This window comes from Miniopterus natalensis, chromosome X (assembly GCF_054644295.1).
Source record: "Miniopterus natalensis isolate mMinNat1 chromosome X, mMinNat1.hap1, whole genome shotgun sequence".
Taxonomy (NCBI): domain Eukaryota; kingdom Metazoa; phylum Chordata; class Mammalia; order Chiroptera; family Miniopteridae; genus Miniopterus; species Miniopterus natalensis.
In genome coordinates this window covers 6623983-6910660 of record NC_142103.1, presented here as the reverse complement: position 1 = coordinate 6910660, position 286678 = coordinate 6623983, and the positions used below count along the sequence as shown (strand labels likewise).

General features: G+C 39.8%; 4 protein-coding genes and 2 pseudogenes across 9 annotated transcripts in view; 4 read left to right on the top strand and 2 right to left on the bottom strand.

Annotated features, from left to right (window-relative positions):
* Window positions 1-7499: 7499 nt before the first annotated feature.
* Window positions 7500-57386, top strand: SLC9A6 (solute carrier family 9 member A6). 2 transcript variants are annotated; one of them, XM_087813350.1, is made up of 17 exons: window positions 7500-7853; window positions 16469-16668; window positions 18036-18113; window positions 18392-18468; window positions 18774-18886; window positions 21354-21459; window positions 27858-27999; window positions 29785-29890; window positions 30180-30268; window positions 33263-33376; window positions 36697-36808; window positions 37743-37896; window positions 42217-42306; window positions 43464-43494; window positions 45495-45574; window positions 51151-51256; window positions 54672-57386. In XM_087813350.1, exons 1-17 carry the CDS (start codon window positions 7526-7528, stop codon window positions 54942-54944), a joined length of 2199 nt encoding a protein of 732 aa, XP_087669476.1. In that variant the 5' UTR covers window positions 7500-7525; the 3' UTR covers window positions 54945-57386. The 2 variants fall into 2 exon arrangements, with proteins under 2 accessions (XP_087669476.1, XP_016072034.2); XM_016216548.2 differs by lacking the exon at window positions 42217-42306.
* A 65854-nt stretch (window positions 57387-123240) lies between these two features.
* Window positions 123241-183119, top strand: FHL1 (four and a half LIM domains 1). Of its 4 annotated transcripts, none has more exons than XM_087813638.1 (7): window positions 123241-123316; window positions 144958-145028; window positions 178244-178425; window positions 178861-179035; window positions 179648-179817; window positions 180283-180469; window positions 181048-181619. In XM_087813638.1, exons 3-7 carry the CDS (start codon window positions 178270-178272, stop codon window positions 181317-181319), a joined length of 960 nt encoding a protein of 319 aa, XP_087669764.1. In that variant the 5' UTR covers window positions 123241-123316; window positions 144958-145028; window positions 178244-178269; the 3' UTR covers window positions 181320-181619. The 4 variants fall into 4 exon arrangements, with proteins under 4 accessions (XP_087669764.1, XP_016072033.1, XP_016072032.1 ...); XM_016216546.2 differs by lacking the exons at window positions 123241-123316; window positions 144958-145028 and adding exons at window positions 170803-171035; window positions 181630-181804 and having other exon boundaries at window positions 181048-181247; XM_016216547.2 differs by lacking the exons at window positions 123241-123316; window positions 144958-145028; window positions 181048-181619 and adding exons at window positions 170327-170764; window positions 181630-183119.
* Window positions 133497-134268, bottom strand: LOC107539939 (ribosome biogenesis protein NSA2 homolog pseudogene; annotated as a pseudogene).
* Window positions 183120-186276: 3157 nt separating the features above from the next.
* LOC107539930 (activated RNA polymerase II transcriptional coactivator p15 pseudogene) lies at window positions 186277-187262 on the top strand (annotated as a pseudogene).
* Window positions 187263-189690: 2428 nt separating this feature from the next.
* MAP7D3 (MAP7 domain containing 3) lies at window positions 189691-223721 on the bottom strand. Of its 2 annotated transcripts, XM_087813627.1 has the most exons (18): window positions 223623-223721; window positions 218275-218373; window positions 218098-218181; window positions 216877-217040; window positions 212443-212557; window positions 211792-211896; window positions 207280-207405; window positions 203388-204022; window positions 202746-202843; window positions 201954-202159; window positions 200139-200268; window positions 198411-198543; window positions 197331-197435; window positions 195764-195817; window positions 194152-194257; window positions 192829-193021; window positions 191686-191933; window positions 189691-191059 (listed from the first exon to the last, which is right to left on the bottom strand). In XM_087813627.1, exons 1-17 carry the CDS (start codon window positions 223678-223680, stop codon window positions 191690-191692), a joined length of 2655 nt encoding a protein of 884 aa, XP_087669753.1. In that variant the 5' UTR covers window positions 223681-223721; the 3' UTR covers window positions 189691-191059; window positions 191686-191689. The 2 variants fall into 2 exon arrangements, with proteins under 2 accessions (XP_087669753.1, XP_087669754.1); XM_087813628.1 differs by lacking the exon at window positions 207280-207405 and having other exon boundaries at window positions 223623-223720.
* Window positions 223722-249369: 25648 nt separating this feature from the next.
* ADGRG4 (adhesion G protein-coupled receptor G4) overlaps window positions 249370-286678 on the top strand; it is an 89508-nt gene continuing 52199 nt past the window's right edge. The window contains 5 exon segments of the mRNA XM_087829439.1: window positions 249370-249419; window positions 250979-251097; window positions 276764-282352; window positions 283927-284021; window positions 285641-285705. Coding sequence (XP_087685565.1) covers window positions 249370-249419; window positions 250979-251097; window positions 276764-282352; window positions 283927-284021; window positions 285641-285705 — 5918 coding nt within the window.

Here is a 286678-nt window from a genome sequence, read left to right as displayed (position 1 = left end):
TTACTACCTTCTGGGTAAACTAGGATTTTCAAAATTTATATTGAAATTGCACTCAGTTAATGTTTTTCTTTACAAAAGTTATGTGTGCTCAATGTAAAAAACTGAAATGACAAAACAATGTGATCTCCTTAAAGCATTAAGTGGTGCCTTGGTATTTCGAGTTTCGAATCTTAGTAAACAAAAATGCTTTTAATTGATTCATATTTTTAAGATTTGTTTTCTGGAAGGTCCATACTACTATGGTTAAAAGGATATTCTCTAGAATCAGATTGGGTTTGAATCCTGTCTTCTCCTTTACTACGTCTGAGAGATTGAACAAGTTACTTAACTTCACTGTGCCTCAGTTTTCCCATCTGTAAAGTGGGGATAATAACAGTACTTGCCTGATAAAACCATTGTCAGGATTGAGATGATACATGTAAACTGTTTAGAATAATCTTGTACATAGTGAGCACTCTCTAAATGTTAGCCATCATGATAATTGCTGTCATTGCTGCTGTTGCCTCTTTTAGCTGTTTTTCCAGACTGAAGAGTTTCTTGATCCCTTTAGTCTCTCTTAAAACATCAGTTGCTTCTTTGCTTTGATTACTTTAATTGCTCTCCTCTGGACCATTTCCAGATTTACTAATCTCTCTCCTGGGGTTTCATTACCACATCTGCACAAAGTATCCTAGGTTACTTGTCTTGGGTTAATATGGTTATTCATTTTTAAAAACCCTTGATACCCAAAACGAAACAGAACATCTTATTTGCTTTTTGAGTACATTGGGCCGCTGTGGTTAGGAAATAAACTGAAAGCTCCAGCATAATTACGCTGGGTCCTGACAGTTGTGACCTAGTCTTTATTCTGTTTCTTGAATATGGGCATTTCCTATACTGCTACTCTTCTCTTCCTACCCTCTCTCCTTTGGGCGAGGGCTATTGGAGTAGATCCTGAAACGGGTAGGAAGGAGGTGATGGAATGCAGAGTACAGACTGAGGCATAAGTTTCATAAGGGAGTAGGAAGCACTTCTTACACTGAGGCTGGAGGCAAGGAAGAAAGAATAGGCACTGATGGTACATTTAACTAGGTTTCAGGGTAAGGAAGATGACAACAATTTTCCTGAGGATCTAGTTTTTCCCAGTTAAAAAGGAGGCAAGGTTTGCATTCCAGGTGACTTGACTGTATGAGAATGGAAGTCACCCAGAATATGCCAGGGCTGGGGTGGGGGGAGCCAAAGGAAAAGAGGAAGCTGTGAACCAGATGCCCAAGTCCTCCATGAATGTGCGGGAGTGAACAGGAAGTCATTAGATGAAGGCTGGAAGAACGGGAGAGGTTGTTCAAGCTTCAGTGGAGGGTGGAGGAGCACTGCACTTGGAAGAACAATGGTGAATGAATGGAGTGCCAACTCCTCGTCAGGCCACATGATACAGTGTGTGAGTTCTATGTATTTGTGTATGTGTGTGTGGCACAGTGGGGTGGTGAGGAAATGAGCAACCTCCTCTTGAAACAGCTACAGAGCATGTGACATCCTGGGTGAAATTCAGGTACTGGTAAAAGAAGGAGACAGAGGGAGCATCCATGCAGCAACTGAGCATGTTGGGTAATTTGTTTATAATAGAGGTCATTCCAGAAAGCGCATGACAAGGATTGGCAGGGAGGGGAGTAGTAAGAGGAGAAACTGGGAGGTGAGAGTCAGAAGCATAAGTAGTGTCGGGTGAGAGAGAAGTATATTCTGAGGGGAGCTGCAGGCTCGTGGGGATTGGCCTGCTTGGTAGAGTTATTGCCATCTCAGGATTCCTCCTGGCACTCAGAGGTAAAGAGGTTGCTGAGGAGGGTGTACTAAGTTGCTGGCATCATATAAACAGAGGTAGAGTCTGAGAATTAAAGAGTTGCTAACTGTGGTGAGGCAAGCAATATGTGACTTTGTTTTTTTCAAGTTCCAAACACTAGGAGAATGAAAAATGATTTTGTGCTGAGGCAAAACAGCCTTGAACTGGGTGGTTAGGCCTGAAGAAGCAGGTATACTCCTTCGCTAGTCTTCTGGGGCGACCATGATAGATCTGGGAGGGAGACTGAGAAGGACCCTCACGTGAGGTTCTTGCCTCTACAAAGCCAAGCCGTGTGTGAACAGAGCAGTGTGGTTACGCTTCAGTCAGGATATTGGTAACAGGCAGCCATGAGGTTTCTTGGGAAAACAAAGACAGACCTAGGTACTAAGTGGAGAGAATCAGCTCACAGTTACTGGAGCAGTCCCTGACCCAACTTGGAGTTGAACACCCTTCTAGCACTTTTTTTTTCTTTTTAAAGCTCAACAGCCTTGCAGAACATAAGCAGCTGGTTAATGGGAGTAAATCTACACCAAGGCAGCTTAGTGTTGCCTGAAGGTTACCTGTTTTAGGCAGGAGGTTTTATGTCCATGAGATGAAAATGTTTGAGAATCATGAATTCCAGGCAGAATGATAGGAATTGGATTGATAGTAGTACCATTGATGATACGAAAATTTTGAGAAAGAATACATGCTTGTAGGGGGTTAAAAATGAATCCATTTAAAAACAATTTTATTTTTTGAGATTGGTAGGAGCCTGAACAAGATATGTACCCAGTATCCAACACGTAGATACCTGAAGGGAGAGTGGCAGGTCAGGGCTAGGGATTTGTAGTTCATTCATGTGAAGGTAGAAAATGAAAGTTTAGACAGAACAAGAAGCCCATGCAGGCTAAGGAGTGATCTGAGAGGTATGGGGAAAATAGGAATCCACGGTTCTCAAAGAGATAAGAATTGTGACAATTCTGGTGTGTGAGGTTGAGAGGCTAAGAGCAGAGAAAATATTATTTGAGGAAGAGAGATAAAAGATGGTGTCAAAGGTGACTTATAAACCGATGGTCATTGGTGCCAATTCAACGCCATCAGGAATCCCCAGTTTGGGGTGCACTGAAGAAGGAAATTATTCAGTGCAAACAGCTCAATTGTGTTAACAGCATGGCTGTGGAACAGCTCAGTAGTGTACAGCTTAATTACAGTTGTGAGGCACACTGTGAGGCAGGCCCTGCGGTAAGGTCCCTCTCTGGCTAGACTGTTCACCTGGGTCTCCACTGGCTCCTCTAGCAAGGTGACTTCTCCAGCTTGGGAAACACAGCCTTAGAAGGAAAAGGGAGGTGCACTCTCAGCCACAGGGGAGCTGTCTTGTAGACGGAGAAGTCCATGCCTCTGGTCCCTGAGTGGTCCATCGTCATGCAAATGAGGACTCCAGATCCTCACAGTTTGATTGTTCTAAAAAGCACTGTCCTGATTAATCAGAGTGCAGCCACTCTGACTGGTTGGTGAAGATGCTAATGAGCATACAGCTACACAGCTCAGGTTGGTTAGGGAATAGGCTCTGTCCTTCGGTTGAAATATGATCCCAGGATCTCTTTTATAAGGGTTGGCTCAGCCTGCAAAAGCACAGTGCAGGCAGGGCAAATGGCAGGTGGCTTTTGTGAGAGGCCAATGTTTAGAAACAGCTGCTAGGCTCTGTTTTTAAATTTGAGCCCAGTTAGCCACCAGGAGTCCTTGGCCGGTGTGTTCTTTCTCAGGGTCAACACATCTGAGCTGGGGAGGTTAGCTTTAAAACAGCAGGAAACCCATTTATGATTAGAACTCTCAGCAAAGTGGCAATAGAGGGAGCATGTTTCAACATAATAAAGGCCATACATGACAAACCCACAGAAAACATCATACTCAATGGGAAAACCCAAAAGGATTTCTCTCTAGATTAGGAACAAGACAGGTATGTTCACTTCTCCCACTCTCCTTCAACATAGTACTGGATATCCTAGCCACAGCCATCAGACAAGAAGAAGAAATAAAAGGCACCCATATGGGAAACGAAGAAGTAAAACTGCCATCATTTGCAGATGACATTATACTGTATATAGAGAACTCTAAAGATTCCACCAAAAAACTACTAGAACTGTTCAACAAATTCAGTAAAGTGTCAGGATACAAAATAAATATCTGGAAGTTGGTTGTATTTTTATACACCAATAATGAACTATCAGAAAGGGGAACTAAGACAACAATCCCATTTATAATTGCATCAAAAATTAAAATAAAATACCTAGGAGTAAGTTTAACCAAGGAGGTAAAACACCTGCACTTGAAAAATTATAAGACACTGAAGAAAGAAACTGAAGGAGATACAAATAAATGGAAGCATATGCACATGGATAGGAAGAATTAAGACACTGTTAAAATATCCATACTACCCAAAGCAATCTATAGATTTAATGCAATTCCTATCAAAATACCAATGGCTTATTTAACAGAACTAGAACAAAATAATCCAAAAATTTATATGGAACCACAAAAGACCCCAAATAGCCACTGCGACCTTAAAAAAGAAGAATAAAGTTGGAGGTATCGCCCTACCTGATATCAAACTATACTACAAGGCTGAAGTAATCAGAACAGCATGGTACTGGCATAAAAACATATACACCAATGGAACAGAATAGAGAGCCCAGAAATAAACCCAAGCCTATATGGTGAATTAATATTTGACAAAAGAGGTAAGACTATACAATGGGGTGAAGACAGTCTATTCAATAAATGGCGTTGGGAAAATTGGACAGATAAGAGCAAAAACAATGAAACTAGATCACCTTCTTACACCATATACAGGAATAAACTCAAAATGGATTCAGACTTAAATGTAAGACTCAAAACCATAAAACCAGAAGAAAACATAGGCATAAAATTTCAGACATTTCTCTTAGTAATATTTTTTTCTCATATATCTCCTCGGGCAAGGGAAACAAAAGAAAAAATAAACATATGGGACTACATCAAATTAAATTTATTTTTGCACAGCGAAGGAAACCATCAATAAAAGAAAAAGACAACTCACTGAATGGGAGATGATTTTTGCCAATGATACATCTGATAAGGGGTTAATGTCCAAAATTTATAAAGAACTCATACCTCTCAACACCAAAGAAACAAACAATCCAATTAAAAAGTGCACAAAGGGCCTGGCTAGGCATGGCTCAGCGGTTGAGCAATCGACCTAGGATCCAGGAGATCGAGGTTTGATTCCTGGTCACAGCACATGCCTGGGCTGCGGGCTCGATCCCCAATGACTCTCTCATCATTGATGTTTCTGTCTGTCTCTCTCTCCCCCTTCTTTCCTCTCCCTGAAGTCAATCAAGATATATTTTTAAAAAATAAATAAAAGTTGTATGACATTTATTTTTTAAAAAATGCACGAAGGACCTAAATTAGACAATTATCCAAAGAGGACATGCAGATGGGAAAAAGACATATGAAAAGATGCTCAACATCATTAATCATCAGAGAAATGCAAATTAAAATGCTGAGTGAAATAAGCCAGTCAGAGAAAGACAAATATCACATGATCTCATAAATGGAATCTAATGAACATAATAAACTGAGGAACAAAATAGATTCAGAAACATGGAGGCATGGAACAGACTGACATATCTCAGAGGGGAGGGGGATGGATATGGGAAAAGATTAACCAACTCATATACATATATACACAACCAATGGTCGCAGACAATAGTGTGGTGAAGGCCTGGGGTGGGGCAGGGCCTGGGAGGAGGGGGGTGAAGGGGGTGAAATTGGGGGACATCTGTGATACTGTCAACAATAAAATAAAATGAGATATCACCTCATACCTGCCAAAATGGCTATCATCAATAAATCAACAAACAACAAGTGTTTGTGAGAATGTGGAGAAAAGGGAACCCTTGTGCAATGTTGGTAGGTATGCATATTGGTGCAGCCACTTTGGAAAACAACATGGAGGTTTCTCCACAATTAAAAATGGAACTGCCTTATGACCCAGTGATTCCACTTCCAGGTATATATCCTAAGAAACCCAAAACACTTCTTTGAAAGACTATATGCACCCCTATGTTTATTGAAGCATTATTTACTATAGCCAAGCTATGGAAGCAACCAAGTGCCTACCCAATAGACCAGTGGATAAAAAAAGTGGTGGTATGGCCCAGCCAGGCATGGCTCAGCAGTTGAACATCAACCTAGGATCCAGGAGATTGTGATTTGATTCCCAGTCAGGGCACATGCTGGGGTTTGGGGCTCGATCCCCAGTTGGGGGCATGCAGGAGGCAGCCAATCAATGACGACTCTCTCATCATTGATGTTTCAACTCTCTCTCTCCCTCTCTCTGAAATCAATAAGGATATATATTTTTTAAAGTTGTGGTATTTATATACAGTGGAATATTATTCAGCCATAAAAAAGAATGAAATCTTTCCATTTGGGATAGCATGGATGGACATAGAAGGTATTATGCCAAGTGAAATAAGCCAGACAGTGAAAGACAAACACCATATGATTTCACTTATATGTGGAATCTAAAGAACAATATAAACAAACATACAAAACAGAAACAGAATCAAAGATACAGAGAACATACTAATGGTTGCCAGAAGGGAGCGAGGTTGGGGAACTGGGTGAAAAAGGTGAAGGGATTGAAAAGTTATGGTAGTTATGAAATCATCATGGGGATGTGAAGTACAGCATAGAAAATATAGTCAATAATATTTTAATAACTATGTATGGTGCCAAGTGGCTACTGGAAATGTTTTTGGGGCAACACTTTGCAAAGTATATGATTGCCTAACCACTATGCTGTACCCCTGAAAGTAATACAAAATAATATTGAATGTATACTATAATTGAAAAAATAAATAAATAAAATTTTAAAAAAGAGAACAGGAAAGAGGAGCAAGAGGAGAGGGAGGGACCAGGCCACAGCACAAAAGATTTCTTGGGAAAGGAAGGGGAGTGTTTGGAGAATGGGAAAATTTGAGCACACACCGAATGAATCTTTTTTGTGAGATTGATGAGTTTCTCTACATAGCTTCCCAATGTGAGAGATTAATTCTGTCAGGTGTTTACATGTAAAGAAAACCAAACATACATACACGCATAAGTCCTTTGAGTCCATTCTTTTACGGACTACTACAGTGTTGTTTTTTCCCAATGAGGACAGAACAAGGAGAATCCTATTTAAATTATAGAGATGCAGATTTAGGCCACTCCCATGGGGACAACTTCTTATCCTGTTAAGAGACACTGGGGGACAATACTGAGAGGGGTTATGAAAGATCAATTCCCCCGAGAGCTCTAAAGTAGGCCTAGCGCAATCTGCCGCTGCTTGGTTATGCTACGTCCAGGTTTCTTTTCCAGAAGGCGGTGGGCTAGATTCGACGGCCTTCATTCCCTCGCAGCGCCCTAGCTCGCGTGTTTGGTGCTGGGAGGAGCTGGTGCTGCGCGGGACCGAAGGGCGAAGGGACCCAGCGGAGCGCGCTGTAAGTATCGCCGGCCCTTTAAGAGCCGCTGGGTGGGGGGGTGGGGGGGGTGGCAGCTGCCGCGAAGCGCGCTGGGCGGGCTTCCTCGGGGCCCCGCCCCCTTCCCGTGAGCCCTAGGGGAGTGGTCGGACCGCGGGCGGCGACGGGGCCGAGGAGTCGGGCTAGGAGCAAGGCTAGGAGCGGGGCGGGGGCGGGGGGAATCATGGCTTCGCGCTGCTGGTCGCGGTCGACGCTCCGCCGCGGTGTTGGCTGCAACGTTCCCCGGGCCCACAGGCTCGCGCGGCCGTTCTGGCTGCTCCTCGCACTGGGCGTCTTTGGCTGGGCCGGGGCTTCGGACGGCAGTGGCGGAGCGACCAGAGCCATGGACGAGGAGATCGTGTCCGAGAAGCAGGCTGAGGAGAGCCACCGGCAGGACAGCGCCAATCTGCTCATCTTCATCTTGCTGCTCACCCTCACCATCCTCACCATCTGGCTCTTCAAGCACCGCCGGGCCCGCTTCCTGCACGAGACCGGCCTGGCTATGATTTATGGCAAGTGCCTCATCCCCACAGCCGCCCCTGGCGCTCCCCCTTCCTCTGCCCGCCGGCTGCTGGGTCTCCCCTCCTGACCCTCTGGGCCTACCCTGAGTTCTCCCTCTGAACCCTTCCATTTTTTGCCTCTCCCCCTCCCCCACCCCTGTCTCTCTCCCGCGCCCCCTTTTTTCAGCTATGCCCCCTGTTTCTCTGCCTCACCCCATTTCCTCCTCAGCCTCACAGTCCATTTCGCCGCCTCGCACCGCCCTTTCCTCTGCCTGTCCACACCTTTTCCCTCCGACCCCACCCCCTTTTTCTTCTGCACCCCCTGCCTTGCCGGCTCGGACCCCGGACTGAGGACTGGAAGGGAGTGGGTGCGGTGTCTCGGCTTTGGCTGGGGACTGGGGGAGGGGAAGACAGCGTAGCGATCCCTTTCTCTGGGGTGTCAATTGGTTTAGGGTCCATTGAAGCCGCAGCAGGATCTCCACTGCTCAGAACCTGGCGTTCTTTGGAGCCAGAGTCCACCTTTCTCCGTCACCCAGTTTTTGCTATGCCTTGTCCTTTCGTGGGGGAAAATGAAGACCTTACTCTCCTGTAGCCCAAGTAAACACCGGAACGAGAAAGAAGCTGAAGAAGGCTTAGGCATTGTTAATGACGTCGGGATGTATTGTACTATGTTTGTAAAATCTGATATGCATATACGGATGGTTGACCCTTTCCATTCGAGCATACCGAGGAGAGGACGAGGAAGAGTTAAAGATCTGCCAGCAGTGTGTTGTACTCTAATGATAGGGACGGTGCAGCCAGACAGTAATTAGGAACGTCACATATAGGCAGTATGACTTGCTGGTGGCATAAGGTTATTGACAGATCATTGAGTAAATGGCTTCAGCTCTTGTGTCGTGGTGTGCTTTTCCTTGAGGATATTAATTTATTTTTATTCTTTTGGTCCTGAGGGGAGATGGGCAAATCAAACCAGGGGCTGAGAGGCATTTTGGCCTGTGCTGGGGTCTCGTGAGAGGAAAAGATGCATATTGCTGACTGTCTTAAGCTAAGATGCCAGTGAGGGTGTGTGTGGCTGAAGAGATTCTGGAGGACAAACAATTCTTTCTGTGTTGTGACGATTGTCTTCATTTAGAACAGGCTTAAACTGATGAGCTTGTTGAGCTTTGTTTCTCAGACTTGCATATACGTAGAAGAAGCCTTGGCACAAAAAGACATTTCCCCACACACACACCCACACACCCTTTCCCAGTAAATACAGACTTCTGGATTGTGCATCTCAAGGGTAGTAAGGAAAGGTAGTTGTGTGCATCAAGAAAATGCATGAACTCAGGCTTATTTTTATTTGTAAGGTAATACAATTCTAAGCCTGTGTGCAAAATATCTCTGCTTCCTAGGATTCTTAATTTTTAGACATCTTAGATGGTTTTCGTATTTCATGTATTTTTTTGCATTTTATTTGTAGCATCCCTTAAGCTAAATTGGCTGGATAAGCTATGTGTATCTCTATATAATTTCTCTGGAAAACAGTGTGTGCTTTATGTAGTATCTTCAACAAACATTTGCTAATCAGCCTGTGTTTTATGCACAGAAAATACAAAAAATAGAAGATCCCTGCCTCCAAGGAGCTTATCCTTCTTGGGTAGATGGGTCATATAAAGGAAATAATTATATTTTAAATTCAGTTAAATGTCAAATGAGTATTACGGTGTTAAAATAAGAAACTCATCACAGAAACCTGTTTCTTATAGAGAGAGAGTATGACATAGTGGTTAAAGGTGCAGAGGTCTGTAAATTTTTTTCTGTAAAGGGCCACATAGTAAGTATTTTCAACTCTGTAGGTCACATAGGTCTCTGTGTCTCTGTTGGATTTTCTTCATTTTATTGTTGTTTTTTACAAACCTTTAAGAATATGAAAATGAGCCATATAATAACAGACTGGCACTATAATTTGCCAACCCCTGGGTTCCTGTCCCACTGTTCCAATAGTTCTGTGTGATCTTAGGCAAGTCCCTTACCCTCTTACACTGTCACCTATAAATTGGAAACAATGATAGTAGGATTAATGTGAGGAAGAAATGTTTTTAGCTTGTGCCTGACTCCTAAGTAAGTATTCAATAAATGATAGCTGTGATACTATTATTATTGATGGTATAACTTCATTTTCTCAGGTTAGACTCAGAACAGTTCTTTTAATTGCTCAGTCTTGTAAGTTAAGAGGTGAGCAGTATTTTTTAAAAAATCAAACAGAGACTTAGAATTGACCAGAACATATTTGCTCTTTGGTAGTTGATACCATTAACTTCATCTACTTCTTGGGCTGAAGTAGAAAAGTAGGATTACTAATTGCATTTGCTGGTGTTCCTAAGCTAATAAAAATAATGCAGCACCTTAGTGATAGTATTTTGTGAAGGAAAAACAAGGGTATCTCTTGTGGAATATAAAGTGGAAGAGTGGTTGATTTGCCACAACTTGGAGTTCTTTAGCCTGTTTCATTTTTTTAGTATGGTCTGTGGGGATTGTGGATGAATAGCCCCCTAACTCCCAAGTCCAGTTTGAGAATAGATGGGATTGAGTCAAAGTAGTTTCAGTGCCATGGAAATTGACATTTTCTAATCCTAATTACTGTCTGCCATTTACCTTTTCTTGCTACTCTTATGCCATCCTGGCTATTATGGTAATATGTGATTTTAAGACCTCTAATTTTCAACTTGTCTTCCAGGTGAAAAGGCTTCTTACTCTGGGAATGTCCAGACCTCTAAGATCCAGTCCACTGATGATTTTATATCTTTGATGTCCATTTAGCTACCTACATCATGGGGAAATGCTTTTTAAAATAAGCCTCTCCTTTATCTTTCTGAGAAGCAAGATTTAAAAATTATTAAATTGTCAATGTGGTCAGTTTCTACAATGTCAAAGCACCCAAGTGTTTTGTTCACTGGGTTAGTTTGCTTAAGAAGCTTAAAAGTGAGTTGCTGGGCCTGGGTGGGCGTGGCTCAGTGGTTGAGCATCGACCTAGGATCCAGGAGATTGAGGTTCGTATTCCCAGTCAGGGCACATGCCCGGGTTGCGGGCTCCATCCCTGGTCCGGGGCGTGCAGGAGGCAGCCAATCAGTGTCGATTCTCTCATCATTGATGTTTCTCTGCCTCTCTCCCCTTCTCCCTTCCTCTCTGAAATCAATAAAGATTTTTTTTTTTTTTTTAAAAAGTGAGTCGCCGGTAGTAAAAATTGTCAGGGTAGTCAATTAAGTCTGAAAAGTGATCACTCACTGCAGTGTGCTTACAGATGGTATAAAAAGCAAGATAGGGGTGAAATATTTGTTTTGCCTTAAACTTACAGCAACTAGAGTCCTATGTGATTCATTAATAAATATTAAGTGCCTTTGATGTGTGAACTATGGGAAATACAGATGTGAGTCATCATCCCTGCCCACAAAACACTTACAATCTAGTGACTCAATAGGTAATGTTTATTGAGCAGTGTGCAATGTATTAGACACTACTAGGCACTCTATAGTATCCCATCGTTTAAACCTCATAACAACCCTGTGATGTAGATACTATTATCTTCTCTATTTTACAAATGAGGAAATTGGGGGACAGAAAGGATATATGACCTGCCCAAAGTCAAGTAACTTGTAAGTATTGAACCAAGATTCAAACCCCATCAGTCTGGCTCAAAAGCCTCATTCTCTTAGCCCTTAGCCACATTGCCTCATGTTAAAACAATAAAACTTACCTGTGAAGACAAAACAGGCTAGTATTATGATCAACTATGTTTAATAAAACTGAGGTTCCCTGAGAGGTTATTTACCCTAAGGTTGTGCACAGACTAGAACTTGATGGAGTCAGAATTCCTCTATCTATCTGATTCCAAACTTATGCTTTTGCTCCTGCACCATACTTCATTAAATTTCATGAGATAACATATATAGGGAGATATTACTGAAATTCGAATAGGTTTTGGAGGTGGATTGTGATGGAGGGCTTTGCGAGAATGGAGATCTAAACCACTGGAGAAGTAGTTCTGACATGAGAGCGAGGAGATTAGAAAATCATAGCATCTTTGGAAAGAGAAAACCCAGATTTCAATTCTTTGTCACTTAATGCCAAATAATTTTGGGCAAGTCATTTATCCCCATTTTATAGAAGAAATAATGATGGAGAGACTCATAATAGTGTCTATTTCATAAGGTTATGAGGATCAAACGATATATGCAGTGACAGTTTGGATAGGATTGACTTAAGGTCCCAGGTGAAAGGATTCTCTTAGAAAAGAGGTTGATCTTTCCAGAGAGGGAAGTGCAAGATTAATGAGCTCATATTGAGATGGAAAGGCTTGGAATTGAGGCAGCTTGTATCAAATGGCCTCCTGCTTCTCAGAAACAGGCAGTGAGATTGAGGACTTGAGAAGGAAGATAAAGGTTGGAGGATCTGTAGGACACAGATAGATGAATAAAAACATGTAAAACTGGCCAGAGGTAAAGAAAAAGCCTTGACTTTTTTGCCTATCTTGAAGTTCAGTGATCTTTTAAGATAGAATCTAAGCATTCTTCATGAAGTAGATAAATATTATACACACACATATATAAGTATATACATAATACACATATCCTTTTTAATATGTGGAAATTTTATCAGTTTTGACCACATTTAACACCCCAGTGATATCCCTTGCATACTTTTAACTCAGAGGCTTGTAGTGTGATAAGCTGGAAGAATGGGCTGAAATCTATTGGAAAACCAATAGTGGGGCCTTTGGGTGGTACTGGGCTCTTTAACCCTGGGAGGGTTTCTAGCATAAGAGCGTCAGGAATGTGTAAGAGGAGTGGGACCTCTATGTTTTGTGGAATATATCTCTTTGAAGTTGTATTCTTTATGGTCTGTTAGTGCTCATTTTAAATTTCATGATATCAATAATTTTTGTGCCTCTGCCTGTGTAGGAGGCTAGAGGTTTCTGACTTGTCCCATTAACAAAGTACTCTTTTTCTGTAGGTTCTCTTTACTGAGAATTGCTTTAACTCCATGATTGAGACTTGACCTTTCACAGAACCCAAATTAACTTGATCTGTCAACTTTATTCAAAGAAATTTCCATTTTTCAGATGCCTGATGCTGTACAAAAAGGATCTTGATTTTTTCCAACCTAAGTAATTATTCTCCTTGTTGGTGTTTTAACTGCCAAGGTGTATGTCTCAAATTTTTCCAAGTGCTGAGCCTTCCTCAAGGCTCCCAGTGACATTTCAGCATTGGGTACTTTTTCTTACAGAATCAGGCTTGGGGACATGGAAAGAATTTATGCTGCTGTTATTAGTGTTTGTAGTAGCGTAACTGTGATTTCTGCACATATATAAAGGGACAACTTTAAGCCTCTTAATTAAGAGCTCTTGTGAGGTAGTAGAGGAAAGAGCTATTACTATATCATATAGACAGAATTGACTGTGGATCTATAGCCTTTTCTCTCCCAAGTTATATTTATCAAACACTGGGGATACCCAGTTTTCACTTTTTAATTTTGTTTTTTGTAGGTTAGATATTTTCAAGGGGTATCATTCATTTATTTTAAATCTGAACCTTTGTTAAAATCTTTTTTAAGCCCTGCCAGAGTGGCTCAGTTGGTGGTTCTGTGCACTGAAAGGTTGCTGGTTCCTTTCTATTCCTGGCCAGGGTGCACACCTGGGTTGCAGGTTGACTCCCTGGTTGGGTGCGTACAGAAAGCAGCCAATTGATGTTTCTCTCTCTCCCTTCTTCTCTCTAAGCATGTCCTCAGGTGAGGATTTTAAAATAAAGCTGATGCCATTGTACTGTTCACCATTTAATCATTGCTTCTCACTTTAAAAAAAAATGAGTGGCTATAAGTTGACTAGAAGGATCCCTCATCCCCAGTCCCTTCACCCTTCCTGACTAACTACTGCTCTTATACCTCCTATTTCTGTTTCATCACTTCCCATGCTGGTCTGGCTTTTGCCCTGACTACTCCACTGAAATGGCTCTTACCGGGGTCACCTATGACCTCCTTGTTGCCAACCCCAATGGACTCTTTAATGCTTGTCTTTCTTGACTTTGCTGCAGCATTTGCAGTTTTCTCACTTCTCTTTTCTTCCTACTCCTATGGCTTTCCCTTCTTTTTTTTTTCTTTCTTTTTTTTAAAAAAATATATCTTTATTGATTTCAGAGAGAGGAAAGGAGAGGGAGAGAGAGACAGAAACATCAATGATGAGAGAGTCATTGGAAATCGAGCCTGCAGCCCAGGCATGTGCCCTGACCGAGAACCGAACCTTGATCTCCTGGACCCTAGGTCAACGCTCAACCACTGAGCTATGCCCAGCCGGGCTGGCTTTCCCTTCTTATATCCTTTCATCAGCTCCTCCTCCTCTACCAGCCCTTTAATGTTGGCTATTAAATCTTGAGATAAAACCCCAGGCCTATATCCATAGCCCTCTTCCCATTTTATTTGCTCCCCAGGTAATTTCATCTGCACCTGATTCTATCATCTTATGACTGCCAAGTGTGCATCTCCAGTTAAGACACCCCTCCCCTTTCCTTGAGCTCCAGATCCCACATACTCAACTGTGCATGTGTCACAGGTACATCAAACTTAGCATGTCCAATACTCAACTCTGCATTTCCCCCTGCAAATCTGTTGCCTGTCTCACTGAATGGCCCTGCTATCCACCTGGTTGCTCAGGCCAGCTTACCCACCTAGTTGCCAGGTCAGTTTAGGCTGCTCTGTGTTTCATCTTCCTTCCTCCTAGTCTACTTAGTTACCAAATCCTTTTGAAAGATAATAGCTTCTAAAAATCTCCCTGTGCTGACTCTCTTATATTAGACCCTAAACTCAGTGCCTGAATGACTTCAGTGGCCTTCTAGCTGACATTTTTGACCCTCTGTAGTCTATACCAGTCTTTCTAAAATAGAAATCTGATGTCAAGCCCCTGCTTATAACCCTTCCATGACTTCCTTTTGCTTCTAGGATAAAGTCTAAACTCCCTTTTTTTAACATGCAGTGTCTTTTATGATTCACCTCCTGCTGATCTTTAGCACCTCAACTCTTGTCACTTTATATTCCAGCCATAGTGAACTGCATGTGATGCACTAAATGATCTATATTCTCTAACTCTTCCTTGACTGGATATGTACTACTATTCCACCTACCTGGAACACCTTTCTTTGACTTTGTTGCCTGCTTAGGTGACACCTCTGGAAAGACTTTCCTAATGTCTCACTCCCTCACGCTTAGTTAGGTACCTCTTTTCTGTTTTTATAATGCCTGTATACATATATATTATGTTGTTATTGTTTATTAAGTCTGTTTTTGCTAACTAGACTGAGAGCTACTTGGAGGAAAGATCTTATTTTCATCTCTGAACCCTGGGTGCCTACTTAGGCTAGTACTCCATTCACGTACTGTATTAAAAGAATGGCTGGCTGGTTAGAGTGAAATGAGATAAGAAGGTAAAATGTACCTAATAGGGGTATATTGTGCATCTTGGAGTTAAAAGAAAGTTCCAGAAGTTTAATTTGCAGTTGAGGTATATCTATATAGTGGAATATTATTTGACCATAAAAGGGAATTAAGTTCTGATTCATGATACAACATAGATAAACTTTGAAAACATTATGCTAAGTGAAAGAAGTCAGACAAAAGGTCACATATTGTAGGATTCTATTTATATGAAATGTTCAAAATAGGCAAATCAGTATATAGAGAAAATAGATTAGTGGTTGCCAGGGGCTGGGAGTTGGGGTAAAGGAAATGGAGAGTGACTGCTAATAGGTATGGGATTTCTTTTTGGAGCAATGAAAATGTTTTTGAATTAGATGGTAGTGATCAATATACAACTTTGTGAATATACTAAAAGCCACCAAATTGTACAGTTTAAAAGGGTAAACTTTATGGTTTGTGAATTATAGCTCAATAAAGCTGTTATTAAACAGTTTGGTCAATATAGGTTTGTCGTACCTAGAACATTGTGCATATTTGAGTATCAATATGATGATCCAGGTAAAATTCTAGCAATATGTTGATATCATAGTGCCAGATTCAGGACTTCTATTCCATGTTTTGATTTTGAAGCATATATTTTAAAGTTAAAGTCCGACCTTTTAATAGTAGGAGAACTCAATCAATCTACAAATATTATTGACTTCCTAATTTGTTAAGTGTGTATTATTTGGCCAGCCACATGTTTTAGGAGTAACTTGAGATGTGTGTGTATTTAACAGTCTTGTGAATTGATGGTAAACACATTTCTAACATGATTTCACTGTCAGGTTGTGATACCTTGGAGCATATTCTGGGTACAGATGATTTGAAGGTATTTTCTCATTTTGTTACCTTCCTAATCACTTATTCATATCTTGATCTAGAAATGCAATGATATGTGCTGTTACCCTAGGGAATGTTTTTGCCTCCTGTCTCACTGGGTTATATGAATATTGGGCTCTTAGATTTGCGAATTTAGTAATACTTTAAAATATAATTGCATTCGGTCTAAAAATTGGTTCTGAACCACAGGGGACTATCATAAAAGATTTTCTGTTTTGTATTCAAAAATGTGTGTAGAGTATAAAACAAGTAGTCTCTGTCTGAAAGAAGAGCTAATATTTTTTTTTAATTTTTATTTCCAGGTCTTTTAGTGGGCCTTGTGCTTCGATATGGAATTCATGTTCCAAGTGATGTAAATAATGTGACCCTGAGCTGTGAAGTGCAGTCAAGCCCAACTACCTTATTGGTAAATGTTAGTGGAAAATTTTATGAGTATATGCTGAAAGGAGAAATTAGTTCACATGAACTCAATAACATTCAAGATAATGACATGCTTAGAAAGGTAAGTTCTTAATTAAAGGGAATTTTTTATTTTTTAAAAAGTGTGTAACTAGGAGCAAAGTGATTCAGGAGAAAAATAAATAATGAATTTTTTAATGATATTTAAAATAATTAGTCTTTTAAAATGGAGTAAAACCTCAAGGAATGTAATGTAATGCAGAGTAATAAACATGTCTGTACATTTCATTTTCTGATTGAGGCTAAGTACTATCACCCTTTTTGTTTCACTCTGATGTTTGCAGTTGTAATAAATGGTGACCAATATTGAGTTAAGCAGAATTTTTAACTGTTTCTTTCAATTTGCAGATGGATCTTAGAGTTTATAGTACTGTAGCACATTGAGTTGACAATACATAAATTATTCTATTAAGATCTCTTTGAATTCTTTCCTGCCTTGATGGTATTCTATACTGAGGACAATTTAATCTTTCTTTGATTCATAATCTGGCACAACTTCAGGGGCTTCGGTCTGAGTGTCAGTTATTATACCATGCTGTGTATAAAGCTTTATGTAGGAAGTTGGGTTGCAGTCTAACTGGCTCCCAGACATTCTTGAAGCTGCTTTCTCCTATTACCCTCATAGTCTCTATTCCTGAAGCTTCTCAGGGTCTCTTTGTTTCTACCCACTCTTGGCCATTTGCCTCCATTGCTGTCTTCTACATCGGCAGGACTTGGCTTTCATAACTACTTGAGTGTGCTCCTGAGCATCTCGAATGCTTTTAAAAATTTTATATGAACTTCAGGTTTATTTTGCAGCAAGAGTTCTTTCCATCTGTGGAAAATTCCAGTTCCTTAAAAGTTCTAGTAAATGAACTTGTAGCATGGATATGTGTGTAGATGCTTTGTGTTTATGTCAAATCCTACTAGAGCCTTATGAACAGAAGGGGGCATCTGTATTATTCTAGGGAATAAATATTAAAAGAAATGGACTGTCAGGACTAGAAATGAGTTGTACAGAAACTTTTTACTATAATATTATGTTATATACCTTTAGCTATTACCTAGGCAAGAAGAAGTCTGTTTCCTCTTGCCAAACATAATGCTGTACCCCCATATTTTATGTTGCCAGTTTGGGGTGTCATTTGAAGCAAAGGTATTTCATGCTTTCTCCTATTTGTAAGGTTTTTAATATAGTAATTTAACACATTTTCCACATATCTGGCTTAACTGGTTGTTCCAAACCTATGTCCTTGTCATTTGGTTGAGAAGTGAAACAGCATATATCCTATATGAAATATTTTTCAGTTACCACAGTAAGACTCTTGCCTTTCACCAGTTTTACATTTCTTTTTTTCCTTTTGATACTATGATAATATAATATGAAGTCTTCTAAGGGAATTCATCTAAAAGAGCTCTTTATTTTAACAGGTTACTTTTGATCCGGAAGTATTTTTCAACATATTACTTCCTCCTATCATATTTTATGCAGGATATAGTCTGAAAAGAGTAAGTGCTTTTGTATTTCATATACTTTGAACAACCTTAAACTCTGTGGGCTTTGTCATCTTCGACTCCTCAGAAAGAGTTTTTTACAGGTTTCCCTCCCTTCTCTTCTCTGTCTCCTTTATAAATGCTGAAATTTATGCCTCTACAAAAGTGATTTCTCTTATTTCCTTTCATGAATAATACACTTAATATTAGCACAACACACTAGAATAGAAAAGCTTTTCTTTTTCAAATAATTGGTGAGTATTCTAACATAGTGTAACCTTTTCTTTTGTCAGAGACATTTCTTTCGAAACCTTGGGTCTATTCTAGCGTATGCTTTTCTTGGAACAGCGATTTCTTGTTTTGTAATTGGGTAAGTACTTGAAGCTTAAAACACTTTTTAGCTTTCAAATTATAATTTAAAAATAACTCATATTTGATTCATGCAGTATTGTATTCCTGAATGTGTCTAAGGACTTTTTCAGTAAAATGCATTCACATAGATAAGTCATTTCAGTTTTCCTTAAGGCCAGGGTATTACCATATTTAAATGACATGAATTAAATTTGGGATTAGTCAAAAAGCATTACAGTAGACTCATCTTCTTATTCTTAACTATATACTAATTTCTTTAATGTTGATTTTTTTTTCTAAAGTAGAAATATGTTTATCGAACAGGTCAATAATGTATGGCTGTGTAACACTGATGAAAGTAACTGGACAACTTGCAGGAGATTTTTACTTTACAGATTGCCTGCTGTTCGGTGCTATTGTGTCAGCAACTGATCCAGGTATGTTTTACATGAGACGTGCTTAAGTACTTAAGGAATAGTGTTTTGCTGGCAAAGCATATGTGGATAATTCTTCCTTTGAGGTGCAGAATTCATGATTGGGTACTTCCCATAGTACTGTACTTTCCAATTGTGGAGGAAAAACGGAAATTCATGGGTCCTTTTGGCTTAAGCACACATTTTTGTCTTTTACTTTATTACATTTGCCTGTTAGTGTTCCACAATCTGATGCTGTTTAGACACAGGCTATAAGATATGTTTTTCAGAATTCTAGGTTGGTCTCTATTACTAGTGATTAGGTATGGGAGATGAACTAGATTAATTAAAATGGGTAATAATTATGTACTTTCTTTCAAGCTTCTAGAAGAGCAGTTCCCTAAAAACCTTCTCTTTACATTCAGCTATCTGCATGTAGGAGTAAGAAAATATGTTTTTAAATGATTGTTAGAAGGCAGTTGTGCTACTACGAGTGTGATTTTGGGTCATTGGTGGGCTTTACTGTACATTAAAGGATTGTTTTTATAAAGTTTGCCTTATAACTATAAAATAATTTTGATATTAGAACAGCTGAAGAATGAATTTAGTTGTACTGACTTAGGTCGTAGTTTTCTGAATATAGTATTGGTGGGCTTAACAGCTACAAATTAGGCAGAGAGTCTGTAGGCTGAAGAAGTAGAGATAAGAACATAGGTTGCATTAAAAAATATATGTTTTTATTGATTTTAAAGAGAGGAAGGGAGAGAAGGAGAGAAAGAGAGAGAGAGGAACATCAATGAGAGGGAATTGAGCCTATAACCTGGGCATGTGCCCTGACTGGGAATCAAACTGGTGACCTCTTGGAGCATGGAAGGATGCTCAGCCAACTAAGCCACACTGGCCAGGGCTAGGTTGCATTTTTTGAACTAAGGATGCAAGTTTTCTTTTACTAGACTTTAGGACCTAAGTAGAGGTTTGTTCTGTTATACGTTTTGACCTTGAACGTTAATCACCTATTGCCATCCAGAACAATTAAAGATAGGATCCTGAGGTTATCTCTGAATTTCTGTGTTAACTCTGATAACAGGGAATTATAGGAAGTAGGAAAATATGTTTTACACTCTATAAGAGATTATTTTAAAAGATACGACATTTTAGAGATATACTGCATAGTTTAGCATTTTTATTTTTTATTTTCTTTTTATTTATTTATTATTCAAAATAGTACAGATATCCCTTTCTCTCCCCATTGACCCATTCCTAGTTTAGCATTTTTAAAACTAAAAGTCAAATCGCTTCCTTAACTTCCATTACCAGTGTGAAGATGGATGGTTTTTGCAAGGAGCCAGTGGTCTCTGTTTTCTGTGTCCTTACTGGAAGGAAGGTCCTCAACTTTTTAAAGCCTCTGAGAAATTTAAGTCAATAGGACTGGCTGCATTGCTTCAGCCTTCTGGTTTTGTTTTGGTAGGAGTATTGCCTGAATGGCCCAAGCAAAAATCTTTTGCTTAAGTAAAGTTGGGTAGTTATATTTATTCTGAATTATAAAGGCATATGCCCTGTAATAATTCTTTTATTTTGCAATTGTTCACTAGATAGAAGGTTCTCTTTTTAAAATTCTGAATCATTGCTCCTGTCCTCCTTCTTGCCTTCCCTTAGTAAGCTTTGGTATCAGTATATTCCAGATGAAATTCTTTGCAAAAGAAACTATATCTTTTAAATGTAACTTTCCTGGTTTGTTTTGTTTTGTTTGGTTTCGGTTGGCATTTGAAGAGGCTCTCCCATCTTCGGTTATAACAATCTTTCATGTCGGCTTGGGTTTATTTAGTGAGTGAGCTGTATGTGACTCAGCAATTAAAGTTATAACGCAACTTCAGTCTCATCAGATTTTCTAAGAATTCTCATATCAAAGAAGGTATTTTTTTCTTCTCAAGCTGTAATAGCATGATAGTTGGCTTCTTATTAAGTTAAATATAGCAGCTGTAATTCTGGTCAGAGAGCAAATTTGTGTTTTCATTTCCTACTGTCTTTGCTAACCCAGTGTGCTTGAAATTTGCAAGTCAAATAGAAGTGACTTGTAAGGCTCCAAGGAAAAAATAAAGTTTGCAGCAGGAAATGCTTTTCATAATATTCTTCTGCAAAGATTAATGATCACCTGGTCTATAAGGAATTCTGAATACATTCCTTATGGAAAAGAAATGTACAAGACATGATTATTAGCATTTGCACGAAGAATGTAGGCCAACTAAGTCTTCCAGGATTATTTTCAGCTGTTTGTAAGAAAGAGAAAGGAGATATTGCAGGTACACATTTAGGGAAAAGAAAAATATTGACATAAAATTACTGAATCTTTAATATGGTAAGAGAATGTTTATTAAGATTGAATTGTAAGACAAAGAAATGAATTTCTAAATAACAATTATAATCACCTATGGAGGGGAATACGTTATAGCTGTAATGTCTAAATATTCCTTTGACTCTTTCTACTTGCTAGTGACTGTTCTTGCCATATTCCACGAGCTTCAAGTTGATGTTGAACTTTATGCACTTCTTTTTGGTGAAAGCGTCCTCAATGATGCCGTTGCCATAGTGCTGTCTTCGTAAGTGTTTGTTTTCTTTTTATATACTGTATATTGAACATTAGGGTACTAGGAGCCAAGAGTCACTTGTTGAATGAAGTGCATTATGAATGGAAATATTCCTTGAAAAATGCATATTTATAGATAACACAGAAAATGCAGAGACGCAAAAGGAAGAAAATAAAAATGTACCCCAATACCTAAAGTCAATTACTGTAAACGTTTTAGGACATTTCCTTTTATTCTTTTCTCTACGCATGATATTTTTACATAGTTGTGATTGTAGTATATGTATAATTTTATATCGCTTCATCATTATAATATGAAAATTTTATTTTTTAAATTAAAGTAAACTTTTGAGATAGGTAATGTATTCACATGATTCAAAAATCAAAACTATATAGAAAGGTAAATGTTGAAAAGTCAGATTCTTCCTCTTGTTCTCACCCACCTGGCCCCCGAGTCCCTTATAGGTTACCATTTTCATTTCTTGTGTATCCCAATATTTCTTTATTCAAATGCAAGCACACATATGAATAAGTATTCTTATTTGCCTCTTATTATTTTAAAAGTAGCATGCTATATATGTTCTATACCTAGCTTCCTCTTATATAACTGTACCCTGGAAATCTTTCCATATCAAAACAGAGAGTTTTCTCATTCTTTGTTTTTAGCTACATAGTGTTCTATGTACTATACTGTGAACTCAACTATAGTTTATTTATTTATTTAAAGTTTTTTTTAAAAAAAATATTTATTGATTTCAGAGAGAAGAAGGGAGAGGGAGAGAGAGATAGAAACATTAATAATGAGAGAGTCATTGGTTGAGCCTGCAACCCGGGCATGTGCCCCGACCGGGAATGGAACCCTGATCGCCTGGATCCTAGGTCGAGGCTCAACCGCTGAGCCACGCCCGGCCGGGCCAACTATAGTTTATTTAATCAGTCTCCTACAGTTGGAGACATAAAGTGTTTTCAAATCCTTTGCTATCCCAAATAATGCTGCAGTGATTAAACTTGAACTTAACTCTTTTATACGTGCATAGGTGTATTGGTAGGATGAATTTTTGGAAGTAAGATTAGTGAGCTAAAGGGTAAATACATTTGTAATTTTGTTAGACATTGCTAAATTGACCACCAAAGGGATTACGCCATTTTGCACTTCAAACACTAAATTATGGGACTGCCTATTTCCTCGTAGTTTCACCAGCAGACTATTCATAAGACTTTGGTATTTTTGCTAATTTGATGATTGAGAAATTTCTCATTGTAGTTTACTTTGTATTTCTCTTATTTAATATAATCATTTCAGAAACATTTTTTTAATTTTTAGAAGTGTTAATACTCTTTTTTTAAAGACAGTTATTAAAGTGAGCAGTATTTGAATCTAATTATAGAAATTACTGAACATTTTATTAGAAGGTGTTTGCAGGTGAAAGAAGGGGTCTCAACCTCTGAGGAGTTCAATCCTGCCAACCCACTCCTACTAAGCAAATATGTAACCCTGTAGATACTTGTCTGTACTCTGTACCAGAACTTTCTATGAGAGAAAAGTAAAAGCCCACATTTTCTCTTTATTTTTATTTCTCGCCTTAATTTACACTTTATTAACTACAAAAGAGTAATCAGTCACTGACTCTGGTTTACATACCTTGAGTGGCCCCATTGCCTTACTGCAAAGTGGAAAATTATCCTTTCTGCAAGGTAACACTAATCCCTTAAATGTTGTGTATAAAGATATGCAAAAGATCAAATCCTTTCTGGTGAATGTGATGTATGTAAATTCCATTCCTCTGCCATATTTATTGCCAGACTTTTTTTTTTTCCAGCTGTCTACAGCTAATGTAAATTTCATTTAAGAAATAAAGCCTAAAGGCTAGAACTAATATTGATGCAGAATGTATGTACCTTCAGTGACAATACGTGCAAAGTAAAAGTTTTATGTTATTTCAAGGGAGAAGGAAATGGATGGTGTGGTTATAACTTAGGTATTATAAAAATTAATGAAGCTCCTAAGATTATTGAAGCTTTCAGCATGTGGGAGCCTGTGCAATCACCAGGTGAAAAGAATAAGAAGCAGCAGTTACTTTCAGCATCGGTTCCCCAGCTTAGAACGTTACTCTGCTACTAAGTCATCTTACTGATAAGCGTTCCTTCCCTATTGCCTGTTGGATGAAGAGTCAAAAAAATCTCTCTTCTGGTCTCTATCTTAAGTTGATATGCCCTGTGCCTTAGTTTTTCCATTAGTAAAGTAACTTACTTCCTGCAAATTTGAGAAAGAATAGTTGAATAGTGTTAAAGGAAAAATACCTCACAAGGGCCATAATCCTCTTTCTATTGTAGTCTTTCTTAAACAGGTTCTGGGAGAGAATATAAGCCTTACAGAGAATGATTTGAGTGATTCTTTTCTCAGTCCTCCTAAGGATGGTACATAGCTAGTACTATTCTAGATTCATAGATTCATAGAAGATAATTAACTCATTACATAGTCTGGTGGAATTCTGGTGGAGGACTGTATATCTGGAGAATATCATATCAGGGAAATGGAGAGCTGTGTAGGTGTCTTAATGGAGGTGAGCAAATGAGTTTCTGCCCAAAACCCTAAGAGAAACCAGTTGTATTGCTGGCTGTGAGAGGTAACTAGCTGGAGTACTCAGTGATATGTCTATTACCATCTTTCATTTGATTTTTAAAGTATGTTAGATAGAAGCCTATTTGTGTTGAGTTCTGTTAGTGTGATGATTTTTTAATGTATATATTCTATAAAGCAGCCTTGCATAAAGTGGGGAACCCCTTTCTGAAGGACTTCTGTTTGACAGTGAGCAGGTTAACACAACCCTTCTTGAAATGTATGTTGGAAGTTGTTTTTGTTTGTTTCTTGACCTGTAAGATTAGCAGTACTTTTTTTTGGTTAATATTAATACTTTTAATCTGGTGAGGTGAGGGTGGAGTGAAACTGGTTCCCCCATACATTGCTGTCTGAGGTAGATCTATATGTACTTATATAGTCTAGGATATATAGCCAGTTAAAGATAAAGTCTAAGTTGCAGAGTATTCTATTAAATAGATATATCATTATCAGTCTGGAGACCTAAATTCATACTAGTTTAAAATATGTATTAGGGTCATTTACATTTTATAAAAGAGAAATTATAGTGAGTAAACAAATATGACAGGCAAACTGTTTAACTTTTCTAATTATCAGAGATATACATGTTAAAATATGTGGCCATTTTAATCTATTCAGTTAACAAGAAAAAACTGTTAATGAAAGTAGTTACTGCTGTTAATGGTCTAGTGCAATCATTCTTAACTGGGAGCAATTTTGTACCCCACCCCTCCAGGGGATATTTGGCAATGTTTGGGAACTTTTTAGATGTCATGAATGGGAGGAGGTTGCTACTGGCATCTAGTGAGTAGAGGCCAGGGGTACTGCTAAATATCCTTCACTACACAGGACAGCACCCACCATCCAACAAATAATTATCTGGCCCCAAATATCAATAATGCTAGATTGAGAAACCCTGGTGTCGTAAAACTAGATCACGCGTACATTGGTGTTAACATTGACATTGGTATCACCTACTCCTTTGTATTTTATCTTTTGTCATTGTTTATAATAACAAAATTAATACATTTGTAACAAAGATTCAAAGCATTTGACTTAGAAGGTAGAAAATTTCTGAAATTCCAGCTCTTAGAAATAATCACTATTAAGTTTTTCATCCAGATTTTTTTTTCCATTAGGATATTAACATACATATAAATATCTTAATCATTTTTAAACAAAAAAGATATAATACTATACATATTTTCTGTAACTAGCTTTTTTCACTTGTACATTGTACTATATTAATACCTCTATTATGCCATTGTAAGGATGCAGTACAAATTTATCTCTCCAATCTCCTGTTAACATTTGGCATTTTGTATTATTGTATTATTGTGAACAGTACTGCAACAAACATATAGAAGTAGAATTTCTAGGCCAGTGGATAGGATCACTAAAAATTTGAGAGATAGAGCCATATTTCCCTCCAAAAATGTAATACAGGTCTATTTGAAAGCACTTATGCAGCATATAAAAAGAGCTATAGGTGTAGTAGTAATACTCTATTTCTAGGAATGTAGCACAAGGATATAGTCCAAGATTTTTTAAAAATATGTTCTTTTACACTTATTAATAGAAACAAAAAGATTAGACACAACTTTTAAATATGTAACAGTGAGGAAATGGTTAAATAAATTATGTCATTTACATTTGGGCCATTTTGAAGTCTTAAAAACCAAGGTTAGAGAGACTATAATAATTCTTATGCCACTGTCAGTTAAAGAAGCAGAATTTAAAACCATATGTTCACTGTGATTACAACTAAACATGAAACAGCATGCATGTTACAAAAAGGTGGAAGATATAGATGGAAAATAAGATAGATCTGTCAGGGTAGTGGAGTGGTGGAGTGATTCCCCCTCTCCAATTGTACATTGTATTATTTTCAGAATTTAAAAAAAAAAGTATTCATAAAAATGTCACTGCCTCAAGACAGAATGTTGATTGATGTAGAAAACACGAATTAGGATTTCAATCCAGAGGCCAGTGTTTGACTGAAAAAGAAAATAAACCTCTCACTTGTTCTCAACCCACCATGCTTTTCATGTGTTCTCATGCATTTTAGTGATTAAAGCACAAAATAATGAGTAATGTGAATCTTGAATGTACAGGAACTAACCCAGGGAAGGCAGCCTCAGGAGGCATGGCGTTAGATATTTGTCCCAGCCAGCATTTTGAAAACTATCACCAGGGACAAAGGAGGTTGTAGCAATATCCTTTCTTTTCTCCAGCCAGCTGCTATATTTTCATGTTATAATGTGATCAGATCTCATTTATGGTGGTGGGGCCATTTATGTGTAGGTAAGAAAATGTGGCATTGAAGACCATTTTGTATTTCTTGAAGCAATACCAAATCTACTGGTCCCAAAATGATCTGGTCACTTTGAACATTTAAACACAAATGTTAAATATTTTCATTTGAGATTGTCTCAGAAATTTCTTGGTGCCATTACCAGAAATTGATGTTAGTGCTATACTTAAATAAAATAGGTAAAATTAGGAAATTTTAGTTTGGTCTTAGTTTTTGTTTTTTTTTTTAGCTTAAATGGTGAGCTATGGAAAAAACTTGGCGTGCATGGTACAGCAAGCCCATTTTGTAGCCTTAAATCAGAAAAAAACATCACAGTAACCGCAGGGAGAATTCATTATATTCTTAGGAACATGGCTTTTTCCTCCTTCTTTTCTTTGACAGACTTGTACGATGTCTTTGAGTCTGGATCTTTATAAGAATACTGGTTCCTTAATTTACTGGGATAAGAACTGATTTAGTAATGGTGGGCACTCTTGCCAGAGAGCTGCTGGCAACAGTGATTTTCTCAGCCATTTCTTTTTCCTGGGGTGACCATTTTAAAAGCATTTTAGACCAGGCTTGGACTGTGAGTTCAAGATGAAGAGTGTCTCCTGTAATTGCCTCTCTTGGCTGCTTACAGAGCGACTTTCTTTCAGATATTTGAGGTGGAGGATCCAGCTGGGTATGCTAAAAGTACTGTTGAGTGGATCCTAATTCCTTGGAAGGCTTTTCAAGCCCTTTTTCTTGTAAAAGTCCATTTCATTGAGTGAATAGATATTAGGCATTGGGCCCATTCTGGTATTCTAAAAGTTGAAAGGCTACTTCAGTCATCATTTTTTCCCATAGGAATAACAAAATGTGACTGGGTCGAGTATTATTTCTCTGCTGGAAATAAGTGTACTTTTTCATTGGTTTGTTCACATTAGTATGTTAGGGCTTTCAGTCACTCAGTATTAGTAAGTCTTAAACAAAGTCACAAAAGAATAGTACTGCACAATATCGGAAGGCCGGAGGAAAAGGCTCGGCACAATTTTCATACAGAGGGCCTTAAAATCTTCTACCTCCTGTAATTGTCATTTAAATAAAAGCTGAGTTTTTCGTTAGCTTGAGCCACTGCAGTGTTTTGTTAACCTTTTGACCTTACTTTGACAATTTGAATCCAAAGTTGTTGTGGGTTTTTTAAAAATATATCTTTATTGATTTCAGAGAGAGGAAAGGAGAGGGAGAGAGAGAGATAGAAACATCAACGACGAGAGAATCATTGATCGAGCCTGCAACCCGGGCAGGTGCCCTGACCGGGAATCGAACCCCGATCGCCTGGATCCTAGGTGGACGCTCAACCGCTGAGCCACGCCCGGCCGGGCTTGAATCCAAAGTTTTGGGTTTTCCCCCCCTCTTTGATTTCATCTTTTAATCTCTACACTAGATAATGTTTTTATTTATTCATGTAATTGTGTTTAGATAATATTTTTTAAAGTAAAAGTTGCTTCTAGAAGTAAGAACAATCTGTCCTTTATAGCTCAATAGTGGCATACCAGCCAGCTGGAGACAACAGCCACACCTTCGATGTCACAGCCATGTTCAAGTCTATTGGGATTTTCCTTGGGATCTTCAGTGGATCTTTTGCGATGGGTGCTGCTACTGGAGTGGTGACAGCTTTAATATCCTTTTATTATTTTTATCTTTTTTTTTTAACCCAACAATGGAATTGAATGCTGTGTTCTGTGGTCTCTACTACTTCCATAATTGGCATTATGTTATAACTATTAGCCTTATAACCAAGCACTTGGTTTGAAAACATGAGGCAGTCATCTTGATCAATAAATAAAAAAATATTTGGTTTTTGTAGGGCTTCCTGCCCTCAAACTTGCACTACAAAAGTTTAATTAGGCACAGTGAGCCTTTGGGGTAAATTTTAGGGTTGTAGACTGAATTGATATAAAGGTAGATATATTCCAAAGAGCCTCTGGGGGTTCTGTGTTGCTGTTCAGCCTGGCTGTCTTTTGCTCTTTGTTTCAAAGGAAAATTAGGAAACCTATAATCATGGTGCCAACTGAACAAGATGGTTCCTGGGCTAGGAGACATGGGAGTTCATCTCAGCTTTCACCAATTTAAACCTTCTACTCCAGAGTCCTAGGCACTGCCACTAGTTTGCTATTTGAAATATTGGGCAAGTCATTCTTGTATGTATTCCGAAAACATTTTTTGATTGCCTACTGTACGCCAGGTGCTATGCTCTGAGTATCCAAGATAAGCAAGACAGACATGGCCTCTGCCTTCCTGGAGCTTCTGGTATAGAAATATTACCACTTCACCTCAAAGGTCCTCCATGTAGGAAGGGGAAGGGCGGGGGCAGCAGGGAAAATCAGTTGTACTAGATGATCTCTAAAGAGCTTCCAGCTCTAAAACTTCTAAGATAGTTTCATATAAAACAAATACTTTCTTCAAGCATCTGTAAGTTTGCTATACTTCAGCGAAGTGCTGGAAGAGACTTGTCGGGGCAGTAAAAAGAATTCCGAAGGAGCCAGCCCCAATAGTATCTCTTCCCTGTCACAGTTCCTTGAGGGTGGGAAGTATATCTTGTTAATCTTTTTGTTGTAGTACATATTTATTGATGTGAATGTAGATTCCAGCCCTAGATTTGTCACAGCTTCACATGGGCCCTTCCATTGTCAACTAACAAATAATTTTTAGACTAGTCCAAGTGAGAGACATGCCTCAATTTCTTCATCATCACAGAGGTGTTACAGCATTGAATAAATAGGAAATCTCATGGGAATAACATTTTTAATAAGTGTAAATTGCTGTAAATATGGAAGCTGTCTTGCTTTGGGTCACAAGTTAGTAGTCAGAGTTGGCATGTTGTGTATCTGATCTGTTGCTCCCATCTCTACTAGTCCTTTACTGTGTGGTTTCTGGCAAGGCATGTGATACCCGTAAAACAATTGGATTGACTAAGCTATAAGACTTCCTCATGAAAGGGATGGCTGCTCACTCAATAAGATGCTTATTTTAAGAGTTGCTTCACTGGTGCCTTATTTATTTATTTATTTATTTATTTATTTATTTATTTATTTATTTATTTATTTATATTTTAAAATTTTAAATATGTTTTTATTGATTTCAGAAGGGGAAGAGAGAGGGAGAGATAAAAAAGTCAATGATGAGAGAGAGTCATTGATCAGCTGCCTCCTGCATGCCCCGTACTGGGGAGCCCGCATGTGTGCAGACTGGGAATAGAACCATGACCTCCTGGTTCATAGGTCAACACTCAGCCACTGAGCCACACCAACTGGGCACACTGGTGCCATTTTATTCTGTGACTTTTGTGTTAGAGAAGCTGGTGAATCCTTCTTTCGCTTTCATGGTTGCCTTGCTTTGACTATTATTTTTTCTAGTTGCACTCCTATATTGTGAGATCTCGTTACCAACCTTGACAATCTTACGTGACAAAGTTCACCAAATTACGGGAGTTCCAGTTGTTGGAGACAGGCTTGTTCTTCTTGATGTCCTGGAGTACCTTCCTCTTGGCTGAAGCGTGGGGTTTCACAGGTAGGTTACTTTCTCCTTTTGATTGTAAACCCTTAATGAGAGTTACTGTGCCAGTAATTTTTTTCTACTAGTAGACCAACTCTAGTATTTGAACACTCTTATTAGGCTTGGGATTTATGCTGTCACTTTAGAATGTAAAAAAGATTTTCAATGGAAGTGGCACATCTCAAAGTAAGTCACAACTGAAAAGTCAACACTAAGCATATAATCTACTTTAGTAAAATAAGAGCCTCAGTGGAAAAGTCGGGACTCTCCTTTCACATGAACTTGGAACTCTTTGTCATTACAGGAGTGGTTGCAGTGTTGTTCTGTGGCATTACACAGGCCCATTATACATACAATAATTTGTCCACGGAGTCTCAGCATAGAACTAAACAGGTAAGAGACACTTTATAGTTTGTGAATAAACTTTTCCTCCCTGTAGTGAAACAGAAGTGTTTTCACACTGAAAAAGTAATCCTTGATCACATCTAAATGATGTCTACTCATTCCAGCTCCTCTTTCTTTGACTGCAGAAATAGATGGAATTGGCAGGTTGAGGTGTGACAGCTTTTAGGGTAGGGGTAGGTGAGCAGAATAGCCAGAGGCTATTGCGGTTGTGTCAGTTAGCTTTCTGTCCTGTTTTCCTAATATAATGACTTTTAAGAGGAATGTTTTAGAAGCTCACTCAGGTCTGACTAGAACTACTGTTGTATGATATTGGTAAGTTTAACTTCTAATCTGACTAGATCTACTGCTGGGTGATACAGAGAAGATTAACATCCTTCAGGCACTTGGATGGTGCTGAATTCCCTGGAATATGAAAACATCAGGGGTTGGGCTTCATACGGCACTGAATGATCAGTTGTGCAGGGTACCTGAAGGGAATTATAAAGAAAATAGGCATAGCATTTTCTAGTCGTGTGAGGTATATGGGGCAAAGACTTGAACAATATGTAAAGTCTGGAATAGACACAGATGCATACTTGATTATGATTGCATCAAGAAATAGAAGGTTTAAATTTTGCCAAATGATTAGAACACTTGAGATTAGCCTGAAAAGGACTCATGACAAAGCAGGAGCAACAGTACTTCTGGTGCCACAAATTTAGCATATGACATATGCTTTTGGCCCAACCCCTCTAAAGAAATTAGGCTTTTTCTTCCAAAGATATACATTGGGGCTACAAATCCCTTTTACAAATTAATTCAGTGAAATAACTATAGAGAAGATAATCAACTGGTTGGGAGGGGTTGGCATTTTTCTAGGCAGTGAGGTGGGGAATAAAAAAGAACAAGGTAGGAGTATCTAGTCTTACTGGTGATACAAGGCTTGTGTACATAAAAAAACAACAACAGACTAACAGAACTTCTGGTTATAGGTTTCAGATTATATATCATACTGGAGTTCAGAGAAGGGGGCGAAATGGTTTGAGGCTTCAGGCTCTGCAAAGCTATTATAGAGGAAGTGGTGAGGCTAGGAAGCTGGGCAGGATTCAGAAAAGCCTAGAGGAAACAGAACCAGTAAAGGCAGAAATTAAAAGGCAGCTAACGTTCTCAAATGGAAGGCAGTGCACTGCAGAGCAGGGGTTGACAAATGTCAGCTAAGCTTCCCTGTGAGCTGTGTCAGCTAAGGATGGTTTTTACATTTCTGAGTGGTCAAAAATAAATCAAAAGAGTAATAATTTGCTATACATGAGAGCTCTATGAAATTCTGATTTCAGTGTCCATCAATAGTTTTATTGGCACATCCATCTTTTAATGTATAGTCTGTAGCTGCTTCTGTGCTATGTTGGCAGAACTGAGTGGTTGTGACAGGGACCATGAGACCCACAAAGCCTCAAATATTTTATTTTTTATTATTATTTTTTTGTTAATCCTCACCCAAGGATATTTTTTCCACTGATTTTTTTAGAGAGAGTGGAAAGGAGGGAGGAGGAGGAGAGAGAGAGAAACATGGATGTGAGACATTGGTTGCCACCCTCACACATCCTGACCAGGGCTGGGTATTGAACCTACAATCCAGGCATGCGCCCTTGACTGAGAATCGAACCTGTGACCCTCTGGTCTTCAGGCTGACACTCTAACCACTGAGCCACGCTGGCCAGGGCAGCCTCAAATATTTACTCTCTTGCCCTTCACAGGAAAATTTTGCCAAACTCTGGTGTAGATTAAAGTGGAGACTCAGGAGTCACTGTAGTGTTCTCGATCCTAGTTCCACTACTTGCTGGCTGTGCGACTGGGGGCAAGTTACATAATTTCTCTGTGCTTCCATTTTGTCATCTTGAAAATGAGGATAATAATAGCACCTACCTCACAGAGTAGTTGTGAGATTAAAACAAGATAATGTATGTAAAATCCTTAGCATACTATGGGGCACATAGTAAAACCTGGATAGAGTTTAGCTATTATCATTAAACAAATACATAATAAAACTAGTATATTAAGCCATTTGAATTAAATATAAGCTTATTTATTTTCATTTTTATTCCCATTTTTCAGTAATAAGGCAACACCAATATAAAAGATTAACTAACTTGCCCAGAGCCATGTAGCTAGCAAGTGGAGAAGGCATTTTGACTCCTGAGCCCATGTTGTGACTTAACCAATACCCTGTTTTGTGGAGCAGAGGGTTCATGTTAAAGAGCAATGGTAGATGGACAGAGGGATGCTGGGTTTCAAGGGCCTTAAATTCATTCATTCATCAAGTCTTGTGTCCCTACTCTGTTAATAACACTTGACGAGGCAGTGGTGTGAAGAGGTGGGAGTGGGCAGGCAGCTGGGGAGGGTACAGAGCACAAGGCAATAATGCATAAGCCCTTACTCCTTAAATGAAGGCCAGGACCCATGTAAAAAGTGAAATCACACAGCAAGGCAGCGATATGAGAGTTGTCATGAAGCACTTGATGCCAGGACAAAAGAATCTGAGCTGAATCTTACAGCCTGTGAAGAGGGAGGTGTCTATGAAATTGCCATATTTAGAGAGATTCATTGGGTGGGGGTGTGTAGGTGGATGACAGGGATACCAGTTAGGGTCCTTTTGTAGCATTATGGATGGGAAGTGATGAAAGGTAGGTGAAGGTAGTGCCAGGGACAACAAGGAACATTCCAAAAGAAAAATTGTCCAGGTTTGGAGGAAGACAAGAATGACTAGGTATGGGGATTGGAGAAGGGAAGCTGATTGGGGAAAGTGAGAGGCAACTTTTCTCGCTTTTTCTCTGGGATTGGAAATGTCATCATTACACCTGCTTCCCCTTGAATCACATATTTTGGGGGATATACATGAACTTTACATATGTGAAGTGTCTGTTTTATTGTCTTAGTAATACTCATGTTTTCAAATTATGTAACTTAATTTATTTACCGGACTAACCTTTTAACATTTCGTTTCAGTTGTTTGAGCTTCTCAATTTCTTGGCAGAGAATTTCATCTTCTCCTACATGGGACTGACACTGTTCACCTTCCAGAACCATGTCTTTAACCCAACATTTGTAGTAGGAGCATTTGTATCCTTTACTATGTGCTCTATTTTACAAACTTTTTTTTTTTTTTTTTTTTAAATTGAGGTTCTTATGTGTTTTCTGGAGGAGCAGTTGATAAAAATACATTTAAATATATAAAATTTTCCTCTGAGTACAAGTAAGGATTTTAACTCTTTTTTTCTGTTTTATTTATTCTATTTTCATTTCTGTTTATTGCACAGATAATACTGATAAATTGAAATGACAGAAGTATGTTTCCTACCATTCTGCAAATTCCTAAAGATAAACTGTTTGTCCTCTATTATTAAGGGAAGAAAGAGAGAGTAGATACTGGGGAGCGGTACAGTCTATGCCAGGGCAGTAGATGAAAGTTGGTGAAAGGCTGAAGGAGGCTCCTTCTCTCTCCTCCCTCCTCTCTCCCCTCCCTCCTTCTCTCTCTCTCTCTCTCTGTCTCTCCCCTCCCTCTCTCTTTCTCCCCCTTTCTCCCTTTATCCCCTTCTCTCTCTCTCTCATTGAGTCTTTAAAATCCACTTGAAAGGGAGAAGCTGAGTACATGAAAGGGAGCCATCAGTATCGCCAACCTCATGAGAAGACAGGAGGAGGTGAAATCCAGAGCATGGGTGCGGGGGAGCATTGGCCTTCACTGGGAGAAGGCAGAACTCCACCATGGTTCCAGGAGAAGATAGGTTATGTAGAGATGAAGGCGCATTTGCAAGATGGTGTTCCTGACTGATAATCTCTATTTTAATCTGTAAAGTGATTATCTGCTGGAAGTGAGATAGGAGCAGGTGGCCTATCAGTTATTTGTTATGTAACAAATTATCCTCAAATTTAGCAGCTTAAAGCAACAACAGTCATGCATTATCTCATACAGTTTCTGAGAGTCAGGATACCAGAAGTAGCTTCACTGGGCTCTTCAGGCTCAAGGATCTCTCATGAGGTCACAATCATGCTGGGACTGTACTCTCTGCAGATTTGATGGGCTGAAAAATCCACCCCAAATTCACTCACATGACTGTTAGCTAGAGGCTTCAGTTCTCCACGTGAACATTTCCATGGGGCAGTTCACAGCATTGCTTCCCCCAGAGGGAGTGAGCTGAAAGAGCCCCAAGATGGAAGCCAAAGTGCCTTTTATAACCTAACCTTGGAAATGGTAAAGCATCATCCCTTCTGGCGTATTCTGTTGGACACAGGTGAACTCTAGTGCAGTATGAGTGGGGGCTTCACAAGGCTGTGAATAGTTGCAGGCAGGCATCTTTGAGGACCATCTTGGAGGCTGGTTTCCACAGGTGACAGGGGTTTTAAGGAGAAGATCGAGAAATAGTTGTTGTAGAGAATGGGACAGTGAATTGACCAAAGAAATGCTGTAGGATTGCTGAGCAGTATTAGGGACTCATTTCAGTCTGAGAAATAGATATTAGCAGTAGAATCAGTCTGCCCTGTTATATGACTTCATCCTGGAGTACTTAGCTGTAAGCATGGAGGAAAGAGATAGTTGGGTCCATCTAGGTTTGGAGTTTTGTCAAGTGGATGCAAAGAAAGCACAGAAAGAGGCAAAATGAATGTTAGGTATTGGAGACTATTATTAAGATGTGGTTAAGAAGGGAAGTGAAGCAGGGAAAGGACTGACTAAGGGGAAAGTAGCAGAATCTTTAAACTGGAGGTCCCAGTGAGATGGAAGAATTATCTGAATGAGATAGATAAACATGAGACATAAAAAAAAAAAAAAAAAATGTGGTTAGAGAGAAGGACGTTTGAATTAGTGATTTTTCAAAAGAAGTGTTTTAAAAAACACCTCAGAATACAGATTCTGCCAAAGAGACTAGCAGAAATACTTTTTAAATTAAAACTCTAGGATCTCTGTTAGAAAGTGAGATATTACTAAAATGCCATTCTACAGTCTTAGTCTTTTGGGAATGAACTTCAGGCAAAACAGATAAAGCCCTATTAATAAGAGAAGAACCTTAGCTGGAAGACTCCCATGAGATTGGTAACTTCATATCCTGCTAGTGTTTGAGAAATTGTTGAGCAGTCACATGCCTTGACCCACTACACTTAACTGGAAACAAGGCTAAATATTCTCCCTAGGTTTCTGAGTCTGTTAGGAATTGAAGTTTCTCCATGCAAAATCCTACCATGAAAATTGACCCTTACCAGAGAGAGCTGTTCTCTTGCTGGCTATGTCAGTTAGGATCTAGGTTTGGTTTCATGTGACAAAGACCCAAATTAACTGAGGTGTAAACAAGATAGAGGCTTATCAATGAGCATATAATGCTTATGTGCAGTTCTTTTTGCCTTTAGTCTTACAGACTCTAGCCATTTCCTCCCACTTTTTTTTTTTTAATCTTTACATGAGGATATTTTTTCCATTGCTTTTCAGAGACGGGGGGGGGGGGGGGGGGAGGGAGGGAGGGAGGGAGATGGAGAGAGGGGAGAAGAGAGAAAGAGAAACATTGATGTGAGAGAGACACATCGATTGGTTGTCTCCTGCATGTGCCCTGACCTGGGCTGGGGATCGAACTTGCAACCAAGGTATGTGCCATTGGCCAGAATTGAACTCAGGACCCTTCAGTCTGCAGGCTGATGCTCTAACCACTGAGCCAAACCAGCTAGGGCTGTTTTGTTTGTAATCATAGTTTTTCCTTTATATTCCTTTCAGAAAACAGGGTGAAAATTATATTGTAACTCCTGAAATAAAAATTGTAATTGTAAAGCAGGCATCTCTACAGATAGCAAACTGGAGGAAAAGACACTAAAATTGTTTGTTTTTTGTTAAAACCATTCTCAATTACCATTAAGCCTTCCCTTTGAAGCAGGGTGGAAGTTATAGACTTGAAGGAACACATCAGGGCGAGCAGAAATGTCAGTGGGATGAAGAGCCTGAGCTGCCCTTTTCTGAGGAAGCAGTGTTCCTCCTACCAACACTGACAATTAAAATGAATTAACCTATTATGTTAATAAATCTTATGTTTATACCAAAGAATCTCTGCTTTTCAACATATTTCTTTTCATCTCATGAATTTCCTATATGTTAGATCTGCACTGTCCAATTTGGTAACAACTAACCACTTGTGATTATTTAAATTTAAATTAATTTAAATGAAATAAAATTTCAGTTCCTAGATCACACTAGCCACATTTCGAGCACTCAGTATGTTGGACAGTACAGATAGAGAGCATTTTCATCATTGCACAAAGTTCATTTGACTGCTCTGTGTGAGAGAAATTGGAAGACTGTCTTAGAAACTGAGCTTCCTAAGATAGTCTTTCACCGTCTTGAATGCAGAGTCTAAATAATATTAATACAGTCAAAAGAAATTATCCTTAACCTATAATAATTTTAGGTTGCTATTTTCCTGGGAAGAGCTGCCAATATTTACCCCTTGTCCCTCTTACTTAATTTGGGTAGAAGAAGTAAGATTGGATCAAATTTTCAACACATGATGATGTTTGCTGGTAAGTTTTAACTTTCCCCACTCCAAGAAACCACTCACAAGGCATATACCAGCTTGATTTTAGCAAGAAATGCTATGCTGGTAATGTATTACTCCCTTAAACATTGAAGGTGCAATCTCCAATAGAAAAAATTTTATAGTGTCCCATTCCCTTCTATGGGAAAATTGTCATGTTCTGGTTCCAAATTCCCAGTTCAGAAATGATGTCATACATGAAGATAGATATTTATGTGCTTTTGCACAAAAACCTGTATGTGAATGTTTATGGCAGTTCCATCCATAATTGCCAAACTCTAGAAATAGCCCAGTTGTCTGTTACAGTGGGGGAATGAATAAGCAGACTGTGGTACATCCATGCCGTGGGATACTACTTAGCACTGAAAAGAACAAACTGTTGATACAGCAACATGGATGAACCTCAGAGGCATTATGCTGAATGAAAGAAGCTAATCTCAAAAGGTCACATACTATCTGATTCCATTTATATGACATTCTGAAAAAGACAAAAGCATAGCAATGGAGAACAGATGAGCTGTTGCCAGGGGTTTGGCAGGGTGATGGAGAGGTTGGACTGAGAAGAGGTTGAATCAAGGAATTCGGCGGGTGGGTAATGAAAGTGCTCTGTGTCTTGGTTATGTTAGTGGTCACACACCTCTTTGCATTTGTCAAAATTCATGGAACTGTGTACCCAAAAGGGTGGAATTTACTGTATGTAAATTCAAAAATAAATTTCAAAAAATTGTTAAGAGACCAATGCTTGTCAGTATCGTCTACTAATTCTTTTTCCATTTATTTGTATGTACTTATATATGTTGATATATATTATGTATTTGTTCACACCCCTCTAAGTTCTGAGAATGCCTTATTTCTCTGAATTTACGCAGTTCACATTGGTAATGACTTACTGAAGAAATACCTCTTCCATTTCCTTCTAGGCCTTCGTGGCGCTATGGCATTTGCCTTGGCCATCCGCGATACTGCCACTTACGCGCGGCAAATGATGTTCAGCACCACTCTTCTGATTGTGTTTTTTACTGTGTGGGTATTTGGTGGTGGCACCACTGCCATGCTGTCATGCTTGCATATAAGGTAAGAAGTGATTGGAGCCCTCATTTTAATATTAAATTATAATTCAGGTTATTTTTCTTTTAATCATGAGAAAATTTTAAGCTTTGACAAATCTATAATGTTAATGTTTTCCTTTTAAAAACTAAATAACATAGTACAGAAAAACGAAAATTAGGCAAAAGAAAAACAAAAACCACTGTTAACACTTTGAGGGATTCTTTCCAGACCTCTTGCTGTGCATTCTATACATTTTTAACAAAAAGGGGCAATATACAGGTACTCTTGTAAACTGATTTTTAAATGTAATATAGCACGGGCATTTATGTTAGTAAATCACGTTACTTTAATGGCTGTATGTATCAGAATTTCTTTAACCAAATCTCTACCTTTGGATTTTTGTATTTTTCTAGGATTTTGCTATAACCAGTAGCATTCGAGGCTTTTGCTATTACTATTACCGTTAACAATGTGAACACTTGTAAATGCATGCACCATTGTGCATTTGTTTGATTATTTCCTTATGATGCATCCCTAGAAGTAGAATTGCTTGGTCAAAGGATATGCATATGTTTAAGGCTTTTTGATCCATATCACCAGATTGAATTAAATTTTTTCTTCTGCAGCCTGTAAGATAGTCCTGTTTATCTCAACCCTAATCAATATTAGATACTACCATTATTTCTCATCTTTATGATCAGCACAGTCTCTGACCTGACAATCCAAGGTCGAGATTGTGAGGTCTTCATTTTAGATGCACTCTCATTAACGTATTCAATTGGAAAGCTCCCTTGTATCAAGAGTTCTGCATTGTTTCCATGGATACGGCAGCCTATGTTGCTAAAGCCTTTGTAGATTTTAGTTCTGCATTTGGCTGAAACTTCATAGACCCTCAGAGCTACTGAGCTTCCAGAATGTCTAGGGTTTATTAGAGAAAACAGTATTTCACATTTTACAGAATCCATTCTCCATTTTTTCATTTTATTATGCCTTTCTTTTAACATTTGAAAGACCAGCCAGCCTAAAATCACACTTTGAATGTGGTTTTTATTGTCTTTATCTCCCTTTACTATTCATATGCCTTTCTCACAATTTCTGTGCTATTGTATATAATAAAAATAATGTTCATATAACCCTGATTATTACTTCAGGGAGGACTGGGCATTTTTTGAGCACCTACTATGTTCTGGGCATTGTGCTAAGTGCATTTTAAACGTTTATCTAATCACAGTAGCTCCATTTTATAAGTGAGGAAACAGAGGCTTAAAAATTTCTAAGTTCAACGTCATATAGACAATTAAATGGTGGACAGAGGAACCTCATCAAGAAATGAGGGTGGGCCCAGCCGGGCGTGGCTCAGCGGTTGAGCATCGGCCTAGAATCCAGGAGATTGTAGTTCAATACCTAGTCAGGGCACATGCCCAGGTTGTGGGCGTAATCCCCAGTCGGGCGTTCAGGGGGCAGCTCATCAATGACTCATCATCGATGTTTGTCTGTCTCTCTCCCTCTCTCTGAAATCAATAAAGATATATTTAAGAAATAAAGAAAAGAAATGAGGGTGGTAAATTTTGGAAGGATTAAATATCTTCCTTTTCTCAAGAGCTTGTAAATGAAGACTCATCCTTATTCTAAGAAAAACAAGATTAAATGTAAGAATTTTGGAAAAATCATATTCTTAAATGGAGTCTCAGTGTTTCAGTAGAATCAGTTCTCTTCCCTCCACACAAAGCAAACAAAATATTCACGCTTATCCCTCCTCCCCCAAACCCACAAAACCTCCTACTCACACAAAGTTGAATCCACTTCACCAGCCTTGCAAGCTCTTTGGCCCCATCTTGCCTGTCCTGTAGCATATTTTGGCACTTAATTATATATATTACCTTACAGTCTTAGGTTAACTCATGTTGTTCTTGTTTTGGGATTTTTGGGCCTCTGTAAAGAGAGACTGGAATTTAAGCTTCACTTCCCAACTCCAAAATTTGTCTAGCACAGTTTTGAGGAGGCTGATGATAAGTTTAAGATTAATGCAGAATTAGACTTGACTTGGAGTTCCTGCTCATTAATTTTGAGGTCTTGCTCCTTCCTTTACTAATTCTGTGATCTTGAGCAAGCCCTTTACCCTTTTTAAGCCTCAAGGTCCACATTTGTAACTCGTGTGTGTTAGTACCCACCTCCTAGGGTTGTTGTGAGCTAATGTCTGTAAAGCTCTTAGCACAGCATTGCGACTGTGCCTTTTAGTCATTCATTCAATAAATTGAGCACTAACTGTGTGCCAGACACTATTTGAAGCTCTAACTTAATCATTCTCAGATGGGGGTGATTTTTGCCCCTCTCCCCAAGGGACATTTAGCAATGTCTGGAGACATTTTTTGTTGTCACAATCGAAGACAGGAACCTGCTATTGGCATCTAGTTAGTAGAGGCCCAGGGTGCTGCTAAACACCCTACAGTGCACAGAGTAGCCCCTCACAACAGAGAATGATCTGGGCCAAAATGTGAAGGTTGAGATCCTGATCTCGAGAGGTACAGTGGTGGTAACAAGATAGAAAAAGTCCCTGATCTCATAAAGTTTGTATTTTAGTGGGAGAAGACAGACAGTAAACTAGTAATCAAGTAAAAATGACAATTTTAGATGATATTGAATGTTATGATGACAAACAAGGTACTGTGATGATGACTAGGGATCAAATGCATTTTATAGGTGGAGGTCAGGAAATTCACCGCCCCCCCTCTCTCAAGTTACATTTAACCTCAGTCTACCTGAAGGACAGGGTATTGCCAATTAAACAGTGAGCAGGAGGAAGAGCAGTCCAGGCAGAAGGGAAAGCAAGTGCGAAGGTTCTGAGGCAGGAACAAACTTGACCTCTTTAATGAACAGAAAAAAAAAAAAAAAAACCACGTGGCTGGAATATAGTGATTGAAGCATAGATAGGAAATAAGGCCGGCAAAATTCTATAGGGGCAGGAGTTGGCAAACACTTCTATAAAGGGGCAGATAGTAAATATTTTAGGCTTTGCAGGCCATATGGTCTCTGCCTCAATTACTCAACTCTAGTGTGAAAGCCCCACAGACAGTGTATAAATCAGTTGCTGTGGTAGTATTCCAACAAGACTTTATTCACAAAAACAGGAGGTGTACTGGATGTGGCCTATGGGCCGTAGTTTGTGGATCCCTGCTTTCAGGTTTTGAAGGACATGGTATTGAGTTTGGCTTTTAAAATACAATGGGAAATCTTGTAAGATTTTAAAGCAAAGGAGTAACATGATTATTTTGTAGGGTAAAAGCATCACTCCAGCTATTGTATGGACAACAGATCCTCAGTGAGTTAGACCCAGCCAGCTAGCTATTCCTACATCCTTTCATTGTTTGTGACAGTCACATTTGGCTCCCTGTCATTTACCAAGCATATTTTGCACTTCTCTGTCTCCAAGCATTTGCCCTTATTGTTTCTCTGCCTGGAATTCTTTTTCACTCCCAAGAAATGACACAGCTCAAGTGCCTCCTCTTTTCTGCCCTCTTCTTTTGTATTGGGACCATTCTTCCAGTTGCTTGGGTATCTTTATTAACATTGGGTATCTTTATTACAGCACTTATTTCAATCAGCCTTGTAATAACAATATTGTTACAAGGGCTACCACTTTGTGTTAATGATGTACCAGACACTCTTTAAAATCTTGAGATGCGTTTTTCTCATTTAATTCTTGCAACAACTCTGTGTGGTGGATATTATCCCAATTTTCCAGGTGATAAAAATCATGCTTCATTGGGCTACATAATTTGACTAAATTTACACAGCTAGAAAGGAGCTGAAGTCAGATTGGAGCCCAGCTCTCCCGGATTGCAAAATCCTTGGGGATTACACTGTAGTTGTGTCTGTTTTCCCCCACTAGTCTGAGCTCCTTGACAGCAGGGGCCATGTCTAATTCATGTCTATGCCCTGTGCCTAGCTCAATGCCTGGCAGATAATAAGTGCTCTCTAAATGTTTATTACATTGAATTGGCTTCCGATAATGTGCCATCTGAGATTACAAATGTGCTCTAAGACCACTAGGGGTCACTTTAGATGCACAAATGTGCTAAGAAGATATTGAACAGCTTCTGGCCATTTTAACAAAGAAGAAATGAACCTTTCTTGGAATGATGAATCTGGTCATAGCCATCTGTTTTCAAGTACTTGACCATGATTCAAGTGCCTTTCAGATGAGGTCTTGCATCATTTTCCTCCCTTTGGTGTTATTTGTATTCTGGGTTGCTACTGCTACAGCTTCTCACACTGCTATTTTTTCTGTGTTGTCTGTAGTAGTGAACTTAATCGATAAACATTTGAGCACCTATTGTGTGTCAGGTACTGTGCTAGACTCTGGGGATACAGAGATGAATTGAGACATGGCCTTTACCCTCAAGGAGCTCACAGTCTATTTGGGGAGACTGACAGGTAAATAACTATACTGTACTGTGTTAAGTGCTGTAGAAGGTTCTAGAAAGTGCTGTCAAAGCACAAAGGAAAAAATGATTCTCCTTGGAGGGGGTCATAGAAAAGGAGTAAAAAAATGAGGGACAGTGCGTTTCAGATAGAGGGAACAGCATGAGGGGGAGGCATGGAGGCTCAGGAGAGGACAGGGATTTGGGAGAGTATTAGTCAGGTGTGGCAACAGAGAGTATGTAGAATAGAATAAGGGGAAAGGTAGGTTGGAGTGGTGGGGTGCTACTTTGTAGAGAATTTTGAATGCCACACAAAGGATTTTAGACTTCACCCTCAGGGTTGTAAGCCACTCTCAGAGTTTTTTGTCAAGGGAATAACCCAGTGAGGTCTATGCTCTAAACAGTGAAATCTAGGGGAGAGCTTGGCAGCTGGATAACCTTACATCCAGTTGCTACAGACCCCATGAGTCAGAAGGAGGCCTGAGCATGAGCAGTTGGAATAGATAAGATCTGAGAGACAGCTTAGAAAGAATGAACGAAGTTGGTGAGTGCTGCTGGTGTCGAGGAGATAGAGAAGAGTCAAAGAGAACTTCTTCATAATGAAGCTGTTCCCTGGGAAATGGAAAGCAGGAATTCTGAGCAGATGAAAAAGAATTACGAAGAACCAAGGCTAATGTCTAGCCATTAGCCTATGAAAAAAACAACCTGTAATTGGACCCTCTCTTCAGTCATCACAACAGAATGTTACCATGAGAGCTGAGAGGTCCGAAAACATGAAACTCCCTGCTGGAACTGCATTGTGCCAGCCGTGTTTTTGGAACTGCCCAGTCATTCTTATTCAGTAACTGGGGCAATGCTGCTTTCTCTGACTCCTCTTGTAATGGACTTATATTCAGAGAAGCAAATGTTATTGTTCTGAAAATGGTAAGTGGGGTTGCAGGAAGATACTCATTAGCAGACCCTGCTTGCCTAGGGACTCAGCTGTTGCTAAGGAAAGCGGCAGGAGCCAAAAATTTATATCAACAACCAGAGAGAAGCAAGAAAATGTTAACCATTCCATAGCTTCTGCATTGAAAAAAGTGGTTGCCTGACAACATACATGTGTGAATAGACTTTTTTTTTTTTTTTTTGGCTTCAAGATCTCATTTGCCTTTTGTTTTTCTCCTTTAGGGTTGGTGTTGATTCAGACCAAGAACATTTGGTAAATATGCGTTTGTGTTGTCCCTGGCGTTTCTGTCGAATGTGCAGTTGTTTGGAAAGAAAACAATCTGCTGTAGACTTCATGCCACCATTATTGAGAGCCTGTCCTATTTGCATCAGCTCTGAACTGGCATCATTCCTGGCCTTTCTCACTCGGCCATAGAAACAAAACTGAATTTTAGACAGCGTGTGGTTATCAGGGGTGACAGCTCTCATATCTGTGGGCCAACCTGGGCTTTGGCTGCAGAGACGAGCAGTACCATAAGCTCTCCCAAGTTTTCAAGTGACTGCTCTGGCACAGGGAGCCTTTTTCCACTTCGGTTTGCGCATGAAGGCTTTTCTCTGATGTAAGCCCCACTCCAGCTGCTCTTCCTGTGTAACTTTCAAATTGGATGACCAGCAGCTGCCCTTGAGAACTGCCCTAGAAGCTTTGGAATCTTCAGCCAGTCTTCCCTCCCTGTTCAGGAAAATGCACTTTCTTACCCCGTGCCTCGGCCTTGCCCACTTTTCCTTGCAAGCTTCCATGTGTCACTTTCTCTGCTGTTCCTCTGCGCCTGAACCTGATAGACTGAGTGCAGTGGAACTTAGTGCCTTCTTTAGTCTCACCACTCTTTTCTGGTGTTTTCTATCCACTTTTTAATGGTTTCTGAGCACCACTAAATATGTGACTCTATCCTAGACATTAGAATTAGATGAGAAATCACAGAAATATTTTTAAAGATGGAAAGCATCTCTTTCAAAACACAATTCTTTTTCTTGTCTGAAACAAGCCCTGGTATATTTGTCTTCAGGATGTAGTTCAAAAAATCATTCATTAGATTTATTTCCTAAATGCTAATTTTGTTAGCTGTTGAATGATGAGTGTTATGTGATATTTTAGTACTTGCCTCTTTTTTGGTAAGAACCTTGAAATATAATTCAGTGGGCTTGAAATACCTGAGCAAACCAGGCTAGATAAATTTCCATGGTGCTCAGCTGCTGGGGTAGTTTCCAAAGGGATAATAGTTCCTTAATGCTTCTACTTCATGTCCAAACAAAAGTAGTTATCACACAGCTCACCAGACAAGTGCTTGATCACTACCTCATAAGTCTCCACCTGCTTTGTCACCTCTGTCATCACAGAGGAGAAATGGAAATGGAGTGACAGAGAGAGAACCAGGTTGGTGAGTACCACCTGTGACATACAGAAAAAAAATACCATTTTCCCTTGCCTTCAAAACCCTATGGATGCCTTGGTTTGTTACATTGTTTACTCAATATTGTGAGTGTCCACTGGGAAGAACAGAGAATCAGTATCCTTAAGTACGGAGTGTGTGGGGTTTGGGTATACAGGTGTTTATGTGGTGAGGCGATCGTGAGATTTATAGATTAATTGCTCTTCAGAAAGTGAGACACATAAACCTATGCCTACTGATATAAAAGGAAATACAGGTGTTTTTCGGCTCTTACAAATCCATGCATTGTTTTCAAACATTTTTCTGTTGTGTATACGTATTGAAAGGAAGATTCATTTATATCCAGTATCAGGAAGGAACCAAAATCCTGGAACCACAGAACACTAGTGCTAGAAAGGGCCTCAGTATTTTCTAACCCTCACATTGCATGCATAAATTCAGGCAGGCCCGCAGAGGGAGAGGGACTTGCCGAGCTAGTTCCTGTCAGTGGACATGAACCAGATCGCCTAACTACCCCACTACTGACCACACCATATCACAAATAAGGACCCAGTTTATGTTTTTGGAAGCTATTTTCGAAAAGGCTAGCTTGCTACGTTGTTAGTTTTCCCTCCTGGCCAGTCGCTTACTATGGAGTTTCCCTACTTGCTTTCATTTTGCTAGTGTTCTAAGAACATAGTAGCAACTTTAAAAGTTTCTAATGTTCCCCAGGTTGGAGAGTATCTCATACATAATAGGCCATATTTCTGATTCTATAAAGAAGTGACTCCAAATATATGTTTTTTATCTTTGTGCATATATTGAGTTCTTTATTGTTTGTTTGCAGGGTGTTCCTGAAAATGAAAGAAGAACTACCAAAGCTGAGAGTGCCTGGCTTTTCCGGATATGGTACAACTTTGATCATAAGTATCCTTAATTGAGAAAAAAATGGTAGTATGGACAAGGACAATTACGATTTAATGGAACAGCTGTTTTGACCATTCCCTTCCTGAAGCAAAACATAAACCCTTTGGTCTTCCCTTTCCCCTTCAGTGTAGTGGAGAAGGTTGTTAAAGAAAATCCATGCAAATTAATTCCTCTGAAAACCCGTGAAACCAGTAGGAACTGGGAATTGCAGAAGCTGGCTGTGTGAAAGAACTCAGGAGTCCTTATGGTAGATTTTCTTTGGTGTATAGGTTTATTTATTGAGCAAACTTTAATATTTGTTGTCCTTTAGCTAACTTAGTGAATCTTGAAAAAGGTATTTATTGGTTCTTGTCAGTGTACTTGCTAGAATAAAAGAGAAAAGGCTGCCTTAGGAAAAAGCATGAGATTAAAGTTAAATACACAGTTTTTAATGTTAGCTACCACAATAATGAGTGCTATGCCTTTTTGCTCTGACCTTTCCAGAGACTGTCAGATTCTCCTCTCCATTCCAAATGCCCATGTTTTGTTGTTTGCCAAGTTTCTTTCTTGTCCTGTTGTAACAGTCTCTTCTTCATAGCTATACTTTGGGTCAAGTTATAGTCTATAACCTGCTTAGATAATGCCTTTAAAAACATTTTGTCACTCACTGTTTATTAAAATTAATTTCTTATTTCAAAATGAAACTATAAAAAGGGACCATGGAGTTCTTTCAGGCTGAGACTTATCAGTAAATGAATCAAACCTGATTTATGTTCCATTGAAGCAAATTTGGGACAACTACATAAAAAGATTTTCCTTGCTTTTGTCTTTCTGATCAAAGCCGTGTATACTTAAGAAAAATGCATTCAACACTTATCACTAGACTATACTACTTACTATATTCTGTTGACTAGATTTTTATGTTCACTTTTCACAATACTCAAATTACTGTATGGAAACAAGAATGCATGCATATCTATGGTATTAAGACTCTCATTAGGGAGAGAGATCCTGGCTCTTTAAAATTGTTTAATGATTATGTCATTCCTTTTGACTCCATTATCAGCATTTTGGCTATAAGCCACTTCTACATCTCTTTAGGCTTTTTCATTCCTCTCATTTAACAAAAATTTTTTAGTGTTTCCTGCATAAAATGTTCTGTACATTTTCTGCATAATATACAAACAATTAAACGATTCTAATATAGAGAAAGAGTAGAATAATAGCTTTTTTTCTGGAGAGCATTATAGAACTAACACCAAGACTTGTTTGACTCAATATTACTCTATTAAGTACTACTGGACTAAGACCTGGTAATTTTAAAACCTAGTGCCCTGGTAGAATTAATGATTCATCATTCTATATTTCAGTTCCTTCGTATAGCCAGATTGTTTGTTATAATTGAGATACAACTTAAATACAGTAATGTACATAAATCTTAAGTGTACAGCTTAATAAATTTTGATCTGTGTATATACCTGTGTGCCTGCCACCCATAGAAAGTATATAAAACATTTTCAGCACCCCAGAAGGTGCCCTGTGTTCCCTTGTAGTCAGTAATGACTTCCCCATCCACCCCTAAAAGGGCAATCACTATTCTGATTTCTAGCAATATGGATTAGTTTTACCTGCTTCTTCTCATCATATAGATGGAATTATGTGTATTATTTTGTCTTGCTTCTTTCACTCAACATTGTATAGTTTATCCATATTGTTGTCTGTACTAGTAATTCATTTTTTTTTCCTTTGTTGAGTACTGTTCTGTAGTATGAATATACTACACGTTGTGTTTTTTCCCAACCATCTACTATGGCTAAACATTTGGTTTGTTTCCAGCTTTAGGCTATTACAAATAAAGCTAAACATTTGTGTATACATCTTTTGGTAAATACAGGCACTCAGTTGTCTTTAGTTAGACACCTAAGAGTGGAATTTAGGGCAGATGTATATTTAACTTTAATAGATAGTGCCAACCAGCTTTCCAGAGTGGTTGTAACCAATTTACATGCCCATCAGCAAGTTAAGGGAATTCCAGTTATCCCACACCTCCACCAAAACATGGTATTTGTCAGCCTTTTAACTTTTAGCCATTCCTATGGGTGTGTAGTGATATCTCAAGTGGTTTAGTTTGCATTTCTCTGATAACAAGTGAGGTCAAGCATCCTTTCATATTGGCCATTTTGATATCCTCTTTTATGAAGTGTGTCTGTTCAGTTTTTTTGCCCATTATGTGAATTGTCTTGTCTAACTGATTCAAATTTCTTTCTGTGTTCCTGAATTGGGTTCTTTGTTGGTTATATGTATTGTGAATATCTTTTCCAAATATGTAACTCACCTTTTCATGTTCTTAATCCTGTCTTTTGAGGAAGAGAAATTCTTCATTTTAAAAAATATATATATCTTTATTGATTTTAGAGAGAGGAAGGGGAGGGAGAGAGAGTGATAGAAACATCAGTGATGAGAGAGTCATTCATCAGCTGCTTTCTGCACGTTCCCTCCTGGGGATCGAGCCCACAACCCGGGCATGTGCCCTGACTGGGAATCAAACCTGGACCTCCTGGGTCATAGGTCAATGCTCAACCGCTGAGCCACACTGGCCAGGCAGGAATTCATTTTAATGAAGTTTATTTTATCAGTCTTTTCTTTTATGGTTAGTGCTTTTTGTATCTTAAGAAATCTTTTGTATCCCAAAGTCATAAAAATATTTTCTTGTTTTCTTTTAAAAGTATGATGTGGTTGTTTTAGCTATCACATTTGAATTTGTGTACGGTGTGAGGTATGGGTCAAGACCTACTTTTTTCTATATTGGTGTTCAATTGACCCAGCACCATTTATTGAAAATACCACCCTTAACTCACTGAATTGCAGTGGAGCCTTTGTTGTAAATCACTGGACCATATAAGTGGGGGCTGTTTCTGGATTCTCTTTTCTATTTGTCTATTATTACATCAATACCAATCTCTCTTAATTATTGTATTTTTTTTTTAATTTATGTTTTTATTGATTTTTAGAGAGAGAGGAAGGGAGAGGGATAGATAGAAACATCAATGAGAGGAGAAACATCATTGATCAGCTACCTCCTGCATGCCCCTCAATGGGGATCAAGCCCAAAACCTGGGCATGTGCCCGGACCAGGAATCGACCAGTGACTTCTTGGTTCATGGGGCAATGCTCAACCACCGAGCCACACTGGCCGTGCTAATTGTACTTTTTACAAGTGTTGCTTTCCAAGAGGGGAAATCCTCTAGGTTTGTTATTCTTTAGTATTGCCTTGGCTATTTTAAGTCTGTTGCATTTTTGTCTAAATTTTAGAAGCAGCTTATAATTTTCATATACACACACTCACCAAAAAATGCACTGGCAATTTAATTGGGTTTGTATTAAATCTGTAGATGAATTTGGAGAGAACTGACATTTTCACTATATTGTCTCTTCCAATCCATGCACCTTCATTTATTTAGACCTTCTTTAATTTCTCACATTAATGTTTTGTAGTTTTCAATAATAGGTTTTGCACATCTTTCATTAGATTTATCCCTAAATTTTTGATGCTATTTCAAATGGTTTTTATTTTCTACTTGTTTGTTGTATTTTCAGTATACAATTGGATTTTTAGATAATTGAACTTGTATCCAGCAGTCTGGTTAAGTTCACTTATTAGTTCTAATTGTAGATTCTTTTTGACTGGGAATCGAACCCGGATCGCCTGGATCCTAGGTTGACGCTCAACCGCTGAGCCACACCCGGCCGGGCTAATGTTTTATTTTTTCATCTTCAATACCTTGTATTTCTTTTCTATGTTTTATTACGCTGTCTAGACAGACCTCTCCAATACAATGTTGAATATAAGTGATAATCGTGGGCCTTTTTGTCTTATTCCTAACCTTGGGGGGAAATTTTTCAACACTTTATTATTAAGTATGATGTTAGCTGGAGGTTTTTGAAATATCCTTTTCAACTTTAGAATATTCCCTCTATTTCTAGTCTGCTGAGAGTTTTTAAAAAAATCAAGAACAGATATTGAATATTATCAGATGCTTTTTCTGCATCGAGGTGATCGTGTATTTCTTTTTTTCTCCTATAATCTGTTATCGTGTGATTTTCATTGGGTTTTTTAATATTAAACCAGTCTTGCATTGCTAGAACAAATCCCACTTGGTGTCACTGGGTTTAATTTCCTAATATTTTGTGTCTATTTTCATGAGAGATACTGGCTTGTGACTTTTTTCTTGTAATGTCTCAGCAGGTTTCTATAACAAGATTATGCTGGCTTTTTAAAACGAGAAGAGATTTTTCTCTTTTTCCATTTTCTGGATGATTGGTGTTAGTTCTTCCTTAGGTGCTGGGAAGATTTTACCCGTGATGCCACCTGGGCCTGAAGTGTTTTGTATAAGGTTTTTAATTTCCTTAATAGATACAGATAGGACGATTCAGATTTTCTTTTGTCAGTGTTTGGTAAGTTTTGGTTTTTAAGGAATTTGTTCATATAGAGTTAAACACCAAGACTTGTTAGCCTTAATACTACCCTTTTAAGTACCACTAGACCGAAACCTGGTAGTTTCTGTACTCAGTGTACTAGTAGAATTCATCATTACAGGTTTTCAGTGGTTTTGTGTGACCAGATGTTTTATAAAGTGCATAAGTGCATTTATATAGAGTACTTCAGTCTTGACTTAGAATTTATAAATATGGGAATTCATGACATTTTTTTCTGACTTCCTCATTTTTAATTGAGAATAACCTGAGGTTATAATTTTAGAAAGTGAGGAATATGTGTGTCTTTTTCCCTTTCCCTACTTTTCTTGTGAGTTCCTCCTTTTTTCCTTGCAAGTATCATGTACAGTGGTGGGCAAAAGTAGGTTTACAGTTGTAATACACATAAATAATACACTAATGAATAAACTGTTTCCCATACTTACAACTATAAACCTACTTTTGCCTACCCCTGTATATTATCATATCTGTTTTTGTTTTTATTTTTTGGAGAATAAACAAATAGTGAAATAAGGGTCTATGATAGGAACTCGTGATTCATAATTGTTTTAAAAATGTTTTTAGAGTTGAATTTCCTTTGATACTGAAGTTTCAACTCATTCAAGAGGCCAGCTGAGTCTGCAATAAGTGATTCAAACCCTTTTTATTACTATATTCTACTACTGGGATATTTAGTCTCTTTTCTGACTATTAACCATTTTTATTTCCTTTGTGTCTCCTTTGGTGCTGAGAGTACTTTTGTCTTCCTTTTGGTTTTAGTAAAATCAGAAAAGAAAAGTGATATGATGGAAAGGGTGCAGGATTTGGAATCATACCAACCTGGGCTTAAGTATTGGTGCTTCGTTCACTTCATTGTGTCACTTTAGGCAGATCATGGGCCTCTCTGAGCCTCAGTTTCCATACCTGCGATATGGAGATGATAATAATAAAAGCTCCCTTTGCTATCTCACTGACATAATGTGGTGAGGAAATGAGACTACATATGTGAAAGCCCTTTGCTATCCTCTGAAATGGTTGGTGCACTGTGATGGCGGCTGTTATGAAATGAGTTGTTCTTTTAAATTTGCAAAGAAAGGAATGCAGCTCTTCCTTAACCAGCACAGCTATCTGAAGCCTCTGCTGACGCACAGTGGGCCTCCTCTCACAACAACACTCCCTGCCTGCTGTGGACCCATCGCCAGATGCCTAACAAGCCCCCAGGCTTATGAAGTAAGTGGGTTTTATCCAAAACCTAAGTTCTTTATTAAATTAAATTTATCTGCTCTGTGGTTGGGTTACTAGTTTTGTTTTGTTTTGTTTTGCTTGCCTTTAAGGTATAAAACCCATGAGAGGGAATATAAGCATATTTTGCCCAGCCAGAAAATAAACTGAAATCTATATAATGTGTAGCCTTTGAAACATCATTTGGTAACATCTAGAATGGTACTTCATCTTACTGTTGGTGATTTTAGTAAATACTATTTCCATGCTGGTTTTCATTTATTTGCAGTATGTGGCCTGAGATCAGTGGCAAATGTGTGTGTTAACCTATAAATTCGAGTTGTCACAGTCATATTGAGGGGATTAATAAAACAATCTTTGATGCCCCTAAAGTGCAACAGATGGTCTTTTATTTCACACTTACCATCTTTTGAATATTAGAAAAGCTTTTTCTACCTCTGTTCCACATGGCTGGGAGGTGTGAGCATATCTGGATATAACCTAGATGCCATATTTTTTTCTCAGCTACCAACGTATGATTGCTGATTTGGCAAGTAGTGCAACAAAGAAAAAAATGACAAATGCTACCAGCCTTTATTTTAAAATGTGAACATTATGTTTTTAAGTTCTTTCTAAAAAATGTTTGCTTCTAACCCAACCCTTCAGAAATAACCTTTGGCATCAAATAAAGTGCCCATGTTAACAAAACCCACCGGTTTTGACCACTCTGATGCAGCAGCTCTAATAGAGAGGCGAGGCTGTGGTGAAGCAGTGCAGACATGCACTCCCCCAGTTCCCTATGACCGTCTCTGTAGTGTGTTAGCGCAGACCCCACAGAGAATGCATGGGGAAGCGTAGACTCAGTGAGGATGGCACCTGGGTCAGGGCAGAGTACCGTACAGCTTTGTGTTACATTGAGTCATGAGTGTCATTTCTGACAGATTGTGCTGGAGGAGTGTGGTGGCGGAACACCCCATGTTGTCTCTTCTCTCCCTCCCACATTCCCCAAGCCCCCTCTCAAGCACAGTCTCCATTCTCTCTGTGCCCTGTGAGCCCATGTGGCTCTGGGCAGAGGGGTCAGCCAGCTCTGTCAGTGAATCAGTGAGGTGAGGCTCTTGGATTCCAGAGACCCACTCGGTCATCACCAAAAGCCAGGAGAGTTCCACAAGGACTGTGTGTCCTGTGGAATAAAGCAAAATACAACATTGTGGGATTAGTTTCCTAGTGCTACTATAACAGAGTAGCACAACTGAATGGTTTAACAACAGAAATTTATTGTCTCACAGGTCTGGAGGCTAGAAGTCTGAGGTCAAGGTATTGGCAGGGTTGGTTCCTTCCAAGGGCTGCTCCATACCTCTCCTAGTTTCCTAGCTTGTGGTGGTTTGCTGCCAAGCTTTGTCATTCCTTGACTTATAGATGCATCACACAGGTCTCTGTCTTTGTCTTCACTTGGTGTTCTCTGTGTGTGTGTCCAAATTTCCCCTTTTTATAAGAATTTTCAAACAGTATGAAATGTACAAAGTGAGAAATGAAAGTTGCCCTGCTTTTCCCACCCAAATCCCTCAGAGGAAGTCTTTATTAAGGGTTTATTATGGATACTTCCTGATATATTTTATCTTCACAAACTTATATGTGCACATATAACTGTTTGTTATTGTTTTATACAAATAAGATCATGATCAGTATATTGTTCTGCTACTTGCTTTTTTTCGCTTAATAATATGTCATGGCTACCTTTCTGTGAGTACATGAGATCCTGTACCTTCTCTTTATTCATGGCTGCATAGTGCTCCATTGTGTGGCTACACCAAGATTGATTTAATCAGTCTCCTATGGATAGACCTTTAAGTTGTTTCCTTTTCTTTTTTTAAAAAATTACAAGCAGTGTTTATGGTGGATATCCTTTTGCATATAAATTTACCCAAGTATATATAGGTATATAGAGTAGATTTTAAAGCTTAAATTGCTGGATCAAAAGGCATGTATGCATTTTAAAATTTGATAGATACATCCCCAAACCTCAAACTTAATGAAGATATTAGAAGGTGCTGAAGAGACCCTGCTAACATTTGAAAGTTCCACAGAACTTTGCTCTGAGCATTGCTGAATTAAGTGATAGACACTAGTTAGGCTTAGTGCTTTAAATAGTTTAGGCAAGAAGGAATTATGGCTGGTTGGTGGCTATGGGTTTGTTTTTAATTCATATGTCTTTGTCTTTGAGTATTTAGGCAAATTTCTAGCAACAGCAAATTAAATTTATTTTCTTTTGTCTAGTCTCCTCAGTCTATTTGACTATCTTACACAAATTTAAAATTTTCAAATACACATAGTATTGGAGAGCTGGATATAAGATGTCTCTATTAGTTCTACTTCCCTCAAGGAGTATTAGTCACATAGTTGGTTGTTGTTGTTTTTTTCTTGATCAATATGAGTGGTTAGAATGATTCTTACTCTGTACATTAAAAAATTACTTTCTTATCTTTAAAAGTAATGTGTGTTTGTTATAAAATTTGAAATAGTACAGAAACATAAAGAAGAAAATAAAAATTACTAGCAACCCTAGCGTGCAGAGCTGACATTTTATTGAATGCCCTTCCAGACTTTTTTGTGCACACATATTTTTTACCAAAATGGCACTATATAATCTTGACTTCTTTTCCCTTTTGAGGAATTTTATTTAATTATACCCTGGGCCACAAAATTTCCATTAGAAGCAAAGTTCATCAATCTGGTAGACAAGTATGCAGGGAGGGTTCAATATATTTGGGGGATACTGTATTTCTAGGTATTGTTAATACAGAAGTAAAAGCTTCATATACATAAATCCATTCAATAATCACTTGAACTTACATTTAGTGAATTTTCTGTGTGCCCCAAACTGTTAGGTTATTGGACTAGAGCATAGAAGGGACTTAGTCTTGTGGGGGGAAGAGTGCAGAGCAGACCAGTGTCCATGCAGTTAGGATACGAGGGTGAGTGCCTCTCTAGGGAGAGGGCTAAGTACAGGATGCTAGGGGAGAACCCAGGAGGGCCACCTCAGCTAGCCTTAGAAGATCCAGGAAGACTTCTGGGAGAAAGGGACTTTAAGCTGAGACCTCAGTGATAACTAGGTGCTCATCATGGAAGGAAAGCAGAGGGGACAGGAGGTAAGAAAAACCTTGAGAGATTTAAGCAGCTGTCAGCCGCTTAGTGTAGTTGCGGATAGTGGGGCCACTGGGGCTGGGGAAGTAGACTGTGGTGGGAGATGAAGCTGAAGGCCCACGTCAGTAATGTCTTTTAGGCCAAGGTAAGGGCTTTAGAGTTTTTCTTAAGGGCAGTGGGCTACCCCTGAGGGGTTTAAATAGGGAGTCCTTGAAAATTCTGCTATTGGAAATGTTTCTTGAATTCCGTAATGATTCCTACAACTTATTTTATTTGCTTTTAGAACCAGGAACAATTGAAAGATGATGACTCCGATCTTATTCTCAATGATGGTGATATTAGTCTAACCTATGGGGATTCTACTGTGAACATTGAATCAGCAACATCTGGTGCCCCAAGGAGATTTATGGGAAACAGTTCTGAGGATGCCTTGGATCGGGAGCTTGCATTTGGGGACCATGAACTGGTCATTCGGGGAACACGCCTGGTTCTTCCTATGGATGATTCTGAACCCCCATTAAATTTGTTAGATAATACGAGACACAGTCCAGCCTAAACTTAACTAATACTCACTTAGTGATTTGTAAAATTTGCACATGTGATTGTGAAGAGATTCGTACTACCTAAAAATTCCCAGTGCATGTCTGAATGTTGAAGCTATATAAATTCTATTTATATGGCATTGAAAGAATATAAATATGTACAAGGCAGATTATGAACAAACTCTTCTTTTATGTTTTATTGGCTGCACTGTGTAGACTGGATCTGTTTGAGAAGTTTATTTTCACAGTGATGTTGTGTGTTCCGTTAACTTTATGTCTCAGTTAAAATATAAAAAGTGACAAATTTACTCAGTTAAAATATAAAAAGTGACAAATTTACTCTTTCTTATATTTACCTGACACTTAACAGGAGCATCTTGTGATGTGAATTAATTTTGTTTTGTGGGAGGGGAGGGGGAGAAGAAAGAAGGAATGTTATTTCTGGGGGAGCCCAGGGAGGAGAGGTTCCTTTGTTGCGAAACTTATGTTGATTGCTGCTGCCTTTGTCCTGACCCTTTCTTTCCTTTTGCTCTGGTGGCCTGTTGTGTTGCAAGAGGCTGATGGTGTTCTAATCTTGTCCCATTCAGGTTGGGGAGTGATGTGTGGCTCCCTTTTCCCCCTTGCTATGAAAGAACTGATTCCTTGACTACAGTATATTGCTGTTGGGAAAAGAAGGCTGCAGATGACTTCTAAGACTTGGTCTCTTTTCTTCCAGACCAAGACCATAGAAGGAGATGCATCCAGCCAGCTTAGCCAAAGTATAGGTTATACAGTTCAGGGCACTTGATTTTGATTTGGAGGGGCTGGGCGGGCTGCAAGGGGGCAGAGGGCAAGAGGGGAGTAAAGAGAAAGGTGGTTTGCAAGTCTCTCTTCCCAAATATGTAAATATTCTATACCAGATAAGTTTAAATAAGAAACTCAATTGCTGCTTACTTGTTGATTTCTGTACTTGATCTGTATAACAAGCTTTGTGGTCAGAAGTTTTTATATCGATTTAAATCACTGCTCTTTAGCAGACAAACAGGAGCAAAATGTAAAATTTTTGAAAATTTTTGTGTGTAGTTGTCATTTGTTAGTCTGTAGTTGATGTCAAAAGTTAATTTATGAATTCATGATCTTTGTACACTACACTGAAGTTGGTCATAGGAGAAATTCAGTGCTCTGGAGAGCCCACTGTAAGGGCGGTGCCTCCTCTGTGTGCTGGTGTAGTTGTCTTTATTTTCATGTGAATTTGTAATATGAAACTAAGCTGCCATGTGGTTTTGTTCTTTATAGTTTTCAAGGAAGAGTACATAACGATTTCCCATTTCATATTCAGAGTATGAAATTTGAATGCTATTTTGTGATGCTGAAAACACCTAAAGGTTCATTGAATGCTCAGAAGGGGGATACTTTCTTATGTTCATTCTGACCTGTTAACATTTCAGAAGGAAAGAGAAACTTCTGTGGGTTTTCCCCCCTCAGGTCTGAGTAGCATTGCCTTAAATTTTACCCAGTTCAAAAATTGATTTATTTACATGATGTTCAAATTTTCCAACAAAAAATCTTTCCAAAAAATATATATTTATTCTCCCAAAGGTATCTGTGCTATTGTAAATACTCCTTGAGATTTTAAGGGAATCCTACTGTTGTACACTCGAGTGGCAGCTCTAACTGTTGGCAGAGCCATTTGTTATGTAGTGGTAGTGACTTTCCTGCTATGCAGGAACTCTGTGCAGTGTGCGTTTTATATGATGTGTGCCTCTCATGCAGTCAAAAATTTCTTGTTAATGTATGCTTGAGGGGCTGTGAACTTCAGTGTCATTTACCCATGACGTTATTCACGTTGTAAAAGGTTATACAAGAAATTAACAACTACCTTTTTTATTGTCGGGTTACCGAGTTCACTTTATGAAAGTGACTGTAAATAGTTAGCATGACAAATTCGGTAACTTGTCTGTTTCAGCATGCATAAGACTTTTTCGTAGAGAAACTGCTAATGCTTGAGTCAACTAAATCAGCCTTTGTATATTATCAAAGGGGAACCAAGCCTGCTGTGCTCACATCAGCATCTGGAAGATTCTCCTCTCCTCTAGTCTGTGTGCACATCTCCAAGCAAAGAAGGAAAAAAACGAACTCTGCTCATACATCTGTTGGGTTTAGACACCTGAATGAACTGAGATGAAGTACAGTCTGAGTTGCCATCACGCACAAGTAGAGCTGCTCTCGGACTTGCTTTTCTGTTCTCTGTGAACCCTACACGTTTGAATGACTTGAATGTTGCATCTTCTAAAGTTCTTTTTTTAAGGTTCCTTGGCATTTTATCCTAGTTGTCCGTGTTTGGCAATGTGATGTTACAATAATAGACTTTTAATCTTTATGTATTTTTGTTTTCCTTTGGAGTACTTGGACAAATGTTATAGTGGTTTCTTTGTAGGAAAATCTGTCATTAAAAAAAATTGTAGCCTTGCAAATAACCACTCACCGTGTTTAAGTCACATTTATTTTTCTACCTATATACCTAGTGGAAAAGGAAGAAGAAAGGTGTTTTAAAAAGAAACAAACACGAAGCTAACAGAACGCAAGTTATGGGGCAGCAGATTTTTGGTGCTTATATGTGAGACTGACTGTATTTGCTTATGGTGACAATTGGTCCATTTATGAAACATGACTCAGAGCAGTTGAATCCTGTTGCACTGGTTGGTAGCCTGTTAGCTCAGTAATGGGTAATGTCATGAAAATGTTAGTTCCATTCTATGGGGAGAGTACATTCTGTATCCAGTTCGGTAGAAAGGCAGTTCCAAATTTGGCTGAAAGCATTATCACACAAATACTTCCTTTTCCAAGTTAAATCTAGGTCTTTCTTTTTGTGCATGAGAAGGTTTGCAGGGTAAAGTTTGCTGACAGCAGCTTTGTCTATTCTAGTAATGGCACCAACCACACTGTTTCTGTGTTTTGTTGCCATCCACTCCAGCTTCCTTGCTCATGGTCCTGTGAGAGACGCAAGTGCTGGACCTACACACCACAGGTTCTTTTCTCAACTAAATCCCTGTGTTAAATCAAACTCTACATTAGATTTGAGCAACACATTTGTTAACCTGACTCGATACAGGAGCATAAGGAGGTTGAAAGTATAGATGTTTTGACTTAATCAGAAAGTCCTTCATAGGAAGTACCCCCACACATGATGCAGCATGAGGTATGAGGCTTGAAATAAATTGGAAATGATAACAACAGTAGTTCCCCTTTTCTGAGCCCCTCTTAGATAAAGCAATGTATATATGAGGTATTTTTAAATCTACATATTGATTTAATCTTGATGCTTTGGGGGACATTCTATTCTCATTTCAAAGATTAGGAAACAGGTTCAGAGAAGTTGTCACACTGCTAGTATGTGAAAGAGCAAGGACTCAAACCCAGTCTCGACTCCAAAGTCTACACTGTTAACCACACCCAGCTGGTGTGGCTCAGTGGTTGAGCATCATGACTGGGTTTCTGGCTCAATCCCCAGTGGGGGGCATGCAGGAGGCAGCCAGTCAATGATTCTCTCTCATCATTGATGTTTCTATCTCCCTTTCCCTTCCTCTCTCTGAAATCAATATTTTTAAAAAACACAAAAAAACAAACATTAAACTGTTATAAACTGTTAACCACTACTCTACTGGCTTCAGTGGCAGGATCCGGGCTAACCCATCTCAAGTATACCTGGAAGGATGATGAAGGAGCTACAAGCTTCTATCCTGCTGCCCACCACCTGTATGTTATCAGACCGGGGTAGGGCATGAAGTCCCAGCTCTGTTCCTCCACTTGTTGCACTGTTGGCTGCAGATACGAGTTCCCCTGGTTGGCAAGTTTCTCAAATTCTTACTGTCATGACTGTCTCTGAGCCTGTGGGTAGGCAATCTGACTAGCATTGTGCCTTCACACTCCACCCTTCAACATCTTCACCAAGGGGCCCATGTCTTAGGGCAGAGTTTGTTCTGAACAATGACTGTGACCACATAGTTTGGTGTAGTAGAAAAACCCCCGGCTTTGGAGCTACACAAACCTGGGTTCAAATCCAGACTGCTACTTGCTTATTGTGTAACATTGGCCAGTTGCCTTTGCACTTTCTTAGTTATAAAGTTAATTTATTCAAGAAATAGTTGAATGCTTACTTTGTGCCACGCACAATGGATACAGCAGCAAACAACAATAGTCCTTTCTCTCACAGAGCGTAGTCTACAGGAAATGCCAACAGCTTTCTCAGGTTATTAGGAATCATTCATGCAAGAAAGACTGATTGCCTTCTGTAGGGAAATATCTATCTTAAATAATCAGCAAATAACATTTAATACAATAACCATAAGGCTATGGTGGAAAACTAGAGGAGGCTGTGAGAGGGGACTATGGCCTAGTGGTAGGGGAAGAAGGAAGATTTTCCTGACCAAGTGGTATTTTAGCTTAGCCCTGAAGAATAAGCAAAGGGTCAACCAGATGAAGGGGGTGAGGATAAGGAGCATGCCAGGCAGAGTGAACAGTGACAGCTCTCCACCTACACTTGATCTTCCATAAAACCTTTGATCAAATAGTTATTGAGTGACCAACACACCAAATACTGTGCTATATACATATAGTGAGGAATAAATACATACAGGCTCCCCTCATAGCACTTGCATGTTAGTGTGGAAAACAGGACGTAGTACCTGCCCCTCAACTTCCCTTCAGCCCTCTCCCACTGCACCTCTCAGGCAACTCCACACCCCCCCTCTGTGTAACACCCTTCAGAACTTTGAAAAAAGAAGCTTGTATGTCTTTTCCAAGTCCACCCCCAGGCTTACAACCCCATTCCCTTCCTTCTGGACACACACCAGACCATTGTTGTTCTAGACATTTTTATGAACATCTACATTGGCTTTCCATTTCAGTGGCCACTTCCCCCTCATCTAATGGTGGGCTACCACCAGAAAATGGACTAGCCCCCTGCCCTCATGGAGCTTACATTCCAGTCAGGGAAGGCTGACTATAAATAAACAAATATACATAAAATAATCAGATTGGAAGAAGTAACAAACAGGAAATGTGATAGAGGGTAGTGGGTGTTGGAGGTGGGGGCAAGGTGTGTGTGGGAGGGCTTGTGGGCGGCTTTGCTCAACTTTAGAACCAAGGCTTGCCCAGCCAGTGTGGCTCAGCTGTTGAACATCAACCTATGATCCAGAAGATTTCGATTCCCAATCATGGCACATGCCCTGATTGCATGTTCGATCCCCAGTAGGGGGCATACAGGAGGCAGCTGATCAATGATTCACTCCCATCATTGATGTTTCTACCTCTCCCTCTCCCTTCCTCTCTTTGAAATCAATAAAAACATATTAAAAAAAAAAAAAATAGAACCAAGGCTCGAAGGAGCCAGGCAGGCAGAGAACAGGGGAAGAGTCGTGGAAAGGTCTGCTTTAGGGTACATACTCAATGAATGTTTGTTGAAAAGGAGTGAAATATCCTCCTGGCCTTTATTGAGTTGGATTTCAAAGGTCAGCATGGTAGCATAGAAGTGATAGAAGCCAGAGTCCCAGACCTGTCTGCCACTGGGAGCTCTTAGGAAGCCACTTAAACGCCTCTGAGCCTGTTTCTTCCTCTAAAAAATGATGACAGTTCATTGATTCAGTAAACATTTCTTGAGCTACTGTCATGTGCCAGCACTGTGGTAGGTACTGGGTTATGATTCCAGCCCCAAGTAGCTGCCAGGCCTGTTCGGGGGATCAGATGAAGTGCTATACATTGAAGCATTTTGACCAGGATTCAGAAGTCTCTTGCAACTGAGGTTGAGGATTCTGTAATGTCTTGCTGATGAGGTGCTAGATGAATAAAATATGGAAAACTTTTCACACCATGCTTCTACTCTGGGCTGCTTTCCTTCAGAATCTCCAGTTCAGCAAGTTGGAGGTGTCCCAAGCAGTTGCCATGGCAGAGACTGAACTCTGAGAACTGGCTTAGCTGGGGCTGCCATGGCTGCAGCCTGAACTCCATGAGACCTGACAGTTTCTGGCCAATTCTGTCTGCTGAGTTGAAAGAGCCCCTCTCCTTCACCATGTACCCTTACTGCAATTGCTGCCTGGGAGGCCTGCCCTTGGTGTCCTGGCTGGACACTGGGCCTGCTCATTTTCCACGTGGTGCTGTCTGATGGGCACTGGGACCCACTAAAGAGATGCAGCTGAGTTGTGCTTGTTATTTCTTTTGTAGTGATGGGAAAGTGCAGGGAAGGCTCTGTGAGCACTTCTTGGAAACAAGGTTTAATTTCTCCAGATTTGTTGGAACTGAAGTGGTTCGCTGTGTTTTTAAATACTAATCCTACAAAAATTGCTTGAGAACTATTCAATTCTTGGTTGCTTTGGGAGTCATGAGGCTGTATTGCATGATTTTGTTTCTTTTGTTCATTTGAATTTCCTATACAGCTGTGTTCCCATGTGGACCAGGCAAAAAGCATGTGAGCTGTTGTTTTCATTTGAAAAATGTGGAAGACCCTCTGTCAGATAACAGAAGATGCCTATTTTTTCCATCTTAGAGCTTGTTTAGTATGAGATTGCAAGATAATGACAATTGGACCCCTGATCGTGCTACCAAATTGTTCTTTTAAACACCTTCTTGAAACCTCAACAGTCAAAGTTCCATTTTCTAAGTGGTACCAAGGGGTTGCTATTTAAACATTCCAGCCAACTAATCTTTACTAACTTATGGTCACAGACCCTGAGTACTTTACATGGGCTGTGTGCCCTGCGCCAGGCACTGGGGACACAGAGGTGACTAAATCATGGTTTTGATCTAAAGGTGACTGTAGCCAATTAGGTAAAAAATATTTCAATTGTATGAAACCCATTAGAAAGGGTTGCTGTTTGGAATTCAGGTCCCTCCCCAATTGTGGCTTATGGTTGGCAGAATAATAGCCCCTAAAAATGCCCCCACCCTAATCCCTGGAACCTGTGAATGTGTTAGGTTACAGGGCAAAGGGAATTAAAGTTGTAGATAGAATTAAGGTTGCTAATCAGCAGATTTTGAGATGGGGAGATGTTCCTGGATTATCCAGGTGAGCTCAATCTAATCACGCAGGCCCTCAACACTTTCCTGGCTGTGTTCAGAGAAAGAAATGTGACAACAGAGGCAGGGTCAGAGAGATGCTACATTCCGGGCTTTGAAGATAGAGGAAGGTGGTCCCTAGAAGCTGGAAAAGGCAAGGAAAAGGGGTTCTCCCTTAGAGCCTCCAGAAGGAACACAGGCCTGCTGACACTTTGGCTTTAGTCCAATGAGATCTGTGTCACACTTGTGACCTACAGAACTAGATGACAAGTGGGTGTTGTTTTCAGCCATTGAGTTTGTGGTGATTTGTTATAGGGGCAATAGGTTACTGACACACTGACTTGGAGGGAGAGGTGTCTCAGTTAGTATGCAGTTGTGAATGCCTGCTCTGTGTCGGGTACTGTGAATGGTGCTGCAGATACAAAATTGAACAAGATCCAGAGTCCACAGTCCAGTGGGGAAGACTAGCAAGCACAGAGACAACATGGCACCACAATGAAGGAAAGCCCAGATGATAAACATACAACCTGGGGAGGGATGAGGAGGCTGGAGAAGCCCTGCCATTTCTCTGACTTCAGCCGAGCTGTAACTAACACTTCCTCATTACGTACTGGTGTAAGACATTTTCCCAGGCTGTCATGCCCACTGCATTACCAGGGAGTTACAGTGCATGGGAGCAATTATCAATTTGGGTTCTAGAAAGATCACTCTCATTGTGGCTGCAGTGAGAAAGATGGATTATCCAGATAGGGGCAAGATTGGACACAGATGATGGTTAGAAGACTTGGCCTGAGAGAGTGTGGTGGCCTGGACTAGAGAAATGTCAATGGAGATGGAGAAGAGGGAATAGATGCAAGAGACATTTACTCCAACTCAACAGAACTTGGAGATTAAACCTAGTGAAGGAGTGATAGGGGGCCATTTACAATGATTCCCAGAAATCTGGGTTGGGCAAGTGGGTGGGTGGAATGGTAGTAACTATGATTTTAGAAAATAACTTTTATGACAAAGAAGTTAAGAGATATAGCAGTAAAGGTACAAATCTAAATTTGCCTCTGGATCACATAGGTAAGAGCAAATGTAGCCCAATGGGGAAAAGAGGGGTGGGAGAAGGGAACTAAGTGCCTCAAACAAGAAAGTTGGGAGAGGATGCAAGTTTGAAAAACACCAGGACTTGTAATCCATTCTTCCATTTTAATCTAGGAACATCTGGAGCTTTCTGGTATGGGTGGTGTCTGGGGAAAAGAAGTGCTTCAACCAAAGTACAATGGATGGAGGAAAAAATAAATTTTCCTTCCTTAAAAAAAAGCAGAAAGCTTCCAAAGTTCTCAGGGAAGGATGGGTGGTGTTATTAGGAATTTTTTAAAAGTGCATCACTCTGGATTTCTATGTATCCTCCACTGGTCTAGCCGGAAGAATGAAAATATATGTTGTGGGATCTCTAAAATGCAGTCCTTAGCATTTTCCAGGAGGGTAGAGGGCCAAGGAATGAATACCGGATCTGGAAAGGAAGCCATGGCTAGTTAGCCAGACCCATCCTGGTTCTGGGGAGGATTACGTGTGAGCAAGGAGGCTGCTTCACTCTGTGCTTTTCCCCAAAGGCTGTTGCAAGAGTTCTCTAGCAAATCCAATGTAGCATCCAGAGCCTTCTGGTCTGCTGTTCCCAAGCACCGCGTGCCATTAGCTTGCTGAAACAGTCAGCACCTGGGCTGCAGTCTTTGTGGACCTTTGAGCCAAATAGCAACTGTCGGAACAAAGTTAATCAAATATACAGGGATACAAACTTTTAAAAAATTGATTTTTGCCTCAATAGAAGGAAATCAGCAATTGACAGTGTAACTGACAAAAGAAATCATACACGCCTATATTATGATGAAGGAAACATCTGGTTTTTGTTTTCTTAACTTTTATTAATTCATCTGAGGTGTGAGTCACCAGCTCACCAGCCAATGTTTCCAAAATGAAGTCTTCCTTGCCTCTGGAATCGTTGGGAAAAGTTACTTTAGAACTACCTTGAGGGAAAGATGATTCTCAGAGAGGTAGATCATTTCTTTAAAATGTAATATTAGTCCTGATAGGTATTTCTTAAAATTGCTTTTATATTAACCCATGATTACATTCATTCCTCAGAAGAATTTTATTTCTCCACTGAGAAATTGTGGGACTCATGTACTGACTTAAAAATGTATATTCAACTCAGAACCTCACAAAGTACACCCTTCACTTGTAAAGAAAATTTTATTGGTTCACCATAGTCTTTCCCAGGAGCTGGTGGTGTTAGATCTGTAGCCCCCAGGAACACTAAGGAAGGAGATTTCTTCTCCCCCTCTCCCCAAAGTTTTCTTGAACTGACATCAGTCTCACCCTACAGAGTTCAGGTGAAGACACCAATGAGAGAGGAAGATTACTTGCTGGGGCTGGCTAGATGCTATCACCATTTGGGTTAGTGATTCTGTGTTTGCACCCACTCCTCTGGACCAACATCACCTTTTCAAGATGACTGGCCAGAGTTCACAGTTGGCCTATGGTTATGATCCAGGACAAAGCTGGTTGGTCTGTGTAATGATGGAGCCAGCAACTTTGCTCTCATTACACTATACTATCTCCAACTGAGCTCTACTCTTTCTGAACAATTGGTAGGAATATCTGCAATGGGATTCAAACCCCTACCTTTCCTAGGAGACTAATTACTTGATTTTACTAATTATTTATTTATTAAACAAACTTTCTGAATGCCTGCCCTAGGTACTGGAAATTCATAGGTGAATAAGGCATGGCACCTGCCCTTAAGGAACTCACAGTCTAGTGGTAGAGACAGACTTGTAATTAGGTGAATTATTTATTCTATGGTTCCTGAAGAAGGTGGTGTTTAATTGAGCCTTAAAGGATAAGTTATGTATATAAGCCTGAAGCACAAGAGAGAGGTCCTGATTTTGGCAGTGGATGAGATCATCAAGAGAAAGTGTATAATAGAAAGAGTCCTAGAAAAAAAGCCAAGCAAAACCAGTGACATTTAAATGGAAAGTAGAATATAAGGAGACAGAAGGAATAACTAGAGAGGTTGGTGGGAAAGAAGAGGCTGGTGTTACAGATATCAAGGGAAGAAAAGACTGTTCATAAGAAAGGAATGGTCAGTACTGTCAAAATCAGTAAAAGACGAAGTAATACAAAGAAAGAAGAGCATCCGTTGCATCCAGGAATATGGAGACATCACTGACTAATAGTGACAGTAAGGGAATAGCAAAAGCAGGTTTAGGGGAGACCTATTGTATTGAGCTAGTTGCCCACTTCCTTTCCAAAGCTCTGATATATTATAGAACTTTTTCTTGTTTTTAACCTAAAGAAAAAACAACAGGGTAGCCTCAGTTTCTACCTCAATTTTATAGCATCTAATATTAGTACTTACAATGATACAATCTATAGTAAATAAAGCACAAAACAGTCTCAAATATTTATGTGATACAACTGAATTTGAAAACCAGTGTCTACCCTGGTAATCAGGACAAGAATTGTAGCTCCTGTCCCTGTGCCATAAGCACAGTAGGCCCTCAGGCCCTTATGTGTGAAGGAAGGTCTTCACCTAGATAGCTCTCTTTTCTTCATCAGATCATATTAATTTCTTGCCAGCTTCTGGCTCATATAGTTTCCTGCTCTAAAATAGTCTTTATATTGTGTCCCTTGAAGTAAATGAAAACTCCAATCTTCAGAAAGAAAATGGGGTCATTGGCTTGCCCTTTTCTTGCTTTCCCATCAGATTGAATTGAGATGGGATAGTGGCAGGAGCAGCAGGATAAATTATCAATTTGTGAAGTGTCTGGTCTGAAGGGGATTATTTTGACAGTTTGTTCTAAGCATCCAAGCAATGTTTCCAATAAAAAGTTTTATTAGGTGTTGTCACAGATGTAAATGTTTCATAAAGATATCACTCCAGTTGTAAATTATGTACTTGAATTCCCACTAAAGTCACCTCATTAAATCCCAAGGAAAACGATGTCTTTCGCATAAATCCTGGTCTCAAGTGACTTAACAAAAAAGAGCAAAGAACAAAAAACAAAGCTCAAGCCCCAGCCGTCTAAGGCTGAACTTGGAGAGACTGACAGGAATATGAAATTTCCTTTATCTGTTTCTTTCATCTTCCTTTGGAGACCAGATCCTCCAAAATTTTCATTATCTTCCGAGGCCGATCAGATTCTCCAGAGGTAATAGAACTGGAGAAATAATTCCGATTCTAACTTTAAAAGGCACTCTGACTTATTGATGTACGATTTATTGGGAGTAAAATCCTTTTTCATGTAAAGTTCTGTGAGTTTTGAAAAACACATACAGTCATGTCACTATCACCACAATCAAGATACAGAACATTTCCATCATTCCTAAAATCCCCATGTCCTTTTGTAGCCCCTTTCACCCCAGGCTCCTGGAAACCACTGACTTGTTTCTGTCCCTCTAATTTTGCCTTTTCCAGAATGTCCAATAAACATAATCACATAACACGTAGCCTTTGGCAGCCTCTTCACTTGTAAAATTAAAATTATTTTTCAGATAATAAAGATTAATACATGCTCATTGCAGAAAAATTAAAATGTTTAACTAAGAAACAAGGAGATATATGCCTGGCTGGTGTTGTTCAGTGGTTGAACATCGACCCATGAACCAGGAGGTCACGGTTTGATTCCAGATCAGGGCACATGCCTGGGTTGCAGGCTCAATCCCCACTATTTCTATTTCTCCCTCTCCCTTTCTCTCTCTGAAATCAACAGAAACATATTTTTTAAAAAAGAAACAAGGACATATAAAAATGCTGCCCAAAGATAAACACGGTTAATGTGTCTATGAGTTCCTTTTCAGTCTTTTTACTGTATATGCATATGTACTTCCATGTACAGGAGCAAAATGTACAAAATTGGAATCCTGCTGTATACAGGATTGAGTGTCTTCACTTTGTATTTTGTAACTTAATATTGTGAGTATTTTCTTAAGGTTGAACTGTCTTGAGGATTGGAGGCAAGAGCCTAATCAGCAGGCTCAGGGATGGACAACAAAGAGGAGCAGAGTCACTGTGACCCAGACAAGTGAGCTCCAGAGCTGGCTTTGCAGGCTCTGTGCGCTCTGCTTTGGTTTCCTGGGCTGCTGCGTTCTGCTAGCTTTCATCAAATCCCATTTCTTGTTGTTGCTGCTGGCTTTTTCTCAGACGAAAACAACACACTCCCATTCCTCTGAGGGCTGGACAACTACCCTGTGCTCCTCTCTGGCAGAGAACGTACTGCACCACATTAAAATTATTCGTTAACTTTATCCATCTCTGCCACTCAATGGTGAGCCCCTTGTCCCACTCATCTCCTTTCCCTCCATGCCTGTGCCATGTTACTCAGCAAAGAGTAGATACTTGCTAAGAATGTAATGAACAAATGAATGAACAAATGAACACAGCAAGATGAAACCTGACCTTCACTGGACTGGTTGCTGCCACTCCTCCCCCCCCCCCCCCCCCCCCGCCCTTCTGCTTTACACTCAGGAGAAGGGGGGAAAATCCCTTTGGGGGTATTATTTTTGGTGGCCACCACAGAAGGGGTGGATTTTGCTTTCAAATGCCTTGGTATTTCTGACTCACAGCTATACAGCCTGGCAGGGAACCCAACGAACTACTTGTCACATTGCTATGTTGTGCCTCATGTGTTGCCCCCCGGAGCCAGGCCAAAGTTGTATTGTCAAGGAGACGTAACATGCAGAAAATGGACCTGGCAGGGAGGAAGAAAGAGGCAGTCTACTCACAGTTGCTGTTGATAGGCACACACAGCCGTGAGTGATTGGTTTCTGCTTCTTGATGGCCAGGTCAGCTCTTGCTTGTCCCACCTGCCCTTTTAGGCGTTGGGAGAGAATTGCAGGGGTCTGTGTTTAAAGGCCAAGATGAGGTGAAAAGAGGGAGGGTGACGGAAGACAGAAGTTGAACACAGTTAAGACTGTTCTCATTTCCCCCTTTGATCCTATTCATTTGATATTTTTCACATGAAATAATAATAATAGTAATAATAATAGTTGCCATTTATTGAGTATCTAATATGGGCCAGGGACAGGGTTAAGACCTTCACACGTATTGCCTCATTGAATCCTTATAACAACCCTCTGAGCTAAGCACTATTATTATCGCTTTTTTACAGGTAAACAAGAAATTGAGGCTCAGACAGGTTCAGTGAAAGTCCAAGATCACACAGCTTGGTACAGTGCCCAGGCTAGAGTGAACACTCTATCCATGGTAGCTGTTATGGATATTACCATTATTATTAATCATAAGAAATAGCTGATGCCATGGGTGCCAAGAGTCGAAGCAGACTCCGATATGCAGGCTCCTGCAGGCCTCCCTGGAGCTTTCAGAGGCATGCTCAGGGGGCAGGAAGCCCCCTGACTTCCCTGTCTGCTTCTTCAAGACTTGGGAAGGTGGCTCCATGGGTGGTGGGGAAAATGATGCCATGCTTGTGTTTGGCTCCTTCTTGGTTCCCACAAATGCCCTTAACATTTTCCATTTTCTGAGCGCTTTTTTAAAACAGCTCTGATGTGGTTGACAGTATTTGTAGTCAGAGCCAAGTCAAGCCTGCCTCTGGAGGAAAGCTGGAAGCCTTTAAGGGTCTTGTCAGGGCTCACGTAGCCCACAGGCCCCTTCTCAGTGTCGCTCAAGGCTGAGGCTTCCCCAGCAGGCAGCTGCCGAGCACAGTGCCCTCATTGATCCCTGCACTGCTTCTCTGGGTGGGGATACCAACACGGTATTGGCAAGACTGGGGCCTTTCCCTGGAGGCCCTTGCTGGAGCCCCTGATCTGCCTGTGATGTTCTCCATGGTTTAGGGACTGCTGTGGACAGCTCGAGATGATTTCCCTTCCCGTGTTTTCGGCAGCTTTTTTCACCCCAGGACCCAGGAGAAACTTTGAAACTTAAAATTATCCACGTGCCAGGAATTCACACAGCCTCCTCGTGAGGGATAGATGAGCACCATATGCTGTTTATATAAAAATAAATGGCTTCCCCCCATGAAGCACCCTGGCTAACCCCTCTCTTAACTTAGCAGCTGGAGCAGTGGCCCTCTGCATGAGGATGTGTGTGTAGAAAGCAATTTGGCTCGAAAAAGCCCCCAACAGTTTGTTTGTGTGAGCTGTGTCTCCTAGGGAGGCAGGTGGTGGGCAGGCCAGTGGCCCCCTGTGGGACCAGCTGAAGAAGACAGGAGGGGAAGGCAATCAGGTAGTGCTGTGCAATGACATTCTGCCTCCACAAGCAGATTTTCAGAGGTGCTCCTCTCATCCTAATGACCCCCCTGTAGCATCATGATCCCTAGGAATAGGAAGAAAGGGAAATCTCTTTTTTTTGCACGTCAAACACCACACCACAGGGCTTGACTTAGGCAGTTGGTACTCATTCATTCATCAAGCAATTATTTTTTTAATTTATTTTTTAAATATATCTTTATTGATTTCAGAGAGAGGAAAGGAGAGGGATAGAGAGATAGAAACATCAATGATGAGTCACTGATCGGCTGCCTCCTGCACGCCCCCGACTGGGGATCGAGCCCGCAACCCGGGCCTGTGCCCTGACCGGGAATCGAACCCCAATCACCTGGATCCTAGGTCGACACCCAACCGCTGAGCCACACCCAGTCGGGCAAGCAATTATTGAGCATCTACCACATGTACATCTTGACATTGCACAAAGTCCAGCCTCAATCATTTGCTCTTAGTAGTGACCCGACCAGGAAGTAAGGCAGGCTGACACTCAACAGCCTGGGCAGCTAGCGAGTGAAGGCATCAGTTGCTGCATTTCAGTGGAATTTCATTCATTCAACAAACAAATCATGAGTATCTTTTGTGGGCCAGACATTGTGGTAGGCACTAGGCTTATCAGAAGGGAGAATCCCAGCTCTGATAAAAGGCAATTTCAGATAACAAGAGCTAACATTTATTGACTGCTGACTATGTGTGCCAAGAACTATGCTGAGTGATTTTCATGCCTTATCTTTTTTTGTTGTTAATCCTTACCCGAGGATATTTTTTCCATTGATTTTTTTAGAGAGAGTGGAAGGGAGGGGGGAGAACCAGAGAGAGAGAAACATCGATGTGAGAGCGACACATTGATCTGTTGCCTCCCCCATGCACCCAGACCAACCGGGTCAGGGAATGAACCTGCCACGGAGATATGTGCCCTTGACCGGAATTGAACTCAATACCCTTCAGTTGAAGGGCCAATGCTCTAACCACTGAGCAAAACCAGCTAGGGCTCACACCTTATCTGTTTATTCCTTATTCCAGATCTGTACAGATAGGTAAACTGAGGTTCAGAGATTTTACTGACTTGTACAAGGTCACCCAGCCAAAAAATGGCAAAAGTAAGCTTGAAAAATCAAATGAGTGCAAAGGCCTGAGGTTGTTTTCTTTGTGTACTGCTACTGAAGGGGTCAGTCAACTCCAGCCTGCAGTCCAAATCTGGCCCATTGCCTGGTTTTATTCTGCCTGAAAGCTACGAATGACTTTTACTTTTATAAGTGGTTTGAAAAACCAAAAGAAGAATATTTCACAACATGAAGATTATATGAAATTCAAATTTCAGTGTCCACCAATAAAGTTTTATTGAGACAGCCACACCCATTCATTGATATATGGTCTAAGGCTTTTCCACTGTAACAGCAGAGCTGAGGAATCCTGACAGAGGCCCGTGGGCCAGCAAAGTGGGAAATGCTATCTAGACCTTTGCAGGAAGAGTTTGCCGAGTCCCTGGCAACATAGGTCGCTGGCAGAAAAGGAAGCAGGTCTCAGCCCATGTCTGAACTAAGGTGGTTTTCGAAGCTCTATCCTCCTACCCCAGCCTCTTCCTCAACAACTCAGGGAGATCTCCAGGGAGCCTCAAATGAGCATTTCCATGATGGCCACCTTTGAGTTATTTTCAGCACTTCTTCCAAGAGTCTTTGAGGCCTGAGATGTTTAGGGTAGTATTAGGTTTTTCCTAATGTTTAGATGAAAATGTAGACAGCAGATCCAGGGTTATTTGTGAACAAAACCCTGTCTTGTTGGTCTTTGCTGAGAGGTGCCAAATTATCTCAAGCACCACTGGGAGCTGCCTGCAGGGCCTTATATGGGCATAATCTCCTAACCCGGTCGTGTCTCCCTTTCTGCAGTATGGTCACATCCACTTTTAAGGTTATGTGTGAACATTTCTGGTCTTTCCATTTGCTCAAGCTGTGGGGAATTTAGCTTCTGCCACACTTGAAGGAAACATGACTGCTGTCAACTTGTGCACATGTCTTATTTGTACATGAAAGAGGACAGTTGCCCTCCTTTTGGCATCATCTCCCTTTACATTCGTCTGCAGGTGGAGGAAAGCAGTTTTATAAGTGCTGGAGTGAGGGAAATGTAGCTTTATTACCCTGTTTTTCCCCCCTGGGATTAGTGTGTTTGAAGAGATACTGATAAAGAAAACATTTCAAATATGACTACAGGTGATGGGTTCTGTGTGAGGCATCCTAGGTGTGTTATGTGACTCAGATCTCACAGCATTCAGTTATTCAAAGGATATTTACTGATGTCTACTAAATATCATATCTGTGCTAGGCCAGGGCTACAACAGTGAATGAGACAGACAGTCCCTGTCGTCATGGAGCTAACCTTAGAGTCTAGTGGGAGAGGCAGACAATAGACAAGTAAAGAAATATTAGAAATCATGACAGATTGTGATGAGTGGAACAATGCACCAAAATAGACCCAGAGACATTGAAACTTGCAACAGACTGACATATTTCAGAGGGAAGGGGGGACAGGAAGAGATTAACCAAAGAACTTATATGCATTTATGCACAACCCATGGACACAGACAATAGACTAGTGAAGGCCTGGGGTGGGGGCAGGAGCAGGGTGGAGGGAGTCAATGGGAGAAAAAAGGGGAACAGCTGTAATACTTTCAACAATAAAGATAATTTTTTTAAATAAAGAAACGACAAAAAAAAAAGAACAAAAAAAGAACAATGCACCAAGACAAAGTAATGAGGTGACTTACCCAAGACAAGGGAGTCAGGGAAAGCCTCTCAGAAGAACAGACATTGAAGATGAGACCGGAAGGATAAGAAGGAGCTGGCTGGTAGACTCTCAGTGTTTGGACTGGAAGTCTTGGTATGTAAGAGTTTAGTTAAGAAAGTTAATCAAAGAGCTATGACAGTGACTCAGTTGACTGGACCCTCACACTAAGGAATACAAGGCTCCAAATGGTTATGTTCTAGGGACTTTAACCTGGAGCCCTAACTAGCCTAGACTTGGAAAATACAGCTCTGGTTCAAAAGAGAACCCCCAGGCAAGTAAGGTGCCCCCACTATTGGACATCCAAGTCCACAAATGTTGATGGAGCTCTTTCCACAAGCTTAGCACTGTCTAGGCTCTGGGAATCTAGAAAAGAATCAGACAGCAAGGAGCCCACCCTAGTCATGTAATCAGGTTAATGATTCGACTGCTGCTAAGTACAACAGAGTATGTACAAGATCTCAAGGTAGCACAGAAGAGGGGGCACTGAACACATTTGGGAGGGCCAGGGAACAGGAAAGGACGCTGAATTTTGAAGGACTAGAAGGGCCTTCTAAAAACAAGGGCCTCCAATAAGCAAAGGCCCCGAGGCATGAAGCCACATGCCCCTGGGCCTTTGGAGAATTAGAAGTTGTTATGTATTTTTGAGCTCAGAGTACAAGGTGGAGAGTAGTGGGCATTGAGGTGGGAGATTTCAGCAGGGGAAGGTCATGGGAGGGCCTTGTTGACTAAGTGTTGCAGATTTGAGCTGCACTAAAGGTATGTAAAAACAAGAAACGGGATCTCCTCGTCAATTTGCCTTGATAATGCCCCTCTTGTTACTTAATCCCTTGAATTTAAGACTTGATTTTCTAGGAAGCTATGGTATTTCAAAGAAACGGCCTGATCCTTTTCTAGACAAATTTCATGCTTTTGGAAGTAACTTTCTCCGCTTAAGTACTTTATACTTTTCTTATTACTTTTCAAAGCATCTACCATATGGTATTTCTCCCAAGTGAGAGATTATTATCCCTTTATTTGGGGGAGCTGAAATGAAGTCATCTGTCCGCTGGAGTGACAGCTGCAAGCAGAGATGTGCTCTCCAGGGCAGCCGGCTTGCCATCTGAACACCTTCTCTGTAAGTGGCTGTACCCACTCAGCCGCCCATTGCTGCTTTCCTTTTCCCCTTGTTTCCCATTATATAAGAGCATTTTTTTTTTTTTTTTTTGCAGAAATGATCTCTGAGCTTGTTCTGAATATTTTAGGTGTCAAACATCCTGTTTTTCTCTGAGCAATGTGACCCCGTGAATGACCCACTGCATTTCAGAATGACATCATGGGATTAAACTGAGAATGGTTGAAGAGAAGCGATTATGGGAACCCAGGGACCTCTGCTTGTCTCTTTACCTTTCAGCAACTTGTTTGAAGATGTTGAACAAGGAGTCTGCAAATGAGTGTTCACTTTGCAGAGAGCAGGGGTCGTAAACTATGACCCATGAACTTAATTCTGCCCACAGAGCAAATCTGCTCTGAGCTGCTTTTGCAAATAAAGTTTTATTGGCCCACAGCCACGCTCATCAGCTTGCATATTGTCTACAGCTGCTTTCACCCTACAAAAGCAGAGTTGAGCCTATGTCACAGCCCATCTGGGCCATGAAGCTGAAAATATCTACTATTTGACCCTTACAGAAACATTTTGCTAAGCCCTGCACTGAACCCTCGTTCTTCCTTCCCCTTCGGAAGAGAGCATGTGAATTTAGTGGCATCCCCCCTTCCCTTCCCCTCCTGCCAAACACATGGCACAACAAGAAGTAGAGACTGAGTTTTAACAAGTATATCAGAGCTTTCATATTTATTAAATGACATCAGGACTTGTACATTTATTAAATGTTTTGCCCTTCCAAGAAGTCCCCTTGGGACATTGCACACTTATTCCGATGCTGCTGCCAGTGAGCTGGACATCTCCGGGGCAGCTCTTTGGAGCCAAGTTATGTGACACCTGAGAAAATTCCCCTTCGCCTTCTCTTTGGATCCAAAGTAGTGCAGCCTTGTCAGAACATGTGCCTAGTGGCCATGGACAAACATTGGGCAATTTTTTAAAATTTCAATCTAGCATTCGGGCCATCCCAAGGAGTTGGCTGCAGGTTCTGAAGGTAGTTCCCTAAAAGGCGCTCCACACATGGTTTCTTCAGATCAAAGAGGTTTGCCTCACCCAAGGAACTGAGAGTCAAGATTATGTTTTGGAAACACCTTTTGGAATGGTGGTGGGTGTTTTCAGCATTTGGGCCATTTGATTTCTCATGAAATGAAACACTTGACATGTGGCTTTCTCCTCCCTATTCAGGGATGGCTTTCATATTCTGAACGCCTTTCCCATCTGTCCTGCATTTCCCCAGCTCTTTATAGCCGCTGGCAGTGGGTTTTGCTGGGGCTTCCTGCATTGTACCCATTTGGCTAAAAACAGTGTGGGCTAATGGGTGAGGGAACCCTTTGCTCAGTTCCCTTTCTCACAGCCAAGTCTGGATGGAAGAGTCTCCTAGGAGCTGGGATGCAGTACGCTGTGGGTGGGCCAGGGATTGCTGGGAGAGCCCACGTGGAGGCAGCGGGCATGTCAACTTTTGGTGGCCACATTTGTCTCATGAAGTGCTGTGTGTTCTGTACTGCTGTGGCAGAGGGGTCTGGACTTTGGTGGTTTCTGAAAACCATGAAATGCCTACTTACTGCTCCACATTTCTGCTTTCTCATTTGCCTTAAACTCCTTTCACAATGGGAATATTGCATGGCCAGCTCTGAAGCAAAAAGATAGCCAGTTAAGCAAGTTGCTTTTTGTTTTGTCCTTTATTACTCCCCCACCCCCACCCAAGAGCCACTGGTTCCCACACAAAATGTCTACATTTCATGAGCTCACAGCTGCTTCACTGATTTCTGCTCTGCCAGGTCTCCGATGCAGGCCTCTGGGGCAGTTACTCAGATCCATGTTTGTATTTGTAATTCCCACTGAAATAACTGTGCTTGTGTGATGGGGAACAACCAAGTGGGTTACTCAGAAGCAAGGAGGATTAGAGCTGGAGTCACAAGTGTACATTCATTACTAGTGCTCCCAGATTGGCATCCCACCGTGGCTCTGGGGGCTGGAGGGCTGCTTTTCAATCAACCCCTAGTTAACTTAGGGGGATAGTTTCAATTGGGAAGCACTTCAGCTCTTCTGAGATTATCTTGATCCAGGAACCAGAATTTAAGCCTGAGCTGGTATCTAGAGTCCTGGGTGAGGGATGGGTCCTGGTCTTGGTATTCTGGAGCCAGGGCTTTTGTGTCATGGATCTCCAGGGAAAGCTGAGAGTCTCAGACCACTCACAAGAGGTGGTGCAGAGAGAGAATGCTGGGCACACCTCATGTGTCTGTACTACACGTTTCTTCTTGAACAAGATGTTCTTCATACATATGGTGACCTGGCCCTGCTGGACAATTTCGAGGGTAGAAATTATGTTTTCTATTGTTTGAGCAATACCACACAGGGTCTCTTGGATCAGAGGACACATAATGCTCTGATATTTCTGCAACAATATGTGACAGAGCAAGCAAATGGGCCTTTGGGGCATTTGGTTTTATATTCTGAACTTACTGTCTATTCTGGTAGTACTTAATAGTCAAGTGGCCTTCGGGTGGGAATCCTCTTAGGGTCGAATCCCACAGGATTTCCATCAATCAGGCAGCATTTGAAGGAACTCCTACTTTGTTCACAAAATGCCTGGCATAAGAAGTCTGGTCCTTGGGAGATATCCAAACTGGCATGGCTCTCCACCAAAGCACAAGGTGGAGGAGGGGCTCTTTGCAAGAGAGCTCTTTAGTTTGCCATTAAAAAAAAATGAAAAGAAAAAAAAAAAATGGGACAGCTTCAGAAATGTTTGCTGGAAAGCTGAGAACCTCCATTTTGATGCTGAGCAAGGGAGAGGTTATGTTGGCAAGAGCGCCACTGAGGTTCACTTCTTAGTATTCATCGGAGTGAAGAGCTTGATTTAGTAGGTTGGACACGTTCCTGACGACAGAGCTTCTGGAGTTGGAATGATGGCTTTCTGTTCTTGCTATTGGTGGCATGGGGGAGGGGTGTGTGAAGGGAGGGGAAGAGAGTGGGGAGGTAGGAGTGTTGAAGACAGAGGCAGGGCAGTGATGGAAGGCAGGAACTGTTAGCTAATATTCCTCCTCACTGTCTTCCAGAAAAGTAGAGACTGTTCAAAAGAGCCATTAGACATCTGGGAAGGTCAGTCCTGCCCTGGGTCTCATCACTAGCCAATGGCATATTTGTTTCCATGGGTGTTCATGTGACATCCATGTCCCAAGCCTTACCTGTCACCAATTAACCAGTCTCCAGCACCTACTGACAGTTCTGAGAAGCCACCCTCTGCATCCCCTTCCTTCAGCCATGGGGGGGGGGGGGTTCTTTTTTCTATTTTTCCTTCAAGGGTCTATCCCATTTGGAAATTTTAAAAAAGAGTCTTCCCACTGTTCTCCTTTTGTGAGTGCCAGAAACAATTCATGCTGGGAGAATGTAGGCCAGGCCCTTAGGCAGCCACTAATGATCCATCATAGGCTCCAGCTGAGGCTTCACAGCTCTTCATTTAGTTTACCACTTCTACTTAAACACTGCTGCTCTCCTCTGAGGGTTGCATTTGATTGATTGATTGAATCATTTATTGGTTTGATTCAATTCATCTAACATATATTCATCCAACATTCATCCTACCATGTGCTAAGCTTTAACCTAGGTGCCATGTTACAATGTAGGGCAAAACCAGACAAGTTCCCTGTTCCCGTGGAGCATAAAGTCCTGCTAGGGAAGATAAACAATAAATAAACCAAAAAACTCACTAGCAAGGGAAATACCCAAGAGTAGCAAGTGTAGCACAAAGAATGAAAGTAGGGTAATATGATGGAATGACTGGATGGCTAGCTCAGAAAGGGTGGACAGGGACAGCATCCATGAGGAGATGACCTCTAACCTGAGGTCTGGAGGATGAATAGCCAGACTTTTAAAGATGAAGGTGAGGAATAGTCCAGTGTAGGGATGAGGTGGTGCAAAGAAGCTACTGTGAGCTAGACACATGGCAAAAGGAGGGTAACAAAGAGAAGAGGTATTTACCCTCCAGAGCTTCTAATCTAGATGGAGAGACAGAAAATGGATAGGGTCAGAGTAGCAGTGCATAAGCATATCTGAGGGAGCAAGAAAAGTTCACAGCGTTTGAGGAAGGGGAAGGAGTCATGGGCAGAGAGACTAGAGAGGTAGACATGGTCTTGTTATGGGTTTGTGATTTGTATTCTGATAATAATGGAAGAACTATCAGTGTTATGTGGGGGGGAGAGACATAAGCCAATTTATGTTTTGAAAAGACCATTGTTCTGGCTGCTATGGGAAGATTGGACTCTATGTAAGGGAACAAGAGTGGAGGCAGGAAGATCAGTTAGGAGGTGGGTCCTGTCACCAAAATAAGAGAAGATGTTGGCCTGGACCAGGGTGGTGGATGGAGATGAAGGTAAGTGAACAGATTTATGAGATACTGAGGAGGTAAGACTGACAGGGCTTGATGAAGGATTTGTAAATGGAAGTGCATGAAGGAGAGAGAGGAGTCAATGGTGCCACCTAGGTTTTTGGCCTGAGCAACTGGATATATGTTGGTGCCATGGAGACAGAGTATGAGATTTGGTGAGGAGGGTGGAGGCAAGATGAAGATCTCTGTTCTGGACATTTTGACTTTGAGGGATATCTAGTAGGTAGATGGAAATTCTGGAGTCTAGAGCCCTGTTGCTAGATAGATGGGAGTTGCAGCAGTTGAGGCCATGAGAGTGGAGAGGAGATGCCAAGGAAAACAGGCAGAAACAGAATGAAGGCAGAGAAAAGGAGAGGACCGGGGACTGAGCCCTGAGTCCGTAACTGCCACATTTAAAGGTCAAGAAGAGGAAGAGGAATCACCAGTAAGATAGGAGAAAACCCAAGGTATCTTCATGGCAGCTGAGCGAAGAAAGTATTTCAGGGAGGAGGGAGCTGTCAATGAGTCTAACACTGCTGCTGCTGAGCATTGAGACAGACACAGTGGAATGTCTTTTGAATGGGGTACAGAAGGTCACTGGTGTCCTCGACCAGAGCTATTTCAGTAGAGGTGACGGGGTATGGAAGCCTGATTGGAGCCAGTGGAGGAATAATGGGATGTGAAAAGGTGAAGATAGAGCCACTGAGGAAAGGCAACATTTTGCAGGGTGGAGGGCAGCCCAAGATTGCACTCCTCCACTGCCTGGAAACTAAGATTGCATCCTTAATGGGTTGTGCAGGGGAAGCCACTCAGTTGTATTTCTATATTCTTTGAAAATGTGACACCCAATAGTCTTCCAAAGGAAAAAAGTGGCCACATTTTACAGAAATTGAAGACTCGTAACTGGATCTTCCACACTCCATGAAGCCCTCATCACAGAGCCTCTCATCCCTAATTAACACAGGCTCACTCTTCTCTAAATGCATTCTGTTCACTCATCTTTTCAAAGACTTCAAAAAGGGTACCCCTGTATACTGAGGGAGCAGCACACTCATGATTAAATTCATTCTTTTTTCCATAATTTTCTAAATGTTAGAAAATAATTTTCAAACATTTATTAAGTACACTGAATGGATCCTGAGAATAAAGCATTGAAGAAGACAAATTCATGGGGTTGGCATTCCAGTGAAAGAGGCAGACAAAAAGAAAGAAAATAACTAAAGTATGATATTTTCAGATAGTGATGAGTGCATTAAAGAAAATAACAGAGTAATAGGATGCACGGCGATGGGAAGGGGAGGAGACAGAGTATAAGAGAAGCTCATTTAACCAGGATGTCCAGAGAAGAGTTCTCTGAAGGGGAGACCTTTGAACTCTACAGAATTGCACTTGTCTCCTTCCTCAAAATAAAACAATAACAAGGACATGTGTTGGGGCTGCCACCACAACCACAACCTCTTCTACTAATACCACCATGCCACTTCAATACCCGTAAGGAAGAGACTTCCACCCCTAGCCTTTCAGTTCCTGGACCTCCTTTCCTCCAATGGTTTTGTCTACCCCCTGCCCCACCTCAACCACTCAATTCCATGATCATACCTTAGACTGATCATTACCAATTTTTCTACCAAAACTTTCACTGTCTCATTGCAAGGTTAGATAGGAAACTAGCATCTCCTATTTGTCCAGCTCATTCCCGTAGTGACCCCAACTATCTTTTGACCCCATGAGACCTCCTATCCAGTGATCCTACTACTTTTTCATTGTCCATTACCCCATTGATGCCCTCTCTTCCCTCCTTACTGAGCTTACATTCCATAGTCAAGCATTGTAGTCACTCAGTTGCATGCACTCCAACTCATAGTCCTTCTCACATCTACATACTTATTTGGCAAAACCCCAAACCTGGTTATGTTCATTCACCGCTCTCCTTGCTCTGCACCTGCAGCTGAAATGTGACTGAAAGAAAATGCAAAACCGTAATATCTGGTCTCACTTTAAATTCATGACCACCAACCACAAGTAGGTCCTTGCAGTCACCTGGCAACCAAACCATTTCCCTAGATATTCACTCTCCAACTGTCATTGAAGACTATGCCACATTTACTCCTTTCTCCTCAAAATTCTATCACCTCTTTCCCTATTTTTCACTTTTAGTAGGTGATCTATTTTCCCATTGTATTGGGAAAGTAGAAGCAAGCAGAATATAAAAAGAACTTCCAAAAGCTCCCACAACCAAATCTGTTACAATGGAAGAGGTGTTTGTTTCATGAGATTCCCAACCCCTATCACCTACTCAAAGACACAGCTATAACAATTCTCCCCAGTGTGATGTTAACAGTTATTGCTATTACTAATTTAATGCATAGATTTCCATTGAGGGTTGCAAAGTGGTGATATTAGAATTCTGCCAGTCCATCTTCACTTATTAGCTGGAAATACTTCTATAAATAGAAATGTCCCTACATCTACTATATGGTTTTATAGTGGTACCAATTCCTTTAAAAATTTTTTTTTATTATTATTTTTATTATTTTTATTTTTTATTTTTTTTGTTTAAAGTATTACAGATGCCCCTTTTTCTCCCCAATGACCCATTCCCCACCGTTCCTTCCCCCTCCCCAGTCACTCTCCCCACCACTGTCCATGTCCTTGGGTTGTGCATATATGCATATAAATTCTTTGGTTGCTCTCTCCCCCTCCATCCCTCTGACATTTGGTCAGTCTCAACTATGCTTCCATGTCATTGAATCTATTCTGCTTGTCAATTTATTAAGTTCTTTAGGTTCCATGTATAAGCGAGATCATGTGATATTTTTCTTTTGCTGCCTGGCTTATTTCACTTAGCATAATATTCTCCAGGGCCATCCATACTGTCCCAAAGGGTACGAGCTTCTTCTTCTTTACAGCTGTGTAGTATTCCACGGTGTAAATGTCCCACAGCTTTTTAATCCACTCATCTACTGATGGGCACTTGGGCTGTTTCCAGATCTTAGCTATTGTAAACTGTGCTGCTATGAACATAGGGGTACATAAATCCTTTCTGATGAATGTTTCAGGATTCTTAGGATACATTCCTAGGAGCGGAATCACTGGGTCAAACGGCAGCTCCATTTTTAATTTTTTGAGGAACCTCCATACTGTTTTCCATAGTGGCTGCACCAGTCTGCATTCCCACCAACAGTGTACCAGGGTTCCCCTTTCTCCACACCCTTGCCAGCACATGTCGTTTGTTGATTTGTTGATGGCAGCCATTCTGACAGGTGTGAAGTGATTTTTTTAGAGGAAGAGGGGAGAGAGAGAGAGAGAAAGAGAGAGAGAGAGAAAGAAATTTGCTGTTCTACTTGTTTATGCATTCATTGGTTGATTCTTGTATTTGCCCTGTCTAGGGATCAAACTTGTAATCCTGGTGCATCGGGATAACGCTCTAAAAAACTGAACTCCCAGGCCAGGGCCTAGTGCTTGATTCTTTCTCTCTATTTACCAATTTTCAAAATAATGAGTTGAATCTCTAGCATCCTCTAACAATGATCAATGACTTTTTTTAAAAAATCTTCATTGTTGGAAGTATTACAGATGTCCCCCTCAATGACTGTTTTCCCCCATCTCACTCCAGTCAAGCTTCCATCATCACCATTCCACCTAAATAGCTTGTTAATGTCATCAATGATTTTCATGGTACTAAATCCAATGATGTAGCCTCAACCGAGGTTAAGTCTCAGGAGCATTTGACATACTCCTATTGAAACATTTTTTTCTTCTTTCCTTCTAGGACAATCTATCTACTTTCCTGGTTTTGTTTCCACCTCACTGATGGCTCTTCAATCTCTTTTGTTGATTCCTCCTCTTCTGACTTTTTTTTTTTTTTTCAAATTAAGATATAATTTACAAACCACAAAATTTGCCCACTTATAGTCTACAATTAAGTGGTTTTTAGAATATTCAGAATTGGCAATCGTCACAATGATCTAATTCCAAAACACTGTCATCACTCCCAAAAGTAACCCCTTATCTACTAATAGTCATTCTCTATCCCCACCCCCAGCCCCTGACAACTATGAATCTACTTTCCATCTCTATGGATGTGCCTATTCTTCTCCTTCATGTCTTAACATTGGAGTGCTCCAGGGCTCAGTCCCTCTTCCTCTTTATCTATCCTTACTTTTTGGTGATCTCATCCAGTTCCGCGACTTTTGGTACAATCCATACCTTGATAACACCAGCATGGGCCTCTCCCCTGAATTCTAGACTTGGTTATCCAACTCCCTACTTAACCTGTCCACATGGGTGTCTAAAAGACATCTCAGACTTAACATGGTCTGCCATGGCAGGTGTGGTTCAGTAGTTAGAGTGTCAGCCCTCACGCCAACGGATTGTGGGTTCGATTGCTGGTCAAGGGCATGTACCTGGGTTGCAGGTTCAATCCCCAGGGTGGGTGTAGGAGGCAACCAATTGATGTGTCTCTCTCACATCGATGTTTCTCTCTCTCTTTCTCTCCCCTTCCTTTCCTCCCTTCTACTCTAAAAATCAATGGGAAAAAATAGCTTTGAGTGAAGATTAACCAAAAAACACACACCTTAATATGGTCAAAACAAGCTGATGGTCTCCTAGACTCTGTTCCACTTGTATAGCCTTCATCTCAGATCATGACAATCCCATCCTTCCAGTTGGTCAGGCACCAAAACCTTGCAGTCATCTTTGATTCCTTGCTTTCATTTACACTCATTTACTTAATCAGGAAATCCTTTTGGTACTAACTTCATAATATATCCAGAGTCTGACCATGTCTCACAACCTTCACTGCTGTTACTCTTGTCAAAGCCACCATCATCTCTCATCTGGTTATTTAATAATCTCCCTGTTACCACCATTGTGCCTTCTATAGTTTTCAACTCAGGAAAGGATGATTCTTTAATATTTATAACATTATATAGTAACACCTATTACATATATAGCACCTGCTACATGCCAGACACTACAAGGCCTTATGTGATATGGCTCCCGTTACTTCTCTGACCTTATTTCTAACTACTCTCCCCATCATTCATACCACTCTGCACTGGCCTCCCAGTTCTTCTCAACACCCTACACATGTTTCTGTTTCAGAGCTTTGAGTGTTGTTCCCTGTGCCTGAAACATACTTCCCCCAGATATCCTCATGGCTCATGGCTCATGGCTCACTCATTCACTTCCTTCAGGTTTTTGCTTACATAGCATCATCTTAGGTAACCACTCCCTCAAAAACTGCACCCCTACACTCAGTCCCAGCACTCCCTAACCTCCATCCCTGCTATGTTTTTCTCCATAACAATTATTGCCTTCTGGCAAACTATATGTTTTACTTATTTATTTTGTCGTTTGTTTCCTTTCAGTAGGTTTAAGATCTGTTAGTGAAGGGATTTTGGTTTCATTTTTTTTTTTTTAAACATATCTTTATTGATTTCAGAGAGAGGAAAGGAGGGGGAGAGAGAGAGATAGAAACATCAATGATGAGAGAGTCATTGATTGGCTGACTGGCCCGCAACCCGGGCATGTGCCCTGACCAGGAATCGAACCCTGATCTCCTGGATCCTAGGTCGATGCTCAACCGCTAAGCCATGCCCAGCTGGGCTGGTTTCATTTTTCACTGCTGTATTCCCAGCACTTAGAATAGTGCTTGGCAAATAGGTGCTCAATAAATATTTGTTAAGCGACTGAATAATAATACCAGGCACCAATTAACAGACACAGATTGTGCAACTAGACACCTTACATTCATGACATCACCTAGTTTTCATAACATCCCCAGGAAGTTGTATTATATACATATTTTACAGATGAGGAAACTGAAGAGTTAAGTGAATTGCTCAAACTCACACATTTGGAAAGAGCTAGATCTCCAAATAAAGCTTCCATGGGGTCATAGTCTGACTGCTCTTGCCTCCCCTCAAGGTGCCTTGACTCAAAAGAGCATTATTCTATGGGTATCTCTGGACTCTTAATGCAAACATGTATATGGGACACAAATAATGACATTGACATTTTAGAAGTTGTTCAAAAGCAAGCTGTACTCTGTGGGTTTATTTTTCTTTCATTTTTTTTTACATTTTTGGAGCTACAGCCACAAAGGACAAACTAGGTCCTGCTCAGACTCCAGAGATGAAGAAACTGACATACGCATCAGTGGGAAAGAACAATGTGATGGGAGTTGGAGATGAGTTATTCTCTGGAGTGAAAATTGTGCACAGCAGAGGCAATTTATCATGTCATATCATCTCTGAAATCATCTTCCTGCTGCCTGCCAGCCCATCAGAAGCTTTGCTTCAGTGGCTTCCTTAGTGTTCTTGAAGCAAATGAAATATGCTTACTTCTAGCTTTATTTGTTTATGGAATTTTTTGTATTTCTTTAGTAAGAATGTGTTTTAATAACTTTATGTACTTTACAGATAGTCATAGATACTTGTGACAATATTTTTGCAGCTGTATAATAAAATAAGCATTGCTTTCTGGACAGGGTCAGATTGACCAACACTTGCTGGCATTATCCTTTATATTTGATGCCAACTCTACTAAATTAAATACAGTTAAAGCAAAATCACTTTATTGTGAGCATAAAGACCTGGTTTTCCACATAGCTGGACTTTAGTTTTGGAGGAACAAAGGGACTGAGGTTGAAGAGGATGTTTACAAAAGGGCCATAATAAGCTGTTTTCTATGCAACTTGCCAGAGGCAAGATTTTGAAATGGGTGGCCCCATAAATGGACTGGAGAGTCTAGACAGCATTTGGAACTGGTCTCTCTTCTGAAAACATCATGCTGGGGGATTCATATTAGCTCTATTTTACAGAGACACCTTGGGGAAGTTACAACAACCTTGCTTTCTATTTCTGGTCCATTTCGAGTTAAAAATGTTTGGTGTTTACCTCTATAGACATCTCCACTGACCACTTGTAAGAAATTGCGAATGGATAGTAATGGTTGAACATAGGTGTTAGCATGTTTCCTTTCTCATGGACTTTGAGATTCCACCTTCCTTCCACTTGGTCCCATTCTTTACTTCTTCACATCTAGAAATAGGCACTATGCAGCAGGAGTCCTCTGAGCACTATCCAGCCTGTAGTCATTCTGAAATGGCTTAAACTCTTCCATGATGGCCAGCTCTCTTTCTTTTGCAGGGCTTCATGCATTAGGTCACTTCTTAATACAGAGCCCAAGTCAGCTTCACCATTACACCTACCTGTATGTTTAGCTCTGCCATCAGAAGTGAACAACTAGGCCTTCTTTCATAGGCCAGCCCTTCCAATATTGAAAAAACCTTCCAAGTACCTCCTCAGTTGTTTGTCACAAGCTCCTCCATATATGGCAGCATTACCTCTTATTACCATCCTAACTCTTGGCCTCTGCATCTTCTTAAATTTGTCAACAACTTTTGGAGAGTGTTGCATCTGGCCTCTAAATCTAATTTCAGTTATAAAGAAAATAACTCATTGGACTTTTGCTCAGTAATAAAGAGTCTTGTCTTTGTTAGAAAGATAGTTCCAAGACTTTATTTTCTTATTTAAGAGTTCTTTCTGCAACCTTACATGACAGAATTAAGAGCCAAGGAGATTTGAAAATGAAGGGTTAGAACCAACAAGATGAAATATAACAGAGACTTTTGCATTTGCCAAAGCAGCTTAAATTACATGCACTTTTAAAATTGCCATGTCACATGGCTGACTCATGCAGAACTTGTGGTCACCTAAAGCCCCCAGGTCTTCCTCTGTACTGCCAAATTAGATCTTCCTCATGGTCTGCTTTAAAATGGTTAGAAATTAAAGAGCATCTTCATTGTTTCAAGTCATTCTTCTAGCCTACTTGGACCGTTTTCAAATTTATTAAGGTATAATTTCAGTGCATAGGCCTTAAGTGTACAGCTTGATTTATCTTTACACATGCATACACATGCACACCACTGTAATCACCACTCATATTAAGAAACAGAATATTGTCAGTACCAAGAAGGCTCCCTTGTATCTCTTTTCGGTAAATAACTCCCACCTCAAGGTAACTACTGTCCTGACTTCTAACTCAGTAGATTAATTTTTGCCTGTTTTTGAACTCCATATAAATGGAATCATACAGAGAACATTCATTTGTGAATGGCTTGTCCATTATGTCTATGAGATTCATCTATACTGTTGCATACAGCAGTAGGTTGTTCTTTTTCATTGCTAAATAATAGTTTGTTGAGTGGATATGCCACAATTTGTTTATCCATTCTCCTGTTGATGGAAATTTGGGTTGTTTCCAAGTTCAAATTAATACAAATAATTCTGTCATATTCTTGTACATGACTTTTGGTGTATACATGGATTACATTAGATATAAACCCAGACTGTAAAACAGTTTTAAAAGGTGATTGTGGCAATTTACAGTCTGTGATGACCTGCTTTATGTGTCCTTGGCTAGGTTACAGTCCCCAGTTATTCAACAAAACACTAACTTACATGTTGCTATAAAAGTATTTTGTAGGTGTGACAAAAGTCCATAATCAGTTGACTTTAAGTAAGGGACATTATCCTAGAAAATCTTGGTGGTCCTGACTCAATCAGGTGAAAGGCCTTAAAAACAGAGCTGAGACATCCCTGAAGAAGAAATTCTACCTGTGGACAACAGCTTCAGCTCATGACTGAGAGTTCCAGACTGCCTTTCCTGCTGGTTTACTCTGCAGATTTCAGATTTGCATAGCCAAATCTCTGTGTGTATGTGTGTGTGTGTGTGTATTTCATACTAGTTTTGTTTCTCTGATTGAATCCTGACTGATACAGATTTTGTACCAGGAGAGTGATGCTGTAACAAATAACTAAATATGTAGAAGTGACTTTGGAATTTGGTTACGGGTAGAGGCTGGAAAATTTTTGAAAAGCATGATAGAAAATTTTTGGAAAACCTACATTGGCTTGGAAAGACCATTGATATGGATGCTAAAGATTCTGCTGGAGGGGCTAAGGAGGAAGTCAGGAGCATGGTAGAGAAAGTCTGTATCATCTTATAGAATTCATATGTTATCATTAAGAGAATGTTCGTAGGATACTTCATCCTCTTCATATTAAAAATATAAATAAATCAAAATGTAATTCTAAAAAATGTTCAAGTGATCTATAGGAATGCAGAAGGGAAAAAAACAGACACCAAAAAGAAAATAAATAATAAAATGGCAGACTTAAATCCTAACACATCAATCATTATATTAAATGCAAATGATATAAGTATATCAATTAAAAGAGGGAGAATGCAGAGCGAATTAAAAAGTATAATCTAACTATGTTCTTTCTACAAGACACTCTTCAAATGTAACAACATTAAGTAGGTTGAATAGAAAGGTATAGAAAAAGATATATTGTTCACTCATTGATTTTTTAAAAGGAGTGGCTATATTAATATCATAGAGTAGACTTCAAACCAAAAACAAAAACTTACCAGGTAAAATTACATAATGGTAAAAAGATCAATCCACCAAGAAGACACAGTGATTCTAAGAGTGTATTCATCAAACAACAAAGATTCAAAATATATGAAGCAAAAACTGATAGAGCTGAAAGGAGAAATAGAAAATCCACAATTACAGTTGGGGACTTCAACACCCTGCTCTTAACAGTTGACAGAACAATCAGAAAATCAGCAAGGCTATAGAACAACTCAACAAAACCATTTATCAAGAGTATCCAATGGACATTTTAGAACCCTCCACCCAATAACATTCTTTTCAAGCATCATATATAACAATCACCAAGGTAGATTCTATCTTTGACCATGAAACAAATCTCAACAAATTTAAAAGAATTCAAATCATACAGGGTGTGTTGTCCAGCCACAATCGAATTAAACTAGAAACCAACTAGGGGAGGAAAATCAAATAGTATATTGAACAAAGTGACAATGAAAGTACAACATGTCAACTACAGTAGTGCTGAAGAGAAACATATAGCACCAGGCAGACAGAGGGGAGTAGGTCCATTCGAAGAAGTGCAAACATGACTTGCAAAGACATAGAGCTATGAGAGAGCACAGCAATATGGGAACGTTGGAGTGCAGGATGCATATAGAGGAGAGTGGTGTTTGGAGGCTTATAGGCATAGAGACTTTTGGTGCCATGGTAAGGGATCTGGATTGTATTCTAAGAACATTGGGAGCCACTGGGAGAATAAGTGAGAAGTGAGGACAATAGTAAAGATCCATATAGAAATGTTTCTAAACCAATCATTTCAATCTTCTCTGTGAAAAAATCAGTTGAAAATAAAATCAAACCTGGAGACAGAAGACCAGTTAGAAAGCTGCTGTAAATATCCAGATAAGACATGTTATGATGTCCTAGACCCTAGCTACTAAAAGTGTAGTCCAAGACCAGCAGCATATGCATCACCAGGGAGCTTGTCACACATGCAAAATGTCAGGCTCCACTACACACCCGCTAAATTAGAATCTGCATTATAACAAGATCCTCCGGTGATTGGTTCCCATATTAAAATTGGAGAAGTGTTGGCCAAGACTAAATGGGAATGAAGAGGAAGGTATAAATATGAGAAAACTGTTAAGGTGGAATTGACAGGATTTAGCATCATATATAGTGATCCTTTTAAAATTAACTTATTTCTCCATCTGCTGACATCTTCATTTTTTCATCAGCTAGAGTTCCAACTGACCGCACACTCTCCTGGATTGGATTCACACCACAGCTGAGGAGCTGGCCTTCTCTTTGGGTTTAGAGCTATCTGCAGACAGAACATTGGTTTCTTTTCAGGAGCCCCAGCAGATGGACCCTTATGTAGCTCAAAATCAATGAAATGTAAAATAGAACAGTGCAGGATATTTCCACATATTTTTTGTTTTTGCCAAAGCAGATTTAGACTTCAGCTGTTTCAGTAACTTCTTTAAGTTTCTTCAAAGACAAGAGTTAACTTTCATTTAAAAGCACTGAGAGAGAAACAAGCTGGCGGCGTAGGTAACAGCTGCACCCACTGCCTCCCACAACCACATCAAAATTACAACTAAAATACAGAACCACCATCACTCAGAACCTCCTGAAATATGGCTGCACAGAAGCCCTACAACCAAGGAACTGAAGAAGCACCGAGACCGGTAGGAGGGGCGGAGACGCGGGTGGATTGGGACTGAATCCGAGACTCGCTGCGGGCCCACACCCACACCCGGAGTTTAAACCCGGGAGGGACATCTTGGCGGTGGAGGTTTCCCGGAGGAGCGAGGGGTCCCAGCCCCACAGCAGGCCCCCAGCCCAGGGCTCCAGGGCTGGGAAGAGACTTCCCCACAACTCCGGGCTGTGAAACCAGTGGGGACTGAAACCAGTGGAGGCTGCGGGAGCCCCAGCAGCTCCTCTTAAAGGGCCCGCGCAAGGACTCACTAGGACACTCCCTCTGAGCCCAGCGCTGGGCAGCAGCTTTAAAGGAACCTGGGACATTTGGGGAGGAAGTAACCTGCCTGAAATTGGAGCGAGAGGTGGAGGGGCGGCTTTCTCCCAGGCAGGAGAGCTGGCAGAGGCCATTGCTCCTTCGGCGAATCCTCCCCGAACACAGCCGGCAGGCAGGCGCCATATTTGAATCGCCAGCACCTGACTCGCACCTCTGTCCCCGCCCCGTGATTCCTGGAGGCCCTGCCCCTCCCCACCTGCAAGCTCATCCAAGCCATTTCCAGTGGCTTTTCTGTGCAAGTGGCCTCTCGAGCCTCATGCTTAGGACTTTCCTAAAATCTCTCAAGCAAACAGCAGCAGGCCCCATACAGCTTGATAAGCGGCCCTAGGCCTGGCACTAGCGGCAGCCTGCATTGGCTCATAGCTTGGCCTCTCCTGGACAACACCAAGCTCAGCACAAGTAGCAGCCAACTACAATTTGCTGTGTAGCTCATGCTGGGTGGCCCTGGGGAAGGCACTGGCAGAGGCTGACTTTGCACCTCCCCAGAGGCCCCAGAGACAGTGCACCTGGGGGTCAGACTCGACCACACTGGATTACAACCCTACCACATCCACAAGTGACACTCAAGGGGCACACTTGGTGAACACCAAAGCTCCACTGAAGTAAATCCTGCTCCATAGGGGTGTCTCCAGCACAGCAGCTCTTTGGCTGTAGTTGCAGCTGGCCCTCACAGCTGATTGGCCTGGGGGTCAATTCCTCCCAGGGACTGGAACAGCAACCAAGGCTCAACTACAACAGGACAGTCCACACAGCCCACACAGGGGGGCACCTAGAAGGCCCACCTCAGGTGACAGGGGAGGCTGAACCACTAGACCCTACAAGACACCTACTACACAAAACCACTCTACAAATTCTAGGAGACATGGCAGCTCTACCTAATACATAGAAACAAACACCTGGAAGCAGCCAAAATATGGAGGCAAAGAAACATGTCACAAAGGAAAGAACAGAAGAAATCTCTAGAAGAGGAACTAAATGAAATAGATCTAAGCAAGCTAACAGATACAGAGTTCAGAATTTTGTTTATAAGGATGTTTAATCAGACTATTAGGGAAATAACTGAGAAAATCGATAACATAATAAAGTACCAATTTGAAATGAAGGCTACAGGAACTGAAATGAAGAATAATTTACATGGAATCAACAGTAGAGTAGAGGACACTGAGAATCAAATCAGCAATTTGGAACATGAGGAAACAAAAAACACCCAACTGGAAGAGCAGAAAGGAAAAAGAATCCAGAAATATGAAGATAGCATAAGGAGTCTCTGGGACAACTTCAAGAGGCCCAACATTTGTATTATTGGGGTGCCAGAAGAGGCAGAAAGAGACCAAGAAACTGAAAACCTATTTGAAAAAATAATTACAGAAAACTTCCCTTACCTGGGGAAAGAAATAGACTTACAAGTCCAGGAAGCACAGAGGGTCCCAAACAAGAGGAACCCAAAGAGGCCCACAGCAAGACACATCATCATTAAAATGCCAAAGGTTAAAGACAAAGAGAGAATCTTAAAAGCAGCAAGAGAAAAGCAATTAGTTACCTCCAAGGGAGCACCCATACGACTGTCAGCTGATTTCTCAACAGAAACTTTGCAGGCCAGAAGGGAGTGGCAAGAAATATTCAAAGTGATGAAAAACATGGAACTACAACCAAGATTGTTCTACCCAGCAAAGCTATCATTTAGAATTGAAGGTCAGATAAAGAGCTTCTCAGACAAGGAAAAGCTAAAGGAGTTCATCACCACCAGACCAGCACTACAGGAAAAGCTGAAGAGTCTTCTTTAAGAAGAAGCTAATGAACAAAAGAATCTGATGAACTAAATAGATCCAGAGACATTGGTGCATGCTACAGACAATCATATTTCAGAGGAAAGAGGGAAGGAGGGTGGAGGGTGGGAAGAGATTAACCAAAGAAGTTATGTGCATATATGCATAGCCCATGGACACAGTTAATAACAGGGTGAAGGGCTGGGGAGGGGGTGGGAGCGAAGTGGAGGAGGTCAATTGAAGGAAAAATGGGACACCTGTAATACTCTTAACAATAAAGATAAATTTAAAAAAACAAAGCACTGAAGAGGTGGGAAGAGTTGAATTACCTTGAGAAGTTTTGAAAAGTAAAATGTGATCTCTCTATTCTAGTTGCAAAGGACAAAACGCACCCTTGCTTTCATTGTAGATACATATCTTAAAATCGAGTTCATGGATTTCTATAACTGCTATTTAAAACAGGGGAAATAGTGGCTAGCTTTACCCACAGCATCCAGGAAGGATCCCTCCCCGCAAATAATAATTCCCATATGCCATTTTCAGAAGAACATTGACTTCATCCATGAGTCAATATGTTTACTCCTGTGAGATTAGGATGACAGTTACTTCAGCCACTGACCTCTTGTTTCCCTGTCCTTTAAAACTTCCAAGAAAAGCTGTCAATTAATAAAAATGAGTACTCACCATTAGACCCCGGCAGCCATGATGGAAAAGCATGAGACACCTTGCTGAGTCATTTCAAGTTAGGAGGAAACTTATTCAGAAACTTATTCAGCAAATATTTGTTGAATGACTACCAAGTTCAAGACATTGTGCTTAAAGGGTTCTTAGTTGCAGTCAACAGAAACCAACTCTGATTAACCTAAGGAGAAAAGGAATTCACTAGCAGGAAATCAGGTAGCAAAGAGAATTGACAGGAAGGCTGGTGAACCAGGCTTGGAAACAGTCTGAGACTGAGGGAAGCTTGGGGTCAAGGTCCCAGCCAAGCTCACACCACAGGAACGGACTGGTTCAGTGTCTCTGCCATCCCCACTGGACATTGAGTGCTGACACTGTCACCACCAACCACTGCCAATGACCACTTCGATGCCACAGCTGCTGCTATCAGAATGAATTTTGAACTGTCCCTTGCTTCTTTGCAACACAGGCTCCAGATCCAAAGTCCTGGACAGTATTCTTAGGTTGGCTGAACTTAGATCACATGCCTATGCCTAGGCTGCCAGGGGTCAGGGAGAGTGAGTGTACTTTCAATTTCCTCAGTGGAAGGTGGGCCCTGCCTCCAATCAAGATTCACACAATATGTGATTCACACAGTGGCGATTCCCCAACACACTCTTTCCCTCAGTGATCTCATCCTTCCCCTTGGCTTTAACTACTAGCCAACATCTCTACTGAGCTCCACACTCTTATATCTGCATGCTTACATGGTATCTCCATTCAGATGTCTTATCGACAAATCAAACTCATCATAGTGGACAAGAATTTCTTGATTCACCCATCTCCATCCCATACAAGCCTGCATGTCCCTCAGACTTTCCTTCCTTAGTAAATAGCATCAAGCCCAAATCCTAGGAATTTCTCTCCATTCCTTTCTTTCTCCCATCACATCCAATCCACAAGGACAGCCTATGGTTTCTACCTCCAAAATATATCTCATATCTGCCTTCTCACACCTCCAGTACTGTAGGCCAAGCCATAAGTATCTTTTTGCTTACAACAGCCACTTTGTGCCATTCAGGGCACCAGCAGGAAACAAATGATACACTCAAAAGAGATTAACCAAAGAGAGTCCAATAACTATTAACTATAAACCATTATATATTATTGCTATATATTATTTTTACTATATATTATATATTATTACTATAAACCACTATACATAAATTATATATAACATGAATTATAATATGTTATATATAATATATAATGTTATATAAAATATTGTTATATAATATATTGTTATATAATTATATACAATATGTTCATATAATATTATAAGTTCATATAATATTATAATGTTTACTTTATATGTATAATAAAGTAAACATTATATATTAGCTATTGACTATTAACCAAGGTGTGGGAAGGCTTAAGATAACAACCAAAAGATGGTGAAGCATCAGGTACAAGCATGAGGAGCTGCAGAAACACAGACACAGTCAGGACCTGGTTGAGGAAGGAAGAAAATGGGACAGAGGGAAATGATAATAAGTACCCTGATCTCTCTTTTCCCGCCTTCTGATTTCCTGCCAATGTCTCCCACTGGTTAAACTCAAATCAGAAATCATCCAGTAAAGGAGCCCTGGAGCTGCTGTCTACAGGTCAGCCTTCAGGATTAGAGAAGAGCAGATAAGGTAATGAGGTAAGAGGGAAAGAGGTTAAGGAGAATGAGCAACACACCTTCTGAGTGGTCACTTTGCTTCCATTCTTCCCAATCCCCCAAATATCCTCTCCACAGAGCAGCCAGAGTGATCCTTTATGATCCAAGTCGAAACATGAGCCTGTTTAAACCCCTCCTATGGCTTCTCATCGCACTCAAAATAAAATCCAAGCTCCTCACCATGGCCTATATGACCCTACATGATCTGGCCCTGACTCTTTGATATCATCTCCCACCACTTTCCCCTTGCTCATTAAGTTCCAGGTATGTGCCAAGCTCGTTCCTATCTTAGAGTCTTTGCATTTGCTTTCCATCTATCTGAAACATTCTTCCCTCAGCTCAATGCATGGCTTCCTAATTACCCAACTTAAAAGAGTCCCTTGTCCAGTCACTCTCTATTACATGACCTTTTATTTTCTTCATAATGTCATAGGATTTCGAGACCACCATTCAATATCTGAGTGCCCTTTGAGATGCCTAAGTAATCATCCAAGTTGTGATGTCAACTAAGTAGTCAAATATATGAGGTCTTTTTGTTGTTTCAGGCTTTGGGGCTTTATTTTTTATTTTAATTAAATTTTAATTAAATTTTTATTTTATAAAAATTCATTAATCTTAATTCAATGAGTATGGACAATTAGTATACCTCTGTGTAACCAACACACCAATCAAGCCATAAAACATCTCCATCACTTCAAAAAGCTCTTTCATGACCCTTCCTCCCATCCAGTGATATGATTTTTATCTTCTAGATTAGTTTTGTCTGTTCTTGAACTTCATATAAATAAAATCATATGGTATATACTCTTATGTCTGGCTTCTTTTGTTCAACAATATTTCTGAGATTCATTCATGTTGTAATATCCCAGTGTATTAATTTACTATAATTTGCCCTTTCTCCTAATGATGTATGTATGTTTTGGTACTCTACCACTAGTTTTAGACTATATGAATAAGGCTGCTATGAGCATTCTTATAGTGTCTTTTTGTGGACATATGCTTACATTTATTTTGGATGAATTGTTAAGTCATAGGGAAGATGTATGTTTAACTTTATAAGGATCTGCTAAACAGTTTTCCAAACTAACTTACCATTTTATTTTATTTTAATTTTTATTTTTTTAAAATCTTTATTGATTTCAGAGAGAGGGAGAGAGAGAGATACAAACATCAATGATGAGAGTCATTGATCGGCTGCCTCCTGCATGCCCCCTGTTGGGGATCGAGCCTGCAGCCTGGGCATGTGCCCTGACCAGGAATCGAACCCCGATCTCCTGGATCCTAGGTCGATGCTCAACCGCTGAGCCACGCCTGGCCGGGCATAGCTTACCATTTTATATTCCCACCAAAAATATGTGAAGTTTCCCATTGCTCCACATCTTTGCTAACATTTTATGCTGTCAATTCTTTTTATTCTAGCCATTCCAGAGTGTGTGAAATGATATTTTATTGTAGTTTTAGTTTGAATTTCCCTGATAACTAACTAATAATGTTGAGAACCCTTTCCTGTGTTTATTGACCCTTTATCTTCTTTTGTAAAGTGTCTATTCAAATCTTCTGCCCATTTTCATTGTTTTTGTTTTTTTCTTTTGTCCTTTGTCTGTTTTACATGCATTGTGAATATTTCTCCTAACCTGTAACTTGACTGTTTGTTTTCTTAATGGTGCCTTTTGATGAGGAGAAATTTTTAATGTTGGTGAAGTTTCATTTATCTTTCTTTTTCTTTTATGATCAATGCTTTTTAAAATATATATATCCTTATTGATTTCAGAGAGGGGAAGGAAGAGGGAGAGAGAGAGAAACATCAATGATGAGAGTCCTCATTGGTCAGCTGCTCCTGCACACCCCCTGCTGGAGATCGAGCCCGCAACCCAGGCATGTGCCCTGACTGGGAATCGAACTGCGATCTCCTGGATCCTAAACCACTGAGCTGCGCTCAGCCGGACTGATCAATGCTTTCTATGTCTTGTCTAAGAAACTGTTGTCTATTTGCAGGTCATGAAAATATTCTATGTATTCTTCCAGAACTTTTATAGTTGTAACTATACCTAAGTTCACTTAGGTATATGATCTCAAATTAATTTTTAAGTAAGCAGTAAGGTAGGGAGTCAAGGTTCATTTTTTTCATAAGACTATCTAGCTATCCCCAGAACAGGAATATTTGTTGAAAAACTATCCTTTTCTCATTTAATTGCCTTTGTACTTTTGTAGAAAGTCATATTATATATATATGTATATATATAGATATACTTTTAATCACAAAAAAAATAAGAAAAATATATCTCCAGACTCTATTCTGTTCTATTGATCTATTTGTTTATCTTTATGCCAGTACCACACAGTAGCTTTACAGTATTAACTGAGATAGTGTGCATCACCTAAAATTTTTCTTTTTCAAGATTGTTTTGGCTAGATCTTTTGCATTTTCTTATAAATTTTAGAATGACCTTGTAATTTCTTTTTTAAATTACATTTTCAATTAAATTTATTGGGGTGACATTGGTTAATAGGATTATATAGGTTTCAAGAGTACATTTCTATGATACATGATCTGTATATTGCGTTGTGTGCCTACCACCCAAAGTCATACCATCTTCCATCACCATATATTTGTCCCCCTTTGCCCTTTACTACCCTGCTACCCCTTCCCTCTGGTAACCACCATACTGTTGTCTGTGTCTATGAGTTCCGGCTTTATATCCCACCTATAAGTGAAATTGTATGGTTCTTAGCTTTTTCTGACTATTATTGCTTAGCTGGCATAATATTCTCAAGGTTCATTAATTTTGTAGTAAATGGCAGTATTTCATTTTTTATTATGGCTGAGTAGTATTCCACTGTATGTATGTACCACATCCTTTTTATCCAGTCCTCTATTGAAGGACACTTCAATTGTTTCCATGTCTTGGCCACTGTGAATAATGCTGCAATGAACATAAGGGTACATATATCTTTGCGAATAAACGTTTTCAAAATTTTGGGGGTAGATACCCAGAAAAGGTAATGCTGATCATATGGTAACTCTATTCTTACTTTTTTGAGAAAACTCTATAGTGTTTTCCATAGTGGCTGTACTAGTCTACATTCCCACCAGCAGTGAATGAGGGTTCCTTTTTCTCTACAACCTCTCCAACACTTATTACTTCTCTTGTTGATAACAGCCACTCTAACAGGTGTGAGGTGGTACCTCATTGTGGGTTTGATTTACATTTCCCTAATAGCTAGTATATTTTAGCATCTTTTCATATATCTGTTGGCCATTTGTATGTCTTCTTGGGAGAAGTGTCTGTTCAGGTCCTCTGCCCATTTTTTAATTGGGTTGTTTGTTTGGTGTTGAGTTGTATGAGTTCTTTATATATTTTGGATATTAACCCCATGTTGGAGCTGTTGTTTGCAAATATCTTTTCCCATTCAGTTGGTTGCCTTTTTGTTTTGTTGGCCGTTTCTTTTGCTGAGCAAAAGAGCTTGTCATTTCTACAAGAGAAATTTGCTAGGATAATAAATGGGACTGCATTAAATCCATAGATCAATCTGGGGTGAACTGACATCCTAACAATATTGATTCTTTAAATCTATCAACATGATGTATTTCTACATTTATTTAAGTCTTCTTTAATTTCTTTCAGCAATTTGTTTTATTTTTCAGTATAGAGATCTTGATGTCTTTTATTAGAATTTTTCTAGGTGTTGGAAGCTTTCTTGATGCTATCACAAATAATAATGTTTTTATTATTATTTTACATTTTTCGTTGTTAATATATAGAAACACGGTTAACTTTGTATTTTGACCTTGTAGCCTATGACCTTGCTTAATTCATTAATTGGCTCTGGTAATTTTTTGTAGATTCCTTACATTTTTTTCTATACACAATTATGTTATTTGATTTTAAAGTTTTACTTCTTCTTTTCCAATATGTATGCTTTTTATTTCTTTTTGTTGACTTATGCACTGGATGGACCTCCAGTATGATGTTGAATAAAAGCAATAAGAGTAGCCATCCTTGCCTTGTTACCAATTTTAGCAGAAAGTGCTCAATATTTCACCAGTAAATATGGTGATATATAAATCTCAAAGAGAATACTCTGTCAGCTGTGTGAAAAAGGGCTCCATCGATAAGAAAGGGTAAGAAATAGAAATTCATGATTTATAATTATATGAATGGAATTTAAAGAATGAGCCTTGAGGAATAACCAAATTTAGAGGTTAGGTGATAAAATAAGAATAAATCAATAGCAAGCCTGGAAAAATGAAAAGGATGCCACCAGAAGACCAGAAATAATAATAGATACTATTTATTGAGTGCTTACTGTTTATCATGAACTATTCTAAGCACTTTTCAGGTATTATCTTACTTACTCTTTTCATAAGTAAAGGAAGAGGGGGATTTAGCAAAAGACACTGAAAAGAAGCCTGAAGAAAACCAAGATGTGGTCTGTCACAGAAACCAAGAAAAGAGATTGTCCTAAGAAAGAATGGCTGACTTCTGGATATTGCTGAGAAGGTAAATAATATAAGAACAGAATAATGTTCCTTTGGCAACATGGAAGTTGGCTGCCTCAGCAAGAGTAATTTCGGTAAACTAGAGAATCTGGAAGACAGATTGGGGTGATTTGAGGAGTGGATGGGAGCTCAGGAGAAAGAGTCAGTGTAAGTAGATGATTTTTTGGAGAAGTTTGGCTGTGAAGGGGGCAGAAAAAAAGAGTATCAGTTGGAGAGGGTTGTAGGATCAATGAAGGAATGTTCATGCCCCAGTGTTCCTGCCACACTGTCCTTCTAATAGTTCTCCCAAACTTGCCTCTGTCCATACTGTTCTTTCCACATACAAAAGTAGTTCTCCACACTTCACCACCTGATAGGACCTTATCCTCCAGCACAGAGGGTAGCTGTGGTTAGCTTGTGAAAATCCACCAATCGCTACACTTATACTCAACAAAAAGCTTTTTAAATGCACAAAAAAATAAGAAAATAAAAAACCCTTTCCCTACCCATTGTCCTTCAGGTTAAAATTCAATTACTGAACACCTACTATGCTCCTAGCACCGTGCTAGGTTCTTAGATGACTCCAGCCTCCCTGTCTTTCTCCAGCTCTTAGTCTATGGTGGCTGGAGTCTAGAGAGATCATAAACATGTCCTGCTTCTAGGACTGTGGTCTTCAGAATGATCAAATCTTTGCTTGGCTCTGTAGTACACTTTACAAGGAGTTCAAAAATGATGGATAAACAAAGAAGATAAATTTACAAACGTTTTGGATTGCATGTTATACTTCGGTTAGTATATTCTGGAAAATAACAAGGTCTTTTGCAATAATATCTTCATATTTCACATTCTGCTTGTGAATGATTATCTATACATTCCTGTTGGACCACATGCCATTAACCAACAGTAGCAAAATTCTGAGAGACTGATTTCTGCACCAGTGTGATGCAGAAATACTTACTTTTTTAAGGTTCTACCTACTTTTTTAAGGTTCAAAATAAGTTTTTCATATGTTTTGCCAAAAATAAAGAAGCAAACATTTTATTTCTTTATTTGTAGCATCGGATCATATTACTCACACTTAATCTGTGTTTAGCAATCTGAAATGGGGCCTTAAAGGTATTTGAACTCCTGGATCCCTTTCACATTTCCGGACGTCAATTGAGTGAGATGAACACACTACAGAGCAGCCATCTATAAACAGGGAAAATCAACCCATATTAAGCAATTAGAATCAGAATGTGGTTTGTGTAAACAGTCCAGTTTTGAAGTCTAATCCTGGCTAAATGTCTGACTTCAGCTAAATTGTTCAATTTCCCTTTTCCTTATGCTCTCTAACTTATAAAACAGAACTAATACTATAATCTTTAAGATTAGTAATTAGAAAAAATATACTAACAATTATAGAGCTGTTTGCTAAGAGAAAGTATGATTACCCATATGAATCACTTTATCTGAAGGAAAGATAATAAATCTGTCCTCCAATTACAAAACCTCCTTAGGTGTTTTTATGTTGAGGTCTTTAAGAAAACATAGGGACATAAGAAATTGTACACTTAAAATAGGTGAATTTAATGGTATGTAAATGATACTTCCATAAAGCTGCTTTTTAAAAAAAGACATAAGTCCATTTGAGTACAATGTCCCCAATCTAATTGGACCCACAAGAGACATTTCTCTCAGGCTTCTATACCAGAAATAACTATACTTATATTGAGCGAAACCATGGTTTATCTTGTTGACCCTGAGAAAAAGATATCTACCAAGAAGGGCTCCTGGTGGTTAACTGGGCTCAAATTTAAAAGCAGAGCCTAGCAGTAATTTATAAACAGGGACCTCTCACCCAAGCCACACTTCAGGGAGAAACCTACACTAAGCTGCACTGCCTGTGTTCCTGCCATCTGAGCCAGCCCTTTAAAAAAGAGTTCCTGGAATCGTATTTCAACCAATAGGACTGAAACTTTTCCCATCCAATCAGAGCCCTGCAACTATAGCCTCATGAGCATCTTCACAGACCAATCAGAGTGGCTCCATTCTGACAAATCAGGACAGTGCCTTTTGGACCAGTTGAGCTTGGAAAATCTGGAGTCCTCCTTGGCATTGAGGATGGACTAATCAGGGACCAGGAGTGGGGACTGCTCTGTATGTCAGCTCCCTGGGGAGCACATTTTCCCTTTCCACTGGAAATTTTCCCAGCTGGAGCTGAAACATCAAAGACATCTTGCCAGAGCAGAGTGGAGCAGACAGAAACCGAGCATAGCAAAGTAAGTAGAATGGACCAGAGCAGGGTACAGCAGGTGGAGCTGGTGGAGTAGGGCAGGGCAGAACAGACAAGACTGGAGAAAAAGGAAGCAGGTTTTCTAGCCAGAGAGGCACCTGCCTGAGGGCTGCCTTGCAGCCATGCTTTTTTACAGCCATGCTGCCTCGTAATTGAACTGTAACATTATTGAGCTGTTTCACAGCCTTGCTGTTCTGCAGCCGTGCTGTATCACATTTGAGCTGTTTACACTGAGTAAAATTTCCTTTTTCACCACATCCCAAATTGAGGATTCCTGTTGGCACTGAATTGGCACCAATGACCATTGGTTGACGATCTTATAGGCAATATGAGCTTGGTCTTGTTTCCTTCTTTCCTTTGTCCACCAGGCATCCCATATCTAGGTTTGTGATCAATTTGTAGCATTTCAGTGTACTGTTTTAACTTCACTTTCAGCTTCATTTTTTTTCCTACCCATATTTTCCCTTGGTCTTTAACTTTATTGATTACATTTTTATCCTGTTATATTACATGAATTTATGTGACTAACTTCACATCCTTTTTGGAAGTAGGGAGTATGTGACCAAACTACCACCTTAGTTATTTATTAACAGAGGAAGGCCGTATGAACATAACGATTACTCCATGTTGAAAACACCATCCCTGCTAACCATTTTAGAGAAAGTGAAGGAGGAATGGACTCGGCTTTCCCAGGTTACTTGGCCATAATGATCAACAAGAATAGATCTGCATATAACCACTGTACTCAAATATTCAGTAGGATATCTGTGAAATATTTAAAACTAAAGTTAATTTATTATTTTTTCGGACATTTCACCTGTACCCATATGCTTAATGAAAGTTTATAGAGAAAGAGCCAGTCTGGAACAGAAGACCAAGGAAAAGTAGACTATAAGCAACTTTTTCATTTTTTTCAGTGCACTTAAAATAAGAACCCCACTCCTCCCTGTGGACTAGAGCTGGTCCTTGTCTGTCTCTGCACCCTCATTTCCTTCCAATTTACCTTTTGCTCACTAGGCCACACTGTCCTCCATTCTGGAAATTACTAGTATTTTATCTTGGATACTTAGATTTTCTGTTCCCACTGCTTGGAATGTTGTTTCTCCAGCAGTGGGCTGGCTAGTTCCCTCTCACCCAGGAGGCCACAGCTGAAATAGCACCTCCTGGGAGAGGCCTTCTCTGACCACCATTTGTTCCTTTGTTTATTTCTTTTATGATAACCGACAATTAGGGTAATTTTTTTGTCTACTTGTTTTAGTCTGTCTCCATCACTAGATTGAAAACTTCTCAGGGCAAGGCTGTCTTATTTATATTAAAGATGTTGAACCTCCATAGTAGTCTTCCCCGCCCCAGTGCCTTTTACCATACCTCTCTGTTTATTTGCATCATAGCTCTACTCACAACCTGAAATGTTCTTTCTTTATTTTCTTGTTTATGGTCTGACTCTCCCTACTAGACTGTGAGCTCCATGGGGGCAGGGAACAGGTCTGTTTTGTTCACTTCCGTATTTCAGTGCCCAGCACAGGCCTTGACACTGGATGAATGACAGAGCCTTAGTGTTTGTGTATAGGAAAAAACATCACAGTCACCTCTCCCAGAGTAAACACTGCCTGCTGGTAACTGTTCAGTTTAGAATTGCCATGGCATTGACTGCTGATTCCAAAGGTGTTTTAGTCTGTTTGGCTGCTATAACAAATTCCCACAGACTGGTGGCTTATGAACAACAGAAACTTATTTCTCACAATTCTGGAGGATGAAGTCCAAGGTCAACATGCTGACAGATTTGGTGTCTGGTGAGAACCCTCTTCTTGGTTCATAGCGTCTTCTAGCTGTGCCTTCACATGGTAAAAGGGATGGGAGAGCTCTCTGCCGTCTTTTTTATAAGGGCACTAATCACATTCATGAGGGCTCCACTCCCATGATCTAGTCACCTCCCAAATGTCTCACCTCCTAATACCATCACATTGGGGGTTAAGATTTCCACATACAAATTGGGGAGAGGAAGACACAAATATTCAGTGTATAGCAAAAGGAATAAGAAGAAGCTGAGATATGATCTTTCCTATCCCTGTTGTGCTTTGAAATCGTGGAGAACCTAGCACAACTTTGGAATGGTATTGTAGGAATGCTGAAGTACATAAGCACATGTTTAGGAGACTGGACAACTATTTGTGTTACTTAGCAGCTGCAATGTTGAGAAACATTTTATGCCTTGTGGGCACTGTGACAGCACAAACAGTCTTTCATTTTTTAGCATTCTCTCAATTCTTAATTTTAAAAATCTTTTTCATATTGCAAAAGTAACAATGAAACCAAACCATGTAATACAAGCTACACAGTTTAGAAATTCCAGAGGTTATTAGGAATTTAATAGGGTTAACTGCTACAAGTTGGAGCAAACTGCAAGGGTCCCAAATTTTGAAGATCTTCTTTGAGGTGAAGCAGCCATTGAGAGTTGTGGTGGAATGGACCTGGCTGGGGATATTGAGAAATCAATGAGGCCAAGTAGGGAGAGAGAAAGCAAGTGCAATCCTCAACTTGCACCCCACTGCCACTAACGTGATTCTTGCCTTCCTCCCCTGCATTTGTCTTCGTGCTTTGGTAACTTGTCTTTGTGCAGTTAACAGATAGGTTTTATTTTATAGATACAATACCACGTCATACTCAGTAAGATTCTAAACTTAAATGTCTAGGGATTTGAAACCACTACACATAGATGAAATAATTTAGTCTATAACCTGCCTTACAATTGCTGAGATGGTGGAGTTTATATAAAATCCAGCCTTGCTTATGTCTTACCACTAGAATGTCTGCTTAGAAGTTAAAGCTTCATGGTTCCAAGAGGATTCAGGAAGTGAGCTTGTGGACAAAATATACACTCAGTTGTTTTCATCTAGGGGGTAACAAACATCTCTTTCTTATTTTTTAATATAGTGATGCACAGCTCCATTGGCACTGTTTATAGACAGTTGTATAACGTGATCTAATAGTTCTCAGGTGCTTAGCCTCTTGAAATATTTCTTTCTCAAATGCCAGTTAGGACTGTGGGGATTTTATACAAAATTCTGTTCAAACACTTTGAAAATATCTGGATCATGGTTTTTCTTTTCCTTTTTTACCATTCTACATTTATTTTATACAACTGGCACTTTTTAAAATTTATTTTATTTTTGAGAGTATTACAGATGTCCCCCATTGGATCATGGTTTTTCAACTCTGCATTTGATCAGGGTCTATTTACTAAAGGTAAAGAGAATGGAATCTTGGAAACCTTAAAGCTCTTAGGTCCAAATAGAACAAGCTCTACCCACCATCCCCTTTACCCCTTTACCTGAGAATACACACATCAGCATTCCAGATCTTGTCTGTGCTCCTGAAGTGAGCTGTTGCCCTGCTTCCCTTAAGATTGAGTCTCACTCTATTCTGCCTTTTCTTTGGAAAGGGAGGCAAGAGTGATTTGGCTATTGTTTTGTTGCCATCTAAGGAAGATTTCATTTTATAAATGAGCATCACCTTAAGAATCAGAAAGAATGCAATTTGGCCTTGCAAAAGTGTGTCAAGATTTATTCATTCATTTACTCAACAAATATTTATCAAGCTTTTACAGGTGCCAGGCACTATGATAGATGCTGGGGATACAGCAGTGAACAAAATAGACAAGGTCCCTACTCTGAAGATTTTCTAATGAGACTCCTACCAGAAAAAAGTCTTTGTGAATATAAATCGAACAAATCTGGTTGAACATTGGTTTGCCTGACCAGCCTAGCTCAGACCCTCATTATCTTAGGAATATTGCACTATCCTTCTAATTAAGTTTCAACCCTCTGCAGGTCAACCTTCACAGCACATCCAGAGTTAGGTTTTATATAATTGTATAATTTAAAACATGTATTAATATAATATATAAATATTATAAAAAACAAAGATTTCAGAATCAAATATCATGTAATGACATACCACAGTGTCCCATTCACCTTTTTCTACATCCTAATTCTGTTCCACAGAAGCAACCACTTAAATACTTCTGGCTGTTTCTTCTAGTAATTAAAACCAAATTTCTTTACAGTATGATTTTGCTAGTATTCCTAGATTCATCAGGTTCAGACATCATCTATTGACTTCTTGTTAGGCAAGAAAATCACAAAATAGATGAAGCTCTAACCATCTTACACTATATAGTTGTATTGTAATTATCGTTTAAAATAAAACAAGTGTTTACACTATTACAACTATGTTAATATCATTTATTGTAGGGTTGAGTAATATATTATTTTCTTTCTTGTATATTTTTTCCTGGATCTTCTAATCACCTTTTGCCTTATTTTCTTTCACCTTAAGCTATCATCCACATACCCTAAATCTTTTCCATTAGATATTCCATCAAATCCTCTTTTCTCCCTCAGAAATCACCTGCCTAGGGTCTCCCATCTTCCTGCACCAGTCTAAACTAGTTGCTTTTCAGGTCTGCTGCACAGTTGTCATCTTGAAACCCCCACACCACTCTCCTAGGGATCAGGTTTCCTGAATCCTTTTGCTTCTCTAGTCTTGTTTTGTTCCTTCATTTTGCTAGGGTGTATCTGCCAGAAGTTTCTAAGAAAGAAGCATGAAAGATAATGTTTTTGATCCCTTGCATTTATTTCATTGAATTCATGGTTGAATATTATTTTCTCTCACATTTTTATGGCATTGTTAAATTATCTTCTAGCATCAAGTGTTGCTCTTAAGAAACCCGATACTGTTCTGATTCTCCTTTGTATCACTTGTGACTAGTTTTCCAGCAGGTTGAAGAGGTTTTTGTAATCCCCGTTGTTCTGACGTCTCAGCCTCTTCTGTCTGTGCCTGTTGCTTTCAAGTCATGAACCTCTCTAGCTCATCTGCTCAGATCTCTCACTTGAGGATGAGATGTGTAGCTGGCACTGGGTGATTCAGGGTAAGGTTGAGAGTGGGGGTGGAGGTAGGGTCAGGTGGCAAGGGTATCTGTCTAAAGCACAGTTCTGATCATGTAACTCCCTTGCTCAAAAGCCTTCATATTTCTCTCTTGCCCACTGAGGCAAATCCAAACTCTTTAGCATGGCATTCATTGCCTTCCAGGATATGGCCTAACCTACATGTCCTGTCTTAGGGGGTAACTATCCCTCAGTTTTTACCTTCAGGCCAACTGAGGTAACTGACATTTCCTAAAGGCAATTGATGCTTTTCATTTCCATTGTTTCTGCTGTGCAATGCTACCCGATCCCACCCTCACCCTATTCAGGTCATCTGCCCATTTTTTAATTGGATTGTTTAAGTTTTTCTTCGTGTTAGTGGTAAGAGTTCTTTGTAAATTTTGGGTATTAACCCTTTATTGAATGCATAATTGGTGAATACCTTCTTCCATTTAGTAGGTTATCTTTTAGTGTTGTTGATGGTTTCTTTTATTGTGCAAAAACTTTTTAGTTTATTTTTTTCTTTTGTTTTCCTTGCCTGAGGAGATACATTAAAAAAATATATAGCTAAGAGAAATGTTCAAAATTTCACTGCCTATGTTTTCTTCTAGGAGTTTTATGGTTTCATATCTTACATTTAAGTCTTTAATCCACATTGAGTTTCTTCTTGTGTATGGTGTAAGACGGTGGTCTACTTTCTTTTTTTTTTTTTTTGCATATATCTGCTTAATTTTCCCAACACCATTTATTTAACAGACCGTCTTTACCTTATTGTATATTCATGCCTCCTTTGTCATATATTAATTGAACATATAGGGGTGGGTTTATTTCTGGGCTCTCTATTGTGTTCTATTGATCTATGTGTCTGTTTTTCTGCCAGCACCATGCTGTTTTAATTACTACAACCTTGTAGTATAGTTTGATATCAGGTAGTGTAATACCTTTAACTTCTTTCTCAAGATTGCTGAGGCTAGTTAGGATATTTTGTGTTTCCATATAAATTTTTGGATTATTTGTTCTTGTTCTGTAAAAAACACCATTGGTATTTTGATAAGACTTGCATTGAATCTAAAGATTATTTTGGGTAGTATAGACATTTTAATGATGTTAATTCTTCCTATCCGTGAGCTTCTGTTTATTTGTATCTTCTTCCATTTCTTTCTTCAGAGTTTTATAATTTTCTGAGTAGAGAATTTTCCCTCCTTGGTTAAATTTATTCCTAGCTATTTTACTTTTTTTGATGCAGTTGTAAGTGGGATTGTTTTCTTAGTTTCCCTTTCGATAGCTCACTATTGGTGTATAAATATTCAACCATTTCTGGATATTTATTTTGTATCCTGCTACTTCGCTGGATTCATTGATCAGTTCTAGTAGTTTTGGGTGGAATCTTTAGGGTTCTTTATATATGGTACCATGTCATCTGCAAATAATTTGGATGCCTTTTATTTCTTCTTCTTGTCTGATTGCTGTGGCTATGTTTAACCTTTTGAGCAACTAACAAACAATTTCCAAAGTGGCTGCACCATTTTACAATTCCACCAGTAATATACAAAGTTTCTAATTTCTCCACATTTTTGCAAATAATTACTGTCCTTTTTTATTATAGCCGTCCTTGTAGGTCTGAAGTGGTACCTCTTTATGGTTTTAATATTCTTTTCCCTGGTGACTAATTATGTTGGGCATCTTTTCATGTGCTTATTTGCCATTTATATATGTTCCTTAGAAAAATATCTATTTAGATCTTTTGCTAATTTTTAATTTTTTTCTAATTGTGTAAAATACTCATAAGATGAAATTGACCATCTTAATAATTTTAACTGTACAGTTCAGTGGCATTAAGTACATTTACATTGTTGTGCAATTATTATCACCATCCATCTCCAGAACTCTTTTCATCTTGTGAAACCAAAACTCTGTACCCATTAAACATTAACTCTCTATTCTCCCCTCTCCCTAACATCTGGCAGCCACCATTTTACTTTCTGTTTCTATGATTTTGAATACTCTAGGTACTTCATATAAGTGGAATCATACAGTATTTTTCTTTTTTGACTGACTTATTTCACTTAGCATAATGTTCTCAATGTCCATCCGTGTTGTAGCATGAGTCAGAATTTCCTTCTTTTGTAAGGCTGAATACTATTCCATATTATGTATATACTATATTTTGTTTATTCATTTACTCATCAATGGACACTTGGTTGTTTCCACTTTTTGGCTATTGTGAATAATGCTGCTATAAATATGTGTGTACAACTATCTCTTCAAGAGCCCTGCTTTCAAATCTTTTGGATATATACTCAGAAGTAGGATTAGTAGATCACATAGTAATTCTATGTTTAATTTTTTGAAGAACTGCCATACTGTTTTCCATAGTGGTTACATCATTTAACATACCCACCAATGTTATACAAGGTTTACGATTTCTCTTTTTTAAGTGATTTTTTTACTTTATTTTTTCTAGTTTTATTGAGATATAATTGACATATAACATGTATTAGTTTAAGGTGTACAACATAATTATTTGATACATGTACACATTGCAAAATGATTAGCATGATACATTTAGCTAACATCCATTACCTCATATACTTGCAATTTTTTCCCTTGTGATGAAAAATTTTAAGATCTATTCCATTGTAGTTTTGATTTGCATTTCCCTAATAATTAATGATTTTGAGCATCTTTTCATGCCCTTCTTGGTCATTGGTATGCCTTCTTTGGAGAAATGTCTATTCAAGTTATTTGTCTATTTTTAATTGTTTTTTTAATTTATTATTGAGTTGTAAATGTTCTTTATATATTCTGTATACAAGTACCTTCCCAACAGATGATTTGCAAATTATTTCTTATATTTTGTGGGTTGGTTTTTTCACTTTCTTGATGGTGCCTTTTTGAAAGCACAAAAGTTTAGTTTTTAAAAAGTCCAGTTTATCTGTTTTTTGTCACTTGTGCATTATCTAAGAAGGTTTTGCCTAACCCAAAGTCACCAAAATTTACTCCTGTATTATCTTTCAAGAGTTTTATATTTTAGCTCTTACAGTTTGGTCTTTGATGTATTTTGAGTTAATATTTGTATATGATGTGAGGTAAGGGTCCAACTTCATCCTTTTGCAAGTGGTATCCAGTTGTCTCAGCACCATTTTTTGAAGAGACTATTCTTTCCCCGTTGAATGGTCTTGGCACCCTTGCTGAAAATCAGTTGATCATAGGTGTATGAACTAATTCTTTTCTTTCTTTTTTTGCACAGCTGTAAATAGCTTTTATTTTTATTTATTTATTTATTTTTAAAGTTTGTTTATCTTTATTGTTGAGAATATTACAGATGTTCCCTTTTTATCCCCACTGATACCTTCCACCCCACATCCATCCCGCCCCCAGGCTTTCCTCATACCAATGTCTGTGTCCATGGATTATGCTTATAAACATATAAGCTCTTTGATTAATCTTTCCCCACCCACACCCCCCGGCTTCCCTCTGAGAACCTTCAGTCTGTTCCATGCTTCTATGTCTCTGGATCCATTTTGTTCACCAGTTTATTTTGTTTATTATATTCCACATATAAGTGAGATCATGTGGTACTTGTCTTTCTCTGACTGGCTTATTTCACTTAGTATAATACTTTCTATTCCCTCCATGCTGTGCCAAAGGATAAAAGATTCTTCTTTTTTACAGCTGCTCGAGTTAATTTCTTGACTCTCAATTTCATTCCATTGTCCTGTACAGTTATCCTTATGCCAGTACCACACTGTTTTGATTTCTGTAGCTTTGAAGCAAGTTTTAATATTGGGAAGTGTGAGTCTTCCAGCTTTATTCTTCTTTTTTTCAGTATTGTTTTGGCTATTTAGGACCCGTTGTGATTCCATATGAATTTGAGGATGTGCTTTGCCTTTTCTACAAAGAAGTCTTTTGGACTTTTAACAAGGATTATATTGAATGTGTATATTGGTGCCACCTTAAATTTTATTCCCATATTAAATCTTCTACTCCATGAAAGTGGAATATATTTTCACTTATTTGTCTTTTTAAATGTCTTTGTACAATGTTTTGTACTTTATGGAGTGTAAGTTTTACACCTCCTTTGTTAAATTTATTCCTAAGTATTTATATTCTTTTTTATGCTATTGTAAATGAAATTTTTCTTAATTTTATTTTCAGATTGTTACTGTAAACTTTTGAATAAGAGGTTAAAAATCATCATGATCAAACTCTTGGTTTAAAATAAAAGGGTGTTAATATTTTTAGGTTGTTGTTTTCAGGGGTCCCAATGTTTTACAATGGTTCGTCACAGTAATAAAGCTTTAAAAATTATCCCATTAGTATGTTTTGGTAATGTAGAAACAATTGACTTCACTAATGCATTCAATGTTATCACAAAAATTTCAAACCAATCCCACCCTATCTGAGAAAAGTTAATGTGAAACTGCTTACTTTGGTTCTTCCAGAAACTTGTTGGGTAATAGTGAAAGTATTTAATATGCTTCTTGGATGAGTGGGTAGTTCTATGTAGTTCTTTTTCTAAAGGACATGGAAAATTCCTGGGTGCCAGTATTAATCTCCTACTTTCTCTAATGAACTGAGAATCTGATCCAATCTGATGAAAATTTTCTCAAAGACCAAGACAAGACTCAGCTGTTAAAGTTCTAGGTGAATTTTGTTTTTTGCACTAGACTTAAATTTACACCAACACCTCACCTACAGAGGTTAGCCTGTCCATTTCTTCTCCACCCAGGCCTTAAAACATCACAGTTAGCATACTCTCCTTTCTTTACATTGCTGGCCTCCTTGTTCTGTGCTTAATTAAATAGTGAACAACTTTACCAAAACATCTAGGATATTGGTCAGAACTTATGTACACATTGGATATTAATATATTTCACTTGAAACAATGTCTTCTTTAGATCTTAAAAAAGATTTCTATGCTAATAAGGGTTTTTAAATGTTTACCCAGATTTTGTGTCAACTTTTAAAAAAAATTCATAGACTAGAGGCATTTGAGAAGTTGGAAGGAACCTTAGAAAGCCAGGGCAGTGGTCTGTGAGCCAAGTTCAGCCTGTAGACATGTTTTATTTGGCCCCTGTGGTATTTTAAAACTATTTAGATTAGTTGCCAACATTGAAAAATCAAGCAGTTTCACATAAAAATCTGGATTTGAAAGGGGAACCCTCGTGCACTGCTGGTGGGAATGCAGACTGGTGCAACACTGTGGAAAACAGTATGGAGTTTCCTCAAAAAATTAAAAATGGAGCTGCCTTTTGACCCAGTGATCCCACTTCTGGGAATATATCCTAAGAATATACAATGGTGAGGAACACATATATGAAAAGCAGTCTGTCTATGCAAGCATAGTGGAGTCAGAGTGCCTGGGCTTGAATATCAGTAAACCCTCTTAATAACTGTGTGACTCTTGACAAGTTGCTTAACCCCTATGAACCTTCAGTTTCCTCATCTATGAAAAGTACTATATTATCCTATTTTATTTTTTAAATTTATCTTTATTGTTGAGAGTATTACAGATGTCCCCCATTTCCCCCCATTACCCCCCTCCTCTGGGTTCCTGCCCCATCCCAGACTTTCACGACTCTATTGTCTGTGTCCCTGTGTTATGCATGTTATCCTATTTTAAGCCAGGGTTATTGTAAGGATTCAATGAAACTATACTTGTAAAGCTCTTAAAACAATATCAGGCACAGAGTGATCAACAAAGATGAACTATTTTTATTTCTTTCTTAGTTCCTGCATTGTTTGTAAAAACACATAAGCAGTTGACATTTGCACTGAATGGGCAGCAATTAACAATGTGCTATCTGAGCTAAGAAATTAGAAGGGGCAGATAGAAAAGAAAAAGTGACCCCTTAAACTGATGGTAATTTCAGTTGCTGTCTTCTACCTTGTGGCTATCTTCATAATGAGCTTTTAATTTTTTTATTTTTTCTTCAATTACAGTTGACATACAATATTATATTAGTTTCAGGTGTACAGCATAGTGGTTAGACACTTATATAACTTACAAAGTGATCTCCTTCATAAGTCTAGTGCCAACCTGACACCGTACATAGTTATTACAATATTATTGACTGTAGTCCCTATGCTGTACTTTATAGAGCAGCACCTCTTACCCAATTCCCAAATATAGGCCTAATCTCAACTGAGAATGGCTCTCACTCCAAAAACATTCCTGTCTAGAAAACAAGTCAAGAATTCATTTGCCTTCATTTTTATTCAATTTTGCCAAAGCCATTAATCCGTAAACAACATAAAGTATTTAGCTCTTCGGAATTCAATTGCTGTTAATATTCAGCTGACTCTAAGCTCGATTTAAACTCAGGGTGAGAGGAGCTGTGCATATTCATACCATAAGCATATATGGTAGAAGTGTGCATGTAGCAATCTGGACTAAGAAAATAATTACACTGACGTGATTTAACCCCAAACAGAAGAAACCTCTCAAGTCTAAGTGGACTCTACCTCAGTGGGTTTTTCTGGCTTCCCTCAGCTCTCATAATTCTATAAAGGAACATTAGCCTATGATGTGTGTGACCACATTAAAAAAAAAGTTTTGCAATTATCAGTGGCTTTCAGCTCGGAAGTAACAGAAAAATGGTTCAATATTACATTTAAATATTCTGAAGATGTATGTGCTTTTGTTTTGAATTGCTTTTTCCTCAGTGATATCGGTTGTACTTAAACAGTGAACAACTGAAAAATTAATGGATGAAAAGTAATATTTAATTAACTTGCTCTTATCAAACTCCATGTCCCATGCTATATTTAGCAAATGAACTAATAGAGAAAGCTGCTGCAGAATTAGTCAGCACATCAGCCTGTTAAATATCAAAGAGCAGAGGAGGCCTTTTGTCTCAGCATTGAACCAGACACTGAAAATGCATCTAATTTTAGCATTTCCAGAGGAGGATAAAAAGATGTGAAACACAATAATCAAGAAAAAGGTCACACGCAGCCCAAGTACATGTTTGTCAGGGTAGAAATGCTGGGAGGGTGGCCACAAGTAAGAGGTCTGCCTGGAAACCGGAATTCATCACAAGTGAATTCTCTAAAAGAATTTACCATTAAAAAAAGTCAAGACCCCCATCTACACAAGAGGTCCAAGGGAGTAATAAAGAGTATTAAGTAGGTGGCAAGGGTTTTTTGTTTGTTTGTTTTTGTTTTTTTCTTTCTAGAAACAATTTCATGCGGTCTACTTTAGCATTTAAGGACTCTGGAGTATCATCGGTGCAATTGAAGGGAAGGATTAAAGGAATAAAGGAAAAGCTTTCTTTTTAGGGTGAGTTTTTATTTTCTATAGAAAAGCTTCTTTTATTTGGAGAGTGAAATCCAGGTGTAGATGGGGGAAGGAGTAAGTGGGTGAGATGCTTCTTCAAGAGAGCCTACCAATTCTAATATGTTTGAAAGGTTTTATTGTATTATGAAGGCAGGGTGCACATTTTTTTTAAGTGATTTTTTTTTTTTCTTATATGTCTTTATTGATTTCAGAAAGAGGAAGGGAGAGGGAGAGAGAGAGGGAGAGAAACATCAATGATGAGAGAGTCCTTGATCAGCTGCCTCTTGCATGCCCCCTGCTGGGGATTGAGCCTGAAACCCAGGCATGTGCCCTGACCGGGAACTGAACCGTGATCTCCTGGATCATAGGTCAGTGCTCAACTGCTGAGCCACGCTGGCTGGGCAGGGTGCACATTCTTAACAAACACTGTGTAAAAAGAAAGAAAAGTGAGCTTTGATTGATTTTGATGTCCCAACGCCCTGGACCAATGATTGGCACATAATACGTCTCAAAAAATATTTGTCGAGCCCGGCCGGGCATGGCTCAGCGGTTGAGCGTCGACCTGGGATCCAGGCGATCAGGGTTCGATTCCTGGTCAGGGCACATGCCCAGGTTGTGGGCTCGATCAATGACTCTCTCATCATTGATGTTTCTATCTCTGTCTCTCCCTCTCCTTTCCTCTCTCTGAAATCAATAAAGATATATTTAAAAAAGAAAAAAAAAAAAAAGAAAAAGTTCCAGTCAACTGAACAGAGAGCTCTGGAGCTGATACTTTGCCCCAACAGAGTGTCCCACATCAAGTGAAAACCTGGGCCTTTATCCCTGTCTCAGTCAGTGAGTGGATGTGGGTAGGCTGTCCAAGAAAGGGCATGCATGTAGGTGAAGTAGTTTTTTAGCTGAAGCAGGCCCTGACGGAGCTGACAATTGGAGGCTGCACACTGACCACACTCTCCACAGCTGGGTAGCAAGTGCTTTCCTGAAGGGTGATCTGTATAACACATCTCCATGTCTACTTCTCTTCCCACTAAAAGTAACTAGATCTCCTTGGAGGTGGCTCATCCCATGTCCAGGGCACAGAAAGAACACTAAAGTGAGCCTACGTTATCTAGTTATATGAGAAAGCAGGGAAATGCTCCCAAAATTAATAGACTCATGTAAAAAAGACACAGGAGCAAGCTAGCCAAGGCCCCCATTAGCCAAATTTGAGATAATTTCAGCATCAAAATAAGTAAGGACAGGGATGAATTATAACCCATTAATAATAATAAAGAAAGAAGCCATAATATGTACAAATCAATTATAATTCTACACACTAGCCATGAACAATCCAATGGTGAAGTTAAGAAAACAATTCCATTTATAACAACAACAAAGGAATAAAATACTCAGGAATAAATTTTTAAAAAAATATAAAACCTATACTCTTGAAAACTATTAAATATTGTTTAAAAAATGTCTAAATAAATTGAAAGACATCTACTGTTCATTAATTAAAAGACTTGTGAAGATGGCAATACTTTCCTAATTGATCTAAAATTCAATGCAATCTCTATCAAAATCCCAGCTGTTTTTCTTTGCTTTTTGCAGAAACTAACAAACTTCTTTGTCATCAGGGAAATGCAAATCAAAACCACAATGAGATACGACTTCACACACATACCAGCATGGCTATACTAAAAAAGACAGGCAATAGCAAGTGTTGGCAAGAATGTGGGGAAATTGGAACCCTCACACATTCCTTTTAGGAGTGTAAAATGGTACAGCTGCTTTGGAAACAGTGGCAGTTTCCCAAAGCTTAAACATAGAGTTACCAATTGATTCAAGGATTCCACTCTTAGGTATATATGCAAGAGAACTGAAAACATATGTCCAACCTGGGTGAAATGGACAAATTCCTAGAAGCATACAATCTTTCAAAGCTGAATCAGGAAGAGTCAAAAAACCTGAATAGACCGATAACAACTAGTGAAGTTGAAGCAGTAATAAAAAAAACTCCCAGCAAATAAAAGTCCTGGACCAGATGGATTTACAGGTGAGTTTTACCAAACATTCAAAGAAGAATTAACACCTATTCTACTCAAACTATTCCAGAAAATTCAAGAGGAGGGAAAACTCCCAAACTCTTTTTATGAGGCCATTATTAGCCTAATTCCAAAACCAGATAAAGACACTGCAAAGAAAGAACATTATAGGCCAATATCCCTGATGAACATAGATGCTAAAATCCTCAACAAAATACTAGCAAACCAGATCCAGCAATATATTATAAAGATCATACAACACAACCAAGTGGGATTTATTCTGGGGATCCAAGGCTAGTATAATATTTGCAGATCAATAAATGTAATACATCACATAAGCAAAATGAAGGGCAAAAATTATATGATCATATCAATAGATACAGAAAAAGCATTCGATAAAATCCAGCACCTATTTTTGAAAAAAGCTCTCAGCAAAGTGAGAACAGAGGCAACATACTTCAACATAATAAAGGTCATATACCACGAATCTACAGCCAACATCATACTCAATGGGCAAAACCTAAAACCATTTCCCTTAAAACAGGAACAAGACGGGGTTGTCTGTTTTCACCACTCTTATTCAGCATGGAAGTGCTTGCTACAGCCATCAGACAGGAAGAAAACATAAAAGGTATCCAAATTGGAAAAGAGGAAGTAAAACTCATTATTTGCAGATGACATGATATTGTACATAGAAAACCCTAAAGACTCTATCAAAGTACTACTAGGTTTGATAAATGAATCTGGCAAGGTAGCTGGATATAAAATTAACATCCAAAAATCAAGAGCATTTTTATACACCAACAATGACCTTTCAGACAGAGAAAACAAACCATTTACCATTGCAACTAAAAAAATAAGATACCTTGGAATAAACTTAACCAAGGGTATAAAAGACCTGTACTCAGAAAACTACAAGACACTGAAAAAAGAAATAGAGGAAGATATAAACAAGTGGAAGAATATACCATGTTCATGGATTGAAAGAATTAATATCATTAAAATGTCCATACTACCCAACACAATCTATAGATTCAATGCAATTCCTATTAAAATACGAACAGCATGTTTCACAGACCTTGAACAAATATTTCAAATATGTATATGGAACCAAAAAAGACCTCGAATAACTGCAGCAATCTTGAGAAAGAAGAACAGAGTTGGAGGGATCACTTTACTGGATATCAAACTATACTACAAAGCCATTGTAATAAAAACAGTGTGGTATTGGTACAACACCAGACATATAGATCAGTGGAACAGAACAGAGACCCCAGAAATAGACCCAAGCCATTATGGTCAGTTAATGTTTGATAAGGGAGGCAAGAGCATACAATGGAGTAAAGACAATCCCTTCAATAAATGGTGTTGGGAAAATTGGACAGGTACATGCAAAAAAATGAAACTAGATCACCAACTTACTCCATACAGAAGAATAAATTCAAAATGGATAAAAGACTTAAATGTAAGTCACAAAACCGTAAAAATCCTGGAAGAAAACATAGGCAATAAAATCATAGACATCTCACATAGTGGAATTTTCACCGATACATCTCCTAGGGCAAGAGAAACAAAAGAAAAAATTAACATATGGGACTACATCAAACTAAAAAGCTTTTGCACAGCAAAAGAAATCAGCCTCAAAATACAAAGGAACCCCACAGTCTGGGAAAACATATTTGCCAAGGATACATCTGATAAGGGGCTAATTTCCAAAGTGTACAAAGAACTCATGGAACTCAACAAGAGGAAGACAAACAATCCAATTAAAAAATGAGCAAAGGACCTGAATAGACATTTCTCCAAAGAGGACATACAGATGGCCAAGAGACATATGAAGAAATGGTCAACGCCGTTAATCATCAGAGAGATGCCAATTAAAACCACAATGAGGTATCACCTCACACCTGCCAGAATGGCTACCATCAACAAAACAACAAATGGCACGTGCTGGTGAGGATGTGAAGAAAGGGGAACCCTAGTACACTGCTGGTGGGAATGCAGACTGGGGCAGCCACTATGGAAAACAGTATGGAGGTTCCTCAAAAAATTAAAACTGGAACTGCCTTTGACCCAGTGATCCCACTTCTAGGAATATATCCTAAGAATCCTGAAACATTCATCAGAAAGAATATATGCACCCCTATGTTCATAGCAGCACAGTTTACAATAGCTAAGATCTGGAAACAGCCCAAGTGCCCATCAGTAGATGAGTGGATAAAAAAGCTGTGGGACATATATACCATGGAATACTATGCAGCTATAAAGAAGGATCTCGTACCCTTTGGGACAGTATGGATGGACCTGGAGAATATTATGCTAAGCGAAATAAACCAAGCAGAGAAAGACAGATATCACATGATCTCACTTATACGTGGAATCTAAAGATAATAAACTGATGAGCAAAATAGATTCAGTGACATGGAAGCATGGATCATGCTGATGAATCTCAGAGGGAAGGTGTGGGTGGGTGGGCGGAGAGAGAATAACCAAAGAATTTATATGCATATATGCATAACCCATCGACACAGACAATAGTGTGGTGAAGGCCTGGGGTGGGGCGTGGGTGCAGGGCGGAAGGGATCAATGGGGGGAAAAAAGGGACATCTGCAGTACTTTGAACAATAAAAAACACATATGTCCATACAAAAACTTGTGCACAAATATTCACAGCAGCATTATTCATAACAGCCCAAAGGGGAAATGACACAAATGCCCTTCAACTGATGAATGGATAAAAAAAAATAATGAAATGGACAAACAAAATATCCATACAATGGCCTATTATTCAGCAATATAAAGGATGAACCTTGAAAATATTATGCTAAGTAAAAGGAGCCATACACAAAAGGCCACATATTGTATCATTTCATTTATTTGAAACATCCAGAATAAGCAAATGCACAGAGAAAGAAAGTAGATCAGTGATTGCCAGAAGCTGGGGAGAGGGTGAAATGGGAAATTACTGGGGGGTGACTGCTAGTGGGGTTTGTTTTTGCATTATGAGAATTTCCTGGATAGTGGTGATGGTTGTACAACTCTGAATATGCTACAAACCCATGAACCATACAACTTACAAGGGTGAAATTTATGGTAGATGAATTATATCTCAATTTAAAAACAAACAGGTGTTAGCTAAGCCTGCAATGGCAATCAAATTGCAATATATAAATGTACCAAATCAACCTGTAGAAAAACAAAACAAAAAAGTGAAACTAAAATCAGACAACAAAAACACCAGAGTAGGGGGTGTCGTGGGAGAAATTGTTTGGGAGAAGAATAGAGATACTCATTCCACTGGAGTAAATGATATAAATAGAATTTGTAACTTCTAAAATGGCTGGAAGAGGAGGGAATAAATAAAGCCATGATGTTTAGTCAAACAGATAAAAATAAGTTGCATAATGATGTATAGTAATGGTATCACTGATGTACATTAAACATAAAATCATAAAAGAAAACCAACTCATAATAGTGGTTCACCCTGAAGAGAGAAGGGGGTAGGACTGAAGGCAGTGGCCAATATTAAATATTTATCTCTAATATTTACTCTTTTATTTTCCAAAAAGAGAGACTTAAAGTAAATATAAACTGTTAACAGCTGTTAATTCTGAGTGGTGGGAGCATGAGTGCTCATTATGTTACTTTTGGTACTTTTCTTTTTAAAAATATCTGAAAGTTAAAAAATAACAGGAAAATATACTGTATTGGATTTTCAGCCCACTTTTATTGATTTCGTGTGTAATCCTGGCCAAGTCATAACCTTTATTTAACACACTTTTTAACTTGTAAAAAAAAAAGATTAGCAATTGTACTTGTGTAAAAATGCATATATCAAGGTGTGAAGGTGGGGAAGGAATATGATATTTGCTGAATACCTACTATATGTCTGGCACTGTGCTGAGTGTTGTACATGTGGTATGTAATTTAATTCCATCTTCATATTAATGCTGTAATTTAGAGAACACCAGTTCCAAACTGCAGATGTGGAAACTGGGATGAGGTAAATTAAGTCAAAATAGGTTATGAATATCATTGGGGATACACGGAAAAAAAAAAAAAAATGACCAGGAGTCGATGGGCACATTCAGTTGTAAAGAAATCAATTTCTAGACTCTCAACTTCCTAAAATTGACCTCCTGGGAATACTGAGTCTCTCGAAGGTGGGTTCTCCTTCCCCACCTCTTTCTAAACAGCCCTTCTTTCATTTTACAAAAGACAACCATCTCCCCCCACCTCTCCTTCCTTAATCTGACTTTGGTGCATTGCCCCTCCCCCACAGTGTGGAGTGGAGGTGGAGCAGAAACCTCCAAACAAAGGGACAGGCCAAAATAAGTGTGATGGTGTGGAAAAAATGAATGACCCTAATCACTGCTCAGCAAGACCTTTTGCTTTTCTTTCAAGAAAATTGCTGAAGAATCTAACGGAATTGCCAGCTAATAAATCATTAAAATTAATTTTTGATGATAGATCACAATCGGATTCTTTATATACAATGCAGAAGAAATGCAAAGAATTGTTTGACAATGCTGTGAGAATTTTTTTTTTTCATTTCATTCTATCCATTTCTGTGAACAAAGCTTCTTAGCGTTTACATTTTTAAAAGAAAAAAGGAATCAAAATAGAATCAATATATAACCCTGTCTCATTCTAGCAATAAGTAATATTTATTTCCAAATGCATGAACTAATTGAAAAACACCTCACCCATCTTTAAGAGATACAGTTCCAAAACAGTTTTACATTGTATATTTAAATTATTTTCAACTTTTATAAAATATTGACGTTCTTTTTCCTAATTGTGTACTAAGGATAATTCTATCCAGAAAACATTTTTTTAAACCCGTGGATCCTTATTGTGATAGGAAATTTTTAAAATTAATTTTAATTGCTATGGCTATTGGTGGGAATGTAAACTGGTGCAGCCACTATGGAAAATAGTATGGAGGGTCCTCAAAAAATTAAAATTAGAGCTACCATATAGCCCAGCACTCCCACTTCTGGGTATTTATCCAAAGAAACCCAAAAGAATATATGCACCCCTATGTTCATTGCAGCATTATTTACAATAGCCAAGATATGGAAGCAACCCAAGTATCCATCCACAGATAAATATATAATTATGTGAGATATATATACACAATAGAATATTATTCAGCCATTAAAAAGAATGAAATCCTGCCATTTGAGACAACAATGGATGGGCCTGAGGGCATTATGCTAAGACAAATACTGTAACTTATGATCTCTCGTATGTGGAATCTAAAATAAATAAAAACCAAACGCATAAATATAGAGAAAGGATTGGTCGTTGCCAAAACCAGGGAGGTGAGGTGGAAGGATAAATGTGTGAAAGAGGTCAAAAGGTAAAAAAATAATTTTAATTTATGTTCATATTTTTGTTGCAGATAAGTATATAGGATGAGCAAAAGCAAACTTATAGGCATAAAATATGTTACCTTAGGATGAAATTCTGTGGGAGAATTGGAATGGAGATGAGTTTTGGGAGGAAAAAAAAATGAATGATGTAAAATTTCCCATTCTTAAAGATGTATTAATCATGTATTTTTTAAATAGCTGATGGTGGGCATGAAAAAGCCATTGTATTTATGTTCAATCAGACAGACTCAAAAAAGTAACATAACCACTTTATTTTAGAATGTCGTTATTGACTATATACCAAAATAACTTCCTTTGTAACTATTTAAGCATGGGATGAAAACATTTAGCTAAGAGAGGGTAAACGTTATTTTAGGGAGCATGTGAGCAAACATTTTCTTGTTTTTAATCTTTTAAAAAATCTCTGCCCCTTCTCTTTTAATATAGTCACCAGCAAAAGTTTGGAGGCACCTGAGTTTATAACTTGCCCTAGGCCACACAACCAATAAGTGGCCAAGCTCAAACTTGAATCCCTGTCTGCAAGATTCCAAAGCCCATGGTCTTTTGACTATACCCAAGAGAAACAAGGGATTCTATGTTTCATATTTGCTTTCAAGGGTGCTTTAAATTCTGTTGAAATCTAAGACCCTTCTCCTCGTGCTTGTTTCCTTACTCAAACAGAAATGGAAAAGATCAGATCTGAGATTATACCATCTGAATTTAGTCATCCTGAAAGAAATTTAAGAAATTAAACAAATTTATTGTTTGCTTCTGCAACACAGTCCCCCACATACTTTAAGTGGAACAATGTGTCCCTATGACCCACAAAAGTTGAGTTCAAATCCAAGGATATGGAGTGTTAAGAGGCAGACAGAACTGACGTTCAGTGTAGACCAATCCCAAGCAATGTCCTAGCACCTAGTAGGAGAGCATCACTAATATCCGCAGAAGGGAGGAGGAAAGGGAAGAAGTGGGGGAGGTGGGAAAGAAGGTGGGGGGCAGAATGGAAGGGAAAAATGAAGAAAGGAAGGGGGAGGAAGAAAGGGGTTTTGTGAGAAATGACCCACAAACACTGATTGAGTGCCAAAGGATGGCCAGAAGATTCCCTGGTAGAGGGCGTTTCATCCCAGTGCCCTCCAGATTGGGTGCCTCTTGGCTATTTTGGGCTGGTATTCTATTTGGGGAGTCCCTGCTCCAGAGCTAATTGTTCTCAGCTAATTGTGGGGCAGATCAGCTTCTTCTTTTCCTAGCAAGTATGAAGGACAGCCTCTCTCACCATCCAGAATGACCAAACTTCAGTGCTTCTGAAGGCTTTGGAAGGGAAAAGGGAAGGTCCAGGTCCCTGGTGCGAGGGAGAGAGAGAAGGGAACTTTGCAAGGGCTTATGCTCTCTCCTAAAGAAGGCCAGCGCCCAGTTTGTGAACCCGGTGGGTGGGAGGAATTGGAGTCATCAAATTGGATTTGCTTGATTCCTACATACACAGCAGCCTGACCCCTACTCCATCCCTTGATCAGCATATACCTTCTTGGTCTTCACAAAGGAGAAAGCTCAGCTGGTGGAGGACCCATTCTCTGGGCGTGCAATCTGGCTCTCATTTCATCTCACCTGTGCAGAGATTAGTAAACTCTTCCCTCTCATCACCAATCCTTCCCTACTGATTTATTCCTAAACACATTCTCATCTCTCAAATTAAAATGGGAGAAATGAACCTTCTTTTGTCTCTACTTGTCCCTCTGTTCTACTCCACATCGGTTCCCCTTTACAGTGAAACGTCTCAAAATGCATTGTCTACTTCAACTCCAATTCTCTTTTCAAACTTGGTCCATCAAGCCCTTCAACTTCCCTCCACAGGTACCATATTAAACTGAACCACCACCAGTTTTAACAAGGACTATTGGGAAAGCCTTCTAACCAGTTCTTTGATTCTCAATCTCCTCTGAACCGCTCTCTACATGATAGTCAAGGTGGTCTTTGAAATGAAAGTCAGACCCGGAATACTACTCAGCAATAATAATTTTAAAAAGCTGAATGAAAAAAGCCAATCCCCAAGGTTACATACTGTACTATTTATTTATATAACATTCTTGAAATCACAAAACTGTAGAAGCAGAGGACAGATTAATGGTTACCAATGTCAAGGGACTGGGGGGACTAGGGAGGAGGCTGTGGCTATAAAAGAGCAACAGGATGGATCCTTGTAATGATGGAACTATTTTATACCTTGACTGTGATGGTGGATACATGAGACTACAGGTGATAAAACTGTGTAGATTTAAATACACACACAAGTACAAGTAAATCCAGGGAAATCTGAATAAGACTGGTAGATTGTACTAATGTCCATATTCTGGTTGTTATCTTGTATTCTAGTTTTGCATTGGGGGAAAATGGGTAAAGGGTACATAGGATCTGTTTTATTTTTTAAAAATGCATGTGAACCTACAATTACTCCAAAAGAAAAAAGAAAAATAAATCAGATCATGTCATGTCCCTGGGTAAAACCATTCATTCAATGGTCTCCCATTTATTTTGGAATAAAACTGTCTGTCCATTGACTAGGATGCAGTTCATGATCTGGTCCCTGCCAACCTGTCCAATATTTTATTATGCCACTCTCCTCAGCCCTTCTGGTGCCCAACATCATCACCACCTTAGTTCCAAGGCATCAAGATTTGTCCCCTCTTTCTGGTTTTTGTACATCTGCCCCCTATTTCTGGAAGGCTTTCCCCTCGCTGTTCTTATGGTTGCTCCTTTCATAACTTTCAGGGCTCGGCTTACATGACACCTCCTCCTTCCTAATCACACAATTTGCACCCTCTTCTTTTCCTGCGCAGGTCTTATCCCAGATTTGATTATTTTCTCACTTCTTTATCATCTGCCTCGCGGACTAGATTGCAAACTCCCAGGGCATAGTGGAGAGTTGTTTGCAGGACTCTGCGCTGTCTCCCCAGCGCCTGGCACAGTTCTTGGCACGTGGTGAGGGCTCAGAAAACTGAACGTTGAGTGAATGAATGAGTAGCCACGTGCGGCTGCCATCGGTGTTTTTCTGAGTGATGTAAAACCCTCTGTATGGTGGCTTTGGACTTATGGATAGGGCTCCTTTCGCTCCCTCTTCTGCTTGTTCCTAAGGGGAATGGTCGCTGGCGGGTCCCTTGGCGCCACTCCGAACCATGGGGTTCCGCAGTCGGGGGCCAAACCGGGTACGTCCTGGACCCCGCCCTTTGCAGGGAGGACGCAGGTTACCGGAGGCCCCCGGTGAGGCCACCTTCGCCCGACTCTCTTTGTTACTCCCACCTCTCCAGCCCTGGGTGAGGCTGCCTGCAGTGAATCGTGACTCCCTGGGCTTGGAGGCTGCGGCACGGGGGAGGAGGGCCCCGCAAGCCCCTAGCCCGCCCTCCTCTCCAGGCTAGGGCCGGCCCTCCAGGGAAGCGCTCGCCACCGCCACCCCGCAGCCACCTCCTCCGCGCGCCCGCGCCTTGCAGGCAGCGCCGCCGCTCCCGAGACGAGGGCACGCGGGCGCGCCGGGTGCGTGGTGCTCCCGCCCCTGGACCCCAGTCGGACCGACCCCCACGCGCTCGCTCCCGCACAGCAGCCCCCCAGGGCAGAGCCCCCGCGGGCGCGCGCGCCCCGCCCCGCCCTGGGCCAGCGCGTCCGCCTCGCGCGCTCCCTCCCTCCCTCCCCGCCCCCCGAGCGCGCCCCTCCCCTCGCGTCCCTCCCGCGCCCTACATCCCGCGCCGGGCTGAGGGGGCTCAGTCCTCCGCCAAGGCTGCCACCACCGCCGCTGCGGCCGCCGCGCCCGGGTCTCGGTGCAGGTAGCGGCCGCCGCCGGGACACCACGCCGCCGAGCATCCCCAGGCAGTAAGCCCGCTTTCTCTCCGCGAGGGCGTGCGTTTGCCTCCCGCCCTCCCGCGTCCCCCGGGGGCCGCTGCCCTCTGGCCGCGCCGCCGCCGCTGCGGTCGCCCGGGTCTGCCGGGCCTTCGCGAGCCGGCTACCTGCGGCTCCCGGCCCCAGCCGCCAGGCCCGGGGCGGGGGCTGGCTGGGGGCACAGCTGGCTGCAGGCTGCGGGACCCTCCCCAGGGGGCCTCCCCTGGGTTTTCGCTGAGGTGGTGGGAGGTGCTGGGCGGTAGGGATAGGGAACGACTGAGAAGGGAGTGGGTGGCGGTGGGGGGAGCAGGAGCAAAAAGGGGGGACTCTCCGCGTTCTCCTCTGCGGAATGATGGGGAGGGAGGAAGGAGGGAACGGGGCTCTTGGTTTTCTCACCGAGGATGTCGGGCAGTGGGTGTGGGGCGAGTTGGTTTTCTCAACTAGGAGAGTTAGCAGGGTTTGTGGGGAGCGGGTGATGATGAAGTGGGGTCTTGCTTTGGTTTTCTTATCAGAGATGGTGGGGATTAGGGAGGGAGAGATGAGGGACCTGCTTTGGTTCTCTTGACGAGGGTGGTGGGGGTGGGGATCCGAGGGAGTGGAGGTGAGGGGGGTCGCCTGGGTTTTCTCCGGGATGCTGAGGGGTTGGAGGAGTGAGGGGGGTGTTGCAGGGAGAATAGGGAAGGAGGGGAGAGCCAGCTGTGCTTCTAAGGGGGTGGCTGGGGGGTGGCGAGTGGGGGTGGGGAGAGTGGTGGATTTCAGCTCCAGCGTGGAACCTAGAGAAGCAAGAGGAAGGCTCTATCACGTGGGTTGAGCCTTAGAAGGTGGATTTTCAAAACTGCAGGGTGTAACCTTTCTGTTTCAAAAAGCTTGAAATCCCTACAAGGTGCCCTCTGTTACAGGCTTCTGGGATAGCACTTTCTGCTTTCGAAGTTTCTCTTTCCCTTCCATTCCTCACAGCCTCATCTCGTCCAGGACTAGGTGGACTTGTGGAAATTAGCAAAGGAAGCCTGTGTGTGGTTTGGGTTCAGTGCTATATTATTTTCTGCATTTGGGACTGTGCGAGTTTCTCGGGTTTGTTTTGATTTTTCCCTTTACAATAAAAACCGTGTATCAGGGAGACCCCTTGGGAAAAGAACAGAATATGGTTTATTAAGGGGACTCCAGGTTTGAATTTTGAATTTCCTGAGGGGCAAGAGATCTGTTGTAGCATTTTTCCTTTGCTTTCAGAAGAGGTACATGTAGAATAAATGTCAAATGTCTTTGCTGGAAGTTCCCTATATTCATTTAAATTATCCCATTGGGATTATCTGAGCCCCCTTTGATTTGAATTTGGAATAGATCCAGTTTTCCTAATTGGAGCCATCATTTTGTAATTGCCTGGAATTCTTCCCTGGGTTATCAAATCTATGGCAAGCTTATAGAGCAGCAGGAATAATTTTTTCCCGTTATCTTGATTAAGACAGTTTTAATGTAAGTTTTATATTGTTCCTTGGAAATGTGAACATTTGCAGAATAGCATAAATTTAAATTATGGGCCCCTTGGAATTTTGCAAAGCCTTTCCATCCCCAGCTCCTCTTCTAGGGAACAGAACCCTCCCCATTCTTTACACTGAAGAAACAAGGGCTTCTGGGATGGTAGCTTTGCCTTTGGAAACTCATGCTCTTATTTGCTTAAGAAGAATACATATTAAAGAGGCAAGGGCCTTTAATGTGGTGAGGCTATACACTGCTTTCCCATTTTGGTTACATAAGGTTCCAATCTAGTCTTTACCTTCAGTCTTTAAAATGCTTATTTAACATTTTTAAGAGCAAATATAATCTTTATGCAACAGGAAATTGGTCAGATAGGCCATGATTTGTACAAACCACCTCCCAATAATTACATAGTCTAAGACTACCGTATAGGTTCTGTAGCCATATCTTGTTTTTGAAATTCTGAGCTACCATTCCCATATTGAGTTTTTGGAGAAGGAAAGCATTGTTTGCTTGTTTTTACCAAGTCTAGATTTTTGAGTGAAACATTAAAAAATATGTGTAAGATTTAAATTGGTAAAATTTTGTCTTGTATGATACCAGGGTATTGGAGTTAATTTAATAAGTACCAAATAATGAACCACTGAAATAAGATTGTTTACTTGAAATGCTAACCTGAAAATGTTTAAGTAGAAATAGAGATTTGGGTTTTAAAGATTAATGCAAATACATTTAAATAAACATCATAAGCACCATTTCTAATGTAAATGTGATATGAATTCTATGCATAGGCAACAGTCTAAAAATAGTACTGTTGACCCTTAAACAACACAGGTTTGAACTTCAAGGATACACTTATAAGTCAGATTTTTTTTCAGTAAATACCTGTACTGTTTTCCATCTGCCCTTGGGAGTCCGAAGATATGGAGGGTTGACTGTATGCATCGATCTGCACCATTTTATACAGGCGACTTGAACATGCATGGATTTGATTTGAGTATCTGGAGGTCCTGGAACCAATGCCCTGAGGATACCCAGGAACAGACTTTAGGGAGTGAAAAGTTATACACAGAATTTTTGCCTGTGGAATCGATTTAAGTCCCATTGTTTTTTCTCATGAATAGAATGCCGAGAGAGGTAAATTCTTTCAAAGAGAGAGTTTGATGATGGGTGGTGGGCCTCAAGTTTCTGTAGACAAAAAGTGTAACTGGAGTGTCTTTTACTCAGCTTTTTGAGAACCTGTTGTTGGCTTTGTACTAGGTGCAGGGGTACACGGTGGATAAGAAATGGGACTGGAAGGGGAAGAAAAGATAACATTTCAGAAATTAACAAATAGATGATCAAATACATTTCTAAATAGCCTTAAAGATTTTGTTAGCATCCAATACTTTTTTGTTTGAAAAGTAATTTGTAAATCAAGACTTTGTGTAAGAAATTGCCCCACATCCCTAAAGTTTTGACATTAAAAAATATATAACAGTTTGTTGAAAGAATGGAAGCTAACCTTCGGAGACTGATTCCTTTTTCCTGCCCTCTACTTCCTGGTTCCCTTCTTCCCCACACCCCTCCCTTTTTCCTCTCTGGTGCCAGTAACATTGGCTTTTATAACCTTGTGGGAGTTGAACAAATGTTGGCACTTGCTTGAACTTATCTCTTTGGCTGCTTTCCCCAACTTTTGCCTACAAAATTTTTTTGCTTAATTGAACTTTCCAGTTGTTGGGATTTGGGGTAAAAGGGAGTCGACTATAATTATTTTCTCTTAAAAGAGCTTTTCTTTCAGCTCCTGTTGGATAAGAGCAAAGAAAGGGTTGTTGGTTTTTTTTTTAATTTTGTCAATGGAATACTTAATTAAGCAGAATATGTGACCATTTATTCAACAAACATTTACAGAGTTCCCGCCTCTGTTGGAGGCTCTGTGCTAGGTTTGGGGGTGCACGGTGGATAAGAAATGGCTTCTGCCTTCTGGTGAAGTTACTAAATGGAAGATAGACAATGACTTTGTTGTGAATAATCAAGAGTTGTTCAGTCTTTTGGACATTAACATGCACTTTATATACATTAAGCGCTTTAGCCGTGCAAACAGTGGTGTAATTTCTTTCCAGAGAATTGTTCAGTGCATAGATTTTATCTTACCTCCCAACTAAGACATACTTTTCATTTTGGGTAATAATATGGTTTTTAAGTCTTCCTAAGGTCTGTGGCCTTTTAAAAAAGATACACTTTACGTAAAATAAATAGGACATAGCAGAATTCTTGATAATTTAATTCCAGCATTTTGTATCCCTGTATGGAGTAGTGAGAAGATGACCAGGCTAGCATTCCTTCCTGTGACTCAAAGCATCTTCTGACAGCAAATTGGGCCCAAAAGTATATTTTTCTGTGGCCAACTTTGAATTATGGACAATCATAGATGGTGGAGCCCAGAAGAGTGGCTAATACTAAATAGTAGCACCAGTAAACCTTTGCCTTCCTGCAGGGCTACCTCCTGAGTTCTTAGAGAATTCCCCCTTTTGTGAAGAGTGCTAGACCAGTGGTTTCCAACTAGGGCAGTTTTGCCCCCAGGAAACATTGAACATTGTCCAGAGATATTTTTGGCTGTTACAACTTGGGGTTTGGCATGCACCTGAGAGGCCAAGAATACTGCTTTAGCATTCTATAGTGCACAGGCCAGGCTCCCACCCCCCACTCCCCAGCCAAGAGTTGTCTAAACCAAAGAGTCAATATTGCTGAGGTTGATGTAATTTCCTCTATAAAATGTAACTGCAGGAGAGTAGAGAACAATGACAATATCTTGATGTGACTTGAGAAGTTTGCTGAGCTTACTTTTCTAGTCTTAAAAGTGAGTGGTTCCCATGCATGGGCCTGAATAATAGAAAAGGTCAAAAACAGCTACCATTGATGGTAGTTATCCTGTGCCAGACACTTCGATGCATGATATAGTCTCTTCAATTTATAAATGAGGAACCAGACTCAGAGTGATAAAGGAACTTGTCTTAGGTCTCACAGCTGGTCAGGGTTAGAAGTGGGTATCAAAAGATTGTTTACTCCTCAGCAGTTCATGGTTTTAAGCACAATGTCATACTCTCTCCCTTGGGGAGTACTCTATTCAAAATCTTAGTTAACAAATTTACTACATGTCCTATATACCATTGAGCTTGCTTAAGAGTAATTAAAACCATGAATGCTAAATTTGATCATACTTGGAATAAGTAGCCAGGAGTAGGGGGAGAAGGGGAACCAATATTACTTGAAGGCCTATAATTCTAGAAAATACATGAGTTGAATTTATACCCATTATGTAATTTTATCCTCACAGCAACTCTGCAGAGTAGTTAAGCACATTTCCCAGATAAGATTAGTGAAGTAACTTGTCTAAGATTGCACAAGTAATAAGCAGCAGAGTTGGGATTTGAACTTAAGTCTCATGATTAAGCCACTGTCCCCTGCTGCTTGATCTAAAGCTTGGGGTTGGTGAAGGGGGTGAGTTGAGGAGTGGGCTGCAGAGAGGTGAGTAACCAGTCCCATAAAAAGTAATTTCAGAGGTAACCTATTGTAGTTGCTGGCTTATATTCTGGTAGAGAATGGAGAGGTGAATTGCTGTACCCTCCTCAGCTGATGAGAACTGAGTGAAACACAGAATTTGCTCTGGAGATCTACCCAGACTAAGCCTGTCGTTGCCATTTTGGAAAACTTAATTTTCTTTCTTTTTCTTTTCTTTTTTTTTTATATCTTTATTGATTTCAGAGAGAGGAAAGAAGAGGGAGAGAGAGAGCTAGAAACATCAATGATGAGAGAGTCATTGATGGGCTGAAGCCTGAAACCCGGGCATGTGCCCTGACCGGGAATTGAACCCTGATCGCCTGGATCCTAGGTCGATGCTTAACCGCTGAGCCACGCCCGGCTGGGCGGAAAACTTAATTTTCCATCGTGAATTTTTGGAACACTTGATGATCATAAAACTAGAAGTTACTGAATTGTGTTTAGATGCTTTCTGCAGCTTCCCTTCTACCTTCTCTAGGTCTGCCGTATAGAACCCAGTAATGGCGACACTTGGTTTTGTCGTCCTTTTACACTTTATTTATTTATTTATTTACTTACTTATTCCTAACCCAAGTATTATTTTTTCCATTGATTTTTTTTCTTTTAAGAGATAGTGGAGGGGGAGGGAGGAGGAAGGGGGGGGAGAGAGAGAGAGAGAGAGAGAGAGAGAGAGAGAGAGAGAGAGAGACATCGATGTGAGAGACATCAATTGGTTGCCTACTGCATGTGCCATGACCTGGGCTGGGATCTGGGATCAAGCCTGCAACCAAGGTACGTGCTCTTGACCAGAATCGAACCCAAAACCCTTTGGTTGAAGGGCTGACGTTCTAACCACTGATCCAAACTGGCAGGGCTTTTTACACAATTTAAACATTTGTGTTTTTCTATGAAAGTTGTTTTTATAAAAAACAAATTCTCACTTGTGTTTTTCATATGGGGGGTGTGTTTTGTTTTGACTGCTAAATATTTAACTTTTGATGTGTTGTTTTTTAGAGCATAAAAAGAGGGGGGAAAAAATAAGAAACAGCCATTAGCAATCATATTTTGCCTGGCAAGATTTTTTTTTTTTTGTGGGTAGAAGAACCTCGTATTTCATTTCATTTACTTTAAATTGGAAAGGAATTTTAACCATGGTTCTCATGGGCCAGGATGCTGAGGGAAAAAAAGAAATGTTATTTAGATAAAATGCACATTTTGATTTCCACATAGCACTGTGAAACATAGATTTTGATTATAGTAATAATGTTCTAATTCAGACTACAGCAATCAGCCACTTGGGTAATCAACCACCATGTATGGGCACTCATTGTGATACTGTCTGATTTTGTGCCCCCCGCCCAGTGATTTCAGAATAGACTTGAGAGATCTGATCAAACTTGTAAGAACACATTAATCCTTTTGAAAATCTAATTTTTCGTGATAAGAGTGGTACTTTTTCATTGTAGGGAAATTTTAAAATGCAGACAAGTCTAAAAAAAAGAAAAATCAGTATTAATCCACCACCCAGAAATTAGTGACAATATTTTGTATCTCTTTTTAAAATGAAGTGATTTTTTAAAATGGTGGACTCAAGTCCTTTGCAAAATTTCTAACCTATAGTAGTCTAGGTTATTTTTTAAAACTTTACCAGAATATTTTCTGAATTATTGTTGCATCTCTAGATAGAACTCATGGTCAAAATGAGAAAGCTCCCCGAGAGTTGGAGAACTATCCTGTGGCCTCTTTGTGTAATCCCCTTAAAATTTCTCCTCCTCCAGTTTGAGTGATAGAACTTCAGTGCTAGAAGGGGCTGTCAGTACACACCCCTTTCATTTTACAGATGAGGAAAAGGAGGCTCAAAGAGGTCAAGCACCTAATCCAGCGTCATATAATGTGTTAACGTCGGCATTCCGGTTTCAAGTTGTAGGTCCTCCATAGTAGGTAACTTTATTTTCTAATTACAAACTTCTCATAGTCAAGAACTTTTTGTTAGCCTACCCTTCAAAAGAACAGGCTTTCATGATGGAAGTATATTAACTATACTAAAGGATAACAAAAAGACCAAATATTTCCTGAGTTCAGAAAATGATCAAAACAGTTGTGAGCAGTACCAGTACAGGAATTTTTCATATAATTTGCCTTATTGAAATTGAAGATTAGTGATGGGGAACCTCTTTTGTGCTTCTGGCCCTCAGTTTCATTTTCCCTGGCCTATGGGGCAAGTACCAAGGCATATCAAGCATGCCTATGGTCAGAGGAATGAAAAATGACTTTATATGAGTCTTTACACGTGGGAGCCTGGAAGACCACAATTAAAGCTATTGCTGTACAAAACTATTTGTTTCCTTTATAAAATGAGATATCTGTTAAAATTGTGGAAAAGAAATTTTAAAGATTGCATCTGCTTCCAAATTTAAGTAGGAAGTTAAGTAATTACAGCAAATGCTGGCAGTATGGCGTCATTAACACACACATAATTGTTTGAATTTTGGCACTATTAAAAAAGTTCTTCAGCTTTCCTCCCTCTCTTTCCCTGCCCTCTTTGTGTCTCTTTGTAGCTGCGTGGTTCACTCTCTCTTTGTGTCTCCTTTGTCTGTGTGTCTGTTTCACTCTTAGGGTAACTTTTTTCAGTCCAGTTGACTCTGCCCACTTTCCTTTTTTCTGGCTCTCAGGGTATCCACATCATCATGTTCATGTTCTACTGTGTCCCTCTTGCCTCATTCACCAGTATTACAGTTACCCCAACCTGGCCTGGGCCGGGTCCTTTTTTCAGGCAAGGATGGGCAGGGAAGCTGCTGTTTGGAGCAAGTGTTGGCTGGTCGATTCAGAAATGTCACTGATAGAATAGGATTAAACAAAATGCGATCAGAGATGACATAGGCTGCATATACAGAGTGGGACAAAAGTAAGTTTACAGTTGTGAGTACATGAAACCATTCTTGTATTATTTATTAATTATTGTATTATTTTCCATATAAACAACTGTAAACCTACTTTTATCCCTGTACATATAAACCTGTGAACACAAAATCATCCCTTCTCTACAGCCAGGCCCCAGCAAATGCTAAAGCTATGTGAAATAATGCTTATGGATACTCAGTGCTAAGGGCTCACTGTTTAAACAAATGAGGAAATTTCACCCTCGCCTGGGGGTGTGTTCTTAAGTATTGCTCCTGTTTCTCATTTATGCCCCTTAATGAGTGTGTGCATTGTCAGTGAGCAACCAGATCTTCCAAGTTTCCTGTAGTACACTGTATACCTCTTAGAAAAATGGTTTTTCTTCTGTATTTAAACATATTTTATTGTACTTTATTTTTTAACTACTATAAGTAGAAATGCACAGATAGAAGATACATGTGTACTGTTTTGTTTTTTTTTAAAGCAGTGAAACCTAGAAAAAGAAAATGATCAAAATAAGTCTTTGTGGTCAGCTTATACAATTTATATTTTACTTACCCAAATAAAACTCTCTGGATCTTATATATATTCCAAGACACAAAATGATCCATTGATACATTTCTAATACACAAGGTTTTATATATATTTTTCAGTGCTAAGGACATGATAGCTGAGGATGCTGAGATTTCATCATCAAGGTTGTTGGTTTTTTGGGGGGGCAGGTTTAGAGAGAGGGGAAGGGAGAGGAAGAGGGAAACATCGATGTGAGAGCAGAACATCGATTGGCTGCCTCCTGTATACCCCCTACCAGGGATTGAGCCAGCAACCTAGGCATGTGCCCTGATGGAATTGAACCAGTGACCTCTTGGTTCTTGGGTGACAGTCAACTACTGAGCCACAACGGCTGAGCTACATATCATTCTTGCTTGTGAAACTGATTGTTAGTGTCTGCCTATAGACAAAATCATCGGGCATCTCATGTGGCCAGGTGAACTGAAGTAACAGGTATCCCCCTTCCCATTTCTTAGAGACTAAAGAGTATACACAGGCAAACAAAGATACACACACATGAATTATAAAGTCTCAAAAATGTTTATATCACTAAGCCACAGTAGTGGATTTAGATGTCTAAATTTAAAAAAAAAAAGTTTTTCAACAGTTTCTAAGAAATGCCCTGTAAAACATTGTAGTTTTAAATGCTTGAAACGATAAAGTCCTCAGCCAGACAGCTTCTGAGACACTGTCAGTTCCTTGTCAGAGAATCTACATCTCCAGATGCCAGGATCAATTAAAGTTTTCACATCCTAGGACTATTCCTTTCTAGGCCACAAGAAGTTCTGCCTCTCTCTCTGTCTTTTTTTTTTTTTTTTGGCTTGTTCAAAATTTTGATCAACCGAAATTGAATTTGGTTGTTAGACAACTTGTATTATTAAAAGTCTCTTGCGTTTCAAAGCCAAAAACAAAAGTGATGATGGTCACACATTTAGGATTTGATGTTGGAATATTCTTTCAAATGCTGGCTGCAGGTAAACAACAGTTGTTTATTTCATGTGTGGCCCATGAGACTCTGCTAAGCACATCCATACTGCAACTTGGCTTAAGATTTTTATACAACCTTGTTTTTAATCTGCCTCACTAATGGATACCCTAACCACTATGCTGTGCACCTGAAGCTCCACCTCTTTGTGAAGGAACTGGAAAGGAATTTTCCAGTGTAGTAAGCACACGTAACCACACTAAGGAAAGAAACCAAACAGCTAAGCTAATGGGTGGTGAAAGTCTATACTTGCATCTATAGCAGCAATTTTAAACCTTTTTCATCTCATGGCACACATAAACTAATTACTAAAATTTTGCACCCCCCCAAAATACATTTTTTGCCAATCTGACAAAAAAAAAAAAAAAAAGGTATAATTTTGATTCATTCATACCAGATGGCTATTTTTGTGTTGGCTCTTGTCATTTTTTTTGACAGCCTAAAGAAAAGGAAGTCAGCACCCCTGACTCAATAGTCAGGTATTGCATGCTTTAAAAATTCTTGCTGCACACTGGTTGAAAGTTGCTGATCTATAGATAAGCAGTCACCCTTTGTTAAAGCCACTTTTTATTTTATTTAATTAATTTATTTATTTAGTAAAACTGGACCATTTTAATGTTCTTTACAATAGAATAAATAGTTCTATTGATGACTGCAGACACGTAAGCTGTGAGATAGTACCCAGAAACTTCCTGATTGGCGCATAGTCTTCAATAATTATAATGAGTTACTTGTATAAAACTGCTCTCACACAAGTAAGACTGCATTTATGCATCCATCATTTTCAGGATTGTTGGTAACCTGGGCATATTTTACCCAGATAACCTTGCCTCCTTGTGTCACAAGGCCCAACTCGCTCACATTCACTTCGAAGACAGTACCTTTGGTAATGACACCCAAAGTTGTATAAAGTAGGGATGAGGGATTCTTCTTTACACCAAATATTGGCAGGCAAAAGGTAGCTTTCAGTTCAGGATGTGTTACTAAACGTAAGCCCACTGGCCTAATGAATCTTTCATATTTAGGTGGTTTTCTAGTAAAGCCATCTCCAATAAAGCAGACTTTAATAACTATTCTCTTCCACACTTTTTGCTTTCTCTTTCCTGTTCGAATAACTTTTAACACCTCTGTTTCTCCCTGGGCATGAACTTTGGGCAGAGGGACTTCCCATTTTCCCGCTTTCTCTTTTCGTTTTTGCTTAATCATATTGGAAAGTACTTTAGCTCGGGACTGTCCCTCTCTGTCCAGTAGATACGCAGGTACTGCTCCCTGTGGAGTCTTCTCATCATTCTTCTGTCTAGTGTTTCTCTTCTCGTGGATCTTGATAGTCTTTTTCATTTGTATTTTCTCAACATGGCGCTGTTTATGGTAGAGCTTAGCCTTCAGACCAATCATTTTTTTTGCCTTCTTTGAACGTTCATGAGTCTCTCAACCTTCCTTCTTTCTCTTTTTCTCATGGTAATCCAAACAGTATCCATAGCGCTTACGGTGTAACTCAATAGACTCGTTTTGTGGCATGGTTGCGGCTGCCAGGCCCCCGAGCGCAGTCCTCTGGGTGCAAAGGAGCTCTTGATCCTTGGATCTCAGAGACCCGAGGACCAACTCTTGGCAACTCGCGACAGGAAAAGCAAGCCACTTTTTAAATATCTGCTCCTACCCCCACTTTATTAAAGAATAATTAACAAATGTAATTTTGAAGGGTACGTTGTGAAGATTTGGTATATATGTACACTGTGAAATGTTAATATCAAGTTTACTGAGTAATGTTTACATAAAATAAACTGCATTTACTTAAAGCATTTAATTTGCTGAGTTTTGGTAGATATATATACCCATGAAACCACTGCCACAATCAGGATGTAGAATATTTTTATCACTCCCTCAAAAGTTTCCTCAGGCCCGCTTTTACAGTACATTCTTCCCTCAGCCCATGACCCCAGGCAACCACTGAGCTGCTTTTGTGTGAGAGCCACTTTTTAAACTTAGATTTGAAAATTTTTGGATCCTTCTCTATCCAAAGACCATATTTATATCCAAAATGCAATTTTCTTCTCTATGTTTAAGATCAAATAATACTATCCTGATTTTCTAGAGATTAGTACTTAACAATTTGCCTGCAAGTAAACTACAACATCCTTTTAAAATAGCTTCATTACATATTTGGATCGAAGGGAAATTACAGCCAAGAGAGAAATAGCTCTGATAAATAGAAAAGCAGTGTATGTTCTTTTGAGGTAGTTGTAACGAGATGTCAAATTCCTCAAGAACAGAACAAATAACAACCTGAAATTTATTTCATGTCTATTTGTAAAGTAAAAAATGAAAAATGAGGGTAAATATTTTATAGCGGTATATATATTAGTACCTCCAGCTAATGTGTGTGTGTGTGTGTGTATATTATTATGCAGTGATGATCCTATCCCACGAGCTTTCCCAAAGATTTCAAACAGATTCAGAGGGAATTTTCTGTGCATTGGTGTATCATCTTTATGTACTTACACAAGAGGGTGGGAGATTGGATCTGAGAGGGTTGTTGAGACTGAGGGAGATAAACAAATCTTATGGTGATGTTAAAATCATCAGAAGAGAAAAAAACTGACAAGGTATTGAGGATTAGAACATAAATGAGGGTGATCACTCAAGGAATGAATATTTGGGAGATTTGGTTGTTCATGGAATGTGTTCATTGGGCCTGTAATTGGACCCAGGGTGAAAAACTTCATACTATTACCTGAAAAAAATACTAATAAAGGAGGGAGTTGGTTATAGAGTTCCTATTTAACTTATTAAAACATTTTTTTTTGATCCTCACTTGAGGATTTTTTTTAATTGATTTTAGACACAGGAAGGGAAAGAGAGAGAGAGAAACACTGATGTGAGAGAGAAACATCAATCGGTTACCTCCCATACCTTCCCCGACCAGAGAGACCAGGGATCAAACCTGAAACCTAAGTAAGCACCCTGACACCAGGAATTGAACCTACCACCTTTTGGTGTATAGGATGATGCTCCCACTGAGCCACACTAGCCAGAGCATTAAAATTTATTTTGTATATTAGAGGTAATTTTTAAGGTATGGATCTGTTATGCATATTCATTGTTACACCTGTTATTAGACAAATTTTTATGCATTTTTTCTTGGCTTCACTGCTTGCCTGATTGACTATACTATACATGTGGTCCTACATCATTTAGAAGCAGCAAATTTTAATGGAGGGAGGGGGCGGGAGGAGAAAGAGAGAAGACAAGAATAACCTCCCTAGAGGTACAATCCATGATGGAGGCTGGCAATTTCTGTTCAGTTGCCAAGATCACGTGTTACTCTGTGCCAGTGGTGAACCAAATAGTGGCACAGCCAGTGCATTCCTGTGGTCACTTTCATGATTAATACCGAGTTCTGCAGCTGACTTGATTATACAGCAATTCCTGTCCATTGTAGCAATGGCAGAATTATCCCTCTGGCCAGATCGTAAGGTATAGATGGGCTTAGTCAGTTGTGAGACGGAGCATAGTCATGCTCCTCCCAGTGAAGCTGCTGGAAATAGCTGGATGGTGTGGGGAGGTATAATGGCAATGGCATGCAAGGCCAGGTATGTGACAACGTCTCTTGCCCCCTGTGCTTACTGAACTGCTTCTCACAGACCTTTGGCTTCTCTTCATCTCCCTCCCTACCTCCTCTTTACCCTTAATGCAGTTGCTTGTGGAATTTCTGTTAAGGAACAAGAAGAGCCTCACCACAAAAAGGGGATCATTGGTCTAAGTATTTTAACTACCAAAGCAGTGTACTTTAGACTTCCCTAACTGCCAGGTTTTTACCACTGTGCTGCTTTGTTAGGTATAAAATGGAACTTAGGGTACGTTGTAAACATTTTCTGAACGCAACTTGAGAGTTGAATAGTGTCACCTTATAAACTTACCATTCTTTCCACTTTTAAAACCCCTATAATTTATTTGTCTTATATCCTAGCTATTGTCCCTATAGCAGATATCAGCAATGTGCATGCCGATGTGAAGGATTTACTCTGTGGCTAAGTGATTGAAGCAGAGCTGCCCAATTGCCAGCACTGTGCCAAACCCAGCTTATAAAGTATGAGGCTGAGTACTTCATAAAATGAAATCCATAAATGTTTATTGAATGCTTACTCTATGTCCTAGGCACTTTGCTCAGCTTGCTAGATGCTGTGGGGAATATTAAAAACAAAAGTGATCTCTTCAAGCAAGGAATGTCCATTCTAATTGGAGAAGTTGTTAGAGATGCATTAAGGATGTGGTGGAAAGAGTATTGAACTGAGGGAGAGGAGGAGTCAGGAGTTTTGAATCTTAGCCTAAGTTCTGCCAATAACCCTCAGATCCTTTGGGCAAATCACTTCCCTTCTCCAAGTCTGTTTATAAAAGAGGAATTGGGCTAGACAATCTCTAAAATATTCTGAGGATTGGTTCATAAACAAATGTGTTAAAAAGTTAAACTAGCAGAACATGTTACATTCTGTTTTGCTAAATAAAGTGTACATATAATAATATTTATTATATGTACATATAATAATTATTATATGTACAGTAAGTCCTCACTTAATGTTTTTGATAGGTTCTGAGACTTTAAGCGAAACAACCTATAAGGAAACCAGTTTTACCACAGGCTAATTTGATAGAAATGAGAGGTTCAGTTCCTACAGCATCTCACATAACAAAACAACATTGAATGAAATGATATTATTTGAGGACCTGCTGTATATGGTACATGTATTTACACTATATAATTATAGTAATTACAACTATAGAGCAGCAGTTCTCAAAGTGGGGTCCTTCAACCAGCAGCATCAGCATCGCCTGGAAACTTACTAGAAATGCCAATTCATGGACCCACTCCAGACCTACTGAATCAGAAAGACTATGGGTGGGGCCCAGAAATCAGTTTTAACAGCCCCCTCACCCCCAGGAGATTCTGATTCCCACTATACTTTGACAACTGTGCTATAGGAATTGGGGCAGTGGTTCTCAAACTTGGCTGCACATTGGTTTCATCTGGGGGAACCTCAGGTGCCCAAGGCATCACTAGTTGCTCTGGCTCCCCTGGTGCAGCCAATTTGGGAATCACTGGTTTAGGGGAGGGTGGCATGAGCTCCTGTTATTCTCTAGTGGTGACAAACCTCAAAGGCATGGAGTCAGCCAGGGCCAGAGTTGAGTATAGGGGGAGGTGAAAAGTGGGTTCGGATCTGATTGGAAGGCCTTGAATTTCATGCTAGAAATAATGCCCTTTAGGTTACAAGTGGAGGAAGGTCTTGGGGAAAGGGAGTGATACTTGCAAAGTGGGATGTTTGAAAGATTATTCTGGCAGCTGTATGAAGAAGGGAGTATGTCCAGAGTTAAGTCTGATGAAGTAGTCTAGGTGTGAACTGATAATGGGCTAAATTAGCATTGTAGAACTGAGATTATAAGGAAGGAAGAAAGAAAGTATGAAAGCTCTTTTGCCGGACAAAATGGACGGGATGTAGGAGTGAGGGACAGTGTTAGAATGCGTTTAACTCAGGAGTTCCTCTCAGACTTCTGGGACAGCCAGTGCAATCAGAATTGTCACGTTTTATGGAGCTGTACTTATTTTTTGTCCCCCATTACTTTGATTTAGGAGTTCTAATTTGGGGGATGGGTGTTCCTCAGTGAGTTGCATAAAAATACAAAATTGCAGTCACCCAGAAAACTACTCAAGTTCATCATGGCAGGGGGGCAAAAACCCTGTTTCTCTAACAAAAGAATGCTTGGAGTTGTGGGAAAGTTGTAAACTTGGCAATGACCAATTCAAACCTATCAGTCAGTTAACTGAATTTTTATTTTATCATTTGTTTTATTTGGGAGCTGTTGTAATTGTCATTGAAAGGACATCAATCTCCCTATTTTAAAAACAAAACAAAAATACCATTGAACATTAGGGCAAAGGACAAGAATTTCAAGGTTTTACCTTTTGACTTTAGCAAATATTTGCTTCTCCATTTTTCTTGCTGGATTTTGCATTGTTCCCATGTGCTCCTAATTCCTGATAATTTTAGTTTCCTCTATTCTGTTATTGACAGCTTTTGAAAGTATTCTTGATGTTTTATTATTTTTTTACTTTTTCTATTTTACTTTAGTCTCATAAAGCTCATTAGCCAGCAATTATGCAACAACATACACAGAAAAATAGTCTTTTTAAAAGCCTTTTGACCCTCTTTATCCATTTCTTACACCCTCCTGCCTCTGGCAACCACCAGTCTGTTCTCTGTATATATGCACTTGGTTTTTGTTTTGTTTTATTTTCTGTTTTGTTTTATTTTAGATTACACACATAAGAGAGATTGTATGGTATTTGTCTTTATCTGACTAATTTTGCTTAGAATAATATCCTTGAAGTCCATCTATGTTATCAAAAATGGCAAGATTTTTATTTCTTTTTTAGCTGAATAATACTCCACTATATATATCACAATTTTTATCCACTGATTTCTGTATCTTTACTATTGTAAATAACATTTCAATGAACATAGGGGTATATATATTTTTTTGAGTTTGTGTTTTTAGTTGTTTTTTTTTTTTTAAATATATCTTTATTGATTTCAGAGAGAGGAAAGGAGAGGGAGAGAGAGAGATAGAAACATCAATGATGAGAGAGCCATTGATCGAGCCTACAACCCGGGCATGTGCCCTGACCTGGAATTGAACCCCAATCGCCTGGATCCTAGGTCGATGCTCAACCGCTGAGCCATGCCCGGCCGGGCATGTGTTTTTAGTTTCTTTGGATAAATACCCAGAAGTGGAAAAGCTAGATTATATGGTAGTTCTAGTTTTATTTTTTGAGGAACCACCGTAATATTTTCTACAATGGCTGCACCAATCAGCATTCCCACCAGACAGTGCACAAGGGCTCCCTTTTCTCCACATCCTCAACAACACTTGTTGTTTGTGGGTTTATTGATGATAGCCATTCTGACAGGTGTGAGGTGCTATCCTATCTCATTGTGGTTTTAATTTGCATCATCTATGTAGATTGGCCATCTGTATGGTTGTTGGTTTTTTGGGGGGAAAAATACCTCTTCAGACCTTCTGCCCATTTTTTAATCAGATTGGTTTTCTTTTTGTTTTGTTTCTTTGTTTTGTTTTGTTTTTGCCATTGGGTCTTATGAGTTCTTTATATACAGGGTGGGGCAAAAGTAGGTTTACAGTTGTGAGTACACAAAACAGTTTATTCTTGAATTATTATTTATTAATTATTGTATTATTTTCTATATGAACAACTATAAACCTACTTTTGCCCAAATCTGTGTTTTGGATATTAGCCCTTTATCAGATATATGATTTGAAAATATTTTCCCCTATTCAGTAGGTTGTCTTTTCCTTTTCTAAACGGTTTCCTTTGCTATGTAGCTTTTATAGTATGATGTAGTCCCTTTTGTTGCAAAATTATTCTCAATGTTTTATTACTCCAGTCAAAAAATAAACAAATATATTTTATTGCTTAGCCCCTCTTTTGACCAAAAAATTATTTAAATTTGCATCCAGAAATGACCCATCAAAAGAGTTCCTTAGTGTTTATTGGGCATCATGGGGGCACTGAATTTGTAGGTCGTGCCATATCCAGGAGGAAAGATACCTTTCATTTACTAGTTTGGAAACCTATAAAAGCAAATCCCATATTTTAAAGGGTTTCCTGTATTCCAATGCAAGGTTTAAAAATGGCTCACCACTCTAACTTTGGTAAATCTGTATACTTTCTAGTTTTCTGAAGAAACTAAAAATCCAGGGGGAAATCTAGACTGATCACAACTTTAAACGTGTAGTGTATCTAGTAGATACACCTTTTAAAAAATAACATGTCTTTTCTCCAACTGAATAAGGATAAACCTTTCTCTTCCAAATTGTGAAGAATATTATGGTTATATCATATAAAATAAATGTAGAAAATTGTGTGGAATAGATGGTCTTCTAGACATAATATAGAGTATATCACCTGATACACATCGCCAGATATACTCTAGACTAAATCTTAATATAAGGACACAAAATTAGATTTTATTATATAACATAATAGCCTTTTGTTTTTTGTTTATTTATTAAGAGATTGTTAAATATTTGATAGTTTTTTCAGATCTCGATTATGTTGAAATTATTAAAAATGAGGCATCTATCATCTGAACCATTTATTTACGCCAATAAATTATTTTGCCGAATGAGAGCCAGTTTACCAGTTCTTCTGCTAAAATAAAGGATCAGTAGCCATCTCATTTGTATTAATTATTGAATTTTGTGGTAACATTTAAAATGTGTTTGGAAAGGTGCGTAAGCCACTGTTTCTGACTACCATAGTGTAAGTATTTGAATTAAAGTAGGAAAAATGAGAAGTCTAAGTCACCTGTTACCATCAAAAGTGTACCTAATTAAGAAGATATTTGGGCCCGGCCAGGTGTGGCTCAGTGGTTGAGCATCAACCTTTGATCCCGGAGATCATGGTTTGATTCCAGGTCAGGGCACATGCCCCAATAGCGGGCTCGATCCCCAACAGAGGGCGTGCAGGGGGCATCCTATCAATGACTCTCTCATCACTGATGTTTCTATCTCTCTCTCTCCCTCTCTCTTTCTCTCTCTGAAATCAATAAAGATTAAAAAAAAAGATATCTGGGGTTCACCGCTCTTTGGTTTCTTAGGTGGTTGCCATGACAGTCACAGTCAAAGAATTGAAAGGGGACAATGCTTCTGTGGGGCTCATCCACTTTGATTGATTAAATTGGTCTTTTAGGGTCATTCAAACCGCTGTTGTCTCTGGATTGTATTTTTTCACATAATTCACCCAATTGGTTGGTGATATGGGGACCATTTAAGCTTGACTGACAGTAGTGCTAGGGTCACCAGTGTCTGTGACCACAGTACTATTGTTAAACTGAAGGAGAATGATTGTGTATGCTAAATGTGACAAGAACATAGCTACTGGCTTCTTCTGGAATAATATAAATGATTTGTCTAATTTCACTTATTAATTCTATCAGGGTGGGATAAGATTAGCATGATTTATTTAAAAGCATGACTGCCCCTAAAGTGTTTGGGTTTTATTTTGGATTATTTGCTGTCATCACATTTTACCCAGTGTGTTTGGCTGCTGTTCTGTTTTTTGGGTTTTTTTTGGCGTTTTTTTTAATTCTTTGACTTGCGCAATATTGTTAACACAGTTTGTATTATGTCTGTCAGAAGCATACAATTACACATTGCAGACTCAAAAGTATATACAGTTCTACCTGCCATGAGTGTCTCCATCTTCCCAACCCAACTAAGTGTTAAGTGGGACACACTAGCACAGACCATAAAGTGAAACAGAACTACAAATGCTATTAAAATCTTGCTGTCAGTTTTTATCATTCTTGTGGTCTAGTTCTTGATGAAACTATGAGCTATGGAACCTAAGACTCCCCTGGCAAGGCCCCAAGTTAGACCCCAATGTGAGAGCTCTGCCTGCTTAGCCTTTGGGCCTTTCTCTTCTGCCCTCTGGCGGGTGTCAGGGAGCATGACATGCAAGGACTTCCTCTGAAAGGAAGAGAGCCAGTCCTGTTGTGGTTACCAGAAGACAAGTTCTCTGGTACCCCGGACCTGCCAGGGGCCCCTCAAAGCCTGAACTTGTAGAGATGGGGAGCAGATAGAGATAAGGCAGGGAAAATACTGGCAGGTTTAGGGTCTTAGGGAAGAAGCTATTCTGGTTCTTTAAGTGGAGAGCTGGATTCCTTCAAGTAGAACCCAGTATGTATCAAATCCATTGCCAGGAAAAATATCGGTTCCAGAAGGGTGTGTAAAATAAAATAGTACAGTATACTAAATCTAGAGTGTGATGGATTTAAGTTGGAAATTTAAGTTGGGTTGAATCTAAAGAGGGATATATTTGGTGCCAAGCATTGTGACAGTAGCATATGACATCATTATCCAAGTTTGATAACATTTTTACTCTGCACCTGCTATAATTATAATGATAACTATAGATCTGATATGCAGTGAGTACCTTTTATGTGTGAGGCACTGTTAAGTACTTTACATATAGTGCCCTCTTACCACTTTACAGAACCTCTGTGCGTTACCATTGTGCGGCTGAGAGTGAGGTTGTACAGCTAGTATGAGGTGGGGGCAGTATTTGAACCTAGGCATTCAGACTCTGGCACCCTTGCTGTGAACAGCTGTGCCATGCTGCATTCTTGCTGCAGCTGCAGGAGGGGTGTGGCACTTTGATTTCCATATGAGTAGGATGTGGGTAGTGGGAGATGAGACCGAGAAAAAGACTTTTGTATATACAAACCATGCTAAGTATGAGAGATAGAAAAGAAATAAGGAATTCTGTCCCTGCAACCAAGAAACTTGAAGTCCTGTAGGACAAAGGAGTCATAATATGAAACAAGTAATACATATTCATATGATAGTATATGAAAATATTCTTTCTACTTAAGGATAAGCTTGTGAAGGTTGGCTCTTCACTGCTGGCACAAATTCGTTTTCCTCTGGACTTTTGACCTGGTAGACAAGAACCCTGACTCTGTAGTCAGCAGACTTGTCCGTTTTGAGTTCTGAAGAGGTACCTTTAACAATGAAAGCTGTCATTAATATCTCTAAACAGAGGAACCCATTAGCCTATTGAGCTAACTGAACCAGCTATTTATTTTCCAGCACATTAACATTGATTTATTTATTTATAAAATATGTTTTTATTGATTTCAGAGAGAAGAAGGGAGTGAGAGAGAGAGAAACATCAATGATGAGTCATTGATCTGCTGCCTCCTGCATGCCCCCTGCTGGGGATTGAGCCTGAAACCCGGGCATGTGTCCTGACTGGGAATCCAACCTTGACCTCCTGGTTCATAGGTTGACGTTCAACCACTGAGCCATGCCTATGAACCAGGAGGTCATGTTAACATTTTTAAAAGTCTCTGTCCCTGGCTAGGTTGCTCAGTTGGTTAGAGTGTCATCTGTACACCAAAAGGTTGCAAGTTCAATTCCTGGTCAGGGCACATATCTAGGTTGCAGATTTGATCTCTGGTCGGGGTGCATACAGAAGGCAACCGATTGATGTTTCTCTCTCACATTGCTATCTCTTTTGCTCTCTCTCCCCTGTCCTTCTCTCTCTAAAGATCAATAAACATGTCCTCGGGTGAGGATAAATGAATATCAAAATCTCTAACCACTGCTTGTTTGATGGTCATACTGGAAACAGTAAACAGTTGGTTGGGGGCAAGTGGGGGGCAGTTACGAGCCTGGTTATAATTCTTGGTTTATCTTTGCCCAGTTTCATTTGGTAGATACTTCTGTATGCCAGGCACTGTTCTGGGCATGGGATTACAGCAGTGGGCCCTTCTGTTACAGAGCTGTCTTTTCCTCAGATTTCATTTGCTCTGTGAACATTTCACAGTTGATATAAAAGTGCTTTTGGTATGAGCTTCAGGATTTCACACATTGGGGATAATACAGTGATCAAACTTCCTCTCTCCTTAGTCCCAGCCAGTCCTTTCTGAATAATGAGAGGGGCCGGTAATAAGGGGGATGACCATGCCTGTGGGTAGGGCAGCAGGTCGGGGTGTACTGTCTTTGTGCCCTGATGGAAAAAGCACAGGGCACACCTGTTTCCTAGTGATGTGATGTGGAACCATCCGCACTGGGATGCGCCTGCCCACCAGCCTGTATCCCAGTCCTATTGTTGATTGGAGATAACTTCAACCGTCATAGGGCACCTCATCTCCATGGCAACACCTCTAAATATTCCTCTGGTGACTTGTGCTCTACATTCTGTCTGGATCTGAGCCCTCCTATGGCAAAATATTCTAAAGATGTTAAAAAGAAGGGGGAAAGGCTCAACTAATAAATCTATTCTAAATGACTGAGTCATTTGTTTTGATTACCCGGGTGATTGCCAAATGTTAATTTAAAACCAAAATAGGCCATGAGCTCACTCCACTAACAATGCTGAGTGTTTGTGCTAATCCAGCTTGATAATGAAGTGGCCAGGTCCACTGCCGGTGAGAATGTTATATGATAAACAGACATTTGGGGAAATATGCAGAACATCTTGGCAGTTTTCCTTTAAATTTAAGGGTAATAAATACAAAGTAGAATGCATTACCGTGAGCCATTTCAAAGGAAGTTGATCTTTTTTTTTAGAATTTCAAACTTTTCTGAAAAGGTAACTTTGCCTCTTGATTTTCATTTTTTCCTGACTTAGGCACATTGGAAGTTGTTGACGATATCCAGCCCTTGCCGAATACATCCCATTGTCCACACATCCAGTGTGAGGTAAGTACTACTAATTGTTCTTACACTGATCTCCAGCCTTCCAATTTGTAGTGTTAGGGTTGACATTGTATGAAGAGCTTTATGTGTACAGTAGTTTTAAAAGGGTTCATTTTAATTGACCCAACCATTATCACTGCTTACCCTAAATATTAGCTCTCTGGGGAATGCCTTTTCAAGGGGGGAAAAACTCATTTGCTTTTAATTTGGGGGCATGAAAAGTGAATGTGCCAAGCACAACAAAACTGTTTAGGTCTGTTTGAAAATAAAGATCTGCTCATGTCACAGCATGAACAGTAGGGAGCAGGAAAGCTGCATGGAGCAAATACTGGGATGAAGGGAAAGGATTCTTGCTGACACTGTGAGGAGATTGGGCTGACCCAGTCAACTGTCAGTGAAAGGAGCTGAGGTGCAGGATGCCTCTGTAAAATCTGATGGTAAGAATGCCAAAGAATGCTTCCATTAGGTTACATTAACATGGGTCAGAAGATTTTTTTTTTCTAATTAGTACTCAAGTTCAGAGCACTGTCGCACTGGTGGGAGCAGCCAGATTGACCAGCCTTTTCATTTAACACATTGGATTGGTGTCCTCTGTCCTCTTTACCTAGCCATGGTGGCTTATGTCTTCTCCACGATGATCCAGGGTTACCCATTTCTCTCTTTGAGAGACTGGATACTCACCTTTGAAAATAATGAAAGGAGGTAATCTCAAAGATGGTTCATCCACGCAGAATGGAAGAGGCCCTGGTCTCTCTCCTTTTGTGCCCCAGTCTCCATGCATTTATGAGAGAGGATATAACATTTGCCAGCACCAGACCAACCAGGATTTCCAGTTTCATCCATCAACAGGTGTGTTTTTTTAAAAAAATATGTTTTTATTGATTTCAGAGAGGAAAAAGAAAGAGGGAGAGAGAAACATCGATGTTGAGAGAGAAACACTGATTGGCTGCCTCCTGCATGCCCCCTACTAGGGATCAAGCCTGTAACCCGGGTATGTGCCCTGACTGGGAATTAAACCAGTGACCCTTTGGTGCATGGGATGACGCTCAACCACTGAGCCACAAAGGCCAGGGCCATCAACAGGTTTTTGTCTTCCCCTCCACCCTGCCCTGCCTCCATGCACAGTTCCACATTTAACATTAGGTCCTTAGTATTTCGGTTAGGGTAGATGCTTACTAGGCGGCAACAGTTGAATTTGTTAAATCTACTTATTGCAGAATAATTCACAAATTAAAATATATATATATATATATATATTCAAATACCTAAATATTATTAAACCTTAAGAGTAAAAAAAGTAGGACTTATCTTTAGAAGTGTTTAATCAGAATTTTTTCAATGTCATCAATTATGGTAGAGGTCGGAAGTCCTTCCTAGGGCCCAGGGCTTTATCCTGGCCCAGTGACAGAAGACTAGGCAGTTTCTCTCAGCTGCCAGAGATGGACTCTTCCGTCTTTGAGTCTAAGCCCTATCATCCTTGACCTTTACCTAAAACGTGTTCAAAGTTTTTTTTAAAATGATAGAAACCTGTTTTCCAATAAAACCTTAGGTCTAACCCCAATAGAGAACACCAAGCAGAACTGCTTCGGCTCAAGCTGGAGGTTATGACTCTCTTACCCTCCTCTGAGGAACCCTTCCCAGTGCAGGTGGAAAGCACTGTGCTCTGTCTAAAGAGCAAAGATGTTAGCTCTGAGCCCTTTCACAGCTCTTATTTTAATTTCCCCATGGAAACAGAGACTAGGTTGTTCAAGGAGATATGCAGAAGGGGAAAGCATCTCCCCATCCATTTAGTTGGAAATGCTGGCTAGGTAAAACTTGGCCATTCATGTGCATTGTTTGCCCTTAGTCATTCCACAGCAATCTGCCACTTGGACAAACCTCATCAGTAGAAAACTTCAATATACAGATAATGTATCGTAGATTTATACACTTGAAACCTATTCTTATTAACCAGTCACCCCAATAAATTTAATTTAAAAAAATTTAAGCCCTGGCTGGTGTGGCTCAGTTGGTTGAGTGTCATCCCATACACCAGAAGGGGGTGGGTTTGATTTCTGGTCAGACCACATACCCAGGTTGTGGGTTCAATCCCCATTTCGGGCATGTCCAGTAGGCAACCAATTGACGTTTCTCTCTCACATCGATGTTCCCCCCTCCCTCTCTCTAAAAAAGTCAATAAAAAAATTTTTAAAGAAAAAAAACTTTGATAGAAACTATGTGTACAAGACTGTACTCCTAAAATGGAACCTTTTAATTGAAGCTTTTTGAATACAGTTTTGAAGTGGTTTTATATTAAGAAGACGCCAATGATATCTTTAATTTTACCAAAACTTGGGTTTCTTTTAGAGCAGTGAGTTTCTCAGCCGAGTTATTAAATATAATCTGTTAAATTCTGTTTCACCAGGACAGAAATATATAGGATTGATGTAAAAGAGTTCAAAGCCACAATGCAGTTGTATCTTGCGATCTTTCTTCCTTCCTTTCATTCATTCATTCAGCCCTACTATGTACCACACCAGGAGTGTAGGAGTGAGCAAAACAAAAAGAATAATACATTTTAGTCTGATGTTCTTCAAGTGTAGGACATCCCTAGATGATTATTTTCCCTTTTGCAGATGAGGTTGACTGAAATCGATTTGCTTTTAAAATTAAATTGCCAGCACTGAGTAGACCAGTTTGCATTCACGGGTGCAATTCAAAATCCCTATATCCAGTCTGCTCTGAGCCTGTGATTTATGCCACCTCCATAGAAGCATGTGCAAATAATAAAGTATGCAGTAATTTCTGGAAATGTGGCTATGCTTGGGACCCAAATGCCCCCAAAATGAAACCAAATGTAAATGGTGTATTTTACACTCTATTTTTTAAAAGTTTGGAATAATTGAACAGTTTAGGAAAATGGATTTTGCAGCTTCCACAGGAGGATATTTTGGTTTTTTTAGATGTTTCCCATCTTATGTTTAACACAGCATTTATCACAGGTAAAGTTTATAATTGAAGAACTTGAAATTATTCCATTTGGCTGCCTTCTAGTTATGGAATTATTTGGAACAAAAACTTTAACACAACATAATTCTTAACACATAGATGAGTTGGGCACTCTATTTACTTTTGTGGTAGGGACAATATTGTTAATTAAACAGGTATTTCACATCTAGAAAATACTTGTATCACTGACATGGTCACTTTCATTATTGATTTGGCAGTTTTTAATAATCACAAAACAAAAATTTAGAATATAGTAGTCATCGTGATATGATTTGTACCATTTATGTTGATGTCACCTCTCTCCTTGGTGCACTAGCAGTAAGCATGAAAATCAGCACAGATGGGTTACACAAACTTAAAGAGTTTGGAAATCATCAGTTTAGAGCCAGGGTCTCAAACTGGTGGGCTGGATCTGGCACACAGAGGTGTTCTTTTAAATTTGTACGTGAATTGCCAGCATTTAAAAATTGAGAGATTTCACATTTTCAAAAATCCAGATTTTTAGCTTCTCTTGAAATATCAGAAGATCTGGCAATGTTGAGCCTGCATTCCTATTGGGTAACACTAGGCTGGAGCCAAATAGCTGCTGTATCTTTAGATGGAACATGAACTCTGAAATGTGCCACAGTCTTCACGACTGTTACCTCCTTGACACTGAGGACAAGGGCAGTTGCCATTACCTGAATGTTTTACTCATAGGAAAAGCCTGCTTAGCTCTTACAAGCATGTGTGTTTTCAACCCCTGGTCTAGATGAAATTGAGGCTGCAAACTTAGATGTATCCTTTCTCTCAAAATATCAGCTTGTTGCTTTTCAGGTGCAGGATGTTGGATAATGTTCATTTTAAGGGGTTGTATTAAATGGGCTGAGGGTAAACATTTAAGGAGAGGGATATCTCCCAGTGGTGTCTGATTGAGAGAAGGAGCATCAGCAGAGTTTAAAGGATTCCTGTGGTCTACCCTAGTGCTTTTCATACTTGAACATGTAGATTCTGACACAGCAGGTCAGGGGCAGGGCATGAGTTCCTGTGAGTCCAACCAGCACCAGGTTACACTACCGCTAGTCTGAGGACCCACTGCTCTTTGAGTAGTGAGGGACTCTACCCTAAAGCGATCCCAAGAAAAGGCAGTCATGCAATGATGGTTCTAAATATTTTTTTACTTTGTCCTGAGAAAGAGGAGATCTTAGCCAGACTATTTGGGGTTGAAGCTTCATAAATAAACCAGTCTTCACTTCTAGTTGCAGCATGGTAAGTTAAAAAAAAAAAGCAATTGTTGTTGTTGTTTTTTAATATATCTTTATTGATTTCAGAGAGAGGGAGAGGGAGAGAGAGAGATAGAAATATCAGTGATTTGAGAGAGTCATTGATCGGCTGCCTCCTGCACGCCCCCTACTGGGGATCGAGCCTGAAACCCAGGCATGTGCCCTGAATGGGAATCGAACCACAACCTCCTGGATCCTAGGTTGATGCTCAACCACTGAGCCACGCTGGCCAGGTGCAATCATTGTGTGTGTTTTTTTAATACAACATACCCATATAAACAATAAACCTAACTTTTATTTTAAAACTTGTTTCAAATTAAGTGCTTCTGGTAAAAAAAAAAAAAAAAAAAAAGCTATATATGTTAAAGCTAAGAATCATGAAGTAGGGTTTAGAGCTTTTTATTTTATAATTATAGGAGAATATATTTATGAGACTCTTAGAAAACTTATAAATAAGACCACTGAAAATAGATAAATATCAGATCCCTGGATATATGATAACTTTGTAAGCTATAAAATGATAGAAGTAACAAAGGAAGAGATCAACAGATTCAAATATATAAAAATTTGCTAAGAAAGTCGATCTTAAGTATGCTCACCACACACAATGGTAACTCTGAGGTGATAGGTACGTCAATTAACTAGATTGTGGGGATCATTTCACAATGTATATATATGTCAAATCATCATATTGTACCTTAAATATGTACAGTTTTGTTATTTATATTTAAATAAAGGTGGAAAAAATAACTAACGAAAAGGAAAACACACCAGGAAAAGTCTGTGAGTTTGACAAGATAATTTCCATATTGCTCACAGAGCTCATATAGATCATTAGGCACAGGCTTGACCTAGGGTAGATGTGCCATAACTGTTGACTGAATGAATTCTGCAGTAGGAAGGCATGCAAAAGTCACTCACATTAAATCACAAAGTAAATAAATGCATGGAAGAACCGGTCAGCCTCTCTGGTATGCAAAAACAAACATATTCAAATGACAACAAAGTACATTTTTCACCTATTACATCAAGAAAAACAAAAAGGAATCCCTATGCTAACACAGTTATCTTGAAACTGACAAACACTGACTTGTTGCTGGTAGCATTGTAAGTTGGTTAAAAAGCCTTGTAGAACATTATTTGGCTTAGTATATATAGCAAGATTGGTACCACTTAATCCACTAATCCTATTTTGGGAATTTCTAAGAAACAAATTTCCCTAAGAAAAGAAAGGAAGCTATATGTTTTAGGTATTCAGCACAATGTTATTTATAAGGATACAAAATTAGAAAGAATTTAAATGTCCAGCATTAGAGTAATGGTTCATTTGTTCATCAGATATTTTTGGTTAAGTAATTGTGGTACTCTATGCAGTGGAATTCCATGGATCTGTCCAAAATTATAATTCTGACAGCAGCAGAGCAACATGAATTTGTATAATATAGCCTTATTAAAAATGCAGGATACAAAATTGTGTATATGCTGTGATTTATAACCTTGTAAAGAGATATGTACACACGGACAAGAACTGGAAGGCACATGGACAAATGTAAGTAATACTTTATTTGAGGTTTTATTTGTATTATTGTCCTATTATTTGTACATTTTACCATAAGTATATGCTTGCTTAGAGGTTGAGGATCTTCAGCTTTTACCTACTTAAATCAACTCCATATCACAACAGCAGTGTTCCCCCTGCTCACACAATGGGTGTTTAGCAAATAACTGAACCACAATGAGGACTGATGCCCAGAGCCTAACATGGAGTTCCGGTGATACGGTTCCTGCTTGCTGCTTTCTTCCATCATCCTGAGCCCCCATTTTTCTTTCTTCGTTTCTTGTGGTTGGTATAGAGGCATCTAGGTGTCTCACATGACAAAGTATAAATGTTTGTCTCAGAGCTTCTCATTAATGTATAGAAGTGCCAGGGAGTGAATCCTATGTCTAAAAACTGAACTAGAACCTTGATGCAGCCATAATTCGAGGGATGCTATAATTTCATCTTCTGGTTTCATTTAGATAAGTAACAAGTTGTCACTGTAGTGTCATGAGCCTCTTTCAGCATCCCCTCCCTTTCAGTTGTAGTCCCTGTTTCAGATATCCTTGTTCCCTGCTGTAAGTATACTTTTCTCCTTTAATTAGGTCAGTTACTTCATGTCTGTTTTTCTTTTTTGACATGGTTTCCTCTGGCTTTAGCACCACATATTTTCCCCATATGTCATTGCCTCTGGAGCCTCATGTTGCAATCGTTTTTCAAGGGGAACAGAGAGCACATTACGAAGGGGGTAGCTCTTGACTCTTTGCCTGCCCTTTGCCTGCTTGAGTGTTCCTATTTCTTTTGGGCCTAGTTCTGTTTGGTTTTGTAGTCTTCATCATCAGTTATGTTTGGACTGAAAGATACTTAAGTAAAAATAATGGTAAGTCAAAGATATGTCTGGCAAAGGTGCAGCACATTTGTTAAGGTTACTGGTTTATTTATCTTCCCTGTCTCTATGGTGACTAAATCTGGGGCCGGGATTTAATGGACTTAATTTTGACCTCTTGTACATCTCCTAACTTTCCCAGCCTCTGATTTAGAAGGAATTCATTTTCACTTGAGGAGAGAAACTGCCACTTTTAGAGAAAGGGTCCCGACTGGACTTCTGAAAAGTGGAATCTCCAGAGTCTTCAATTCTTATGCTGTCTTCGATCAGAGTTCATATAGCACTTGTAAAGAAAGCTGAGAAGTCTTTTAGATAAATTTATACACACTCACACAACATTGCTAGTGGCCTGGGAAGTAATTTTCTTTTCAATGAAATCAAATATTTAGTTAATGTGAATGAGTTGTATGTAAGAACATTTTATTATTTTTATTTTTATTTATTTTTTAAATCCTCACCCCAGCGTATTTTTTCCATTGCTTTTTGGAGAGAGTGGAGAGGGAGAGAGAGACAGAGAGACAGAGAGAGAGATCGAGATCGATGTGAGAGAAACACATTGATTGGTTGCCTCCTGCACGAGACTAGACCAGGGCCGGAGATCGAGCCTGCAACCAAGGTACATGCCCTTGGCCAGAGTCAAATCCCAGAGCCTTCAGTCTGCAGGCCGACGCTCTAACCACTGAGTGACACTGACTAGGGCAAGAACGTTTTATAAGAGAATCTTTTATAAGAATATTAATTAAATCAATGGGAACATTGATACTACAATTTTATTTTTAAAAATTACTTCCTTTATCAATTACAGAACTATAAATTTGCTTGTATATATGTGTTCAAACCATATTTCAGAATTCAAGTGTATTAAACCGTGCTGTGCAAGTCCACAATAAAGGTTGGGCTTCGCTAGGATTCCCATGGAAGAAGTCAGATCTTGACACTGAAATTCAAACATAGTGTTCCATCCATACCCAGTTGATGTGAAATGAAGATCTCTAAGGCAACTAGAGTCAAACCATCTTGGATTTCAGTTGGTTCAAATGACCCTTTAAAACTTCTTATCCTTTCCCATATGATCCTTTGAGATTTGCAAGGAGACTCCAGTTTTAGAAATTTAATAATTTATCCAAAATCTAATCAAGGGTGTTTTACTTTATTTAAGGCTAGTGTATACAGTGTTAGTTTACTTATGGATAATTTATTTATTTGCAAGTCCTTGCATCTTTACTCCCCAACATAGTATTAGAATTCAGTTCTGTCATCAAGTTCAGCTCAAGTACAATAGGAACTTGTGAATAGTTATTAAGATTTTTAACATCATAAAACTCAGTGGATATGGAAGTGATTTTAAGATTTTCTCCATTGTCAACTTTTTTGTCCATAGGGCAAAGACTTGCAAAGCCAACAACAGGTGGTCACCTATAGAAGAGATCCATACTTGTGAGGTGAATTTGGGATACTTATTAAGTTCTGGGTTTGAAACCTTGACTGTTATATCTTAGAACTGTGAACTTAGAAAATATATTAAGTTAAGGTCATAGCTAAATCATATACATTTTATTATGGTCAGTAAAGTAAGCATAGCTGAGGTCAAAACTTATACAGAAATCAAAATGTTAAGGTCCGAAGCCCTTAATGCTTCAGAAAGAGTTGTACTTTTATCATTATCCTTGTCATCATCATTTATTTTCTTATCAGCCTTGTGTGTTGAAAGCCCAGTATGGAGAACTGTGCTAATAATAGTTATAATTTATTTTATTATTTCTTTAACTGTTAATATTTCAATTTTGTCTAAACAGCTCTAAGGATCAAATCAATTTAAATTTAAAAAGGATGAAATACATAAAAATGTATTTAGAATAGTAGATTTCTTCTCTTGTCCTATCAGCCAGATAAGCTTCGCACTTTGTATAACATCTCTCAATGAGGGATAGCCACTTATTGGAGAAACAATTAGTTGAACAGTTCTTCACCTTAGAAGTAAAGCAGTGGTTTTAGGTAATTTGGTGAGAATTTGTAGTCTTTGCGAGTCTGTGGATATCTCTTAAGCATATGTGACAAGACCATTTTTATGCATTCTTCAGGGTTGTAAATCAATAATTCACTTAAGATGTTCCCAGGATTTCTTTCCCAGAACCAGTGGAGCATCTTCTGTGGATTCTAATGAGTGTTTGTGTATGTAGTTGTCAGTATTCATGGGCTAGGGGAGTCATTATCCATAGTGTCTTTTGCTTACTAAAGTGGTTCTAGTGCTGACTAATTGGAGAGAATGCACTCCACCCTTGGCATTGGGCTCACGTGTTAGGTTTGAGCCTGAAAACAATACAATATGTTCCATTATTTTTGGCCCATCCTTTATGTACCCAGCTTTGTCCACCGTATTGTCAGTACTCATAGATTTACACAGGATATTGACCAAAACTCCTCAGTCTTCCCCTGGGTATTTTCCATTTTTTCAGTGAGGATAATCTAAGAGTCAAGATTTGGTTGGTATCACTGTCTTAAGTTGTATTCTGCTTTCCCCAGGAAACTGGATGCTCCTTGGGAGCAAGAATACTGATGTTTTCTCTGGTGTCTCCCATATCATTTATTATTATTATTATTACTTTTAAATATATCTTTATTGATTTCAGAGAGAGGAAGGGAGAGGGGGAGAGAGAAATAGAAACATCAGTGATGAGAGAGTCGTCATTGATCAGCTGCCTCCTGCACGCCCCTGACTGGGGATTGAGCCTGCAACCCGGGCATGTGCCCTGACCGGGAATCGAACCACAATCTCCTGGATCCTAGATGCTCAACCACTGAGCCACACCCAGCCAGGCTCATTTATTATTTAATGCCAGAGGCTTAGTAGGCATTTGCTAGAGATACAGTTAATTAAGTGAAAGGCATTTTATAAATCACAAACCACAGCATTACTGTGGTGTTGCACAGGACAATCTCAGGAACTTTGTTTGACTCCGTGTTCCGCTAATATCTGTATTCTGACATCATTGGAGCATATTCTTGAAAGGAATGGTCCCTCCTGTGACATGGCATCATTTTCCCAACATTTTATTTTGAAATTTTACAAACAGAAAAGTTGAAGTTACACAGTGAATGCTTGTATTTCTACCACCCAGATTCTACAGTTAAACATTTTACTATATTTGCTTTAATCACATATCCATCCATCGGTCCATCTTAAGTTTTAGGATGCATTTCAGAGTAAACTTCAGGCATCTGTATACTTCACTTCTAAACACTTCCGTATGCATGATTATGTGGTTTCAATTTTGACGTACTTAGAGCTGCTATTAGGTTCGCTAAGATTCTCAAATTGGTTTTGGTGGTGGCTAAGAAGAGATGGTAAATTGAATGTGAAAGAATCTCTGTTTTCAGACTTGGGGGATTTTTTGTTTGCTTTTAACTACCAGCAAGTATACAAACACATACATAACACCGCCCCTTTCCCCCCACATCACACGGTCACATTGTTTGTATTGTTGAAACTTGGAAGACCAGCCTAGGAAATAGAGGGTCTTGTTTGTATGAGTAAAAACAGAGATTGGAGATTCAGGATAGTGGGTCAGAACTTTAGAGTTAGCTACTGTAAGGGAGGGGGAAAGAGATTCAGAATCAGGAAGTTACCTGTGGGATACCGCTTACTTATATGTATGTATAAGTCTGGAGAGGGTTGAGTGGCTGTTTATATTATCTAAGAGTCATATATTTGATACACACTAACAGTACAAATAGAGGGTCATTCTACTCTGGTGGTTTTCACATGGAACCCTAGAATTCATGGAAATGTTTCACAGGTTTTACCACCATTCGAATTAGATTTTTAAGTATATTTTAAAGAACTAATAAAAAACAACACACATACTTCAGCTGTGTTTTGCAGTAAATGTAAGCATACTGTAACACTTGCTGATTGACATTAAAATAGGTAAAGGTTATTAATGTCAGCTTAAAACACAGTTTTGAATAACCCTTATCTGTCATCCATCAAAGCCAGGGTAATGTTCCTGTTGTGGGAATACAGACAAAAGGTCTTCAGCAAGACCATTACACTAAAGCCACAGTGCTAAGAACTGGCCTGTGAAAGCTGAAGTTACATTTTGGTTTCCAGTTACCATGAGCACTTATCCATCTGTTATATTTAGATTTTTTTTTCTAGTACCTTTAGAAATTTGGAAACAGATGAGTATATGCTTTCAACTCGAAATGACCATAAAAGGGGAAAGCTAGTTAAGAGGAGGCTGGCTCCAGTGTCATCCCTCAGATGGGGCTGTGTGAGTGGATTAGGGAACCTTCAAAAAGGTCTCTCTCTTGGCCTGTAGCTCAAATTGCTCAACATACGTCTGAAAATGTACGTGTGCAATATTGGAGTTCATTATGAGATTGTTAAGGCTTCTTGATTCCAGTGCCTAAAAAGCCTTAGAACAGCGTTGGTAGATTACTTTCACTTGGAGGCTGTGGTACTCCCTTTGGTCCCTTCATTCGGATCATAAACATTCTGTACCTATGGTCTAAAATGCCTTTTGGAAGCCAATACCTGCTTGTGTGTAGCTGCAGTCAATTTTTAAAATATTTGCTTATCTTTATTTTCCCCCTACCATTTTATTATGAAGATGTTCAAAGTTGAAATGATTTTGCAGTGAACACCTATATACCCATCATTAAAAGTCTACCATCAAAAACATTTTACTGTACTTGTTTTATCACGCATCTATCCATATGTCTGTCTATCCATCAATGTATATCATTTTTGGATGCATTGCAAAGTAAATGTAGATTTTAGTTAATTTCGTATATTGTATACTCTTAAGAGTGTGGCATTTCAAACATTACAGAGATTGTGTAAATTGTCATTGAATCCTGTGAAAGATGTAAAATAAATGCCCCTTTTGGGTTTACTGGGGGGAAAATTAGGAGCCTTATTTTAAAAGTAACAGATTTTTCTGGAATTCTGGTATGGAGTTGGAGAAGAATAGTGGCTTATTTTTAAATCTGAACTTTATCTTGACTCAGACATTGCTGACCCCAAATAAAGAGGGGGTATACTTGTAAATTTTGTTTTCATCATTGAGACAAGAGCCAAATAACTCCCAGTTCTTATAGAGAGAATCATCTTTAAAAGTGTTGTAAACATCAAGTGTTGGTCACTGCAGCAAAATGTACTGGATTTGGAAAGCAAAGGAGCAAGTTAACTGAGGACTAAATTGGTCTATGCTGGATCTGATCCCAAATCCTGGTGTCAAGGTGTTAAGTGCAAATTATTAAAAAACACTCTCATTACCATTGGAACAGTAAGACCAGGCTGGAGATGAAAGCTACTGGAGTATGGCCTTTGCCCCATTTATTCGGAAAGCACTCCCTGCGTTCTTGCAAAGCTGTGTTGTTATTCCCTTTATTCTCAGTCCCCAGAGTCATGTCCAAACACTCTTCTTTGGCCCAGGGGGTTGGTTGGGTATATTTCCCTCTGGAAGTCTTCACTTGCACTCTTGAGTTAGCTGGCAGGAGATCCCTTAACTTAAAAAGCATTTCCAAGCTGGTTTTCCCACTCCCTTATAGGGCTAATCCTGTAATTTCCACTTAAGTTTCAGCTGCTGTTGCTTGTGTAGAAACCGCTCTCTGCTGTCTGTCCAATCTCTGGACCTTCCAAGAAAATTTAATGTTTAACAACAAAAAGAACAGAAAATCTTTGAGGCAGGGGTTAAGTGGGGAATATGGGTGGGGAACTTGATGATTGGATATATTTTAAACGTGTTAGTAGATCATTAATTTAAAAAAATACATATAGGGAGTTGTAGAAAATTTACCAACCCCCTCAGGCAAATACACTACCATTTAAAACCCATAGAAACTCCTTGGCGCACCAAGGAATAATATGCCTTTTGTTCTTGGAAGAGACTGTTAGGTTGCAAAATTTTGACTTCTCTACCACCGACTTGCTCTTTGATCTCAGAAAGTGACTAACTTGTTCTGTGATGGTTTCATAAGTACTGATAATAAAACCAATTTAATGTATATAGTATAATAGAGTAGTCTGACTATATATATCTAGTTGCTGTTAGGCCTCAAGCTTTTGGAATTATTTTATAAATTTTTAGATATTAACATTCATCAGATTTAATATTACTTGAAAAAAGTGGTTTTGTGTCTGAGTAATTATATCCTATATTCATATACACAGGACCACCCTTAATTAAATATTTTGACAAATCAATTTAGAAAATTCATTTTACTGCAAACGTGTTTAAAACATAAATCAATTTACCTATGTACTTATTGCTAGCAAGAGGTTAGGAAGTGTCCTAGATTTATGATTAGGACAGGTGACAGTACTTGAGCTTCTATTCTTAGGCTGACCTCGCCCCCCTCTCTTAAGGCAAGACACTTAATCTTTTAATGTCTCAGTTTATCTACCTATAACACCTGTAGTTTTATTTCATGAAAACAGTACCTGGTTTTTATTTGACAGCATTTGAGGACTTGATGTATAAAGTGGCATAGAGGTTCAAATTATGCAGAAATTATTTGTATGTGGAATGATAATCTTAACAAATTAGTAATTACTACATTTAGAAAGTTACAACTCTAGAGGGAATTGATATTTGATATTGTTGTCCTGTGTGTTCTAAGTTACCATCATAACAGTAGGAAAATAAACTCGATCTTGGCTGTGTTACAAAGGGATTAACTCACTTCTTCAAGTTGTTACTAAATCTCGAGCCCTTTTGACAACAGAAATAAAAATTGCTCCTTGTTTTACTTAATTTTTCTGGAGTAAAAGTCTTCTATCTTAGCTTAATTTTTTTTCTTTCGTTGAGAGCTTCCCAAGTTATTCTCTTTGTAAAGAGTGGAGGATAAACCATGTCAGTAACTTAAAGTGACTAAAATTACCAACTACAAATATGTAGAGGAGTATGCTTTTGATTTTTAGATCAAAGCAAAGAACTAAGATTATGTGCAGCTTACTTATTGTACATTTGTTCCCAGCTACTTACTTGCGCCTTTACAAAGAATTAAATATTAACTAAATGCCAAGAGGATTAAATAGCTATACCCTAAGTAAAACTAAAATACCCATATGACTATTGTATCAATTCTATATCCTTCAAAGCTTGGGCTAAATAGAGAGAGAGAGACAGAGAGAGAGAGAATCCTTATCATGGAGATTCTCAGTATTTTCACAGTGATCTGCTACTAGATTTTTATGGTGCATGATAAATGTGTGTGTGTGTTGTGAAAATTATGTGAGCCATGTCAAAAATTAAATCCACTTGAAAAATTAGAAGACACTACCTACTTAGGTACAAAGCCTGATTTATGTATAGTTGACTCTCAAACAACACGGGTTTGCACTGCAAGGGTCAATTAATAAGCAGATTTTTTTCAATAAATACTGTAAATGTATTTTTCTTATGATTTTTTAATAACATTTTATCTTTTTTCTAGCTTATTTTATTGTTAGAATATATTATATAATACATATAGATTTCAAAATAATCTGTTAGTTGATGTTTTATGTTATCAGTAAGGCTTCTGGTCAACAGTAGACTATTAGTAGTAATGTTTTGAGGGAGTCAAGTCATATGTGGATTTTCGACTATGTGAGGGGTCAGTACCCCTAACCCCCACATTGTTCAAGGGTTAACTGTATATATATACACACACACATATATATATATATGTATTTGTGCATATATATGCATATGTATATATATATTCTTTTCAATCATTTTTATTTTTTAATTACAGTTGACATACATTATTAGTTTCAGGTATATACCCCAGTGATTAGACATTACATTACGAAGTGATCATCCTAATCTTGCACCCATCTGACACCATACATTGTTATTAGAATATTATTGACTATATTCCTTATGCTGCACTGTACAGCCCCATGACTATTCTGTAACAACCAATTTGTACTTTTTCACCCCTCCCCCCAACCCCTCCCCACCAATCTGGCAACAATCAAAATGTTCTCTGTATCTGTGAGTCCGTATCTGTTCTGTTTGCTCATTTATTTTGTTTTTTTAAGATTCAATTGATGATAGATATGTATTTATTGCCATTTTATTCATATTTTTTATCTTTGTTTTTATTATTATTCTTAAAGAAGATACTTTACCATTTCATATAATACTGGTTTGGTAGTGGTGAACTCCTTTAGTTTTTTTTTCCTGGGAAGCTCTTTATCTGTCTTTTGATTCTAAATGATAGCTTTGCTGGATAGAATAATCTTGGTGGTAAGTCCTTACTTTTTATCACTTTGAGTATTTCTTGCCAACCCTTTCTGGACTGAAGTTACTGTTGAGACATCATGTGACAGTCTTATGGGAGCTCCCTTGTAGGTAACTAACTGCCTTTGTCTTGCTACTTTTAAGATTCTCTCTTTATCTTTAACCTTTTGCCTTTTATTTATGATGTGTCTTGGTGTGGGCCTTTCTGGGTTCATCTTGTTTGGGACTCTGTACTTCCTGGACTTGCACGTCTGTTTCCTTCACCAAGTTAAGGAAGTTTCTGTCATTATTTTTTCACGTAAGTTTTCTTGCTTTTTCTCTTCGCCTTCTGGTATCCCCCATGATGTGAATGTTGGTATGCTTGAAGTTATCCCAGAGGCTTCTTATACTATCCTCATTTTTTTCGATTTTTTTCTTTTTGCTGTTCTCATTGGATGTTTTCTGCTTCTTTATCTTCTAAATCTATTATTTGATCCTCTACTTCATCTACTCTACTGTTGATTCCCTGTAATGTATTCTTCATTTCAGTTATTGTATTCTTCATTTCTGACTCGTTCTGTTTTAAAATGATTTGCGCCCGGCCGGGCGTGGCTCAGCGGTTAAGCGTCGACCTAGGATCCAGGCGATCAGGGTTCGATTCCCGGTCAGGGCACATGCCCGGGTTGTGGGCTGCAGCCGATCAACGACTCTCTCATCATTGATGTTTCTATCTCTCTCTCTCCCTCTCCTTTCTTCTCTCTGAAATCAATAAAGATATATTTTTTAAAAAAATAAATAAATAATAAATAAATAAATAAATAAAATGATTTGCATATACTAAGCTGATTTACAAACATCAACCCCTTTTCCTGAAATCCAAAGAGTTAATTTTTTACATGTTAGATGTGAGATTGGAGTGAGAGTGCTAGTGACACTTATTTTTCTTGTTCAGAGAAACAGGGAGGTATAATCTAAGTTGGTAAATCAGTGACAAATAGGACACGAGTCACCTGGCTTTAGTTAGTTATGTGACCTTTAAATAACAAGTGTTTGTTTCAGAAAAAAACTGATTTTGAGACTGTAGACATCGAGCTACTCTTCTGCTTTAAAGAAGGAACACTTACAGGGTTAATTTAAAACTCTGATACAGATAGAGTTGAAAAATCCCCAACAGGTTTCTGTAATGAACGAGTATGGTGTTTTGTTCTCCCAGCAGGCAGTTAAGGTCAGACTGGTGAGTCAGAGCCGTGCACTTGGTTGGTGATACGCATCATTGACATGTTGCCAGTCTGATAGTCCAGAAGGACTTGTGCCCAGCTTAGGTTGCTCCATTATAATCCCCAGCTGAGAAGCCACCTTTCATTTAAAAAATAGATTAAAAGGAGAACATGAATATTTGAAAGTCAAATACCATGTGTACTTTATAGCTTTTCAGTCTAAAGACTTGATGAACACTAAGTTTGAGAGGTAAATCCTTCACTGCCACTAATCTTTCATGATCCCTCACTGTATGAGCATATGTACATATTGTCAGGATAAGTGTTTTACTGAGTTTATTGTTTTGTAATTTTTTGGCAAGGCATTGTGGTTTGGTGCAAAGAGCACTAGACTTGGAATCAAAAGCCACTTCCTGTCTGGCTGGCTTATTAACTGAGTGTAACCTTAGCATAGTTGGCATAGGATTTCCAGATGGCATCTTCTCTGCATGAACAAAAATAATCTGCTATTTCAGTAAGCTTTGGTGGGAGCTACCTGATCCACTTGAGATCCTTTCATCTTTTCCCTTTTCTCACTCCCCTCCCTTGTAAATTTCACAACTCTGTTCGTGTAGTGCAGCTGACCCTGTTGGGTGTGAGGGGAAGGCAGTCTGAATAAACTAACTTACTACTTTTTTAGTTGTTCCATTCCATCGTTTTAAATTTTGTGTATTTCTTACAGCATTATTTGTAATAACAGGCTGTAGGCAACTTAAATGTCTGTAAATAAGGGACTGATTAAATAAATTGCGGTATATGTACACCGTTGATTGAATACTATGTATGTGTTACAAAGTAGAAAGTCTCTATGTACTAACATGGAAAATTCTCTAAAATATATTAAATAGAAAAGGCAGGTATAGAAGAGTTCATATCACCATGTTGTTTTTTGTAAAATGTATATAGCTGCCTATTTTTCATATAGCCAGTATCTATGGAAACAGAAGAAGTCACTGGTATTGTTAGTTACTGATGGAAGGAGAAAGTGGGTATCTGGGCGCAGGTAAGGGAGGAAAATTTTCACTATATACTCTTTTGCACCTTTTCAAAAAATATTTCAGAAATAAATCCACATGGTGTGGTGAAAACACAATACATTACACAGATGATGTATTGTGGAATGTGCACCTGAAACCTGTTTAATTTTGTGAATCAGTGTCACCATAATATAGTCAATAAAAATGGAGAAAAAGAGAAATAAATTCATACCCAAAAAAGAATGTTCACAGTAGCATTATTCATAATGGCTAAAAAGTAGAAACAACTCATGTCCATTAACTGATGAATGAATAAATAAAATATGGTATATCCATACAGTGGAATATTATTTAGCTATAAAAAGGAATGATATGTTGACACACCTACAACATGTACAAACCTTAAAAACATTATATACTAAGTTAAAGAAACCAGCCACAAAGGGTCACTGCTTGTATGATCCCATTTGTACGAAATATCCAGAATAAGCAAATCCATAGAGATGGAAAGTAGATTAGTGGTTGCCAGAAGCTGGGAGGAAGAGGGTAAGGAGTGATTACTGAGAGGTCCAGGGTTTCTTTTTTGGTGATGAAAATGTTCTGGAATTAGGGGTGATACTTACACAACTTTATGAATATATTAAAAACTACTGAAGTGCACACTTTAAAGGGTGAATATTATGGTGTGTAAATTATATCTCAATAAATAAAATTAAAACAACTCAGTGAAGTCATGAACAAGGAAACTTTAAGAATCACTGTGGACATATAAAACAATGAACCACTAGCACTCACCAGTGATCTTTCCATTTTATTGTTAACCCAAATGAATCCCTGATAGAATTTTAGGCAAAATAACCAAATAAAAGAATTTGAATTATATGGGATTGAGATGTAGCTGAAGGCCTTCTCCAAACCCTGCTACTAGGAGAGAAGGCTATGGGAGTTTTGAAGAAACCTCAGAGAATCTTCTGGACCAGTCCTTTCTCTCCTCTCAGCTGATCCCAGAGCTTCCCCTGCCCATATCCTGCCTCCCTGGGCTGGTGACCTCCCCCTGTTCCCTTCTCTGTGTTCTCCTGGGTTGAGTTGAGTCACAGAGTTTAAGGAGCCCTTCTTTTTTTTTTTCCCCTTTTTTCTTTTTTTAAAAAATATATCTTTATTGATTTCAGAGAAAGGAAAGGAGAGGGAGAGAGAGAGAAACATCAATGATGAGAGAGTCATTGATCAAGCCCACAACCCAGGCATGTGCCCTGACCAGGAATCGAACCCTGATCGCCTGGATCCCAGGTTGACGCTCAATCGCTGGCTGAGCCACTCCAGGCCGGGCAGGAACCCTTCTTGATAGAGGATTAGCTTTGGGGCTCTTGGATAAGATCAATAGATCTGATAATACAGCTTCTCTTCCCCTAGTCACTAGCTGTTCCTAGGTTCTGGGTCATTGTGAATTGTTGTCCAGCAGGACAATTGCCATTATAGCATATAAGCCTGTCTACAGGCTGGTCAGATACCAATCTTCTGTTAGTCTTTTCCAACTCCAGGTGCTTTAACTTGAATTTATATTGGAGTGGGCATGACGATAATGGTCAGGAGTCAGGTGCACAATGTATATTTCAGTTTGCCACCCCTGAGACCTTAGTCATTACTGTGCCCACTGAAGCTAAGTCTCCCCACAAGCAACCTTAGCTCAAATGAGCTGCTGAGTCCTTCCTGTAAGTGGCCTAATAAGACAGGGTCTTTCAGATCCACATCCTTGGCATTCATTCATTCAGAATTAACTCAGATAATACAAAACTAACCTACATTCTGGCTGGAGCTACTGTTCAGATGGTATAGGTAGCCTATTTTTGTTGTTGATATTCAGGCCAACTTGAGATCAGAGATGTGAACCACAGGTGGCCTGTCTCATTAATTAGTCACATCACAGCAAGCTCTTGTTCATCATATTGGAAAGTCTCATCATCCTTTGGACTCACTGGGCCCTTACTTGGTATGAGGGATATAGGGAAGAGCCTTCCTCACCCTGAGACTGAGCAGGTGACCTAAATCTAGCATGTCTTTTATTTGCAGTAGAGGATCAAAAGAGCAGAGTTTTGTTCTCCCTAGATCTCCATCATCTGTTCCCGAACCCTCGTCTGTGTAGTATATACAGCTCTCTCTGGGCTGTCCCGCTACCAGAGGATGATTCCTCTGAGTTACTAGGACTTTCAGAACTTCTGTCTGGTGCCCTAAGCATTCTCAGGCCCATAACCCTTACAGCTGGACTCTTGGCCAAGATCCTGAGCTCTTATCTCTTCTCCACATATCCCTTGTGAACTGGTAAAGTTGAAGATAAATTCATCTTTTGCAGAAATCTGCTACTTGGAACATCCATATTTTTAGAGTAATTGAATAATTAATAACATTTTGTGCTTACTGTGTGCCAGCTACTGTTCTATTTTTTTTTAATTTTTAAAAATATTTTTTTATTGATTTCAGAGAGAGGAAGGGAGATGGAGAGAGCAAGATTTGATTGGCCACCTCCCACATGCCCACAACTGGGCTGGGGATTGAGCCAGCAACCTGGGCACGTTCTCTGACCAGGAATTGAGCCATGACCTCCTGGTTCGTGGGTTGATGCTCAACCACTGAGCCATGTGGCTGGGCTACTGTTCTAAATGTTGCAGATATTTACTACTTTATTTCTCCCAACAATCCAATTAATATAGGTATTGTTGTTATCCCCATTCTACAAATGAGCAAGTTGAGTCACAGAGAAGTTAAGTAAAACTTGCTTGCGCACAACCAGTAAGTGGTTGGAGGCAGGATTTGATTCTAGACGTGCTGGCTCCAGAGTCCATGACCTTAGCCAGTACACTGTATTCCCTTGAAAGTTAAAAAAAAAATTAGATATGACCATATTAAACTCAGGGAACATTCCATATTATTTGTCTTAGAACAATGTTAGTTGTTCAGATAATCATATAAAATTAAGACTTTAATTTATTTCATGGAAATGTTCAAAAATAGCTATGATCCAGTCTAAACCATTTTATCTGAACTACATTGGATGAAGTTTATGGTCTCTTTGACTGGACTTTTGCTGTAGCATGAGAAAATCTGCAAAGTGTTCATCAACAGATCATACAACTGCCCCTTAGTCTTGACCCAGACACCTAGCCTCTGCTGATGATTATCAAAAGTCAAGGGATCATGAACCCTATTTACCATAAACTGCATTCCTAGGTTTTACATTGTCACAAGTAAAGAGCCCTTGCTGGAAAAAGCTTGATATTATGCAAGGAATAGAGCTTTGGAAGTCTGGACACCAGGCTCTAGACCTGGAGGTGCTCCTAACACAATGAAGCAAGTTCTCATACATCTCTGGGTCTTAGTTTCCACATCTGTAAAATGAGGTGGTTGGACTAGATGGTATCTTAAGATCATTTTTCTTCTCTGCCATTATGAAGATGGAAATACCCATAGGACCCACCCATTATATTCTGTCCTGACTATGCACAGACTGACAGAAAACATGAGGTACCCTTTTGGGCAGTTACCTCACAGCAGGCTACACACAAGATCACACTAGCCTTTACTGTGGTCTACCACTGAGTTTTCACATAAGAGTGCCTGTCCTCACAAACAGAATAGCTCTTTCCACAGGAAGTTATTCCTATTTGCTCTCTCAGCCATGAATCACTGTGGACCACCATCCTCCTGGATCCTCCTTGATATCTGCTGCAAATCTAGGTTGAGACACTGCTCAGAGTGGCCCTCGGGAAAAACTTGGCATATGCAGACCAAATGAAGCTTTCAGTCCTCTAGAAATCTGAATGTCCCTGCTATTAGTCAGCCCTATTGCCTAACAAGATCTAGACTTTTGAGTGACACCCATATCACTGCTTGATTTCTTTCATTTTCCTGTGCTCTCACTCCTGCTTATGTGCACCTTTACCAGCCTTTACTCAGAATTCCAGGGCTGTGCCCTATTTGGGAATTGAAGACACCAATGCATAATAAGGTAACGTTAATTACAGCCCTTTGGTAAATGAAGACAGATTTTATGTTACTAGTTGAGACCTCACACCAAGAAGTGCGGGGCTCATGAGGTACTGTGATAGCACCTGTGGACAAGTCAGTCGATCTCCATTAGTAGCTTTAAGAATAAATAGATTGAAGCTTATTTGATTTGCTGGGTTTTTTCTGTTAATGGATATTAATCTACTTAGTAAGTCATAGACTAGTCCCATACATGTTTAGCTCTCAAGTATCTATCAGAGGCTTGAAATGTCCACAACAGGTGGGCTTGGTGAATGCCAGGACTTAACATGATTGAGAGAGTGTTTTGAGTCATGGCACATGGCAACATGGAAATAAAACAGATATATCACAAGTGGGTGGTAGAAATAGACTGGAAGAGAATTTTAACACCTAAAATATGACAGATTTATCCCTACCAGCTTCTCAGTTTTGTGATACATCCATTCTCCCTTGATCTGAGATTCTATATCTGTGTTTAATATTTCTTCCTAAAACTCTCTGTTTGGTTTCTTTTGTTCTATCATTTTTTTCTCTGTATCTTCTTTCTTAAGTGCCACTTTGGTTTTGTAAAAAATCTGAGATCCTATAGTGTGGCTTGTTTGAAAGTCATTTGTTCAGTGTTTTTATGATGATGATTTCTGGTTAGAGGCTCATAAAAATATCTCTAGGATATGGTTGGGTAGTTCATACATCTTGGTGAGAGTCTCATAGCAGTATAGGAAAGGGCCGACTTTGAGGACAGGATACATTTAAAACTGTTATGAATCATGGGATGACATTTCCAAAAATCAAGTGTCAAAGGCCATGGTATGTGTTTAAATTCTTAATCTCTGTGTAAATATTACAAGAAAACCTTCTAAGCCCTCGTTCATAGTGAAATGAGCAGGTCTTCACTGGAATAAATTAGCATTTTCAAGGTGCTTTGCAATTTGCAAAGTTCTCTGCTTCTTGTATTTAACCTCATTTGTAACAAGTCTTTCCCTTTCATAGTTGCCCTTTTCTTTGCCCTGAAACTCAGAGACCCTTTTGGGAGAAAGAATTCTAGCTTTGCTTTCATTTGGATCTTGCATGGTGAGATTGCCTCTCAGGTTGCCCTGGTGGGGCTCCCTTGTTTTACTCTAAAATTGTGACATTTAAGCAGTGACTTTGCAAAATTTGATTTGTCAGTAAGAAAAGTACTCTTCCCACCCTAAAGATTGACAGGAACATGAGATGGCAAGATTACATAGGACAAGAAATACTTGGGAGAGCTCAGCATCGAATCCCATCATATCAGAGTACATGACTAGATGCCTAATCTTGTAGTTGGAGTCACTCAGTAAAATTGTTGGCGAAGGGACTGGTACTCTGACAAAGTTATATTGAGAAGATACTTGTAGTGTATTAACTTATTAATAGTAGGCACGAGGAGAGAAGAATAATGTAAAAAAATGAAGATCAAACCACTGATAAACCCACAAAGACTCCATTCTAGGTTGTCATCAACCTCTTGCCTCTGCCATGACTAGTGGCCAGTAATTGTCTAAAGAAGTTTTAAATCATTTGGAAATTTCTTTGGTAAATGAAAAATAAAGTAAAGGGAGAAGGATGACCACAAGCCAAGCTGTGAACGAGGAACTTTTGGAGGTGTGGGCCAACTAGGTCACTGAATTTGCCGTGTTTGACTCTTAGGTTGCACCACTTTGAACTTTGGAAGTTTGATCCTCCCAGCAGTGTTTCTGAGGTAGAGAGGCTGGGATTAGGTTGCAGTGGGAGAATCCCCACAAATGGGATTCCACTGTAACCGTACCAGTAGCCCTATTTCTCTCTTGACTTGACAACTTGGATCCCATTAAAGGGGTTTAGTTATTGACCTCTCAGTAGAACCTCATTATAAAGCCCCAAATAAAGCACCACTCTTCCCCCCACCAGTGCCGCCTCCCAAATTCCCCATTATTTACCTGATCACCCAGAATAACTAAATCAGAGGGATCGCCAGCTCCCTTCCCTTGATACATTAAACCTGCCCTGTCAGTCCTGCCCCAAAGTAGCCTTCTTTCCTTTCCATGCCCATTGCCATTATTGCTCTCATTCATTCAGTCCCCCCCCCCCCCACTTACGTCTCATCAGGATAACTGCAGTACCCTTCCAGACTCTTCCTGCTACCAGACTTTCTTCCCCAGGATCCACCTTTATTACTGCCTGCATTATCCTGATCTTCTCCTTCTGTACCAATTGCAAAAAGGCCCTTCATGCTCTGCCTTTCCCTTCCTTTGTAGCTTGGTGTGCCATCTCTTCCACATCCTGTGCTTCTGTGATGGGCTGTGTCCTGCTTCTGGAGCAGACCCTGTGCTCTTCTCATACCTTTGCCCACACTGTACCTTTCCTTAGAATTCCCTCTCCTCTCCTCCTTGTGCTAAAGTCTTACCCATTGTTCAGGGACCAGGTCAAATATGATCACATTCACCAAGTCTTGTCTGATGCCCCTAAACCCAATATGATCGCTGCCTCTGCTAAATCTCAACACCACTTTATATCTCTTGCCTGACAGTCATTTGTATATTGATCTTGGTACACTGAGAAGAAAGAACTGTCTTACTCTCTGTGGGCAGCAGAAGATCCTGCACCACATAGTACGACAACTGTTCCTTAAGTGTTCATCTTATAAAATGAATAGGGTGGTAGCATGTACAGGTGGGGCCCAAGGGGAGGTTAAAATGTAACTGCTGAGTTGTTGGAAGACAAGAATGTGTACATAACCTCTGAAGTAAATGGTTCTCAGAGGATCATGTGCAAGAGGGAGCTTAGAACTTTTGATGCCTAACACTCACTGGAAAACCATCCTGATGTACACTGGACTGTGAAAAACTAAAGGGTCTGAAATGTGGCCTTCAGCCACTGGAGAGATTTGTTAATCAAACACCAGCCAGCTCCACCAACAGTATATAAAGGCACTTTGTAAACAGTCCAGTGATTATTAAGGATATTATTAACATCATACTGTTAATGTGTAATGAAGTTGGCCCAGACGCTAATGAAACCAGTGATTGTTTGGGCGTGTGCTAAATAACCATCAGGGTTTCTGACCCAATGATCTAAGACAGGGCAAAATCACCAGCTATTCTTACTGAGAAATTGTGTTTCACCTCACAAAAGGCCTTTTGTGTTTTGGTTTCATGAAAGTTGTGGTTTTGTGGGGACAAATCTTAAGAGCAGGCAGTGGTCACGCTTCAGGAAGTTTTTTGGAAGGCAGAGTTACCTGGTTGAAGTAAACTGCAGATAGAATAAATGCTATTGCTGTAGGGCCAAGCTCTCAGTTCACACTGATTTGTCATAGTTGACTAATTCATTAATGGTCAGGAAGTAATGCTCTTGTTTTTGTGCCTTCTCTTGTGTATCAGGCAAAATAGATTTATATTGATTTGCTAACCTTATAGGGCTGTCACTCTGTCCATATTCGGTTGTTGCTTTTCCAAATGATCAGATGGCTGGAACTACCACACTTGCTAAAGGAATACACGTCCTGATGTGTGGCTTGAAACTAGGATTGACTTCTTAGAAGAAAGCATTTGCTGCTCTAAGTTTATTGTTCACAGCACCACAAGAGGGACATAAAAAATACCTTGGCTTTACCTAAAAACACACCTCACTGAAATCTAAAATTTGGGTTCATAAAGGTTAATCATCTAATAAAATACAGTGTTTCCTTCGGGTGAAAAGTTCGAGTTTATTTTAGGGGTGTGGTATTGTTCAGACTGGCCATGTTCCTGCCATAATGCAATCAGGCTGGATAAGAAAGAGGCTAGAGGGTCATGGGGAGAGCACCATGTCACTTCCCTTGAGGAGGCAGAGGAGCAACTGGGAGAGGCTTGGTGCTGAGGGAATCAGTATTGGGACCCTGAGGTGGGGCGTGTCTATAGGGTGCAGGGGACAGCTCAGAGGCCAATGGGGCTGGAGTTGAAGGGAGCTGGGGTGAGCGGGGCAGGGACAGGGGTTCTTAGAGGGACTTACAGGCCATCCTGAGGACCTTAGCTTTTCCTTGAGCTTGTTCCTGGTGACCAGCCTCCAGCCATCAGATGGCCTATTGAGCTGTCATAGCATAATAACTTGCTGTATTCACTTCCATCAATATTTTTATTTTTATTGTCGCTACAGTGAAAAGCAAGAGATTTTGTTTGTGAGACAAAGTCTCTTCCTTGTGTACATAGTGGGTATAGGTGTCTATGTCTCTGTCCTACCCTGCTCTATCTGACATTAAGTGTCTGACACTAAGGAGATGTGTGGCTAGAATTGTTCTTTTCAGTAATTCTGCTAATCTGGTACATACCAAGGAGGACAGATAATGCCCAGGATCTCTATATTCATAGTGTCTAATTCTTTTTAACTACACTGGTAACATAAGTCTATCTCTTATAGTTACTTTTATCATAACAGCAAAAAAAATGAATTATTTGTAGGGCCAAATACAAGCTCTTTAGGCATATGAAGTGGGTTAACAAGGGTGGCTCAGCGTTAAGTTATGCCAGAGCTGAGTCCAAATTTTATTCCGGTACAGGGATGACTTTCTATGTGGCCTCTCTGGCTCTGGAGCTAATTTGGATGCTGAGTAGCCCCACAGGTATTTATATGTAGTGTTTGGTATTTTTACTGGGTTCTATTCTTCTCCCTTGGATCACCTAAAATGGTTAAGAATTTTCTAGTGGGATTAAGGTTGTGATCTCTGGGGAGGGGTGGGCCATCTGCTCTTGGTTATTTTTGTGTTAGCCGCTTCCCCTTAAATGTATGTTCACAAATGAGCCACAGCCTTATCAGCTGTGGTCCAGGGAGGACTGGTCTAGGTATTGCTCCTGAACTTGGTATCTGAGCCATGGCTTCCCAAAGACACTCAGGTAAAAGCTTCATATTATTTATCTTCTATTGAGCACAAGTTTGTTTGGGCAGTAAAGCCGTCATTTGCCTAAAGGATAGTTTTTCATGAAATGAATTTAGTATTGTCTAAATAGTAAATAAGACATAGCCCATCTCTGTTCAGTCCTTGTCTTCTGATGTTGTTTCAAAGACAAAATGTTATTCTTATTCAAGTAAAATTAGCAGTTTGAATGGCTTATTTTTTAAAATATATGAACCTTTTACTATATTGTACATTTTTCAGGACATCTTATAAAACTGTAAGAAATTGTGGGAGGAAAGAAGATATTTTGGTTAGAAATTTTTGGTGATTTATAAGATACAAATTCTTATCTTGACAGTGCTTTAAATCAAATTTAAGATGTGTAGAAAAAGGTAAATTGAATATAGAGCTGGAAGGAGTATTTATAACTGAGAAAGTCCGTAATGCCCTACCACGTATCTTCCCTATTTCTAAACAGTGGTTTTTAGTGTTCCTTAAGAAACAGCTGTGTTCCTTTTGCTATAACAATTAATTGGAAAGGGGGCAAAATTTCAGGACTTCTAGACTGTCATTACTATAAGTGTCTTCCTCTTGTTTTGTAACGTGATGTTAAGGAAGCCCTTTGGCCATGGACAATACACCTCGGAATAGGGGACCAAAGACTGAAGGACAGGCAGTCTCCTCAGAATGCCCGGCTCTCTCTGTTCAGCCTGCTGCCAATCTCTGCTCTGCAGCCAGGAATGCTGTTGCTGCTTTGTTGTCCTCTGCCTGAGTAACGCTTCCCTTTCTTAGAAACCAAGCACTTTGTCCTGTCTCCAAGTTTTCAGATTAAGAGACAAAGAAATAAGCAGTGGCATTCTTTTAGAAAAAAAAAAAAATTATAAACTTGGGATTGCCTGTCAATATTTAAATAGGAATAGTTTAGAAACTATTCCTTTGGTGTTTTAAAACAAATGTGCTACCATGGAATTCCTGCTTTGATGAATTAATATGCAATGTCTTCCTTATTTAAGAGTTCAAGAGCTGTTTGTCTCCCACCCCCCACCCCAGGAGCCATTTTACAAACATGGCACCACATGCCAGAGATTATGGTAATCGGCCAACATACACATTCTCTGGGTGTAGCACACTCTTCAGTTGTACCAGTTGTTCCAGTGGACCTTGGATACATGTTAACTGCTACAGTATCTCCCCATTTTATTTACTAATTAAGTGACTAAGTAGGGACATATTGTATTTAAAAGGTGACATAATTCTAGCACACCCAAGCTTTGATTTTATTCTTGCCTATATAAATCTGGAAGCTATAACTGTGACTAAATTAGACTAATTGACACCTTTTCGATGAGTTTTAAATCAGGAACTATTGTTTTCTATTGCGTTGGGTTCTTAGGTCCATGAAAGCAGACAGAAGAGAAGTCCTCACATTCAGGAAAATCCATAGTGCCCTGAAATGGGCTTTATGTGGACAAAAGTGGATCAGAATCCATTTTTAGTGACCATCCACATACTGAGAGGACATTTTAAGGACAAGAATTTTGTTATTGAACACTTACAGTCTGCAAAATTATGTAGATTGAAATCCTTTACCCTTTGGCTTTTCAAGTTGAGGACCGGGGCTGCGGATGGGTGAGAGGGAAGTAAGATCATTTGCCTTATGGTACACCCATTAATTCCCTTCGCCAGCCACTCCCCGCGGGTTACACAGCCCCAGGAGTCTGTTCTCAGGGCAGGGGTGGAAAATGAAAAGGTGAAGTGAGAAAGAATAATCAAAGTGGATTGACTTCTTTAAATAACTGAAAAATGGTAGATTTGGTCAAGGGTGAAGCTGAATGTTTTGTACTTTTAATGACCACTAAATGACTGCCTACTACTTCACCACCACTAAAGAAACTAAAAACACATGTTCCATTGCTGTCGGGTTGCTATATGGAAGACAGAATGTACAGCACATAATGTGAACAACATTAAGAAAAGCTTCGCCCTGGCCGGGTGGCTCAGTTGGTTAGAGCATTGTCCCCAGCACCAACAGGTGGCGAGTTCGATTCCTGATCAGGGTACATACCCAGGTTGCAGGTTTGATCCCAGGTTGGGGCATGTACGGGAGGCAACAGATTGATGTTTCTCCCCCCTCCTCTCTCCCTCTCCCTCTTCCTCCCTCAAATCAATTTTAAAATGTTAAGAAAAGCTTCAACTATGAACAAAATAGCACTAGAATAGAATCTGGCCTAGTGGAAGTTCAGGGACACATAATTTTTTGTTTAATAATCTCTATCAAACCTCCTGATACCAGATATAATCTAAATTGTGTTACCTGTCTACCGGTGATCCAAAAGAGATTTATATGCTTTTTCCCCTAAATACAGTGTACAAGTGAAGTTGCTAATAACATTTAATCACTCTGCACACATTCTGTTTTTAAGGGAAAAAGCACTTTTTGGTTTTCTATGAAATTCTATGAAAGACTACTTTTCAGCCGTGACTCATGAACTTCGTCTCATTCCAGCTACTTAGGTACTTATTCCCAAATGTCTGACGACACCTCCAGGTGCATGAGCATGTCTGTTACACAAGTGTCTTATTCATCAGTTAAGGCTCCGTTCCAGTTGTTGAATGTTCTCAGGAAAGCAATATACCCTTTCTTTAGAAGCCAATATTTATAAACGGAGTGACTAACATACTGGTATGTTGGACTTAGCAATTAACAGACCAGAAATAACCCGAACTTTTTTTGGGGGGGGGGGTTGCTGCTCATTGTTTACACTGTACATTATACCACTCGGAAAGTGCTTAGTTAAAAAAAATGCTACCTAGTTATAATACTCACTTTTTTCTTAAATATTCTTATTTAGAACCACTTAAGCACGGGGACAAAAATGAACATTAGCATGAAATATGTGACAAAATACACATAAAAACACAAGCAAGATTATTAAATAGAGATAGACTTCTCTAATGAGAGATTTATAGTAAAAAAAAAAAAAAAAAGTTGCAATGTTGTATTACTTGTATATGTACATGATTAAATCAAAAACCAGAACTTTTTATTGAGATACTGAGGTTTATGTAGGCACCTCGCAGCATGTTGGAAGTGGTTCAGGAATTTTATGAAAGAGGAAGCTTGTTTATTAAGTGAAGAATGATGTGACTTTTGAAGCAGGCATAGCATGAAAGTCAGGCTACCACCTTGGAATAAATACCTACAACTCGATCGCCTGGTCACATTTCCAACTGCATTCTGACCTACTAAGTCTATAAAGGACTGTTGGTTAGATGTCAGCACCTTAGGGTCACAGGATCTGCTCCCTGAGTTCCCAAAACAGAAATCCTTGTTATAAAATGCCTTTACTAAAAGAAGTTTCAATGGGCGTGTACTGTGTTACTCCTGTGTACAAGGCCCCTGCTTAGGTCCCCAGGGCTCCTGGTGAATTGGCAAACTTGTCTGTGATAGAGAAACCTCATCACCATGTCCGGGTGAGGGCCACACTGTGAGGTTAAAATTAGTCAGAGAGCTACCCCAGGGCAAACCTAGCCTGGACAGACAGGCAGGGAAGCAGTGCTGTAGTTATATGTATCAAAGTTTCATTTAATGATTGATGACATGCCCTTTCCCAGATAACAGCAATAGGTCAAGGCAAACAGATCTGGCAGTTCTGGAAGATTAAAAGGCTTCGGATTTCATGTGCTTAGAAATTGCTAAAGGGATAAAAATTATTCCCTAAGAGATAAACACCTCAGTATCTGTCATTACTTAAGATTAAAGAGAGTCCCAAAGAAAAGATCAATGCCATCATTATTTTTCTCTATTCTCTTATTTCTAACAAAGGGAAAGTAAGGAAAGCTCAAAGCTTCTCTCTTATCGTGAAGTCAGCGCTTAACTATGTCTCATTTGGATGGAGCCCACAAATCAGGGCATTTGCCGTCTTTTCGGAAGCTCTCAGTGTTGTCATATATAAGCTCTCTTCTTAGAGTTGTTAACCTCTTTGAAGATAAGTAGTAACACAATAGTTTGCTCTTGTACACATCATTCACATTTTATTCAAAGTTTTGACATGGTAACTATCTCATCAGCAGGAATGTATTACTCCAGCTTCCTCCTAAGCACACTGTGTGACAATTTGAAATAGTTTGGGACCAAATAATCATAAGGTTAGAAAAACACAAGTTAAGCTAATTTGGGTCGCCTGAGTTCCACTTAACTGGATTTATTGCAAAAGAGTACCAAAGTTCATGAATTTGCCATCAACATTGTTAACATGCTTTAAGTATTTCCAGCCTGTTTACTTATTAGGCAATAAAATGAGCATTCCTAGAAGTTCCTATTTTATCTTGACAAATAAGTGTTTCCATACACATGAGAAAGGCTTACCCTGGCCGGGGTGGCTCAGTTGGTTGGGCATCAGCCCATGCATGGAAGGGTCTCGGGTTCGATCCCCAGTCAGGGCTTGTATGGGAGGCAACTGATTGGTGTTTCACACATCAGTGTTCTTCTCTCTCTCCTCCTGACCTTTCCTCTTTCCTTGGATGAGGATTAAAGAAAAAGAAAAAGCTTGAGTCCACTGTGGAAATCAGTTCTAAAAGGATGACCCTGGATTTTTCACACTGTAGACAGAAAAAATAACACCTAAAGTTAGCACCCGAAAACATCATTAACTTGGGGTGCATTCATTTAACTTACCCTTTGCTGGATCTAAGACCCTGTACCATAAGAATGATAGAGCGGTGAGCAACTTCATTAAATGTGACTTCATGTTCAACACACTCGGGTACTTCATGTTCATTGGTGAGACATGGATTAGTTCATCATCTGGATGCCTGGAAGAGAGTGACCTTAAAATGAGTAGTGTTCAAAGTTTTATTCTGTAAGTAGGGACTTTGGTAAGGGAAAGTGTATTTCAAATACGGTCCAAGCCGATAGTCTCTGAAGGGCTAAACCAGCTGAGATTACTAGCCAGTGTTGTCTATCTTATATATTCTGATTTCCTGCCAAATGGCATTTAGGAACCACTGATAATTTAATTTCATGGCATTTACTGTTACTGGAGATTCGTTTGGTTTCTCTATTTAGCTCTTAGCAAGAGTAAATCTTTGTTGAGTGCACAATTTCAATATGGAAAAGCCAGTAAGACAAAGATTTTATGTGACATGTGAAGGACCAACAAGAATGAATTAGGGGAGAGATTCTCAACATGATATCACTGTGACAGGCACATTTTTCTATATACAGAGGCTCAAGGCAGTTTCCAAGCTTCCTTATGTAAACTGCCCCTGGTTTCTCTGTGTCTCTGCTTTTCATTTCTAACCCAATTGTGTAAGAGAACATCCTGCTCTTCTTTTGGGGGAAAAGTGCTATTAAGAATGGTCTCTGGTGTCGATAAATCTCTGCTGAGAAGTCAAGCAAATATCTTTGCCCAAGAATGTTACCTGCTTGCTTCAGTCATCAGCTCTGTGGAGATGAGGGGTCTGCCTGTGAGCCAGCACAAGCTGGAGCTAGGCTGGCTCACAACATAAAGCCTGTCAGTGGTCTGATGCCCTCTTTAGTGGGGCTGGCCTTAGAAACTGACCCAGTTCTCAGTGACAGTTCACCAGCCTTCACTGAGGCAGGGTCTGAGACACTGGGTGCGGTTTCCTTAGCTCACACTCTGCTATTTGGTTGCCTATGGCAACAAGATCCAAACAACTTGGACATGTGTTTGTATAAAAAAAAAAAAAAAAAACTGGGAATGGGACCCAAAGAGGGAGTTTGGGGCTGTTCAGTTAGTAGAAGAGCTGCGGTGAGTACTGGGCAACTGCTCATTGCTTTTCTCTCCTTTCTTTCTAAATTATGCTGGGGATGTCTGCTAGCACGGTAACCATGTTTGTGGGCAGTTGGCAAAAGTAGTCTCCATTCTCATGTTTCTTAAGCAAATGAAATAATTATTCTTTATTTGCCCATGTAAGTTTCTTTTTCAGGGAGAGAGAAACAAATTAGCATATGTTGAAGAAATTGGGAGCTCATAGATACTCACATTTGGTACCTTTTTGGTGACAGGATTAACAGAATACCTTAGCAGTGCTTGTAATTGCAGGTGGGTGGTCTAGGGTCGGAGATGGGTGGGCAGGGGTCAGGAAGGGGGCAAGGGACTTGTTCATATGAAGGCAGTGGAGGAGGTTCTTAGAATCATCATTTTAGCACTTTTTATAAGTTACTCCCCCCCAGACTTTACTTTGAAATTGCGATTTCTCAAACAGCAAATGTCCTAAATAGTAACACTTCATTGACTATATCTATTCTCACTTGCTTGAACAAAGGGGGGGGGGTTAATTTTGGACTGCCATAAAACTGCACATTACTATAACAAATAATTGACAGTTGTAAAACCTGCCAGTACCAATTGAGAATGCTACTCTAATAAATCCTCTCTTTACTGACTCAAAGCCAGTAAACTTACCTTGGACAAAATTCCTTAGGATCCATTCAGGGATGTAAAATTGTTCTGTCAGGTTTAAAGTAAATGCAGACGTTTTAAGCAAATTAATAAGGACTGCTTGTGTGCCCAGTGTTTAGAGTTAGCAGTGAATCTTTGTGTTCAGATAAACTGAAGTTTACAGTCAGGAGGAAAGCGAGGCTTCCAGAGGACGCTGTTTCCCCCTCTAAGAAGTTATGGAGGAGGAGCTGGAAGCTGGCAGGGAGGTTTCTGGCTCACTGTCTAGAACATAGCTCTTAAAGCAGAGGGTCTGGGCATCTCCCTCCTCTGCAAGCCAGCTGAGCCAGCCAGCCTGAGAACATCCTGAGCATCCCCCGCCCGCAGCAGCTGCTGCATGCAAACTGTGCCCGAAGCTAAGTGTCCTTCTGTGTAAAACAACTCCTTCTGTCTTGCCTGCTTCCTCACACCCCTGCACTCGTTCACATCACTGCTCAGAGCCACTTCGATGTCCAGAACCCCTGGCAGGCCGACACATCTCTGATCCTCTTGTCCCCCTCAGTGTCCTGTGAAGCAGCACAGCAGGATATCCCAGCAGGGTTTCTCCCAAGTCCCCAGGGACTTCCCTGGCCCCTGGGGAGCTACCCTCAAGGGCTCTTTCTTGCCAGGAGTCTTAGTGAAGTATGTGTTGCGTCGGTGCCTGCAGGCCCCATGCGGCCTTGTGCAGCTGTCTCCTGGAAGCCTCCGTGGTACAGCAGCTAGTTTTTCCATTGGTCATTTGTTCTGCCTCTTGCCCCCATAGGTCCCTCCAGGTACAAAGTGGGCACCATGGCTGAGAAGTTTGACTGCCACTACTGCAGGGACCCCCTGCAGGGGAAGAAGTACGTGGAGAAGGACGGCCACCACTGCTGCCTGAAGTGCTTCGACAAGTTCTGCGCCAACACCTGTGTGGAGTGCCGCAAGCCCATTGGAGCAGACTCCAAGGTAACGCGGTCCTCACGTGGGGAAGGGACAGGTTGGTTGTCCAGCGGCCAAGACAACAAAAGCCCACCCTTTCCCAAGTTCTCCTCATCACTGCAGCCACCCATGTGGAAGGCAGGACAGGCAGGGGCATGGACACAAGGAAACAGGCACTCGCCCAGGAGCCAGCAACCCTTGTTTCTAGTGCTCATTCCCTTGACAGTGTCCTGAGCTGTCTGTGTGTGAGTTGTAACAGCTGGTGCCAAGGCCCATACCAGCTCTGGTGGTTGTATTCTTTCTTTTGTTTCAGGAACTGTAAGTCTTCCATTCTCACCTCAGTGTCCTCCATGTTACTCACTAGAGCATTCAGCTCAGGGCACCCCCAGGTATAAGGGGCGGTGTCATCTTACCAGCCCCAGGTCACTGACAGCAGCCCACCCCCTTCTGCTTGGTTTCCAGGAGGTACATTATAAGAACCGCTACTGGCATGACACCTGCTTCCGCTGCGCCAAGTGCCTGCACCCCTTGGCCAATGAAACTTTCATGTCCAAGGACAACAAGATCCTGTGCAACAAGTGCACCACACGGGAGGACTCCCCCAAGTGCAAGGGTTGCTTCAAGCCCATTGTGGCAGGTACTGCCCACACTCACCCCCCGGGGTGGCCAGGGAGGAGGCCTGTGGGCAGAGAGGATGTGGGGTGGTTTGGGACGATGGGGCTAATGCTGCTGGGAGCTGCTCTTAGCTTTTGGCATATATATGCACGCATATATATACACGTATACATGCGTACACATATATGCTCGCACACACGCACACATTTGGAAACTAAAGACCACTGGAGACAACTGTCTGTGGCAAGAGAAGGAAGTGAAAAGTATGTAGCACTTTCTCATTTGAGTAGAGTAAGTGATCGACGCATGCTTCCTCCTTAGGGTGTAGCTCGGGCTCAGCCAGTCCCCTACGGAATCTCTTAAGTCCACAAAGGGCGTGGGAGTGGGGACTCAGGTGTCTCCTCCTCAAACACTACAGCTGGGGTCCCCTCCCTGACGGATCTGGGTTGGCACACCTACAAGTAGGCCATTGTCGAGAACCCCCCATGGGTAGGTTCCTTGGAAGTGTGAGGCCAGTCGCTGCAGGGCCTGCATTCTCCCACCTCTGGAGGGCCCAGGGTGGGAGCTGAGTGGATGCAGCCCCCTGCAGAGCACTATCAGTGGGGCTATCCAATCGCTTCCCCCGCCCTTGCAGGAGATCAAAACGTGGAATACAAGGGAACCGTCTGGCACAAAGACTGCTTCACCTGCAGCAACTGCAAGCAAGTCATCGGGTCTGGAAGCTTCTTCCCTAAAGGGGAGGACTTCTACTGCGTGACTTGCCACGAGTCCAAATTTGCCAAGCATTGCGTCAAGTGCAACAAGGTACGTTGTCAAGGGAGTTCTGCGTGGAGTGTTGTTTCTAGAAGCGTTGGACAGTTGGCAGAGCACTTGCACACACACTATCCCATTCCATCCCCACGACGGCCCCGTGACGTGGGAATTATTATGCTCATTTTACAGATGAGGAGACTGGTAGTAGAAAGAAGTGTCCGGGCCAACTCAGGCTGCCCGAAAGGTGCTCACCCTGGAGGCACAGGCAGCCCCGGCTCTAGAGGCCTGCCTCCACCACCTAGTTGCTGTGTAATGTTGCACAGGGGCTTGCCTTCTCTGAGCCTCAGTACCTTCATCTGTAACTTGGGGATAATAATAGCACCTGCCTCCCATGGCCGTTGTGGCGATTAAATGAGATATTGTAGACCAAAGCGCCCAGCACAGTGCCTGGCACGTAGTAGGCATTCAACAAAATGGTTGTTGAATCTGAATTCGGTGCTACACTCCCTGGTCTAGGCCATCACATCTGGAGGAATCACTTACCAGGATCAGCCCTGGCATGGCGAGTGCTTTGTGTGTGTTACCTGCTCTAAGAAGCTGGCTGGGCAGCGTTTCACCGCTGTGGAGGACCAGTATTACTGCGTGGATTGCTACAAGAACTTTGTGGCCAAGAAGTGTGCTGGATGCAAGAACCCCATCACTGGTAGGCTAAAGAGTCCTTGCTAAGTTGGCCAGGCTAGGTTTTGCGCATGGTAACCATCTCTCATTTTCCTACGTCGGTGTCATCCACAAAGGACCCAGAGAATGCCCCCTCTCCTTGCTATTGTGGTCCTGAAGGCCCCCAAATAGTGTTGAATTCTCCCGCAGGCCAGGTTAGCCTTTGCAATACAGAACACTTCCTGACTGCTGCTGACTAATGATCTGTGCTGCGGAGTTCATGAGCCTGAGACCCACGCCATGGGCAGGCACTGCGCGTGGGATTCTGGGGGGTGGGGGTGGGGTGGGGGTGGGGAGGGGGTTAATGGGGTGGGGTGGGGGTGGGACAGAGGGAAGGGAGGGAGGCTGGGGAGCGATAGGCTGGGATCATAACACCCCATAGCTGAAGGCTAGCTCAGAGGTATCTGTGAGCAGCTGTGTTGCTATCAGAAGCTGAGCTAATCACTTCATTCCTCATCTCGCGGCCGCGGTCCACGTGCCCTGGGCCCTTTCCCCGCCTCCACTGTTCCCATCTCCCCGGGGAGCCTTGAAATGTACATTTGAGAAGACTTTTGCCATCCTCAGGGAAAAGGACTGTGTCAAGAGTGAGCCACCCAGTCTCTAAAGCTAGGAAGCCCCCAGTGTGCCACGGGAAACGCTTGCCTCTCACCCTGTTTCCCAGCGCCAACCTCCGGGGCAGGCATCCGGGTGGAGAGAGGACTTGTCCCTCGTGGGTGGTGGTTCTTTATAGAAAAAATCGAAGCTTAGCAGCTCCTCGAGGCCCGGTAAGTGCACACCCCACGAACAGCCCAAGTTTGCCTCCTGGTGGCCACTTTGATGCCATGGCCCTGACATAAATCAAAGAAACTGGTTATGCTGGGAGGTCGGTGCAAGTGTTACAGGGCGATTGCAGTGGCGTGGGAATGGGGGTTCTTTAAATCAGAGAAGCCCTTGGCTGAGCTCTGGCATCTTCTCAGGTCCTTGAGAGCTGTAGCAGGGTCACGGCGGCATGGCGTAGGGGACAGATCATGGTGGAGGGGTGGCCTGGGAGCCGGGCAGACCCTGCCCCTGCGTGCTTGTTGGCTCTGTAAATGGGCAAGGCAGCGATGTACCTCTTACCTGTATTCACTGAGCTGTCTCTTTTGTTCTCTTTTGTGTTTTCCACAGGGTTTGGTAAAGGCTCCAGTGTGGTGGCCTATGAAGGACAATCCTGGCACGACTACTGCTTCCACTGCAAAAAATGCTCCGTGAATCTGGCCAACAAGCGCTTTGTTTTCCATCAGGAGCAAGTGTATTGCCCCGACTGTGCCAAAAAGCTGTAAAGTGACAGGGGCTCCTGTCCTGTAAAATGGCATTGAGTCTTTTCTTTGTGTCCTCACCCTCTGCCCTGCACCATCCATAGGGGGAGAGTGGTCTTTCACCTCTTCAAAATTGTTCCTGTCTTTTTTCCCATTTTACAGTATTACTCAAGGGCACACAGCGATCATTCTAGGATTTAGCAAAACCAACTCCGCAGCGAAGTGAATTTTGCGATGGCTGCAGTTAAAAAACGAACACTTAGATAGATTGACTCTTCTGCATGTTTATCATAGAGCAGAAAAGTGCTAACCATTTAGCTGCTTAGTGATGTGAGCAAGAAGCCTAAGAGATAAAGCTCCCACTGAGATGCCCTTCGTCACTCAGCTGGGACCCACCGTGTCATCATACGACACAAGAGTTGGAGCGGCTGCTCCAACTCGCTGCTCACCCTGTGTTCTGTGAGCAGAAAGAAAACTTATCGAAATGCATGGTTTAACTTTCTCATCAAAACCTTCCTTCTGTTCTTTTGTGCTTTTGATGGACTAATGCGAATTTCTAGAAAATTAACATTTGAACTTAGCTGTGATTCTAAGCTGACCTTTCCCCTGTACTAACCTTTGAGTTCCCTGCGTGCCATGTTTTCTGAAAGTCCCTGCCTCCGAGTGTGGGACATGCAGGTGATATGACAAGTGTAGGCAGATCTGAGAGAACGAGCCTGTTTCAGAGGAACATCGTCACAGAGAATACTTCTGGAAGCTGAACAAAACTAACCCAGCTGCCGTGTTTTTTAAATTACTAATGTTTTGTTTTCATTAATAGCAACATAGATTATGAGTTTGGAGACTTGCATGAAAATATTTTAGCCCCTAAACGTTCCTGCAGTTTTGACATCATCCTACATAAAACTCTAGAGGGGTAGCTAAGCAGGCTCCAGGACTGGCATTGACATAGATGTGACACAAACAGTGGCGAGTTGAATCCCCTGTAACATAGTGGTTGTCTGCTTTGTCCCTGTGTTAAAGAGGCCTGCCAGTGTCCCTTCTCTTGTAATTCTTTGGACTGTTCCTCAAGAGCTCAGCTGTATCTCTGGGGGGTGAGGAAGTCACCGTCCTCACAGGCAGGTTTCCATGTAGTGCTCACCTGAGATGCTGGATCACCTACTTACTGTATTCTAGCTACATTGTTATATTACATAGTAGAATGAGATGATGTCAAAGTGAACATGTAATGACAACACATATTAACATTCTCGTAGCCGTGGTTAGAGGAGCTGATGCCTCATTTCTACATTTTGTCATTAGCTAATATCATCTAATGTTTCAGTGTATTCTTACAGAAATAAAGCAGCATATAAATAACTTGCCTCCTATCTTTTTATTCCACCCGGTGGAATTGCTAGAAGGTGATACTACTGACCCTGAAACCTGAATGACTTTTTCCCTTTCTTTAAGGACATACTCAGTCCAGTGCGGTTGCACAAAACATGGGAATTACAAACAAGACAAACCTATAACATCACTTGGATCCAGTTGAAAACAACAAAAAACTATTCTGACCCAAAATAGCATTTCCCAGATGTTGCCATCCCTTAAAAAGAGCAAATTGATTGTCTTTGGCCAGGGGGATGGGGGTGGGAAGAGAACTGCAGCTGAAGCGTGTCATTGAGTAATCATCATAATCCTTATTTTGTTGGCTACCCTTTCCCCCTGCCCTCTGGAGTCCCAGGCCAATGTTGAACATTGGTTCTCAGCTGCTGCTCTCCACTGTTGGGCCTTCAGGAGAACCTTACTCCCCCTTGTGGACAGTGCTCGTTTGGGACTACTCATTTGGGCTCATGGGCTTCAGTGAGGGGTATTAGGGATTGACAGAGGTTGCAGCTTCTAGATCATTGTTACACATCTCTGGGTCCCATGTTCTCGAGCCATTCAACCTACTCACTCCGATGTCATTGCAGGGCAGCACTGGAGGGCCAGCGAGAGGGGTGTCTGCTGCCTTCCCACATGATGGGTCTCCAGGCCATAAGGGCACGTAGTCAAACATTTCAGCTAAAAGTAGAGTTGGGAGGAAAGGGCAGTAGTCTTTGATGACCTTCAGGCCCAGGGCAATAAAAACCAAGGGCAGAACCCCTTGGGTTCTAGTATTTACTATGTTAGAAGGGAATCAGAGCCTGTCAGCAAGAAACCATGAGCATTTTTATGAATGGGGAACATCCCCTTGCATTTCCCTGGAGAGATGAGTGACCCTTAAAACAATGAAAAGAATGTATCTGGTCATCATCTGGGGTCCCAAGGAAGTGGGTAGGGTGGGGAATTCAGGTGGCACCCCTCTGCTTCCTGAAACCCTGGCAAGGGATAGAGCCCGGAGGGGACAAGCCCTCCCATTCACTCAAGACTTGGGCACTGGCTTATGTACTCTTTTTCATAGGAAGAGACCACGACACATTTCCAGTACCCTCCTCCTCCTCCGCTTGCTCCACTTTCGCAAACCCTGGACCTTTGCAGCATCCATGCTCACCTGCCGTGGAACTGCATTTTTCCTGGCCATACTTAGTCTCACTGAGCTCATTCTTTGCCTTCCGGTCCACTGACTGGTCCAGGTTATTCTCTCAGTTCCTCCCAACCCTTACTTCCCTCTGTATCTGCCCTAGATTCTATGCTCTCACTTCAATCATTTTCATTCCCCCCTCAGTCCTGTTACCTATTTGCCTTGCTTTTTCACTTGGCCTGCAAAACTCCAGCCCACACCAGGGCCAAAGACCTCTGCTGAGAAAAGCCACACAATTACAGACTGTAGCCACCAGTACTGTATAAGCTTCTGCCAGGCCCTCAGCCCTGTACCACCACTCCACCACTTCCTCCACGTTCCTAACAGACTTCCTCCACCACCTTCCTCGCCCAGGAAACAGACTCATGGGTGTCAGCCTCCGACTATTGCTTGCCACAGGATGCCTACTCTTAACACTCGAGCATCTTTAGAAGTATTCAAACCTTGGTTCTCAAACATCTCCCATCTCAATTTGGTTCTCAAGCAAGTTCATAAAAAAAGTCTTGGTTGTTAAACAAAACTGCAATTTGACCCAGTGATCCCACTTCTAGGAATATATCCTAAGAAACCCAAAACACCGTGTAATCAGAATATATGTGCCCCTATGTTCATAGCAGCACAATTTACAATAGCTAAGATCTGGAAACAGCCCAAGTGCCCATCAGTAGACGAGTGGATAAAAAAGCTGTGGGACATTTACACTGTGGAATACTATGGAGCTGTAAAAAAGGACCTCGTACCCTTTGGGACAGTATGGATGGACCTGGAGAGTATTATGCAAGTGAAATAAGCCAGAGAAAGACAAATATCACAGGATTTCACTTATATGTGGAATCTAATGAACAAAATAAACTGAAGAACAAAATTGGTTCAGAGAGACAGAAGCATGGAACAGACTGATGAATCTCAGAGGGAAGGCGAAGGTGGGGGAGTGCGTGGGGAGAGATTAACCAAGAATTTATATGCATATATACATAACCCATGGACACAGACAATAGTGTGGTGAAGGCCTGGGGGAGTGGATAGGGGTGGCGAGGGTCAATGAGGGAAAAAGGGGGACATCTGTAATACTTTCAATAAAGATAAATTTTTTAAAAACTTGGGTTCTCAAGCCAACAACCCTTTCATGCTGATACCTGTATTATAAGTCAGGTGTTTCTCAGGGGACAAAGGAGGGAATGAGTGAGTATTACTGCAAAACCTCACGTTATCATCTCAGGAAATTGTGTTGTGAATATTTTTGTGTTTTTTCCTTTTGTTGCTCTCAATATTAATGGTAAGTCCTAGTGTGTATGTAAATTTTCATTTTTTACTGCACATTTCATTTTTGATAAATTTTCATTTACATTTCATGTCCTTTTTCTTTTTAAAGTGTTTGTTTATAGATTAAACAGTACATTAGACACATACCATATATAACAAAGGTTAAAACAGAATCATTTGGGAGTCTGGAACAGATTAATTCCATTTACATAATTTCTAATGGGAAAAACATGATTTGGGTTTCCAACAATTTGCTTCTCGAAAAGCTTTCTCGAACAAATTAGGTTTGAGAACCAAGGTTCCACTATAAGCACCTTATACACATTATATTGGACCCTCACAGCCAACACTGGCACTCATGCCCCCATCTTCCAGATAAGAAAACTGAAGTTCAGAGAGGTTATTTGCTTTGCCTAAGGTCACACAGCTAGTAAGTCACAGATCACCACCCTGGACACAAACCTGTAGCCTATCCATTATGATACTGCATTGCCATAGAAACGGTGAGCCCCCTTAGGGCAGGGACAGTGTCTGACATCACAATGACATTGGTGCACATTGACAGGCATAAGACTCAGAAGGAAGGGAGGGACATTTTAGTTACCAAATTTTCAGGAGAAAAACCTATTCTCCCTCATACTTAAGGGGAGCAGGATATCAAGAACATATCTACTTGAGTCATAAGCGAGCAAGCCAGCAAGCAAAGGGCTGTTTCAGAGCAGGAGCAAGCAATGCCTAAATTAAAAGAACTGGTTACCATCTCTTCTGGCAGCGAATCTGACAGTGAAGTTGGCACAGTGTTAAAGAAGATAAAGCAAGTTACTTCTGAAAACCCTGTAAAGAAGCAAAAGACTGATGAAACTTCAAGAGCCATGCAATCTTCCAAGGCCAGCAGCAGCTGCGGAGAAAACATGTTTCAGATTGGGAAGATGAGGTACGTCAGCATTCGGGACTTTAAAGGAAAAGTCCTGATTGATATTAGAGAATTTTGGATGGATTCAGAAGGTGAAATGAAGCCAGGAAGAAAGGGTATTTCCTTAACCCCTGAGCAATGGAGCCTGCTGAAGGTGCAAATTGCTGACATTGATGATGCAGTAAGAAAACTGTAAAATCAGAACCAAATAAAACTTGCACTGTTCTAGTTACTTTAATCTGTCTTTTTACATTGTCTTTTGTTTTTTAAATGTTGTTTTCCAAGCTATTGTATATTTGGATTGTAGAACAATTTGTAAGAACACTTCTTGCTCTTTTTCTTGAATGTATTATGCTAATTTGCGTAGTCAGTGAAACTGTCAAAATGTTATCTCAATAAGGCACTTGTAATTAAAACATGAGAACTACAATCACAAATCCTACTGTATTAAATATTAGGAGATACAGTTGGATAAACAACACAGGTTGTTGTATGAAAACTCTGAGCGTGTGTATATCATCATGACCTGTAGTATTCTGTGTAGTAGTTACCGTATTGCTTAGTCTGCAGAAAATAACTTTGATGTTTGATTTGCTTTCACTTATCAAACATGTTCACTGTAAGATGTCTATAAAATCAGATATTAAATTAGACTAGGATTTATTAAAAATTGTGAAAGCTTACTGGCTTAACATTTTATTTTATAACACTGAGTATGGATTATATATAGCCAGAGATAGCAGTGAGCTTTACTGTTATAGTAGGTAATGTGGTCAGTTTTTAGGGGAAAGAGCATATATACTTGTGCTTTTTAGCCTTTGCTTCAGTAGGCTTGGTTCTTTTGCAGTTAATCTACTGGGTTTAAATGTTACTGAGTTTTAGCAGGCACTCTGATAGGACTTTCACTGAACCAGTGACAAAGCAGACACAGATTTAGGCACAGGTTTCAGGGGATGGGCAGCAATAAATAGGGCATGGTGTGCCTGAGGAAAAGAATGTAAGGGAGCTATAACGGAAGTTAAAGAAGACAGTGAAACCCGGCCAGTGTGGCTCGGCAGTTCAGCATCAACCCAGAAACCAAGAGGTCACCGGTTTGATTCCTGGTCAGGGCACATGCCCGGGTTGCTGGCTTGATCCCTAGCAGGGGGTGTGCAGGAGGCAGCCAATCAGTGACTCTCTCATCATTGATGTTTCTCTCTCTCTCCCTCTCCCTTCCTCTCTCTGAAATCAATAAAAACATTTTTTTTTAAAAGAACGGATCTACTTGTGGTTAACAGAGTAGGTTCTGAAGCCCCATGGAAGGGGTTCAAATCCTGACCACCCTGGTATCCCTGCCATTTTCAAGGTATGAGCCCTTGGGCCAGTTACTTATCCTGAGCTTTTTTCCTTGCCTGTAAATGAGACTTTGAATTCCTACCTTGCAGAATCACATGCAGATTTCACAATAATACAAGTGCTCAGCAGGATGACTGACAACCAGTAAAAGGACTCAATAAACCTTAGCAATTATTTTATCTCCATCACCAAAGACAGCATAGTAACTACCATGCAAGCCCCAGGACTGTTCCCACTCCCCAAGCAGTATGGGATGGGGTGTTGCCTTTAGAATCAGACTTGGGTTTTAATCAGTTCTGCCTCTTTCTAGTTGAGTGACCTTGAACAAATGCCAGTTTCCACAAATCTGTGTCCTCCTAGGTAACAACGAATACCCACACTGCATATGGATTGCTGTGAAGGTTTAAAGTGATGCCTATAAAGTACCTGGCATATAGCATATGCAAACTTAACTAGTTATTATAACACAGTTGGGGAAATTATTAGACACATACTTCTGGAAACACTGGCACTGGATTGGTGGGGAGACCAAGGACAAGGCAGCCTTTTGGGGGCCTGCTTCAACCAACCAGACCTGGTGGGGGGCACTGAAAGAGACACAGGGAATTGACCTGATAAAATGTGAAAGTATGCCTCTAGGCTTTTGCTTCTTGACACTAGCCACTGTTTTGTTACTCCCAATCCTCCAGCTGTTGCCATAATGATTTTGTGACTCCTCAGAATGAGAATGAAAGGGTCCTCAGAGATTTTACTGCAGCCCCCCTCTTGCCAGATAAGAAGGCTCGGAGGGGCCATATATAACATGTGCAATCACATGGCTATAATGTGCACACACACACAGCCACCTTGGTTAAGATTCAGGTCTTCTGATCCCTGGCTAGTGTCCCTTACATTATTCCATACTGCGCTTCTGTGGCTGCCAGGGATTGGAGCCTTTAAAAGGCTTCATTCCAGTGTTCATGACACAGGTGGAGGAAATATGCTCATCCTCAGAACCTACTTTAAGGCCAGGAACCTCAGGGCAGAGGATACCAAGAGGCTACTCAGAGAGAATGGGAAGCTGGAGGCAACCAATGTGTCCCCCTAACAGGTTCAAGAGCACCAGTCCCCAGCAAGAGGGGGAATCTAGATCAGTGTCCATCACTTTACAGCTGTAAACAGGGTGCTACGAACGCATTTCAAGTTGTGTGTGTGCCAGGGGACCTCACCTTATCAAAAACAGTAACTAGTGTTGTAGAACGTTTCAAGATTGGAAACTAAAGCTTTATAGGCAAATCAGAACATTGGTTTCACCAATCACAGTGAGTGATATCATGAAGAGACGGGTATATAACAGTATCAGCACTGCCTGAGGACACTCAGACTTAAAAAGCTAATGTGTTTTCCTCAACCATCACAAGCATCAAACGTGAGGTTTCTAAGGGCTAGGGGAGGAGGAATGGGGAGTGACTGTAAAGGGTCTGGGATTTCTTTGCAGAGTGATGACAATGTTCTGGAACAAGAGATGAATGGTGGTGATGGCTGTGCAATACTATGAAAGTACTAAATGCCACTGAATGGTGACTTATGTGAATTTCACCACAGTAAAAAGAAAGGTACTTGAATCACTGGCCTCAAGTGTAAGTCAGAACCATCATGGGGAAGAGTAACAAGCACTGAAACAGGTGCAGGAGGACCAGAGTTTTGAAATTCACATCTTACTGTCCCACAAGTGGAACTCGGCCAAATCACCGACTAGCTGAGGAAGAGCATCGTAAGATTCCATTGCTGATTGAACTTGCTGGTTGCCTGTGTTCATGGTTCAGTTAACAATTGGTGTCACCTCAATACAACCGCCAGTATATTGTGTTATTATAATGGAAAGAAAATTTGGCTTTATCTGCAAAGTTTATTTCACAGAGCACACATTTATATGGAGGTATAACAGAGTGTTTCAACAGGTGACATTTGTGCAGAAAAATATCAAAAATGTTTTAGGATGATTGTCTGCCTTCTATATGAAAGAACTAGCATTAAAAATAGTTGTAAAATCTAAGGCACCAAGCTCTAACCTGTAACAAAGTTATAGTACTCTAAATAGCACAGAGCTAAGGGACGAGAAAGGATAATTACTTCCTTTTACTAATTCAAGGCTGGTGACTGGAATGGAACGTGGGTGTGCTTCAAACTATTTGTGACTCACCAGAAAACTCACTAGCATTAGGACAACTAATTTGCATTCAAGTTTTAGTCAATGGTTTAACCAGGATTCAATGCAATTCAGCAAACATATACCCTGTATGTGCGCGCATGTCTGCACATGGGTATGTCTGTGTGCCCATCTATCACAAGGACTGAGGAATAACAACTGCTCCTGTACTCGCAGCCAGTGGCTAGAAAAAGGCAAGCAAATTTTGGTTCCATATCCCAAGCCTGGGTGTATACTGAAGGGAAGGACTGGAGGGCACAAACAGAAAAGGATTATACACAGTAAACATTTAGAGGAATTAAACATACCCCACCAGAGAACAGCAAAATACTGCCTTATGTACACAATAAAAATAATACGTTTTTGTAGATAAACCCCAGTATGTACTCCAAAAGGAAATACTGACAAGAGCACAAAAGATGCTAACTATTTCAAGTTCACACTTTCTAGGATTCCCAGTATTTGGGGGTAACAGTGCCTGTGTACTCAGCTGGCAGAGTTAAAAATAAACATAATGGTAACATATGCTTTACTCTATGCTGCAACCTTTGGTGTTGGTATATTAGAAACAATCCAACAGCTCTTGCGAGCAATCTTGAGTCCCTCATATAACCTATTAAGTTCACTACAAGATCTAAATTGATGTAATGTTAAACAGAATAAACATTAAGATCTCAAATATGTACTGAGAGAAAATTATTCTTTCAGTAGAGATTCTGTTAGAAGTTCAAGAATTACTATTTTATAAACACTCCTTCAATGCACACTCAAACACTTGTTGGCAGGAAAATACAACAACGAGAGACAATGGAGATTTTTACAGGAAAACAGCACAACTCTACTCAGAACCCTTCCTTGTGGGCAAGTGTAAAGATGACTTGAGTGAGCATTTTCTGAGATCTGTTAAAATGACTTTTTGGTGTTTTCGTTTTTTGGATATTTATTTTCTTTGCCTGGTTTAAGTCTAAGGCAGAGAAATTTGGGGAGATGGGCCTGGAAGCTGAAATCCAGAGTGCAGGATAAATTCTCTTCTAGGCTGCACAAGGTTCACATATCTGACCAGAGAGAAAAAGAAAAAAAAAAGATTAGTAGAGAAGATGCTGGTCTCACAGCAACTGGGCCCTGTCTGGCCTTCCTTCCCTTCTTCGAGGTGGGTCAGGGACCCTCAGTAGCCCCCCTGGAGTTGCTGACATACCGGTGCTCTTATAAATGTTCTCCGCATCCCTAACCCCAAACAAGCCTATGCTGCCTCTGAATTTCAAAGAGAGCTTCTCAAGGAAAGAAAAACAAAGGTCTTTTGGTTTTGGAGACACAGGCTGAGAGGCAAATTCCACAGACCTCATAAACTCTCTGCCCTAAATGATAATGTGTATGCTGTACAGCAGTCGATGCATCAGGAGCTCAGAGGAAGCTGAGGGGTCTGGGCTGTGACAAGAACCTACTTTGTATTATCCGGCAGGAAATGCAGGACATTAAAATTAGAATCATGTCATTTAATTTACTCTCTAAAAACTAACTTCATGGAAGACTCTTTGACACCAGTGTAGCTTTTAGACCCACCACTGTCTTCTCCCTCACCTCCTAAGTTACATGGTGCCAAGAAGGTTCTGAAACAGCAGGAAGCAGGATTGTTCAAGGTCAACTGCCTGGCAAACGAAGTGAAGATGGGATCAAGCCTCACCTGGTCAAGCAGAATCAGATTTTTCTACTTCTGTCTGGGGACTTTGGTGGAATGTTGTGGAACCTTTCGGATGCTGTTTTTGGCAATCGGGAAGAATACTGGACGTGAGTGGATCGATCTCACTAGTGGTATCTAGTGTCTGGTCACACATACATTCCTGTGACACTGAATGTAAATTTTGGGGTGGTACCACTGTGTTGCTGGTTTCTGTTTTTGTTACTTGGTTGGTCATTCTTTTGATGGACATCCTGTAAAGAGATGTTCTGGTTATAATCCTGATTATTCCCAAGCCAGAGCTTTGTCCTCAAAGAAGCTGTACAATTTAATGCAATTTTAAGAAATGAATTGGAAATAAATGAACTTTCAGAATGATAAAATGGGAAGGCTGGAAGGGGCCCTGGAGATTACAGAACATACTGGTTTTCAAACTGTGTCCTACAAACTCCTAGGTTCCATGGGTATGCAGTTGAGTGTGAAGGCTGCAGGAACCCTGTCCCTACTTCAAGCTGACCCCGGACATGGCCAGTAAAGTAGAGTGAGTACTCACATGGGTTTTCTAGCTCCAGTGCTCTTTCCACACTATTACTGTGTCTCTTAGCAGAGCATTTCCATGGGCCTTGTAGGTTAATATCTTTCAAGTAACTGCCCAAAGAGCCTTCCTTTCTTAGAATCTGTTCCTACTTTTTTGACCTAATCTTGGACACTGTTTCCTCATGTGTAAAATGAGGTCAATACTATCAAACTCAGAGGTGCAATGAGAATTAAAATAGGTTATGTAAAATGCCTGGTATACAGCAGTCAATCAATGACCCCTTCCCTGATTTTATGAGACAACATTAATCAGTGTGAACAAAAGCACAGTTTGGAGTCAGATGTATCTGGGTGTGAATTTGGGCTCTGCCCTGGAACAGTGGGATGTTGGACAAATAAGACCCATAAACTCTCCATGCTGCAGTTTCCTTATCTGTAAAGATGGGGATGCTAATCCTACTGAGACTGCTGTGTGGGTTAGTTTGTTTCTGTAAGACAAGTGCTTGACATAGTGTTTGGTACAAACTAAGAGCTCAGCCAATAATCTCATGTATCATTCTAAGAATGTCAATACCACCACGTTTACTCTGCAAAGCTCTCCAAGTGACTCACCTGATACCCTTGGCCTGAGCCAAAGGGTCTTTCACTTTCTGTCTGAAGTTTTTCATGTCACTTTTTAAAGATGCTTTTGGCTTCGCATAGACTTTGTCAGAATTGACATCTAAAAACAACAGCCTGGGGGTGCTCTTCACATTTCTAAAACTTGTCTTGAGTTTTCTGGATGAATTCATGCCATTTATAAAGGCTAGGGAAAAAGGGCTGAGGTTAAAACTGGAGTTTCAACAATGAAGACAAGAATAACGAAGGCTGTGACTTTGATGGGCTGGGGGAGGAACCACCTGTCTGATGGCAGGAGTAGTCATGGGCAGTACTCTGGAGAGGTAGGCCCAGCAGCCCCCAAGCTGCTCTACTTTCCTCAGACACAGTCCAGGCTGCTGTCCAGCACACCTGCCCACCTTACCCTCGAAGCACAAAGGGGCCACCTTTAAGGAACTTGCACTCTCTCTTTTGACAGGAAATAATGCCAGACCACAGGACAGGACTACACCGTGCTTCCTATTTCTCCTCCTAATTATTCACCCAGCCAATTCTGCCTCCGCTTCTGCCTCTTACTTCAGTCTCACCTCCAGTTACCTCCTACCCTTTCCAGTGCCCTAAGGCAGACCCTACACCTACCTTGCTCCTACTGCTATGTTCTCATTGCATTTTGGCCAAACTTCTTTTAATGCGACCAGCTTGTGGCAGTATCACTGTTTGTATGTCTGTATGTTTGCCTCCCCACTGGCTATAATTCCTCAAGGTGGAGGACCCTGTCTCTTCATCTCTGTATCCTTATACCTAGCAGAGGACCAGACTTGTGGGATATAGGGTGAACAAAAGGTGTTTTTTCATATGCCAATTACTGCTGCCATAAAGTGCTAATTTTCATCATTTCAATACTCATAAGGGAATCAATAATACATTTCAGAGAGCACTCATAATCATGACATGACTTTAATTTTTCTCAATGAGGTGGAAAGTAGTATTCTGCCTGTAGTCAGTCATGGATGCCTCAGTCATGAGCTATGAAATGCTAGTAAGCCTCACAGTCAGCTGAGAAAGAGCTGCCATCTACAGTCTTTCAGCAGCTAATGTTTATTGAGAGTTTATGTGTCAGGTACTCTTCTCTTTGCATTACATGGACTATCTCATTGAAATATTGTGCCCAACCTAGGAGAACAATAGCTTCCCCTTTTTTAGACAGGAAAACTGAGCACACGCAGAGATTACACAGCTTGCCCATAGTCACACAGCTCAGAAGCGAAGGAGTCCCTGGATGAGCCGGGCAGTGTAGCTCTTAAACAGTGACTAACAAAACTCAAAAGGCAAGTGAACCTGACGGATGTGCGACATCAAAAGAACCCGCGTCGTCACTTTCTGACTCATCCTCATCGTCTGCCTCATGCTCCTCATAAGTGTCACTGCTGGATGTCTGTGCCTCCTATGATGAAAAAAGAAAATCATGGTTACATCTAAATATCCAATCATCCTGACTTAATTACTTCAAAGAAGATAGATTTCAAGGCTGGATTGGTGGCTAATTTTCATCATTTCAATTACAAGATTAAAAAAATCTCAACTCTTTGGCCCCAAGAACATAACAGGAAACAGGACAGATAGCCCTACTTGTGTCTTTAATTTAGGTAAAGACACTCAAGAATGAAAGACTTCCCTGAGTGGGAGCCAAGGGACATGAGCTTAGGGTTAGCATGTGGTCTCTGCCCACTCTGAGTTCGAACTAAGCCAAGGTAAGGCCGACTGAATAGCTAAAAAAAATTCTTGGCTGCTACTGGAGTTAAACTTCTTAGGCCAATGTGCTAGATGGTGATGCCCAGAACTTTTCAGAAATCGTATTTCTATTCTAAATTTTCATAAAGATATGAATGACCACAACTGGGAAATTGTAAACAGTTTTATAGCAGAGGATTAACAGCATAGAAGTTGGAGAAAAAAAGACGTTGAATGCATGTGATCCATCAAAAGACAGGACACTGAGGTAGGCAAATACTCATGAGACAGATACCAAAAGCAGTAACTATACAGGAAGAAACTGCTAACTTTGAGTTCATGCAAATGAACTTCTGTTCATCACAACATTGTGAGAGTGTGAGGCAAACTACAGCATTGGGGCTGATACCTGCAATACATATATCCAAAGAGCTCACAACCAAAGCAGGTAAAAACTACCGAGCAATAAAAAAGCATGCAACACAATAGAAACACAGGCAAAGGAACTGAAAAGGCACTGCACGGCCTGGCTGGCCTGGCTGTTGGTTGGAGCATTGTCCTGTGCACCAAAAGGTCACGGGTTTGATTCCCAGTCCCAGCACATACCCAGGTTGTGGGTTTGATCCCTGGTTGGGGCGCTTACACGGGGCAGCCAATCGATGTTTCTCTTTCACATTGATGTTTCTCTCTCTCTCTCTCTCTCTCTCTCCTCTCTCTCTCTCTCATCCTCTCCTTCCTTCTCTAAAAAAATCAATTAAAACAAGGAAAAAGAAAAGGCAATTCATGAAACCAAATATCCAAATGGCCAATAAGCATATGAAAAGTCACCCAAATGCATTAGTCATAAAAATACTGATAAATTCAACAATGTAAAAATGAATATGGTATTTAAAAAGGCAAAGCCATAATAAAGTAGGAGAAACTACCTGTAACACACATAACCAAGAAAGAAATAGAATCTAGAACATTTATAGAACTACAAATTAGTAAGAAAAATACAAATCAGCCCAGAAGTTCTGGGCCAAAGACCGAAATAAGCATTTCACACAAGAAAAAAACATGAAAGATAACTAAAGATCTGAAAAACATGCTCAACCTTTTTACTATCAGGAAAACGCAATGTGACACTTTATTTCATAACCACCAGTTTGGCAAAACTTAAAAAGAATGTGAAGCAACAGGAATTTTTATACACTGCTGGTAGGAGCATGGAAACTACCTTTGAGGCATCCGAATCTGTCTTTCTTGTCCTCTTCATAATTTCCTCAATTCTCTATTTAAAGGAAAATAAAATTACAAACATGGAAACAGATCAAAAACAACAAAACAGTGGTCTTGAGAAAGCTGATTATTTCCATTTTCCAGAAGTGGATAATATCAGCGACTGTTCCAAAGCCACACTCTGATCAGACACAAGACCTTGGGCAGCAGTTGAGTCCTGGTGTCAGTCATATAAAAGATGCCCTGGGTGGTGATAATTGTACTTTTTATGGTAACAGAAAATCCAAATTATTCCTCACTCCTAATTTTGCAGACTTCAAAATGCATCATTTAGACTAAGCACATATTATTGCAAACCAATTAAAACTTTTAAACATAACTTTAGCCATGGCTGGTTTGGCTCAGTGGTTAGAGCGTCAGCCCTTGGACTGAAGAATCCCGGGTTCGGTTCTGGACAAGGGCACATACCTTGGTTGCAGGCTCGATCCCTGGCTCCAGTCAGGGTGCATACAGGAAGCACCCAATTGATGTGTCTCTCTCACATTAATGTTTCTTTCTCTGTCTCTCTCCCACTCCCTCCCACTTTCTCTGAACAGCAATGGAAAAAATATCCTTGGGTGAAGATTAAAAACAAGATAATTTCAGTCTGAACAGACCATGATGGAGGTCAATGTTAATGAAAAGAATGTACCTCAATGATGTGACACTGTCAGAGCTTTTGTTACCAGAAAGAGTCCACATGTAGGAGGGCTAGGAATGATTTTTCCAGCATACACTTCTTTCCCTGGAAGTGAGGAGAGCTGCAGCTCTCTGGTCTCCTCATGGTGATGGATCTGACAGGCCTTGCAGCGCTCAGCCAAGACCAGGGCGCTTCCTTGCTCCCAGATGAGGCACATGAGTTACACAAAGTGAGGTCCTAGCATACTAAAAGCCTGCACCTTGGCCTCTCAGAGAGACCTGCACATTGTAGCCCAGTTTAGAAGAAAACTTGATTTCCATCACCCCCTACCAAGGCCAGAGTAATTCTGTTCAAAGGAACTTTGTTCCCAGGGGTTTGCTATAGTGAGGCATCACTGTAATGGTCACCACTATTCCATGAGGGATACGTATGGTCAATAAAAGCAGACCCTTATAGGTAGGAGAGGTCAGATCTTTGGATAAGGAAGAGTAGAGTGGGAAAACAACCAGGGGCTGGTAGGTCACTTATTTGTGGTTTTCTTTTTTTTTTAACCTCAATGAGGATATTTTTTCCATTGTTTTTCACTTTTTAGAGAGAGTGGGAGAGAGGGAGAGAAACATCAGTGTGAGAGAGACACATCGATTGGTTGCCTCCTGCACACACCCCAACTGGGGCAGAAGACGGAGCCAGCAACCAAGGTACATGCCCTTGACCAGGAATCAAACCCGGGACCTTTCAGTCCATGTGTTGGCGCTCTAACCATTGAGCCAAACCACCTAGGGCTTATTTGTGATTTTCAAATACATGTTTTGATATCCTGTGCCCAACATTGTTTTACAAAGAATCAAACCCATAAAACAGAGACAGAGATAGAGAGATAGTATACCTTTTTTCTTTCTAATCTTTCTTGTAAATTCTGTAACATAATTTTTTCCTGCTCCTTCCTGCGTTTGTCGGCCTCCTCCCGAGCTTTGATATTGGCGTCCCCTTTCTAGAAAATTTATATAAAAACGTTTCATCTCAATATATCTGAGTGACATCAGACAACACCAGTTTGAAGAGTTAAAAAGTAAATTGTTATCTAGCTAAAAGAAGGTAGCCTTTTGATTGAGAGGGCCTACATAACATATATGGATTAGCAGTTTTCAAAGCATTAGCTAAAATGCACAAAACTAGGCTAACTTTTATCCTGAGGATTTAGAAGGCATGTGTTAGTGCCCTCCAGGGCTTCAGGGTTATCATTAAAAGTGGTCATCAGACCAGTATAGTTTCAAAGAATGTGGGTGAGTGTGTAGGTATCCATTAACATAGCAACAGGAGCCAAAAGTCTTATTCCTCTCAAAAGTACCAAGAGGATTCTTAAAGGTACCTTCCCCAGGAATGCAAATGCATACTATCATTTATGTAACATCTAACTGATTTTGATGAAAGGTACACTAGAAGTGGAATGTAAATTAGGCTATTCCAACTGAGCTATTTGGGGAATTATTTACATGGTGATTTGAACTTACATGGGTGAGACATTCTTATTGGTGAATCTGATGACTTTAAACTTTTAGAGCTATTCGTCATTTTTATCTGTTGGGGGGATGTAGTGTGCAGTTGTGAATGTCACCACGGAATGCAGACTGGGAAAACTCACCTAAGAAGCTTGATCTGTGTGAGTGGTTTGGATTTCCTGAAATCAAGCTGCAGTATTGTTTATGTAGACAAACTAAAGGACTACTAATCTAGAATTTGCTGCTTTCTGCTTTTGTTTCCCTTGGTAAACGTTCTTGGATTTTGCCAAGGGTGGCTGAGAATGCCTTACAGCGATGTGGGGTATTAGCTAGACTGTAATGCAAAACTGCAGCCAGAGAAGGCAGCATCTGCTCATCTTTCTTGGAGAAGCAGGTTTTTGCTTTGGGTTTCGACTGAATTTTATAACTTAGTTCTCATCCCCTGATAAAGTGCAGACCCAGCAAACCTGTAACAGCACTTTCTGGTTTTCTTGATCCTGACATCCTTTTTTCTTCATTTCCTTTTGTTGCTGTCCACTGTCAAATTCTGAGAACTCTTCTTGGCCTCCAAATGCTTCCTTTGCCACATTTTTCTCTTTCCTGATGACACAAATATTTAAGTAACTCTTAGTATTCGTCTTGGTCTCTACCATACACGGCTTGGAATTAAGTACAATTTATATGTACACCAGATTCACTACATTTTATGTGCTGTTACTGCAGAAGATTTGCACAATTTCACCCTTTCTAAATGGGGAAAGCTAGCTCTTGGGAGCAGAAAAAGATTTCTATCAAGTGGTGGGCTACTTTGCATCTTAAAACACGGGGGTCGGGAGAGAGAAGGAAGGGAGAATGGGAGAATATCACTCTTTCTTAACTGTTTTAGACATGTGAGACTCTCCACTTATACATGCTCACACCCAATATCACATGGGAGTGTGATAGCGGTAATTTAGAGGAGGGTTTGCTGGTGCCCAGAGGAAGAAAGCCCAATCCACAAAGACCAGTACTGAGGGCTTTTAAAATGTTAAATCAGCCCTGGCCCGTGTGGCTCAGTTGGTTGGGCATTCTCCCATGCACCAAAAGATTGCCTGTTCAGATTCCCAGTCAGCGAACATGCGTGGGTTTAGGGCTCAATCCCCAGTTGGCAGGAGGCAGCCAATCAATGACTCTCTCATCATTGATGTTTCTATCTCTCTCTCCCTCTCCCTTCCTCTCTCTGAAATCAATTTTTAAAAAAAAGAAAAAAAAAGAAATTTAGAAAACACTTAATATTGCCCTGGCCAGTGTGGTTCAGTGGTTAGAGCGTTGGCCTGCTCATGATCTCCAGTTCAATTCCAGTCAAGGGCACATATGTGGGTTGCAGGTTCGATCCCTGGCCCCGGTTGGGACACGTGCAGGAGGAAACCGATTATTGTGTCTCTTTCATATTAATAACTCCCTCTCCCTCCCTCCCTTTCTCTCCCTCCCTCCCCCCCCTCACTCCCTCCCCTCCACTCTCTCTAAAAATCAATGAAAAAAATATTCTCAGGGTGAAGATTAACAAAACAAAAACAAAACAAAACAAACTAAAACAAACAAACAAAAACAAAATACTTAAAAACAAAGTCAAGCAGTGAACAGAGGTTTACATTCCAAGGCCCCAACTTGAATGGGCCTCAAGATAGAAGATCAGGAAACCCTTTCGATCAAGTTAGAATATACACAACTGTACATGAGATCTGCTGCCCACAGGAAATCCTTCTACCAATGACTAATGAAGTTCAGGTGTCCCAAAGGTCACTGGAAAGCACCCTTAGTAAAACACAAGAAAGTATACTTTCCAGGTTTATAAATTCTAAAGTTACAAAAGACCTTTGACACCAGTGAGTGCCAATGGAAACAGTCTTGTGTGATTACTCAGGTTCCATTGCTGAGATCTGGGACCCTGACGTGAGTTTTGGTCTCTTTATGCATCTCTATGGCACATCAGGGTACATGATGCATGAAAGTGAAAGAGGCCTATACCATTCATCTACACACCAGTGTCGTCTCTCTGCTGGACATACTTCCAACAGTCATTTCTGATTAATGCTGAAGAAAAAGTCAATCACTCTTTGAGAATTTATAATACATCTAACTTGATGTTAAGTTTTGACTTTCAAACTTTAGCCCAGCCAAGGTTTATAGCATAGAAAGGATGATATTGTACCGACCTTTGTTCCATTTCTTTTTGTAGTTTTTCTTCTTTTTCTCTGTGCTCACGAGCAAGGCGTCGTTTTGCTGCCAAAATTTTTGTTGCCTCCTCAGCATTCAAAATCCCTTGTGTGCTTTTGTTACCAGACACTAGTTTAAATTAACATGTGAAACAGTTAGTTTAGGGAACTTGCTGCCTCTCTGTTCAATAAAGAGGTGCAAGACAACCAACAACATAAAAAACAAGCAATATGTATATGGTCTAAAATTTATAAATAGCAATCTATAAGTAACTATATAACACATTTTGTTCAAAATCCCAATTCCCTTCTCAAAAACAGAAGTACCATTCTGTTTCTTTTTAACAACTGCTTGCTCCAAAATAAAATAACGTACTCCTCACTCCTACTTTGGTTTAGCTGTTTTGAGATAACTTGCTAAATTGACCCTATAGGGAAAAAGATGTATGCTGAATATAGAGGAAAACAAGCTTATATTTGATCTAAATGAAGTATACAAATCTTAAATACTTGAGTAAACAAAAATAGATTCAGCATATATTTTAAAATTTGTTCATCATTTTTACCAAATTACTATTTAGCTAATCGTTGATAATAGCATATTACAATATTTGGTTAATCATAAACTGGCTAACTGTAGATAACCAAAGAAACCAAGACCATCAGTAACATAAGGTGACCACATGAAGGCATATAATATTTTAGTCCATGTGACTAATTTCTTTCTTTTATTTAAATGTTTTTACTGATTTTAGAGAGAGAGGAAGAAAAGGGAGAGATAGAAACATCAATGCATCAACATCTATTGGCTGCCTCCCACATGCCCCCTGCTGGGGATCAAGCCTGAAACATGGGAATGTGCCCTGACCAGGAACTGAATCATGACCTCCTCATGCATAGGGCAAAGCACAACCACCAAGTCACACCAGCTGGGGCTAATTTCTTTATTTTAAATAAACCACATATGAAAATGAGGGTCGTAAGACATCTATAATGAATAATTTATAATAAAAAGATTGTTTCTGTTACAAAGAATTTACTGTGGAATTCCTTCATAAAGTAAAATTTGCCAGTATGTTTAAAAGCAAGCAATTTCCTTGAATATTAAGAACACATGTAATGTCCTGGCTGGTGTGCTTAGTGTTTAGAGCATTGGCCTGTGCACTGAAGGGTTGCAGGTTCAATTCCAGTCAAGGGCACATACCTGGCTTGCAGGTTCAATCCCGGGCCCTGGCTGGGGCACGTTTGGGAGCAACCAATCCACGTGTCTCTCTCGCATCTATGTTTCTCTTTCCCTCTCACCCTTCCTCTCTCCCTTCCATTCTCTCTAAAATTCAATGGAAAAATATCCATGGGTGAGGATTTAAAAACAACAACACATGCACAAAAAACACACACATGACAGGCAAAATACCAATATGGTACTTTCAGGAACCTACATACTTCCCAGATACATGTTACGGCCTATGTATGGCAACTGACCTATAACTCTTAATGGAAACTTATTCAGCCATTCATAGAACCATCCACTATCAGAACTGGAAGGGACTGCAGGGATCACCTAGATCAATGTGCTCATCCAATAAGTACTTTTAAAATCAGTTCCAAAAATGGATTTTCCAAAACAATAAGGGGGTAAGGGTAAAAAAGCTCTCATAAGGAAAAGTAAGCAGTGTGCCAGTGATCGGTTAAATTCTCTTTATTTAAAAGAAAGCTCGCTCCCTAAAGTTCTCTGAATTGGAAAATAAAGTTGACCATTCCCATACCTTAACATTTTCTATGTTGTCAAAATATAAACTCAGTGAAGGAACTTACCTTCATAGGTCATATGCTTTTGGTTCACAGCCTCAAAGCTTTCAGTGGTTTTAGAAGTTGCTTCTTTTTTCCTTATGATAGTACCTAATACATTTTGTGCACATAAGGTATGCTGAACAGGAATCATTTTACAGCAAAGAGAAGATTGTGCTGATTGTTTTGACATGACCGGTGAAATTGATGGCAGGCGATTCTTTTGGATTTGCCTAGTGAGAAAAAGTAATAGTTAATAGGGGAAGTCCGATATGGTTTTGTAATGAACATGTGCCAATTAATTCTTAGTGTACTATTTCATAAAATATATTATGAGACCATGGTATTTTTTTGTTGTTAATCCTCACCAGAGGATACTTTTTCCATTGTTTTTCAGAGAGTGGAAGGAAGGGGGGAGGGAGGGAGAGAGAGAGACAGACAGACAGAGAGAGGGAGAGAGAGAGACAGACAGACAGACAGACATCGATGTTAAGAGAGACACATTGACTGGTTGCCTCTTGCACATTTCCTGACCGACCAGGGAACCAGAGCAAACCTGCAACCTAGGTACATGCCCTTTACCAGGAATCAAACCGGAGACCCTTTGGTGCACAGGCCAATGTTTTACCCATTGAGCCACATGGGCCAGGATGAGATCATGGTATTTTATACTAGGGCTTGCCTTTGTCTATTAAAGGTTTTTGTTTTTTTAAATATTTACATTAGCACGTATACTTACATTATTTTAACTATGAAAACACTGATGTAAAATTTATCCTGGTAAAACACACATCAGAAGAGTTGCAAATAGCTACTTACTTAGCACTGAAGGGAGAGGGTGAACACAGTCCACTTGAAGATGGCCATCTAGACAATGGCATATGTGTCGATGTGTGCTTGTTTACAGGGTTTGATTTCTGAACAGATCAATAGAATCGGATAAGAAATTACTAGCAATAACTTTGTGCAACTGGCTTATCTTTTTAAGAGAAAAATATTCTGAATAATATACAATTATAGCTCCTTAAACTCCTAATTTTCCTTAAAAATGCATGAAAATTAGCTACAGAGATACATTTGTGCAGAATCATAATTCATATTACACAACTCAAGCAGGCCAGAGAAATAATTAATTTAAAAGAAACATGTCACTTCAAATTGTATTTCTAAATCTTAATTAAGGGTTTACAATATTTCTCAAAAATTTTTCTTCAGAGTTTAGAAGCAAAGTTCATATAAACTCCTACATCTTGTTCCTCCTAAAAATTAGTATTTCACCTTTAGGGGAAACTGATATAATGAATATCAGAATTTTAAATCACCAAAGTGAATTATCCTGTTTTATTAATTTTATTGCTGAATGGTATAGTTTTTATTGGGAAACCTATCACATCATCTATACAATTAAATAAACATATTTTAATGGAAGATTAGTCAGTCAGTAAGAGGTACTTGACAAACCTGTGGAGTATCTGTCACTTTCTCCTCAGAAGATGTTTCCACGTTAACCTCAGGGCATGACTTGGACTCGGGGGAGGCTTCCACACTCGCCTCGAGGGGCACTTCCATGCTCTCCTCAAGGACTGTTTCCAAGCTTTCCTCAGGAATCACGTCCATGTTCGCCTTGTGGAACACTTCCATGCGTGCCTCGGATGACGTTTCCATGCTCCCCTCTGGGGATGAGTCCAAACTCACCTCAGAGGACGAGTCCATGCTCACCTCAGGGGATGGATCCACACTCACGAGGGACACGTCCTCGCTCCCCTCAGGTGATGTTTCCAAGCTCTCGGGGAGCGATTCCACAGTAATTTCAGGGAATGTTTCCACACTCCCCTTGGGGGCTGTTTCCACGCTCACCTTGAATGGTGTTTCCACATTCACCTCAGGGCCCACTTCCACACTTGCTTCAGGAGCTGCTTCCACGCTCCCCTCAGGAGGTGGTTCCAGGCTCACCTTGAGGGGTGTTTCTCCTTTCTCCTGGGGAGGCACTGCAACTGCTGACTTGCAGAGTGCTAATGGATTCTTCAATTCATCACTGCTCCGGCTAAGCAAGGGCATGTTTGCATACCGCATTACAGGGTTGCGGATGCCTATGGCTGAAGGAGGAGAGAATGAAATTCCAGTTAGAAATCTGACAAAACAGAAATGCACCCTGAAACAGTATAAGAACAGGAAAAGAGAAGAGAGAGAGAGATAGACTGTGTTTACTAGGAAATGACAAAGATTACACACAACGGAAGTGTTTAGTGGGATGACAGACACAGGACAGATGCATGGCAAAACTGGTATATCTCATAAGCACCACCACCAACAGAATCACTGTGAAAGCAATAACCCACTGCAGATGAAGACAAGATGCTGCTCCCAACAAAGTGGAGGTTTGCAATTGTCATTTCTATTTTAATCACATTATTGTTCAGAATAATTGTCATAGAAAATTACAAGATCTTCAACACTTTTAAAAAATAATCTAAACAACTTCACCAGGGCCAGAGAACTTACTGTTACAGGCGATTATGTCAAACACTCTATACATAATTTTTTTAGACAGAATGTAAAAAAGAGCATTTTCTCTCCCATACTACAAACTGTACATTTGCAACAACATGGATGGATCTTGAGAGTATCATGCTAAGTGAAATAAGTCAGGCGGAAAAGGACAAAAATTATATGATTTCACTCATATGTGGGATATAAAACAGAAAGCAACAAATGAACAGACAAGCAAACAAAAAGACTCATTGACACAGACAACAGTATGGTGGTGACCATAGGGGAAGAGGGGTAGGAAGAGGTCGATGAGGGTAAAGGGGGTCAACTATATGGTGACAGGAGGAGACTAAACTTTGGGAGGTGAGCACACAATGCTATGTACAGATTATGTATTATAGAATTGTATACTTTAAACTTATTAACCAATGTCACCACAATAAACTTAATTTTTATTTATTTATTTATTTATTTTTATTTTTTTTGTTAATCCTTACCAGAGGATATTTTTTCTATTACTTTTCAGAGAGAGTGGAAGGGAGGGAGGGATGGGGAAAGGGAGAGAGAAAAACATCACTGTGAGAGACACACATCGAATGGTTGCCTCCTGCAGAAGCCTGGACCAGGGGTGGGGCCGCAACCCAGGTATGTGCCCTTAACTGTGCCCTTAACCGGGAATCTAACCTTCCACCCTTCTGCGGGATGGCCGACGCTCTAACCACTGAACCACACCAGCCAAGGAAAATTTTTAAAAATTGTATTTAAGACATGAATCAGAATGGGCCAGATCTTCAAGGTCTCTTCCAGTTTTAACAATCTAAATATTTTTTGCCTAATAAATGGGCAAATAGATAATACTTGGTACCAATTTTGGGAACCAAGCAACTTCATAAACTGGTGGTGGGGGTGAGGATTTGCATATGCTCCATGAGGGCCATTTTGGCAATAATGCATCAAAAGTGATTTTTAAAAAGTACCTACTCTTTGTTCCAGCAATTTCACTTCTAGGTTTAGCCTTAGGAAAAAATCAGATAAATAAATGAAAATGTATTTACAAGGTTATTTATGATAGCATTGCTTATAATACTGAAACTATTGAAAATATAATCCAAATATCCAACAGAAAATTTGGACTCTACACTAAGACAGTCATTAACAGTAACAATATGCAATTTGGGGACATAAAAATAATATATATTGAGTTTAAACAAAAGCAGGTTATGCCCTGGCCAGTGTGGTTAGTTGGTTGGAGGGTCCTGCTATGCATCGAAGGGCCATGGGTTTGATTCCTGGTAGGGGTGCATGGCCAAGTTGTGTGTGTATATGGGAGGCAACTTATCGATGTTTCCATCTCACATCAATATTTCTCTCTCCTCTACTTCCCTTCCTCTATTAAAAAAAAAAAAAAAGGTTATAATCCCATTTTGTGAAAAAAAAAACATAAACACAAAGAAAAATATGAAGTAAACATTTTTTAGAAGTTATTTTGATGGCAGCTTTCTTAAGACATGGTAAATTTGTAACATTATCTTTAAATATGGGTGGAAATTTTTATAGAATCTTATCAAATAATAAAAATGGAACAAATTACCAAAGATTGACTACTAATGAATAACACTGACTAAATTAAATGTTATTTTGCAGTCTCACTTTTGCTGGAGGAAGCATTTTAAAATTTTTTAAATTGATTTTGGGAGAGAGAAAGAAAGAAAGAGAAAAAGAGAGAGAGACATTGATGTGGGAGAGAAACATTGATTGGTTACCTCCTGCATGTGCCCTGACCAGGGATTGAACCCACAACCTGGATATGTGCTCTAATCAGGAATCAAACCCGCCACCTTTTGGTGTACTGGATGACACTCCAACCAACAGAGGAGCCACCTGGCCAGGGCTGGTGGAGAAAGCATCCTATTTACATATCCATATGTGCCTAAAGAGTCATATTATTTAACACCGACAGTTTGTGTTACAAAAGATATAGTAAGTATAATAATGTAATTTCTATTAGCTACAGAAATTTAAGACAAAATGTTGAATTTTTTGAGGGGAGTAATATATTAAACTAAAATGAAAGTAATTAGAAATATCTTACAATAGATTGGAGGGACACTGGCAGAAAATAATCTGACATACATGTAACTAGACATAAACAAAGTCAGGAATTCAAATCAAAAGAAGTAAAGACGAACTACCAAAAAGTGAGAGCATTTTGATTTGCTTTATGAATCAAATGAAGATTGACTGAAAAAAACCCACAAAGGGGTGGGATATATTCTGGAAAATCAAAAATGGAGAAAAAGGGGAAAACAAATGATGGGAACAATGTGTTAGAGCTCTCCATTACAGAAGACGGCTAACTACCCACAGGCAGGCCTAATACTTTATGTGGCCTATACATGAGAAAATCCACATAACCCTAAAGACTTATTTTACCAACAATCTCTATGTCTTTAATTAAAAGCTAAAAAGCAGTTCAATATTATTCTTCCATATTTTGGGGAAAAAAGGAGGGTAGAGTAGGAATTTCCTCCCTTGATATTAAGTTTTTCTATGCTTTTAAAATCCAGTACTTTCGACAGCATTGTGACACACTTAAGCACAAGTCAGGAAAACCATAGAGCTCTGTAATTTAACAACCACCACCAAAATTACCTATTTCATCCTATAAATTACCTGTTACTCAGATAACTACTAAATGCTAGAAGACATTAAATATGTAACATAAACTGTTGGATAAAATCACTCATTTGGAAACTATGGATTCAAATTATTTTCATGCCCTATTTTAACAAATTAAGTGATACAACCTACTCCTTAAATGCAAATACCAGCACTTTCTGGCTTTCTACCCTATGCCTGTTACCTGGAGTATCTTTTCCAGGGATTGATAATGAAGCAGTACTTTTGCTCCTGGCTATTGATGCTTTGGTTGGAGCGATCAGGCGCATGATTAAATCATTCTCCCAAAGATCGGTGTACAGCTGCTGAACTAAATGATGAGAACAAACAGAAAGGATTCAATTTGAGGCCTCACAAATAAATGCCAAGCAAAAAAGAACATCATGAACTGCTGCAAACAACTTTCCCAGCCAAAAAGTAGGGGCAACGAGAACACATACATGATAGTGAATACTGCCGCCTGACAGTTAGGGAAGAGAGGACCTGAATAAAGGGGCAAATGCCCCAGCATACCACAACGCCAATGAAAGAACCTAGGTAAGATATTTAACAGAACCATACCCAACGGATATGGAGTCTCTATGGAGAAACTCACACATGGAGAAAACAACTTTGCTAACAGTCATGCTGGTCAAGTCCATTGCCAAAAGCTCCAAGGGACTGACAGATTTCTTTTGCTAAAGATGAATCTTGTAAATATCTTACTCCAATAAATTTTTATTGTTATAAAGATCCCTGTGACAATGTGATTTGACCTGAATCAATGAAGTGAAGAGTCTTCAGTAAGTGAACAATTCAGTATGAAACAAAAAAGCAACTATCATGTTTGAGAGGGAAAAGTTAGGGGGAAAGGTGTGAGAAAGAAACTATTTTAAATAAATACTTCAGTAATCACTGTGGTATTTTGCGTGCAATAATCAGTGGGGAAAACATGCACAAAGGATGGATGTGGGGTAACAGAGCAAAGCACTGAAGTTCAAAATATGGCTGGTAATTCAGAACTTCTAAACGCAAATTGATGAAATGTTTGAAAGGAATCAAGTCCTCTAGTACAAAATTATCTCTTTCAACATCTGTCATCTAATTTGTCAGCTGCATTCAAGACCCCTTGCTCAGATGATGGCAGAATTTTGTATTTCATTTAAAGATAGGCTCTTCTGTCTTCAGCCAAATAAGCATGGTATCAAAGTACATTTTTTAGCTAAAGGGATATGGTTTTGTTTTTTGCTTCCACTTTTAGGATCGACTTTTCAAGCAACTGAATGTTGACATACATATATCTCTTTTAAACCACTATTTAAGATTGGTACTGAGAAATAACTAACCACCCAATTTTCCTTCTACTTGTTCAGCTTCTGTAGGTTAATGCAGTTTGCTATATCTTTTATTCAAAGATAAACATACTGCCTGGCGGGGCAGGGTTCAGCAGTTGGGCATCAACCTAGGATCCAGGAGATTGAGGTTCGATTCCCGGTCAGGGCACATGCCCGGGTTGTGGGCGTGATCCCCAGTCTGGGGCCGATAGAAGGCAGCCGATCAAAGACTCTCATCATTGATGTTTCTATCTCTCTCTCCCTCTCCTTTCCTCTTTCTGAAATCAATAAAAACATATTAAAAAATAAATGAAACAGGGATATTTAAAATATTACAGGTTAGATTATGAACTTCAAAGGTATTTGAAGTATTTGAGTTTGAAATGTTCACCTCTTCAGGGTGAAGAGGTTTCATTTAAATTTGAAAGGGTTTTGTAAATGTAAGCCACTGCCACTGCCAACATTGATTTTATTTTCCTTAGAATCATTAATTACATTCATCATTTCAGGATGTGCAATATACTGTACCTTTAAGCAAGTTATTTCACAAAGTATCTTCCACACATACCTTCTTATATGAAAAACCAGTAAAAAATCATTTAAAAATTTACTTGGAATTGGCTCCTTCGTGCAATTTAACTAATTATTAACGTCAAAGTCATCACCTGTTCCTTCTCTTTACATGTCTCATTAATATGGCAAGTAGACATATTAATGAAAACATATTAGTGTTTCGTCAGGATACTAAAAATGTAATAAATGTCTCTGTAGGAAATCTTTGCTAATTCCTCAAAGCAACTAGATGGTAAAACATAGTCAATGCTTGTGAAACAAGATACATTAAAATAGAAGTATTTAATATATAAGAAATATATAAACATGACATTGCAATGAATGTTACAGAATTTTTCGAAAGGACTGAGTTTGTGAAAAATAAATTTTATTATATGACAAGCAAGATGCTACAGGAAATCTTCCCACATTAATTTATGAATGGACCTGGACTATATATACATAAAACTGCTTTGGGAAAGCATATTGAGGGTGATAAGTATATCAACTTTTTTTAAAAAATCCTCACCTGAGGATATTTTTTTTAGAGAGAATGGAAGTGAGGGAGGAGGGGAAGAGAGTGAGAGAGAGAAACATCAATGTGTAAAAGACACATTGATTGGTTGCCCCCCATACACGCTCCGACCAGGGCCGGGGATCAAACCTGCAACCGAGGTGCATGCCCTTGCCCGGGAATCAAGCCTAAGACCCTTCGGTCGATGCTCTATCCACTGAGCCAAAACGTCCAGGATGGATCAACTTTTGTTAGACCAATAGAAGAGAAAACTTGATGCACACAAACTGACAAACAAAAGACCTCACAAGTAATTGTTGGAAACTGTATGAGTCCTAAAGGTACAAATAACATAGTGTAAGTACGAACAAAACAAAAATCATTTTCAACATATTAAAACTATAATATTTAGACAAAATGGAAATCTTACTAAGTTAACCACTGCTACAACTAATTATACTTTAACTTAGATCCAGAATCTTTTGCTGTACTAGAATTTTATAGCAATCAGCATTGTTCTAAAAACTGTCAAGGCACCTAATAATACAAAAAACACTTTTAATTCAAATTATTACACCTTTTTCTCAATTCACAAGGCATAAAAGAGGTATTTCTTCTGGTTAATGGTTACGTTTGAGGGAATGCTGTGGAATGTTTACCAATGTTTCCTACCAAGATCACTTCTATTTTTATTTCCATAAAGAATAATTCCTTTTATTGATAGGTAAGCTTGCCTAATCCATTTCAATTATTAGTGAGTAGCACCATGTGTAACAAGCCAGAAATGGCCACACACACTCATAACAATTTTTGAAATAAGGAATACTAATTAAAAGGGCAAATACCAGGAGCAAAAGGTATTTGAAGAATTCGTAGTAAATTCATTGGGGTCTCAAATATAAAACCAGGAAGGTAATTATACTCATCTATCAACTTTACAAGGTTGTTGTGAATAACAAATATATTCATAGACCAATAAAGCAGACCAATCTGTCCAATGCTATATATATGGTATTATTTTCCTTAAAATGAGGTAATATTCATGAAACTTAATGAAAATTGAATGACTAGTTTAACTAGTCCTTAGGAAAAAATGACTTCATTTATAGGTTAGGAAGAATATGAATTAATTTTAAAATAAATTATTGTGCCACTTAATAGCAACAACTTGTGGTCAAAATGTTTCACTTTCTCAATGTCACTAATCATCAGAGAAATGCAAATTAAAACCACAATGAGGTACCACCTCACACCTGCCAGAATGGCTGCCATCAACAAATCAACAAACAAGTGCTGGCAAAGATGTGGAGAAAAGGGAACCTTAGTACACTGCTGGTGGGAATGCAAACTGGTGCAGCCACTGTGGAAAACAGTATGGAGGTTCCTCAAAAAATTAAAACTGGAACTGCCTTTGACCCAGTGATCCCACTTCTAGGAATATATCCTAAGAATCCCGAAACACTAATCAGAAAGAATATATGCACCTCTATGTTCATAGCATCATTATTTACAATAGCTAAGATCTGGAAACAGCCCAAGTGCCCATCAGTAGATATGAGTGGATAAAAAAGCTGTGGTACATTTACAGCTGTAAAGAAGAAGAATCTCGTACCCTTTGGGACTGTATGGATGGAACTGGAAAGTATTATGCTAAGTGAAATAAGCTAGTCAGAGAAGGACAAGTATCATAGGATCTCACTTATTTGTAGAATCTAATGAACAAAATAAACTGACCAACAAAACTGGTCTGGAGGTATGGAACAGACTGACACATCTCAGTGTGTGTGTGTGGTGGGGAGTGGTGATGGGAAGAGATAAACCAAAATATTTATATACTTATATGCATAGCCCATTGACAGACAATAGTGTGATGAAGGCCTGGGGGTGAGTGGGAGCTGGGAGGAGGGGGGCAAAAGGGGGACATCTGTAATAATGTCAACAGTAAAGAATATAAATTTTAAAAATATGTATTTTTAAGTAATAAAAAGGAAAACAAACAAAAACAAAATGTTTCACTTTGGGCTGAGCCTAACAAACCCTTCTGATGTGATTAATACACAAATGACAAAAAGAGGATTTAACACTGATATTTATATTGATATACTGATTTTATACATATATATATACATTGATATTTATATTGGTATATTGATGAAAATACAAAATAGTAATGACCCTCTCTACTGTAAAACAATGTGGTGCTCTTTGTAATAAATCAAATGTGGTACAATCTAAAGAAGCAGTACTATAAAAATACATATAAATAATTGACTTCATTTACTTGAAATTCAGTGGAATACATGAAATAATTACTTACTCTTGGAAATAGAATTCTGAGAACCAGAAGATGACACAGTCATTTGTTTGTGTGACCCAGAAGTCTCCTGTTCAAGTTTTTCAGTAGATATAGACCGTTTCTTGACTGAGAAAAGATAGATTTTTTACTGTACTCATATTTTAAGATAGCATCATTAGCTGAAACAAAATGAGTTCATGATGTAGTTCTATGGCGCCAGTGTATTAATTAGATACACAATGTTCACTGTCAGTCGTTCCTTAAAAACTTCGTAAATTTAACTTATGTTTTATGAAATTGTGTAGAATTATGTTCCTATATAGGAAAATTTACAGTACATCAATAGTAAAGAGGCCGGATTAATTTATTTTAAAACTATGCACTGGAAAAGGTGTGTCAAGCTTATTTATTATTAATCATTTTATACTAATTACAAGTTTAACTGGTAAGATTTTAGATATACTGTATGAAAAATAAAGTTATAGAATTTTCACCTGTTTCTTTTGCAATCACATGACACGAGTGAAATACTGTGCATGCCAAAGAGTACATGGCAGCATTTTCATTTAAGATACAAAACTCAAAACCTTGCTGCAATGCAACCTTATACTAATAGCCAATATTTCAGTATCAGCATGAATGAACCCAAAGGTTAATTGTTGTATTAATTACCCATTTTACTTTCAGAGTTCACTGTTGTAGAGCCTTCCCATGACCATCGTTTTTGACGTTGTTCAATACGGTTACTCCGCTCCAACGTACGAGAGACAACAGCTTTGAATTTCTCCTATTTAAAATAAATGCAACAGTATGGTGGTTACCAGAGGGAAGGGGGTGGGCGGTAGTAAAAGGTGAAGGGGGCCAAATGTATGGTGACAGAAAATGATTTGACTTCGAGTGTTGGGCACACAATGCAATATACAGATCATGTACCACAGAAGTGTACACTTGAAACCTATATGATCTTATTAACCAATGTCATGGCAATAAATTTAATAAAATAAAAATTTTAAGAAAATGCCGCCCAGTATGGTGTGGCTCAGCAGTTGGAGATCTTGGTTCAATTCCCGGTGAGGGCACATGCCCAGGTTGCGGGCTGGATCCCCAGCAGGGGGTGTGCAGGAGGCAGCTGATCAATGACTCTCTCTCATCATTGATGGTTCTCTCTCTCTCTCCCTCTCTTCCTCTCTCTGACATCAATAAAAACATAATTTTTTTAAAAAGCCTACTTAATTAATTAAATCCCAACAAGTTTTACATATTCCTTTTAGTGATTAGTATAATTTGACCTGTGGGTTATAAAACACCATCACCAAATTTTTCTATCAGGCAAAATTTTTTTTGTATTCATGTAAAAAATAGAGACATGTCTCGGGTATCAATCAGTATTAGTGCTTCTACTGAATAACGAGGTTTTAATCTTATGAATCTGAATCAAAGAACTAACTTTACTTCCCTCTGCTTATATCATTAGGAAATGTAGAACCAAAATTTGTAGCCTATTTCTACCAACTATACAAAGACTGAGGGGTCCAATTTTGTGTTTGCTAATCATAACTTATGTTTTATTATTTCCCTACTTTCATTTTTCCCTCTGCTTGACTCCCTCAAGCATTCATCACCTGGTTGTGGCATGTATTTTTAAAACTATACCCATTTATAACATCTTCAATTCTGGTGTTAACTAACCCAGTTTTAAAAAAGATAACTAATGTGTTTGTCTTGACCTCAACTTCAATTTAAACTGCTCAGGCCTGACCGGTGTGGCTTAGTGGTTGAGCATTGATCCATGAACCAGATGTCTGTTCGATTCCCAGTCAGGGCACATGCCTGAGTTGTGGGCTCCATCCCCAGTAGGGGGCGTGCAGGAGGCAGTTGATCAATAACTCTCTCTCATTATTGATGTTTCTATTTCTCTCTCTCCCTTCCTCTCTGAAATCAATAAAAACATATTAAAAAAAAACCACAACTTCCCAGGATAACAGCCACACAAATGTCAATGTCACACGTTGGCAAAAAAACTCCACTGCCAGAAACGAGACAGTTTTCTTCACTCAGATATTTTTCATCTCTGTGCTATAACATGCCATGGGCTATACTCAGGTGAGCCAATCAACTTCAGGGCCAGGTTTTCTATTTTTCCCTGGAAACCACCGTTTCTTAGCAACATCATCCTTACAATGTTCCCATCATTTCTCTGAGGGCATAGAGGGTAAACGTAGCAGAAAAACAGAATCATCCATATCCTCTGAGAGTAGCAATTACAATTCCTAAAATAAAATTTATCAAAAAAAAATGTATCTAAGGGCAGTATTTTAAAATTATATTTTCTAACAGAAAATTGCTCTAAATTACTTGGAAACCCAGAAAGGGACATCCATAGTACTCTCAACAATAAAATAAATTTTAAAAAATACATTCTAAAATAAAAAAAAAGACTCAAAGCAGAGATTAATCTTGTATTAGTTCAACATTACTGATTCCTAAGAATTCTATCTCACTGTTTTCAAATGCACTGATTTCCAAATGAACCTGTGCTCTCAGGCTCCTTCTTGCATCTGTGGCTCAGATATACCTCCCATCTGCCTCCTCAGCACCACCAAGTTTGGATTTTTACCTGCAGCCTACTGTCCCATGGTCCCTGCTCTGCTCCCTGACACTAGCTCTCTGGGGTTGATTCTCTTTGGCCCTGTCTCATCTTTCTGCCTCTTCTCCCGCCATGTCTCTGGCTCCCTTTCTGTCTGCAGTTTCATTTTGCTGCATTCTCTTCTGTGTTCTTTCTCAGATTCCTTTCTCTAAGATGGTATTTTTTTCCTCTCAGTCCCTGAGACTCTCTCTCTCCTCCAGAGACCCTCCCTTCCCAGACTCTACACAGTTTTCTGTTTTAGTTTCTTTGGTTCTACGTCTTTACTTAGTTCATATTCTCTCTCTCTCCTTTCTCTTTAACATAGATAAGTAAATTAAAGAGATGTTTCACAGAGGAAAACAAAGTGACAGAAATTCTGAGAGTCCATTAAATACTGGAATGTGGAAAAAGAGCATAAGCTACCACAGAAAAAGGTTCAGAAAGACACAGAAAGGGTAGTGGATCATGGATGGGGAAGAGGTGGCACAAGGACAGTCTAGAATAAAGAAGATCCACAGGAGGTAGGGGATGGGGGTGAGGCATGTGCAAGAGCAACTGTGTGCACAAGGAAGGAGGAAAAGTGAGCAACAGAGAAGAAGGTTCATGGGGAAGAAATGTAACCAAAGAGAGATGTAAAATTAGAGCAACAGAAAAAGAGGAAAATAAAAGCGCACATACTGAGAAATTAGGCAGAAAGTGCAATGAGAAGAGGAAAAGAGAAGCTATAACGAAGAAAGCAGAAAGAAAAGTGAGGCACCTCAGACAGAGAACCAGGACACAGACTAAGATTTGTTTAGGGACACTGGAGAATCACTGGAATCAAGAAGGGAATGCCAGCAGGAAGGAGAAAGGTGTCACAGAGAAATCTGCCAGATTCAGAAGAAAGTGACTCAGAGTAAAGTAGTGGAATGACCTACAGGAGAAAAATCTGGTGTCAGAGAGAATCTACAGAATGATCCAGGGAGCCAGGTGTCCATGTGGAAATAATAAAAGACAAACTGAGTAAAGAGGGACTGAAGGGAAAAAGAGAGGGCATCACAATGGCAGTGACTCATATCAAGAGAGTGCCAAAGACACTAAGAGTTCAGAAAGGAGAAGAGAGCAGTGGGCCACAAAACAAAAGAGAGAAAAGGGAATGTGAGGAATGAGGGAGAGGGAGAGGGAGAGGGAGAGGGAGAGGGAGAGGGAGAGGGAGAGGGAGAGGGAGAGGGAGAGGGAGAGGGAGAGGGAGAGGGAGAGGGAGAGGGAGAGGGAGAGGGAGAGGGAGAGGGAGAGGGAGAGGGAGAGGGAGAGGGAGAGGGAGAGGGAGAGGGAGAGGGAGAGGGAGAGGGAGAGGGAGAGGGAGAGGGAGAGGGAGAGGGAGAGGGAGAGGGAGAGGGAGAGGGAGAGGGAGATGGAGAGTACACACAAAAGAGGGAATCGGGAATGTGTAAGGGAGCAGGGCTTGGACTTGGCTGGGACTCAGTCATACAATTACAGTTGTAGTTTTAAGAAGTAAGTCTGTCAGGCCAGCTTGTGTGGCTCAGTGGTTGACCAATGACCCATGAACCAAGAAGTCTCAATCTGATTCCTGGTCAGGGCACATGCCAGGGTTGTAGGCTCGATCTCCAGTAGGCGGTGTGCAGGAGGCTTATCCCTCTTCCTTCCTCTCTGAAATCAATAAAAGAAACTCACAGCCCTAGTCAGTTTGGCTCAGTGGCTAGAGCATTGGCCTGAGGACTGAAGGGTCCTGGGTTTGATTTCGGCCAAGGGCATGTACCTCAGTTGCAGGCTTGATCCCGGGCCCTAGTCGGGAGGCAACCAATCGATGTGTCTCTCTCACATAGGTGTTTCTCTCTCTCTCCTCTCTCTCCTCTCTCTCCTCTCTCTCCTCTCTCTCCTCTCTCTCCTCTCTCTCCTCTCTCTCCTCTCTCTCCTCTCTCTCTCTCTCTCTCTCTCTCTCTCTCTCTCTCTCCCCTCCCTTCTACTCTCTCTGAAAAGCAATGGAAAAAATATCTTCAGATGAGGATATAAATAAATAAATAAATAAATAAATAAATAAATAAATAAACAAACTCATAAGAATAAAAGAAGCAAGCCTGTCAGATGGGGCCCTGTCAGGGAGGACCGGATGGTGGGTCTGTGCATATTAGTAACTGGGCCAAAACTGAAAGCTCTTTGGTAAGAGAGAGCTGCTCAGAGCAAACCCCAGGCTGCAGGCACCCTGTGTGCCATGTCCTGAAGGTGGACTGGGCTCTCATCCTGGATCTGCAAGGCTCCTCTTTACCTCAGCTAGCGGGTCTCAACTCCAGGGATCTGACTGGGACAGGGACAAGAGCCTCTAATATTGAAGGGAAGAAAGGAAGAATTGGGATTGGTTTCCTTTCCACAAGTCAGATGAGTAAAGGCAGAGACAGGTTTAAAAAAAAAAAAAAAAAAAAAAATTCCAGACCCAGGCAACACAATATATCATCTGATTAACAGTCTAGAAAAATAGGTACCCTTTCTTCCTGTAATTTTTGTTTTCTTTTTTCTTCTGCAGATATTCTCCGCTGTTCATCTTTCTGTTTTTGTTCTCGCAGCTTTCGCTGTTTCTCTTCCATCTGTTTTTCATACTGGATCTTGGACTTTCTCTCTTTTTCAAGTAGTTGTATTTCTTTAGTAGCTGAAATATTCCAAATGCAAGGTGTAAGATCCAGAAAATATTTACGTTTTCCCCATGACACACCAAGGAGAAAGTGAACATATCTCATTCTCTTTCTTAAAAATAACAATCTGTGTTCATAACTAAACACTTATTACATAAGTGAAAAGAGATGGCCACCAAACAGAAACTCCAGAGAACTAAACTAGCTTAGATGACTTTCATCCTGTCTGAACCCAAATTTCAAATTAAGAAGAAACAGTTTCTGGTACATCTGACATTTCTGCTGATTTGAGCTAACGTCAAATATTAAAACAAGAATTTTTAAAAAAACACATGGCCAGATGTGTTTTTCTCCTTCTACTAGGAAACTCCTTTCAAAGGCCTCACCTATACAGACCACATTAAGCATGCGGGTTCATGGGCTTAGTCACATACCACATTTTGATGTTTTCCTACATTTAAATTTCCCCTAGCTTAAGCCTGGAGAGATCTATGCAGTTGTAAAACAGTCTGGGGCTTAGAGCTAGGAAGAAACAGCTCCTCACCAAAACAATGGTAATTGATATTTCATCTGAATAAAGTTGAGCACTAGTATTGTCAGTGGATTTACAAGACCAGAGGGGAAAAATACACAGTTGAAAGAGCATTCTCTCAGGGTGTAAAAAGAATATTCTTTTAGATCCCAAATGATCCAAAGTTACACTTGAGAAGCACAGGGATCAGTGAAAGATACCAGATCTATGTTAGGATTCTTAGCAACTTCATTTTCATGTTTACTATTATTTTACTGACATCCCATTCTGCTTGTTTCTAGGACTGTTGAAGAGATATTCATACCTTAGTTTTCAGAAAATTAAAGCTAACAGAAATTACTATGTCAAAAATTAAACTGTAGTCAAATTTCTTTCATGAGCCTTCTCTATCTGATTTAGTACAAGCATTTAATCCAATATAATGCATATGATAAAAAGTGAGATCTATCACATAAGATTAGGAAAAGCAAAAAACAATTTGGAAATATATAACTTCAATATAAAATTCATTCATTTTGATTTTTTTAAAGTCTAAAATATACCATCTTGTTGTCTTCTTTTTTCTTCTCTTCGCTCCTTTGCTAATTTTTGTTTTATATCATTTTTAAGAACAGATCCATCTATTACTAAAAAAAGAGAATATAGTTAGACATTAATAGGATATCAAATTTTAATGATATGACACTTTGACACTTATCAAAGTATTCTAGAAATTATACCTGGTTTAAATGCTGATCTTGTATTTGAGGACTGGGATGGAAGAGAGCTAAACCCACTCTGGGTGCGTCTTTCTTGAGCAATGGCATGAGCGGCAGCAACTAAAAAACAGGGAGATAAAGGAAAGGGATTAGATATTAAGAATACAAACAGCTAAAACAGGGGCTGCAAAGCACAGCCAATTGTGTCTTTGATGATAAAGGAAAGTATATCCTCCATAAGGCGAAGTCCCGACGGGTTAATCTGAGTCAACAACAAAGACATACTGAGCTCATGATGTTCAACAATGATTTCACAAAAAATTCAGTGTGCGTGCTGTGGATATGACACTATATCTTTGGACATAAAGAGAGTTGTTAGTGGGAGTAAGTAGCAGGACAAGTTTGTGGATGAGTAGGAGTTAATGATCAGTAGCTTTCAAAAATGCATCAAGCCTGGCCGGGCATGGTTCAGCGGTTGAGCGTCGACCTAGGATCCAGGCGATCGGGGTTCGATTCCGGATCAGGGCACATGCCCGGGTTGTGGGCTCGATCAATGACTCTCTCATCATTGATGTTTCTATCTCTCTCTCTCCCTCGCCTTCCCTCTCTCTGAAATCAATAAAGATATATTTAAAAAAACACACACAAAAACAAAAAACAAAAATGCATCAAGTACTAGAAAAACTGAGCTGGCAGGGAATTGGAAAAATGTTTCGCCGTAAACTGGGAATTTAGAAAACATTTGGAGCTTATGGATCTTAACTTGGAAGCAAAAGTGTCAACAGTGATATTCTCAGAGATTGGGCTTGATATTAAGGAGTACACTTATAAATGACCTAGATCAGGGGCTTGCTACACTGGCTGCAGTCACCTAAATTGCTTTTAAAAAAATTAGCAATGCCTGCCCCTCCCAGCCCCGACTCTCTAGGGGGTGAACCCAGGCCTTTGCAATTGCAAAAGGCTCTATTCTGATGCACACAGAAGGTGGAAAGCCACTCAAGGAATTTCCAATGAGATGGCATTATTCTAGGTAGAAAAACGTCAGGCAAACAAATGTAAATTATACAATACAAATTTACATATGTCTTGTGTAAACAGGTACAAAAGCTATAAACTTCAATAAGGGGGATGGGTGGAAAAGGTGAAGAAGAATACAGTCAATAATAGTGTGATAAGTTTGCAAGGTAACACATGATTACTAGATTTAGTGTGGTGATCAAATTGTAAAGGTATATAAATGTCAAATCACTATATTGTATACCTGAAACTAATATAATATTGTATGCCAATTATTTTTAAATTTAAAAATTAAGTAAAATAAACTTCAATAGGGGTAAAATATAAGATAAGGGGATCACAGTTTTAGGGAAAGTAAGAAAAACTACAATTCTAGGGTGATACACATACAAATTATTATAAAGGATTCCCTGAAACCTTTAATTCCATGTATGGCTGTTTCTAAAAGGCCCCATAATACTGGGCATCTTCAGGAAGGATCTGGAGAAGAACAATGAAAATTCTCTTCCACCTTTGAATGAAAGCACAAGAAATATGGCCCCGTGATACTGCATACAATTCTGGTTTCTATATATCAAGGAAAATATAACAGCTGAAGATGAGCAGGGGAAATAATTAAGGGAATAGAGGTGCTGTCTTTGTACTCAGAGAATGAATGGACTCTGAGCTGTTAGATGCCACTGAGGAAAGATATCTGGGAGTCATTTTACAGAGTAACCTTGAAAGGTGACATCACTATGGCTGCCATAGGGATCACTATTTCACAAGGGGTAAAGGGTTTTTTTTTACACCAGAGACCTAACAGCTCAGATAATACATGACTTAGCTAAATTTGAAGATTAGACCCTTCTCACCTTCCTTAATAATTCAACTACTGGCAATTTTGTAGACCACAATTACCCTCTGAATTTGAGTACCAGTGTATTAGGAAAAATTCTTAAATACAGTCTATAAAGTAATCCCTCCTATATACCCCTCCCACTTACAACATTTCTACGTGAGCATGGAGAAAACTTGTTTTTGTGCATTCGGTTTTCTTATAAGTCATAAGGAAAGTCGATATTTTGTCACAATTTAGCTGGCCAAAAGGACAATTTATTTCAAAATGAACAATTTTACCAGATTTTTAGATCTTATTAAACAGAAGTAACCCTTGAATTAGCTGTGGTGGGAATAATGAACCAATCAAATAAAGGTTAATGTGGTAATATAACATCAAATCTGATTTTTACACCTTTATATCCAAATTCCTACTGGCAAGATATACACTCACGAAAAGGGCAGGCTCTAAAAATTATTTTAAATGTCCAGGCAATGGGAGAAAGCCTTTATGTCTTGAGTTAACACAGTGAATATTTTATTCACCTCCATGGACTGGGGGGATTTATTTACCATTTTAAAGTAACACTAAATTACAGGACGTACTCTACAGTATTTCTGCAGTTCTTATTCTAATTCTAAATCCCAAATTAAGGTTAAAAGTTACCTTTGCCTGGAGATTAAACAAGAAAACGTGTAGAGTTTATTACTAAAACTGAATTATGAATTGTAATCTATTTTATGGTACTTTCCTAAAGATTGCCATAACAAATAATGTACATCATCACTTCACCATATACAAAGTTATCTTCCTTTGCAAGGTGTAAACCTTATCAACAATCCTATAAAGTGGATATGATTGGTTGTCCCTTTTTTTTTATAGACAGTGAAGCTAAACATAACTTCCCCAGATCACACAGGTAGTAATGGTGAGACCAGACCTTGATTCAGTTGTAGATTAAGAAGCAACTTTACTTTGAAATATTACATAATTATCAAGGACTAGACTGTAAGAAAACCCACATTAACCTCTATAGGACTTAATTCATTATTCCCACCCCAGCTACTTCTAAGGTTACTTCTATTTGAAAAATCACGAAAAGGAATTAAGATCTAAATGTATAAAGTTGACTAAACAAGAAATAAATGAAATATATGGGTTTGGGCTGAAAATATAGTTTGAAAAATACAGCTATGGAAAGATTTTAAAATAAAGCATTTACTATTAAAAAAAGAAAGAAAGAAAGCACTATTATGCTGTGGCTAAGACAGGACTACTTTAAAGTAAGTGTAAAGGACATTACAAGAAGAAAACCATTCTCCTATGGGGAAAACTTACACTCAGTCATGCTATCTAGCCCAATATAAGTCTCATAATGAAATGAACCAAAAATAGGTGCCACTAAGATGCCAAAGTTAAAGAATGCTTACACTTAATAGGTTTTTAAAACATGTCATTGAGATTTTGAAGCCCCTTTGGGACATAAAGTATTTTAGCTCATTATTGACTTCAAAGTAGTAGAAAATTTCTGCTTCTCTCTGCTACCTCCCCCCCCCCCACATACACACAATCACATACATACATACATAATACACACACCGTCTGTGTCACTAGAGTTCTGCTGCACTAGGGCAAACTGAATTAAGGAAAGGAAGAACACAGCATGACAACTAGTTAAGAGTGATGATAATATTCCTAAGGCTGCACACAAGCACAATCAACCCCAAATGCTTAATCCCATGAGACGTCAATGATGAATACTCACCCACATACTTATCCAGCAATTCTATAGCGTCTGCTGCAGACGTTGCTCTTAAATCCCTGTCAGAACTCAACATAAAACCTGTAGCCCTACCTGCCCATGACCTTTCTTCCCCATGATCCTTTCTTCTGTACTCATCAGAAACATTAGATCACATAAACTAGTACTTTTACCAGGTAGGGAAGGGCAGAGATTGCAAAAAATGATTGAATGGTTTTTTTACTGTTACAAAAGGGCTTTGGTTGTGGCAGAGAACCATACTATGAAACTAGTTGGTAGGTTAAAAATTCAGTACTACTCACTGTTATTTGGACAAGAGAATAAAAAGAAGCAAGTGCCATAAAGTGGCAAAACACTTCATTGACTCTTTATCACCCTTTAAGAAATGCTGAGACCTGGAGGGCAGTTCTGGTCTAGCATGTGATGTTTTCAATTTCTAACACAAAGTGGGCAGCGAGGATGTCAACTAGGGTTCTGTGTTAAACCTCTTTTCCATGGCTTTTTAAGTTTTGGGTTTGAAATATGTCAATTCAAGCAACTGTCCTATACAAGATTTTCAAATACTTTTCAACGTTCAATATACAAACATTTGGGGGAATTATCCAGAATGCTGGTTAATTTAAAACAATGATATAAACCAATGTCAGAGAGCTTTAGTTGTCCATAAGCAATAAAACAAATCTGAATTTAATGGAAACTGTCTCCCTAGAGACAGAAAAGAGTTTTCTGCTGATGGACTGATGAAAGTGTATTTTCTTTTGACACATTCTCTGAAGAGTTGATTCAAAGCCTTCTGAAGTCACATAACGCCTCGCAGTTGCAGCCAATCTAAATTAATTTATCAACTGCAAATGAAAAAACTCCCTGAGGAGTTCAGTGAAATCAATAAGATAGTTTTATTCAAGCTCATACAGGAGGAAACTCGCCTGAGAACTGGCGAAAAGCAACCTCCTACAAGCAAGAAATGCTGTTTCGCTCAAGTAGTGGAGCAGTCTCGTGGGCTAAGAAATACGCTGCCAAATTTTACAAAATTAACGATTTGGAGGGTAACTTTTTGGCGAGGAGATGAGTTCAGGAGATGCACTCTGAATCAGTGCAGCCTAGGGTCTGCAAGATGTCCCAGGAAAGGTGACACCTTGGAGGAGTAATGGGAATCAGGAGGTAGAGCGAGCTAAATTTCATCCCAATTTAGGCTCCCTCCTTACCGAACCGTGAGTAGGAAGGTGGCAGAGGCAAGCTTTCGGAAAGGCACGGATTGCAACCGTGGGAAAGAATCAGAGCGCGAGCGCCCCAGATAGAAGGGAAACTCCAACCGCTGATGCCTGGAAGGGCTGCGCCCGCCACGGAGGCGGCCCCAGAGCGCGGGGTCCTCCAGGACGCTCATCCCCGGCAGCCGCGCGTCGGTCGCAGCGGTTGTGGGGCGCACGCCGGCCCCAACAACAGGAGGGGTTCGAGACAGTTCGCGGGGTCCGGGCTTCCAGGCCACCCCGGCCTCGCAGCGCCCGTTAGCTACGTGCCGCCCGCTCGCGGGGATCAGCCATCGGCGGCGCTCGCCGGCAGTCTCCCCAAGTGTCCCTGTCGCGTCACCACTCCCCCGCCAGTCCCAGGGGCTCCAGCTGGGCGAGGGGAGGACAGAAGGCGCTAGGCGACTCCGAGTAAAGTTTTTCGGCGCCCGCTGCGCAGCGCCAACGTGTCTGGGGCCGCGGGCACCCCGCCGCCCCCGCCGCCCGCGCCGCCGCCCCCTCCTCCAGGAAGCCACCGCCCGCTCACCCATGCGTTCCCGCATCCCCCTCAAGGATGTGCCGCCGCCCGGGGTGCGCTCCGCCATCTTCCGAGTACCCAAGCCCTTAGCCGCTACTGTCGCTGCGGCCACACTGCGCAGGCTCCAGCGCGGTCGCCGCTCTGGCCCGGACCCCAACGCGGGGGGGCGTGGCGGCTCCGCCCCCGCCCCGCCCGCCTGGGACCAGCTCAGCTGGCGGCGCAGCTCTCCAACCACCACGTCGCGACCCGCTGGGCAGCGACCACCTAGTCTAAAAAAGCCTTCTCGTTCGTTCCGTGCTCTCCCCCACCCCCTTTGTGAGGCCAGCCAGTCACCACGCGGCTGGGCCATCCAACATTCCTTTTCCCCTTTCGTCACTCCTACCTGGCAACGCAGTAACAGCCTTCCTTCCTTCGTTCACTTACGGAACTCATACTGAGTGCGTTTGCATCACGAGTTTGCTAGTCTCTGAAACACTACACTAAGAAAGGCCCAATTTGGAGGAAGAGGCCCAGTGAGGGGTTGAGAAGGAGAGAGGTTCCTAGGAGGTGCTAGGGGCCCGATCCTGAGCAGAGAATTTCTTAAATAGTTGCAGAATAAATCATGACACTGTTAAGTCTCAAAGTTGTGCGAATTACCTTTAGGCTGCTTACCGGTCTGTAAAGTGAAGGAGAGGACTTACTGCCATTAATCTCTCCAGATAACACTTGTAGGAGGCCCTTGGGGTTGGCAGCATGTTTTTCCCACTCACAAGTAAAAAATTCATTGGCTCGATGCGCCTTTGAGGAAAATACATCACTTTCACGGGTGCCTGCCTATACAAAGTGGAGTCAGCCCCTTTATTAGTGTGATGTGACACATGCTTGCAGGGAGAAGTTTATCGAAGGGGCCATAGGTATGCGGCAGGAGACCCCCAAATGGGGCAGGAGACCACTTGTGGGATAAACACTTTGATGAACCCATTGTGTCTCAAAATTACATGGAGGCTGTAAAATGGGGAGCTGTAAAATGGGGAAACCTAACAACAGCAAACACTTATTGACTCTTACTATGTGCCAGCTACTGTTCTAACTGCATTACATGTATTAATTCATTTAATCCTCCTACTATCCTATTAGGTACCATTATTACCCCATTTTATGGATAAGAAAACTAAACTAGAGAGAGGTTAAATAATTTATCCAGAGTCACACAATTTTAAGTAATGGAACTGGAATTTGAACTCAAAATATCTGACCACAGTATCAATATGCTCAGCCTTATGCCATACTGTTTTGTGAGGTTTGAGATATATGGTATATAATTCATAAATGATTAGTATCTGGAATGAATAAAGATCTAAAAGCACATAAGTAATAAACAACCTCCAAAAAGTGAGCAAAAAACATAAGCAAGCCTTTTACAGGAAAGAAAACACAAAATACTCAATTGACATAAGATGCTCAAACTCTTTAGCAGTCCAGAGAATGCAATGGAAAACCACAAGTTATCTTGTTATACCTACAGATTTGGCAAAAATTAAAGAGCAGGCAATAAATAAGTGTCAGTGACGCTGTAGATTAATACTAGTAAGGGGAAAAGTTTGGTATTATAGCAACCAAAACCCTGTTCCTATGTATATACAGAGACCAATGCTTTGCCTGATCTATATGTTTATAAATATAGCACACCTGTGATTAGGGTCCAGCAAAGCATATGTACTGCACACACACACACACACACACACACACACACACAAACACACACAAATTCAACTTTGTTGAATTTATCTGGAGCTTCACAAATAGAAAGAAAATCTAGAAAATGCAACATCACCTTTGGAGTTTCTTGAAAAAATGTCAAAAATGTTGAATCCATTGTTAGATGTTTAACCCATCCATTTATGAGGCAACATTCAGACAAAATGCAGGCTGTGGCATTTTCTACAAAGCACTGGGCCTGGATGTTTCAAAATGTTAACGTCATGAAAGATTAAAAACAGACATCAGGGAAGTGATCCAGATCACAGGAAGAGACCAAGTGTAATACAGTATACAATCCTTGATTAGGATCTAGATTAAAACAAAATCGGGAGCACTTATTATTGGGACAGTTGGAAAAAATTGAATATAAACTGTGTATTAGATAATCTTATTGTATCAAGGTCAAAATTCTTGGGTGTAAAAATGATATTGTGGTCATCTAGGAACATGTCCTTTTCTTAAGAAATAAATGTTGAAGAATTTAGGGGTAAAGCATCATAATGTCTGGAACACCGTCAAGTAATTCAGGGGCAAAAACAGGGCAAATATCACAAAATGTTAAAAATTGGTGAATCTAGATGGTTGCAGAGATGTTAATTTTACTATTCTTTCAACTTTGCTGTGGGTTTGAAATTTTTCAAAATAAAAGTTGGAGAATTTTCATTTAACTCTAGAAATTTTGTCCTCAGTTTACTTGTACATCCCAGCACTTTGAAAAATGAAATTTGATTTGGAATTACATATGGGGAGGCACCCTCCATAATGTTTTCAGTATTTAAATCCTCTAAAGGCGTTAATCCTCCCCAGGTGTGGGGAAGCAGGGGCCATAAGAGAGCTACAAAAACCCCCCAAATACTGGCAGCATATGCTGGGAGCTGGGTGAGGAATTCAATTGAGTTCTAAGAGCGCATCAGGATGAGAAATCATTCCTGGTTGGGGTGATCAGAGAAGCCTTTGTGGAAGAATTGGCACTTGGTATGAACCTGAGGCCCCCAAAAAAGCAATCTCTCCTTAATTCCAGCCTGTGATAGCCGAGTGAAGAGATGGGCCCATCTGTGGCCAGATCTTCCCATTTTTCAAAATAAGCTGAAAATCTAGATTTTAATGTAAAATCTCTTATTTTTAAAATGATGGCAACATTAAAAGTTGTGCAAAAACACTATGCAGGGCAAAGAAAAATAACCAAAAATCTAATCAGTGTTCAGGTTTCCCAGTTGCCCCATTTTTGGGTTTGAATAAAAATCCAAACAAGGTCCCCATATGTCATTAATTGATATGCTTTTTAAGTGTCTTTTAATCTATATATAAACCATGCTTTCTCTCTAACATTTCTGATAGATCACTCTGAAGTTTAGTACTTATTCATTCATTCAGTAGGTAAGTCATTCAATGAAACTTTTACTGACCATCCACTCTGTGCCTGGCAGGTTGGGGAGAAAGAGACAGGAAGGAGCCCTGCCCTCCATTGATTCTAAGTTAACAATTAGGCTACAGGGCCCCCTTAGGTAGATGTTTCCTTGGAGTTAGAGCAGCTCTCTAAGGAGCCCCCATGAGACTGTCTGTACAGTTCTCAGAAAAATATTGGAACTGAAGGCTGCCAGTTTGGGGAGAGTGAGTCCATACTGGAGCCAACTGAGACTCAGAGCTAGGAAAGAACCCAGGCAACTCCTCCCCTCTCCTCCCTTATTTGGAAAGCGTATGTTCCCCAGTGAGCAAAAAAGAACTGGAATCTTCACTTTTCTTTCCTACTTGGCTCCCCCCCCCCCCCCCCGCCGCCCTTAAACCTGACACCAGCAGGAAAAATATTCAGAAATTACAATAATAATCTGTCAAGGAACTTTCAGGTTTTTTTCTCTTAGAAGTTTTTAAAAGTTAAATTCACATGTGATAAACACTTCCTGGACTTACCAAGTCTAATAAATTTGCATTTAAACTGCCACCACCACAGCACTGTACTGTGAGTTTTTTGGGTTTTGTTTTTTAAATTTATCTTTATTGTTGATAGTATTACAGATGTTCCCAATTTCCCTCCTTTTCCCCACTCCACCCAGTTCCCACCCTACCCCAAGCTTTCACCACACTATTGTCTGTCCATGGGATATGCATATATGCATATAAATTCTTTGGTTAATCTCTTTCTGCCTCTCTCCCCCCTTCCGAGATCCACCAGTCCGTGCCATGCTTCCCTGTCTCTGGATCTATTTTGTTCGTCAGTTTATTTTGTTCATTAGATTCCACAAATAAGTGAGATCATGTGACTGACTTATTTCGCTTAGCATAATACTCTGCAGGTCCTTCTGTGCTGTCTCTAAGGGTACTATAAGTTTTAAGCATCACAGCCATGAACTGGCTCTTCCTCTCCATCCTGAACTACCTGTCAGATTCATCCATCAGGCACACAGGGTGTTTCGTTCCTCCTTTCATTTCTGACTTTCGCCTCGCATCTGTTGCAGTATGGCTGTGATGCAGGGAGAAGAGTGATGTTTCATTCCCAACTCATCTCTTGTCAAATCTACTCATATGCTCCTTTCTTTTCCCAAATCTGCACTTTTCTTCTGTCCTAAGTTACAGACTTACCTGAGGCTGTGCTCATTTCTCACTTGATTGATGGCAGCCTCCCCAGCTCCTGAATTCCCACTGCAGCATCATGCACTCCACCCCAACCCCCACTGCTCATCACTCCCTACAACCCTTCAGTACTTCTCTCTCCCCCTCCCCCTCACATTTCCACCCTGCTATTTTCTTGGAGGACCAGGGTGACCTTGCTTTCTGTACCCTATCCTTTCAAGGAGCCCCTGTTCTTTCGTAGGTGTGATGGGAAGGAATGATTCTCATGGCCTGAGCTCACTAGGGTAGGGGCAGTGAACTTCTGAGGAGTGGAAGAAGCCATCACCACCCATTTGAAGGGTATTTCCCTCCAAACTGTAAATCCAGACAAACCTCAGAGGGGGAAGGGTGTTACAGCAGCCATGGTGATCTGCTTGGAGCAGTGCCTGACTCCTGGATCCTTATGGGTAGATAATAAGAGCTGTCATTTGTCCAGTGCCTACTCAATGGCAGGCACAGTGCTACAGATTTTACATGGATTACTTCATATAACCTTCACCACAATTTTATAAAGGAATATCTATTATCACCTTATTTTAAAGATGCAGAAACAAGCACATGTAGCTAAACTAACCTGCCTCAGTTTAGCACAGCTAAGAAGTGGCAGAGCCAGGATTCAAGCCCATGTATATCTAGTACTCCTTTCACCATGTCCTCGCATTTACCAGGTGCCGAGCCCTAGTCCACTCCTAATTCTTAACCCAGGTCTTCCTCTTCTTAATTGATCCAGTCTCCACCCTGGATCTGAGCCTTTTCAAACTTGCACTTCCTATAATTAGTAAGGTCCTCCTACAACTACATCTTCTAACCCACGGATCAGAATCACTGTCTGTTAAGCCTTTAATAAAATTGACTCAAACAATTCAATAAGAAACCATTGAAACAGATGTTTAATATATGTCTTGAGATGGAGACAAATGTGACTTCTCTTAAATAGCCTTCTTTCTAGAAAGGCTCAGCAAAGTCAGTACATGCTGAGTACTTGGGGCTGCCTTCAAAATGCACGTGTAAAGGAAACCAACCGTGCCACAGCTATTGCACTATTTATTCTGTGATGGGTGAAAGAGAGCAGTAAAAGTTTCCAAATTACTGAAGGAAGGAGAAATTAAAATATTTTGAATGGCTGCCTGGGTGTTGAAAAGATCTAGACAAGAAATAGGGCAAGAAAATGTCCTCTTTTTTCCCCTCTTGACTTCAAATAAAGTAGAGCAAACATGGGTTGTGTCTTGTCATTCTTAATATAGACCTGCAATATACAGGAAGTTTTGGAGGGCTCCAAAAAGTGTAAAATTCCAAGGAATGCCCTTTAAAGACACTGTGGAATTTTTAATAAGCTTAACAATTGGTAAAATCCAGATGCAAGAAAATGAGAATAAGACTCAGGATGGTTTGTTAAAACTCTGTTGCAGGATCCCAGAGTTTCTGATTCTCTAAGTGATATTAGCTGTATGACAAATACCTCGAAGGAAATGTACCCAATAATGTCTAGTGTGACATTACAGCCGAGTACTTAATATCATTTCATTTTGATGATGATAAATATTAAAAATTCTAATACAGATGGAGTGACTTGTACATCCTGATACTTAACTTTTTATTTTTTTTACTAAGAGCAAGCAGATGCTTTGCCTTAAGGTGTTGCCTAGGTGCTGCTGGTGAGCAATCACATAAGGGGAAGGCCATCAAAAATGGAGGGGGTAACATCACAGACAGGGAGATGCCTGTTTTGTACAACAATTTCCTGCAACAGAGTCTGATACAACACACTACAAATAGTTTTCCTTCCCCTCGCCACGCACACAGAACAGTGCGTGCTTATCCGCACCTACATTTTAAAAGGAGGTAGTCAGATGGACAAGGGTAGAGACCTCTAGATCACACATAGGAAGTGAAATGCAGAAGAAACCCCTCTCTTCCTGCCCCAAGAGCTGTTTCCCAGGAAACTGCTCAGATTTAGGGCAGATCACTGTCCCTTCATCCACTATATTCAGCCCCTAGTTTATCATGCTGCAAACTCAGATGCCTCTGCAGCAGGGGGAATAGTTTGAAAGTAGTGTGGATAGAAGGGACCATTCTCAGTGGTTAAAAAAATCTGTCCCTGCCCTGGCCAGTGTGGCTCAGTTGATTGGAGTGTCATCCTGTACACTGGAAGGCCTCAGGTTTGATTCCCCAGTTAGGGCACATGCCCAGGTTTCGGGTTCAATCCCAGGTCGGGACACATAGGGGAGGCAACCAATCCATGTTTCTCTCTAGAATCGATGTTTTTTTCTCTCTCCATCTCTCTTCCTCTCTCTCTATAATAAATAAAAAAACATATCCTCGAGTGAGGATTAAAAATAAAGTGTCCTTACTTGGGCTATTCTTGAGAATTTCCCCTTGCCAAACTCAATTGTTTGTCAATGACGATACAGTTGGGTAGTCGAAAAGCTGCACTGTAAAACTCATTGTTTCTTCATGACCAGCTCACAGATATATTTAGAGAATGTGTATTTCGAGTGGAAAAGAATCTCAAGTGAACAAAGGGACGTGTGTGCATACTCCTCAGGGTGTGTGAGTCTATGAGAATGCACACATGGGCAGCCAAGAGTCAAAGAAGTTTTCGTCTATAGGTTCTGATCATGTCTGCATGCATCTGGGGTGAAGGACTCTGCAACACAGAGCAAACTTCTAAGGGTCAGGTTAGCCACACAGCTAACCTCCAGGCCCCCAGGGGGAGTTTTCAGAAAAGACTCCTGGGATGGATGGGGAGAAGAGAAAAAGGGTACGATATCCCTGTGGCCAGTGAGTAAATAGGCCATACTTCTCCATTCTCGTGGGAGACACATACCCTTGACTTTGCTTTTCTTTAGTTTCTAGATATTACTGTTGAGGACAGATCACAGAATGTGAGAGCTGGGAAGAACCGTCAGGGCCACTTAATTTAGTCCTCTCATTTTCCCCTGAGGCTCAGAGGGAGGTGTTGCCACAAGTTCCCACAGCTGGATCCCAGGTCTTCTGACACCCCATTGAATGCTCCTTCCTCCACACACATGTAAAAGGCTGTCCAAACAATCTTTTGGAGGAAGAAAAAAAAAAAAGGAAGAATTGCTGATCCAGTGCTAGGAACCATTATGTAATCCAGCTGGAATTTGACCTATATCCTCCAAAAGAAACTGAAACAGAGATGGAAGGGAAATAGACAGAGATCCCACTAAGCTGGGAAAGGCGCACTTAAAAAATGTTTACCAGCAGCTACTTTTGTGAAGGGTTCCATGAGTTGGCCCCTACCTGCTGCTCCAACCCCATTTCACTCTACTTCTTCCCAGGAATCCTTTTTGTGCATCAGCAAAACAGGCAAACACCTTGACTCACAAATACCTCTTGATCTTTACTCTCCCCCACCTCTCAGAGGCATAATCCAAATTCAGAAGAACCTGACTCCAGAGTTCTGGAGCTTTCCAGAGGTATGAGGCACCAGGGCAGAAAAGATCTCTATAAACATTGACTGGCAGCCTATGCCACGGGATAAGAGTGGCAAATCTAATTGCTATTTAAATCTGGGAGTGGAGGTGGGAATAGGGGAGATGGCCAAGCGCTATCATAGTCTGAGAGGCTTCATGGAAGAAATGACTCCTAAAACCAGGCTTTTAAAATTGTTTGGCTTGGCCGGGCGTGGCTCAGCAGTTGAGCATCAACCTAGGACCCAGGAGATCAAGGTTGGTTCGATTCCCAGTCAGGGCACATGCCTGGGTTGTGGGCTCGATCCCCAGTCGGGGGCGTGCAGGAGGCAGCTGATCAATGATGACCCTCTAATCATTGATGTTTCTATCTCTCTCTCTCCCTCTCCCTTCCTCTCTGAAATCAATAAAGATATATTAAAAAAAATGAATTAAAAAATAAAACTGTATTTTTTAGATGGTAAATTCTTATGTGTTACCCTCAGAACTCTGCACAGTGTTCCGTAGAAGGTTTATGTTCAATTAATTCTTGCTGTTGCTGATAATATTGATAGTTATGCCTGGGAATAATTGAGTCAACTGAAACATACCCAGAGGGAACTATTCAGTCTTCTGTAACTAACCAGTTCTCTTTCTGAGAGGAGGAGTATGTATGCCAAATTGTGGTACCTTCTGGATGTGTGTACACTGGGAAACTGTGGATGAGGCTGACTTCAGAAGGAAGGTGTGAGAAATAAAGCTCTGATTTCAATTTTAGTTCTGTAGAAATATTTAGGAAGCCTGCTTGGCAATGTTTTCATGATTTAAAATGACCTGGTGCATATGCACTTGACAGGAACATGGGCCACAGCAGGCCTGACATATGCTTTTCCCCATGTCCATATGTTTCATTTATATCTTAATCCACAGCCTGCTGGGAAACAGCTCCATAAGATAGCACTTTAGGGGCTGCTCTCAGTTGGTCTCATGCTATTTTCTTAGCCTATGGTATTCACACATCCTCCACTGAGCTGGAACCTGGCCCTGGGTCTGTGGAATTGCTATTGAGCAACTGCAGGGGAAAGAAAATTCAAAATGCGAAATGACTTGTTCAAATGTGAGTCAGGGATGTGTTAGGTCTGTTTATAGAAGGAGGAAATACCATTTGAAGAAAATTGGTTCAGGGAGAAATGCTGTCATTACATAAGCATTTGGAATTTAGTAACTGACTGCCTACAAGAGTAACAGGTAGGCTAACTCGTGAAGTCGTCAAATGTGCCCTTTACCCATTGCAGTGCGGTAAAAATAGCATGGGCTTTGGAGCTCAATACATTTGGGCCTGGGTCCCAGTCTTGCCACTTGAAGACTATTTGACCCCTGAGACTCACTTTCCTCATCTGTAAAATGGGGATAATAAAAGTAGTTTAAAACTATTTTATTGACCTTGGAATCAGTATGAGCACAATAAAAAATAGTAGTAATAACAATAGCTAATATTTTAGAGGCACCTACTATGTGCCAAACACTGAGTTACACACTTTTGTCACATTGCCTCACTTAATCCTGATAATAATGCTATAAGGTCAGTAGAATTATCCCCTAAAATGCCTAATACTAGTAACAATAATAATATGCCAACAGCTCAGATCGGAATAGATAATTCAGGGCTTTCTAAGCCTGTTTTTTTCTACCTCATTTCGCCCCCACACCTTTCCTCACTGAGTTTTGGTGGCCAAAAGGCAGGAGGTGTTTCACCAGGTGACAGAAGAATAAAGACAGGAGGTGATGAAAACAAGCATTTGCAATCCAAATGCTGGAAGAGGTTTGCAGTGAGAAATGAGAGAACAAATTTTCATGCAAAGAATAATAATAGTGTGTGACTATCTAACAAAAAGGCTTGTTTGAGGGGAAACAACACAGGAGTCATTTACATACGGAAATCTTTTAAAACCAGAATACTGGAGCTTCACAAAGTGTCAGTACTCTTTGTATTTCTGTCCTCCCCTTCCTTCTCTGCTCCCCTCAGCTGCTGCACAGACCCCTCCTCACCCCCACCCCCCACCCCCCACATCCCCTGTGGGGAAGCCAGCAGGCAGGCGCAGATAGTGTCAAACTGATAGATGCAGCCACTAGGATGCTTGCTTTTCCCTCATTTTTTACAAATGGAAACGGCCTTTTTGGAAGACGAATCTTGCAAGAAGAGAACATCTCTCTGAAGAGTTAAGGCCCAAGCTGAAGCCACATCAAATGAGAATCCGAACCAGAAGTCCATAGCCTCAGCATTTTCCAGCAAAGAGGGAAACACAGCAGCCTTGAAGAACACCAGATCTAGAAGGGGTTATCCAGGTCACGTGGCCAAACATATTGCTCCACCCACCTCCGAAGGACTGCTGCACTCGGAGCGAAATAGTGCCTGGGCTCCAAAACGACAAGGTTATTCCACTGCAAACCGAACTCAAATTTTCCTTTGGCCTCCTGGATGCCACAGCACAAATTTCAACGTTTTTCACCTAACACTGTCTGTGCATTGTTCCAGATTATTTCTGAGTATGTTTCACCCTCCCTCCCTCCCTGCCAATGTTCTGGGTGTGGTGGAAAGGAAGCACTTTCAGGCTGGTCTCCAAAATTCATGGAAATATGAATGACAGTAATGTAATATTTTGAATTGTGTATTGTTTTAAAATAGAAAAGTTCGTTATATTTTCCCCTAGTGGTATTTTGCACCGTACTTTGCAAAACATGTTGTTATGGGACACTTCAGGGTAGGCATTCTGAGTAGGGCTTCCCAGAAGCACCAGGTACAGAAAAACTCCAATTATGACTTATTTGGTATCTCAAAGACACTCTATTGTGAGAGCTAGAGATTTAAAATTTAGTCAGCTTCCTTTTCATTCCACAAAGGAAGCAATTTAGAGGGAGTGACTTGTCCAAGGTCACATAGCTAGTTAGTGGCAGAGTTATTTATTTTAAAGTCCCATTTTCAAAATGCTGTTTTGCACAACTGAATTCTAATCCCAGAGGGGCATTTTTGTGTGTAGAAATTGACAAGATGATTCATTGTCATGAGGATTAAATGAGACAGCATCTGTAAAGTGGCATGTACAGTAGCCAAACAGAAATAAATTAAATTGTTCAATCCACTACACATTTTCTTTCCTTTATAATCATGGCACATGTACTTAAGGTTTACAGAGTTGTAATGCTTGTGTCTATACCACATTGTGATCTCCTTTTTCATTTAGCACAGCCTGCCTACTTACCATCTTCATGCCTACAGAACATTCCATCCGGTCATTAGGCTCTACTTTTTTTAGACACTCTACCATTATTGAACATTTGGGTTGTTTCCAGTTTTTCACAATTATAAATAGTGGGGCTTGGAACAACCTTACATCACTTGCTACCTTCCCCCACACCGTGCTCTTTTTGGGTGTGTGTCTTTGGACCATGTTCTAAAAAGTGGAATGAGACATACAAAGAACTTTCAAACCAGATTGCTCTCCTGAGAAATGCCACCAGTTTACTGTGTTTGTGTGTCACCAGTGATGGGAGACAAGATCATGGGCGGGGGGAGTGGTTTAACTCTCCTCTCTAGAAAAGGAACTTGGGGATTCTTGGCTGAAACTTCCTTCCTCACCATCCCCCACACCCCACTCTCCACTCCCCTCACCCCACCCCTCCAGTCTTGGCAGTGTTAGTGCTTTCCTGGCCTTTTTCTAACTTCCTCCTTCGGCTCAGAGTCTTGGAGCAGAAGTGACTGTACTAATACAGAGCAGGATGAACAGTTTCTGTATCAATATGAGGCAAAATCTACAAAAGCAACACACGGAAGTGTGACTATCCCAAGTGCTTCACCAAATAAAATGTTGGAGATTTACTTGTGAGTTTCCATCATAAACTAAAGATGATTTCAGTTTCAAAGATCAGCTGATAAAAAAAGTCTAATTGTAGAACTATATGTCCACCTGCTTGAACTTGAACATTTGGCCCACTGGACTTGGGATTCCTATTCTGACTTCTGTCACAAATTGCCAATGATTTAATAATAATAAGTCATATTTTAAAGTGTTAAGGCCCTTTGTTTTATTTCAGTTACAGTTAATATTCAATATAATTTTATATTAGTTTTAGGTGTACAGCATAGTGGTTAAACATTTGTATAATTTACAAAGTTCCCCCCCCCCCATAAGTTTAGTACTCACCTCACAGTAAGGCCCTTTGTTTCCATGCATCATCTCATTTAATCCTCTCAACAACCCTTGGAGTGGACACTATTGTAATCCCCATTTTACAGATGAAGAAATGGAGACTTAAAAAGATGATTTAACTTGCCCAGAGCCACACAACTAGGCAGTGCCAGAGCTATGCCATGAACTCAGGTCTGCTTGATTCAAAGGTTGTTGTATGCTTGAACTGTTCTGCCTTCCTTAGTCTCATTTATGAGATGGTGATTTATCTGCTACAGTGTTGTATTGAGGATCAAATCAGATAAAAATCCCAAAGTGCCACCTGGCCCAAGGATTTCTGGAGAGACTCAGTAGTATCTATCCTACAAACAATTTCTGAGAAGTGGGTCCCCGATTATAGTTACCCTATGAAATTTGCAAACACAGTGCTCCCCAAAATAGAGCTGTAAAGGGAAAGATGAGGCTCACCTTTGTTGATGTTGGTGTTTCTGGTGATCTTACACAGGTTTCAAAGGGAGTCGTCAGATGAACTAGACTTGGGGTGGTACTCAGGAATACTTTGGGGCAAGCCTAATACTTCTACCTCAGGTCTTGTTGTAAGCGAATGACGGAACTGGAGATAGTAGCTGAAGGAGCCACTGTCTCTCACTTCCTTTCCTAAGGGAGAAACCTGGAGTTAGACACAGTTCACCGCAATACCCGAATCAGAATGTTGGGAGACTGTTGGCATGGAGAGACCTTAGATAGCCTCTCATTAGACACTGACCCCTCCCATTTTTAATTTCTTGAATAGAGCTTTATTGTTTTGTTTAAAATATATGCACTGCCCAGACTGTGGGGCTCAGTGGTTGAGCATCAACCTATGAACCAGGAGGTCAAGGTTCGATTCCCGGTCAGGGCACATGCCCAGGTTGAGGACTTGATCCCCGGTGTGGGGAGTGCAGGAGGCAGCGGATCAATGACTCTCTCATCATTGATATTTCTATCTCTCCATCTCCCTTCCTCTCCCTCTAAAATCAATTAAAAAAACATAAAAAGGTATCAAGGAGCTCGCAAATCAAACATATAGATGATAGAAATGATCATAGAAATGACAGTAGACTTTTTCTATTTAGCAAAGCTAAGTTTTGCTGCCACCTAGTGAGGAAAAGGAGTATAGCTTCTAGTCCTGTGGGGGCCAAGGCAAAAACTACCAGAAATCAAACATTTGACCAGGTAATTTTTGGGATTTCACGAATATGTTAAATCTTATAGTCTTTTCACAAGCCATTCTCTTTCCCTTGGACTAAAATGAGGTTTGGAGAAGAACGCCTCTGGGTGGTATTATTAAGTAGATGTGACTCATCTTTGGCCTCCTCCAAATGTGTATATACTGTGTCTTTTCCCATGGTGAAGAACCATTAGAAGCTCTGAGCAGGAAAGAACCACTCTCAGAGAGTTTCTAGGGCAACCCATCTCATAGTACAGAGGTAAAGTGTTTTGACCAAGGTCACACAGGTAGTTAACATAGGCAGGGGTCCCAGAACTCTGAAAGCTGGTCTGATAAAATCTACCCAGAATGGATAAAATTAGATATTTGCAAAATCATCTTCAGAAGCAAATAGAACTCCTGGGCCTGTATGTAAATCAAAGGTACTTACATATTTAAAGGAAGCCTTAGTCTTTCCGGCGGGGAGGAATGGGCTGATCTGGCTGGAAATTTGGAGAATCTGATGCTGTGGGGAGCTTTAAGCACTAGAAGGCACTCTGTGCTGGGATGAAGAAAGGGCTTGCTCACTGGGGCTCCTGGAGACCCCCAGCTAGGGGATCTTAATCTTCTGGAGAGACATCCCCACCCTTGAGGGGGGCATCGAGGGCTCTCAGTGCACCAGGTGTAATAGGTGTCATCTTACTTTTGAGTGAAAGCAAAGGTTATTGCGGCATAACTTGCATCTGCTAGAATCAGAAGCTTTTACTATTATAATAAATCTTTTGCAACAAACTCACTGCTCCTAGTTGAGGTGATCCATTTATTCTTATAATGATCCTTTGTACAGTCAACAACTTCAGCAATAGTAATAATAATAATAATAATAATAATAAGAAGAAGAAGAAGAAGAAGAAGAAGAAGAAGAATGGCTGACATCACTAAGGGCATCCATTGAGTCAGGGGCTTTGAATTTTTTTTAATTAAATTTATTGGGGTGACAATGGTTAATATGAGCATACAGGTTTCAGGTGTGGGTTTCTATGTTAAAAGATCTGTATATTGCTCTGTGTGCCCACGACCCAAAGTCCTATCTTTTCCCATCACCATATATTTACATCTGACAAAAGCCCAATGAGGTAATAATTATTATGATCTTCATTTCACAGCTGAATAAGCTGAGGCTCAGAGATTAGTTTACCCAGAGTCCCACAGCTCCCCGTGATTATCTCAGCCCTTAATCACTACCCTGTACCACCTCTTCCCTGAGAGTTTGGCCTCCCAGATTCGCTAATACCAGGGAGCAGGAGATGCATGTGGACAGCCCGGCAAGTGGACAGGTACATTTCAATCTTTCGGAAAGGATTCCCGCCTCGCCACCACAGACCCCATTGTAAATGAGGGTAGAGGCATTCTAGTAATAGGACCTCTCCTCAGGGAATTGAATTGATCCATCAGCTTGGTAGGCTAGTTGCCTGTAGGGGGAGAGATTACCTCAGGAAAACATTTTCCTTAATTTACAACAAATTGTTTTCTGGGCGGGAGTGGAGGGGGAGACAGAGCGTAGGAAGACAGGTGACTAATTAAGGGGGCGAATCTTTGATTATTTGTTGTTTCAGCTTATTAGAGCAGTTGCTTCTCTCTATTAGCATGGATAATTAAGAACTGACTATGTAGTTAAGTGATTCAAACCTTCCTCTCTCACACACAAAATTTTCTTCAGTAATAAACAAGCATGCTCACAGTAATACGTAAACATGTTCAGAATTATTCACTGAAAATAATAAACCTATTTTCAATGTTTGTTGTCAAATATGATCCCATCTTCCTCCTATTAAAGTATCAATTAGGTGAAGAGTATCCTTAAATAATCTATTATATCATATGTATCTATCTAATCTAATATATTACATATATATCTGTGTAATAGGAACAGAATATACACAACAGTAATTTTACTCTTGCCCCACACCTCCCCACTTTTGACTTTCTTTTTGCTTCCTAAGCCTAAGAACACATTTTGTGCTGTCTCTGTTTTGTTTTTATTTGTTTGTTTATTTGTTTTAAGGCAGAGAATAATAAACAAGGGCATTTAGAAAATGTGAGCAGGAAATAGTTGAATATAAGCTGAGAATGCTGTTAAAAAAGAGGAAGGAAGTCAGAGGCTAAAGGATGCTTTGTATCCAGAGGGTCATCAAAAAAGAAAAGGTCTTATGATCCAGGAGATCACAGCTAGATTCCTGGTCAGGGCACTTGCCCCGGTTTTGGGTTCAATCCCTGGTGGGGGCCGTGCAGGAGGCAGCCAATAAATGACTATCTCATCATTGATGTTTCTCTCTCTTTCTCCCCTTCTTTTCTCTGAAATCAATAAATATATATTGTTTTTAAAAAAGAAGAAAAAATAGCCCGGCTGGGCGTCGCTCAGTGGTTAAGCATCGACCTAGGATCCAGGCGATCAGGGTTCTATTCCCGGTCAGGGCACATGCCCAGGTTGCGGGCTGCAGCCGATCAATGACTCTCTCATCATTGATGTTTCTATCTCTCTCTCTCCCTCTCCTTTCCTCTCTCTGAAATCAATAAAGATATATTAAAAAAGAAAAAATAAAAAATAGAAAAGGTCTATTTAAAAAAAAAAAAAAAAAAGAGCCCTGGCTGGGTGGCTCAGTTGGTTGGAGCATCGTCCCTTCAGCCAAAAGGTCGCAGGTTCAATTCCTAGTCAGGGTGCATGCAGGAGGCAGCCAGTCGATCTTTCTCTCGTTCTCTTTTTCTCTCTCTCCATTCTTTTCTCCCTAAAAATCAATAAACATATGCTGGGGTGAGGATTAAAAAAATAAAAAATAAATTTAAAAAAAGAGAGAATTTTCAGCTGTGTCACAGAATCAGTCCAAGGTGTAAGTAGTTCACAAGCTGCCCTCCAAGGGTTGAAATTATGTCTTCTATATCATTAAATCCCCCAGGTCATCTAGCTTTATTTTAGCAGGTTTTAGATACTCAATATTTAGTGAGTCAAATGGACAGTGTAATCAGGTTCCAGATTTCAAAAGTCAAGTTTTTTGTGTTGTTTTTTCAAAACAGCAAAAGAAATGAGAAACTATGGGGATTTTATTTCAGAGTGCGAAGGGGAGACTGTAAAGAGGAAATGTTCTCATCTCATTTTATATGAATCATAACTGTAATAATGCAGCCAGCAGCACATATGTGCAGTTCTTCAATGACTTGGTACAGCCACCTTCTAATCTAGCTGTCTACCTTTACTGTACAATTCACTGAAACAATTTCTAATGAAAAAAAAAATAACTGCCTCTCTCTCTATCTGTTGCATGTGTGTGCGTATGCTTATGTATGTATATGTGTGTTTAACCTAGAAAAGCTAGTATTGAAAAGAATTTTTAGAATTAGGGCAGTTCTTACTACCAGAAGTCTGTGGTCACTTACATGTTGTGGTGTGTTTCCATACTTCTGGAAACCTGCTTTCCATCATTGAGAGAATACACATCTCCTTTCAATTTTAAGAAATTTATTACTTCTCTAGATCCTCCCTAATAGAAAGGAGTTTGCAGAATGAGAGAGAGAGAGGAAGAGAGGGGGGGGGAGAGAGGGGGGGGGGCGGAGAGAGAGAGATCTTGGTGACTATGTGATGTAGCTCTTCTCCTTTTTCAAATGGACCTAATGAGGCCCGGAGGAGAGGAGAAAGGTCTTGCCTAAGGTTACAGAGTGTACACAGTGGTGGAGGCAGGACCAGAGCCTGGGCCTCCAGGTCCTGGGTCTCTTAGAGCTCCCTGTAATGACTGCATCATGCTGCCTTTAAGTCCTCTGGTTTGTGTACAAATTTGCTGTGTTCCAGATTAGTCCCAGCAACCTGAGCTTCCCAGGATGGGTGACTCTTAGAGACTACCACCTGATAAGGGGATGCATGTGGTTACAGGATTTACTGTACCTTTCATAATCAATACTGTTATTTCCCTTCATTGATGAAGAGTAGGGCACCTCTCCAGTTCTGTCATTTTCCTGACAATTATAGATTACAGTCAAGGTTACCTTCTTATCTCCATCTGACTCAAATCACCCTCCTGGCTTGGGAGCTATGGGCAGTTTACCAGACAGATATTGCTATGGTTGTGCTTCCCTGACTACCTGCCAACTTGGTTAATGCAGGCAAGTAAACTTATGCTCTCTGACTTTTACCTCTGGAGGGGACCTGTCTGGAGGTAATTGAAACCGAGAGCATCCAAATAATCCAAATATACCTTGCATTACATGGGGCAAGTAAATCAAGCAGCAGAGTAATCTAAAGTGATGGCTACTAAGTATAAGCAAGATTCCATGTTATTACATGCTAGAATTGCTCATGTGGAGGTAATTTTTTTACTAGAAAATGACCAATGATTGTACAATGAATGGGATTGCCATCTGGTTGATTTTATTCTGGCTAGTTGGGCTGAATACCATCTAGCAGAAAACAATCCAGCTGACAGAAGTCATTTCTAATTGTTCTGACAGAAGTGATTGATTGAGGACCTTTTCATTTATGGGAACAGACTTTTTCTTTTTTGGTATGGCTTTTGAATCCCTTTCCCTGGATAAATGATTCAAAAGTTCATTTTTTTTCTTAAATAAAACACACATCTGCTTGAATACTGAAAGTTTATAATATATCACACATTACTTGTATAATTAAATCATGAAACACTCTGAAAATGATCTTCCTATTCACCTCAAGTCCTGCATCACCTCAGGGTTGACTTTAATATCTATATCCCTTCCCATCAGGAACACTATGACTCCCAGCAACTCCCAGTACTTACAACGGCCTGTCCAAATGAAGGGTCCTGAAGTTTACCCAAAGCTTCATTGGTTCCTTTAACTTTATGGTAAAACTACCTCTACAGAGCACCTATCTTAGTTTTGAGTTATTAAATCATTAATGCACTTATTTTATTGATATCTTCCTCCCCTAGTAGACTAAATTCTATGAGAACAGAGACCAGGTCTAATTTTTCTCATTATTAAATCTTTAGTATTTAGTGTGAAGCCTGGAATAGAACAGGTGCTCAATAAATACTTCTTTGCTTAGCACAGTGCCTGATGGGACTCAGTGCTGGGCTGAATGAAACAGTTAAAGAGGGTAAACAGAACTGCTACTCTGTCCAAATTTTCTGTAGGCAGAAAGCCAACCTCCAAATAGTGGATGTAAACAAAGATGTCTGGGCATATTTATAAAAGTAGGGGAATGGGAAGGAAGGAAATAGCATGCTTACACCGGCCTAGACTGGGAAGTCAGGGATATTAGTATGAGTGGGGCTAGACCTGTCATACTTTAGTGCTTATCATTATCCTTCTAAACCTCATGGGGGATGGGCTGGAAGCTGTGCATAATAGCAAATAGAAGGGAAAAGGTGCAAGGGATCAGAAGGCAGTCAGTGAGCATAACTAGAATGAGCTAGTAATAATCATAATAACTGCCATTTACCAAGTTTCAAGCCCCATGCTCAATACTTTCCCATATATTATCTCATGTCTTCCTCATAATGTGTCTGTGAGAGAGATATTATCTCCATTTCATGCTGTGGAAACTAGCACTCAGGTTGGTACAGAATTTGGCAGTGTTCCCACCAAAGTCCATGGCATTTTAGCCCTGGTTTTCTGATTTCAGAGCCAGAACTCCCTTTTAACCACTATACTATTAGCTTAAAGAAGAGTCTAGAAAGACACAGAGGCTCCTGTGAATGAGGGTCAAGGTAGCTTGCAGGGTGTACTTTGATCAGTTACAAGCAAACCAGGCAGGAGAGATCTCTTTCCCATTGGGTAGGGGACCTGTGGAAGCAAGATTTGACTTGAGCCATGAATAGGGCTGGAAGTAGTGTGGCACCAGGGGAAGACAAGACCAACAATAATTAAAGGGAAATATCCAGCACCTAGGAGAGCTCCAGGTTTCCTTCTCAGTGGAGCAAGGCTGGACTTGACAAGCCTATTGGCCCTCTCATTTCCTTAAAGAGCTTCTCTAGGTCAAGCAATCTATTCAGATATGTGGTTGGGTGGCACACATTGCTACTTCAGGCACCTCATAGGTGGGAACTTGTGTGTTAAAGAGGTCAGACATGGGCCGGACTTCTAAGGTATAGCTTAGCTAAGCTGAACACAGACCTTGCCCTGAATTCTTGAGCAGTGGAAATAGCTGTGTGACAACTGTGGGAACAAGCAGCCCTGCTCACCATTTAGTTATAGAGCATATCATCACTGCAGAGAGAACCAGAAACATCTGCCTCTCTGGGCTTTTACTTAACTTGTTTTAGTTAAGCAGCTTCTCCATGTTTCTACTCTGTAACTACTGTAAATTATGCAAAAGAGAAGAGAGAGATAGAGACTGAAAGAGTGGTAACTGGGTGAAATGAAAATGCACTGAAGTGTAATGGAATTTTATTAACCGGAAATGATGATGAATGCTGTCCAAATAATTCTTACTAATGCATAATTCATATCTGAAAATAGAGCCAAACTCTCATAAAAACACATCCATTTATGCCCCCAAATTAATGTGGTGTGTAATTCAGTGTGGTTGACAAGATAAAAGATCTACTATGAAATGTAATCATCTATTAAGATTGGGAATCTGAGTCTTTTTAGTTTAGTAGATAATGGTAGCTGATAACAAGTGGCATCTTCAGAGAAGACACCTATAGTCCTCATTCTCATAATTTGAATTTCCCCAGAGACATCATTTCAGACATAACCATTGAGAAGTTAGGATGATCTTTGAAATCTCCATAGCAACCATGGCTCAATTCATAAATATACCCCCAAAGCAAATTAAAATCAGTTTCAAAAGATTCAAATGGGGTCAGGAAAAGGCCTATACTTTTTCTGACAGGCAATGCTTTTACATTATCTCTTTATATAGTATGTAAATTCTATAGATCATATATATATATTTATGGACATTTATGAAGAAAGTGTAAAAATTCCTTTCCCATTTAGTGTAATACTATCTTATTCCACAAACTCTCAGAAACATTTATCATTTAATGTCTCAAGATATAATAATCTCTTCATTAAAACCCTCTATGCTTTTCGTATACTCAGGAGAGTGGTAATGGAAGAAAGACCTTTTCACCTTTAGATATAACATGAACCCTTACTGTGGTTGGCAGAGAGACTATTATTAGGTAGAAAGGTTACCTATTGGCTCGGCTTCCACAAATGGCAATATGTAGCTTCAGAGGATAGTCAACAACTCACAATAGAGGCATCATGACTCTCCCATGGATCCTTTCAGACAATTAAAGAACACCTTGGTCAGACATGTAAATACTAAAGTTGTGGAAGATTTCTGGAACCCACTGAACTCCTTCCCCAAGATGGACTGCACTGTGTGGAGGTGGAGGTGTCATAGGGGAACAGTACTTTTCAGTGTCATCCTTATTTGTCATAATGGCCAGACCTTATGACTCAGGGCGCTGGAGTGGTACATTGGCTTCATATACTGTGAATGTGATTAAGTAGGAGGCAGCCATTGACCAGCTACCACCAGTGGGAGACCTTAGTTTGCCAGGCCATGAACGCCTCACAATGGAGGCATCATGGCTCATCCCTCCTCCCTCACCAACCCTCCATGGGTTCTGGAGCCACTCGGAACACCTTGTGCTGACATATGAATAGTGATGTCAGGGATGTCTTCTGCCTCCCTCTATTCCTTCTTCTAGACCAGGGGGCAGCATGCAAATATGGAAGTGTTAGGGAGGAGCACTACCTTTTAAGGCCATCCTTATTCTTCTTAAGTTCCCTACCATATGATATGGGTGCTGAAGTGGGAATGAAACACATTGGTTTCCCAGACTCCAAATGTGATTAAGTAGGAGGCAGCCATTGGTCAGCTTCCATCAATGGGAAACCTTAACTTGCCAGGCCATCAATTCTTCACAATGGAGGCAACGTGGCTCCCCCCTCCCAAGGAATCTTTCAGGCACTTAGAGAGCACCTTGCACTGACACATGAATAGTTGTCAAGGAATATATCTTTCTCTCTGAGTAGCTTCCCTTGGCAGAAATGGAAATGCAGAAGGCTTTTATTAACTAGGAGGTCGCTGAAGTGTCTTTTGATCCCATTTCCTCCCCCTTGTCCCCTTGTATTCCCACCTAGTCTCCCTGCTGCTATTTTGTGGTGCCATCACAGTACCCGGGTAACCCTTGTTAAAGACAGTTGTTGCTGTCATTCTTATACCTAGGGATATATGTGCAGTTACACTGAGCCACATTTACCTTATTGTCCAACATATATTCTAAGGCATATATCTAAGCTTTCTACATTCCAGAGCTTTTTAAACCTGCTAAATGATTGCAAAAGAGTACCATTCTGCTCCTTAGCAGGCATTCAGGATCCTGTACAATTTGTTGCTTGTTACCCAGCAGTCTTACCCATTTCCCAAGGCTCTTCCCCATCATCTTCACTCAAGGTACTTTACCCAGGCCCAGTGTGGGTATTGATGCTTGCTCTTGGTTTGAAATGCATATTACTTAATCTCCACTCATACAAATGCCACTTATCTTTCAAAGCCGAGGTCCATTATCTCCTTTGAAGCTTTCTACCCCTTAGTTTAATGCTCCCCCTTTGCTGCTAGTTTGAGTTCAGACCCAGTGTCAGAACTGGATATTTACCTTGCTCCTGGAATAGGTTACCTAGTTAGTCCCTTTATCCCTTTGCCTTCTATTTCTTTCTTTCTTTCCTTTTTTTTTTTTAAAGTCTTTATTAATTTCAGAGAGAGGAAAGGAGAGGGAGAGAGAGATAGAAACATCAATGATGAGAGTCATTGATTGGCTGCCTCCTGCACTCCCCCTGCTGGGGAGTGAGCCCACGACCCTTGCATGTGCCCTGATGGAGAATGGAACCCCCTGGCTGCCCTCTATTTCTTACTTTATTTAAAATTTGTTTAGCTCTAGCTGGTGTGGCTCAGTGGATAGAGCATTGGCCCCTGCACTGAAGGGTCAAGAGTTCAATTACCTGTGAAGGGCAGGTACCTAAGTTTCAGGTTGATCTTCTGCCCCTATTGGGGAGGCAACAAGTTGATGTGTCTCTCTCACATCTATGTTTTTCTCTCTCCCTCCATCTCTCCCTTCCATTCTCTCTAAAAATCAACAGAAAAAATATCCTCAGGTGAGGATTAACAACAGCAAAATATTTTGTTTAGATTTTTACATTGAATGAATCCTTGTATGCTCTCTCCATTTTTTTTTTTTTTGGAGCAAATACAATAAACAAACAAACAAACAAACAAATAAATAAACAGTCTTTCTCAAAAAGTTTCACCTTTAAGTCCTAGCTTGACGATCATTCTGCTACTTATTCTATATACCCTATCCACCGAATCTCCCATTACCTTGTTCTTCTTCTCCTTTTGGCCAAGCCTGTTTCTTCTGATGGGACTTCATTGATGTCAAGGGTCAGTAATCATTTAGTGGATGGATGAATGTTGGTAATTCTCTGAATACAAACTTTGCCATGAAGGAGGGTTTCCGATGTTTTCAGCTAGGCTCTTTCCCAGTGTCTGAGCTGTCCCAGGGAATAAGTCTGTATTTATACGCCGTCCCACCTAAATTGTGTGTTAATCAACCTATTATTATCTGGCTTGAACTATGACATAAGTGGACCAAGACTAGGTCATGCATTAATATATTTCAATGACTGACTACATTTCAAGGCAGAAGAAACATATTAGTGTATAAGCACAAAGACTGATACAATAACTGTTTACCACAAAATTTTTCTAGAATTCTAGATTCACAAGCCCACTTCCTTTTTTGTTCATAAAGAGTGTGAACAGGCACTAGGAATACTGCCTTAGTTACATGGGAGTCATCAGAGACCTATCATTTACTTCAGTCTTTCATTAGACCCAGTAGCCAAGACATATACTCCTTGTTTAAGAGCTATAACAATAGCAGCAATGCATGTAAAAACTTCAGTTAGTTTAGTTCTAACTTAAACTTAATGGTTGTCCATGATGTAAAACCTCTTGTATTTAAAGAACAATCCTCGCCACTTTTTAGCTTATTATTTACCTCCTATAAAGTGTTCTTCGAACATCACTGTCCATTGCTGCACCACTATAAACCCAGCCTCTTTCCTTTGCCTGAAAAAGGAACTCCATAATTGCTTATGGCTTTAAAAATGTGTACACACTGTACAGACCTTCTAGAGACTCCCTTGAGTAGTGTTAGTTTAAGTGTGTTTGTTAATTGTTCACACACAGAAAGAAAAACCAAAAATTGACAAATAGAATATGTTATCACAGACTTAGTTTATTCTTAATATATAAACTTCTCACAGAAATTAAATAGTTTAGATGGTTTAATTGGTCACCCTTGCCTAGACCTAGAACTGACAGAAGATAGAAGAATAAACATTTATGTTGATAGCAAGTGCATCATTTTAGGTTAATCTGACTTCAAATTGCTTTGAAACACAGAGGTTTTCTGACCTCCACTGAAATACTTATAAAAATGGACAAATTGAAGAACTTTTAGATGCTCTTTACTTAAAGAAATGGCTATAATAAAGGTGGAGACTCATTCAAAACAGGACCCAGAATTTCATGATAAAACCACAAGCAGCTTGCCCCAGATAATTTCTCTGTAATCACTCAGAAAGGAGAACCTTCAGAGGAATTCATAGATTCCTCTAAGATTGTTGTTAATTGTTGTTAGCTGTCAGAGGTCAGCCCCTAATTTGGAAAATAGATATCCAGGAAAAAATTGAAGGCTCATTGCATAAAGATAATATTTGGCACTCTCAGTACGGCTAACTGGTAATGTGGTAATGCCAAATCTTTAAAAATGGATTTTAGCAAGAACTCTTCATGATATCCACAACAGTGAAGATAAATTGACCATGATATTACTCTTAACATTTTTAGACGTGTTGTCAAAGATGTTTCCAAAACCTGCCCTACCTGCTAACAACATAATCCCAGTTAAACTGTAAAGGTAAGTAATGGATAGAACCAAAGCTTGGAGGGCCCTTTGAACACCTCCAAATAGACTTTATACTCTGGGGGAGGAAGAAACTTTCTTCTACCCTCACAGGTTCTTTCAGCTGGTCTAATAATTAAATCTTCAAGAGACAGATTAGAATAACAAGACAAAATGACCAAATTTAATTAAATACATACATATGGTAAGTCCATATACATGAGTCAGAGACCCCCACGTACATGAGAGGTTCAGAGACAGAAAGGAAAAATGAGGGATATATGACATTCTGAGCTAAGGATGAGGTGAGGCACCTCAGGGCTTTAGAGGGGAAGAAGGTCATTTACAGGATGATAAGAACAACAGATGTTTAGTAAACAGAAAATTTCCCTGCCTTGTAGATAGGTCATAGAATATTATTTCTTGTGATAACTCTTATTATGGACAAGGTCTCTAGTTTAAATTCTTTAAGGAAGAGGTAAAAGTGTCTCATGAACCCACAGGGCCTCAGTTGCCTTCAGCTTCAATTCACATGCCAACTGACACATCTTGGGAGGCCTATTCTGAACCCCTTCAGTACAAATGTCTCCTCAATAGGCTATTATTATGTCTCATTATTGTTTATTTTCAGGGTGAGTTAAAGCTTTTCCTATCAGAGCCCTGTATTTGTTTGCTAAGGTTGTTGTAATAACATACTCCAAACTGGGTGGCTTAAACAACAGCAATTGATCGTCTCTCAGTTCTAGAAGCTAGAAATCCAAAATCAAGATGTAGACAGGGTTGATTCCTTCTTAGGGCTGTAAGGAAAGGATCTGTTCCAAGCCTCTCTCTTTGGTTTGTAGATAGCTGTTTTCTTTTTTCACATCAATTTCCCTTTATGTGTCCAAATCTATCCTTTTAATAAAGACACTAGTCATATTGGATTAGGGACCACCATGATGACCTCATTTTAACTTAACTAACTATATCTGCAAAGACCCTCTTTCCAAATAAGACCACATTCTGAGATACTGGGGGTTAGGACTTCAACATATGAATTTGGGGGTGGGGGGGCGCTACACAATTCAACACATAACAGGTCCTAACTGTGGCAAAAACAAAATCTTGATTTTGGTTTTCAACCTGGGCAATTCTAACTTACCTCTCTAGCGGCAGGGAAAATCATTTTACCAGCACTGTTAGTAAGGAGCTCTGTTAACTTCTTCCATTTACCCCAAAACTCCACTGTCCTTATCATCCAACGTTTTCATTAAAAGTAGGGAGAATTAATGGAATTCTAAAAGTAAAACTAGCAAAGCTCCCAGAAACCCTAAAACTTCTATGTCCTAAGGTATTACCATTAGTTTCAATGTCTATAAAGTCAACCCTCTCTGTAATTTACAAGTTAAATTATGTATTAGTAAGAGATAATAAAATAATAAACTCATATGCTCTTATGTGGTTGGAATTTTCACCCTAACCCTTAGATGCTACCCTATCACAAACAGATATGATTAGTTAATGCAAGAGACTCATAGAATATATCCAGGTTTATCTTCAACAGATACAAGCCACATTTCCAAAATATCTATCCAAACAGCCTATGCATGCTCTAAACCCTGGAGATTTTGTCTTCTAGAAAAGACACTGCAGAAGATGTGCTCTTGAGCCCCAACAGAAATGGCAGTATCAGGTACTGTTAACAATGGTAACAGCAGTACAGCTCCAAGGTATAGATCCTTGGATTCATGGTTCCCAACTCAAAAGATATATATCACTTCATCCTGATTACCAAGATCCATCCCATTTGGACACCTTAAACTTTGGATTGTTAGGTATGCTCCAGACACTGTTGATGTCAGAGGTGGACAGCTTCTGCCCAAGATGACAGAACAAGATTAATTTTCTGGTTTTCGCAGTCTTTTCTGTTCCTTTACTCTTCCACTAATCTTGCCTGTTATTCTACTTTGATGCCCTCTAGAACACTAATATGACATCCCTTGTATCCATCCAATTATTTTTACTTCCCTATGTCTCCTTCTACCACTTTAGATAAAACAAGCCCTGGTTGAGTGGCTCAGTTGGTTGGAACATTGTCCCATACACCAAAAGGTTGTAGATTCGATTCCTGGTCAGAGCACATACCTAAATTGTGGGTTTGATCACTAGTTGGGGCATGCATGGGAGGCAACTGATCGATATTTCTCTCTCACATCTATGTTTCTCTCTCTCTCTCCTTTCCTCTCTCTCTAGAAATCAATGAAAGCATATCCTCAGGTGAGGATTAAAAAAAGAAATAAAACAAAACTCTTTTATGTGTTTTTCCTGTAACCATTGCTCTAAATTTAACTCACTGCTGTACCTGTTTACTCTCTATATAAACCTGCTGGCAAAAATTTAATAGCTGTTCCTTTAAGCACTTCAGGAGGTAGATTCCCTTTTACAGGTTCCTTCTGGTACTTGTTTCCCTCACAGCATTAAACCCAACCTTTAGTCTTGTAAAAATTGGACCTTGACCTCACATCAACAAAATGCTTATGCTGAAATCATTATAATCTTATTAGTAAGACCTACTCAACCAGGAGCAAACACTAATATTGGGGATATCCTGGTTGAGATGATCTGTTTGTTTTCTTCAACCTGCTTTGTAGAAACTGTTTAACTCCACTAAAGGGATTTTTTTTCCATCTTGAGAGACACAAATAGGCTCACTTTTATTGTAGTTAATAATATTTATATTCCTAATGCAATCTGTGTATTAGGGTACTACTTCTTATGTGGACATCAGCCTTATACCTTGAAAAGGCCACCAGAAGAGGCAAACACAGGTTATTCAAGATAATTTTCAGGAGTAATGACTGATTCACTCTTTATGCATACACTGTTAACTGCTGGTCCCACTATGAGGATAATACAATTAGAAAGCATGTCCAAATTTTGTATCTGCTGCTAATAGAAGCCATAAATGACAGACTTCTGCTCTGGAAGCACAAGAAACTAGTCTATTTATTAGCTAGAATTGTCATGGACAATCTCATAGCCCTCAATTTCCTCTTAGCCAGCCAAGGGGTAGTTTGTGCTACAGCAAATATTACTTGATGTACTTACATAAGTACTACAGGGTAAGCAGATGAGTTTGTGACTAGATTATAAGAAAAAAACACTGCTTGTCTAAGACAGGCTTGATTAGATTCTGGGATGTGTTTTCATTACCTGGGTTTCATAATCTAAGCTTCTGACTTTAAGACCTGTTACTGATATATGTTTCTGATAATTGCTTGTGTTATAGTTGGCTGATGCAAACTGTCCAGGGTCATTTTATATTGGCTTCTTACTGTGTAGCAATTTTCACATCAGAGAATGCCATTGTCATCCTGCAGCAATCAGGCAAGACTAACCTTAGTCCAAGTAAGGTCTACGTTTTCTAAACAACCTCCTGATCAGCAGTGGAGAAATCTGGAAATCATAGAATAATGTCTTGCAGTCTGACTTCATCTGTCCTTGGTCAAAAGAGAGAAAACAAGCAGGCCCCTGACATCCAGGCAGATACCTAATCCTTACAGCTAGGCCTCAATGTTGGTACAAGCTGGCCTGTGCTATTCAGCTAGCTCTCACTATTCCCCTGTTACACGTAAATAATCTTACAGAACCAGTGTCAAGGCTACTCTAAAACCATGATAAATTAAGACAAAGCAAGGTCCCTTCAAAATTTTGTCTAAGCACAGACAAAAAACCAAGTTTACTGCAACCTACATAATGTCAAATATATCCCTCTCCTGGTTAGTATGACTGCTGCTTCTCTACCAATTACAGTTTTGTCCTCCTTTTAGTCTGCCCTCCATGTACATAAGATTTACTGAGATACCCAATGATAAAATTGCCCTGTTTTCTGATAACACCTTATCTAAAGCAAACCCTACCTTCCTTAAACCCTCTCCAAATTACCCAAAGCCCAAATCCAGTAATAAGTCTCCTAACTTCCTCTTCTTGAGATACCTTGTGGTTTCCCATGGTATGTGTTCTCCTTTGTTGCACCAAGTAATAAACTCAACTTGTCCAACCACAAATGTGTTCCTGGTGATCTTTGGCTGCAGGTTGTTGGCACTGGATAACTTTGATGAGACCCAAGATCTGCAAATGAGGCTCATTTTCAAGACCCTGAAGGAAATGTTTCAGAAAGCTAAACCTTTGCAGGAGAACTAAGTTAATGTATCTTACACAGTTTTCCAGCTGGCTTAAAGGGTGTGACCTACTTAGATGACCTTAGCTCACTGTCAGATAAGCTGGCTGTCAGGCTCCAATAAGATTTGGAGGGCACTAAGGAAAGGGACACATTCCTACAGAAGCCTCAAAACAACTGAGTTATGTCTTCTGGTTAGCTAAGCCTACCTCTCCCTTCTCTGTGCCCAGGCTCTTTGAATTCTGGCCTAACCCTATCCCCAGGGTTGACTGAGCAGGCCTCTGCTCTCCGGAAAGTCCTACTACCCATTTAGTCTCAAGGATTCCAGCACTTCAGCTTTGGTGCTTCACTTGTATTATGGGGTCAGGTCTAGTGATCCTGAGCTTCCTAAGATCTAATACCAATAGGACCAATCATTATCCTTAGTATATTAGAACAAAAGGAACCCCAAAGTATGATTTTTTTTTCTTCTATGTTCCCACAATGACCTGAATGATTATACCTAGGATGGGATGTAACTGGAAGGAATTACTCAAGGAAGTCTTCACAGAGGAAAAAATGGCTGTGTTGAGTCTTGAAGGATGAATGAAAGGTTGTCAGATGGTCAAGGGTGAGGGGAAAGCTGTGGAAAGAATATTGTAGGCAAAGGGAAGAACATTAACAAAAACACAGTAGAATGAAACAGAATGGTGCATTTGGGAACTCTGAAGTGGTTCATTATGGGCAAAGTATAGGATTTGAGGGAGAACAGTGGGGGATAAAGAAGGAGAAGTTGAAGGTACAGGCCATGGAAGAGCTTTCTTAGCAAGGCAATGGGTTTTTACTTTATAAATGATATTATTTGTTGAAAAGATTTGGCAGAAGAACCACAGGGTCAGATTTGCAGAGTTTACTCTGTCAACACTGATGCATCTTCCTGCTTTCTCTTTAGTCCTTTTAGAGTCAATTTTTAGTACAGCAGCCTGAGTAATCCTTTAAAAACATGTCAGGTCATGTTATTCTTTTGTTCAGAACTTGGTCATGGCCCAGATCTAGACACTATTATCCACGAAATGGAGCCAGGGATCTTAAGAGGAATGGTGGATTCTAGGTCAGAGGCAGGGAAAATGGAAGATAAACCTGGAATATCTTGTGCAAGAAAGTGAGGAAGTGCTCAAAGAATCATGGGGATATGTCAAAAGGACACAGAAGCCAGCTTGAAAGGATTCTCATTGGACAATTTGTTCCATCTAGGACAGTTCAAGCATAAAAATAATAGTAATAGCTTATAACCTACTGAATAAAATAAGAACCCATGTGTCCATACTGATAAAAAAAAGAATGAATAAATGAATATGGGAGAAAGGAAAACTTTCTCTTTTTGTAGAAAGCTGACTAATAAATGTAGAAAAAACGTTGAAAGTAGAAAATTGTTGTTTGGCAGCCATCAGGCAAAGATTAGCAATGATTACTAAAACTATTAAAGGTTTGAGGAGTGCTATACATGGAATATTTGTGTCCCCCCCAAATCCATATGTTGAAACCTAATCTCCAATGTGATTGTATTTGGAGATGAGGACTTTGGGAGGTGATTAGGTCATGAGGATAGAACCTTCATCAATTGGATTAGTGCCTTCATAAAATAGACCCTGGGGAGCTCCATCACTCCTTCTTCCATGTACAGGAACAGCAAGAAGACAGCCGACTATGAACAAGGAAATAGGTCCTCACCAGACATCAAATTGTCCAGTGCCTTGATCTTGGTATTACCAGCCTCAGAGCTGTGAGAAATAAATGTTGCTTAAGCCACCTAGTTTATGATAATTTCCTATAACAGCCCAAATTAACTAACACAAGGAGGAAGAGGATATTTACAGACTTTAAGTACTTTCCCACAGATCACTTATGAATTAAAAATTGAAAAATTATATTTTTAAAGTGAAGAAATCTGGTGGACATCACCTTAACCAAGTGATCAAAGTTAACATTCTCACTAATGGGACAAAGTGACATCATGTGTACACTGATGTGAAAAACCAAGAAGGACACCGCACCACTTCTGTGGTATTCCTGCCAAAAAATACATAACTCGAACTATGAGAAAAGATTAGACAGTCCCAAATTGAGGGACATTCTATAAAATAGCTGGCCTGTACACTTAAAAATGTCAATTCCATGAACATCAAGGAAAAGCTGAGGAACATTTCCAGATGAAAGGATACTAAAAAATGATGACAGCTAAGAGCAGTGTGTCATCCTAGATTGGATCCTGGATTAGAGGGAGAAACTGCAATAAAGGACATTAGTGACAGAGTTGGCTGAATGTGAATATGGACTGTACAGGAGATAGTATTACATCAAGGTAAATTTCCTAATTTTGCTAATTGTACTGTGGTTATGTAAGAAACACTCTTGTTCTTAGGAAAATGCCCACTGAGGTATTTGAGGTAAAGGGATATGATATCTCCAATCTACTCTCAAATGTTTCAAAACATGTAAATAGAGATAAGGCAAATGTAGCAAAATGTTAACAATTGAAAAATCTGAATGAAGGATATACTAGAGCTCTTTGTACTTTTCTTACAACTCTTCTATAAGTTTGATGTTTTTAAAAAACCCTTCAATGGCTCCCCATTTCTCCAGAGTAAAGCCAAAATTCTTAAAATGGCCCACCAGGCCTTGTCTGATTTGGCCCTCCATGAAGTCTCTTACTTCACCTCTTACTGTTTTTTCCTTAGCTCACTCTGTTCCCAGCACACTGACTCTCAGTATTGTTTCCAGAAAGGCTTCAGTGCCCTGTAGAGGTCTGGGTATTTCTCCCTATCTGGAATGCTCTTTCCTCAGGTGTCCCTGTGGCTCACACCCTCATTTCCTTCAGGTCTCTCTTCAAATGTCACTCTCCACACTCTTTCAAAAATCCTTTCCCACTTCATTTTTCTCTATAACATTTATCCCCTTCTAATATATGTGTTATTTATTTTCCTTGTTTATTATTCATCTACTCCCATCAAAACACAAACTTTATGAAGACAGTTATCTGTTTTGCTCACTGCTGAATTCCTAGCATTTTAGAATTATCAAATGTTCCTGACCAAACAAGTTGTAAAAGAATAGCTATTAATAGTTAATACTTATAAATTTATTATGTACCATGCAGTGCTCTAAATGCTTTACATATATTATTTATACCATAAAAGCACTATAGGTGGATACCTTTATCATCATAATCATCATCATCCCAATTTTGCAGATGAAACAGCTAAGGCAATGGGACAGGAGGGAACCCAGACCGTATTCAGAGCGTATTTTATTAACTATTATGCTGTGCCACCTCTCTTGTGGTGTGATAATACTTTTTATATCATGTTTAAAAGTATACACATTTATTTTATGTTTAAGAATTTATAGTATTATTATACAAAATATTGTTAAGGGATGCCCACATGTGCAGCAAAAGTATGAAGATATACATGGTAATGACAACCAGCAAGGAATCAGTTGGATGGTAGTGTTTAAGGTGGCAATTAAATATAATAGAAACTGTCCTTGAAAATATCTTAAGAAGTCACCAACACAGATGATTTTTTCTCCAGCACCAGATCCTTTCACTGTTTGTATGGTTGATCCCTGACTTCATTAGTGGGTTTGAAGTTGGGGGCCATGTTGTGTGGAAACCATAAGATTCCCAGTTGGCCTGGTGGGGTGCCAGGAAAGGGAAGGGGGGACAATGATAGCCTGGAATGTCACCAGATTAAGGGTTTCTTCTAGTGTCAGAAAAGGGGACAGAGCCTCAACAAGCTCAGCCTTCTCTCTCTCTGTGGGAGGACACATAAATCAGCAGAGCCATATGGCTATCAAGACCTTTGAGTTTCCAGGGATGGAAGGCTCATAACATCCAGTGATAGCCTTTTCGAGTGTTTATTAGGCTATCATCAATAATGACTTATTTATGTTTAACTCGCATCTCCCACTTTAATTTCAGTCCATTTCCTATTACTCTGTAGATATGGAGAACAGATGGTCAACATTCCCTGAATAATCGTCCAGAGAATGGAAACTACCCATTGAAACCCTCTCTCCTCAGGTGGCATTTTCTCCCTGACCAAAGCATTCCAACCTCTTTCTTTTTCTGCACATTTCATTTTCCAATAAATTACTTCACTTGGTACATTGGATTTAAAGAATAAACACAGTGCTTTTCTTTGATAAAGCAACACATGCAGATAATTACAATTCTAACAATACAAAAGTATATGCAGAGAAAAGCAAGGTTTTCCCCCATCCAAGACCTCTCAGTCTCCTTTAAAAAAAATGAGCTATTGTCACCAAGGTCTCCTTCCAGAGGATTTTCTTAATGTATGTAAGCATATATAAATATATTCTCTATATTCTTTTTCAGTTCAGCAAATATTCATTAAGCACCTACTGTGTTCCAGGTGTTGTGCTAACTCCTGGGGCATGGCACGAGAACAGAGATGTGTTTCTCTGTCTTCAGTAAGCACACACTTTAGTTGGGGAGAAAGGCACAGCCATTCATTAATCAAATATTGATTGAGTGCTCTCTGTGTGCCAGGCAGTATGTGAACCTCTGAATGGAGCTCATAGTGTTAGCGGGGAGGTGGGGACCGATCAATGAGCAGGCATGGTGCGAAATATAAACCAATGCTAGGGAAGTGCCAAGATGATTCTTGGCAATTGCTCCACATCCCCTTGTAAGCTGTGTGACCTCATGTGGGTAGCAGGCCATAAACAATAAGCTTGGTGATAATTTGAAAGGGGAAGCAGTGGAATTCTGGGCAAGAGCAATGGCACTGGAGCCCTGTGCCAGACATTGGGCTAAAGCACTCTACACACACTGTATCATGTAATCTTCACAGTGATATGAAGTAAGTGTCCTTATTTACATTTTACAAATGAGGGCACTGGGAGCTCCAGAGGTGTTAGGGGAACTGGCCCCAAACCACACAACTGAGGTTTAAACTTGCCTGTCTTTCTGCAAAGCCTGGGCTCTCATCCACCACACTGATAACAGTTTCTGGGCTTGGGAGTGGGTAATGGGTGATTCTGATACCCCACCCTCCTTCCCCTTCCCACCTGGAGAACTACTGGCTTACAGATAATAGTTAGACTGAGCCTCTTATTAGACTGAATTTTTCTATTTAAGGTGTGAGATGGAGAGGAAAAGGTATTGGTCTGGGAGTCAGGAGCCCTTGGTCCTAGCTCGTGCTCTTCCTCTCATAAGCTCTATGACCTTGAGCAAGTCATTCTACCCTCTCGACCTCAGGGTCCTGGAAATGAGGAGGCTGATGGGGAACATCTCTGGATGCTTGGGTGGGATTTGATGATATTTTCATCTTCCCAAAAGGGCTATAATGACATCTTCTGGGGCAAAAATGACAACCCCCAGTTTGGTAAATGTATTTATTTTGAAGGCAATTTGAAGAATGGATCTACAGTGAATATAAACAGCTGGCTTTACTTTACTGACAGTGTGAGATGTGAATATATTAATACTTCTTTGGCCTCTATTTTGTGCTCATAGTTCTGAACACTCCCCTCTCCCCATTTTCTCAATAAAGTGAAACCAACCTTAGTTAAGTGAGCAAGTACCCCACCAATACATCCCATTTAATTAAAGTGATAATCAGATTAAGATGATCCTTAATGAAAACTGGGAAAGAGACCTCAAATTAATGGGTTATTGCAAGTTTGTAATAACTTGAGAACTTTGCTTATGCTGATTTCATGCTTGGGAGAGCAGCCTCATGACGTGCTATGAGACACAAAAAGAGGATCTGTCCTGGTCAATAAGTCCAATAAAAGCTAAGAGCAGAGAGGCTGGCTTGATCCAGAAAAGGAGGTGACTGAAGCATTGCCAGCAGATAATGAGACTCCTGTTCCATTCCCATCAAACGTAGGGATTTAGAGACCAGATCTGTTCATTTGTAAAGCAAACTCTTCCTCTGGACTTCACAGTGACACGGGGGTGGGAAGTTAAAGGAGTCCAGTTCTCAGGTGAGTGTCTTTCTTCTCTTCCTCCCTCCCTCCTATCCTTCCTTCTTCCTTGCCTCCAACTTTCCTTTCTTCCTTTAATTTTTAAAAAATTATAAAAGCAACAAATATTCATCATAAAAGGACCTAATTGCATATAATTGTATGAAGTATAATATAAAAGTCCTTAATGCCTATTCTTTCTCTTTTTCTTTCTCTTCTTTCCCTCCTTCCCTTTTTTCATTTTAAAAAAATTATAAAAGTAATGCATGCTCATCATAAATAATCAAACAGTACAGAATGGTATTAGGTATAAAGGAAACCTATTTAATTCCCATTCTTCCTTTCTACTTCTCTCATCACCTTCCTTCCTGACTTCACTCTCTTTCACTAGCCCTCCCTTCCTTTCTCTTTTCTTTCAATTTTAAAAATTACATAGGTAATGTGTGATAATTTTAAAAGAATCAAGCAGTACAGAACTGCATGGTACATAAAATGAAAGATCCTCATTCCAACCCCTCTTCCTCAACCCACCTTTTTATGCCTGACAGACATATAGACTTACCTTATTCCTTTTAATGGCTGCATAGTATATTCTATAGTGTGAATGTCCCATGATTTCTTATTGGGTGCCACATAAGTTTCTGAAACATACCTTGGGATTGTTATAAAAGTTTTGAGGAAATGCAAAGAAAATGTAAATTGGATTGTTTGCTGTTGAAAATTCCATTTTATAGATAGTGATCACATCCATTTCTTTAGGACTTTATGCTTTGAAAATTGCCTTTCAAATATCACATCATTTGATCCTCTTCTATAGAAGCTTTGGGAAATAGGCAGATTATTATCTCTATTTTTACAGATAAGGAAACTGAGGTCCAGAGAAATGAAGGGACTGAAATATATTCTCACAGCTAGTTAAGGATTCTCTATCTGGTACTCTTATAGCTCTGTAAATTTAAGTTGCATTTCACCTTGCGAGTCATAAAATATTCAGACATCCTCTTACTTCTAAGCTTGTAGTTTAAAAAAATCCATCCAAATCATACAAATTTCCTTATTATTCTAATGAGAATGGCAGTCGAACACTTGGTACATGTGAAGAGCCTTATTCATGGCTGGTGCTCATAGCAAGCCCAAGTTTCATTTGGTTTCCTAATTGGCTTCTGTTACTTTAAATATAAAGTGAATCTATTCACTCCATATCCCGCTTAGAAGTAGAAAGAAATACAGTATGTTGTATTATCCCATAGGAAAAGAAATGTTTAAATCAGTAGTAAATCATTCAGAAGTGTATTTTATTTAAAATCAAAAAGTGCCCATCAGCACCCTCCTGACAAGGTTCTGTAATATGTTTCTGTAGGATTTGGAGTTTTAACACTGTTTGGGTTGGAGAAAGGTGGATTTGCAGTGAGTTTCCCAATACAATTATTTAAGGAGAGAAGCTGGGTGAATGTATTGAGATGGTCAGTTTTCTCTAAACAGATCTGCTTCAAAAATAGAAATGATTTCATAAATTACTTTTACCAGTAAGGTCTTCTTACATAATGCTTCCTTCAAAATGTTTAGGATCATTAAAACCAGAGTTGCTGTGTTGAAATTGTGTACATTAAGGTTGAATAAACCACATTTTGTAATTATGCATTTAATGTCTGTCTCTCCTCTGGGCTAATTTCCTAATGTATTCCCAGGGTGCAACACAGTGTCTTCCATATAGTAGGCACTCAATAAAATTTGTTGAATGGGTATGCAAATAAATCAATCTGTGAGATTTCAGCCAGGCTGACATGACTATAAGCAATAGGAAAAAGTGTTTAGTGAAATGTGAAGTGTGGTCACATACACCTAAAAATTGTTTGTTCTGAATCTGAGCTGGGCATATTTCTGACTTTTTGAACACAGGTTTAGACAATGAAAGGACACATCACGTATCAGAGGCTTTATGGATTGATTCTCATGTCAAGTTTTACCTTTCTTTCAGGTAAGAAAATGTATTCTTATTATCTCTTTCAATGTCTCATGTGCATCAGGTTACAGAAAATACCCTTCATGAAGTCCACGGGTAGACGCTCTAACCATTTAGCCAAACCGCCTAGGGTTTCTTCCACTACTTTCTTCAGTGTCTTATAATTTTCAGAGTACAGGTCTTTTATCTCCTTGATTACATTTATTCCTAGGTATTTTTTAAATGCAATTGTAAATGGGATTGTTTTCTTAGTTTCCTTTTCTGACAGCTGTTATTCGTGTATAAAAATGCATCTGATTGCTAGAGGTTTATTTTGTATCCTGCTGCTTTACTGAATTTATCAGTCCCAGTAGATTTTTAGTGAAACCTTTACAATTCTCTTTATATGTTATTATGTCATCAGCAAATAATTATTTTTACTTCTTCCCTTCCAATTTGGATGCCTTTTTAAATTGTTTGATTGCTGTGACTACGACTTTTATGTCTTGTTCTTGGTCTTAAGGGAAATGCTTTTAGTTTTCCCCCATTGACTGGGGTGTTAGCTGTGGGTTCGTCATATATGGTTTTTATTATGTTGAGGTATGTTTCCTCTATTTTCACTTTCCTAAGAGTATTTTTTAATCATAAATGGATGCTGGATTTTGTCAAAACCTTTTTCTGTATCTATTGATATGATATGATTTTTTTTTTTCCAATTTTGCTTGTGGTGCAGCACATTAATTGATTTGTAGTTATTTACCCAGCTTTGCATCCCAACAACAAATTCCACTTGATCATGGTGTGTGATCTTTTTAATGTATTGCTGGGTTTGGTTTGCTAATATTTTGTTGAAGATTTGAAAAAAATATTTTTATTGGTTTCATTTTTTTTAGTGAGAGAGGAAGTGTGAAGGGGAGGGAGAGGGGGAGGAGGGAGAGAGAGAGAGGGAGAGGGAGACAGGGAGAAATGTTGATCAATTTGGCTGCCTCCTGCAGGTCTCCCATCCAGGATTGAGCCCACAGCCTCCTCCTGCATGCCCCCTTCTGGGGATCAAGCCTGGAACCTGGGCATGTGCCCTGACCAGGAATTGAACCAGCAAACTTTCTGTGCACAGGACAAAACCCAACCAACTGAGTCACATCATCCAGGGCTTGTTGAGAATTCTTGCATCTATGTTCATCAGGGATATCGGCCTATAATTTTCTTTCTTTGTAGTGTCTTTATCTGGTTTTGGAATTAGGATAATGCTGGCCTTGTAAAATGAACTTGGAAGTCTTCCCTTCTATTGAATTTTGGAAAGCTTGAAAAGAATAGGTTAGAATGTTTTTTTTTAAGGAATGCCATTGGTCAATAAAAATTATGATAGATGTACAGACTTTTAACATTCAGAGGTCACTTTAAAGCAGTCACAAGATTTTGCAGACCAAGCCTCAAATCCATGATTCAAAGCAATGATTCTTTTAGGTTATCAGTTAGATCTAATTGTCCTTCAACTGCTGAGAAATTTATCATTTTATTACAGGGGGAAAAAAAGATTCTATTCTTGAAAGAATGGTATCACTAAGGTTCAGTCCCCTACAGGCTCCAGACAAGTCACCAACCTCTCAGCTGTGAAGGTCATTGTAGAAGAGGTTTACAGGGCCAAGTCTAGATCAAACAGAGGATGTCTCATGCTCTAACTGGAGGGAGCCAGAGTATGGAGCAAAACCATGTCCATGGAAGAATAATACCAAGGGTGAAACAGAAGGAACTAAATCTGTTACAAGGCCTAAGGGGTGAGAGCAGAGCCAGAAAGAAGGGATGAAGACTGAGGTCAGGAACTGAATAGTTGCAGAATGGAGCAGGAGGTAAGGAATACAGCAAAAGTAACCTCCTTAGTGTTTTTCTTGCTTCCACTGTTGCTCTGTGATAGCCTATTCTCAATACAGCATCCAGAGAGATCCTTTAATGTACCAAGTCAGATCATGTCACTCTTACTCAAAACATGCCAATACATTTCCATCACAATTAGAACACAATCAAAACTCTTTAACAAGACTTAATAAGCACTGCATGATTTGGTCTCTCACTGCCTCTTGGGCCTAATTTCCTAACATGTTTCTTCTCTTACTCTACTCCAGACACATTGGCTTTCTTCCTATTTCTTTTTTATTGAAATTTTTGGTGGCATTGGATAATAAAATTACATAGGTTTCAGGTGTACAATTCTATATGACATCATCCATATATTGTATTGTGTGTTCACAACACTAAGTCAAGTCTCCTTCCCTCACCATTTATCCCCCCTATACACTCTTCAACCTTTCCCTCTTCCTTTCTCTCTCCCTTTCCCTCTAGTAATCACCATACTGTTGTCTGTGTCTGAGGCTATTTTTTCTTTCTTTCTTAATCCCTTCACCTTTTCCACCCAGCCCTGCAAAGCCCCTCCCCTCAGATAGCTGTCAGTCTGTTCTCTATCTATGAGTCTGTTTCTATTTTGTTTGTTAGTTTATTTTGTTCATTAGATTCCACATATGAGTGAAATCATACGGGACTTGTCTTTCTCTGACTGGCTTATTTCACTTAGTACAATGCTCTCCAGGTCCATTCATGTTGTCACAAAAGGTAAGATTTCCTTCTTTTTTACGGCTGAGTAGTACCTATTTCTTGAACATGCCAAGCACAGTCTCACCTCAAGGCCTTTGCACATGCTATTACCCATGTCTGGATCACTCTTTCTCCACATCTCTTACCCCTAGCTCTTTTAAATCTCCTTAGACTAAGCTAAAATGGCTCTTCTTCAGAGAGGCCTTCTTTAGCTTATCTTATATAGATATTCCCACTCTCCTCCTCCCTGCTCCTCCCATTATCTAGCACTTTTAACAACTTATAATTGTTTTCTTTACTTGTTTACTGTCTGTCTCTCTGGAATATAAGCTAGCTAAGGTGAGGGACCTGGTATGAATATGAGTTCACTCTATCACTGTACTCCAGCACATGTAGTCAGTGCTGAATGGCCATCATTCTTGAGTAAATAAGTTTTCCAGTGTGTTTCTGGCTTTATGATTAAGGGCATCCATTATGTTCGGTGAGACATGGGCCTTGAACCCAAGATTTGAAGAAAAAATGACATTACCTATATGGGAATAATTTCTCTGCCTCCTCACACCCTCTGGGATGGTTACAAATGAAGAAAAAACAGAAAACAACGTGTTGAAGAGGAGGCAGAGAAACTGGAACCCTCATACATTGCTGTCTGGAATGTAAAATGGAGCAGCCACTATGAAGAACAGTTTTGCTGTTACTCAATAAGTTAAACATAGAATTACTATATGACCCACTGCTAGGTATATAGCCAGAAGAAATTAAAACATGTGTTCTAACAAAAGGAACGGCATAGATGTTTATAGCAGCACTGTTCATAATAGCCACGGGGTAGAAACACCCCAAATATATCCATTAACAGATGAATCAACAAACAAATTATGGTATATAAATACAATGGAATATTATGCAACCATAGAAAGGATTGAAGTACTCACACATACTACAACATGGATGAACCTTGAAAATATTGAGTGGAAGAAGCCAGATGCCAAAAGCCACATATTGTCGTATGATTTCATTTTTATGAAATGTCCAGAATAGACACATCCAAAGATGCAAAAAGCAAATTAATGGTTGCTAGGGGCTAGAAGGAGGGGGGAAATGGGGAGTGAGTGCTTAATGGGTACAGGGTTTCCTTTTAGGGTGATAAAAGTGTTATATAACTAGATAATGGTGATGGCCATACACCATCATGAATGTACTAAATCCCACTGATTCATACACTTTAAAATTATTTAAAAGGTGAACTTTATGCTATGTGAATTTTCTTACTACAAATAAAATGGTGCCTGGCATTCCTGGGGATGTAACATAGACATTTAAATGAGGTTTAAGGTAAGTTTTCCCAATGTGAAAAACACATGTCAATGTCATGAGAAAAGTGGAGTATAAAATTTTTCATAAATTAGGATTTCAGCCACATAGAAACAAGCAAAACCTGTGCACACACACACACAAAAGCCAAAGGAAATATACCGAAATGTTAGTGGTGGTTGTCTCTGGGTGGTGGGACTCTGGACTTCGTTCTCATCTTTTTACTTTCTATTACTTTCACTTTTTCTACTAAAAACCATGTACAGTATCACTTTTATAATGGCAAAGTCACCTCTTTTTTAAAGAGGGGAAAACAATAAATGTAATTTAAAATAAAAGGAACAGGATAGAGGCAAAGACACACAGAGGAGACAAATCAAGAGAGAACACGTTTCAGGGGAGCCGTCATGCAATTTGGACTTAAAAATTTCCAAGGAACAGATGGCGGGGTCCTAGCAGACATTTGCAATGGATAGTTAAATCATATGCAAAGACACACGTGGCCTTTGAAGCAGACCCTGGGGAGGCCCAGTAGAGAACACAGCTTGCCTGACCAAACAGAAGGGCCAAGCCCCTTGTCCTGCCTCTACACAGCCTGGTCTCCTCCAAGCCCTGTTAGGGGCCTGGAGGCTGCAGCAAAGCTCAGTGCAGATGTGCTTGCATATGTGAGGGTGCAAAAGAGGTTGTGGTAGAAGAAAGAGGCTTCTAAGAATGAAAATGGCAAACATGGCAGCTGTCAATTACATGGGACTTCACAGTTTATAAACATTCTCACATGCATAACCTAAATGTTAGTTATCATTGCATCATCTTCCTTGACTGCCCTGCAAGGTAGAAAAGTATTATCCCTGTCTTATCATGGAGGAAGGAGAAAGAGCAGTAATGCGAGTTTATTTATTTAACATTCATATATTGCTCACTCTATGCCAGACACTTCCCTAAGAGCTTTGGCATGCATTAATTGCCCATGTTCACACAGCTAGTAAGGGGCAGAACTGGGACTCAACTCTGGCTTTTTGGACTCCACTACACCACATATTTAAGCAGAACTTACAGATATGCCTGCAGAATCTCAAGTATAGCCATAAGTGGTTGTATCTATCATGTATCTATCATCCATCATCTATCTATCTATATCTATCTATCTATCATCTTTCTATCATCTATCTATCATCTATCTATCTATCTATCTATCTATCTATCTATCATCTATCTATCTATCTATCTATCTATCATCTATATATCATCTATCTATCTATCTATCTATCTATCTATCTATCTATCTATCTATCTATCTATCATCATCATCTCTATCTATCTATCTATCTATCTATCTATCTATCTATCTATCATCTATCTATCTATCTATCTATCTATCTATCTATCTATCTATCTATCTATCTATCTATCATCTATCATCTATCTATCTATCATCATCTATCTATCTATCTATCTATCTATCTATCTATCTATCATCTATCTATCTATCTATCTATCATCTATCTATCTATCTATCTATCTATCATCTATCTATCTATCATCTATATCTATCTATCATCTATCATCTATCTATCTATCTATCATCTATCATCTATCTATCTATCATCTATCTATATCTATCTATCTATCTATCTATCTATCTATCTATCATCTATCTATCTATCTATCATCTATCTATCATCTATCATCTATCTATCTATCTATCTATCATCTATCTATATCTATCTATCTATCTATCTATCTATCTATCTATCTATCTATCTATCATCTATCTATCATCTATCATCTATCTATCTATCTATCTATCATCTATCTATCTATCTATCTATCATCTATCTATCATCTATCATCTATCTATCTATCTATCTATCTATCTATCTATCTATCTATCTATCTATCTATATCTATCTATCTATCTATCTATCTATCTATCTATCTATCTATATCTATCTATCTATCTATCTATCTATCTATCTATCTATCTATCTATCTATCTATCATCTATCTATCATCTATCATCTATCTATCTATCTATCTATCATCTATCTATCATCTATCTATCTACCTATCTATCTATCTATCATCTATCTATCTATCTAATCTATCATCTATCTATCTATATCATCTATCTATATCTATCATCTATCTATCTATCTATCTATCTATCTATCTATCTATCTATCTATCATCTATCTATCTATCTATCTATCTATCTATCTATCTATCTATCTATCTATCATCTATCATCTATCTATCTATCATCTATCTATCATCTATCTATCTATCTATCTATCTATCTATCTATCTATCTATCTATCTATCTATCTATCTATCTATCATCTATCATCTATCTATCTATCATCTATCTATCATCTATCTATCTATCTATCTATCTATCTATCTATCTATCTATCTATCATCTATCTATCTATCATCATCATCTATCATCTATCTATCTATCTATCTATCTATCTATCTATCTATCTATCTATCTATCTATCATCTATCATCTATCTATCTATCATCTATCTATCATCTATCTATCTATCTATCTATCTATCTATCTATCTATCTATCTATCTATCATCTATCTATCTATCATCATCATCTATCATCTATCTATCTATCTATCTATCTATCTATCTATCTATCTATCATCTATCATCTATCTATCTATCTATCTATCTATCTATCTATCTATCTATCTATCATCTATCTATCTATCTATCACCTATCTATCTATCATCATCTATCATCTATCTATCTATCATCTATCTATCATCATTTATCTACCATCTATTTATCATCATCTATCATCTATCTATCTATCTATATCTATCTATCTATCTATCTATCTATCTATCTATCTATCTATCTATCTATCTATCTATCATCTATCTATCTATCTATCTATCTATCTATCTATCTATCTATCTATCTATCTATCTATCTATCTATCTATCTATCTATATCATCTATCATCTATCTATCATCATTTATCTACCATCTATCATCTATTCATTTATCTCTATTTTTCTGATTATAAGTGTAACACATGATTGTATAAAATGCAAACATTACTAAAATAAGTAACAGAGAAAGTAAAAATCCCTCTAAATCTCACACTTAAAAACACTCATTCTTAACAGTTTGATGTGTAGTCCCCCAGATTTTTTTCTATATGTGTGTTAACACATATTTTTCTCTTATTTTAAAAAATATTATGTCTACACTTACATCACTCCAATATCACATTATATAAAGCCTTGGAAATCTCTCCATGACTATATAGATCTACCTTGTTTTTTTAAAATTTATCTTTATTGTTGAAAGTATTACAGGTGTCCCATTTGCCCCCCCCCAATTGACCCCTTCCACCTCACTCCCACCCCCTCCCCAGGCCTTCACCCCATTATTGACTGTGTCCATGGGTTATGCATATATGCATATAACTTCTTTGGTTAATCTTTTCCCACCCTCCACCTCCCCCTTCCCTCTTTTCTCTGAAGTATGATCGTCTGTTGCCTGTGTCAATGTCTCTGGATCTATTTAGTTCATCAGGTTCTTTTGTTCATTAGCTTCTTCTTAAAGAAGACCCTTCAACATTTCCTGTAGTCCTGGTCTGGTGGTAATGAACTTCTTTAGCTTTTTCTTATCTGTGAAGCTCTTTATTTGACCTTCAGTTCTAAATGATAGCTTTGCTGGGTAGAGCAATCTTGGTTGTAATTCCTTGTTTTTCACCACTTTGAATATTTCTTGCCACTCCCTTCTGGCCTGCAAAGTTTCTGTTGAGAAATCAGCTGACAATCGTATGGGTGCTCCCTTGGAGGCAACTAATTGCTTTTCTCTTGCTGCTTTTAATATTATCTCTTTGTCTTTAACCTTTGACATTTTAATGATGATGTGTCTTGCTGTGGGCCTCTTTGGGTTCCTCTTGTTTGGGACCCTCTGTGCTTCCTGGACTTGTAAGTCTATATCTTTCCCCAGAGAGAGGAAGTTTCCTGTAACTATTTTTTCAAATAGGTTTTCAATTTCTTGCTCTCTTTCCTCTCCTTCTGGCAGCCCAATAATACGAATGTTGGGCCTCTTTAGGTTGTCTCAGAGGCTCCTTATACTATTTTCATATTTCTGGATTCTTTTTTCTTTTTTCTCTTCTGGTTGGGTGTTTTTTGTTTCCTCATGTTCCAAATTGCTGATTTGACTCTCAGCATCCTCTACTCTACTATTGATTCCATGTAAATTATTCTTCATTTCAGCTCCTGCAGCCTTCATTTCATATTGGTCCTTTATTATGTTATCGATTTTCTCAGTTATTTCCCTAACAGTCTGCTTAAACATCCTTATAACCAAAATTCCAAACTCTTTATCTGTTAGCTTGCTTGGATTTATTTCATTTAGTCCCTTTTCTAGAGATTTCTTCTGTTCTTTCCTTTGTGACATTTTTTTTTGCTTCCACATTTTGGCTGCTTCCAGGTGTTTGTTTCTATGTATTAGAAAGAGCTGCTGTGTCTTCTGGAATATACAGAATGGCTTTGTGTGGTAGGTGTCCTGTAGAGTCCAGTGGCTCAGCCTCCCCAGTCTCCTGAGCTGGGCCTTCTAGGTGCTCCCTTGTGTGGGCTGTGTGCACTGTCCTGCTGTAGTTGAGCCTTGTTTGCTATTGGTGTCACTGGGAGGAATTGACCCCCAGGCCAATCAGCTGTGAGGATCAGCTGCAACTACAGCCAGAGAGCTGCTGTGCTGGAGACACCCCTATGGAGTAGGATTTACTTAAGTGGAGCTTTGGTGTTCACCAAGTGCGCCCCTTGAGTGTGTCACTCGTGGCTGTGGTAGGGTTGTAATCCAGCGTGGTCAAGTCTGACCACCAGGTGCACTGTCTCTGGGGCTGCCTGGGAGGTGCAAAGTCAGCCTGTGCCAGTTCCTTGCCCAGGGCCACCCAGCATGAGTTACACAGCAAACTGTAGTTTGCTGCTACTTGTGCTGGGCTTGGCATTGTCCAGGAGAGGCCAAGCTATGAGCCAATGCAGGCTGCCTCTAGTGCCAGGCCTGGGGCCACTTATCAAGCTGTATGGGGCCTGCTGCTGCTTGTTTGAGAGATTTTAGGAAAGTCCCAAGCATGAGGCTGGAGAGGACACTTGCATAGAAAAGCCCCTGGAGATGGCCTGGATGAGCTGCAGGTGGGGCAGGGCTGGGCCTCCGGGAATCATGGGGCGGGGCCAACGGTGTGAGTCAGGTGCTGGCAATTCAAATATGGCACCTGCCTGCTGGCTGTGTGCCCGGAGCACTCGCCGAAGGAGCAATGGCCTCTGGCAGCTCTCCTGCCTGGGAGGAAGCCGCCCCTCCAGCTCTCCTCTGGATTCAGGCAGGTTAGTTCCTCCCCAAGTATCCCAGGTTCTTTCAGGCTGCTGCCCGGCGCTGGGCTCAGAGGGAGCGTGTCTGAGTGAGTCTGTGCACAGGCACTTTATGAGGAGCTGCCTGGGGCTCCCGCTGCCTCCGTGACCCTCAGGGACAGTTCCTGCTGGTTTCACAGTCCGGAGTTGTGGGGAAGTCTCTTCCTGGCCTGGAGCCCTGGGCTGGGGGCCTGCTGTGGGGCTAGGACCTCTCCCTCCTCCAGGAAAACTCTGCCGCGGAGATTCCCTTCCGGGTTTCAACCGCAGCACCGGGTGTGGGCCCACGGCTGCGTCCCTGGGATCCAGCCCCGATCCACCTGTGTCTCCACCCCTCCTACCGCTCTCGGTGCTCCTTCAGCTCCCTGGTTGTGGGGCTTCTGTTCAGCCAGGTTTCAGGAGGCTCTGAGTGATGGTGGTTCTGTATTTTAGTTGTAATTTTGATGTGGTTGCGGGAGGTGGCGGGTGCAGCTGTTACCTACGCTGCCATCTTGTTTTTCAGTCCTAAATTATTCTTCATTTCAGTTCGTGTAGCCTTCATTTCAAATTGGTACTTTATTATGTCATCGATGGTCTCAGTTGTTTTCATAATACCCTTACTAATATGCTTGAGCATCCTTATAAACAATATTCTGAACTCTGTATCTTGTAGCTTGCTTGGTTCTATTTCATTTAGTTCCTCTTCTAGAGATTTCTTCTGTTCTTCTGTTCTTTCTGGTCTCCGCCGCTGCTGCCGTCTCTGCCGTCTCCTCCTCCACCTCCTTCTCCTTCTCTTTCTTTCTCCTTCTCTTACTTTCCCTTCTCCTCCTCCTCCTCCTTCTCTCTCTCTCTCTCTCTCTTTCCTCCTCCCCCTCACTCATACACACACACATACTATTTATTTGTTTCTTAATGATTTGACAGCTGCAGACATAATGCCTCATTATCCCTATATATGACCCCTGAATATCGAAGTGTGTGTTTCCTAAGAATGAGGACATTTTCTTATATAACCACAGTACAATGATCAAAATCAGGAAATTTAACACTAATTCATAGTCCTTATTCAAATTTAGCCAATCATTCTAATAATTCCCTTTATAGCTATTTTTTGCTGGGTCCAAGATCCCGTTCAGGATCACATAATGAATTTTGTTATCATGTCTCATTAGATTCTAATCTGGAACAAAACATTATTTCCTTGTCTTTAGTGATGTTAATGTGTCCCATTACTGGTCTTGGTAACTTCAATCATTTGATTCTGATGATGATGCTAGATTTCTCCACTGTAAAGTTACTGTTTTTTCCTTTGTAACTAATAAGTAATTTCTAGGGAGATATTTGGGGGCTATGTAAATATCCTGTTCTTAACAAACTTTCACCCAGTAGTTTTGCATCTATTGATGATTCTTGCTTCGATCACTTATTATTATGAGGGTTGCAAATTGATGATTTTAAAAACTCCATTATTTTTCAACATTTATTAGTTAGTCTTCTATTGTTAGGAAAAGTGTTCTCTTCTTCACATTTACCTATTTATTTTTTCCCTTGTTTATGTGTTTATATCCAGATAAACTCATGGATTCTTACTTTGGGTTACAATCTGTTGTTATCGTTTATTTTGATGTTCAAATTGGCCCAGATTTGGCCAGTGGGAGTCCTTCAGTCTGGCTCTTGTGTCCTTTTGACATGTTTCCATCATTTTTTGAGCACTTCCTTACTTTGGGCACAAGATGTTATAGGTTTATCTTGTACTTTCTCTCTTCAGCCATTTTACCAAAGAGCCCTGCTTCCTTTTAATGGGGAATGGTATTTATAAGCCAATTCATTTTTATTTTGAGGGTAATGATGATGTTGCAATGGAGTTCTTGTAAGAAAACTGGATTTTTGGAATTACACAGGTATTTTCTCCCTTTTTTCCAGTTTTGATGAGGAAATAAAAGATTATTTTTCTCTGTGCAGTCCCACTGTCCCCTCAAATCCAGTCTTCTCCACCATCCACACAGAAGTCCTGAAGTGTGGGTAAAGTCAGTGATAACAGAATCAAGATTGGATTTTATCTCATTGTTTGAAATGTTCACATATTCCTAGAAGAACAATATTTACTGCTCTTATGGATTTTGGATAGGAGGTTAGTGAGGGAATAGGGGTTAGGTCCATGTCTAATAGGGCTCTCACAGACTATGGAGATACATTTTTACCAACTGCCTGGATGCTATTTGAGTTAATGGCAGAGGCACATTCCAGGGGTTTCTGTGTTTCTTTGAGATCAGACTGATGCAAAGGAACAGGATAGCTATTCTGTTGAGCTACTACATGAACACATTTGTGTGTGGGTTTTTTTCTCTGAAGCCTTAAAAATAAAAGAGAATAGTCCTAACTGGCTCTGATTGCAAAACTGAGCTAGGGACTAGTAAATTTAAGCCTGCACAGCTCACCCTAATCAGTTTAAAGTGACTTTATCTTTGATCTAACGAACCAGAAGTATGACTCCATTAAATCCATGTGGTTAGCAGTGGTCTTTGAAAATCTAATCTGGCCAGTGAATTGCCATGGTCTTTTCTGCCACCTTGCCAGTAAATCGCTAAATCTAACTGATGTGTTAAAGTGCTAGACAGCCCTCATTTATTTTGCTCTTTTGTACACTTAATGTCAAATCTATCCTCTTGGCCTGATTAAGTCTTGGTGGCCATAATATACAAACAATCTAACAACAAACAAGCAAAAGAAAATACCACCTAAAATGACAATCAGCAAAATGATTAGAAAATGTTGCTTCTACTATTCAGGTTTCTTCAAATGTTCTTTCTAAACCTTAGACCAGGAATTCCTAACCTGAGGTCCAAAATGGCCTTGATAAGTAGACAAAGCCCTTAAAATTGTATGAAACATCCTACAAGTGCAAGATGGATTTTTTTCATGAGGACAGAGTCTATAGTTTCCATCATATTCTAAAATAATATGATAAAATAATATGATAATTGCTGCCTTTTACTAAGTTCTTACCATGTGCTAGGCATTTTATAGATGAGGAAAGAGAGATTCAGAGAAGTAAATTGCTTAAAGTCACCCATCAAATAAGTAGTGTAGCTGGGATTTGAACAGAGATTTGTCAGGTTGCAAAGCCCATGTCCTTTTCACCCCCACATCATTAGTACTAACTCAGGGAAATCTCTGCCCCCAACAAAAGGTTATGAACCACTGTCTTAAAAGCTTCCTTTGAAGGAAATTGCTGGTGCTGATAACCCACCTGGGGAAATTGGGCTGCTAGCTGCAATCACTGCCTGCTCACCTCTGAAAGAAAATGCAACAACCTTAGAATTTCTTCTAGTTCTGTCTTGGCCATATGACATCTGAGAAAATGGGGCAATTATATGGATCAATACGAGTTATTACAACACGTCTAACTTCAGCTTTAGCCTAATAAATTGCTATTTATGGTCCATAGAAGGATTATGACCTTTAAAAAATAAATTTTAATGAACACTTTGCTAGGTTACAAATCTCAATAAATCTACTTACACATAAATTATATATGTATATATTTATATATTCATGAGAACAAGACTTTTGAGGAACATTTGCTGAAAACTGTGAGCCCTACCTGGGTTTAATAAACAAGTATTTACTATAGTTAGAGATGTCTCAGGAATATTTAAATAGCACAATGATTAATAATAATAACAGCAAAGTTGCTACTCATTAGTAATTTAGTTTTGGAGTAGCTTTTAAGCATCTTTATTTTTAAAAATTGCCAATGTAATATATTACGATTGTGAATACATCAAACTCAAATAATACAAAAGTACATGAAGTATAAAGTAAAACCTCCCCCAAATCCTCTCCACAGAAGTGTCTATTTTATTTAGAATTTTTTTCTATGGATTTAAGTAAGTGTGTGTGTATGTGTGCATGGGTGTGGATGGGTGTGTACAGTTAACAAAATGAAAATAATATATTCATAAATACATATTGTTCTACAATTTGATTTATTTTAACTATATTATCACAAACACATCAGTACATTTAGATCTACTCATCTGTTTTTAGGGTTGCATATATCCATTGCATAGATGTACTATAATTTATTTAATTGAATCATCATTGATGAGTGTTTTAGTTGCTTTCAATTTTTTGCAATTATAAATAATGCTACAATAAATTTTCTCATACACACATCTTGGTATCTGTGGACTAATAATTTAATAGGACACATTACTAAAAGTAGAATTTCAAGGGAAAAGGATATAAGCTTTTACAATTTGATTTTCTATCTTTACTAGGTGTCTTATTAATTTATTCATTAAAGTTGATTTACTTTTTAAAGTAAAAGTAATAGATACACATGGTAAAATTTCAACAATGCACAATGATTATATTAAAATAAGTCTTCTTTCTCTTCGACCCCTTACCCCAAGTGCCTCTTAAAAGTAATAATTGTTAACAATTTCTTATGTATCCTTGTAGAAACCATTTAAAACTTGTGTTCACATGCAAATGTTCTTTGTTTCTCTTTTTCACAGTTGGATTATCATTATATACATACCCTTCTGTATCATTTTTTTACACTTAATAATACATTTTGGATATATTTCCTTATCAGAAAATGTAGAGCTGATTATTGGGGTGATGCTAATTAGCATGATAAAATAAGGATATGCCATAATCTATTCAATAAGCTCCCTTTGAAAAACTTTTAAGTTTCTTCCAGTTTTTTGCTGTGACAATAATCTACAATATTATTAAAAGAAATGGATGTTGTCAGGAATTTCTTGGAGTGACCATTAGGGAGTTATCATAAACTAAAATTCCTCTCTAGGTATGTTGAACTTAATCTCCTAATCTCAGCTCAGGTACATGATCCAAAAAAGGATTTGTTCTCACTTGTGTATGTATGAAGACAAAGCGCCTTCCTAAAGATATGCAGATTAAATTACTTTTAGTTAATCTGTTTAAGAAATCCTCACTTTGAAAAGAATGAAATAACATGAATTGAGTTCATCCTGGGAAATCTCCACTGTATCAAAACATAGGGTACTGTATCTGTGGAGCTATTGATTTGCTAAGATTCATTAATTTATTTGATGATCCAGGTGCTTTGAATTACTTTATGAACTCACCATTTTTGAAGTGTGCAGAGATTTATTACATAGTTTATGTAATTTCTAGGCCTTTGTTTGGCCCACTATTAAACCCTCTATCCACTTATCAGCTCTGATAGGAAAGGTTCCATGGTGATGGGTTCTACTAGCTAAAAGTCAATTTGATTTTGCCCTTGCACATCAATTCTCTGTGCTATCCTCATTTTTCATCACAAAGATAAGCAGGAGCTGTTTGTAGTTCACTCAAACCTCCCTATTTGTATTCTCTTGCACAGGGTGACATTATCCTATAGATTCAGAGATGGAAGCTCTAGCTATTCTCTCTATCACAGAATTCATTTTCCATGTCCTTGCCTGGAAATTGAATACAGAAACCACTTTGCAATTTTTTTCTCATCATTTTAAAGATGCTCATTTTGTATATACATATATTTATTTCTTACCCCACAGGCAGATCTGTCTGTGGCAGTTTCTGGTTGCCATTACTTATCACAAATCTTATAAACACTGAATTATATTTACAGAGTTGATTGAAAGAAAAACCAGGTGTGATATGTAAGCTAGAAAAACACAAAGATTTCATATGAGGTCATATACCCAAATCACTAGCAGAATTTGGTACCTTAGCAAATGTTCTACTTACTATTCTGTTGGCAGGTACATCTGCAACAAAACGCCTCATAAATATTCAGCTACTCTATACCTCTGTTCTCCAGCTCCCAATGATTGCAATGATGCAATTTTGTCTAGAGTGAAGGAGCAAATGGCAATTAAGCCCACAGACCCCTGTGAATAAGCATGGATTATCCCTGCTTTAAAATACAGAGACAGCTCATGCAAATCATTTGTGCAAGTGATTACTTGTTCACAAACGGGAACTCAATGAATGTGGCAAAACATGTTTATGAGCCCTTTAATAGTGGAGGCTAGATTCCATGGCGTCTGTAATTCCTCCAGTACGAATGGACATTCAGTTGTGGCACAGTGTGAGCTTTTGCATTTGCTTTCTTTCACTGAATTTTTATTGACCTGGAGATCCCTTGTACACTTTGCCCAGTGTCTCCCAATAGTAACATTTTGCAAAGCTATAGTATAACAACTGGAATATTGGCATTGATAACATTCACCAATCATACTCAGATTTCACTAGTTCTATACAGGTTTTTTTTCACCTGGGACAGTTTCTCTACACCACCACAGTCAAGATACTGAATAGTTTCATTACCACAAGGATTCTTCGAGTTATCCTTTTTAAAACACCCCCACCTCTTTTCCACCCTTTCCTGCTACTCCACTCTACTCCTTGCACCTCTAACTCTTGAGAACCACTAATCTGTCCTCCTTTCTTAAGTTTTGTCATTTCAAAAATGAATCGTACAGTATGTAACCTTTTTGGATTGGCCTTTTTCTGTTATTCAGCATAATTCTCTCGAGATCCATCCAGGTTGTTGCTTGTATCAATAGTTCATTCCTTTCTACAGTTAAGCGTATTCCATGTTATGGATATACTAGAGTTAGTTTAGCCATTCACCTATTAAAAGACATCTGGGTTGATTCCAATTTTTGGTTATTACAAATGAAACCTGCTACTAACATTTGTGTACAGGTTTTATGTGGAAATGAGTTTTTTTTTAAATCCTCATCTGAGCATATTTTTTCCATTGTTTTTCAGAGAGAGTGGAAGGGAGAGAGAGAGAAACATCGATGTAAGAGAGACACATTGATTGGTACCTCCCACACATACTCCGACCAGGGCAGGGAGAACCTGCAACCCAGGTGCGTGTCTCTGACTGGGAATCGAACCCAGACCTTTTGGTTCTCTGGCTGATGCTCTAACCACTGAGAAAAAGACCAGGGTGAGACCTACAAAATCTTATTAACCAATGTCACCCCAATAAATTTAATAAAAACAAATAAAGAAAGAAAGAGAAAGATAAAATAGCAAGCCTTTATTTACAATGGTTAATTATTTTTTGACCACTTAATGTCTGCCAGGTGCTATGCTAAGTGTCTTACATGCATTAATTCAATTCTCAAAACAATTTCATAAGGTAGGTGTTATTATCTCACATTACAGAGGGGGAAATTGAAACACAGAGTGATTAATTAACTAGTCCAAGGTTACATAATGAGTAAGTGATGAGCCAGGATTTAAAACTACATCTATTTGAATCCAAAACTGGTCCTATTTACTGAAGATTTTTAATTACAAAATTCAATTTCTTTAATACATATAAGACTATTCAAGTTATTTATTTCTTCTTAAGTTTTAATACTTGTGTCTTTCAATAAATTGGTTCATTTCCCAAAGCTAATCCTCTCAATTATTGTACTACTGTAGCATGCATGCCTCTTTCAGGAGTGCCTATATATTTTTTTATGTAGACACTATGGAATGGACTTGTCATTTAATCATGGCATTGTGAGAACTATATAGAGATTCTAGAAAGTAGAAAATCATTGCAAGTAAAACCAAGTAATTAAGTGATTTGATTATATTTGATACTTATCTCCTTTTAAATATATGAGAAGAAAATATAGAACTCTTTCGTAAAGAATTGTCTCTTATTTTTAAAGCTGAACCTAAAGTAACACATGCTTTCTATTTTTTCAGTTGTTTCTGAAAATATAACAATTAAAGAAACAAGTACAACTCTTTCACAACAAATAGCTTTCACAACCCCATCCCAAGTTACTGAACTAAAGCCACAAAAGACTGTATATTCTTCTACAATGATGTCTAAAGGCATACCTGTATTTGCAACTGACTATACAATCATATCATATTCCAATACCTCTCCATCTCTGGAAACAATGACTGCACCAACATTTTTAAAGACATCCATAGCTGAGACAGCTACATTCGTAGCAGACATTTTGTTTACTTCAGCAGCCATTGCTCTACCTACCAAGAATACCTCCATAGGCACTACTACCAATTCCACAAAAATAACTAAATCCCCATCTTCAGAGAGCACAGTGACAACAAAAATGCCTGGAGCCATTGTTACTGAGACCTTTCATCCAACTACAGCTACTAATTTCCTATACACATCTGGATTTACCAAGAATTCAATTACATACAAAACTTCAGCAATTAGATCTCAGCTCATCATTATAAAGACAACATCTTTATGCTCATCTATTGAGTCAACATCCAAGTCTAAATTCTCTTGGCCCAAACACAAATCCACAAGTATTCGAGTACTCCCTATCTCCACAGCTGACCAGAAGTTTCTTGCATCTACAGTGGCTGGAACTGTACCTTGTTCTACAGTGAAACAGAGTTCTACTCACATTGGGACTGAATCAGCAGTCCTACCTGAGTCTGTGCCCATCTCCACAGCTGCTCCAGTAAATACTATATTTCCTAGAAATCAAACATCTACATTGGCAATGACTGATACAAAAATATCATTTACAATTCATTCAGTGACGCTCCCAACTAAGTTTATTGAGACAACTCCTGAGCTAAGAACACCTGAAACAGAATTGACATCTACAAATTTCCAGGATGTCTCTTCATCCAGAGTGGAGAATACAATATCTATCTCCATGCCAAAAGAGGCCTCTTCTATGGCCCTTCCTTTCAGGACATCCTTTTCACTCACTGGAGCTCCGAATGTACAGACAAATATTGATACTGAGACTACACATACAGCCTTGACTCCTGGAACCACACTTGCTCATACAGCTGCTGAAAGTATGATTTACCCCACAGTCACTGGGCTAGTGCATACTAAGAATACACCCACAAGTGATGAAAACATGTTTCCTTTGACTTCCACTAGATCAACTTCCACATCCAATGCATCTGAATCTGGCCTCACAACAATAAGTGATGAAGGTGCCCATTTATTCACCAATGAGATCAATTGGACTTCCAGACCAAACCAGACCCTATTGACATCAGTATTCCATGGGAGTACTTCTAATACAGAACATTCATCCACAACTACTGATATTATTATCCCTCCAGAAGCATCCACAGAAAGTGAGTCTACCACTACCACTGATGCTATTATCACTACTGATGCCATTATAGACAGATATACAACTCTATCCAACTTGACATCTCCATGGTTGGCTGATTTCTCCATAATTTCTGGAACCATATCTGTAACCAAATTGCCTGAGTTTAAACTTACCTCTTTATTATTAAACACCACCCCTATGTCCACAGTAGCTGGAAACAAACTTCTTTCAACATCAAGGGAGACAGTTGTTCCACTGGTAGATATAATATCTTCCCTTGCTGACAGTGAGCCAAATTTTTCTATTGAGGAGAGTGCTTCTGAGACCACACAAACAGAGATAAAAAATACAAATGCATTTGGAGAGACAACAATCCCTGTGCCAGAGTCTGCAACAACACAAAGATTCAATACTTCTGTGACAAGGAAAGAAACAACTTCCCATTATCTTAAGGGAAGATCCACTATAGCAGCAACAACAGAGATTTCTCCATTTGCAACAATGCTGGAAGCAACAGATGAGTCTGTACAAATGGTGACAGCTTCTGTTACCGTTTCCCCTTTTCCTGATTTAGAAAAGTTGACTGCCCCATTAGATAATAAAACTGCAACTACTGAGGTGAGAGGATGTTGGCTTTCTCCAAAATCAGTGAAAACCACACCTAAGACTTCATACAATGGAACTGCAGAAATCTTTAATTCCATCCACATGTACACAGCACAGTGGACTTCAGAGACCCCATCTGAAGGGAATCCAACTCCATCTCCAACTTCTGGGAGCACAAAGACATTCCCTGAACCCCTGGTTGCTTCTATCATAAGGATATTGGAGACCAATTTTGCCACTGGTCCTACAGACAGGAGAGCTATGTCCTTGTCTACTAGTATCTTGCCTCCACAGCCTACAGCTACCCATTTCTCTGCAACCCCTGTGCTTATTACCCATATGTTCTCACCAGTTAATGTCTCTGCTGTCACCTCTATGGTGGTGTCTGAAGAGACTAAAATTACCATGTCTGAGCCTTCTGCACTGGCCAGGGCTTCCGCCACATCTGTGCACGCAGATATCTCAACTCTGTCATCAGCTAGAGTGACCACAGCATTGGTGCCACCACTGGATCAGACTGTTTCCACAACCAGTGATATTGTGCCTACCCATGGAGACTCGACCCACACCACTTTAGAGCCCACAATGATCTCTGTCAGAATGACACCTACAGCAATTTCCTTTCTGACAAAAACTCCAGTCCCCTCACTGAGACCTACCAGTCCTGTGGCAACTAAGGCTGAGACCACCCTTCTCTCCACTTCAGCTGACACAGTTAGTTCACCCACATCCTCTCTTGCCTGCTCTAAATCTTTCCCTGACAATATTCCTGACAATATTTCTGTTGTGTCCTCCACTCAGATGATCTCAACTATGTCTACACTAGTAGCAACCCAGCCCATAACTCGAGTGGAGGAGACTTCTATCCATGCTCTCAGCTTTCTGTATACTTTCAGTGGTAGTGGTGATGTTGTTAGCTTGGTTACTGCCTCCACGAAAAATTCTGTTATTGATGAGACCATGCCCTCACACACCTCTGCCAATAAACTTACAACTTCAGATGGTCACATTTCTCAATTTCCCACACGTCTTGAAAACACACTGGTCCCCACTCTATCAGTGACTGATGTTTCTACCTTTTCTTCTGACAAAGAGCAGATGACCACCTCACTAGGAAACATTGCTGAAACTATGGAGGTGACAGAAATGTCCCCATTAAAGAACCCTTTTATTTCAGAGTTCCAGAGTACTTCATCCTTGGAAGTGACAGATATTGGATTTGCTGAGACCACAAGAATTTCTAGTCATCAAACACATTCACCTTCAGAGATTACACTTGTGACTTCACCTGATGGGATTTCAGTTTCATCTCCCACTCCAGGGAGTACACAGACAACACATACCACCTGGACGTCGAGTAACATAGATGTTCACATTTCAGAAATATCTAGTCTTGGGAAAATAGCTCTCCCTTCAGAAGCTCTGACAATTACCACATCTTTGTCTCCTGATAAAGAAAGCATGAGTGCCCTTTCAATATATACTCCCAGGACTGAGAAAATGACAGTAAGCACCACCTCTGTGACTCATCCTTTCTCATACCACCAGGACACTTCATTTGTAAATACTGTAACTTTCAGGGCAACCAGAATATCAAATCCTATAAACATCAACACAGCTCTTTCACATTTGCTTTCACCCCGGACTCAACCTGAGGTGACATCAGTTGCCTTTCCCATTTCTGAAAGAACACAGACCTCCCCCGAGTCTCTGTCTCTTTCCACAACTGAACTATCTAGTGCCAATTTTACAATTATTTCTACTGATGGGATCACTACACCACTTTCTGCTCCAAGTGTAACTACAGCACTTCTTGGGAAAACTTCTATGGCAACATCCATTCCTATTTACCAGATGTCCTCATTGCCAGTTAGTGTCACTGCCTTCACCTCCAAAAGAGTTTCTGATACTCCTACAATACTAATGACCAAATCTTCTAAAACAACACACCCAGATTGTTTGAGAAGTCCCTCTATAGCCACTTCTGGGCCAGTGTCTGAAATGACCTCAATGTCAGTTCGTGACTCTGCTTTTTCACCTCCAGCTGTTTCTTCTGACAATTCCACAACAGTCAGATCATTTTCTACTTTATTGTCTTCAATTACTCCTAGGACTACTATGACCATACAAACATCTACATTGGATGTCACACCTGTGACATATGCTGGGCTTACTTCAAGAAACACAATTTTCTCTGCTATTACTACTTCAAAAATGACAGAGATACCCTCCTGGATCACACCTACGTCCTTTTCCTTTCCAACAGAGCCAACTTATTCCTCTGTGAAAACCATTCCATCCACTATTATGTCTGGGGCGGTGACTCCATTTGTAGGCACCACTGTCTCCTTTCTACTCAGTTCTCAGAACACTCAAGCAATTGCTTCCATTCAAAAGACCACATTTCCATCATTTCTATCAACAACTCCACAGTCATTCCAAAGAGATGAGGCTACAACTCTGTGCATATTAACTGGGATTACTAACAGCTCCCTATCCACTGTAAGCGGTGGTAGAGTAACAATTCTCACAAATACTTGTTCCAGAACTGCTGTTCCTAAAAGTGTGATTTCATTGACTCCTTCAGATAGTCTCCATACTTCTTTGAATATTCAGGTTTCCCCATCTTTGGCTAGCTTTAAGAGCATTCCTGGACCAACAAAAAGTATAAAAGCCACCACTTCCCTTTCTTCAAACACACAAAAAAACACTTCCTTGTCAGAAAATACTTCAGCAACTGAACTAACAAAAAGAACCACGTCTGTAAATACCCCTGTTTCATACTATCCATGGACTACATGGAGTGTAACTCTGCCCTCTTTTACATCATTTCTTTATTCACCTTGAAGTACTAAAGCTGAGTTCTCTACTCCAAAGACTTATCTTCCTCCTACATCCCAAATGGTTGAATTTCCAGTTATGGGAACAAGAACCACATCTAGTAACACCCAATCTCTACTTATGACTTCCTGGAACACACCCATGGCTGAAGATTCTCAATTTCCAATTTTCACCACTACTCGTGTACCTACACCCAAGAAGATGGAAGCAGAGACTCCATACCTTGTTCCTGGATCTTGGTCAGCATTCACAGCTTCCCAGATTGGCCTTGTATCTGGAGATGTTATGGCAATGTCATCAAGTTCCAAGTCAGGAATTCTTCCTATTTTGGGGATGTCTGAGAGCCCTTCATTATCAATATCCTCAAGATCTATCCCTACCACTTTGGTTGACATTAAGCAAATATTTGGGAAGACTACCACATCTATAACTCCTGGGACCACACTCCCATCAAATCCTTCTGTTGCCACTTCAGAATCTGTAATTTCAAAGGCTACTACTTCAGGTTCCCTTCTGATAACTGTGTCTAACACTCCTCACATTATAACTTCCTCTGCAGTAGAGGTGCAGCCCACACTGGACTCCCTTCCAAATATAACCACCACTACATCTACAACTACTGAAGCCTCATTTCCACTCACATCTACAAGAGTAACATATCCTTCTACAGCAACTGTGTCTTCACTGCTTTCTTCCTCTTTTGAGACAACCTGGCTGGGCTCTACACCTTCCTCTTTATCTATGGAAACATTGACTTCACCTATTGCCATTAAGTCCACAGGTACGTTCCATAATGTGTCGGTGCATCACTAATAGAATGCATGCACAATGAGCCAGCCATGTGTTCTCCAAGGTGGACAGGTCTCTGAAGGCAGAAAAGGATAAAGAAGGGTATAGGTGTTTCTTAACTCTTTCAGTCAGTGGGTACAGTGGGTACTTTATCCAAATATAAAACTCTCTAGCCATCTTATATTCGCTTTATTAAATATAATGCAAATGTATCTTTTTACTCAGTGTGACATTTCTAAATCTCCTTTCCACCCACTTTGTTCTTGATGTTCTGACTTTGCCAATGTGAACATGGATCAGGAACCTCGCCCCCTTTGCAATAAGAGGATTACATAATCTTAGGTCTGACATATTGATCAGAAATCACCAGAAGATATTTCTCTGATACAAGTCTCAGCCTTTTCCATTCTTCACCTCCAGATGACTTGTAATGCTTACCAGTGGCCAGAAAGTATTTGGCTTTCATATTGCTCAAATTTTGGATGTTCCTTCAACTTTTAGTATTCCAAAATTGAAATTTGATAGGGCAAACAAGAGAAAGAGGTAACTACAAAGAGAAAAACCTGAAGCAGAAAGACACAGGAAAAAATATTTCCTCAGAACAAATGATCTTGTGAGATTATGTTTAGCTTTGTTGTTAAATTAACTGGAGATCCGTTGATCAACAAAAATTGAGGATTTGGGAGATTTGTAGAATGTGTATCATCTGTGTAGGGAACGGCCCAAATAATTAAAACAAAAGTGCAATGGTACATCCTGTTTGCTTTTTAAAAAAATTATTTAAAATTTGTTTCAATTACAGTTTACATTTAATATTATTTGGTATTAGTTTTGGGTGTACGGCATAGTGGTTAGACAATCATATATAAAATGTTTCCCTGATATTTTCAGTACCCATCTGGCACCATACATAATTATTACTATATTATTGACTGTATTTCCTATGCTGTACTTTACATCCCTGTGACTACTCTGTAACTACCAATCTGTATTTCTCAATTCCTTCACCTTTCACCCAATTCCCCAACATACCTTTTCTGTGGCAACCATCAGTCTGTTCTCTGTATCTATGCATCTGTTTCTGTTTTGTTTGTTCCTGTTTTGCTTTTGAATATGAAGCCAAAGTGCTAGTTCTTGACCTTGGAATTAGATTAAGCAAAGTTTAAGAATGAGATTTTACTGTTTAGTTTCTTTAAAATAAAGAGCAATTTTGCCCTAGTTGGTTTTGCTCAGTGGTTAGAGCATCAGCCTGCAGACTGAAGGGTCGCAGGTTTAATTCCTGTTCAAGGGCGCATACCTTGGTTGCAGGCTCCATCCGTGACCCTGGCCAGTCCCTGTGGGAGGCAACCAATTGATGTGGGTGTTTCTCTCTCTCTGTCTCTGTCTCTCCCTCTCCCTTCCACTCTCTCTAAAATATCAATGGAAAAAATATCCTCGGGTGAGGATTAATAAAAAATAATAATAATTAAAAAAATAAAATAAAGAGCAATTTTGACCAAATTGACAGAAGTTAAATTTCTTGAACTCAATAAATACAATTAATCTCCTTATTTTTTTAAATTACAGTTTCCTTCTACAATATTGGAATGAGCTTCTCTGTCTTTGGTGAAGAGTCAGCAATCCCTATTACCAGTGCCTTAAATGAATTAGCAGAAAATTGGGTAAAATAATCTTTTGAACATTTATGGTACATATAAAATATGTGAATAAGTGTATGTATGTATCTATATATATGACAAACATTGAGCGGGTTAAAACTAGATTTTACTTTTTCTACCCATAATACATTTCACAACTAATTGTTTTTGACTTTTCTGCTGAAAATCTGTCCACTCTGTAATCAACACCATGAGGATTTATGTGTTTTTTTCTTTTGTAGTGCTAAATGCTGGAAGCTTTTATGGGATGTGAATATTTTAATTTGTTTAGAAGTGTACATTTCCCTCCTCTGATACAAATTCTGGGTCTTTGACAAATTTTCCTATTTGGGGAAAGTAGGAGAGCAGTGATAACAAAGTCTATGCCATCGAATTTAAATATTTTTATTTTCTGCATTTTAATTTTTCTTTCACTCACACAATAAATATTTTACTTATCTTTACATTTTTCTGGTAAGCTACATACTCTCTGTAAAAATCCAGAAACTGAAACCTGAAACCCAGAAAATATACATCCTCTAATATTGCTCTTTGTATTAACTACAGTTTGAGGTATTTTTTTCTATACATACAATAACATTGATGCATGTATGTTCTTTTACAAAAATAATTGAAATCATACTAATTATGCTAACTTTAAGCATATTCATGATTATAAATATAAATCTACCACATACACTTTAACAGATGCATAGGATTTCACTAGATAATTGTGAAGTAGTATCTTTAATCTAGGCATCCATTGATGGGCATTCATGTGTTTCTATTTTTTCTCTATTTGGAAATGATGCTAACAATAATGCCCTTGCAATAAATTTTGGAGAGGCACTTGAGTATTTCTTTAGGATAAATTCCTAGAACTAGAATTGTTAACTCAAAGGACATGAGTATTTCACATTTTAATAGCTATTGCTAAGTGACCCCCCAGATAGGTGATACAAACTTGTACCCCCACCAACAGTAAATGATCATGTCTGTTTCCCCTCTTTCCCTATCAGCATTTATTTTCAAGTGTATGTGATAAGTGGTTGACATGATTGGGTATATTTGTCTGCTAGAGTTGTCCTAACAATATGATGCTCTAGGTGGCTTGAACAACAGACATTTATTTTCTCAAGGTTCTGGAGACTGGAAATCCAAGATCAAGGTGCCAGCAGGGTTGGTTTCTGGTGTGGTCTCTCTCCTTGGCTTGTAGATGGCTACCTTCATGTTGCATCCTCATGTGGCTTTTTCTGTGTGTGTGCATGCAGAAAGCAAGAGCGAGAGAAAGAGTGAGCGAGAGGGAGAGAGAGAGATCCGGTGTCTCTTACCCTTCTTATAGTGATACCAGTCCTATTGGAATAGGACTCCACCTTATGACCTCATTTAGCCTTAATTACCTCCTTAAAGGCCCTATCTCCAAATATAGTCCCATTAGGCAGTTAGGGCTTCAACATATGAATCTGGGAGGGGGGCACAATTAAACTCATAACAGTAGGTAAAAACCAAATGGAACAGATGGACATGTTGAACCAACTGAAATAATGAATGCAGCTTAATGATCACATCATCTCAGATAACTTTGCTCTCGGTTAAGATAGAGGAGTAGGACTACTAAAACAGATATGCTTTGTCTTTTACAGATGAATTCTATGTTTCAGAACAGTGAATTTGCTCTTGCTAATCTGGCTATTCAAATTAAAAGCAGGTATGTGAATGTCATCTGCTGTGGGTTGAAAGGCAGTTTGAGGGCATTGTGGCTTTGTTATTATCCAGGGGAGACTTCCTGTGGTTTTTTTTTTCTGAGATGTAGGAACTGCTGCATTTTGAGTTGTATCTTTCCTTCTGAGTGTAGGTTCTCTTTGGAATGAGAAATACATTTGTATTATTACTATAAAGTATAAAGCCAATGGGAGAACAAAACAGAAGAAAGTAAGAAAAGGCAATAGTGGAATTGGACTCAGTTACCTCTAATGCCCCCTTTAGCTTTAAAATGCTATGATTCTGTGACTTGGGGAAAAAATCATGCCTTAAAAGATGAAACACTCAGAGTGACCAATGCAAGAGGATATATAAGGCCTTTTATTTTTGGACAGTGCACTTCCAGGAATTAGAAATTCCAAAGGGAACTTGAATTTTTTAAAGTGAGGAATGCTGACTAGTTCAAAACTTGCCTGGGGCACAAAATTGGAGAGCTGATTGTAGTAAAATTGGCAGGCACTGAGTAATATCAAGGAGAAGATAACCAAAGCAATTAGTCATCTGAGAACTATTTCCTCTGCTCTTGCATTGTACATATACTAGTCCTCTGTTAAAGGAACATCTGGAACATCTTTTCAGATCAATATGTACAGATTTAGCAAAGGATCCTCTTATATGAGTGTGCCTTGGTGTATTTACCCAAATACCTAGTAATGGACATTTCAGTTATTTCCACCCTTGTATATATATTTTTATAAATCCTTTCTGGTACTATTATGGGATAAATTCTTGAAAGTGGGTTTGCTGAGTCAAAGGCTTACTACCATTTTGTTACATGAATAATGACCAACCTCTTTTGAAGGATCTCCTTGGAGCCCTAGTATTATTTGAATTCCAAGCTGGGAGATTCTGTTTTACCTCAGAGTTGTCCTTCTCCTGAACTTGTGTCTTTATATATTTGGTACTTTATTTCATTTTTC

Excerpts from the sequence above, each read along its gene's own strand:
- SLC9A6 (XM_087813350.1), top strand. The coding sequence starts at position 7,526 with ATGGCTTCGCGCTGCTGGTCGCGGTCGACGCTCCGCCGCGGTGTTGGC. Across the intron at positions 29,891-30,179 it reads TGAAGCGTGGGGTTTCACAG|GAGTGGTTGCAGTGTTGTTC; the intron begins GTAGGTTACTTT and ends TTGTCATTACAG. Across the intron at positions 45,575-51,150 it reads TGGTACAACTTTGATCATAA|CTATCTGAAGCCTCTGCTGA; the intron begins GTATCCTTAATT and ends TAACCAGCACAG.
- FHL1 (XM_016216546.2), top strand. The coding sequence starts at position 171,014 with ATGGCTTCCCAAAGACACTCAG. Across the intron at positions 171,036-178,243 it reads GGCTTCCCAAAGACACTCAG|GTCCCTCCAGGTACAAAGTG; the intron begins GTAAAAGCTTCA and ends TTGCCCCCATAG. Across the intron at positions 179,036-179,647 it reads CTTCAAGCCCATTGTGGCAG|GAGATCAAAACGTGGAATAC; the intron begins GTACTGCCCACA and ends CCGCCCTTGCAG.
- MAP7D3 (XM_087813627.1), bottom strand. The coding sequence starts at position 223,680 with ATGGCGGAGCGCACCCCGGGCGGCGGCACATCCTTGAGGGGGATGCGG. Across the intron at positions 202,160-202,745 it reads CCCTCTCCCTTCAGTGCTAA|GCAAATCCAAAAGAATCGCC; the intron begins GTAAGTAGCTAT and ends TTTTCTCACTAG. Across the intron at positions 194,258-195,763 it reads CAGATTCGGATGCCTCAAAG|GAGGCACAGACATCCAGCAG; the intron begins GTAGTTTCCATG and ends TTTTCATCATAG.